The sequence below is a fragment of the Meriones unguiculatus genome, chromosome 3 (assembly GCF_030254825.1).
Source record: "Meriones unguiculatus strain TT.TT164.6M chromosome 3, Bangor_MerUng_6.1, whole genome shotgun sequence".
NCBI lineage: Eukaryota > Metazoa > Chordata > Mammalia > Rodentia > Muridae > Meriones > Meriones unguiculatus.
Window position 1 is genome coordinate 19,290,217 of NC_083351.1, and position 252,416 is coordinate 19,542,632.

Sequence of the window (252,416 nt, forward strand, 5' to 3'; positions counted from 1 at the left end):
CTCAACTGCTGAGATTACAGGTGTGAGCCACCGTGCCCGGCTCTGACCACAACTCTTATCATCTGTGTTGCCGCGTCTCTGTGTGCCAGGCCCCGGGCTCTGTTGGCTCTGATTCCGTCCTTACCACATCCCTGTGAAGGAGCTGCTGTTATCATACCTATTTTATGGATGTGGAAACTGAGGTATTACTCACGGGGGCTGGGGAACAAGTTCCAAACCCGCTCTGATGTCACAGGCCTCACTTTTAGGAACCCCTAATTACAATTGTGGTTTGTGGGCAGACTGTAGGGTGATGGGTTGAGGGGGGAGGGGAATTGCCAAGAAACTTTCACCAATTAATCTAGAGTTCCGCAGAGAACAGAGAACTCGGAAATCCTCCCCTGGTAGGCGGCCGGGGGTGGGTAGAATCCGTGAACCTGTTAGTGAGCAATGAGCCTGTAGGTGGCAGCAACATTAGCAGTCTTTAAATTAAGACCCCCAACTGTGATCCCAGCTCTCAGGAGGCTGAGGCTCAAGGTAATAAGGAGCTCAAGGTAATCCTTGACCAAGTAGTGGGTTCCGGGCCAGCCTGGTTACCTGTTTGTCTGTCTTAAAAAAAAAACAAAAACAAAAAAACCAAAAAAACAAACAAAAAAACTTATGAACACAAATAATGATCAACTTTTCTATTCATAAATTCTGTTTTCCAAAAACAATATGGATTTTTTTTTTTTTTGGACCGGGGAATGAACACTGGTTTTCTCTATGTAGCCCTGGCTGTCCTGGAACTCATTTTATAGATCAGGCTGGCCTCGAACTCACAGAGATCCTGCTTCTGCCTTTCAAGTGCTGGGATTAAAGGTGTGAGCCAGCACTGCCTGGCTGTCTGCTTTTCTTTTCTTTAAAAGTAAATAAATAAGGGGGCTGGAGAAATGGCTCAGGGGTTAAGAGCACTGGCTGTTCTTCCAAAGGTCCTGAGTTCAATTCCCAGCAATCACATGGTGGCTCGCAATCATCTAGAATGAGATCTGGTGTCCTCTTCTGGCCTGCAGGTGTACACGCAGGCAGAACACTGTATAATAAATAAATAAATCTTTAAAAAAGTAAATAAGTAAATCCACAGAATAAAGTTTTAACAAGCACTGAAATTTTCTGCTTCTAGGTCACTGCCTATCGAGAGAAAAAAAGGTTTGCTCTCAGAACTGAGTATCCACCACAGCAGGGATGACAAATGCCATTTCTGGGGCTGAGGCTGCTGCCCAGTTGGCAGGGTGTTTGCCTAGCTGGTACAAAGCCCTGGGTTCTGGAGAGATGGCTCAGCGGTTAAGAGCACTGTCTGCTCTCCGAAAGATCCTGGGTTAAATTCCCAGCAACCACACGGTGGCTCATAACCATTTGAAATGAGATCTGGTGCCCTCTTCTGGCGTGCAGGTGTACATGCAGGCAGAGTATTGTATAAATAATAAATGGATTTAAAAAAAAAAGTTTTAAAGCCCTGTGTTCAGTTCCACAGAAACAGGCCTACAACTGTAATCCCAGCAACCTCAGCATTAGGGAGGTGGAGGCAGAAGGATTGGAAGTTCAAGCTAATCTTATTGCCACTTCTGACAAATGTTATTCAACTGTCCTCCCTAAATCTACAAGTGCAGATCAAAACGTTTAAACCTGGTCAGAATAGCCCGACACAATAAAGCCTTATTATACAGGCCATTAGCTTCTCTAAGAAGCTAAAGAAGCTAATGGAACAGGAAAGCCTTAAATAAAAGATACTGACAGGGCAAGGGAGATGGTTCAGCAGATAAAGTGCCTGCCACTCACTGTGAGGATTGGAGCTTGGGTCACCAGCACCCACATGAAAGCAGGACAGTCATGGAAGCTGCCTGCAACCCTAGCACTCCAGAGGCAGAAAGGGGGGATCCCAGGGGCAAGCTGGCTAGTCAGGCTGGAACCTGTGAGCTCCATGTGCATTGAGAGACTTTGCCTCAGTACGTAAGGTAGGAGAGCAGTCAAGGAAGGAAGACCCCTGTCACCAGCTTCAGGCTCACATCCCCCCTCCACAAACACACATGCACAAACACACATTTACACAGGCATACACAGGAACACCACACAGCTTAGCACATATCCATAGTTAAAATAAATCTCATATAAAGATATTGTCATGCAAACTGTTAGCTTCTTCCTGTCTCCCTCTATAATTCTTCATCATGATCATTATTGTGATTATTATTTGGTTTTGGGAGACAGGGTTTCTCTGTGTAGCCCTGGCTGTTCTGGAACTCTCTCTACAAACCAGGCTGGACTAGAAATCACAGAGATCCGACTGCCTCTGCCTCCAGAGTGAATGCTGGGATTAAAGGCGCGTGCCACCACTCATGGCTCTTCTATGTGTAATTCTAATAAAGGGACTATTTTTTTTTTCTGAAATACAGTTTAAGTGTGACAAGCCATGACTTTTTTTACACTATATAAAATTTGCCTGAAGGACACCACCATGTACTGTCCACAACTTCTGCATTTACAGAGTTGTTACAATTTCTGGACACACCTCTATCTTCATGAGACACTGAGCTGCACGATCACATTCATGACCTGATGCCTGATGAAACACCAGTCTAAAAGGGAAGTACTTTTAATTTTTTAAAGATTTATTTATTTATTTATTATTTATACAGCATTCTGCCTGCATGTGTGCCAGCAGGCCAGAAGAGGGCACCAGATCTCGTTATAGATGGTTGTGAGCCACCTTGTGGCTGCTGGGAATTGAACTCAGGACCATCTTGGAAGAACAGCGGTGCTCTTAACCTCTGAGCCATCTCTCCAGCCCAAGGAAAGTACTTTTTAAAAAGCACATTTATTTATCTTTTTCATTGGAGTGCACACGTGGGTTACAGGGGGAACACAGAGGCTCACAGGACTCAGTTCTTGCCTTCTAGCGTGTGGGTTCCGGAGAGCCAACTCAGGTCATGAAGCTTGATGGTAAGATGCTCTTTCGAGGTGAGCCATCCCTCCAGCCCAAGAGGGAAGTACTTTTAAAAATAAGATTTACTTATTTTTTATTATATGAGTGCTCTGCCCATGTGTGTATGTGTTTGTGTGTGTGTGTGGGGGGGGTGTCAACAGCCTTGTGGGTGCTGGGAACCTCAGCAAGAGCAACAAGAATTCTTATCCAGCCAGATAGGCGGCACACAACTTTAATCTCAGGAGGCAGACACAGGTGGATATCTGAATTTGAGGCCAGCCTGGTCTACAGATTGAGTTCCAGGACAGCCAGGGCCACATGGAGGAACCCTATATCAAAAAACCAAAAGGAAATCTCTTAACAAATGAGACATCTCTCCAGCCCCAGCTCTTGCCTTACTAGTCTCTCTTGGTAGGTAACCTAATTATGGTTTTAATTTGCTTTTATTTTGCACCTTCCCTGTGTCACTTGCAAACTGTTTATCTCCCTTGGTACAAAGTGTATTCAAGCCTTTTGTAAAATTAAGAGTGTCACTGGGCAGTGGTGGCCCATGCCTTTGGTCCCAGTACTCAGGAGGCAGAGGCAGACCATTCTGGATCTCTGAGTTAAGTTCCAGGACACCAAAAAGAAAAAAAAGAAGAAGAAGAAGAAAAAAAAGGTGTTGTTTATTTAATAGTAGCAGTGATTGAACAGTAAGCATCTTGAGTGCAGGACAAACATTCTGCCACTGACTGAGCTATATCACACATCCATGGCTTATCTTTAAATTAAGATCAGTGAGGTTTATTCAAGACTAGTCTTGTTGGTTATATGTTTGCAACTATTTTATCCTGGTCTGCGGCTTGCCTTTTTATTATTTATCATCTTATTTTATCTATTTTAGAAGCGTAAGCAATCAAAGTTCATTGAGAAGTAATGAAAATCTTCTTGAAGCTGGAAAGAAACTTGAAAAGGACTTGAATTCACCTTTTTTTTTTTAAATATGGCCTTAAAACATAAATGCTTTATTTTTCATGACATGCTATTATTATTTTATTATTATTACTAGACAGCATCTGGCTAGCCTGTATTGTTTATTGTTGGGTTTTTTGGTTTGTTTGTTTTGGGACAGCGTCTCACTATGTGGTTCTAGCTGGCCTGGCCTGGAACTGTGTAGACCAAACTGATTTCAAACTCCCAGCAATATTCCAGCCTGTCTCCAGAGCACTTTGGAATAGCTGTGTGTGCCACCACAACTGGGTTGTAACTAATTGCTATTTTTTTTTTTTTAATATTACAGATTGCATATATGAAAGGCACAGATTTTTCTCTTGTGTTTCCCTCTGTATGTACCATTAATTTTAAAAATGTTTACATTTAGGTTTAATATGGGTGTGAGCCATGGGTTTGGCATTTAAAAATATCCTCCAACAGCAGCAAGGAAGGTAGCCTTGGGGCCTGGAATGAGCGTCACTAAGAGACAGATGGTGGCTTCCACTAGGTGATAGTTAGTGGGAAAAAAATGCAGTGTGTGCATGGGAAGTGCGGATGTAGAATGTCTGCGCTTAATGGGACGGGCTCCTTATTTTCCTACAACATTGCGGGTAACTTCAAGTTCTTTGCACTTCAAATTGCCTCTCAATAGTTTGAGACAGGCTGGACTCCTTTAGCAGAACACCGCACTCACAGCAGCTCCTTTCTTGGGCATCGCCGGGAAAGCTGCCTCTGCTACTGAACGTGTCCTCCCAAGCCCGGAGACCTTCGGCTTGCTCAGAACTGGGCAAACCGCCCAAATCCGTTTATGTACAGTGCACCGGCCGCGGGCGGCGCATGCCCAGAGTTGGGGGCCAAGTGTCTCGCAGCGGAGGGCCGGCAGTTCCCGCCATTTTGTCCAGCTCGCCACACGCCTGGCCACTGCTGTGGACCACAAGTCCCGTGAGCCTTCGCGACGGCACTTCCTACCCTCACTGTCCGGCCCGCTCCCTCCGCCCCCCTCCCATGGGGCCGAAGGCTCTGGCTGAAGCCAGGCGGCTAGAGACCGGGTAGGATTTCCGGGAGAAAGTGCTGTGGAGCCCGAGGAGGCTGCGGCGACCTGGGTGAGTTCCCCAAACTAGGGAAAGTGAGCGACTCGCGCGCGCTGCGCCGGCGGGCTCGGCTGGGGGTCGCGGGCCGGGCCGGGCCGGGGTAGGGGGGGTAACGGCACCGGCGGCGGTCCGCGTAGCCAGGGCGTGGCGGGCCGGAGCCTCCTCCCCCCTCGGCCCTCCCACAACGGTCCCGCGGCCGTGTCCCCGCCTGCGGCCGGCCCGCGCGGACTCGCGCTCTCCGCCCCCCAGCCTCCTCGGGGCCCTTTTGTCTGCGCCGCTTTCCCCCCTTTGTGGCGGTGAGTGGAGTCGCGGTCCCCGGGGGGAGCCCGCACGTCCTGCTGGGGACCGCTCCCCGGGGATCCGGTTGCCGTAACCGGATCGGGTCAAAGTCCATCTTTCAAACGTGACCTCCCTCAGACCTCTGCATCCCTGGCTGAGCCCGGCCGAGGCTCCGGAGCCTGGCGTAGTTTTAAGTGGATGCCCCGAGGGTATTGTCCAGCTACTTTCTAAATGTCAGCCTCCGGCGGCGAGGGATCAGGACTCCTGGCGCTTTTCCGCTCCCGAGGACCGAGTCTTGGGGAAAAAAGAAGTGAGACTTGGAGCCCCACTCCCGGAAACTGACAAGAGTGGAAATTTGCTGCGATACTTGTGGCAGCTGCGATGGGCGGGGGGGGGGGGGGGGGCGCGAAGAACTCAAGCGAATCGTTGCTTTAGAAACCTGGAAATCGGAGGAGAGTAATTCCCAGGGCATCATTCATTGCCCGCAGACAGCCTTTGGCACTTCATTCGCCCACGCAGCTCCTCAACTCCCCAGACTGCATCCTTTTTTAAATAAAAGGTCAGCTCATTGAAGCACTTGCCTTGTTGAAAAACCTAAAAACCCAGTAGATTTTTTTTTTTTTTAACCGAGTGAAAAAAATGAAGGCGATTTAGGGGAAGGGTGATAAAATGCATTCTTACTGTGGACACGGCTGAATTGCGTGGATTTGATCCAATTTGGTTAGATAGTGGTAACTGTCCCGTCAAAGAGATGGGAGACTTAGCGTAGGGGTAAAACTTTGTAAAGATCAGGGTAAGTTACCCTTTGAAAATCAGTATTTCAAATGCCTTGAGGGAAGATAATTGGAACTCCTTTCCATGAATCCGGAAGAGTGTTTTGGGCACAGTTCCCACCCTAGACATATAGGCAAATAAATTCTTCATTATTCTGTTTGACATTTCATAATGGAAATGACTTTGAGACTCTTAGATTGTATTAATGTATAAAGATGGAAGGTCTTTAATACGGCCTGTCGATGTGTCTTTTCTAGCAAGATGTGGTGGCATATCCCTGTGATTCCAATACTCTGGCAGCTAAGGAAGAGGAACATGGGTTCAAGACCATCCAGGACTACATAACTGAGACCCTGTCTAAGAAAAAAAAAATTTTTATTCTTAAATGTGTATGGAAGGGAGGGGAGTGGAGTCCATGCAAGTGTGACTTTAGAGAACAGCCTTGTGAAATTGGTTCTCTCCTGCTTTCATGTGGGTTCCTGGACCGTAACTCAGATGGCCAGGCTCGCATGACAAGAGCCTTTACCATCTGAGCCATTTTGCTAGCTCACAATTTTGTGTGTGTGTGTGTGTGTGTGTGCTGGGCGTGAAATCCAGGATTTGGGCCCTGTGCGGCACCTGCTCTACTGCTGGGCCCATGTCTGTAGCCCCAGCTGTTCTTCAATCATCGGGAATAGAAATTCACTTCTTTTTTTTTTTAAGATTTATTTACTATTTATACAACATTCTGCCTGCACACCAGATCACACTATAGATGGTTATGAGCCACCATGTGGTTGCTGGGAATTGAACTCAGGACCTTTGAAAGAACTGTGAGTGTTCTTAACCTCTGAGCCATTTCTCCAGCCTGAAATTCACTTCTTTACTTGAGGTTGGATCACTCTGTAGCCCACTCTGGCCCTGAACTCTTCTAGTCCTTTGCCTTACCAAGTGACACTACCACACCTAGCTCCTAAACCGAGTTCATAGCAGGCTTTATATTTCCTGGCTTATTTACTCAAACATGATAGTGCTGTCCATGTCATTTTTTTGAAGAGTTATGTACATTGTATAAGTCTTATTAATACATATTGTGTAACTGTTATATCTTCACCATAATTACCTGAGGTATTGCTTCTTCTTTGCAGTTGATAGAGCCTTGCCTCTAAAATGTTAGTGACTGGTCCAAAGCCATTCAGTTAGCCCAGGCAGGAAAGATGGACTAAAGAGCAAGTCTGGTGCTTTCTGTGCAAATTTAATGCAGCTAATCCTATTTCTACAAACTGCTTTAATTTGCTGAGATCTGGATATGAGAGAAAAATTACGGAACTATTTCCCAGCCTGAAGAAACTGATTTATAAGGAACTGAAATTCATAGAACCATGAAGTCTTTTCCATAAGTTGTGATGAAGATTGCTGCGTTTTCTCTGCTCATTATGCTGTTTCTGGGTGGAATAGCAACTTTATGGGGCCTTAGGGAAAAAAGGGTGATAGATTACTAAATTGTGGCTTTAATTTTTTATTAAAAGGTGATTACATTTGAGGCCAGCTTGGTCTTCTTAAATAAGTTTCAGGTCAGCCAGAGCTAAACAGTAAGTCCATGTTGTGAAAGGAAAAAAAGAGAGAGAGAAAAGAAGATGGTTAAAGGTTTATTAAGAAGTATGTATGTAAGAGAAGTAGGGAAGGCAGCTTTGACTCCTGAAACCTAACTGAAGATAGAACTTAAATGCATGCCCTTTTTTAGAGTATTAAAACTTAAAAAAAAAATAACGCTTTCTTAATTTCTTTTTGTAGCAGAAACTTGATAAGACTAAACTTGCAGTTAGTCTTGGTTTTCTGTCAGTACATGCCATGAATGTGACATCAAAAATAGCAGCCTACTTCAACTTTTGTACTTAAATTGTTAAGTAAAATGCATAACATTCCAGTGGAATTGAGTCAGTGTAATTAGTCTAGGTTCTTTCTCTTATTTTTTTTTCTTTTTGGGATAGGATTGAGATAGGATCTTGTTACATAGCCCAGGCTAGCCTCAAAGTCTCACTGCTGCCTTAACCTTCTCAGTGCTAGAGTATAAACTAGCCCTTTAAACTAATAAATGCGTGTTTTACATCTATTTTGTTTTGATATTGTAGGGAGGAAGAACTTTTTCTCCTTTCTCTCTTAAATCTTGGTCTACTTTATTTCCAAATCCAGCCTTTTACTCATTCATCCATGAATAAAAGTTAATACAGGCCTTGAAGACAAAGCAGTGAAAGTATTTTCACCTCTTGTAGTTTACAAACTTTGCAGTTTATTAACAAGTTATAGTAAATTCATACTAAAGGTCTCATGCCAGACAGTGGTGTTACACACCTTTAATCCCAGCTCTTGGTAGGCAGAGGCAGGTGGATCTCTGAGCTCGAGGCCAGTCTGGTCTATATAGTTCCAGGACAGCCAGGGCTACACAGGGAAACTGTGTCTTAAATAAATAAATAAATAAGTCTCAATCATTGTACATACATCTCTTTTATTTGTAAAATTAACTTGAAACAGGATCTTTCTTTGTATGATAGCTCATGCTAACCTGAAACTCACTATGTAGCTGAGGCTAGCCTGGAACCTGAAATGATCCTCCTGCCTCAGTCTGAAAAGTGCTGAGATATAGACCTGTCCCATGGGTCTCGGTTTATGTCACATTTTCGAGCCTTAGTTTTTCATCTTGAATATGGGGATAATGGCTTTTTGTTTTACCTAATAGAGTATTTCCAGGAGCAAGTGGCCTGAGCATCTTTTTGCTGCTGCTGCTGCTGCTGCTGCTGCATTTTGAAAAGGAAAAAGGAGTGGATGGATCCTGGACCAATAGTCTGTCCCCCTCTAAAAGTTGGAGGACTTTTCTGGTGGGGTATAGGTGAGGTTGCCAGGTTGCCGTGTGGCCAAGTTAGGGCCTGCGTATGATGGGAAAGTTCTATATTTCCAACCTTTCCCTGGTATCTTAGTAGGTGCTACCGCTAACCCTTTTGGAGACCTTTTTCACAGTATTCCCTATTAAAGTTTGTTTTTATACTTTTACAGTCAGTTGTCCTAATGACAGTTCTGACTACCGCTGAGCTGTATCTCCAGCATAGATAAGGGCTTAGTCTTCGTGCTCACTGCTTAGCACATAGCTCTTGGCATTCCTTTTTTCCTTTTTCAAGACTATAAAAAATATTTTCTATGTGTGTGCCTGAGCATATGTACCATGAGCATGTGAGTGCTGTTGAAAAGGGCATTGGGTCCCTGGACCTGCAGTTACGGTCAGTTCTGAGCCACCCGATGAGGTCCTGGGAATCATAGCTCAGTCCTTTGGAAAAGCAGCTCATGCTCTTAACCACTAAGTCCCCTTTCCAGCCTCAGCTCTGGGCTTTTCACTGGAACATTATTCACTCATTGGTCAGTGAATGAATGCATAATAAAAGTGGGCAGGTAGAGTTTAGGAGAGTATCAGGACTGAAATGCATCCTTTATGCAGCGGATAGTTTTGTTTTGCTGTTGTACTGTAGAGGCTGCATGTTTTATGAACATAATGATATATCGGTGCATATCCCAGTCTCCACAAATCTAAGGTATTAAAAAATATAACAGTGTAATGGTGTTAAGTAGAGATACTTTTTAAAATAGATAGGGACTGATGCTGAGATGGCTCAGGCAGTAAAGGCACCAAGCTAGATTAAACCTGAGTTTAATCCCTAGAACCTAGTTAGTAGACGGAGAAAACCAACTTTTTTGCATGCTGACCTCCACATGCATGCTGTGGTATGAGTGTGTACACCACACACACTCAGTAAATAGATAAGTAAATAAATAAATTGGAGTTGGAGAAATAGTCCAACAGTTAAAAGCACTTTCTGCTTTGCAGAGGATCTAGATTTGGTTCCCAGGACCTACATTGTGGCTTATAACCATCTATAAATTCAGAAGATCAGACCCTATTCAGTCTCTAAGGGCCCCAGGCTCACATGTGGTATAGGCAAACACATACACATAATTTTAAAATGAAAATAAAATTTAGAGCCGAGCAGTAGTGGTGCACTCAGAAAGCAGAGGCAGGTGGATCTCTGAGTTTGTGGCCAGCTTGGTCTACACAGCGAGTTCCAGGATAGCCAGGGCTACACAGGAAGCCCTGTCTTGAAAAAATCAAAATAATAATACCAAAATAATAACAACCACAACAATAGCAAAATAAATTTGAGAGGACTAAAAGATTTTGTATTGTTTGGGGTTGGGGTTTTGCTTTGTAGCCCTTGTTGGCCTGGAACTTACTGTGTAGTTCAGTCTGGCCTTGAAATTATAAAGATCGGGCTGGAGAGATTGCTCAGAGGTTAGGAACACTTGCTATTCTTCCAAAGGTCCTGAGTTCAATTCCCAGCAACCACATGGTGGCTCAAAACCATCTATAGTAAGATCTGGTGTGCAGGCAGAATGTTGTATAAATAATAAATAAATCTTTAAAAAAAAGAAATGATGAGATCTTCCTGAGTTGTGGGATTAAAGGCCTGCACCAATATGTCTGGTTTAAGATTCTGTTTTGGGCTGGGCAGTGGTAGCTCACAGCTTTAATTCTGGCTTCAGGAGGCAAAGGCTGGTGGATCTCTGAATCAAGGCCAGCATGGTCTATAGAGCTAGTTCAGCCAGGGCTACATAGAGGAACCCTGTGCCATAAAAGCAACAACAACAAAAAAGATTCTGTTTTGGTAAACAGTGAAGGAAGGCATTACAGAGGTGGTTTGTCCAGTAAAGTCATAGGGTAGGCAGGAATTCAGGCACACTTGTCACTTGCCAGGTTTTCCTCTTCCTCCTTCACCACCTTCTTTTTGTTTGTTTTCGGGACTGGGTCTCTGTGAAACCTTGGCTGTCCTAGACTTACTTTGTAGACCAGGCTGGCTTTGAACTCACAGAGTCTGCCTGCCTCTGGCTGCCTGAGACCAGCATCTTTTTTTAAGGTGTGTGTGTTCACACAGGTGCATGACCACATGTGGAGGCCAGAGGCCAACCTTGGTGTCCTTCCTCAGAGGTACACATTGTTTTGAGACAGTGTCTCCTGTTGGCCTGGAACTCTCCAAGTAGCTCTGGCTGCCTGGCCAGTAAGCCTCACGGATATTCCTGTTGTAGCCTGTACCAGACTTTGTTTTTTTTTTTAAGTAAACATGTTTTCTGGTGATCAGACTCAGATCATAATGGTTGCAAGACAGCACTTTCCAGAGGGAACTGTCTTCCCAGCCCTAAAGTTATTTTAGGTAGAGGAAGTAGTTTCCAGCGTAAGAGTGGAACAGCGTGTAAACATGTTTAGTTGTGTGTCTAGGGGAGAAAGTGAGAAAGCGAGAATGCTGAAAGTGTGGTATAGGTGGGTCTCAACCTTTTGATTCTGATAACTCTCCAGATAGCTTGAACAGAGCAATGGTGTTCTAGAAAACGACTGTACACAGCAAAGGTGCAGTGCTGAGAGGCGCTGGTCTCGTGGCTCCCACCTGTAATCCCAGCACCCAGGAGGCGAATTGCGGGAGGTCTGCAGTGAGTGTGAGGCAGGCACAGAGTTCTAGGCCAGTCTGGCCGACAGAGTAAGAACAGCTTTTGAAAAACAAACCAAAAAAATTAATTAGACATGAGTTCTTTTTTGGGGGGTCGGGGGGGCGGTGCTCTTGGAGAACAAATCCTGTGAATTGTGTGGGGTTTTTTTTTTTGTTTTTTTTTTTTTAATTGAGCTTCAGCCATAGCCCTTTGATTCTTTAGAAGTATTTTTTGGTAGCTTATTTTAAATCTTTTAAGTTTAACAGCTTTGATTCAACTTTTATGAGGCCTGGCCTGGAAATTGCTGTGTAGATCAGGCTAGCCTATAACTCAGAGCTCGGACTGCCTCTGCCAGGGGTGATTAAAGAATCACCCCTGGCTCAGTTCCTCAGCGTTTTTGACTGCTTTTTTTCTACCTAATTACAAACCATACTTTCCTATTTATTTCTTGTCTCTCTTGCTTTTTAACCCCACCCCCTTTTTTGGTTCTACACACACACACACACACACACACACACACACACATGGATATCTATCTATCTATCTATCTACATACATACATACATACATCATTTAAAATAATGTAACATGGCCGCTCTGGAAGTAAAGCTCCTTTCTGCGGGTTCTTTTTCTTCCCTTGGTGACTCTCCTGGACCAAGCCTGTAAAGCCTGTGTTCTTTGTTCTGTGTACCCACTGCAGCCTGCACTTGTTTGCTTTAGTGGTTAACTAATGATTAGACAGATTTCCTTAAGTACTGTGACCCAGTAAGTTTTCCAGCTTTCGCTGAGGGCCTCTGGTGAGGACCTTACCGTACACCACATTAACAGTGGCAGCATTCCCTCCCATGAACTCACAGTTCCTCAGGGTACCCAGTGCTCTCCATTAGACCGCAGCTCTTAAAGGCTCTTTCCCAGCACAATAGTGGATAAGGTTCCTAACACATCTCAGCCACAGTGGGCCTCAGCTCAGAGACCTTTTTTTTGAGACAGGGTTTTTCTGTGTAGCCTTGGCTGTCCTAGACTCACTTTGTAGACCAGGCTGGCCTCAAACTCAGAGATCCTCATGCCTCTACCTCCCTGAGTGCTAGAATTACTGGCTTGGGCCACCATGCCAGGTTTAGCTCGGATATCTTGGTTCCACACAGGAACATCTTACTCTTTCCCACTCAGGGCCCTTCTGTTAGTATGCTATAGCACCCATAGGGTGGTAACCATGGCTTCTGTGGTGACCTAGCCGCCTCTGGAGCTGGGCTACTCTGATGATTGGCTCTTAGGCTGGTCCTCAGTGCTTTCTGCCATTCTGCTGCAAAAGAGATGAACTCTGGAGGTCGCCAAGGATACCAGAGGCTTTCCTATCTGCCTGTCAGATGACTGTCCCTTTCTCTTACTTTTTAATTTCTCAATTCCACTGTCACCATAGTTTGCTGTTTTCTTATTTTCTAGTGTCTGATACATCTTGTCAAGTAGTACCTTCCTTCCCACAGCACTGCCGGCCACTGCTGAAAGTATAGCAGTTGGACAAGCGGCACCTTGTGCCAGGGGAAATCTGTGTTGTACTTCTGACCCGTCGCCATGTATCTGCCTTGTAGTCCACTCCAGACCCCTATCTTACTCCCAGTTCTCTGTAGTCATACTGGTATTCGGACTATTGTTCATCAAGGACCACGCTTAGGACAAAACCAGAGAGACTGGGTAGGAACTGGCCAGGCATAAACTAGACAGGGTACATTTCACCCTTTAGCGGATGTGCAGGAAGTTGAGCAAATACAATCAGTCAAAATTCTTAGCGTCATAAGGTGTTGTCCACCTTTAGTACCAAAACGCAAGAGGCAGGGACAGGAGGATCTCTGCAAATTGGCAAGCCAAGCCAGCTACAAAGTGTCTCAAAAAAGGAAAAAAAAAATTTTTTTTTTACATTTTTCTATTTTATTTTTACATGTGAGTAGTCTAAATTTAGATTCCTGTACCTAAAAAAGGTAATTTCCTCTATGTAATTATTTTTAGTCCTGAAAGTTAACCTTGTCTCTTCTCAAATATGCATATAAGTTGTTTGTTATTTATATATTTAGTTTTTGAGGCAGGGGCCCTTTATTATGTAGCTTTGTCTGTCTTAGAACTCACTCTGTAGACCAGGCTGGCCTCAGACTCACAGAGACTCTCCCTGTCTCTGCCTCCCGATGGTGGGATCTAAGGGGTGTGTGAACTTGCAAGATTGTTTTTGTTGTTTGTTTTTTTGTTTTCTGAGACAGGGTTTCTCTGTGTAGCCTTGGCTGTCCTGGGCTCACTCTGTAGACTAGGCTGATCTCAAACTCAAAGCAATCTACCTGCCTGTTCCTCCTGAGTGCTGGGATTAAAGACGTGACGCCACTACCTGGCCTTCCACCTTGTTGAAGAATGGCCTCTTTTGTTTCTGTTGGGCTACATATTCCAGGTGAATTGGCCCAGGAGCGCTCAGGTGATTCTCTTGTCTCTCCCCTATTTCACCTTAGGAGTGCAGAGGTCATAGGTGCAAGCAACCACACCTGGCAATTTCAGTGGGTTCCAGGGATGGAGCTCAGGTCATCAGGCTTGTGTGATAGATGCTTTTATTTGCTGACCCATTTTCTTAGATGCCAGTTAGCAGTGTTCCCATTTAATAAGTTACATTTTTCGGTAATGTTTAGACTGTAATAAGTGTTAGAGAGTTGGGTTTATTTAAAAGAAACATGCAAAATGGTAAATGTGGCATTTTCAGTATTGTGTTTACCTTTTCTCTTTTTAGAAACTGTTCCTCATCTCCCCACACTGGCTAATAGTGGCATGGAAGATCCATTTGGTGAGTATGGCTGGTATTGTTATTGATGCTTAATTGTTACAGCTTAGGGTAAATTATCTCATGCTTAGTATGCTGATGTAGAACAGTGGCTCTCAGTGGCTCTTGGCATGCATTTATACTCTAGTGTATAAGTTTTTGATTTTTGATTTTGATTTTTTGCTTTAGAGATGGGATCTATCTGCCTAGTCCTGGCTGTCCAGGAACTCATTATGTAGGCCAGGCTGCCTCAAATTCAAAGATCTCCTCCTGCCAATGCCACCCTACCCACTAACAACCCACCCCCAGCACTAAGGTTTTGTTTTTGTTTTTGAGTCAGGGTCTCACTGTCTTGCTCCAGCTGGCCTTGTACTCACTATGTAGACCAGGCTGATCTTGTACTTTCAGAGATCCCTCCACCTTTGCCTCCTGAGTATACTACATTGCTGGGTTCCATTCATACTTTTAATATAATTGAGGGTCCTAACAAATTTTTGTTTGTTGACGTTTGCTGTACTGTAAATTAGACTGAAGGGCTAGAAAAATGCTTCGGCAGCTAAGAGAGACAGAGACTTCATTTGTATGTGCAGGCATTGTAAAACCTTACCATCAGCTATGTCCTCAGACCTTATTTGAGATATTAATTTAGTTTATTTTCTTCTGTCTTTCCCAGTTGCCAAATGATGTGACTGAGGCCTCACTTTCAGGACTCCCTGACCTGGTAGCCATAATCAGGAAGTTCAGGTTATGGTTTTGGCCTCAAGTTGAGAAGAATTTTGTTTAAGACCTTGTAAGGTCAACAGTATTCTGATTTTAATGAGCCTAGATGACTGAGAGTGTTGGAGTTTTTACCGAGTTTAACTAGGTCGCCGGAAGATCTTTAGTTTGAACACTAGAGGGCAGTCAGCACCTTGTTAATAAACTTAGTTTCGTCATGAAGTTATTCTTGCTGTTATTTTGAGGATTTGGGAGGTTGAATTTATTTTCATAGCATTGTTCCTAAAGACTGTTCCTAATACGCTGAAGAAAGTGGGATGTGATGACACGAGCCTGTAGTCCTTGCACTGGGAGATGCACTCAGAGGGTCGTCTTTAGAAGTTAGAAGAACATACCAAAACTACGTGAGATCTCTTAAGAGAAAAGGAAAGAAAGAAAAAATAAAGGAGGGGACTGGAGAGCTGGCTCAGAGGTTACGAGCACTGGCTGCTCTTCCAGACGTCCTGAGTTCAATTCCTAGCAACCACAGGGTGACTGACTCACAACCATCTGTAATGAGATCTGGTGCCCTCTTCTGGCGTGCAGGTACACATGCAAAACACAACACTGTATAAGTAATAAATAAATCTTAAAAACAAAAGAAAAGACTAAGGAAAAAAAAGCATAAGGAGATAAATGAAACAACAGTGACAAACAACAAACTGGACTAGTGCCTGATGATGCTAAAGATTTCTGCTGGAAACTTCAGTTTTTCAGACTGACTTCCTTACTTTGCCCACTAAACTTAGGTCTGAATATCTCTAATCTAAAGTCTGTTATCAGGACTTAGAGATGGATGGCGGAGATGTTATGAGCACTGGCCGCTTTTCCAGAGGACCTGAGTTTTATTTCCAGTGACTCACAACGCTCTGTAATTCCAATTCGAGGGGATCTAGTGGCCTCTTGTGGCCTCTGAGGACATTGTACACACATTGTGCATAGACATGCAGAAAAGCGCCCGTACAGCCGGGCATGGTGATGGAACTCTGGCACTCAGGCTTGCACCAGGTATCTTTACCAATTGAACCATAGACCCAACTTCCTCTACCCCATTTTGGGACAGGGTCTCGCTATGTAGAGTAGGATGGCAAAGAATAACATTCTGCCTGGCTTGATGGCCCTCTTAAAATAGTTTTAAAGACAGGATCTTATGCAGCCCAGGCTGGCTGGCCTTAAACTTACTATAGTTTAGTAAGTGAGTGCAAATGAGTTTGGGGACTACAGGTGTGTGCCACAACTGTTTTTATGCAGTGCTGGGGATTGAGTCCAGTCCTAGTTCATGCTATACAAACATTCCCTGAACTGAGCTATATCTCCTTGAATCTTTTTTTTTTTCTTTCTTTCTTTCTGAGACATGGTTTCTCTGTATAGCCCAGACTGTCCTGGAACTTGCTTTGTAGACCAGGCTGGCTTTGAAGTCAGAGATCAGCCTGCCTCTGTCTCCAAAGTGCTGGGACTAAAGGTGTGCACAACTACCTCCTACATGGTGATAACTATTTTTAAAAATTATAATTTTAAGTGTATGGGTTTTTTCATACGTTATGAATATGTACCATTTGTGTGCCTGGTATCTGCCGATGTCAGAAGAGGGCCTTGCTTGGGTCCTTGGGACTGCAGTTGAGAACTGAATCCCAGTCCTCTGCAAGAACAATTTCTCTCTCTCTCTCTCTCTCTCTTTCTCTCTCTTTCTCTCTTTCTTTGTTTTTTCAAAACAGGTGTCTCTTTGTAGCCCTGGCTGCCCTGCAACTCATTCTGTAGACTCTTTACTCTTAACCAAACTTTCCAGCCTGTTATACCTAATTTTTTTTTTAATTAAAATTGTATCATTTAGGGGCTGGAGAGATGGCTCAGCAGTTAAGAGCACTGGTGGCTCTTCCAGAGGTCCTGAGTTCAATTCCCAGCAACCACATGGTGGCTCACAACCATCTGTAATGGAATCTGATTTCCTCTTCTGGTGTGCATGAAAACAGTGTCTATATACATAAATTAAATAAATAAATCTTAAAAAAAAAGAGTTGATAGATTTTTAAAAAAAAATTGTATCATTTACAAAATGTAAGAAACCATTTGTTGGCGTAGTGAGCAATTTATTTCCTTATATAAGATCGGGCTGGAGAGATGGTTTCGCGGTTAAGAGCTGGCTGCTGTTTGAGAGGACCTGGGTTCAATTCCCAGCACCCACATGGCAGCTCACAGTTGTCTCTAATCCAGCACCTTCACACAGACATAAATGCACTACACATGAAATAAAAATAAGTAAATTTAAAGAAAGAACAAAAACTAACAAACAAGGTCAATTGTATTTTAATGTTTAGTTTACTTTATTTAGTAGGGAAGACAGTAGACTAACGTTATTAAAAAATGAAGTGGAGTGCCCTTGAGGGATAAAGGTGGACCAAGAGACTGTTATATCTATTATGTCTATTTTTATCTATCTATCTATCTATCTATCTATCTATCTATCTATCTATCTATCTATCTATCGACAAGGTCTCTCAAGGCTACCCTGGAACTCAGTGTAGTCCAGGCCGGTCTTGAACTTGGAGATCTTCCTGTTTTTGCCTCCCGAATGATGCTGGGTTTAAGGAGTGTACCACCAGTTCTTCTGTCTAAATTTATAAGTGCTTATTTGGTTGTAGAAGGTTTGGGTTTGTTGTTGTTTCCTTTCCTCTCTCTCAGAGGTTCTCCCTGAGGGTTGCAGTCTCTTTGGGGTGGAATGTCAGCTCTCCTTTATTAGATATTTACATTACAGGTCCTAACAGTAGCAAAGTTGGAGTTGCAGTAACAACAAAGTAATTTTATAGTGGGGGTTGCCACAGCGTGAGGAACTATAATGAAGGCAGCAGCATTAGGAAGGCTGGAACCAGTCTGGTCAAGAGGATTTATTAAGCAGCCATGTGCCTAGCTAGTGTATCTTTTTTCAAAGTTTTTTTGTTTGTTTGTTTGCTTTTGGTTTTATGAGACAGGGTCTGTCTGTGTAGCCTTGACTGTCCTGGACTTGCTTTGTAGACCAGGCAGGTCTCAAACTCACAATGATCCACCTGCCCCTGCCTCCCTGAGTACTGGGATTAAAGGTGTGCGCCACTGTGCCCAGCTTTGTTTCAGTTTATGGGAAATTTTTCATGATGTTATGTTAACACTGGAAGCCAAAGTATGTCGCCAATACAGCCTTTCTTGTCTAAAAACAGGAGGAGGAAACATGAACTTAATTGCAGTTCTTCAGGCGTAGGAGAAAAATTCCTCTAAGATTAAATGAGACTAAAAGTAATGTTAGTTCATCTTTCTCCTGTAGTGTGTGTGGTTTTTCCCCTTTTTTTCTTTCTTTCTTTTTTCTTTCTTTCTTTTTTTCTTTCTTTTTTCTTTCTTTCTTTCGCCTTCCTTCCTTTCTTTCTCTCTTTCTCTTTCTTTCATTCTCTCTCTCCTTCCTTCCTTCCTTCCTTCCTTCCTTCCTTCCTTCCTTCCTTCCTTCCTTCCTTTTTGTTTTTGGTTTGAAACAAGGTATTTTAGGCTGACTTCAAACACATATCATCCTCTCTCCTCAGTCTGCAGAGTCCTGGGACTGGGACTAAAGCCTCCTTATGGTTTTGTCTAGAAATAGCATCTTTACTAATATATAGTAAATAGCTTGTTATCTCCTTACCTTATAAGAGCACGAACTTAGAGGACTGCAGCTTTCTACTGCTCTATTCCACTTCTCAAAAGTGAACATGAATTCTTTTTGTATATATTTCTTCTGGGAGATTTAATTTCTTTGTGTGGTGGTTGGTACACTAGCCAGATGTGGTGGCAAATACCTGAAATTCCAGCCTCTGGAGGCAGAGGCAGAAGGACAGGAGTTCAGGGATAGGTAAACATTGTACCATTGGGACCCCAGTCCTCTAACACAAGTTTTTTGTTTGTTTGTTTGTTGTTGTTGTTGTTGTTTTTCAAGACAGGGTTTCTCTGTAGTCTTGGATGTCCTAGACTTGCTTTGTAGGCCAGGCTGGCCTTGAACTCAGCGATCCCTCTACCTCAGAGCTGTGATTAAAGATGTACACCACCATGCTTGGCTCTTCTAATCTTTTCTAAAAATTTGTCTATTTTTACTTCCTGTGTATTGTCCTGTCTGCTTGTAAGTACGTGCACCGTGTGCGTGCAGTGCCTTGGGAGGCCAGAAGAGGGTGTTGGATGGCTCCCCTGGACCTGGAGTTACGGATGTTATGAGCCACCATGTGAATACTGGGTCCTCCAAGAGCAGCCAGTGCTCTCAGCAACTAAGCCATCTCTTCAGCCTCAATCTTTTTGTTTTTGAGACAGAGTTTAGTTATAGCTTGGGCTAATCTAAAACTTTGTCTCACAAGAGAAAAATTAAAAACTGAATACTGAAAGGGCATGAATAATACGCTTTAAGAATAATGTATGCCTGGCTTGGTGGCTCACACCTGTAATCCCAGCATTCTGGAGGCTGAGGCAGGAGGATTGCCACTAATTTGATGCCGCTTGAGATAAATAATGAATTCTAGTACAGTCTGGTCTACAGATTGATTCTCCATATGAAAAACCAAGATAGATAGTTGGTGGATAGAAACGATAGATAGATGGATGGATGGATGGATGGATAGAAAGAAATGGGTAGATAGAAAGATAGGTAGATATAAAAATAGACAAACAGATAGATGATAGATAGAGAGGGAGGGAGGGAGCGAAGAAGGGAGGGCAGGTTGGGGGATGGTCAGTTGGTAAAGTATTCCTGGAAGCCACTTGAAAATGCTGGGCATAGTGATGAGTGTTTGGACCCAGTGCTGGAGAGGTAGACAGGATGTTCCTTGGGGCTAGCCTAATTGATGAGTCTAAGTCAGTGAGACCTTGATTCTAAGGAGATGGACAGCATTCTGGATGGTGGCACATGAGATTGTCCTTGGGTTTTGACATGAATCTGCACAAACGTGTACCCATGCAGGCATGTGCATACATATACATACGAGCACATGGAAAATTACTACTAATAAGTAATGTATTAATTGTAAAATAAAATTTCTGTTTTTGTTTTTAGGGGGGTTGTTTTGGTTTTAGGTCTAAGGATATGTTTTATGTATATGGCTGTGGCTGTTTTGTCTGCAGGTATGTCGGTATACCACAGGCATGCCTGATGCTCTCAAAGGGCAGAAGAGGGTGTCAGATTCTCTGGGACCGGAGTTACAGGTGGTTGTGAGCTGCCATGTGGGTGTTGGGAGTTGAACTCCCCTCCTCTGGAAGAACAACCGGTGTTCTTAACTGCTGAGCCTTCTGTCCAGCCCTGAAGAGACATTCGTAGAGAGAGGAATAGTTTAACTTAGCAAAGAATATACAAAGGTGTGCCATCTGCTTCTGCTTCTAATCTCACTATATGCTCATGTATTTCAATATTGGTTTTTGAAGGCTAGTTAGTATACTAACCTCAATCAAAAGGTAGTGAATGGTGGGTTGTTGGACACTTAGTGGACTGTATTTATTAATTCTTCCAACAAATTTTAGTTGGCACACTGCCCCCTAGCCGCCATGAAGGAGAAAAAGGAGAGACTAGCCTAGTGTTTCAGGGCCTGCATAAAGTGCTTACTGTGCAGGCATAAGAGCTTGAGTTCAGATCTTTAACACCATCTGAAAGCCAAGTGCAGTGGCCTGGGCAGTCCCAGGGTTGACCAGGTGGAGAGAGGCTGATCTGGGCTTGCTAGCCAGCCAGTAAAGTTGTAAAGTTGTATCAGCAAGTTCCAGCTTCAGTGAGACCTAGTCTCAAAAGATAAATTGTAGCATGATTGGAAAGGATACCCAGTGTTGACCTGTGGCCTACATGCATATGTCCATATTCACTTGGATGCAGAATACACACGCAAAGAAAAGATACAGTTTAAGTTCTTAAGAGGTTTGGAATGTTTGTTTCTGGTTGGTTTTTTTGTTTTTGTTTTGATACAGGGTTTCTCTGTGTAGCAGCCCTGGCTATCCTGGAACTCACTGTGTAGACCAGGTTGTCCTTAAATTCACAGAGATCTGCTTGCCTCTGCCTCCCAAGAGCTGGGGTTGAAAAGGTTTGGAATTATTAATGTCAAACAAAATTAACTTTTTATGTAAATTAAAAATAATTGTGAGCCTAGGGACTTAGCTCAGAGGGTAAAGACTTGAGTTCAACCCCCTGAATCCATACTTGTGGCTTGTGGTTGTAATCCCTGCACTGAGAGGTAGCAACAGGCATATGCCTGGGGCTCTCTGGCCAACCATCTAGCCTAATTGGGGAGCTCCAGGTCCCAGGGAGAGAACTTGCCTGAAAGAATAAGGTGGAGAGAGATCGAAGAATACACCCAGCATCCACCTCTGGCCTCCCACATGCCTGCATTCATATGCACACGTGCAAATTAGTAGCTGAAAGCCTCTGTGCAAGCTGATTTATAACAATATATAACTCATGGAGACTAATTTATAATAACCTGTCTCATTTGGGAGCTAATTTATAATAACATGAAACCTACACATAGCAAGATAATCTCAGTTATGCTGTCTTTCTCATTCCTTTTTAAACAATTGATGGGTGATTATTATGTGCTCCTAACTTCTAGGCCTTGTGTGTATTTCATAATTTAAATTCATATAAGTCAAGAGAGCCTAGAGTTGATTCTCTCCTTTTCCCATGTGGTTTCTGGGAATGAGAGTCAGATCATCAGCCTTCTGAAGCAAGCCTTTCTATCCACTAAGCCATCTGCTGGTTCCCAAGTACTTTTTGAATGCTATAGTGTGATGTATATTATGCTTTTTTTTGAGATTATCAAGACAATTTTAACTTTTCCTTTTTGGTCTCCAAAAAATAAGGTGGGAAGTAATCAGAGAAGATACTCAGTATCTAGCCCTGGTCTTCATATACCTGCATGCACAGTGAAGCCCAGGCTTCTCTTGAACACACAGCAGTCTCCCTTCCTCAAGCTGGGATCTGACCAGAGCCACTACTACCATTTCTACTGGCAAGGAATGCAGTCTAACAAGAAAACGAGGAGTAAGTAGAGGATTACAGCAAAGTCTACATACGCAACTAGGTAGAGAACAGTCAAGATAGCTTTGATTACATAATACAAGTATTTAATGAAGACTTAGGGAAGAAAAGTTTCCAGGAATTCAATTTAAGAATATCATGTGTACTAGATGTTGAAGAATGGCAGTTGGCCAGCTTAGGAAGGAATAAATGGAAAGAACAGTTAATGGCTGGGGGAGTTAGATCAGGGAGAACGTGTGTCACAGCTTAGGAGCCAAGGGCCAGCAGGACTCAAGATGAGGGTAGATGCGGGAGAGTTGTGAGAATAGCAGCAAGGTCAGATCCTTTGGGTGGATCTTTTGATACTCAGCTTTCCAGGTACCTGGATTATATACAGGTGCTACCAGGACTGTATACTTATATTCTAAATGTCACTGTGACCTGTGTTGAAAATAGAAGCTGGCCAAGGTGGCGCATATCTATAATCTTAAGACTTCAAAGGCTGAAGGAAGAGAATTGAGAATGTCTTAGGAGAACTTATCAATCAAATTAGAAAGGGAAGGAATGTGAGCTTCAGTGACAGAGCACTCACCTCACAGACACAAGGACATGGATTTGATCTCCAGCACAGAGAACAAATTTGTTGTAACTACTGTAAACATGCATCTGTAATCTCAGCAGTGGGAGGCTGTGGCGTGAGGATTTATAGAAAGGAACAGAACTGAAGACAGGTATAAAATTCTTGTTCTAAATATACACAGAGAGATGTTGAATTCTAAAGTTATGTTGCACAGATTCTGTTGGACCCAGAATTTATAGAATGTTTTTCTTAAAAGAAAAAGAAAATTTGACCCAAGTCAGTAATTCCCAGTCCTTAGTCATCAGGGAAATGCAAATCAAAATGACTCAGATTCATACCTGTCAGAATGGCCAAGATCAAACACTCAAGTGACAGTACATGCTGGGGAGGATGTAGAGCAATAGAAACACTCTTCCATTGTTGGTGGAAGTGCAAACTTGTGCAACTGCTTTGGAAATAAATCTAGAGGTTTCTTAGAAAATTGGGAATAGTTCTACCTCAAGGCCAGCTATACCACTCCTGGGCATGTACTCAAAAGATGCTCCACCATAAAACAAGGACATTTGCTCAACTATGTTCATAGCAGCTTTATTTGTATTAGCCAGAAACTGGAAACAACCTAGATGTCCCTCAACTGAAGAACTGATAGAGAAACTATGGTCCATTTACACAATGGAATACTACTCAGCTTTTAAAAACAAAGACATCATGTAGTTTGCAGGCAAATGGATGGAACTAGAAAAGATCATCCTGAGTGAGGTAACCCAGACCCAGAAAGACATGCATGGTGTGTGCTCATTAAGTGGGCATGAGCTATAACATACAGGGCTGGGGTTGCAGCTCAGCTGGCAGAAGGTTTAGCTGGTATTCTCAAGCCTTTGGATCTGTTCTCCACTGTATATACTGAGCATGTGAAAGGTCAGTTTCAGTTTCTTAGGGAGTTTAAGGACAGCTTGGGGTACATGAGACCTTGTCTTGAAGAAGAAAAAAGGAATACTTTAGCCCACTCTTTACTCTTCCCACATCACTGCAAATCAACACAACAGATTGGTTTTTTTAACTGTTCTTCTTGTGTCCAAAGAAGCACTTCAAGGGAGAAGGATTGGGTTTTGTTGACAGTTGAAACGGGGATAAGGCCCGGTAGCAGGAATGTGAAGTGGTTGCCTGGCATGAGCCAAGAAGCAAGGGAGGATGAGTGCTGCTTCCCTCTGCTTGATATTGGAGATGGTGTGGCTCTAGTGCCTGCAACTCACCGTGTAGACCAGTCTGGCGTCAACCTCCTGGGTATGTGCCTTCCTCTGCTGCCTGAGTGCTGTGATTAAAGGTGTGTGTGTCGTCATGCTTGGAGCTTTCTACTGTAAAAATTTGTGCTTACATGTATTTACTTATTTGTTTGTTTATTTAGTTTTTTTTTCCCCCAAGACACAGAGCCCTGCCTGTTCTGGACTTTATAGACTGGGCTGGCCTCAAACTCAGAGATCCGCCTGCCTCTGCCTCCTGAGTGCTAGAATTAAAGGTGTGCACCACCACTGCCCAGCTTTATTTCATTTCTTATTATGTGAGTGTGTGTGTATTTCAGGTGTGTGTCTGTGGAGGTCAGAGGAGAACTGACTGGAGTCTCTTCTCTCCTTCCACCATGTGGGCCCTGGGCATTGAATGCAGGTCTTCAGGCAGAGCAGCAAGTGCCTTTACCTGCTGAGCCACCTCACCAGTCCACTTTCTGCCTTCCATTCAGTCCAAGACTCTAGCCCTTGGGAGGATGCTGCCATATACAGGGCGAGTCTTCTAAGTTAAACTTTCTTTATAAAGTTATTTATGTATTAATTTAGTGTGTTATGGGGATGTGCATGCCACAGCACCCATGTGGTGGTCAGGAGACAACTTTGTGGAGTGAGTTCTTTTCTATACCTTTATGTGGACTCTAGGGTGAAACTCTGGTCTCCTGGTTTGCATGGCAAGCCATTTTGCCAGCTTTACTTAAACCTTTGTAGAAATACACATGTAAGAAAAGCCTGAAGTGGATTTCTATGGTGATTCTCTTGGTGAATTTGAACATCATGTGGCTCTTCTTTTTAGACAGGCAGTGTTCTTAAGGTTCTTGGTGCTTAAGCCAGGGAACAGGGAATCTGAGCAGAGTGCTTAATGGCTAGTGGATCCTATTAATTTATTTAATTTTGTTTTTCGAAACGGTTTCTCTGTGTAGCCTGGCTATCCTGGAACTCACTGTGTAGGCCAGGCTGGCCTTGAACTCAAGAGATCTGCCTACCTCTGCCTCCTGGGTGCTGGGATTAATTGCATGTCCCACCACTACCTGGCTAGCCATTCATTTGTTCATTTGTTCATTCATTCATTCACTTATTTATGAGATAAAGTGTCACTCTGGCTTATACCAGCCTTCACCTTCCAACTGCTAGAACTTAAAGCTCTGAGTCACCCCTCCTGGTGCGATCATGTTTCATTTAAAGCTCCATCATTAAGGAAACAGTTTTTAGGTTGAAATGACATCACCAAGCTTGTTTCTTGGAAGGTTCTGTTATTTGGGATACATATATATTCATAGCACTCAAAGTTTTTCAGAAAAGTAGGATTACACTGGCCTTTTTAGCAGTGACAGATAAGCATGGGTGCATGTTGTCAGAGCTTTCCTCTGATCTCCTGAGATGGTGTTCCTAAGGCATGAATACATTTGTCTCTGCTTTTTAAAATGAAATTTAGAAGCAAAGATATATGTATTACAAAACAATTTTCTCTTTGATTTTAAAAGTTCTGAGAAAATTTTTAATCACATACAACTACCCATTCTTCCTGTGGTTCTAAAAATTTGAAGATTTTAAAGGGAGGGCTATTTTACACCTGAAAACAGCAGAGTGCACTTGCATTACTAGCTGGAGCAAGTTTGATAGAAACAGCATTTACATAGTCATCCTTAGTTATTTTGCAGGAGTTAGCATTGACTCACTGTGGCACCAGGTGTTCATTACTCAGACTTTTTATTTAGAGAGGATAAAGGATGGATTCTTCTGCATATGAGCCGGAAAGGAATGCCCCTTAACCTGAATCCTTGCTAGAAGTTCCTGAATAACTTTTTCAGGTGCCATGGCTATGCGCAGGCAGTATTCGCACAGATACGTGATTGAGGGCCGATGCTGTCTCATGTCCTTGGAGCCAGCTGAGGTGTAAGGAGTTATGAAAGCGAGACAAGGAAGACAGCAGCAGTCATTAGTCCTCATCTTTCTGAGTCACCAGCAGCAAGTGCTGCCTATTAGGAAGCATTCAGCACGTTTCACAACCCTGCACTGGGTCCTCCTCGAGTCTGTCTGCCCGGTTTCTACACATCATTGATAGCGCCTGGTTCCTTAATAGAGTTCAGCTGGCACTTGCATGTGATTTTCATAAAGCTTTTTTTTTTTTCCATTAAAAGTCTAAGGCTTCTTAATCTCTTTCATTGTAACTATAAAAAACAACTACATTCTGCTCATGAAAAATAATGGAGTAGAAAAAATTTGGTAGCTAGTAAGGTTTATTAATAACACAAATCACTTGGTTTTTTTTTTTTGTTGTTGTTGTTTTTTTTTTTTTTGCCTAGTTTGGCAAGCATTGACTTAGCATCATTATAGAAAGTACACTGTGGTCACTGCCCTGGCCAACATTTCCTGGCCCTTTTTTCCTCCCCTAACAGAATATTGCATTGGTTAGATCATTGGTTTAACAGGAAGGGACTTTGACAATAATTTTAGTTACTTGTGTAGTAGCTCATGGTAATTGTTTTGTCTGTGTATAGTGTATATGTGAATATATGTTTCTTGTGTGTGTGAGCACCTGTGTGCGGGTATACATGCGTGGGCACAGATGCAAACTCACATGAGTGTACATGCATCTGGAGGCCAGAGTTGGCGTTGTGTCTTTTTCTGCTGTCTCACTCCATCTTGTATGTGGTGTGTATAGTGTACTTGTGCAGGTGCCAGAATGGGACATCAGCTCTATTTATCTGCTGCCCTCTATCTTTTCTTGTTGTTGTTACTTGGAGACAGTATTTCTCTGTGCAAGCTATGGCTGTCCTGGAACTTACTTTATAGACCAGGTTAATCTTGAACTCAGGGACCTGCCTGCCTCTGCTTTCCCAGTGCTGGGATTAAAGGCCAATGCCACCATGTCCCAGATTGTTGCTCTCAGTCTTATTTTTTGAGACATAGTCTCCTACTGAACCCAAGGTTCCCCAGGTCAGCTAGGCCGGCCGGCCGGCCAGTGAGCTGTAGGTATTTCTCTTGATTTAATCCTCACAACTCCTTGAGTAAATATCTCCATTTTGATTCCCAGCACCCACATGGCAGTTCACAATAGTCTGTAACTCCTGTTTCAGGGGATTTGACACCCTCACACAGACATGCATGCAGTCAAAACACCAGTGTACATAAAACAATAACAAAAAATGCGGTATTAAAAAAAGAAAAACATTTACTTACCTCTGCCTCTCAAGTGCTGAGATTCAAGAAGTGCATCACTAGCTAGGAATGAATTTTCAAAGTTCATTATGAACATTTCATTCCCCCTGACCCCACCAAGAGGAGTTCTTAACTCTCTCAGTCACTTGGAATGATAGAATAGTTGATGGTCTGCCTGCGCATTTTTTCTTTCTTCCATTGCTCATACTCTTTGCCCTGATGGCCTTGTTTCATTTGAAACAGGGTCTTTTTGTATAACCTGGCTGCCTTTACCTTGTCACAACCTGAATGCTGTGTTACAGAAGGTCCATTGTCTTTTGCTTCTAGGTTCCATAAGCAAAGCTTGGAATGAATCCTGTTTCTGGGGCTGTGGCTAAGTGCTTGCCTAGCATGTGGAGTGCTCAAGGGGCAGTAGGCTTAGGTCGCTAGAGACCTGCTGCATGTGCACTGTGGTCCAGGCCCTTACATCAAGTATTGGTGGTCAGTGCAAGGAGGAATGCATCATGGTTCCTGCCCATGCAGAATTCCTAGACTACACCAAGACTATAACCTACTCCTGTGGTTCTCAGCCTGTGAGTCATGACCTCTTTAGGGATCAAATGACCCTTTCACTGGGGTCACCTAAGATTACAGTTATGAAGTAGCAAATCTGTAATTCTATGTTTGGGAGTCTCCATGAGGAACTTTATTAAGGGGTTACAGCATCAGGAAGATGAGAACCACTAACCTAGTCCCTTCTGCCTCTACCTCCCAAGTGCTGGTTGGGGCAGATAATCAGCAATCAGCTCTTTGTCTTTCTAATAATGTCTCTTGATGCTTGTTCCTTTTTCTCACTGTTTTACCTTCTCTGGCTTCATCTAGCCCTGTTACCTCCCACCCCATGTGTATTTACATGTTGCTTATGTGCTCATTATATCTGTGATAGCTCCTAGTACTATAAGCGATTAGGGTAAAACCTTGTTTTTGGTGCCAACACAGTGCTGGGCACATAATCAATGTTCGGTAAATCATAATTGGAATCCACATTTGCATGGCTAACAAAAGTGTTTGACCAAGGAAGCAAAATTTGAGCCAGTTCTTTTTTTTTTCTTTTTAAATAATTTGTTTTATTTTATTTTTTATACATTAATGTGTGAAGGTGTCAGATCTGTTGGAACTGGTGTTACAGAGAGTTGTGAGCCACCATGTGGATGCTGGGAATTGAACCCAGGTCCTTTGGAAGAGCAGACAGCGCTCTTAACCACTGAGCCATCTTTCCAGTCTGAGCCAGTTCTTAAAGAGTGGGTAGATTGCCCATTGGTGGTGGCACACACTTTAATCCCAGCACTCTGGAGGTAGAGGCAGGTGGATCTTTATGAGTTCAGCCTGGTCTACAGTACAGTTCCAGGACAGCCAGGGCTCTGTTACATGGAAAAACCTTGTATTGAAAAAACAAAACAAAACAAAACAAAACAAAACAAAACAAAAAGGTGGATAGATCCTCCCCGCCCGGGTTTGAGAAAGAGCTTCTAGGCTAAAGGAACAATTTATACAAATGAAGAACACAGTGAAGACTTGGCACGAATGATTAGGGAGGCCTTCTAACACAGTGTGAGATAGTCATTGATAGACAATAGTACCAGCAAGTATCCAAAGAGTGTTTCTATGGTTTTGCTTTTATTATGCTGTAGCATGTTAGTCATTTTGTTGTTATCATTGTGGCTTTCTGTTTGTTTCTCTATCAAAACTGGTAATAAGACTGGGTAGGTGGCTCAGTGCTTGCTGTGTAAGCATGAAGACCTGTATACAGCTAACCCAGCACAGGGCACAGAGATCAGTGGAGCTATTGAGAAAGACAGACCAATATCAACCAACCACTGGTTCCACATGAGCCTCTGCATACATGCACATACCTACACCATACACATAAGCACAGAAAGTTAGGGGCTGGGGACCACTGGGATGGCTCTGCAGGTAACGGCCCTGGCTGCCAAGCTTCACAATCTGAGTTCCAACCTCAGGATCCACGTGGAGAAAAGAAGGAAGTCTTCCCTGACCTTCACAGCTGTGTGCATGTGCGTGCTCTCTCTCACACATGCACACAGATAGATAGATAGATAGATAGATAGATAGATAGATAGATAGATAAATGTAATAAAAAGTGTTTTAAAATAGGTGCCAGAAGCTGGACATGGTCCCACACACCTTTAATCCCAGCACTTAGGGAGGCAGAGGTAGGCAGATTTCTGAGTACAAGGCCAACCTGGTCTACAAAGTGAGTCTAGAACAACCAAGGCTACACAGAGAAACCCTGCCTTTAAATAAATAAATAAATAAATAAATAGGGGAATAAATAAATAGGGGTTGGAAATGTAGCTCAGTTGCTGGTCTAGTGCCCTGGCTCCTCCACCCCAGCATTGCATAACCAGATCTGGTAGTACAAGCCTGTGATGCCAGCCTACATCCCAGCACTTGGGAGGTAGAGGCAGGAGGATCAGCAGTTCAAGGCTACATAGTCCATCTTGAGGCCAGCCTAGTCTAAATGAAACTGTCAAAACAGGGAGCAGAGAGTAAATAATAATACATTTTCATTTCAGAGATTCATATATATATATATATATGATTTATTTTAATATATTTATTTTAATTTTATTTTATATGTATTTTATTTGTGTCTGTTTTGCCTGTATGTGTGTGTTCTGTATGCCTGGTGCCCACAGAGGTCAGAAAAGAGTGTTGAATCCCCTGGAACTGGAGTTATATGCAGTGTGAACCGTCATGTGGGTGCTAGGAATGGAACCCATATTCTCTCTAATAAGAGCAACTTAACTGCTGAACCATCTCTCTAGCCCCAACACACACACACACACACACACACACACACACACACCAGAAAAGAAGGAGAAGGCCAGATTTTGTTGTACAGTGTGGGTAGATGGGGAGGCAACAGATATTAATCCATATATAACATAGAAGCTCTAGAAAAATTGGATACTTCGCAAGTAAGGCCGTGTCTAAAATGTGCCTTTGAAGTGGACTCCTGTCCGCACTCAGCTGTTACTGCAAACCTTGCTGATGGTGTGGGGTGTTTGCTGTGATTAAATGGATAGGGTCTTTCTTTGCTATCCTTTGGAACAGGCTTCCTGTCTTCTGTGGCTTTGAGCCTTGAGGCTTCCAGCCAAGCTCAAAGTCAGGAAAAGGAGGTGTGGGCTTTTGGGCTGTGCTGCTGGCAGCCGGAATGTGGTTGACTGGCTCCTCCCCTTCCGCACTGGAGCTCTACACACTGTGCACTCTGGAATGACAGGCATTCCTGTGCGAGGAGAGCCTGCGTGAAGACATTGGTGGGAGCCACAGTACCCAGTGCCTGGGACAGAGGAAAACAGAAACTCCAGATCTCATGCTGTTTCCTGTTGGCGGTGACACAGGACTGCTGGTCCCTTCTGTAGCTCGGTCTTTTAAGAGAAGTTTGCTGTTGTCTGGACAGTGTTGTTGTGGGATACTTCTAAGACAGTTGTAATCATGGGACAAGCTGATGTCTCCAGACCGGTACATCCAGATGCGCTTGGTGAGTAATGGAAGGCAGAAAAGTAGACGTCTTGGCAGGAGAGGCAGGTTTACAGCCAATTTACAGCCAAAGTCGGTGTCTCTTAGGAACCGGAATGTAAGACCTCGGCATAGTACAAAAGCTTGTGAGAAATGAATGAAAACTTTAACGTTGTTTCTACTCAGTTAAATTCATTTACCTCTCACAGTCTTGTTTTACTTGCATTCTGGAGTTCTGTTTTTAGATTATATTGCTAGAAAATTACCTATTTATTAATTTCTTACCTTTGTAGAAAATAAAGGTTATAGGAGCTGTTGCTTAGAGATCAGAGGTATCTTACTGGTGTTCTGAAAGTTCGGGCAATTGTTACGTGTGAGCTCTAGAAATAAAACTGCTGATCTCTAAATGTGGGACCGTTTTTAAGATGGAGTAAGAATTTTAGACTTGTAAGACCTTTTCCAAGTGAGTCCTGGGCTTTCTCCATGGTACAAGAGTTTGCTCCTCATAAGACTCTTTGCTGTCTGACCTTCTTGAAGTGGTGTTGTCCCGGGGGCCAGACTGAACGGGCTGAGAATTGTGAGTATGGCTTGGAGTTGGACATGAGAAGTGATGAGGTCGTCCGTCATCTCGGCAAGCACATACTCCTACCTATGCAGGGTGTTGTGTTTGATGACGATCATAAACTGGGATGGTTTTCAAAAGAAGATTGGGAAAAGTAGGGGAAAGCGTCGGAGTTATTTCTGCACAATGTGTTATTTAGGGAAAAAGTGTATAAGGCAAGTTTGATTTAGGAAGCATCAGGAGGCCTCTTTACTCTGTTGTTGTTTGTTTGTCGTTCTTCCCCCCACCCCCCCACCCCCCACCCCCAAGAAATCAAAAGTCTAAGCTGGGCATGGTGGTGGGCAGAGGCAGGTGGATCTCTGCTTTTAGGCTGCCCTGGCCTACACAGTAAGTTCCAAGCTAGCCAGGGCTATATACTGAGACCCTGTCTAAAAAACACCAGTAAGATAAAATAAAAAGTGATGGTGACTAAAGAAAAGACGTTTGGGCAGCAGGTAATGCCTCAAATGTGCCTCATCATTTGTTGCAGTTTAGTTTCTGATTTTCCAGGGAAAGTGTCTATAACTGGGCATGTGGTGATAAAATACTCACCCAGTCACAGACTTGACTCCAGTCAGAGCAGACTTGACTCTACTCACTTGCTTCCCTTCGTCACTGTGCTAAGTCTTTCTCAGCTCAGAAAGACTGAGCTTTTTTGCTTTTTAAAAAGTAAAAAAATTCTTTTATAGAAAAGGATATACAGAAAAATGCAAGAAACCTTGCAGGACCACTTTCCAGCTTGAGAGAAAGCAAGTTAAAATGCAGAGGTGGGGTGGGGAACACATCAGTAACCCCAGTACTTGGAGAGAGAAACAGGAGGCTCAGTAACTGGGTAGTCAGCCTGGGCCTGATAGCAAGTTTCAGAGCAGCCTCCACTCTAGGAGACCATGTTTCCCACACACAAAAATTTAACTAAACAATTTTTAGAAATCAAAAACCAAAGTAGAGACATTCCCAACTTCTGCCTTTCTCCCTTCCAAGGACATGTTGCGTTTTGGCTCCTAGAGTCAACCTTACCCTGTATTTGATAAATTACCCACTTAGGCAGCCTCAGCTTTTCCTGTGGTTGCTGCTCCATAGTTCTTAACTCAAGAAATGGCGGGCATTTATCCACACCATGAAAATGAGAGGATTTTGAAAAGCATCAAGTTGTTGAGCTGGTACAATATAGTGATGTGGCATTCTTTATGAAGAATATCCATTTGATTTCTATACTGATCACGTTTGTTTGTGCTTTTAAGAGAAAACCAACACTTGAGTTGTACCTTAGTTGGAGGGCGCTCCACCCAGCTGGCTTCTAGTCCCTAGCACCACATCAACTTGGGTGTGGTGGACACCTGTAAGTCCAGCATTCAGGTAGAGGCAGGGGGATCCGAAGGTCAAGGCTACGTACTGAGTGCCAGGTTTGCCTGGGTTGCCTGAAATGCTGTCTCAGTTTTGCCACTAATAACTAACAAAAGCTCTGGGAGCCTGGAGATGTAGCTTTAGTTTAAAGTACATGCACGAGACCTTGGATTGGATTAGTCCCAATCATGGCAAAAATATTTTACAGATACAAAGACAATCATACATAATTTTTTTTAATTTCTATTTTTTGTTTGTTTGTTTTTCAAGACAGGGTTTCCCTGTGTAGCCTTTGCTGACCTGGACTTGCTTTGTAGACCAGGCTAGCCTCAAACTCACAGAGATCCGCCTGCCTCTGCCTCCCAGAGTGCTGGGATTGCAGGTGTGCACCATCGCACCTGGCTTGTAAATAAAATATTTTAATTACAAATTTTTATTAACCTGGTGGTGGTGGCACGTGACTTTAATCCCAGCCCGGCGGAGGCAGAGGCAGGCGGATCGCTGTGAGTTTGAGGCCAGCCTGGTCTACACTGAGTACTCAGATATCAATATTTTAGGAAGTGTTTTAGTAGTCAGCTGTTTAGAAGGTTGCACTAGATCCTTTAGAAGGATAAATAAATAAAATATGCAGTGTACTGTTCTAGAACTATAATACACTGAGGTCTTTACTCAGTTTTCTTTTTCCTTGAAGAAAAGCTGTGTGTGTTTATATATTATGTGGGGTGTGTGTGTGGTATTGTGTGTGTGTGTGTGTGTGTGTGGTGTTGTGTGTATGCATGTATTCATGAATGTGTGCACCTGGAGCCTGAGGTGGATTTCAGTTACCTTCTCAACCCCTCTCTCTACATTATCTTTTTGTTGTTGTGTTTTACATTTTTTAAAATTAATTTATTTTTAAATTCACTTTACATTCTGGTTGTAGCCCCATCCCACCTCACTTCCCAGTCCCTCCCCCCATGGTTTACATTCGTATTATTTAATTAGTTATCACGTGTGTGCATATGTATTTATGGGGTCATGTGATGGAACACGCGGTGCTTTTGTGGAAGTCAGAAGACAAGCCATCAGAGTCTGATCTCTACTTCCTCACTGTGGGACCCAGAAATCAAACTCAGGTCTTTTGGTTTGGTGACTAGAGTCTTTACCTGTTGAGCCATTTTCAATGTGGGCCCACCCCACTTCATTTTATGAGGTTATTTTGGGGAGGGGGTTGCTTTTTATTTTCTTTTTAAAGAAGAGGTCTCATGGTAGGGTCTTGGTGGTATATCCTTTTAATCCCACTACTCAGGAGGCAGAGGCAGAGGCAGAGGCAGGCAGATCTCTGTGAGTTCAAGGCCCTATGCTCTGTGTAGTGTTGGAGGCCAGCCAGAGGTACACAGTGACACCTTGTCTAAGAACAGATAGACAAGAAACAAGGTCTCACTTTGTAGCCCTGGCTGGCCTGAGACTCACTGAGATTTGCCGGCCTCTACCTCCCAAATGCTGGGATTAAAGGCAAATGCTACCATGCTGGTCTCCCCTCCCTGCTTTTAATAAAACATGTTTAAAGGTGTGTGTGTGTGTGTGTGTGTGTGTGTGTGTGTGTGTATGTGTGTGACGCATGCCACAGCCACAGTGCATGTGTGGAGGTCAGAGAACACCTTTCAGGAGTCAGTTCTTACTCACTATGGGGTCTGGGGATTGAACTGAAGTTATCACGCTGTGTGACAAGTGCTTTTCTTTACACTGTGAGAATCTCACTGGCCCCTCTATCTTATTTATTGAGACAGGATCTTTTCTTGAACCTGGGTAGATTAGCTGACTAATGGCTCCAGGGTCATGTTGACTCGATCTCTTCCCCCTCGGTACACGATACCATGCCAGCTCTTACTTATATAGGTGCTGGGATCCACAATCAAGTCCTCTTGCTGAGCACATCACTAACCTGAAGCTGTCTGCCCAGCCCTGCAGTCCAGCACCCTTCCCTACAGAGCATGCCTGTCGTGTGGCCTAGGTAGGACGGATGACGTAGCATCACTGTGTGGTGCTGGCTTTATCCTAGGCTAAGCAAGCCCTCTGCCATTCCACTGAGCCCCAGGCTGCATCATTTCTTGCTGCAGCTGTGGAAGAAAATACATTTTTCCCTGCCAGTATTTAGAAGTGCAGAAACCTTATCTGTCTCCTTGTCCAGTTCTTTCTAAGCCGCGTGGTCAAGGCTTTGTGAGATCTCCAGAAGTTGTAGGCCTTCTCTGCACAAAGCCTGGTCTGTTTATTAGTGAAAGATTTGATTCTATAATTTTGTTGCAGTTTTCTAAAACTATTCCTTAAATCCAATAATAAACCTCTTTTAGAGAACAAAAAAATGTGTGAAGTGCTGTGGCAAAGTATCATAAATTATGCTGCCTATTTACAGTGTTCTGAAGTTTAAGGCCTGTCTTTCAGAGAAGGCTGGTACCCCTTTAATACCTGCACTCGGGAGACAAAGCTGGAGGATCTCTGTGAATTCCAGGCCAGCCTGGTCTACATCATGGGTCTAGGGCTCTGTTAAACAGAGAAATCCTATCTTGAAAAACAAAACAAAACAAAACAAAACAAAAACAGAAAACAAAACAAAAACCCAGCAATAACATCAAAAAATCAAAAGGGCCAAAAGTATTGCCCAGCTAGTAAAAGTGCTTGTTACTCAAGTCTGATGACCTGAATTTGATCTCTGGAATCCTCATAATTAGAGGAGGGAACAAACTCCTTCTGGTGTCCTCTGACCTTCACACTTGGGCCCTGGCATATGAACGCACGCACACACACATGCATGGGCACACGCACACGCACATGCACACACATACTCATTCACAATGAATGGGGGGATCCTTACAGATGAAAACAAAAATAAATAATCAACAGATAATAAGCTTTAAAACTGATAAGGTAGTACAAATGATAGATGTGGAATTCTAATAAACCAGGTAATTTAGTCATTTATTAAAAATCTAGTGAAGAAATGTTGAAGATTTGTGTTCTGTTGATTTCTGTTGCCTCACAATATGTAGCCATCCAGCAAAGGTAAGAACTAGCTATAGGCTAGGTATAAGACCAGCCACTCTGGAAGCTGAGAGAGAGAGAGCTCAAGGCCAGTCTGGGCGAATGAGGCCTCTTTTGAGAATAAGACATGGAAAGAAGGCTAGGGACACAGAGTAGTGGTAGAAGGCAGGAGGCCCTGATTTGAGTCTGCAGTGCCACCAGAATCAGAACATAGAAAATTGTGCAGTCTTTGCTCTAGGGTGTGTTACTTATTTAATCCTGTTTCTTTCCCCCCGACTAATTTGTGTTTTCCTTTATCTACTTATGTGGAGGTGTAACTTAGCGTAGTTAGTGAATACCTGAAGAGGCAAAGTGTTAAAAGGTGTGGCTTAGTTTTGTTGTTTTGAGACTCTACTGTGAAGTCCAGGCTGGCCTTGAACTTACTGTGAACCTCAGACTAAACCTTAAAGACACAGCTAGCTAGTCTTTGAAGTGTTTGAATCATAGGCACATACCACCAGCTTATAGTGTTTTTTATTAATTTATTTTCAGTATCTGTCTTAACAGCCCTGTCTTTGCTTTAAACACACACACACACACACACACACACACACACACACACACAGACATTAATGGCCCATTTCTTTAATCCCAGAACTCAGGAGGCAGAGGCAGGCAAATCTCCATGAGTTTGAGGCCAGTCTGGTCTGCAGAGTGAGTTCAGGACAGCCAGGGCTACATAGAGAAACCGTCTTAAAAAAAAAAAAATCAATCAATCAATTAGTAGGACCAACAATATCATCTCTGAACATTGGTAGCACATACTTTTAATCCCAGATCTTGGGAGGTAGAGGCAGATGAATCTCTGTGAGTTCCAGACCAACCTGGTCTACATTGGCAAGTTCCAGGCCAGCTAGGGCTGCATGTGAGACCCTGTCTGAAGGAAGAAGAAACAGAAAGAAGAGAACACCAAGAAGGAGCTTGAGAAATTGCTCAGTGGTTAAGGGCACTGGCTGCTCTTCCAGAGGGCCCAGGTTTGATTCCCAGCATCCAGATGGTGCCCTACAACTGTCTGTGACTCCAATTCCAGGAGAACCCAGTGCCCTCTTCTTGCTTCTTCAGGCACCAGGCATGCATATCATGCACAGATAAGCATGTAGATAAACACTCAAACACATCAAGTAAAATAAAAGTAAAACAGGTAAAGTGGATGGCCCCTGGGTAGTGACATCCAGGGCTGACCTTTGGCCCCATGCATACGTGTATCACACAGATAACAAAATGGACATTCTTTACGTATGTGAGTAAGGAATTGATAAATTATCATGGGACATTTTAATGACTTATATCTGAATAACAAGTTAGTTGGTGAAAATAGTTTAATTTGAACCTAACTTTTTAATATAGATCTTTTAAATAAAAAATTATACTTATTTATTTGTGTGTGTGTTCACACGTGCATGCCACAGTGTGCACATGGAGATCAGAACTTCCAGGACTTTGTGCCTTCTTTCCACCATGTGGGTCTCAGGGGCCAAACTCAGCTCACCAAAAGTGCCTTTACCTGGGAAGCCTCTTTTCAGCTCCTTTAAAAAATTTGATATTGAATAGTATTTGAGATTTATAGCATTTGTGCAGGTTGTTTCGAGAACAAGAATTATATATTATGCCGTTTTTGTAAATTGCATTTTATTTGTTTTGTTGTTCCTGCTTTCTTATTTTTTGTTTTGTTTTTTGAGATATGATAGCCATATCTCAAATGGCCTTGAACTTTCGATAATTAAATTTGATGTCTGCTTTTATATCGGTTGATTTGCCTCTCAAGTGCTGGGATTGCAGGTGTGTATTACGTTGCCGTTATCAACTGTATGTTATGAACCTTTGTTACAAAATGAATCAGTATGCAAGAAGCTATAGTAAGTCAGGTTAAAAATATAAAAAGTTAAAGTGGCGTCACACACCTGTAATCCCAGCACTCGGGAGACAGAGGCAGAGGGATCTCTGTTAGTTTGAGGATGGCCAAGGCTACACAGAGAAACCTCCCCGCCCCCCAAAGGGAGGGCCACAAACTTTGAAATCAGATCTCTATTTTGTTACACATTAAATTTTTTTTCAATTTTGTTTATTTTTATGTATGGATGTTTTGCCTGTTTGTATATATGTGTACCTTGAGTATGTCTAGTACCCAAAGAGGCCAGGAAAGGGTATCAGAGTCCCTGGAGATACAGACAGTTGTGAGCCACAACATGGATGCTGGGAATCAAACCTGGGACTTCTGGAAGAGAGGCAAGTGCTCCTAACCTCTGTGCCATCCCTCTAGCTCTGTCACGCATTTTTAAAGTGCTAAAATTAAACAAAGCAAGGACATAGATGTAGCTGTGAGATAAACAACTTACCTAGCAAGCACAGGGACCTAGTTTCAATCCTCAGGATCACAGAAGTAAAAAGAAAGAATGAAAAAGGTTGGCCTATGGCTATAACCCTTGTATGTGGATAGTTGAGGCAAAAGATTCAAGGCTGACCTCAGCCACAAGAGACCCTGTCTCAAAAAGCCATTTAAATGAACAAACAAGCCCAAAAATATACAACTGAAAGTATCTTCAGGAATAAAGAAGCAACATTCTTGATGAAAATAGAATTATAGCAATAAATGAAGAGTTTATATATGAGATATAGAAAACAACAAGATGTTTTCTGTGGTTTATTGTTACATGTATATAGAAGTGAAATATGCGGCAATCGCCCAGAAGGTTCAGGAAGCAGTGTGCAGTGTAGGTCTAAATCCACATAGATTAGTAAATCAAGAGTGTGGAAAACAAGACAAATACAAGTGAAGAACGAAAGCCAAACTGACAGTGAAAATATGAAGTGCAGATGGAATAAGTGCCTCAGTTGAGGACGGCTGACTGGGTGTGCCTCTGTGCACCGCTGATCTCAGTGCTTGAGAGGCTGAGAGGAGTTTAAGTTTGAAGCCAGCATAGACCTTGTTTCACGGGCTGAAAAGATGGGAGGCAGAGCCAGGACAGTCAGGGAAACCATCTTGAAAAACAAAACAAAAAAGAAAAATGTAACTAAATCTATAATTATCCAGCAGAGGAGAAAGACCTTTTCACACAAAACAGGAACAAATTACTTTCATAACCAGAGATGTTTCTGTCCCCTCCCAGCAGTATGGAACAAGCAGATAGCACACCAGGCACCGTGTTCATGATAAGCTAACCTGACCCGATTGGCCACTACACAATAATGCACCATTATAGGTTTGCCTGTCTGTTTTTAGACAAAGCTTGCTATATACATAGCCCATGCTACCCTCAAACTTGTGGTCCTCCCTGTAGTGACACTGCCAGGATCATAAGTGTGAGCCCTTGGGTCCTGCTCCTGAGACATTTGTTTATTATTTTAAGTTCTAAAATTCTTTATGTTTTATGTTTATCTATGTTTTCCCTGTATGTATGTATGTATGTGCACTGTGTGCATGCCTGATGCCTGTGGAGTCAAAGGAGGGCATCTGGGCCTCAGGAACTGGAGTTGTACATGGTTGTGAGCCAGTGTGCTGGGATTTGAACCTGGGCCGTCTGCAAGAGCAATCAGTGCTTTTAACTGCTGAGCCATCTCTCTAGCCCCTTAGTATTTTACTTATTATCAGTGTGGGTTTGTGATGTATTTTGGAGTCAGTTTTCTCCTTCCTTGTGTGAGAGAACTCCAGGTTTGCCCTGTAAGCACAGAGCTGTGCCCATAGAACCATCTCTCTGGCCCTCTCAGTGTGTAGTTCAGGGTCCTGGACCTCACTCTATGGCCCAGGCTGGTCTGGAACAGCAAGCAGGCGCTCCTGCCTAAGCCTCCCAAATGCAGAGATTATAGGTGCGCACCACCATATGTGGCATAGCGCACACTGTTTTCTGCTGTATAGGAGCGCAATATCAGCGTGGCTAGAAGAGTCTGTGTCTCTGGCTTGGGTGTGGTGGTTCATGCCTTTAATCCCAACACTTAGGAGATAGTGGTAGGAGGATCCCCGAGGTTGTGACAGTAGTGGTTCTCAAACTTCCTTATGCTGTGGCCTTTTAATACAGTTCCTCATGTTGTGGTGACCCCACGTAAAATTATTTTTGGTGTTATTTTCTAGCTGTAATATGGCTACTGTTTTGAATCTTAATGTAAATATTTGTATTTTCCGATGGTCTTCGGTGACCCCAAAGGGGTGTGACCCACAGGCTGAGAACCTAGAGTTCCTGGACAGCCAGGATTACACGGAGACCTTGTCTCAAAAACAAAAAAATTCCCAAACAACAAAGCAAGCCTATGCTTCCTTGTAATTTGAGTTGTATGTGACCGGGGCTGGGAAGCACGGGGCACCTGGGTAACCCTGTGGGGCGCCTTGCCCAGCAGCGCTGCCACACTTGATCTAGCTGCCTCAGCAAGGCAGAAGTTTGAGTCAGAAATGCCTGCCCCTGTCTTTTTAACATGTGTGAGGTTCCCAGATAATGATCTGGGGTTGAGTAACAAACTTAGCGATGTGAGACCCTGAATGTTTGGGGTTTTGTGGCACTCGGGACCTTGTGCCAGCGCCACACTCACTTGAGAGCGTCAGCCCTGCCCTCGTGTTCTTGAGATAGGGTCTCACTATGTAGCCACACTGTCCTGGAACTTCTTATCCTCCTGCTTTTGCCTCCTGGGTGCTAAGATTATAGGTGTGTGTCATCATACCTGACTGCAGAGTTTTTAAAAAGGATTCATGGCCCCACTTCCTGGAGAGCCTGCATATTACAAAGGCAGTTGGGCTGATTCTAAATATTTGGACAGATGTGTGAGTCACTGAAATAATATGCAGCTTGTCATTGCGAGTAGGAGGAGGAAGAATAAAAACATAAGTGAAACCGGATGTGGTGGCTTACACCTGAAATCTCAGCATTTGAGAAGAAGGCCATGAAGGATCAGGGGTTCAAGGTCATTCTCAGCTACAAATGAATTCAGGGTCAGCCTGGGCTGAAGACCTTGTCACATAAAACAAGCAAAAATAGAAATACAAAGATAGATGACTAATAAAGAAAATGTTAATGTGGATGAATGAATTGTGAAATATAACATGTAGGGCTAGGTGTGGCGTTACTCCACTCCATGAAGCAAAGTTCTGTTTTAAAACATTTGACAAAATTATATACATATGAAGAGAAAAGCAAAGAGAACACTGTTTCTTCTAGGTATGGCAGTACATGCCTTTGATCCCAGCACTCAGGAGGCAGAGGCAGGTGGATTTCTGTAAGTTTGAGACCAGCCTGGTCTACAGAGTGATTTCCAGGATAGCCAGGGCTACAGAGAAACCCTGTCTCAAAACAAACAAACCCAACAACAAGAAAAAAAAATCAAAAAAAAAAAAAAAAAAAAAACAGAACAAAAACCAAAGAGTGAATGATTAGGTGTGGTTGCAAGCAGCAGAATCAGGCTGAATGAGTCTTCCTTTAAAGACCTTTCAGGCAGGAGCTCTCTGTGTTGCTAAAATTTTGGGTGCTTTTCTTTATGGTCTTTTCTTTAACATTTTTAGTCCAATTAAAATTTTAGATGTAGACTGAAGAGATGGCTCAGAGGTTAAGAGCACTGCTTGCTCTTCCAGTGGTCCTGAGCAACCACATGGTGGCTCACAACCATCTATATTGAAATCTGGTGCCCTCTTCTGGTGTTCACGAAGGCAGAACATTGTATACATAATAAAATAAAAAATAAAATAAATAAATTTCTTTGAAGTAGCAGTTGCACCTTCATCCCAGGAGAGAGCCCACGGACCTTTTTCTTCCCTTAGACCAGAGAACTCTGGGACAGTTGGTGGGATGCTCGCTGCATTGTGCTGCCTTCCTGCTTTTGTTATTGTTGCCTTCCTGTCCCCGCCCAACGACTGCTGCCTTCTCAGCCATTAGAGCTGACTAACTAAGCCCTACATGTGTCATTATGTGGGGCTCAAGACCTTCGATCTCAGTCCTGATTGTAGTATGTCAACTATGTTGTGGGTCAAATCCTTAATATCAAGATTTCTCCTAAGTAATTCTGTGATAGGCAAAGTAGAATTTCTCCTTTTCTGTTTCCAGTTCCCTCCATTTCAAAGCATTTGATCTAATGCCCTTCCCCAACCTCAGTGTTTTTCCAATCTTCCACAATTATGCAGAGCTCTTTTTGTGTGGGGAGAAAAGCTGATAAACAGACACAAGGTGTCAACACTTGATGGATTGCCCTTCTCTGAACTGTTTGAATCCCGGAAACTGCTGGGAGTTTGTGGAGAGGGTAATGTTTAACAGTGATTTCCGTAGTGGTGGATCCGTGTTTCAGTGGGACAGAGCTCATGCATGTTGAGATGACATCTGCATTGTGTGTGCTGAAGATGTGGACTGGTTCTCGCCATTGCACTGAATTTTCCTGTTAAATGACATCAGGTCAGTTTAGCTCCGTCAGTGATTTGGGCCTTTGCTGTCCATATGATGTCTGCAGTGTGACTTGTCTCATGATTGTTGTCATTGCTCCGATCCTTTTCTAGAGCCACAGGAAGAGAGGGGGCAGGGTTAGAGGTTACACAGGAGTAATTAATTAGCTGTTCCTTTCCTCTCTCCTCCTCCCTGTGCAGAAGAAGCAGAGCAGCCCTCTGCAGACCCAGGCGTGTTCATGGACTCTGTGGAAGCAGGTGACACAACTCCTCCCACCAAAAGAAAAAGCAAGTTCTCAGGTTTTGGCAAGATCTTCAAGCCATGGAAATGGAGGAAAAAAAAAAGCAGTGATAAATTCAAAGAGACATCAGAAGGTAAGATAGGAGATTTAAATTAAGTGTGCACGTGGAGGATGGGGTTGCGGCTAGCTAGGCTCTTTCTGATACTGGCTATGCCTGTGCTCTTCTGCAGTCCATGGAGTTCCCACCAAGCTGGGCGCCGTGAGACCTTGCCAATCAATCAATCAGTAAATAAATAAGGCTTCTAATTTTAAGCATTCTCTGTGTGGGACAAGGAGGAGACTGAGTAGACACAGCACTTGATGCTAATGTGAGGACCTAAATTGGAACCCCTAGAGCCTACATAAAGCTAGAATCTGTACATAGACTGTTGCAGGCTAGTGCTTCTGTGGGGAGGGGAAAGGCTGCAACAGGGAATCCCGAGAACCCCAGGGGCCAGCTAACATGCACAGTGGGGAAAGAAAACAAACACCAAGAAACACTGTCTCAACCAGCGTAGTGAGAGTTGACACTGGAGGCTGACCTCTGACCTTCACATGCATGCCATATCATGCACATTCCCATGTGTGTTTACACGCATATACGTACAAATTGTACACACACATTGAAAAAAATTCCCTGATTTAGATGAGCTTGATGGTGCAGGCTGTAATCCCAGCACTTGGAAGGTGGAAGCAGGAGGATCAGGAATTTAAGGTTATCCTTAGCCACACAGAAAATTCAGTCAGTCTGGATTATATGGGGCAAACAATAACAACAATAGTGCTTGCAGGGGGCTCTGTTAATTAATTGATCATCTGATTAATCTAGAGGACAGTCTCCTATATCACAGGGTGTCCTTGACTCTTTATACCACAAGGACAGTCTTGAACTTGTGGTTCTCCTGTCTAGCCTTCCTGAGCACCAGGATTCCAGGATTGAGCCAGGACTTAGTGCTTGGAAGGCATACGTTCTACCAAATGAGTTTCCTATTTTAGAAGCATCCAACTTTTCACATCTCCCTAAATTTCTATAACCTCCTACTTGAAGAGTTTAGTCTTTTAGAATTTAGACAGATAAATGGTCTTTCATTGAACCTTTTCTTGCTTTTGTGTTTTGTATTGATGATTACGTGTATGAACCTAAGGTATGACACATACTAGGGATGTGTTCTACCACTGACCTACAACCCCAGCCATCTTCTTTTTTTTTTTTTTTTTTTTGAGGCAGGTCCTCAATTGACCTGCTGTTCCTTTTGTTGCCTGGGTTGGGCTCAATTGTAGCAGTTATCCTGCCTTAGCCTCCTGATGGTATGGAGCATGATGTCCAGTGGTTGTTTTTTTTTAAACTACAGTTTGTTTGTTGGGTCAGGTCACAGGGAAGTCTAGTAAAATTTGCAAAGTCTTTTCTCTCCTTCCACCAACCCGGTTCCAGGAATGAAATTTCATTTATCAGGCTTGGCCACAAACTTACCAGTTGAGTCAACACCCTGTCCTTCTCCCTGCCCCCCCAACACAGTCGTTTTTGTTTTGTTTTTCATTTTGTTTCAGGGTCTCACCAGATTGCTCACCCTGCTTGAAACCATGACAATCCTCCCTCCTCAGCCTTTGGAATAGCTGAAATTTACAGGCCTGTTTCAGCAAGCCTGGCCGACACTTAACATTCCCTAGCTGCCTGTCCATGTTTGTGTTTTGATGGGATTAAATCTGTTAGTAAAGACAAACATCACGCTGCCTGTCATCTCAGTACATGACAGGCGGCCAGGAGTGAGGGGCTAGCCTGGGTTACATAGTGAGCTCTAGGCCAAAATAAATATGAAAGCAAAAGGGCTGGACAGGAATCGGTAGTGAGACCCTGAGGCACCCGCACTGCAGCTCTTTTCTGCTTTGCCCGTTTGCCAGGAGTATGTACGAGTATGTAACACCTCACTGTTGAAGCCCAGAGAAGCTGCAGCCATTTCAGAGTGGCTTCTTTGAGAAATGATACTTTCCCAGCACAAGTAATAAAAAAACAAAACAAAAAAACATTAACATTAAGATTTTGTTGTTTTATTTTTTGTTTGTTTGGTTTGATTTGATTTGGTTTGGTTTGGTTTTTCTAGATAAGGTTTCTCTGTGTAACCCTGGCTGTTTTAGAACTAGCTCTATAGACCAGGCTAGCCTAGAATTTACAGAGATCTGCCTGTCTGCCTCCCCGAGTGCTGGGATGACAGACGTGTGCCACCGTGCCTGGCTTTGTTGTTTGTTTTTGATATTCAGTTCTAGGTGTAGAACCCAGGGCCTTGAACATGCTAGGCAATCACTACAGTTAATCTAACTTCCAGCCCCAGCAAATGATTTTGTTTTGTTTTGTTCAGAGCCTTGCCATGCCTTACCTAACACTGTATAGCATAGGCTGGCCTTGAACTTGGCTGCATTTTTCAGCATCCTACTCTCAAATTGTGACTTTTGTTTTGTTTGAGGCAGCCTTGTGTAGCCCATGCTAGTCTAGAATTTACTGGGTAGCTGAGGCTGTCCTGGAACTGACCCTCCTGCCTCCACTTCCCAAGTGCTGGGATTACAGGCATGTGGCACCAGACCCAACTGAGTTTTAGGTTTAAAGTTACTTTTCCTGTTCTCTCTTCCTTAAGAGTACAAGTAATGTGAACCGCTTTATACGCATTAACGCTAAGAGATATGTTCACCTTCCAACTGCCACACTTCTGAGTTCTGTTTTCCAATTTAATATTAGTTTTAGAGCGAAAAATATCTATGCGAAAACCAAGAGAAGAGCTGGTTAAACGAGGGGTTCTATTGGAAGACCCTGAGCAGGGTGAGTTCCAGACGATCGCGTACGCCTGTCTGTGCAGTAGTCTGTCGCTGGGTCACGCTCCATACTTGAATTCTCTTCTTTGCTTTACTATTGCTGTACTTACAGTGGAGGAGTACTGTAAAAATGGCTCCCTAGTTCTTTTCAGGTGTCTGGCTTCGCTCTTAAGCTGTGAGATAGAATGATTGGTGAAGGGTCCGGGAGCAAACCTTCTGTGTCTGTCATCCTCAGACTTGTGTCACCTGCAGTGGTGACAGTTATTTCAAATTGTTGGTTGGTAGTTTTGACCAACTTGCCTCCATGCTCATCTCACTGTCACAATGATCACTCATTGATGTTTCAATACTCAGTTGTTACTTTGTCTTGTAGGGCTGTTATGTTGTACCTTGATGTATTTCATTTTTCTTCAGTTTCACAGTTCGCTACTTTGGCAGAATTGCCATCTTGCTTCCTTCTTCTAAAAAATAAGTAGGCACTGTAGATATGGCTCAGTGGTTAAGGGCACCTGCTACTGTTACATCCTGGGCTCAAATCAAGTACACACAGAGTGTCTCACAGCCATCTGTAACTCTAGTTCCAGATGATCAGCACCTTTTCTGCCTTTCCCTGGCACCAGGCAAGCACGTGCTGTACATACATGCATACATGCAGACAAAACAATAATATACTTAAAAACCAACAACAAAAGATTCTGAAAATTAATAAAATAAAGAGTACAGTGCCAGAGCGATGATTCATCCAGTACAGGCCCCTGTAGAGAACTATACTCATATGTTGTCTGATCTCAACATAGGCACTATGACATGAGCCATGGCACATCCATAAATGAATGTAATAGTTTTAAAAAGAAATAAAAAGCCAGACATGGTGGCACACACGTTTTGTCTGAGAACTTGGAAGGCAGAGGCAGGCAGAACTCTGTGAGTTCCATGCCAGCCTCGTCTATAGAGTGAGTCCTGGACCATTCAGGGATACTCAAAACCAAAAGAAAATAAAAATTAAAAAGAAAAATCTACAGGTGGGCATGGTGGTGCAGGCCTTTAATCCCAGCACCTGTAATCACAGTGCTCAGGGAGGCAGAGGCAGGTGGATCTCTGTGAGTTCAAGACCAGCCTGGTCTACAAAGCAAGTCCAGGACAGCCAAAGCTACAAAGACAAACCCTGTCTTGAAAACCAAAAAAAAAAAAAAGAAAAAACAAAACAAAACAAACAAACAAACAAAAAACCAGCCTGGTATATAGAGTACTAGGCCAGACAGGGGTGCATATTAAGATCTGTCTAAAAAGCTAGTTTAATAACTAACCAATTAATTAATACGGTAAACCTTCTGTGACCTCCTGCTATTTTTTTTCATGTAAATTAAAACAGTAGTTTCTGTTGCTTCCCCTTCCTCCTAACAGCTTCCAGAACCAGCCTTCTACAAACAGATGAAATTATACCTCCTTACCACTTCTACTCCTTGGACTTTTGGTTCCATCCAGGGTTGATTTCTAGCTCCTTTACTTGTATTTTATACTCATCATAGCCTGGCACCTGCTTGCCTTTACAGTCCTGCCCATAACCACATGAACCTGGTCTCTATCCGACTGCACACATTGCCAGTTCCTGATCATCGTTTCATGCTTTTAGGTATACTGCTTCTTCCATGTATTTGTTTGTTTGTTTGGCTTCCGCTTTTGAGACAGGGTTTCTCTGTGTAGCCCTGGCTGTTCTGGACTCACTTTTTTGACCGGGCTGGTCTCAAACTCAGAGAAATCCTCCTGCGTCTGCTTCCCTGAGTGCTGGGATTAAGGTATGTGCCACCACATCTGGCTTATTTATTTATTTTTATATTTATTTATTTCGTTTTGTTTTTTAAGACAGAGCCATGGCTGACCTGTTCTCAGTTGTAGACCAGGCTGGCTTCAAACTCAGAGATCCGCCTGCCTCTGCTTCCCAAGTGCTGGAGCTAAAGATGTGTGCTGTCACACCATGCTGCTGCTGCTGCTGCTGCTGCTGCTGCTGCTGCTGCTGCTGCTGCTGCTGCTGCTGCTGCTTCTTCTTCTTCTTCTTCTTCTTCTTCTTCTTCTTCTTCTTCTTCTTCTTCTTCTTCTTCTTCTTCTTCTTCTTAAGATTTATTTATTATATATACAGTGTTCTGTCTGCATGTGTGCCTGCACACCAGAAGAGGGCACCAGATCTCAAGATAGATGGTTATGAGCCACCATGTGGTTGCTGGGAATTGAACTCAGGACCTTTGGAAAAACAGGCGATATTCTTAACCTCTGAGCCTTCTCTCTAGCCCCTGCTTCTTTTTAAAAAGACTTTTTTTTTTTTTTTTTTAAATTTTTGAGACAGCATTTTTCTGTGTAGCTCTAGCTGTCCAGGATTTAACTCTGTAGACCATCATGCTGCCTACCTCTGCCTCTTGGATGCTAGGATTAAAGATGTACACCACCACTGACTGGCAAGACTTACTTTCTAAACTCACTTGTATATGTGTCTGGTGTATCTGTGTCAGGGGTATGTACACGTAAGTGCAGAAGCCTACATAGGTTAGGCTTAGAGGTTAAGCCTACATAGGTTAGAGGTTGTAAGAGCCCCTGTAATTGTAGTTACTGACTGTTGTGAACTGCTTGGCATGGATGCTGGGAACTGAACCCAGGTCCTCTGTAAGAGCAATATTGTTTTGTTGAGTGTCTTTTCAGCCCTTCCCATTGTCTTAGTTTAAATAGACTATCTTTCATCAATGTGGTAGGCTGCTGTTCCTCTTTCAGCACCTATTGCTTCCTGTGGTGCTTCCTCAAACCCTTGTCTACTCCAGAAGAATGGATTTTTCTTTATTCTTACTATAGCCTTTATCTTAGGATAGTGTCAATTTTCTCTCAGTGCTGGGTGTTGGTCATAGGGCCTTACATATGTTAGGTCCATATTCTACCACTGGGTTATACCCTTAACCTTAGTTTTGTGATATGTATGTATAATAAATCATCTGTGTAGCAAGTTATTTTATATAGTTGGCAATAAATCACCTTTTGGAAGAGGAGCTACTGTTTCTGCTAACACTGAAGGGATCCCGATAGTACAGGTCTTGATGGTAACCTGCTTACTAGGAAGAAGGAGTAAGCGAGGGCCACCAGCTCTTCCCATCTGGCCATGCCAACTCCGTCACTTAGCACTTTTCTTTTTCTCTTGCAGATGGTGAGGATCCAGGAAAGCCGAGCCATGCCACGTTAAAGAATGGCCACACCACACCCATAGGTACTGCCAGGTCATCTAGTCCAGTCCTAGTGGAAGAAGAGCCAGTGAGAGTATCAAGTCTTAGGAATCTTAATCCAGAAGAGGATCCAAAGAAGAGACTAGGTAAAAGTGGGTTTTTGAGTTTAAAAGCCACAGAGTGTTTTCATTTACACAGTGTCTCTGTGTAGACCAGACTGGCCTCAAACTTAGAGAAATCTTCCTGCCTTTACCTCACACATGTTGGGTTTTAGATGTGAGTCACCACACCTAGCTATTTTGAAGGATCTTGTCAAGATCCTCATGTTATACCAGGGAATTCTGTGGGTCTGTTTTTATGGGTGTGTTTCCATATCCATGTGCTACCAGAGGTTGGAATTGGATGTCTCCTCTTGCTCTCTTTTAGGAGAGTTGTAAAAGTTTATTTGTTTATCTCTCCATCCATCCATCCATCCATCCATCCATCCATTTGTGGTTAGGCAACACCACTGCTTGGCTTCATTTTGGTTTTCTTTTTTCTTTTTCTTTATTTTTTGAGACAGGGTTTCTCTGTGTAGCCCTGGCTGTCCTGGAACTTGCTTAGTAGACCAGGCTGGCTTTGGAACTCACAGATCCGCCTGCTTCTGTCTCCCGAGTGCTGGGATTAAAGGCCTGAGCCACCACTGCCCAGCTTACTTATTTATTTTGGGACAGCATCTCTTACTTAACCCAGAACTCACTGATTGGCTAGACTGGATGGCCAGTAAGCTCCAGAGACCTTCCTGTCTCCTTCTCTCCCTCCCCACCCCCGTGCAGCACTAGGGTTAGAACCTAAGTCTTCTGTAAGTGTGGAGATCTGAGCTCAGTCCTCACCTGTGTGGCAGGTGTGTATCTGATGTGCCCATGGTAGCGGGACTCATGTGTGATGAGCCACTGTCCTTACTGACAGTCCCTACATGTGCTGACAGCAGCTGCATACTGACCTGTACAATGTAAATCCATTGGTGAGTTTTTTGGATGTGCTCATATTTTTCAGTCTTTTCATCTTTCAATCATCTTTTCCTGCACAGGCTCAACTGGAAGCCAGCCTAACTCCGACGCAGAGTCTGGTCCTGAGCATGTACCTAAGCAGCCTCTACTCCCCCCAAAAAGACCCTTGTCCTCTTCTTATGAAGCAAGTGAAGGACAAGCAGAGGAGGCCACATCTGGCAGCACAGCGAGGCCCGTCTCCTCCACTTCTGGCTCTGCCACCACACGGGCGGTCCCTGCTGCTGCCACAGATTTATCAAGGACTGCTAATTCCTTCGTCACCCCTGCCCCAGCCCCCAGGACTCTGCCCGCTGCGCCTGCCAGCACTAGCACTACTGCCACCCTGAGTTTTACTCACACGGCCCCTGCTAAGCAACCCCCCATCCCACCCCCTAAACCAACTCACAGAAATAGCAACCCTGTTATTGGTAAGTCTTCAGATTTTGTGTTTGGAGTTTGGTTTGGTTTTGTAGTTTTTTGCTGTTGTTTTTGTTTTTGAGACAAGGTTTCTCTGTGTAGCCTTCCTGGGTGGTGGTGGTGGTGGTTGCTATTATTTTTGAGATGGGGTTTCTCTGTCTAGTATTAGCTGTCCTGTACTTGCTTTGTAGACCAGGCTGGCCTTGGACTCACAGCAGTCCACCTGCCTCTGCCTCCCTGAGCGCTGGGATCAAAGGTGTGCGCCATGGGGTAGCACTAGATTACTGATTTGGTCTGTGAACGAGTTTTCTATCTCATCTCTTTGAATGTTCTCAATATAGAAATAAGTTTTAGAGCCAGGCGTGGTGGTGTACATCTAGCATGTGAGAGGCAGAAGCAGGTGATCTCTGTCAACCTGGTCTCCAAAATGAGTTCTAGGATAGACAGGGATTCCCTGTCCCCCACTCCCTTCCCCCTAAAAGAAAGAAAGAGAGGGAGAGGGAGGGAAGGAAGGAGGGAGGAAGGAAGAAAGGAAGGAAGAAAAGAGTTTTGTGTTTTGTTTTTTGAGACTGGGTTTTCCTGTGTAGCCCTGGCTGTCCTGGGCTCGCTTTGTAGACCAAGCTGGTCTCAAACTCACAGATCCACCTGCCTCCGCCTCCTGAGTGCTGGGATTACAGGTGTGCACCACCACACCCAGCAAGAAAAAAGTTTTAAGAATAAAACAAAAATGGCCATAAATTGGAAACATCAGTAAAATTAAGTTGAAATCTGGGGAGATTAATATCTGTTTTATTATATAAGTATTACAAAACTAACTCTAGTATTACTTATTTACTTTATTTGATAATTACTTTATTTGATTATTATCAAATAATTTACTTTATTTGATAATTAAATTTGAAAAATTTAAAAAAATATCCCCTAGAACTAGGCGTTAGTGACACTTGGGAAGCACTCAGATAGCAGAGGCAGGAGAATCAGGATTCAAGGTCAGCTTTAGATATATGAGTTTGAAGCCAGCCTGGGCTACATGAAACTCTGTTACAATTCCCCTCTCTCTGAACAAACAAAAACAACAATAACAAAAATCGATTACATATAGTTGATGGACTGGATATGTGAAGACCATGACAAGCTTGACCATCATGGAATTACCTTCAGCCTCAATGAGAAAATTATAACAACGGCACAGTTTACAAGGGGCAAGGCGAATGCCTCTTTTACTTTAAATTACCAATTCCTTCTTTAAACATAAGTCTAGTGGCTAAAATGATGGTTTTTGTCAATGTCTGTTAACTTGTGATTCAGAGTCCAGTATAGTATCTTCGTGGGAACTACAGAGGTATTTAAGACAGATAACATCACGGTTATCTTGGGGAGTGTTAAGAATGCTACTCTTGCAGGTGCAGTGGCCTGCTGGAAACTGAGTTCTCAGTAAATAGAGACAGGAGGGTTTGCCAGAGTTGATACTTCCCTAGTCTGCATGGCAGATTCCAGTTCAGTGTCTGTAGACCTTGTGTCAAAATAGGTCGGTACGTAGGTAGGTAGGTAGATAGGTGGATGGATGGATGGATGGATGGATGGATGGATGGATAGATAGATGGATAGATGGATAGATAGATGGATAGATAAAAATAAATGATGGTAAAGAAAACAGGGCCTGCTAGAACAAGTCTATGACCTCAGCTACTGAGGATTGTAAATTCAAGGCCTTCATGGCCAATAGTGAGATCTTGTCTAAAGATATTAAAGAACAACGAGGGCCAGGAATACAGCCCAACGTGAAGGCTGATCTGGTACATGTTAGGCCCTGGGTTCAGTCCTCAGGACCACTGCAAAAGGAAGGCAGGGAAGGATATGAATGTATGCTTATAGGCTTAGTAAATTACTTTGCATTTTTCCTAAAGTCTTACTTAGGCTTCTTATATGCCTGTCGAAGTTGCACATCGAAATTTTCCAGAAAGGAAGGAAAGGGAAAAGCTGTTACTGATAAAGTGTTTCAGAGCTAATGAAAGTGTTAATTTTTAGGAAAAACAATATTAGGCTTACCTCTGCTTAGAGTTCTTGTTTGCACAGATAATGAATAGAAAGTATACTCATTAAGAATCTAATGTCGCTATGCTGGGTGGAATGACTAGAGCCTTATCAGGCTTCAAAATCGATGTCACACAGACAGGTTAGAGTAGTATAGTGGGAACAGGATGGGGATCTTTGTGTTATCACCCTAACGGCTGGTGCTGCCCTGACTTAACAGGACCTAGGAGCTTTCACGTGCGCTTCAGAACTACCTTGGGCTGGAGGAAATGGTTTTATGCAATATATAGAGAGGCAGTTAGAAGTGCAAATGCTGTGACTCACCAGTGTAGAACAGAAACTCGCCTCTGAGCTCCACAGTGTGCTTCTCAAACTGTTTCTAGACTGCTGTGCACTGGGTTTACCTAGAAGGCCTGCATGGAGGGGGGCCTACTCCAGAGGTTCTGATGTCATTAAGCTCAACCTAGGGCCCGAGAGTCTGTATTTCTAATAGGTTTTCATAGGATGTCGCGCTGCTAGTCCAGGGACAGCATTCTGTGCTCCTGCTCAGGGCCAGTGCTTCTCTGTCTTTGTAGTTATGGTGACACATGAAATTACTAGCTGCCCCCAGTTAGGCACATCTAGCATCTCAGTGCTTAGGAGGCAGGAGCAGGGGTCTGAGGGCAGTTGAAGCTGGAAAATCAAACCAAACCAAACCAAACCAAAAAGTGTCTAAAGTAGCTTTAACTGGTAGACCAGAGCAGTAGGCCTCATGACTGAAGAAGCAACATCATTTCAGTACAGGTCCTCACAGAAGGAAAATGGCTAATTCACAGTTTCTGCTAAGATTAAATTTGATTTAAAGGTTAGACCTTATTCGAAAATAGCATTTCTTTCACAAGAAGATTATGATCATAAGTGGTTTCATTGATATGAGCTGTTATTTAGAAATCCTTAGAAATGATAGGCTGGGGGGGGGCTGTCTTAAAAAGATAACTCGGCAATTAAGCACACTTCCTGTTCTTTTATAAATGGTTTGGCTGATATCCTGTAATTTTAGCTCCAGGGGATCCAGTGCCTTTTCCTGGCCTTTATGGGCAACCACACACAAACATACATAAAAATGAAGTTTTAAAATATAAAACAGCAGTACTCTTAGGGCCCAGGAGAGAGAGCTCAGTCCATACAGTACATGCCTTGAAAGCATAGGTGTTTGACCCCTAAAACTCACCTCAAAAAAAAAAAAAAAAAAGTGTGATGGTGCACAATGAATGCTAGGGAGACAGACAGAGACAGGTGGATTCTTGGGGTCACTGTCCAGTTAGCTTTCCCTACCTGGTAAGCCTCAGTTCTTAGTGAGAGAATGTCATAAAACACAAGGTAGGGGCCAGGCGTGATGAATTCCAAGCTAACCTGGTCTACTTAGTGAGTTCAGGCCAACCTACAGGCTATATATACATACATACGTGTGTGTGTGTGTGTGTGTGTGTGTGTGTGTATGTGTGTGCATGTAGTGAGATCCTGTCTCAAAAAAAAATTAAGCATCTTGCATCTTACTTCATCAACTAAATTAAAATGCTTAAATATATATATATTTTTTTAATATTTGCTTTATATCCTGATTGTAGTGCCCTTGCTACTCTCCTCCTGGTCTCACTCTCTCACCCTCTTCCCCCTGTTCCACCTCCCCTTTTCTAAATATGATCTTGTTAGGGGCCAGTTTTGCTGTAGATGGAGCTATTTTTATCTTTGTGTATTATATGCAGTGTTTTCTGTATTCTTTTTATTTATTTGGTTGTTTTTTTTTTCTCTTTTGTTTTTGTTTTTCTGACAAGGTCTCATCTGTAACCCAGTCCTTGAACTCACTCTGTAGACAAGAATCATCTTGAACTCCTTATCCTCCTCTCACTGCTGGCATCATGAGCATGCATTACCATGTTAGCATAAAATACCCTTTGTGTAGCTTCCGATAAATGATAGTAAAGTCCAAGATTATCTCATTCTTTACTTAGAATGTATACATGGAATGAGATTAAGGGAAATAAAATTTTATTTGGGGAAATTTATAGATTCTTTGAGAACATTAAGTAGACTGAAATAAAAGATTCAGATAGATGATTAGAGGCTGCTCATCAAAAGAATGCCTCTTTAATTGGTTCACCATGTTAGCTTCTGTGTGATGTGATGGCCCACTTCTCACGTGGATGAAAGCCTGAGTCATTTGGGCTCTGGGAAGATCAGTAGGGCTATATATGTTGTCGTGATACAGAGCAAGAGCATCTCATAAACACTATTGAGGGCACACTACCTGGAACCCTGGGAATATGCTGCTGATAGAGGCAAGAGCTGTCCTGCCATCAAACCTAGAACGTAACGCAAAGTGAGCATACGTGCACAAAGGGGCCGTAAGCCGTGTTCACACTAATAAAGGGCAGTGAGGAACAGAGAACAGAGTAGTTGTCTGATGGCCTTGCTGGATACTAGCTAAATGCCGTGCTTGTTTCTAGTACTGTCTTGGGTAAGTTACCTACTGTCTGGCTTCTAGTTTTCCTTCTGGAAGAAAAAAAAGAAAAAGAAAAAAGATGACACCTTGTTTTCCCTTATTACCTCAGGTGGTACTGGAGAATAAGAGATAAAGATAGGGCTGGCGAGATGGCTCAGTGATGAAGGTACTTGCCACCAAGCTTGAACCTCAGTTTGATCCTCAAGTCTTCCATGGTAGAAAAAAAGAACCAATCACCCCAAGTTGTCCTCTGATCCCCACATGTATGCATATACACAAATGATTTAAAAGACCTAAAAGAGAAGCCCTGCCTACATGGGCTGAGTTTGCACCAAGACTGGGAAGAAGATTGTCAAGAAGTGCTACACACACTTGGGTAATGACTTCCAGACCATCAAGTGTGTGTGGTGTCAACATTAGGCCCAGCAAGAAACTCTGCAACAAGGTAGCTGGCTATGTCTTAGTCTATGAAGCAGATTCAGAGAGGTCCCTTGAGAGCTATCTCTATCAAGGTGTAGGAGTTGGAGAGAGAGCGGAGAGATAGTCATGCTCCTGAGGTCTCAGCCCTGGATCAGGAGATCACTGAGGTCTAGCCTGACCCCCCCTGGGAAATGCTGAAGCTTCTGGACTTTGGCAGTCTTTAACCTGCAGATCACTCAGCTTACAGTTGGGATGAACTTCAGGACACCACGTGGAGCCATTTGAATCTGTTCTGTCATATTTTCTTTTTTGTTGTTTTTCTCTTCCTTCCTTCCTTCCTTCCTTCCTTCCTTCCCTTCCCTTCCCTTCCCTTCCCTTCCCTTCCCTTCCCTTCCCTTCCCTTCCCTTCCCTTCCCTTCCCTTCCCTTCCCTTCCCTTCCCTTCCCTTCCCTTCCCTTCCCTTCCCTTCCCTTTCCTTTCCTTTCCTTTCTTTCCTTTCTTTCTTTCACATTTTTTCTGCCTGCATGTACACCTTCCTGTCAGAAGAGGGCACCAGATCTCACTATAAATGGTTGTCAGCCACCATGTGGTTGCTGGGAATTGAACTCTGGGTCTTTGGAAGAGCAGTAAGTGCTCTTAACCTCTGAGCTTTCTCTCCAGCCCCTTTTTGTTGTTTTTCAAGACAGAGTTTTTCTATAGCCTTGGCTGTCCTGGACTCACTTTGTAGATCACACTGGCCTTGAACTCACAACAATCCACCGGCCTCTGCCACTCTGAGTATTGGGATTACAGGCATGTGCCACCATGTGTGCCAGCTGTGTGCTATCATATTTTCAGTAAACCCGAAAACAAAACCAAGAGACATAAAAGAAAAGCACTTTAATTTATTTGAAGGACTTTTCATTTATCATAATAATTCGAGATTTACTAAATAGCCTTACTGAATTTTATTGAGCAACATATGATACAAAGGTCAGTATTCAGGTGTCAGTATTTATCAGGATATGGTAAGAATGGCCAAGAGTTTGGGGTGCTTTTCATTTTAATGAATTAATTAATTATTATGTGTTTATACAAAGTATGTGAGTGCTGATACACACATCTCACAGTGCAGCATGTCGGTCAGAGGACAGCTTTAAAAAATTGGCTTACACCTTCCGCTGTGTGAGGTAAGGATCAAACTCAGGTCATCAGGCTTGGAGGTGTGTGCCCTTACCCACTGAGCCAATGTGGCCACCCAGGTTGGTTGGATTTCTAAGACAAAATTTTTGTTTTGTGTTCTACACCACCCCCCATCCCCAACTACTCAGATAAGACAAGAGTCTTGCTGTGTAGCTCTGGCTGGCCTAGAACTAGGTACGTAGAAAAAGCTAGCCTTGAGCTTGTGGTCTTCCTGAGTCAGTCTGGGATTATCCAGCAGGAGAGATGGCTTAGCAGTTAAGAGCATTGGCTGCTCTTTCAGAAGACCCAGGTTCAATTCCAGCACCCCCAGTAACTGCTCACAGTCACCTGTGACTGCAATTCCAAGGGATCCAATGCCCTTCTTCTGCCCTCTGCAGGCAGTAGTCCAGGCACACACTTGATGTACAGAAATACATGTAAGCAAAACACTCATACACATAAAACGAAAATTAAGAAACAAACAACTTTTTAATAAGTTCATCCTCCTCCTCCCCCTATCTCCCCAGTCTATTCTGTTTTTAACATCGGGCCGTAGAGTTGTCACATCTATCATCATAGTGATTAAATTTTAATCGTCGTGGTTTTCTCTCACCTCTACTTATTAGGCTTTTATCTGAATAAAAACAAATTTGGTTTCAGGAATTGCAAAGCCATGAAATTGTATCGTTTGTTTGAAAGGTTAATTCTGACCTCGGCTCTGACCTAGGTCTTCAGTGCGTTGTAAAGTCATGTTAACAAAGTGTTTCTTTCCTTTCCAGCTGAACTATCTCAAGCAATAAACAATGGCACACTGTTGTCGAAACCATCCCCACCCTTACCACCCAAGAGAGGCATTCCATCAACCTCCGTACCCACCTCCGAGCCCGCTGCTGCACTCACAAGAACAGCCAGTGAAAAAACTGTCTCTGTGTGTTCAGAACCACCGCTGATGATCCCGCCTTCCTCCCCTTCACCCCCACTGCCTACTCACATACCTCCAGAGCCCCCACGGTCCCCACCATTCCCTGCTAAGACTTTTCAAATTGTGCCAGAAGTTGAGTTTTCCCCTTCTTTAGATCTATCCCAGGACAAGTCCCAGCAGGAAGATCAGAAAAAGGAAATCCCCAAGAAGATAGAGGACCAGAGCTTTTCGGAGCACCATGTACCCTCCAGACTGCCCCCACTCCCACTACATATCCGAATTCAGCAGGCCCTCGCCAGCCCCCTTCCCGTGACCCCACCCTTGGAAGGCACACACAGAGCTCATTCGCTGCTCTTTGAGAACAGTGACACCTTCTCTGAGGACAGTGCTACCCTGGGTCGGACTAGGTCACTTCCCATCACGATTGAGATGCTAAAAGTGTGAGTGTTTGCTGCCTGCCTCTTGTTTCTGTGTTTCGTGTAGGTAACCCCACATGGGAAAGCTCTTCAGACAACGTGGGTAAATTAAAGTTCAAGGAATGTTTCTGCCAAGAGTCAATTCTCGAAGCAGGGCTTTTATTCTGCTGATTTCTATAACCTTGTGGGCTTTTTGTTTGTTTGTCTTGGTTTTTGGTTTTTCAAGACAGGGCTTCTCTGTGTAGTCCTGGCTGGCCTGGACTCATTTTGTAGACCAGGCTGGCCTCTGCCTTCCCAAGTGGTGTTTGTTGTTGTTGTCCTTTTTTGTTTCATTTTAGTGGATTTTTATGGTGATTTCTGTGTTGACACCACAGTAGCTGTCGATATGAACATTAATACTAGTTTTGGATGATGGTACTTACATGGTACTTAAAAGCCTTTGCTGAGACTGAGGAAGCCCTGGTCATCACACCTCTCTAAAACCAGGCACATTACTCAACTTTTTTTTTTTCTTATTATTATTATTATTATCTTATCTCTAAATGGGAGTAGTATCTACTCTAATGGCTTTTGTGGATAAAATTGGGAAACATTTGAAATATGTTCATGTCTACTGAGAGCCTGGGATTTGAACCCAGTGCTTTTTAGATTCATAAATACTAAAAAGATTCTTAGGAAGAGTGTTAAAGTTATAAGTTACTCCACTAATGGATTTTGTGTGTCATTTCTTTTGAAAAACCTTATTGTTTCTTGGGGGAAAATACACACACACACACATATATATATACTTATGTTTATTTGTTAGTCCAGATGATGAAGAAGAAGAGCAGACCTGCCCATTGGCATTTGTTGAAGACATGACATCTACCTCAGTCACTCCTAAACTACCACAGTTTCTGCAAGAGGAAGAAAAGGAGAGTGACTCAGATTCAGAGGGTCCCATTCAGTATCGAGATGAAGATGATGAAGATGAAAGCCATCAAAGTAAGAAAGGGAGCGGAAAGCACAAAAGAAAGTTGTTTGTGTGTGGCGCTGAGGACTAGGCACTACACATGCCTGGCAGAGCCTCTGCCAATAAGCTGGCTGCCCAGCCAGAGTGGAAGCAGGGACACTGGCCGTGGAACCCTCTGGCTGTTGGAAGCCAGTGTGAAGGATCCCCCTCCCTGTTGTCAGGCTTCTGTTGAATAAGGCCATAAGAGGGAGCCACATTGAAAGAATCATTCAGATTTAATTTTTGTTTATTTGTTAAGACAAAGTCTCACTGTGTAGTCCAGGTTAGCCTGGTCCTCAGTATGTAGACCAGGGTAACCTTGAACTTACAAACATCCACCTCCCTCTGCCTTCTTAGTTCTAGGATTAAAGGTGTGTGCATCATCATTCAGATTCTTGGTTTGTATTTTAGATCTATTCACCCAGAGACTAGAACTATGGTTTAGGCATAGAGCCTGTGCTAGGCTAAGCACAGGACCTAGATTCAGTCCCCAACATCAGAAAGAAATAGAACACATTCACCTTGAAGATATATAAGAAATATAGAGATCCAAGAAATACAGAGAAAAATTGGTACAGAGGTGGCACATGCCTATAATCCTGGCACTCTGGAAGGCAGGTGGATCTCTGTGAGTTTGATGCCAGCCTGGTGTACAAAGTAAGTCCTGGACAGCCAAGGCTACACAGAGAGACCCTGTCTCAAAAAAACAAGAACAAAAAAAAAAGTTAGGTGAGATACTGGAGAGCTAGCTCAGCAGTTAAGAATGGATACTGCTGTTGAAGAAGACCTGGTTCGATTCCCAGCACCCATTTGGGTAGCTCACAAATCACCTGTAACTCCAGCTCCCGGGGATCCAATACCTCTGGCCTCTGAGGGAACCTACACTCATATGCATCCACCTGTACACAGACATAAACATATCATTAAAAATAAAATCTTAAAAGAAAGACTTAAATAAAAAGAGATAAATGTTGATTTTTTTTTCTTCAATATAATGAGCTTCTTGTTAAGCCAAAGAAAAAAGTGTCTTCTCCTGGGTGTGGTTACACCTGTAACCACAGCACTGGAGAGGGGAAGGCAGGATTGCATTAGTTGGAATATAGCCAGAGCTACCAAATGAGCCCAAAACCAAAATGGGATGAAAAGATAGGAGGAAGCAGGCAGGGAGGCAGGGGGTCATGAGGGGCCTGAGAGCTACATGAAACCCTGTCTCAGAACAAAGAAAGCAAGGTTGGGAGATTTACCAGATGATAATATAATTCAGGCCAGCTACTAAAAGTAAGAGGCAGAGGTGGGAAGATTAAGTGAGCTCAGGAGTTTGAGAGCAGCCCAGCAACAGCAAAATTCTGTTTCAAAGCCAGTATTGAACAGTTTATAAGATAGATTAATATAAAAGTTTTCATGTTTTAAACAGAGGACTGTCCCAGAACAGACTAGATTCCATCTTTAGAAACTCTCACCGAATGAGGAAGGGGTCGAGGGTTGATAGTAGAGAGAGGGTGTTCTTTACCTCTCTCAGTCCATTTTGCCAAATATATAAGTGTCTTATGTCTTCCTTTGCCCCTTCTGAGTCTGGCTGGATCATTTGAAGCCAGCTGGGCAGCTGGGAGTTGTATCTCACTCTTGCCTGGTTCCCATGAGCCTGTGCCTTTGTGCCTCAGCATTTCTTCCCTGTGTAAAGGCGCCCTGGCCAACAAAGTGAAGAGGAAAGACACACTGGCCATGAAGCTGAACAGCAGACCCAGTGAGCCAGAACTGAACCTGAATTCTTGGCCTCGTAAAAGCAAGGAGGAGTGGAATGAAATACGGCACCAGATTGGGAACACGCTGATTCGGTAGGCCTTGGCATTTGGATTTGTTTATGTCAGACACTTAGAAGTAAAGCATTTATATGTCTTTAAAGAAAAATTTCTAACGATGTATGTTAGGTACAGTTGGCTTTCCTCTAATCGTAAGGAGGTCAGGGAACTACACAGATGGCACTGGGAGTGTTCAGCCATCAGATAAAACAGGAGGTTTTGCAAAAGTTGCTAAAGAGGTCGGGCTGGTTCCCAGCACATTCAGATTCCTGTGTGACTTTATCCGGTTGCTGAACCATGAAATGCCAACCTAACTCATCATACCTGTTTTTTAATAAGGACCATGTAACTTGTTCTTTTCAAAAAGTTAGTATATCTTTTCAAGTAGGCTGGAATAAAAGGAGGGACATGGAATGCAGACCAGCCTCTTGTTTATGTGTTAAGTGTCTCTCTATGTAGACAGGTGTCTGGCACACACACTTCTCTCCCGGCCTAAAGGGATAAAAGGTAGAAAGAATTCTTGGCTTCTCCATTCAAGAGAAATTAACTGAGGGTGTCTATTAATTCAGGTCCAGTCTTTTTTCCTATCATAGAAATGTAGCCTTACCTTTTTTTGTTTTGTTTTGTTTTTTGAGACAGAGTTTCTCTGTGTAGCCCTGGCTGTACTACAAGGCCATGCTGACCGCTAACTCAGAAATCCACTTGTCTCTACTAGAGTCCTGGGATAAAAGTGTACACTACTGCTGTCCATCTAGACACTGTATATGCTGCAGCTAGAAACAAGGCTGGCCCTCTGTCTACTCTGGCAGTTGTCCTGAAACCATTATCTCATATGATGTATTACTGTTACTGATGATTGTGTGCACTGCCTGTGTGCACACTTTATTTTTTTCTGGACCCTTTCAGAATACAGTGTAAGCTGCTGTTGCTGTTGCTCCTACTTTTAACTCCAGCATATTGGAGAGTGAAGCTACCATGCTGCTTGTTCCAAGATAACCTGGCCAAATAATGAGACTATCTCAAGCATTCATGTTCTTGTTTTTTAATTTGTTTTGGTTTTGTTTTTTCAAGACAGGGTTTCTCTGTGTAGTCCCTGGCTGTCCTGGCACTTACATGCCTCTTTTTCCCAAGCACTGGGATTAAAGGCATGGGCCACCACTACTCAGCTGTTCTTGTCTTTTAAAAATAGGATCCTCATTGTAGCTCAAGATGGCTTCAAATTCTCTGTGTAACCCAGGCTGGCCATGAACTCAGAATCCTGCTACCTCAATCTATCAAGTGCAAGGAATACAGGTGTGTGTGTACTTAACACATTTTTTTGATTTTGTTATTAAGACAGGGTCTGGGGCTGGAGAAATGGCTCAGAGGTTAAGAGCACTGGCTGCTCTTCCAGAGGTCCTGAGTTCAATTCCCAGCAACCACATGGTGGCTCACAACCATCTATAATGAGATCTGGTGCCCTCTTCTGGTGTACAGGCAGATATGCAGGCAGAACACTGAATAAATAATAAATATATCTTTAAAAAAAAAGAAGGGGTCTCATGATAGAGTTCTGGCTAGTCCTGAACTCACAGAGATCCATTTCCCTCTGCTGAATACATGAATGAATGGCATGTGCCACCACACTAGGCTCAGCTGGTTCTTTACTGCCAAGTACTTCAACACACACTCTTCTGTGAAGAAGAACATTCTCTTATCCCCACAGCAGAATTAACAGTTTTCCAAAAAAACAAAAACAAAACTAATATCTATCAATTTATTTATTTCTTTTTGGTTTTTTGAGACAGGGTCTTTGTATGTAGCCTTGGCTGACCTGGACTCCCTTTGTAGACAAGGCTGGCCTCGAACTCACAGAGATACGCCTGCCTCTGCCTCCCCGAGTGCTGGGATTAGAGGTGTGCCACCACACTGGGCTAAAAAACTAATATCAATGTAGTATTTTTTTAATCTAGTATACTATCCATATTTAATTTTACTTATTTTTGAGACAGGGTTTCATGTAGTTCAAGCTAGTCTCAAACCCTCTGTGTTCCTGAAGATGGCTTTGAAGTCCTCTTTCTCCTGCCTCTACCTCCCAAGTGCTAGGATTGTTGGCATATACTATCCTCATCCCATCATTTTCAAAATGAATTTATATTTTGAGTTTTTTTTTTTTTGTTTGGTTGATTTTTGGTTTTGTTGTTATTTTTGTTTTTCAAGACAGGTTTTTTTTGGGTGTGTGTGTGTGTGTGTGTGTGTGTGTATGTGGTCTTGACTGTCCTAGAACTCACTCTGTAGACCAGGCCAGCCTTGAGCTGACAGAGATCCCCATGCCTCTGCCTCTGAAGTGCAGGGATTAAAGTTCTGCGCCACCATTGCCCAGTTTACTACATTTTTTTTTTAATGTGCATTGATGTTTGGCTTGTATGTTTGTGTGAGGGAATTGGATCCACTGAGCCTTGAGTTACATACAGTTGTGAGCTGCCATGTGGTTGCTGGGCATTGAACATGGGCAAGTCCTCTGAAAGAGCAACCAGTGCTTTTAACTACTGAGCCATCTCTCCAACCCTGCCCCATAATATTTTTAATAGCAGGGTTTATGCTTTCAAGTCTAATTTCTAGTCTGAGCTAATATGTGATATTTAGTTGTCCTGTCTCTTTGATCTGGTCTAATCTGAAGATTTTTCGTAGCCATTTTATTCTAAAGGTTTAATAATTGTGTGTGTGTGTGTGTGTGTGTGTGTGTGTGTGTGTGTGTGTACAGTCATGTGCATGCATAAGTGCAGGTGCCCTTGGAGGCTGGAGGGATGCAGGGCCTCCTGGGACTAGAGTCACAGACAGTTGTGAGCCACTTTCTATGGCTTCTGGGAATCAAACTCTGGTCCCCTAGAGGAGTAGTTTCCACGTGTAATTGCTGAGTCATCATCTCTTTAGCCCCCCCCCCCTCCTCAGCATCTTTTTAAGACAGGGTTTCTCTGTGTAACCCTGGCTGTCCCGGAACTTGCTCTGTAGATCAGGCTGCCTTGAACTCATGCAGTTGTCTGTCTGCCTCTATGTGCTACCAACACCGAGGGTTTATTGTTGTTGTTGTTTGTTTGTTTGTTTTGTTTTGTTTTGTTTTCAAAGACATATTCACTACTTGGGAGGCAGAAGCAGTCAGATCTCAGTGGTTTGAAGGCCGTTTTGGTTTACACATCAAGTTAAGGACAGACAGGACTACATAGAGAGTCATAGTCTCAACAAACAACAAAAGAACATTCTTCCAGATTTTATAGAAGCGCCTGCATTCGAGTCAGTCTGCTGTCTTCTCATGAGATTTCAGCTACTCCTTAGAAGCTGTTTGTTCCTACATGGGTGTTTGTGTGCATGTGAGTGTGCATGCAGAATGTGAGTGTATATGTGTGGGCACATAGTTTGTGTGTATTTTTTGTGTAGAGTGTGTGTGTGCGAAAGAGTAGGAGGGTAGGGGTGTGTTTCACCCATGTGTGTTGTGGAATTAAAAATATTTAATATTGCCAGGTGTGGTGGCTTATTCTTTTAGTCCAACCACTTGGGAGACAGGTATCTGTGAGTTTGTGAGTTTGAGGCCAGCCGGGTCTACAAAGAGAGTCCAGAACAGCCAGGGCTGTTACAGGGAGAAACCCTGTCTCGAAAAACAAAACAAACAAACAAACAAACAAAAAGTAATGTTGATTTATATAATTACTAAGGTGTGTGTAAAAGGAATTAATATTAATTAAAGCTGGATATTAATAAAGCGATAGTTATTTCTTTTTTTGTTTTTGAGACAGGGTTTCTCTTTATAGTCATGGCTGTCCTGTTGGCCATGGCTGACCAGGTTGGCCTTGAACTCACCAACAGTTATTTCTTAACCTACTATTTTATAAATAAAAACACAGAAACTTGTTAAATTTATAATAACCCTTAAAACACTAGGGCTGATGCTGGGCGTGGTGCCACACACCTGTAGTCCCAGCATTTCATGAGGTAGAGGCAGGCAGATCTCTGTGAGTTCAAGTCCAGGACAGCCAGGGCTTAATACTTAGAGAAACCCTGTCTTAAAAAAACCAAACCAAAACAAAACAAAAGCCCACACACCAGGGCTTGCCAGATCTCAACCCTCTAAGGTGTCTTGTTACCTCCCATCCCAAATCCCTATAGACACTTGCACATGTTCCTCTTGCGATGCTTCTGCTCCATCAGGCCAGTCCGAAGAGCAAGTGTTCTTGGCCATATGTTCCTGGCTGTGCTAACCAATGGCAACATGCTCCTTTCTTTCTCCTTCCTCTGTCCCCCTCATGGTTCTTCTGCAACCCCACAAGCCCCGAATTCGCTCTGCCTACCTCTCTTCTGCCCAGCCAAGACTGGAGGCAACTTTATTAGCTAATTAGGCATAATTTGGGAGGCAAGGTTCACACAACATAATTTTGTATACGTGAGAATTTGCTCATGGGACAGTAAGGATCTTGGGGGGGGCAAGCAATTAATATTTGAATACACAGTAGCTCCAGATCAACCCCAACACGTGTGTGCACATATAGAGGCCTGAATTAAGTCATTCAGCGTCTTTTTCCGTCCCTCTCTGCCTTATAATTTGAGGCAGGGTCTTTCATTGAACTTCCTGGTTTGGCTAGGCTTGCCAGCCAGAGAGCCTCAGGAGCCACCTGTCTGCTTCAAGCCAATGCAGGAATTTCAAACGCTTGCCATCATGCCAAGTTTTTATGTGGGGTCTGGACTTCAATCCTCACGCTTTCACAGCAAGGACCTTACCCACCAGGGCAATCTTCCCCCGCCTCTGCGGGCTAGCCGGAAACTACCGGGATCTACTGGCCTCTGCCTCCCGAGTGATGGGATTAAAGACGTGTACCACCACCAGTAACCGGAGCTCTAGTCTTTGTTCTCATTACTAATGATCTCCGTGTGTTACTGAATTGATACAGTTAATTGGGTCATAACCTTGTTAGATGGTGTTTATCTCTGACTTTTTGCTACTCTAATTAATTCTAGTCAGTGTTTCTCACACTTAAACATTCATTTGGTAGGCTGAACTCACCTAGCAGGATTGTTTAAAAAGCAAATTGTTGAGTTCCACCCAGAGTTTTTGCTCCAGGGTGGGGCCTGGTTTGTATTTCTTGTTCTTACTACTCATCCTGGGGCCAGTTTGAAAGCCAGGATTCCATTAGTTTCCACCAGTGTTCTCAGTGTAAAAGTTTTTGTGGTTGTTTTGTGAAAGTCTCATGCTGTGGGCTACGCTGGCCTGGAATGCGCTCTGTAGCTGAACCTGGCCTTGTGCCTTTGGCAGTCTTGGTGCGTAGGCCTCTCATGCTCTGGGACTTACAGGTGTCGGGGATTGTGCCCAGCAATGCAGGTCTTTCCCTGCGTCTACCCCCACTCTTGTCAGGAAATGCAGAATAATTAGTCTGCTCATGGTCACAGAGTAACCTTTCCTCTTCACTAGCTGCTGGTCCTGAGAGAATCATCTTCGTTATTGTTGCCTTATTCCCAGTATTGCAGCCAGATGGCATAAAGCATCAGGAGGCTGAGGCAAGAAGATTATCGCAAGTTTCAGATCAGTCTGCTCCACAGTTAATAAAATATCTGGTAGATCAGGTATATTTTAAAAACATTCACCATGGCCAGGTGTGGTGGTGTGGACATTTAATCCCAGCACTTGGGAGGCAGAGGCAAGTGGATCTCTGTGAGTTCAAGGCCAGCCTGGTCTACAGAGTGAGTTCTAAGACAGCCAGGGGTGCACCGTGAGACCCTGTCTCAAAACAAAAATATGTTCAGCATCACTAATAATCAGAGAAACAAAATCAGAACCACCAGAGACATCTGTCCACACTTAGGAGAATTGCAGACTAAGAAACAAAGCACAAGTGGTAGCAGGGCGCGAAGCAGCCGGAGCCTCACGCTGCTGGCGGGAATGCAAGACTGCACAGCCTTGGTGGAGAGCACAGCAGTTAAAAAACCAGCTATGAGCCCACATCTCCAGAATCCCAGCACTTGGACTAACGAAGGAGAATTGTAGTGAATTTGACAGTCTCCTAGGGCTACATAGTGAAATATATATGAATAAAAAACATTGAAAGTAGCTGGCTGGGGTTTAGGAAGGTGAGTTAATTATTCAAATATCTACTCTGAAAGTTTGAGGAGCAGAGTTCAAATCCCTTGAACCCACACAAAAGCCAGGTGTGCAGACATGTTTAACACTGTGTGAGTACAGAAACTGTGGGTCTCTGGAGCTACTGGCTGGGCACTGTGGCTAGGGATTGTATCTCAGTAAAGTGGAGAGCAACTAAGGCAGCCACGGAGGACCTCTGTCTCCCTCTCTCTCTCTCTCTCTCTCTCTCTCTTCATCTCTCTGGCAGTGTCTCTTCCTAAACCTAGAACTGCATATCCCCTACCACCACCATCATAAAGGCTGGGAGTCAGCAAGTCCCAGCAATCCTCCTGTCTCTGCTCTTTTCCACTATCCCTAGTTTGTGACATGAGTGTTAGGATCTGAACTCTGGTCCTTAACACTTGCCCATCAGTGATTCTTTTTCTTTGTTTAAAAGTTGTTTTTAGGCCAGCAGTGGTGGTGCATGCCTTTAATCCCAGTACCCAGGAGGCAGAGGCAGCTGGATCTCTGAGTCCTAGGCCAGCCTGGTCTATAGAGTGAGTTCCAGGACAGCTAGGACTACACAAAGAAACCTTGTTTTTTTTAAAAACAAAAAAAACAAAACAAAACATTTTGTTAAATGTGTCTGAGTGTTTTGGCTGTATGTACAACATGGGTGCAGTGCGCATGAAACTTAAAAGAGGAAATCAGAACCCCTGAAACTGAAGTTCCAATCAGGTTTGAGCTGCTGTATGGGTGTTTGGAACTGAACCCAGGTTCTGTGGAAGAAGGCCAGTGCTTTTAATTGCAAGAATACTTGCACAGTCGCCCACCTTCTGTTTTGAGGTAGGATCTTGTAATCCTGTATATCTTCCCTCCGGTGCTGGCCTTGCTAGTGTGAGCTACCATATTCAGCATAATACTGTGTGTCAGTACTTTCTGTGTCGGGTTGGGTTCATGATCAGTAAATAAGCTACTGACCTATATGTTAACATTTTTAAAGGTTTGTTACACATCAACATAAATCTTGGCCAAAAAAAATATTTTTTTTTTTGTTTTTGTTTTTGAAACAGTATTTGGTGGTTTACCATGAGCAGTAATTACTTTTTGTCTCTCTGTTGTAGGCGACTGAGTCAAAGACCAACAGCAGAAGAACTGGAGCAGCGCAATATACTACAGCGTGAGTCCAGCATAACGAAGCCCAGGTCTTTGTGCACCAGGATTGTAACAGGCACTAGGACAGAAGTGTGTGCCAAAAGGGCCAAGAAGAGGTAGTTCCTGCTCGGGAGCCCAAGCTTCCCAGGAAGGTGTCACCGTGGTGTTGTTCAGTGTACTTTGATATGCCGGAACATTTTGTTCAAATGTTCTTCTAGCATCCTAGGTCCTGGTTCACATTTGCAACAGTGTGACAGTATGTGCAGGCTTGGCCCATGCTTTCTTTGTTCAAGGAAAGGACGGGACATTCCTGTTCCTGGTGATTTCTAAGGCAGGGCCCAGAGCAATTTCTGAGCCATGGTTTTCCTTCTGCTTTTATTTCTGATCTTGTATCTGTAGCCACCAAGTAGGAGCCTGTGTCTGACACATGTACACATGTACACAGCTAACTTCCTGAAACAGGGTTCTGATCTAAGGCTGACTCATTTGAGTTAAGACCTGTGCTCTATGGCTGATTCCCCTTCCTCTTCTGGGATCTGGGGCGCCTGAGGACAGGTGGGAATCCCACCTCACTCTCCCATCTCATCTCTGTTACAGAGTGATGCTCTGCAGCTTTTCTGCTTTCTCTACCCCAGTTAAAATCACCAGAAATGTGCTAGCCGGGTCTTTCCCCTCTGGGTCCCCCTTCAGTCTTCCCACCCCAAGCTTTGTCAGGCACTTGCTGCAGCAAAGATTCTCACCCTTTGCTCTCAGCACACCCCTGCAACTCTGGAGACTGTGCTTCTCTTTCCCTTAAGGCCCTCAGTGTCCTTGTACCTTGGAAATGCCTACCTCAGTGACAAACCTGAGCTGAGCACCTCAGACAAGGACCAGCTGTGTCCTGGGATACCCTGTGTCCTTGTGTCTCAAATCCCATCTCACTGGCTATGCCTGCTCCTCAAGAGCACTATATTCAATATTAAAAATAATTTCAGCTCTGTAAATCTTTAAGCATATGAAAATGTTGAGGTAGCTGGAAAGTGTTTTAAAATGTGGAAAACATCCTTAGCTCCTGGGCAGCATCCATGATGCCATGCCATAGTTTCTCGTCTTCCTCTTAGATACTTGACTCTACAGTGGACAGGAAAAGGTTCATTTTATGTTTTGCTTTTCGTTTTTTGAGACAGGGATTCTCTGTGTAGCCATGGCCATCCTAACTCACGGAGTTTCAGTTTAGGGTTAGGGATATTTAGGATTAGGGTTAAGGTTAGGGCTGTAGTTCTTACTGGTGGGATTAAAAGTGTGCCCTCCATTGCTCGGCTAGAAAAAGGTCCTTGATTAGCCATTCTTAAACCAAGTATTTTGTGCTAGCTTTTACCTGTAAGAAATATCTGTATTATAATACTAAAATGTTTGCTGTGCATGTTGTAATTTTAAAGTAATATTCTTTGTTTCTGTCAACTGAAGCTAAAAATGAAGCTGATCGCCAAGCAGAGAAACGGGAGATTAAGCGTCGGCTCACTAGGAAGGTATGTGGGTGTCCTTGGATTCAGATGACCTGTGTGATTAGAATGAATGAGCTTGACTTGTGCTTTAGATCAATATGAAAATAAGCGCATATAAGAAAACCCCACCACATTGGCAGGAGTGGCATCTGTTGCCTTGTTTGTAAAACTTGAAAAGGTTAGAACATGATACATTTAAACTAAAAGCTCTGAACTTGATGGACGGTTTCTTGTCTAGAGGGGTTTTTTTGTTTGTTTGTTTTTGGTGCTGGGGATAAAAAAAAAAAAAAGGAACTTGTGTAAGTACCAGTGAGCCCTTTCAGACTAAAATTTTTGTTGATATGTAGAAGCAATAATAAAATTGTGTGGTATTCTGTTTTGCAAAGCAAACTGGTAGTTTTCTAATCAAGAAAATGATTAAAATGGTTTGAGACCTGAAAAATATGAAGACATGATTTTCTCTTTGGTTAGATCAGTTAGGATAGGACCCATGTTGCTGCTGGAGTCATCTCTTCTCTTTTCCATTCCACCTTGCAGATTCTGATATGCTCTTAGCTCTTTATGATACTTCTTAAAAATCATAAGAATCACCAGGTTTGGGGCTGGAGAGATGGCTCAGAGATTAAGAGCACTGGCTCTTCTTCCAAAGGTCCAGGGTTCAATTCCCAGCAACCACATGGTGGCTTGCAATCATTTATAATGAGAGCTGGTGCCCTCTTCTGGCCTTCAGGCAGAGCACTGTGTATAATAAATTAAAAAAAAAAAAAAAATCACCAGGCTTAATGCCACAACACCTTTAGTCCCAGCACTTGGGAGGTAAGGGCAAGTGGATCTCTGAGTTTGAGACCAGCCTGGTCTATGTAACGAGTTCCACATAGCCAGGGCTACACAGAGAAACCCTATCTTTAAATAAATAAATAAATAAATAGGGAAAAAAAAAAAACTTTTAAAAGGAGACAGAGTTCCCAGAATAGTGAAATTGTGGATATTTTATCTTTGGTGAATAGAGATTATTCCTGGCCTACTGCCTTTTATCATTTAAGGTTACCTAATTGTACAGCCTTAAATCATATATTCCAGGGCTGTAGAGATGGCTCAGCACTTAATGGCTGCTCTTACGGATATCCTGAGTTCAATTCCCAGCAACCACATGGAAGCTCACAACCATCTATAATGTGATTTGATGCCCTTTTCTGGTGTGCAGGTGCACATATAGATAGAGTACTTACTCACATAAAATAAAAAATCTTTACTTAAAAAAAAATTCTCACAGAATCTGCAATGACCAGGCTCTCCTGGACCTTCTCAGAGCTAGGTAATCTTAGGGTCTACTCTAGACCCGTTTAATCAGAATATCCTTCTTCTCGGGACAGAGAGGAGAAAGGGGAGGGGACTAAGTGTGTCGAGTATGCTAACCGTGTGCTTTGCACTGAGCTCCATCCTCAGGCAGAATCCACGTTGTGAACAGGTCCTCAGGCTCTCAGGGCACATATTAAAGTTGGAGGAACATGAAACATGGCAGTGATTCTCTGTACAGTGTGAATTAAAATAAAAAAAAAAAAACAAAACTAAGCTCTTATACTTTCCTAGACATTTTTCTGTGTGTGTGTGTGTGTGTGTGTGTGTGTGTTTGTGTGGAGTGTTGCATATTTTGGCACTCATGTTGAAGTCAGAGGACAACTTGTGTCAGTTTTCTCTTTCCTTGAGTCCCAGGGATTAAGCTCAGTTCACCAGATGTGGTGGCATGTGCTCTTATTCACTAACCTTGCCATCCCAAAATGAAAACCCTGATAACCCTGAGCCCCTTTGTTGCTTCGGGGACCCAGTGTGGTGTAGTTGCAGCTTCCCAGGTAATCTGCCTGTTCTGGCACTCAGGTGGTTGAATCAGCAGGAGGTCTCAGGCTAGCCTGAGCTCTAGTGTAAAACCCTATCTCAAAAGAAAATGCCCAGTGAGTGATGAAGGCAACTTTAATGTCTGAGTGGCTGTTTCTTTCAGCTCAGTCAAAGGCCAACTGTGGCTGAACTACTTGCCAGGAAGATCTTGAGGTTTAATGAGTATGTGGAGGTGACAGATGCGCAAGACTATGACCGTCGCGCAGATAAACCGTGGACCAAACTGACTCCTGCTGACAAGGTAACTCAAAAACGCTCACATATTCTCTTATACTCTCCCTCTTACTCTTCTCTTTTCTGTTTTTATTTTATTTTGAAACACACTTAGGGTTTAAGAGACATAGATGTAAGCTTGGGAGTAACTGAAAGGGAGGCACTTGGCAAAGCACAGCATAGGTCCCAGTGTGGGGTCTTCAGAATCCATGTTCTTACAAGTTACTGATGAGAAGGGGAAGCTTGCTACAATGCTTTGTGGTTTGATAGAATGCTAAATTTTAAAGCAAGATACAAAATGCCAAGATATAAACCCAGAGTTTATATTCAATATTAAAAGAAAACAGCTGTATCATAGAACAAAAATTTGAGATGAAAATAAAATACTTAAAAAAATGTTTTTTTAAATGTGTCTGGGTATTTTGTTGGCATGTATGTCTATGCAGAGATGCCAGAAGAGGGCATCAGATGCCCTGGAGCCAAGTTACAGGCAATCGTTAGCCACCTTGTGGGGGACCCTGGATCCTCTGGAGGAGCAGCCAATGCTCTTAACTGCTGAGCCATCTCCCCAGCCCCAATAAAACTTTTTTGTTTGTTGTTTTTTTTCATGACAGGGTTTCTCTGTGTAGCCCTAGCTGTCCTAGACTCACTTTGTAGACCATGCTGGCCTCAAACTCACAGTGATCCTCCTGCCTCTGCTTTCCCATGTCCTGGGATTACAGGTGTGCACTACTGCACCCAGCTCCAATAAAACATTTTTCTTTTCTTTTCTTTTCCCCAGAGCTGAGGACCGAACCTTGTGTGAGGGCCTCTACCACTGAGCTAAATCCCCAACCCCCCAATAAAACATTTTTAACAGCAGTAATTGGAGGAAATAAGTAATTATACTTATTTCACTTTTATAACTATGTTTAATGTGCTGTGAAAACTACAAAGATGGTACAGTCTATTTTTTTAATACTTTGGCTTAACTTGAGGTTTTTGGGTTTGGATGAAGCATAGTTCATCATGGACGGTGACTTGTGTCTGGCTCAGAGCTCAGCTGGCTCTTGACCTGGCATTTTCTTCCCTCTGGGGTATGCCCAAGACTTGTGGCTCCCCTTGATGGTAAGGTACATGGTGAGTCCCACAGCTGCCCCTCAGAAGAGAAAAGATGCTTAAATCTTACCTCTACCTTACAGGCCGCCATAAGAAAAGAACTGAATGAATTTAAAAGCTCGGAGATGGAGGTCCATGAAGACAGCAAACATTTTACACGGTGAGACCCGAAAGATCCAAATATTTTCAGCTAAATAAAATTTCCTCAACAGACAAACATAACAAAATTGTTCAGATTGCAGGAACTTTGCTGCTCTAGAATGCCAGGCATGGTGTCATACATCCATAATACCAGGTGGACTGTGGAGGCAGAAGGGTCAGGAATTCAAGACTAGCCCATTCCTGTAGTGAGTTAAGACCAACCTAGACTCCTTAAGACTGTATTAAGAAACAAAGACTGTGGGCCCAGGTGGTGGCTGTACATGAGCTCTGCTGGGGAAATGTAAAGATGAGTTTGGTCCCCAGACTTCACATTACACTGCAGCATTGAGTGTCTTGTCATCCCCTTGCACCAGTGAAGTGGAACGCAGAGATAGGCCAATCCTCAGAAGACCATGGGCTAACTAGCCTGGTGTACACAGCAGTAATAAGAGACCTTGACCCAGCTGGGCATGGTGTCTCACAGGGAGGCAGAGGCAGACAGATCTTTGTGAGTTTGAGCCCAGTCTGGTCTACAAAGTGAGTCCAGGACAGCTAAGGCTACACAGAGAAACCCTGTCTCAAAAACAAAACAAAAACAGAGAGAGAAAGAGACCTTGACTCAAACAGGTTGAAGGACAAAGACTAATACTCTAGACTGTCACTTGACACTTTCTCTGTGTAGCCTTGGCTGTTCTGAACTCACTGAACAGCTGGTCTTGAGCTCACAGTGATCCGCCTGCCTCTGCCTCCTGAGTGCTGGGATCACAGGCTTGTGCCACCATGCACAGCTGAAGTTTGTATATTTTTATAATCAATAAAAATCCTCTGATTTAAATTTAAAGACTAGGAAAGCAGTCTCCATTGTCTGATAACTTCTCCCTTTTTGTCCCTTTCCAGCTACCATCGCCCGTGAAGCTAAAGTGTGAGAAAGGAACTAAAGGGCCATCAGAAAAACAGAGCTGTGTTGTTGCTTGTCTCCTGAGCGACCATAGCACTTCCTGCACAGCCAGAGCTACTCTGGGATCTGGCTCAGGGGTGAACAGCACTTCTATGAATGTAGCCTGGCACTGGAGCGGATTCTTGTGCTGCCCTTAGCGAAGAATGAACCACCTGCTGCTTTTGAGCCTTTTTCCAGCACTGCAGCAGACTTGAGGACTCCTCTCTCACCAGCTGCAGAAGCTCAGGGCCCCTTGCGGCTTCTGAGCTTTACAGGCTGCAGCACACCCCACCCCAAGACAACTGCCCATTGTTCAACTGCTGAGGCATTGGGACCGTTAGCCTCACCTGCCTGCCCTAGCTGTGAGACCCTCTCATGGAGGCATTAGTTCCAGCTAAATCCTCTTGCCAACCCTTCTAGCAAAGGGCCTGGCCTCCAGCAGTGCTTGGACTGCACTGGCGTCAGTTAAAGATTGCACTGTACCTCCTCGCCCATGGCAGTGAGCCTGAGCGAAACTGGGGTCTGACTTGCTCATCTTCGTGGCACTTGTCATCCCAGCTCCTTTCCTTTTTGAAACAAGATCTTGTCCTATGGCTCAGGCTGGCCTCAAAGTCCTGTCTCAGCCTCCCAAGTGCTAGGACTACAAGCATGAGCCATCATGCTTGGCTTTCATACTGGCCCACATTTTAAAGTGATCATAAAGAAATGATGGAAATTTAGTCATTAAACAGTCTGAGCTGTAATCAGAACCCAAGTGTTGAAATGACAAAGCCATGTACATTTTCTATATACAAACCAAGAAAAAGGCCTTAATATTAATGCCAGTTTGGCAGAGAACTGACTCATGGGTTGGACTTTGCAGACTATTATACGTTTTTTGTACCAAATGATACTGTAAATCACTTCAGCCAGTGGGAGCACCCGTGGGAGCATTGTATGCTGCTGGTGCCATGCTTCTAGCCTCCTTGGTGCTGTTGGCCCTCTCTACTCCAGCAACGCTTTTCTCCAGCTGCACTCACCTCACTTGCCTTCTAGATTCCATGCTGCAGTCAGTGTGGTTGGTGCCTAAGTTTGTGGATCAGGCCTTCTCCATTTGTATTGTGGTGCAGAATTTTTCTCTTGAAACCTATAGAGCTTCACTGTTCCCTTCTAATTGCTATTTACATTGTAAGTGGCAGAGAACTACATCTTGGTTTTTCTCTTTTAGTTCTTGTTTTAGTCTGCACCTCATTGTGTAGCCTAAGCTAGCCCTTGACTTGAGGTCTTCCTTCCCCAGCTTTTCCAGGCTGGGGTCATAGGCGTCAACAGTTGCATACAGCTTTTACTTACCACCTTAATATTTTAGCAAATTGTATCTCTTAAATTTTTTTTTTTTTTGTTTTATTCTATTTCCTGTCAATAGTCTTTCAGCAATTTTCTCTTTGTCAGCATCACACTTACTAAAGAGTTATAATATAGGGTGAACGAAAAGGTGAAAGTGACCTTAAAAGTAGTACTTTGTTCTCTGTGGGGCAAGTAGTAGTTTTGTTTGCTTTTCTGTTACTGCCAGGCAGTTTCTGGCCATCTAAAAAAAGACTGCATCCCCACCTCCTCAAAGCTTATGAACACTTGGGTTAAGGAGGGAAAAAACCAATGATGGTTCTAAGTCTGTTAGACATCTAGATGCAAGGTTGCCGGAACTGCTGACCTTCATCATCATCTTTGATTGCATTTTGTTCTGTGCTCAGGAGGGAAGCACAGGTCTCACAAGGAAGGCAGTTGCTCTGCCCCTGCTCTCTCACAGCTAGATTCCAAACACCCTTTCCTAGTGGTTTGGAGTCTGCTTTGCATATGCCTCTGCTGTCTATGGCTCAAATGACATTTTCTGTTTTGTTTTATTAGACAGGGTCTCATGTAGTCTATGCTGGCCTTGAACTCACTTTGTAGCCAAGGATCCCCTGCCTCTACCTCCCAAGTACAGGGACCATAGCTGTGCCCACCATACCTGATGGCAAAGCGACTTTCCAGCCTTCTCGCTGCTGCTTTCCTCACTGTGCCAAGCCTGAGCGGTCTGCTTGTGTGCCAGCAAGGGCTCTGAGTCATTGCTCATCTCATTCGTCTTCTGGAACATGATACGTTAGCCTGGCCTCTAGTCAGTGGTTTTGTTTTTATGTATATAAAAGTTGATTTTGTTCTCTTCGTGTAGCTTGAGGCTCACGATCACAATGTAAAGGAGTAAAAGCCTAGCCTATTGACCATTAATGTGCTTCCCTAATGTACAGAGTCTTGTAAAATAAATAATTACATTGTATATCAGTTTTCCCACCAATCTTAATTATTAAAGTATTTTAGAATGTCAAAAAACTCTTTGATTTGTTTTTTTCTTTTTCATGCATTTCAGTCACTCTACCACTAAGCCACATCCCTGACTTATGGTTTTGTTTTGTTTTACTTTATTCTAGAAGATTAAAGCAACTTAATAGTGATATCCAAATTACTGCTAATGACTTCCAATGAAAAGATGTCAGATGTCACCAGTGAGAATCTGTCTATCATGGTTGTTTAGCTGGAGGTGTAGCAAGGTACAGTGCTTGCCGAGCCCTGACTTCAGTCACATAAAACAAGGCAAGGTGTCATCCAACACTTCTGAAGTCACTTCTGGACCTCAAGTTCAAGTCGTAGTGGGAAATTCAGAACAAGCCCAGGATAGCTTGTGGTACGTGATGAATCTCATATTTTTATTTATTTTTTTAAAGAATGTTGCAGAGAGAAGGATATTGGGAGCCCCTGTGAGCCAGGAACTTCAGTAGGTGCCTGTCCTGCCTACCACCTTCCACCCTGTCTGGAAATGATATTGTACTGGTCAGGTTTATACAGTTTCTCCATGTTTGAGGACAGGGATTTACAACCCACTCAGTCAGCCTTACAAGGATTTAGTCAGGATGGACCATGTTAGTCAGCTTGAACCTCGGCTGATGTCACAAAGAGCAGCTCGGGCTGCCTGCCCTTTCTGGCAAGCAGTCCGGTTTCAGCCCACAGCACTGTGGCAATGACTCACTTTCTACTTGTCACTTAGCACCTTTACTAAGATTGAAAAGAAACCATGAGTCAGAATTTGACTTTGGATGTTTCTGTGCTTCCAGATCACTGTGGCCCAAAATATTAGGTTTCCAGTAGTTTTGGCGGCTTTGGGGTTAAAATGTCTCTAGAAGGTTGTTCTTAAGGTGCACACTGACCAGTATTTACTGAACAGTGGATGAAATTTGGTTCTTTGTGGCTGGAGAGTGAGGTCTGGAATAACAAATCAGAAAGGATAGGGCCAGGAACAAAAAGATGGCTCAGTGGGTAAAAGTGCTTTCCACCAAGCATAAGGAATAGAGTGAGCTCCCAGAGGTCTGCATAAAGTAGGAGCGAACCCCCTCCACAAGGCTTTCCTCAGACCTTCACACGCACTGGTAGCATCCCCACATACGCATCATACACAGCCCATAATAGTAATAAAGGCAAGTCTAGTAGATACCAAATGGACTGCATGTCTTTTGTGTTTCGGTTTTTCAAGACAGGGTATCTCTGTGTAGCCTTTGCTGTCCTGGACAGGCTTCGTATACCAGGCTGGCCTCGAACTCACAGAGATTCAACTGCCTGTGCCTTCCTGAGTGCTGGGATTACAGGCATGTACCACTTTTCCCAACCACTTTTTTTTTCTTTTATAGTTATAAAATTTTATTCCCTTAGATTTATTACACAAATCCCAATAGATAATATATACATTGTTACAGACTACTATAGACAGATAAAACCACCATTCAAAATTATTAAATTAGTTGTATGAACTACTCTTGATGAAGACAAATTTTAGCATTGAGAAGGCAGCAGAGAGCGAGGGTGGGATTGGGAGGGAATAAGGGAGTGGGATACAGCGTTAATAAAAAAATAATAAATAAACAAAAAAAAGAAAAAAGGCAGCAGAGAGGGTTGGAGAGATGGCTCAGAAGTTAAGAGCACTGGCTGTTCTTCCAAAGGTCCTGAGTTCAATTCCCAGCACCCACATGGTTGCTTATAATCATCTATAAAGGAATCTTGTGCTCTCTTCTGGCCTGCAGGCATACATGCAGGCAGAATACTGTGTAAATAATAAATGAATCTTAAAAAAAAAAAAAAAAAAGGCAGCAGAGAGTTGGTTTAGGGACTTTGGCTATTCTATAATGTTAGCATGGTTATTAAATATAGCATTCTGTGTTTTTCCCTCAGAAGACTCTGCTGATATAATCTACAACTTGGCAGCAGTAGCTGGGACGCTGTCCCTGTCAAGTTGGTCTTTGCACTGCCATGCAGTGCAATCATCTCATAGTTGATTAGCTGCCCGCCCTGAAAGAGCTGAGCTACTTTATTTGTTCCATGGCATGCAAATGAAGTCAGTTTCGAAGCTGTACCGTGTAGCAAAATCTCATGAATGTCAAAGAATAGCAACGGAAGGCGAAAGTCATCCACCCACTGCTACTCTCTGGAGATTTTTTCACGTCATTTTAAGCAGCAATGGGGAGACTCCAGTTGGCAACAGGGCTCCAGAAATGCTTACATGAGATAGTCATGAGAACTCTTTGCTCCAGACATAGTCTCCCATTTGCACACCAGCGCTCCAGCCACTGTTCATAGCAGAGCCACTATTTCCCTTTTGTGTTCTTAATAGCTGCACAGACGGTATAAGAGTAAACAGTTAAAACATCTGGTTTTTTTAATATAAGACAAGAGTGAACGGACCATCAGCAGACTGTACTCGTGGTCAGGATTCAGTTCCATTCCATTCTTGGAAAGCACGAAGGGAATGCAAGCCTGGATCAAATGGAAACCTGGGTTTTTTGTGCCATTTCACTGCCCCCATCATCATATATTCATACACAATAATAATGTTAAACAAAAGAGGTTATTCCAGTTCTATCAACTGGTTTGAGTATGTGAAGGAATTTCAATCACCTGTAGATATATAGTTAGAAAATATCGAGGACAGGACCACCAGGGCTGTACAGAGAAACCCTGTCTTGAAAAAAATATTTTTTTTAATGTTTTTTCTCCTGTAATCTCAGCACTTTGGGAGGCAGAGGCAGATGGATCTCTGAGTCTGAGGCCAGCCTGATCTACAAAGAGAGTTAGTTCCAGGACAGCCAAGGCTACACAAAGAAACCCTGTCTCAGAAAAAACAAAACACAAACACGAACCAAGCAAAACAAAGTTATAGATATGTTTTTGCTGGGCAGTGGTAACCTTTACTTCCAGCACTCAAGGAGGCAGAGGCAGGGAGATCTCTGTGACTTTGAGGCCAGCCTGGTCTACAGTGTGAGATCCAGGACAGCCAGAGAAACTGTCTCTAAGCAACAAACAACAAAATAAAAACAAAAGGAAAAAAACATATTGGCCATTCTATCTGTCTGTCTGTCTGTCTATCTATCTATCTATCTCTATCTCTACCTACCTACCTACCTATCTATCTGCCTATTTAATAAGACAAGGTCCGCCTATGTAGGCCAGGCTATTCCGAATTTCACTATGTAGAAAAGACTGGCTTCCAGTTCTGCCTAACTGCCTCCCAACTGCTGGGGTTAAAGACATGCACCAATATTCCCAGTCATTCTTTCAAGTAGATATTAACAACATTTGCCAGGATTTTTTTTTTTTTTTTTTTTTTTTTTACATCCTAAAATCTGGGAAGTAGTATTAGTGTTTTAGAATGGTAAATGTAAATTATAACAGGTAAAGCACTCAAGCTGATATATAAGAGGAACATGATCATTGTCTCTACTCAGGCTATCCTTGATCTGATGGCTCTGTCAATTTACTGACAAATATCTTTAGAATCAACATATCTTTTTTGTTTGAGACGGGGTTTTTCTGTACAGCTCTGGCTGTCCTTGACTCACTTTGTAGACCAAGCTGGCCATGAATTCACAGAGATCCACCTACCTCAGCCTCCAAAGCTCTGGGATTACAGGCATTTTTATTTTACAGCTTTATGTGTTTGTGTGTAAAATGATGTAACATTAAACAGCTTTTTAAGCTGGTGTGGATAAGCACCTCAAATCCTAGGGCAAGTGTCTTCCCACTGAGAGTCTATGAGAGGTTTTGTGTGTCTGTGTTTATTTACTTTAATTTTATATTCATTGGTGTTTTGCCTGCATGTATGTCTATGTGAAAAGTGTCAGATCTTGGAGTTACAGACAGTTGTGGGTGCCGGGATTTGAACCCGGGTTGTCTGTAAAAGCAGTCAGTGCCCTTAACCCCTGAGCAATTTCTCCAGCCCCGTTTTGTGTATGTTTTAATGTGCTTATTTTTATTTGTATACCTGTGCGTGTTTTGTAAACCATGTGTATCTGCAGATCCACTAGAACTGGGAGTAACAGCTGCGAGTTTCCGTATAGATGCTGGGAATTGAACCTACGTACTCTGGGAGAGGAACAGGGTTTCTCTGTTTAACAGTTCTGCCTGCCGGTGCCTCCTGAGTGTTGGGATTAAAGGCGTGCACCGCCATGCCCGGCCCATGGGAAGTTTTTAATTGTAGCCAGTTCTTCTAGAAGTTCCTATTTCTTCCACAAACAAAACAGATTAAAATCCTGGAATCTGGAAAGCATTTCTCTAGCCGGTCTCTCCCATTTTGCATATGCCAGTATGTCCAGGCAGGGAAGACACAAGACACAAGCTCAAAAGCCCAGTGCCAGGACCTTACAGCTCTCCAATCCCGTTAGAGGTGAAGCTGAACTTTACAGATCCCGTCAGCCTTAGCGCATTTGCAATGGTCCTAGTGCGCATGTCCCCGCGCAGGCGCAGTGGGCAGTTCCTAGCTTCCGGGCGTTTCATGGGTATAAATATGGCCGCGCCGGTAGGGCTCGGTCTTTTAAGACTGCGTCTCTGCGGTGACTGTGGTTTGGTGAGTCGTCTTATATCTACCAACTCTGTTGTTCTGGGTCTGCCCTCGGCGTCCGGCACCCGGGCTCTCAGTGGAAGAGTCACGTCGGGGCCGGACCCCGCGTGGGAAGCCGGGGTTAAGTCGCCTATTTATGGCTTGGCCCGTTCGACATGTGCCTCCCAATCCAGCGAGGGCCATCTTTTCGGAATCCCAAAGGTAGCGGAGTTATGCCGGCAAACCTCACGAGAATAACTGCGCGCAGTCGTGATGCTTAAGAGAAAAGGCTCTTTTGTTCTCGGCAAATCCTGCCGTTCAGAGAGCCGCTTTTAACGTAAATAACGAATTCACAATTTTGGCGGGGAGGGACGTACAGTGTTTGCTTTGAAGGTACTTAGGGCCGCCGTGGGGGTGGCTCAGTTCCAGTAAGGCACTTCTTCGAGCTGGAAGTTTTGCAAATGTGCAGTGAGATTTGTCAAACGAAAGGATTTTACTGTGACTATCCAACGTGGATAACCCGGGAGGTCACTCTCCCCGGGCTCTGTCCTAGTGGCGTACGGGAGCATAGGCTTCGCCCGGTGATGTACAGTCCCTTTCCACAACGTTGGAGATGAAGCTGGGCTTTGGGTCCGCGCCTGCATATTCCTACAGCTTCTCAGAGTCCTGTGGACGGTGACTGAGGGGACAAACCATGCAGGAAACAGGCTTAAATCATACCGTCTGAGGATGAGGCTACGCTCTATTTTCTTTATAAGAGTTTCACTTATGATGGAATGCGTTGTTTTGCAGAACTGATCGGTGATTGCAAGTGACTCCTTGATTGAGGTGAGTTTACTCTGAAAGGCCATTATATGTCTATTATTAACGGTTAGAGACTAGTGGGACTTGTGGTCTTCAGTACTGCGTTTAGTTGAGAAATCGTGTCGTCCCTAACCAGAGACTCCAACGTGGATAACCCGGGAGGTCACTCTCCCCGGGCTCTGTCCTAGTGGCGTACGGGAGCATAGGGCTTCGCCCAGTGATGTACAGTCCCTTTCCACAACGTTGGAGATGAAGCTGGGCTTTCAGTCCGCGCCTGCATATTCCTACAGCTTCTCAGAGTCCTGTGGACGGTGACTGAGGAGACAAACCATGCAGGAAACATAAATGTCTGAGCTGCTAAGGCTTTTGGTGTGCCATCCTCGGGAATCTAATAATTGGTGCTTTTATTTATTTATTTTTTATTGTTCAGGAAAGAAGAGGATTTGCCACAACCACCTCCTGAAGGTTAACATGTGATTTTTGAGGCCTTTAACTATTCAGATTGGTAAAGCTCTGTATTACGGGGTTAGCTGAGAATCTTGGTGTCTATGTTCTATGGGATGTGTAAGGACCTGTTTGATCTCCCCAGGATCATCACTTGTGCTTGTTCATGTCCATATTCACTGTAAGATCACATCATAGGTTCAAGACCGCACTGGGTTACAGAATTCATTTGTATTTTAAATAAATGTTTGTAATATACCTGACATCTGATGTTAATTAAAGTAGACTTTTGAATGTGCTTGTCTTCTGGTTTGGTGTGTCTAGAGTGCTTGCATGTAGGAGACTGCAGATGGTTTCACAGCAACTGTGGGATTAATGCACCCAAAGGCTGAGACTGAGTTCCATCCTTTGCCTTGGTGGTGATGGTGTTGTGATAGGTCTCAGGTGTGGAAGTGCTGGTCAAGTGAGTAAGCACTGCAGACTGCACAGGCCTACTGATGGCTTTATGAGGTGGGGAATGGGTCCCTAGGTCACAATGGGAAGCCCTGATGACCAGTGCTGGTTGTGCTTTGGGGTAATCAATGCCCTGAATGATGGGGGGATAGGGAGTCACCTAGAAGGTAGGCCTTAAAGATTCTGGTACATTTCCCTGGGGTGGGAGAATTGGCGCTCTTAACTACAGTTGCTAGAATGTTGGCATTCACGAGGTGCTTGTGTGGCCAGAGTTGAAAGGCCCTTGCTAGAAGCCTGTACATGGTCCAATTCATCTGCCCTTAGTTTTCCTGTAGTGGGGCCTAGATGCAAAGTGTGTGCCTTGGCTTCCAAATTCAGTAAAAGATAACTGCTATATCATTTATACATGTAGCCAGTTTCCTTCCCACCCCCCAAGACAGGGTTTCTCTATAGCCTTGGCTATCTTGTACTTTGTAGACTAGTGATTTGCCTGCCTCTGCCTCCCAAGTACTGGGATTAATTACAGGTGTTTGCTCGGCTAGGCTTATAGCTCAATCCTTACCTAGCATGTGTGAGCCCCTAAATTCAACTCCTAACAGGTGGTACACTGAAGGCAGGTGTCTTCAAGGCCATTCAGTGCTACACAGTGAGGCCCTGTCTGAAACCAACTTCAGAACCAGCGCACTGCATATGTACCAGGCCAGCCTGGTCTTCATACACTATCTTGGTTTTCTTCTGAGACAGGGTTTCTTGTAGTCTTGGCTGTCCTGGAACTTACTGTTCATACCTGGCTGACTCCAACTTTTCATCAATGCTGTTCCAGTTACAGACTAGGTCTTAAAATTTGATAATGGGGCTGGAGATATGGTTCAGTGGTTAGAGCACCTTATCCATGGTCAGCCGTGACCAGACCCTAACACCCATGCAACATCCTGGACTTTGATGAACACAGGCATGTAACTAGATAAAATTCACACACTCAGATAAAAGTATTACACAAGATGGCCAGGGCCTAGGGATTAGCTCAAAGCAGAGTACTTGCCTGGCAAGTGAGAGGCTCAATATTGAAATAAGTGATAGTTCAATTTTAGACAGAAACCAGGTCCCAAACCCCATTAGGATGGCTAACTGTCCTAGTGCTGGGGTTAAAGGTGTACCACTAACACACCCTCCTTTTTGCAATGTTAATTTTATATTTTAATATGCATTGGTGTTTAGTTTGCATTTATGTCCCTGACAAGTTCAGTCAGGTTCCCTGGAACTATTAGAGTTGCAGCTGTGAACTGCCATGTGGGTGGTGCTGGGGATTGAACCAAGGTCCTATGGGAGAGCAGCCAGTAATTTCGGTTTTTTGAGACAGGGTTTCTCTAGCTCTGGCTGTCCTGGACTCCTGTAGACCAGGCTGGCTTCTGCCTCCCAAGTGCTGAGATTAAAGGTGTGGGGGCTGCCAACCACCCAGAGCAGCCAGTGCTCTTGAAGGCTGAGCCACGTCTCCAGCCCCTTAGCCATGTTTCGTATTAACGCTGCCTGCACATGCTCACCACATGCGCAGGGATCTGAAGAGGCCATGGGGCACCTTGGAGTTGGTGTTTCATAGCTACAGGTTATGAGCCACGATGTAGGCTCTAGGGATTCAAGGTTCTCGGCAAGAGTATTTTCTGAGACAAGTTTCTCTGACCTCGGCCTGAGGCATGTGCCACCACCCCCCTTTGAGAACAATTTAAATCTCATTTTTCTACCTCAGGTAGAAACAAATGACCTAATGCACACAGGCAAGTTTTATATCTAAATGGGATGAGAGTTTAGTGGTTAAGAGTCATACTGCTCTTCCAGAGGGCTGGAGTTTGGTTCTGGGGACTCACATCCAGCACCTACCCATAACTCGGCCCTGGGGCTTCCAGTGCCCTCTCTGCAGGCACTGTACTTCCATGAACAGACAAGACACATAGTTAAATGGCTCAGCTTTTAAGAGTATTAGCTACTTTTCCAGAGGTCCTGAGTTCAACTCCCAGCCACTACATGGTAGCACACAACCATCTATAATGAGATCTGATGTCCTCTTTCAGCATATAGGCACACATGTAAAGCACTCATACATAAAATACATTTAAAAATTTATTTTGAAGGGCAGAGTCTTTGTGGCACAGCCCTGTAATCCTAACGCTAGGAGGCAGAAGCAGTTGGATTAGGAGTTTAAAGACAGCCTGAGTGAGTAGGGGATTTAGCTCAGTGGTAGAATGATGCAAGCGAAAGGCCCTGGGTTCGGTCCTTAGCTCTGGGGGAGAGGCGGGGGGCACAGCCTGAGGCTTTCCCAAAACCAAACAAAAAAATGTTTTTTATGAGTTAAGATGAATGATGGTTTTTCTGTAATTACATTAAGCCATGTGAATGAGTAAGATCTTGGAGAAAGACAGCAGAGAGATCAGAGTTTCCAGGGTGAAGCTTGGAGAAACTTCAGTTTATCTTCAAGGAGAGGAGGTCACGATGGAGGCAGAGGTCAACCTGAAAAGGTAAGACAGAACTAGGGGATTGCTTTGCTTTGTGGCTGGCACTATATAACAGGGGAAATGAAATCGGACATGGCTCAGTTGGTAAAGGTGCCTGCTGCCAAGCTTGAAGACTTGAGTTTGCTCTCTGGACCCACATAGTGGAAAGACAGAACGTACTCCTGGAAGTTGCCCTCCACAAGCACGCTAGCATGAACATGTACACCTACAAATATGTGAAATGTCAGGTGAGTGTATAATGGTAGGCGAAGCTGTGTGTGGTGATAGTCCCCTCCCCCAGTTGTGAATCCACACACAGGCCAGTGTGCCAGCCCTTGCTCTTTAATAAATAACTGGGTATGATGGTGCAAACGTGTTTCCTGCTCTATGGAGGCATAGGCAGGCAGATCTCATAGTGAAACCCTGTTTCAAAAATAAAAATTAAAACATGGGTGTGGTGGTGCATGCCTGTAATCCCAGCACTCTGGGCAGACAGATCTCTGTGACCAGGCCAGCCTGGTCTGCAAAGTGAGTCCAGAGCAGCCAAGGCTCCATAGAGAAAGCCCTGTCTTAAAATGCATAAATAAATAAATAGAAGGCTAAACATTTCTCTTTAGGATGACTTTTGGAGTCAGAATTAATGTGTAGAGATCACTGCCCTCAGATATGAAGACCATACACAATCAAATGTTCTTCACACCACCTCAGGGACACTTTTAAGTCCTATAGCGCTGCTTTTGGGTCGATGTTAGTAGGAGAGGACATTTTTCAGTGCCCACTGTAAGCTCCCAACTAAAACAGTGCCCAGCCCAGCCCTGAGTCATCTTTTTCCTTCCCAACCTTCTCTCCTCCTCCCTTCCCTTTATGTTCTTGTAGTTGAACTTTGAACTTCACACTTAGGCAAAGCACTCAGCTGCATCCATAGTGAGCTACGTTCACAGTGCCTCTTTTTTTTTTTTCCCCCTTTCTGAGATAGAATCTCACTGTGTATCCCACCTAGCTTTGAACTTGTGTCCCTCCTCTCTTGGCCTGTACAGGCAATAGTTGGACTTTTCAGCCTTCTGCATGGACACTTCGAGAACAAGAACCTTCAGCCCTGTTTTGCTCCGCTCAGATCTCACGCGCCAGATTTTAAAAAACTAGTATTCTAGCCGTTTCTCAAGCCGGTTGTCTGCTCACTTGGCCCACACTGGGAATTCCCAAGTACAGAAGCGCTGTAGTGCCAACTAGGAGCAGCCGCTCGCGCTTCCCGCGCTGGCCGCCAGGGGCCGCCCGGCTCTGCGCTTTCTCCTGTGGTCAGGGTCGGGGCCAGAGGCCCGCAGAGCGCATGCTCGGGGCACTTCGCCGCCGGCCGCCGAGCACCGGAGTTGCTTGTAGCCGCCCAGCGCCGAGGTAGGTCGCGCTCCGGTTCGCGCGGAACTCGGGGGACGGGGCGCCGGGAGGTGCTCGGGGCCGCGTTGGGCCGAGCTCGCCGCCCGCGGGGCGGGCTGCACGTGAAGCGGCGGCCCCGTGGGCGCGAGCTCCGGCCGCGTGGGCCCCGCCTCGCCCGCGCATGGGCCGCGCAGCCCCTCGGCCGCCGCGCTCCGTGCGCGCGCCCCGCCGCGCGGCGGGAGATTCAAACGGCCGGCGGCCCGGGGCGCGGGCCGGGTGAGCGCGGCGCCCGCCGGCGGGGAGGGCACGGCAGCGGCCCCACAGTCGCCCGCTCCTAACTCCCGTCAGCCCCGTGTCATCCGGTCGGTCGGTTGCTCCTTGCTGCTTCTGAGCCGCCGGGGAACAATGGTGACAAAGGCGGGCCTCGGTGCCCTTTGCGGAGCGCCGGGGCTCTCTGAGGATGGGTCCTCCGAGACCAGCAAAGTATGCCCGAGGAGGTCAAGCATTGCGGCCGCCAAGGCTCTGGCTCATCAGAAACTAAGTCCTCCGACCACGTGTGCCCTGGCAGAAGTTGAGGGTATGAAACAGACCGGGAAACTCCAGCGGAAGCCGTAACCGGGCTTTGGTGGGTTGGGGATAGCTCTCCAGGTGAGGGGAGGCCTCGCGACTTTGGGTGATGAGGTTGTAATAGCAGGGTACTCCGGACATGGGGGACAGCGCATGCAACCGCTAGAGTGTTGGGGGTCACAGACATCAGTGGTGTGTGGAGCTTGTGGGAACGGTTTGAGTGGGTGCAGAGGACACAGAAGGCTGCTTCACCCAAGAACAGCATCCTAATGGAGCTCAGAAGAGATGAGTTAGAAGTGATTCACCGGTTCTGGGTTGCAGACAACTAAAAACAGGGGCCTAGATCGGGGCCCGCTAGAGCCTCTTAAACCTTAGTTTCTTCACTATAAAGTGAAGGTAATGCGTCCTGTAATCTGCACAAAGGCAGTGAGTGGCTCTGATCTGCTAGAAGCTATGGCTCCTCTCCCTAGTTAAAAATTGACAGAGAGCCCCAGGCAGTACCACACACTTGCTGGACCTGGCTGAGGGACTTGCTGCGAGGTGTGTTAGCTCACTTCCTGTCAGCTCACAGGAGCAGCCTCCACAGGCCTTCCCTTTTCTGGTAACCGTTCCCACACCTTTTCCTGATGGGGACAGGCCTTGACCCCGAAGACGGTCACACACTGTAGGTGCTTATTAATGGACTTCGACTCTTCTGGTTTTTACTTCTGAGTCTTGCCCCTTCTTCTCCCAGTTTTTTAAACAACTTGAAGACGGATCCTGGGGAGTGGAAGTGGGAATGCAAATATGGTGACAGATAACAAGTCTCTTTGGTTTTGGGGTGTGTGTGTGTGTGTGTGTGTTTTGCCTGCTATGTATGTGTGCCGCATGCATGCAGTGGCCCAAGGAGGCCAGAGAAGAGGGCATTGGATCCCCTGGAGCTAGAGTTACAGGTGATTGGGAGCAGCCTGTGGGTTCTGGGAAACCTGGATCCCTGAAAAGAGCAGCCACTGCTGATTCATTTCTTCAGCCCTGGCTTATATGTTTGGTGAAACAGGGTAGGTATCACTATGTAGGCCAGGCCTGGCCTAGAATTGTGGCAGTCACAAATCCTGCCTCTGCCCACCATGCCCAGCTAGGCCCACCGTTGGGAGCTGCCCTTCCCCTGCCTTGCTTCTGGGTTTGCATACTGCTAAGTGCAGCAACCAGAGTTGCACCGGTAAGGATGAAGAGTGTGTGGTTCAGAAAAAAACTGGGGTATCTCAGGATTATCCCCCTCCTCCGAGGACTCCAGACCTGTTGGGTATGGTGACAGCCCGCCCAGCAGGTCCCAGTGCCATCTTCTCCCTCCCTTGGCTTCTGCTTTCTGCTCCTTGGATTTGGCCATACTCCTCAGGAATCACGAGAGAGTTGCTCGGCTACTTTAAATTCCCACTGGCTTAGAGTGTGCCTTTAGCTGACACTTGTGTGGTGATGGTGGGGCAGGGTCTTGCTCTGTAGGCTGGGTTGATGTTGGTCAGCTTTCTAGGTTCTGGGATTACAGGTATGTACCACCACAAACAGTATACTTCTTTCCTCTCAAAAAAATTTTTTTAACATGCGGGTTCCTTTTCTGCCTCTCGTTTGGTGTGTGAAAATGAGCAGGTACGTTTACGTTCCTGGTTCTCCCAACCATGAAATAGGAGTGACAGTGTCTTGGGCTTTTCTGAGTTGGGTCGAGTTGTGTGAGGTGGGCATGTCTGACCTCGTGAGCGTGCATGAGGGCTTGCACATGCATGTGGAGGTCAGAGACATGGTGACGGGTGTCTATTGACTGTGCTCTGTGTTTTGAGACAGGGCCTCTCAGGGAACCTGGAGCTTACCCGTTAGTGTCCACTGGCCAGCCAGTGACCCTCAGGGATCTGTGTCTCTGCCCGCCTTCCCTGCACGAGGATTGTAGGCGTGTGCTTTGCACAGCAATCACTTTGCTGACTGAAGAGTCATCTTCAAAACCCTTTGGTTTGGTTTCTGAGACAGGGTCTCATATAGCCTAGGCTATCCTCAGCCTGGCTGTGTGGCTGAGGATGACCTTTAGCTCACAGATGCTTCTACCATACCTGACTTCAGCTTGTCTTGAACAGTAATTTTATTTATTAAGGTTTTTTTGTTTTGTTTGTTTGTTTTGTTTTTGTTTTCATGCAGCAAAGATTCAGGAGAGGCATTTCTTGGGAGGGAATGATGTCTTTGGGAGGAGGGGAACACAGGATGGCCTTTTCTCTTTTGTTTTTTGAGACAGGGTTTCCCTGTGTACCCTTGGCTGTCCTGTTTGTAGACCAGGCTGGCCTTGAACTCACAGAGATTGGCCTGCCTCTGCCTCCCAGAGCTCTGGGATCAAAGGTGTGCGTCACCCCCCGGCAAGGGATGGCTTGCTTTCTTCCTAAAATGTAGGCTCCCTGAGTACAGGCAGCACGTTAGCCACCCCCTCTGTCTTCACAGTGCGTCTTGGCCCTTCCCCAGCACTCCCGACTGTCTGAGAGGAGTGCACGTTCACAGCCCGCTCTGTGCTGGTGGCATGCAGTCCAGACTTATGTCCTCCCTGAGAGGTCATTATCCTCTCTTATTTGAGGGGGGAGGGTTGTTTGTTTACTTGTTTTCAAGACAGAGTTTCTCTGTGTAGCCCTAGCTGTCCTGGACTTGCTTTATAGACCAGGCTGGCCTGGAACTCACAGAGAGCCACCTGCTGGGATTAAAGGCTGTGCCACCACACCCAGCCCTATCATCTCCTATTTAGCAGATAAGGATTGTTACAGGTTGAGGAAACCAGAGCCCTGGAAGGTGAATCAAGTCCCCAGTGCTCCCAGAGAGCAAGCATTTTCAGTGTAGGCAGAGGGGTCTTAAGCAAATAGAGGAAGGGAGAGGATCCCATTACAGGGAGAATGGAAGTTGTGCAAAGTTCAGAGCAGCTGCCTCCTGACAGAACTGGGCCAGCTACAACTCACACAGGCTCTGCGGGATCCTGGGCCTGTTTAAAATGCTTTGGTCTCCTTCCTCTGAGTCTGATGTCCCTAGCCATGTGTCCGTAGCTTCAGAGTTGACAGCTGGGAAGCCTGAGGCTTTTGGATCTCATAGGGGGTAGTGCAGATCAGATCTCCAACAGACACTGAGAAGGGCCATTGCTCTTCTTTCCCTTGTTGCCTTGAGCAGAATTTCATCCCTGTCTGTCAGAAGAAGAACCAGTGAGCTTGCTTAGAATCCCAGTAGCTTTGTGTCTCAAGTACCTGGGGAAGACCCTAACCACCACCCTACCACCTTAACTTACTGAGCAAGCACTTACTATAGGACCATTTTTATTTATCTATTGAGTTTTTGTTTGCTTTTGAGACAGGGTCTCTATATGAAGACCTGCCTGTCCTGTATGTGGAATAGGTTGACTAGTCTGCTGGGGTTAAAGGCTTATGCCATAACTCCCAGCTCTATTTTATTTCCTTATTTTTCTTTTTCTTTGTTTTTTTTTTTTTTTTTTGTGTGTGTGTGTGTGTGTGTGTTTTTGTTTTTTCTTTTTTTTTTTTTGTTTTGTTTTTTAAGAGTTTTTCTATGTAGCACTGACTGTCCTGGACGCCTTGCAGGCATCAAACCTACAGAAATCTGCCTGCCTCTGCCTCCCCAAGTGCTGGGATTAAAGGCTTTTTATTTTGTTTTCTTTTCAAGACAGGGTTTCTCTGTATAGCCCTGGCTGTCCTAGAACTCTTGCTGTAGACCAGGTCTGCCTGCCTCTCCCTCCTATGTTGGCACTAAAGGTGAACACCCAGCCCAGCTTTAATTAAATCTTTTTTGCTGTTATGGGATGAAATCCAGAGCCTCAGACATGCTGGGCGAGCACTCTGCCAATGAGCCACACCAGAACATGGCGTGCCAGCACAGTAACAGCTCATTTAACCCTGTCAGCCACTCCTGGAAGCACATGCCTGTAGATTTAGCTCAGGGGGTACAGGCAGGAAGATGAGTTCAAGGCCATCCTAAGCTGCATTGGTCCCTGTTTCAGAATAATAATAGTTAATAGTAATAAGCTATTAGCTATTTTCCACTGCTTGGTTTGGGCTTGGGGTTTTGTATTGTGTGGTCTGCTGTGTTGCTGTGTTTTGAGACAGTCTCCCAGCCCTGCCTGTCCTGAAATTTACTAAGTAGGCCAGAGATCCGCCTGTCTCTGCTGCCTGAGTGAGCGCTGGGATTCAGGCTTGCGCCAGTTGTTTTTAAGTGTGTTTGAGACTGGCTGGCCTGGAACGCGGGGTGCTCCAGTGCTGGGGTCATGAGCAGACCCCACACCTGGCTTCTCTCTGCTTTTCTTTTACATAAGGAGCATCTTTTTGTTGGATAGATTTAATCTCTACAAACATCATGTTTGACGGCTTCATACTGTCCTGTCACGGATGTTCTCCATGTATGTGTGGCCAGCCCACTGGTATTAAACTCCTCCCGACTCCACTTCCTAGTGCTGAGATTACAGGCATGTGCCCCCAGCCCCAGCTTATTCAGTGCTGGGATTTGAACCAGGTTTGGAGTTGGAGCTTGGGCAGGCTCTCTCCAGGCTGAGCAGCCCTTAGTCCACTAGTAAATTTTTTTTTTAAATTTATTTAATTTCACATAATGTGTATTGGTGTGACGGTGTCAGATCTCCTTAAAACTGGAGTTACAGACAGTTGTGAGCCACCATGTGGGTGCTGGGAATCAAACCCGGGTCCTTTGGAAGAGCAGACAATGCTCTTAACTACTGAGCTATCTCTTCAGCCCCTAGTCCACTAGTATTAAGCACAGGGTTTGCTCATTTTTCCCCCAGTGTTATCATCAGCAGAGAATATTTGTGAATTTGGCCATTACTCACCTATCACACAGTTCTGGGATAGATGCTAAGAGGTGTGACTGCTGTGTGACTTCTTAAGTCTTTTGGTAAATATTCACAGGAAGATGTTAATCTGACATGTAGTGTTTGCTGGGTGTTTCAGGACAGGAAGATGCCACCCAAGCGCATAGCTAAGAGAAGGTCACCCCCAGAAGATGCTCTCCCCAAAAGCAAGAAGGTGAAAGGTAAGCAGCTGTGACCCCTTCGTGGCTGCGTGGTCTCTCAGAACAGTGAGGCGTCTGGGCCTGTGCTCCTTCCTCCCTGGCTTGAAGCTCTGGGGGGTTGGGGGGTAGTTAGCTGTCCGGGGACCCTGCTCAGCTGGAGTTTCCCTGCATCTCACCCATTTCCCTGCATTCAACCCTTTAGCAGTCAGGAAAGAGGCCTAAGCCAAGGCTTAAAAGAGAGCACTCAAAGCTGGCACCACCACCAAGATCCTAGAACTTAACCCCAGGCAAATGTACGGTTGAGTCTGTCTACAGTGCTTTGCTCTCCTCCCCTGACAATCAGAAACTTAAGTCTTCAGAGGTGGGTTCAGGTCCTAGCTCTACCTTTCCCCATGAGTGACCACAGCCAAATCACTTCATCTGCCTGAGGTTGAGCTTCCCTCGCCTGTCTGAGTGAGTCATTGAGGATTAGATGAGCTAATGTCCCAGCTTTATCTGAAGGACCTGTCCTGTAACTTTTCTCTCTCCCACCATCCCAGAGTATGGGGAGGACAAGAGACATAGACCCCCTAGCATGGGAGGGAGGAGCGCAGACGCATGCTCAGACAGTGTCTGTTTTTTGCAGGCCCTCGTAACCGCGGTCCTGCCACCCGCTCCTGCCAAGGTGCCTGTGGGCCAAGCCCAACTGACCAGAAAACCCAACCAGATGGCTCCCTGCCCAGTGCAGCCTCTGTGCAGCTGCAGTGGCCCTGGCAGCTGAGGCCACACCCTTGGGGAGGGCACTGGATGCCATTGACTGTGGAGGGCTGTGACAGGCTTTCACTGGCTACCAAAAGGCCTTGCACTACCCACTGGTTGGCCCATACCTCTCTACAAATGCATCTGTGGGTTCTTACTGTGCCTTCCGTCCCTCTGAAGCTGTCACTATGCTGCCCATACTGGCAGAAGGGGTGGTCTGTTTTTCTCCTGTGTTCAGAGTTTGGAAATCACAGCCTGGGGGTGGAGTGGCATTCAGATGGAAGCTGATAAATGTTCTAACCCCAGGTAGTTGCCGTGAGTTCCAGTGCAAACTCTGCTAACTAACTTTTTTACCTGGGAAGGTCACTGACATTCTGGAAGGCTCAGTTCTTTGTGCTGTAAAACAGTGTCTTCTATCCTGGAACACATAGAGAGTGGCCTGCCTCTGCTTCCAAGGGCTAGGATTAAAAGTGTGTGCCACCAGGCCTGGCAACATGGTTTTCTAAATACTAGCTGCAGAACCAGCTAGTGTTGGTAGAATAAGCAGTTAGTGAAGGTTGGCACTGTGGATTCACATCTGCAACCTGGAATCCTTGTATCCTCACTCCTCTCAGACCCTGCCCACCAAGATCCATTTCACTATGTGGAGTGTCTCCTTGTTTCTCTGTGCTTGGGTTTTAATCCTCACAAAAAAAAAAAAAAACAAAAACCTATGAACACACACCCTTGTCATCCTCTTTTCACAGATTAGGAAACTTTAGGCCCACAAAAGTCTCATTTATGGCCTGTTGTCAGAGCAAGGACTTCAGCTTCATCAGCATCCCAAAGCCCATGATGTGACCTCTGCTCTTTGCCCTCATCCTACACACTCAGGGACTATCTTCTCCACCCTTTAGTCTCACACAGGTCCCACAACACAGAACCAGGCTTGGTGTTGACACTGGGCCAGGGCGACGTGGGCCAGCTGGGGCTGGGTGAGAGTGTGCTGGAGAGGAAGAGGCCGACCTTGGTACCCCTTCTACAAGATGTTGTGCAGGCTGAGGCGGGGGGCATGCACACTGTGTGCCTGAGCCAAAGTGGCCAGGTAGGTCAGAGGGTTGGAGGTCGGGTTGGATAAGGCCTGGGTGCAAGGGTGTGGGAAAGGACCTGGCTATAGGAGCAAGAAGTGGCCTGATCAAGTGGGCCACAGGGTCAGACTTTGTGCTAATGGGACACTGTGGGCACAGGTCTACTCCTTCGGCTGCAATGATGAGGGTGCCCTGGGAAGGGACACATCAGTCGAGGGCTCAGAAATGGTCCCTGGGAAAGTGGATCTGCAAGAGAAGGTGATACAAGTGTCCGCAGGAGACAGTCACACAGCAGCCCTCACTGAAGATGGTCGTGTCTTCCTGTGGGGCTCTTTTCGGGTAAGACTGGGTCTGGAAAGTTATGTGCGGGCTGGCAGGCAGAATTAACTCGGGGTCCCCAAATGATCTGCCTTCCTGTCCCTCTGTGCTTGCTTATTGGTGGGAAGTAAAGATTGTAGGCATAGGGAGAGCCTAGATTCAAATCCCTGGCATCGTCGTCGGGCTGTTCACTCCACGCTGCCTGCTTGAATGTGATGAAGCGTATGTCTGTGGAAAGGGGTGGCTCAAGTTCGCCTGTGGGCTGCAGCTACCCCTAGAAGCTGCTGCATCTATTCATTCCCTGCCTCATTCTCTTTTGCCCCATCTCATTCATGACCCTGTTCTAGAGGCTTTGAGAGAAGGGTCTGTGGGGGTGGGGAGTGTCACTTGTTGGTCTTTCTAAGTCAGAGGAGTTTAGTTTCCCCACACACTAAGACAAGGTCTCGTGTATTTCAGGTTAGCCCCATACTGGCTATGTAGCTGAGGACAATTTTGTGCTTCTGATTCTCCCGCCTCTGTCTTCTGGGTGCTGGAATTGTTGGCTCCTATTCTTTTTTCTCTGTATAGCCTTGGTTGTCCTGGACTCAATGGACTCCCATTCTTGTGCAGTGGCAGAGATCAAAACCAGGGCTTTGTAATGCTAAGCAAGAACAGTGTCAAGGGAGCCTCAATCCCAGTGTAGAGAAATAAGTTTCAGTATTGTAGCTAGAGAGATGCGTCAGTGATTAAGACCGTGAGTTGTTCTTGCAGAGGACTCAGGTTCAGTTTCCGACACCCACGTAGCAGCTCACGGCTGTTTGTAACTCAGGTTCCAGGAGATCAATGCCTTCTGGCCTTTTTGGGCATCAGGCACATACATGGTGTATAGACATACATACATGCAAAACACCCATTCACATTAGAAGTAACTTTAAAAAAATGGACTCTATGAGTATTTCCTTATTAAGGCTATTGCAAAAGCAATTGTTAATTTATTTACTTACTTATTTTTGAGGTGAGGTCCCTCCATGTCGTTCTCTCTGTCCTAGAGCTAAGTGTATATCACTATGCTAGGCTCTCATTCTCTCATTCTTTTTTTTTTTTTTTTTTTTTGAGATGGGTGTCTTGCTATGTATCCCTCACTGGCTTGGAAATTACCATGTAGATGAGGTTGACCTCAAATTCAAAGAGATTTTAACTTGAACTGGTTACTGCTAGGATCAAAGGGGTTTGCCAGGACACCTGTAGAGGCTAGTGTAAAAAAATTATGGGGAAGTTTTTTGTTTGTTTGTTTTAATTTTATTTTTAATTTTTAAAGATTTATTTATTACTTATACAATGTTCTGCCTGCATGCCTGAAGAGGGCACCAGATCTCATTATAGATGGTTATGGTCCACCATGTGGTTGCTGGGAATTGAACTTAGGACCTCTGGAAGAACAGCCAGTGCTCTTAACCTCTGAGCCATCTCTCCAAACCCTATGGGGAAGTTTTTAACACAAATGCTCAGACCATTGTGTTGCACCTCTCCATCTTCTTGCCATGCTGCTTCAACTATTAATTGACTTTTAGCCAGATATGTTTACCTACACTCACATCTGTCCCCTGGCTTACTTTAACACAGTTCCCAGATGTGGATGTTTTCATTCTTCAGTATTTCCTGTGTGGCCAGGCCCCTGCTGCTGTCTCACTGTCCATATCTGCTATCACTCACTACCTTAGTCCCTGCAAGTCTGGGCTGGGCTGTTACAGAGCAGCAGGACTGGCTGCTGAAGTCTCTGTCCCTCCCTTTAGGACAATAATGGTGTGATTGGGTTGTTGGAGCCAATGAAGAAGAGCATGGTGCCTGTTCAAGTGCAGCTGGACATGCCTGTAGTCAAGGTGGCCTCAGGTGAGTGTAGGCACGCTGTGGGCAGGAGCTGAAGCAGCTCAGCCATGGCTTTTACAGGCAAACCCTGTATCTCCTGCTTTTTTCTTCGTCTTCAGGGAACGACCACTTGGTGATGCTGACGGTTGATGGAGACCTCTATACCTTGGGTTGTGGAGAGCAGGGTCAGCTGGGCCGTGTCCCGGAGTTATTTGCCAATCGAGGTGGCCGTCGGGGCCTTGGTAAGTGGCTTTGGTACCTCCAGTGGGAAGATTTGGCAAATCATCCCCTGGCAAAGGTAAAAAGCAGGAGGGATTCTGTGTATTAAGGCTTACATCCAGTGTGTTTGCAATGTTGGTTGGCTGTAAGTTACCTTACATGGCGGCACACACCTTCAATTTTAGCAGGAACGTGTCAGTCTCTTGAGTGTGAGGGTAGCCCAGTAAACAAAATGAGCACACCAGGGGGCTGACTCCTTATCTCTAAATCCCCCTTCTCTCGCCCCACCCCTACTGGTTAACTGAAAAGAGAAATGACTTAATCAGAAATATAGCACAGGATACATTCCACTTAAACTTCTCTTTTCGTGGCTCTTCAAATTTTGAGCGGGGCAATTGAACTCGATCAGCTTAAGTTCCCTCTCCTCGAACAGGCATGACCCTGCTTAGCCTCCTTCAGGGTTTGTAGGAGAGAAAACACCCTGTGTCTGTCACTGACCTTTTCTTCCTCTCTGCTTACAGAGCGACTCCTGGTCCCCAAATGTGTGCTGCTGAAATCCAGGGGAAGCCGGGGCCGCGTGCGTTTCCAGGATGCCTTCTGTGGCGCCTATTTCACTTTCGCCATCTCTCGTGAGGGCCATGTGTATGGCTTTGGCCTCTCCAACTATCACCAGCTCGGTGAGTCCTGATCTGATCAGGCATGACTCAACAACCTTGGTTCCTTTTGTTTTGTGGGCTAACCTGACCCCTCGGGGCCATGGTACAGTATAAGGTGGCACTTCTGGAGGTGGTTGGCCTTGTTGGGGACAACGGTGAGAAGGAGAGCTTCTGGAACACCTTTATCTCGACAACAGGAACTCCAGGCACTGCATCTTGCTTCGTTCCTCAGAACTTGACATCCTTCAAGAATTCCACCAAGTCCTGGGTGGGCTTCTCTGGGGGCCAGCACCATACAATCTGCATGGATTCAGAAGGTAGGACTGCAAAGGCCTGCATCTGAGACACGGTAGGCCCTGGTTGGGCCGGACATAGATTTGCATCCCTGAGGGTTGTCCTGGGGCTGCAGAGTACAAATGTGTGGGAGTTGTGTAGACTATCTTGTAGCTCCTGCTCCCAGAGGAAGAAAAGACCCTGTGGACCTTCTCACCACCCGAGAGTAGCAGCAAGCCTTTAAGAGCATGTGGGCTCACTTGTTGTGAGCTCACTTGGCCATTTGTTTTATTTGGAATATGCCCCCTGCTGATAGTCTTCTCTCTCCCTCATCCCACAGGAAAAGCATACAGCCTGGGCCGGGCTGAGTATGGGCGGCTGGGCCTTGGGGAGGGAGCTGAGGAGAAGAGCATACCCACCCTCATTTCCAGGCTACCCGTCATCTCCTCAGTGGCCTGTGGGGCCTCTGTGGGGTATGCCGTGTCCAAGGATGGTAAGTGGGGCTCCTCAGACCTGGTATGGGGGTCATGATAACCAGCAAGTTCTTAGCAAGTTGTGTCTGTCACGAAGAATTGAGATGCAGTGTTGTACATGCCACTGCTTTGCCACTGACTGCCAGAAGCTCTGAGGTGTTTTTACTGTTTTGTGTTTTATAAAGGGTCTCACTCTGTAGACCAGGCTGACCTGGAACTCGTAGAGATCTGCCTGCCTCTGCCTTCTAAGTGCTGGGATCAAAGGTATGTGCCATCATGTTGGGCTCAAGAATGTTTTTTTTTTTTTGTTTTTTTTTAATATATGTCTGTTTCGCCTGCGTATATGTACTGGTGCCCTCAGAGGCCAGAAGAGGGCATCAGGCCCTCCTGGGACTAGAGTCATTGAAGGTTGTGAGCTGTCCTGTGGGTCCTGGCTGGTCTAACAGAAGAGGGTGTGGACAAACAACGGCCAAAGCTGAGAGAGGGGTGCATAGTCAGGGAGCCTTGAGAATCCAGGCCAGCAGAGGTGTTTGAGGACTTCTTGCACTGCACCCTCGAGGTTCAGTCTTCTGTGAAAACCAGAGGATAGGCCAGGGGCTTACACTTTTGGTCCCAGTACTAAGGAGGCAGAGGTGGGCACATCTCTGTGAGTTTAAAGCCAGTTCCTTGTTTTTGTTTTTGTTTTTCAAGATAGGGTTTCTCTTTGTAGCGCTCACTGTCCTGGACTCTCTTTTGACCTTCGTGGCCTCTAACTCACAGAGATCTGCCTGCCTCTGTCTCCCTGAGTGCGGGGATTACAGGCGTGTCCCACCTCCCCCATCTTGAGGCCACTCAGGACTACATAATGAGACCTTATCAAAACAATAAAAGAACCACCAGAGGGTGGCATATGAAACCCAAAGGAGGGTCCTGACCAGTGTAGAAGGTGACTGGTTCCAAGAACAGGGATTCAGTGTGTAGCCCCTGACTGCCGAGCCTAGGAGTAGGGAGGATGCAGCGGAGGACTTAATCTCCCCAGCTCTTCCAGGCTCCCTTGAACTCTTGGGCTCCAACCTTGCCAGGCTGCTATTGACAAAGACAGCTGCCTCTATTTCTGTTCCTTGCAGGTCGTGTTTTTGCCTGGGGCATGGGCACCAACTACCAGCTGGGCACTGGGCAGGATGAAGATGCCTGGAGCCCTGTGGAAATGACTGGCAAACAGTTAGAGAACCGTGTAGTCTTGACTGTGTCCAGCGGGGGCCAGCACACTGTCTTACTGGTTAAGGACAAGGAACAGAGCTGATGAAGTCTTTGTGGGCCTGGCTTCTGGCCCCCAACCCAGCTTCACAGAACAGGAAAAGAGCCAGCTACAGATTGCAGAAGGCCCCTCCCCAGCCCTGAGCAGCTGTCATCTCCTGTTGTTGCCCATCACCACAGCAGAATCCTTTTCTTCTGTTTCGTCCTCTTTTCTAGAATCATCTTGGTACTTACAGGATGCAGGGGGATGGGAAGGGGGTCTCAGAAAGATCTTTGCTTACCCTAGACTTATGTCATTAGACCTTTCCTCCCTTCACTACCCTGCCTCCCGTGGTCCTAGCTGGCCCTGGCTCATTGCCTACAAAACTCAAAACTTCCTGCCCTGAGGTTTTGGCGTCTGTGCTCTGAAAAGTTGGGACTCCATCAAGCCCTACTTCCCATGTGCAATTCTTTCTGCTCCTAATAGTAATTTACAAGGAGACAGATGGTATAGTCATTAGATGCATTTTTCATGGACCCATGCCTGGGCAGATCTGGACAAAGGCTTTACAAGGCTCTGGGTGACTAAGCCAAATATTTGGCTCTAAACAGGTGTCCATGGGCAAAAACAGTGACCCACTTGAAAAGAGCCAACTAGCTGTTCTCTGAAAAGCACAAAGCACCCTGCTGTCCCTTGGGTGCCACCTGTGCATTCCCCATCCAGTCAGCCTTTCTGCCACAAAGGACTGGAAAGCCATGCTGGGCTTGGCTGGGCAGTCAGGGCAGGGTTATGGGAAAGGGAAGTCGTGGGTTTTAGAACAGTGCTGAGGGAGGAATGGAGGGGAAGGCTTGGAGAGGCAGAGGCTGGTCCTGAGGAAAGGAAGTGTAGTGGCTAAGAAAATAGTTTTGATTTTTTAATTGTATAATATTTTAGAAGGGAGAGTGAAATCTTTTAACACTTTGAATAAATTTAGAGTTTTATAAAATGTGTTTGGTTTGTGCATGTTTCCTGGAGTTGTTCTGCTGTCTGTAAAGGAACCCTTGCCATGTGTCAGGCATCATTAAGAGAGCAGGGTGAACATGCCTATGAGCCTGTTATGTTAAGGCTCTGTCCAGGACAGCCGATCGATAGTCTGGAGAAGACAAGGTATTTGGGTAGTTATACAATAGGATCCACTGCAGTTTCTTCATGACCATGACACATGTGGCCCAGGCTGGTCTCCAGCTCAGAGTAAAGGCGTGCACCACCATGCCATGCCAAACTGGGATGGAATTTCTTAATCCCAAACCAAGTGTTTTTGTTTTTTGACAGGATCTTACTGTGTGTTCCTGGCTGGTCCAGAACTCACAAAAACCTACCTCTGTTGCAAGGTTTGGATTAATGTTGTGCTACTACCACACCTGAGCCAAATTTCAGTTCTTAAGTATAGCACATTTCTAGAAGTTGTTAGTGATTTGTCAGCATTTTTGACAGCTGGTGTTTTAAAAACTTATCCTTGGGTGTTGTCTGACAAAACTTTTCCTGGGGAGATGCTATATACACATTTACTCACCCCAGGTAGGGAGCCCAGAGCAGACCAAGACCAGATCATGGATACTACCAAAATCCACTTGGTGAACCAATGAATTTTATTGGGGTCACTTGCAGGTGCAGAAATGAGTCACAACTTCATTGTCAAAGCCAACCCCAGCACTGATGACGGCTCACAAAAGCTGGGAACTTGGAGCTCACTGCTCATTCTGCAGACAGCTGAGGAGCTTGCAGAGAGCCTTTTCCAAGTGACCCTGGTCTCGGCTTTCATTGCTTACTCTGACGGGGAGGGTCCTAGTGATCTAGTCATTTTCAGGGAATTCCTGAAGCTAGTTGAGTTGTTTGCCATCCTTAAAGAGCCGTCCCTGCAGGATGAAGAGATGGTTCAGTGATTAAGAGTACTAGTTGCTCAATTTCCAGCACCACGTGGGACCACACTGCTGTCTTTAACCATGAGATCCAGTGCCCTTGGTGGCCTGTGAAAGACATTTTTTTTACATTTGTGTGTGTGCTCAAGCCAGGCGGCACACAGAAGGAAACATTAATGTGTGGACTCTGGTTTTCAGGTTTGAGTTCTTGGCTTGGGGGAACATCCTAGGCTTTGGGATTGAAGGACCTTAGGGCTCCTTTCATGCACTCTGGGTGGGCTTGGTTGTCAAAACCAATCTCTAGGTACAGGAGTTTCCCACTTCGAACTGGGTACCAGACCGATGGTGAAGTTTACTGAGGCTTTTCTATGGGTAGATCTGTGCCCTGTGGCAAAGCCTTGGAGTTTTCGAGAATACCCCAAGAGTGGAAGGGGCCTGGAGTGGTGCCCAATACTTGTAAACCTAGCATTTAAGAGACTGAAGCAGGACTGCCAAAGTTTACAGCCAGCCTAGATTATGTAGTGTGTACCGGGGTGCAACGTAATGACACCTTTCCTCAAGGCAAAAGGGTAAATGAACCGCGGAGCTGGAGAAATTGCTCCGCAATGAAGGATAAGGAATGCTTTCAGAAGTCGGAAGTTCATTAAAACAGGCAGAAGCAAGTAGATCTCTGTGACTAGTACAGAAACCATTCCGAGTCCCGCCCCACCTCCCCCCGACAAACACAAACTGGGGTCTTTGACTGGGTTGTCAAAAACTGTCCCTCGGCAGTAGGGATTTAGGAAAATGAAGAATCCCATTACATCTTCAAAAAAGCCCCAGCATTCTTCGAGGTGGGATACAGAGCAAGAGGACCGACTGCTCGGCCGGCCTCTGGCAGAGGGGTTCCGTCACTAACTGTCCTTCCGTGCTCGCAATTCCCTACAGAGAGCAAAGCCTACCTCTCTAGTTACAGAAGCATTTTCGTGGGTTTATTAAAGAACGGAGCAGCGCCGCCACCCACCCCAGTTTTTCCTGAGCGCGCACGCCAGAGGGCCTTCCTGCGCCGGAGCCGAAGCCACGCCCCCGCCCGCGGAGCCACGCCCCGGGCCTGCCTCGAGGCCACGCCCCCTGCGAGCCGGAAGCTTGCTGACAGGTCCGAGGAAAACCCGGATCGGCGCGCTGGCCGCTGAGGCCGCGTGTGCGCGGGAGGTGCCGCAGGCGCAGACTCCCGGCGGTCTCCGCTGCGCGGGCTGGCGCGGGCGCACGCCGGAGGCCCGCACGGTCCCCGCCCGGGGGCGGGATGGCGGCCAGCCTGTGGATGGGAGACGTGAGTGAGGGCCGCCCCGGCTCCGAGGAGGACGGGAGGGTCTCGAGTCGTGGGGGGGGGAGGGGAAGAGCCGAGGGGGTGGGGCCTCGGGTCCCAGCAGGGCGGACTTGAGCAGGAAAGGTTTTGGTGACCGAAGGCAAGCCAGGCTGGGTGTAGTGACGCACGCCTTAAGCCCCGCGCTTGCGAGGCGGAGGCAGGAGCACCGCCACAAGTTCGAGGCTCCGCAGAGAGCTCTAGGCCAGCTTGGGTTTCGTAGCGAGGCCCTGTCTTACCTCGGCCCTAGTGGGAAAAGTCAGGATGAAGATTCATCAGATACTGAATCTATGTGCTAGCGGCCCTCTGGGTCTTTTCTGGGAAAGAAAAGATTTTGGGGGGTAGGGTGGGAAGAACCCCAGGGATTGAGGGGCCTCCTTCGACGGCGTGGGGAGTTCTAGAGGGGAGATGTTTTTGTGTGTTTTGTTTTGAGAAGGAGTCTCTCACGTAGTAGATGGAATTCACTATGTAGACCTAACTGGCTTCGAACTCACAGAGGTCTGCCCCCACTACTGAGTAGTGGGGTTAAAGGCGTGTGCCAGGACTCCCAGCAAGGGGAGAGAGTTGAAGTAAAGGAGTTGTTTGGAACCGTGCGCTCTCTGTGGAGAAGGCCTGGCTCGCCCCGTTAACACCGCGGTGGGCAGTGCCCTGGACGGAGTGGGAGAGGCTTGATCCTTATGGGGCTCCTGACATGGGCCTGAGCCTCTCTGCTCTGGTTTTTATGCAGCTGGAACCCTACATGGATGAGAACTTCATCTCTAGAGCCTTTGCCACCATGGGGGAGACCGTGATGAGCGTCAAAATTATCCGAAACCGCCTCACTGGGTACATACATCTCCGTTTCCGGCTTTCCAGTGCTCCCTTAGTTAGGCTTGCTGCTGTTGTCATTCAAGAGAATGAACCCCGCACGGAGTCAGGGCTTCTCACCGTCCCTAGCAGAAGCGATCACACAGTATTAAAGAAGGAACAAGGAGGCCTGGGTGGCTTGCCGCGCAGAAGCCCTGAGTATTTCAGGTTCAGGGCAGGATGCTGGAACCTGTGTTTGAAAACTGTATTGTGTGATCTTTCATGTTACTTGTGTGTTTCGTTTATCTTTATTTTATTTTACTTTGAAACAAGGTCTTGCCTTAGTACCATAGGCTGGCTTCAAACTTATGACAATTCTGCCTCTGCCTCCCAAGTTCTGGCTTTTTTTTTTTTTTTTACGATCCAGGAGCGGTAGCGTATGCCTTTGATCTCAGCATTCAGGGAAGCAGAGGCAGGCAGATCTCTGTGAGTTGAGACCACTGGTCTACAAACGGAGTCCAGGACAGCCAAGGCTACACAGAGAAACCCTGTCACGAAGAGGAAAAAAAAAAAAAAAGATTTATTTTTACTTTAAGTTACGTGTGTATGTATGTAGGGGTAGGGTGTGCATGAGTGCACATGCCCCTGGAGGCCAAAGGGGTCAGATCCTGTAATGTGTCCCTACATGGTTGCTGGACATCAAACGGAGGTCCCTTGGAGAGTAGCACAGAACTCTTAGCTGCTGAACCATATCTCCAGTTCCCCTTTTATAGTTTTCACCCAACTCACCCACAGTCCTCCCTACCACAGAAGTACAAGGTTCGAGGTGGGGAGGGCACTGAGGTGGCTCCACAGTCAAGCAGAGGTACAAGCCCTTGCCTCATAAGCCTGTTGACCTGACTTGGCAACCCTGAACCCATGATAGATTGTGCAGAATTCTCAAATAATTGATAAATCTTGGTGGCGCATGCCTTGGGAGGCCAGAACAAGCCAGAGCTATATGGTGATACCTGTCTCAAAAAGCAAACAATTTTCAAATAATTAATAGAAATATTAAAGAATTTTAAAAGGAGCTGGCCATGGTAGCGCGTGTCTTTAATCCCAGAATTCTGGAGGCGGAAGTTGAGGTAGGTGGATCTCTGTGAGTTCAAGGCCTGCCTAGCCTATATATTGAGTGCAAGAGCAAGTCGGGGCTCCATAGTGAGACCCTATGTCAAACAAAAAATATAAAATGCTCATGTTATAGGGTAGACTGGCCTTTACTTCACTATGGATCCAAGACTGTCAGTGAACTTGAGGCAATCCTGTAGTGTCAGCTTCTAAACTTCACAGTCTAAAGTGTTCTAATTATAGGCATGTGCCACCATGATGAGCAACTTTCAGCATACAAAAGCCAGCCTTTTCCCTTTCCCCATGACACTCCCCTGCCCTCAAGCTGAACACAGAATATAGGCAGACTCTTATATGTGTTAGGCAGGTGCTTTAATGTGGACTTTTTTGTAGTTTTTTTTTTTTTTTTTTTTTTTTTTTTTTTGTGGTGTTGGTTTTTCAAGTCTGTGTAGCCTTGGCTTTCTGGAACTCGGTGTGTGACAAGCCTGGCCTCATTTTCAGAGATCCACTTGCCTCTGCCTCCTGAGGCCTGGGGATTAAAGGTGTGTGTCACCAGCTCAATGTCGGCTTTTTAAATAGGTAAAATTCCTTACCTTCTGGAGTAATTTCTTCTGGTCTTGTCTCTAGGGCTAGTCTTAATTTCTTCTAAACTAGATAATGGATCTGAAGGATTGAGTCACACGAAGGGTTTTTGCCAGTGTTTCACAGGTGATGTCACATATACATAAGTGTTATTAAATAAGTCAGGGACTTGCCACATCCACAGCCCTTGTCTTTACATTTGTAAGTTATTTATGATCTGGAATACAGAGTGGAATAAAAATAGTGTGGCTCAGGGGCTGGAGAGATGGCTCAGAGGTTAAGAGCACTGGCTGTTCTTCCAAAGGTCTGAGTTCAATTCCCAGCAACCACGTGGTGGCTCACAACCATCAGATCTGGTTCCCTCTTCTGGTGTACACGTAGGCAGAACACTGTACATAATAAATAATCTTAAAAAAATAGTGTGGCTTCTATAAGAAAAAAAAACAGTTTTTGAAAACCATTTTTTAAACTGGGTGGTGTGGTCCACGCCTTTCATCCCAGCATTTGGAAGGCAGAGGCAGGTAGATCTCTGTGAGTTCGAGGCCAGCCTGTCTGGTCTATAGAGTGAGTTCCAGGACAGCCAGAGCTATACAGTAAAACCTGTAAACCTGTCTTTTTTTGTTCTTTTTTTTTTTTTTTTTTTTTTTGACTCAGAGATCCACCTGCCTCTGCCTCTCCGAGTGCTATAAAACCTGTCTTAACAGAAAAGAGGGGGAAAAAAAAAAGAAAGGGAAGCCATTTTTTTTCTCTCTTCAGGCCAAGATGCAGCTAGGCATCTTTATCACTCTTTCTTTGCTTCTTTCCAGAATTCCAGCTGGCTACTGCTTTGTGGAATTTGCAGATTTGGCCACAGCCGAGAAGTGTTTGCACAAAATTAATGGGAAACCCCTTCCAGGAGCCACACCTGTAAGGACGTTTGGATGATGATGACCTTGCCATTTGTGTTGTCGTTAATTACCACCACATAGTTAATTGCTACTGGATACTTCCAGCATTTTATTTAATCCTGTAGCCACCTGCACAATAGGCTGTTGTCTTTGATCAACCAGGAAACTGAAGCACACTTGAATTGCTGAAGGCAGTGCAGGTAGTAAGTGGCAGAGCCAGGGTTCAGAAGATTAACTGCCTCCAAAACCCAAGCCCTTTCCACCCTGCAGTACTGCCTTTATGACAGAAGATCCAAAAATTGGGCTGGGGGTATACCTCGGTGGTAGAGTACTTACGTAGCATGCCCAAGACCCTGGGTTCAATCTCCAGCAAAAAAAGATTTGAAACGCTAGGTCTTTTCCTGGTTGACAGTCTAGAACAGGCTGGCAGCAGCAAAAACACATTTCAAGAGAGTTACATTCTGCTCTTCCTACAGTTACTTAGCTTACAGCTGTACCACCTGCCACCCCTGGGCTCATAGAACCATGGAGCTGGCAGTGCCCTTAACGGTCAACCCTGCAACCCCTTCCTCTTATACAGGAGAAAAGCTGAGGCTTAGAGAGGGGGAGATGTTTTGGCCAAGGTAATTTATTTCAGTTTTTTTCAAATATTGTTTGGCCTTTGAAAGATCCTTCTCTGTTTTAGTTTGTCCATGTGTTTTTAAATTTCCAGGCAAAACGTTTTAAACTGAATTATGCCACTTACGGGAAACAACCAGACAACAGGTAAGTAAGGCACCTTACCAACATAGGTCAAACCCCAGTATACGTCTGGACAGAGGCACGAGATGTTATGGTGCCAATGACTGCCAAAAGGAGGGTGGAGAGTTGACTCTGGCCATAATTTGCCCCCTTCTGAAGGACAACTCTCTCCTACCCCCTAGCCTCTATCATGTCAAGGCCATGTCTTTCCTTCTTTGGATGGCTCTTTTTAGTGGAGGAGACATGGTCCGATGTATCCCAGACTGGCCTCAAGATCCCTATGTAGTCGAGGATGACCTGAAAATTCTAATCCTCTGCTTCCATCTGCCTCCCAAGTGCTGGGATTAAACGTGTGTGCTTCCACCCCCGGTGTGTTAAATGTTGGAGATGCACATTGCTTATAATTGAACCCAGCACTTTGCACAAGGAAAGTGTCTTGGTCATTGTGAAGATTTCTGTGGAGAGACACAATGGCCAAGGCAACTCCTATAAAAGAAAGCGTTTAACTGGAGGCTTGCTCATAGTTTCCGAGGTTTAGCCCATTATCATCAGTCATGGCAGGGAACATGGCAGCAGGCATTAGGAGTAATTGAGAATGACATCTGATCTTTAGACAGGTAGAGACACTGGGCTTGGAGTGGGCATTGAAGCCTCAAAGCCCACTCCCAGTGACAAACTTTTCCTAACACGGCTTCACATCCTGATCTTTCTAATCCTATCAAAGAGTTCTACTCACTGGAGCCTAAATATCAAATATAGTGCCTCTGGGGACCATTCTTATTCAAACCACCACAGAAGGCAAAAACTCAATATCCTCAGCCCTGGCTGTTATTTCATTTTTGTTTTTCAATACAGGGTTTCTCTGTGTGGCCTTGGTTTTCCTGGAAGTCATCCTGTAGAACAGGCTGGCTTCAAACTCAGAGATCTACCTGCCTGTCCATCCTGATTGTAGAGATTAAAGGCATGTGCCGCCCCCTGGCATTAATTTTTGTTTTATTGAGACGGCCTCATTCTGTAGGCTACACTGAGCTAGAATTCACTAGGTTGCCCAGGCTGGTCTCAACTCATAGCAGTCGTCTTTATGCCTCACGGGCACTGAGACGTTGGATGTGTGCCTCCATGCTTGGCGGTGTCATATCTGTTCTCTGTTTGGTCCTTCCTCAGCTTTCCACCCTGTTAACTTGGCAGGTTTTGAGGTTTTATTCAGTACAGATCTGCTTATTGTAACAGTATGAATTGATTAGCATTTCCAATGGCTCTCTGGAAATATTTGTCTACAAATACTTGGGGATTCAGTAGTTCAGGCAAGAATAGGTATGCTATTCTACCTCTTTCACAGGGCTTCTTATTTAGCAATGATTCTTCAGCCCCATCTCAGCCTCTAAACACGACACTGTGGTCAGGCATGGTGGCACCCTGTCATCCCTGCTCTCAGCACTTAGGAGGTAGAGACAAGAGATGGCAGGATGGAGGTAATCCTGAAATACATAGTGAGTTCTGAGCTAGTCAGGGCTTCATAATGAGCCACTTACTCCAACGAAGCACTTGAGTTGTTCCCTAGTTGTTCAGTGGTTTTTGAAAATTCTAAGACAGTGTCTGAGAAGCTTTACCAAGCTTGTTATCCATTGACCCTGTGAGTCCATTTTTCCAAACTTATTCATGGTCTGTACAAGGAGTACCCTCACAAGTACTTATTAAAACGTGTGTGATAGGAAACGTTGAGAATCCCAGATAGCCTGATAATAGAGAAGTGGCTCGGTTATAATATGTTTATTTATCGGAATGCTCACAAGTCCTGTTGTCATGGCGTGAGCAATATGGCTGTGTTGCCTAGCCTGACTCAGGAATGTAGTTTGTAGCCTCCTGAATGGGTTAGACTTACAGGTGAGATTCACTGCACTTAGTTTGAGCAATATATGCGAACTAAAAATAGCAGAAATGAAGTGTAATGGACCACACTGAAGTTTCATAAACTCAAAAAAGAGTGACAGGGCTGCGGGTGTAGCTTTTCAGGTAGGGTGTCTATGAAGGGAGTTCAGTCCCCAGCACCACATCAAATGGCATAGAGACACATGCCTGTAACCCTACCACATAGGAGATGGAGGCAGGTCAATCAGAAGATCTAGGTCATTTTAAGCAAAATGTAGAGCTCAAGGCTAGCCTGAGCTATATGAGACCAAACAATGGCCTAGGGAGATGGGTTAGCAGTTGAAGAAGTGTATTGCTCCTACAGAGGACCCAAGTTAATTTTCACCACATATATAGGTATCATATAGCCAAGACGAGGTCTCATGTAGCCAAGGCCAGCTTTCAACTTGCTATATAGCTAAAACCCTAGCTATCTGGGAATTCACTCTGTAGACAAGGCTGGCCTCGAACTTAGATCCACCCATCTGTCTCCCCAGCTTCTTTGTGAGTTTATTGTTTTATGTGTGTTTGTGTGTGTGTGTGTCTAATTTATTTATTTTTATTTTACATGCATTGGTGTTTTGACTCCATGTGTGTCTCTGAATATCGATCTAAGAGTTATAGACAGTTGTGAGCTACCATGTGGGTGCTGAGAATTGAACCTGGGTCTTCTGGAAGAGGAGCCAGTGCTGTGCTCCTGACCCCTGAGCCATCTCTTCAGACCCTGCTTTTGTTTGTTTGTTTTTGTTTTCAAGATTTTTGTGTTTTAAGCCAGCCATGGTAGCTCACACCTGTAATTCCAGTACTTGGGGAGGCAGAAGCTGGCGATCTCTGTGATTTCAAGGCCAGCCTAATCCAAGACAGCCAAGGCTACACAGAGAAACCCTATCTCATCTTGAAAACAAACAAAGATTTGTTTATTTTATTTGTGTGGGCATTTTGCCTGCGTGCACATACCTGTGCACCACCTGCCGTGGATCCCCGGAACTGGAGTTACAGGCAGCTGGGAGCTGCCATGTGGCTGTTGGGAACTGAACCCAGGTTCTCTAGAGGAACATTCAGTGTTCCTAACCACTGGAGCCATTTCTCCAGCCCCTCTTTGTGAGTTTTTATATTCTAATGTTATGTATTTATTTATTTAGGACTTATTTATGATTTATACAATGTTCTGCCTGCACGCCAGAAGAGAGCACTAGATCTCACTATAGATAGTTGTGAACCACCATGTGGTTGCTGGGAATTGAACTCAGAACCTTTGGAAGGACAGCCAGTGTTCTTAACCTCTGAGCCATCTCTCCAGCCCTTTATATTCTAATTTTATACAAAGAAATATGTATCATGCTTCAAATGCTAAAGTAAGACCTAGCATGGTGGCACATAAGAAGAACTGACTCTCAAAACTAAATACATTTGTAAACATTTCTAGAAAAAGTTTGCTGACCCTGTTCTAACAGAGTTTAAGCATTTCATCTTAACTAGGTTTAAGCCTTTAGAAGATAAGCATCTTATTTTATCAATACATTGAACACATGTCTAGCTTTTGATCTATCCCTTCATCTGTGCTCTTTCTCTCTGTCTGTTTCTCTCTTAGCTCTCTCTCCCTTCTTTTTCTTCTCTCTTCTCACTTTTTTTTGTTGTTGTTGTTCTTGTTTTGTTTTTTATATTTTGACACATTGTTGTTGTTCTTATTGTTTTGTTTTTTTATATTTTGCTCTGTTATTAAGCCCTGGCTGTCCTAGAATTGTTTTGTAGACCCAGCTGGCCTAGAACTCACAGAGACCCGCCTGCCTCTGCCTCCCAAGTGCTGGGATCAAAGGTATGCACCACCACACCTGGCTTCTCTATTTTTTACAAGGTGTCACTGTAACCTTGGCTGCCCTAGAACCTCATATAGGTTGGCCTGCCTCTGGAACTTGCTTTGCAGACCAGGTAGACCTCGAACTCAGAGAACTCTTTTGTTGTTGTTGTTGTTTTTTAATTTTTTTTGAGACAGGGTTTCTTTGTGTAGCCTTGGCTATCCTGGACTCAAGTTGTAGACCAGGATGGCCTCGAACTCACAGAGCTCCACTTGCCTCTGCCTCCTTGAGTGCTGGGACTACAGGCGTGCATTACTGCTTTGGGCTTCAGAGACCTCTTAATGGTTAAAGTCAGACAGGTATTTTGTAGTGTTTGGAAAATTCAGGGCATGATGCTGCTTCCATAACTCCTTTGCCAGAGGCACCAGGAACTATAATGCTAGGCTAACTAAGCCTCACCCACGAGGTACTGGGTTTGAGTGGGTGTGTCTGATTAAGTAGGCAAATCAGATTTGATGTTCTTGAGAAGGCTCTAGAGACTTACCTGAACTATGCCAGTACTAATTTAGTTCCAGCACTCAGGAGGCTTAGGCAGAAGGAGTTCTGGGGGGTTGGGGCCAGCCTGGGCTCCATACCAAAACCCCTTGTCTTAAAAAGGAAAGGGGGAGAAAAGGAAGATTTCAGAGACTGAAAGCAGGATTTTGATTTTTTTTTTCTGCTCCCTCTTCTCTCCTCTCAGCCCTGAGTACTCCCTGTTTGTGGGGGACCTGACCCCCGACGTGGACGATGGCATGCTGTATGAGTTCTTTGTCAAAGTCTACCCCTCCTGCCGCGGAGGCAAGGTGGTTTTGGACCAGACAGGCGTGTCTAAGTAAGGCCTTACCTGCTTTTCATGTTCTCTCTTTGTTCTGCTTTCTTACCCCCTGGGTGAAGTGTCATAGAGACGCCAGGGTGGGGTGGCGGCTCAGAGAGCAAGCTTATGAGCCAGGCAGCCTGGTTAGAACCACAGCTTCATCACTGACAGTAACGGGGCACTAGACAAGTTATAGACAGACACTCCCTGACTATGTTCGAATCTACAAATTGAGGTAATCTAATAGTGACATTTAGGGTTGACATGAGAATTACAGGAAATAGTGTACCTAATATTGCTGTACTTATTTCTGTTACTAAGGATTTCTGCCTGGTTAAAAGTGTTAAAGTTTAGCCTAATGTGGCAGTGTGCACCTGTATTCCCAGCACTTGGGAAGTGGAAGCAGGAGAATCAGAAAGTCAAGGCCATCCATCTTTGAATATATAGTGAGTTCAAGGCCAGCCTGGGCTACATGAGGCTCTTTCTTAATACACCCAAAAAAAGAGAAAAAGAGATAATTTCATTTTAAAATGGGAGAGACATGTCAACAGTTGGAAGATGGAAGCTAAGGATTTTGAACTGAAGCCAGGCTAAGCTGTAAAGCAAGACCCTAACTCAAAACAAAACAAAACAAAACAAAGCAAAAAAAAAAAAAAACACCTCAGGCTGTCCTTATTAGCACAGGCCGATAATCCCATCTGCCGAGCTGAGGCAGAAATATTGCAAATTCAGGGTTTTTGTGTGCTGCACAGTAAGTTTAAGACTGGCCTAGGTAGCCTGGCATGGTGACACACCCCTGTAATCCCAGCACTCAGGGAGGCAGAGGTGGGCTGATCTCTGTGAGTTCAAGGCCAGCTGAGTCTACAAAGTGAGTCCAAGGCTACACAGAGAAGCCCTGTCTTGGGGGAAAAAGAAAGAAAGAAAAAAGACTGGCCTAGGCAACTTAGAAAAACTCTATCTCTAAATAAATAAATAAATAAGGATGACAGCCTGGTCTACAGAGCAAGGTTCCAGGACAGCCAGGCCTACGCAGAGAAACCGTGTCTGGAAAAAAAAATAAAAATAAAGACAATCAAAGGACTGGGATGTAGCTTAGCATTAGGGAGTTTGCTTAGCATGTCCAAGGTCCTGAGTTTGAGTTCCCAACTCCAAGAAGGAAAGAAGACTCTTTTTATTTTTTTTATTTTTCTTTACTGTTAATGGGATTGAACCCAGCCATATCCCCCATTCCAAGAAAGGCTCATTCTTTTTGTATGTTAGTACTCAGGGCTGCACCCCAGTACTTAGTCGTGTAAGCCAGTGCCCTGCCACAGAGCCCACTTCCTCAGTCCTGTCTCTGCTTTTCTTTCCGTGTGGCCATAGCTGGTCCGACACTCACAGTTCTCCATGTTCAGCTTCCTTACTACAGGTGTGCGCCACCCCCAGCTAACAGGCCGATTCTTGATTCACGGTAGTTGTTATACTCGGGCTTGGGGAGTGTGACGTAGAGTTAAGTCCGATTTCTCATGTGTGTGACTTTGGGCTTATCAAAGCTCTCTGAACTTTGGCTGCTCTTGAGTGTGGTGTGGTACTCCATGTGATGAGATAACAGAATGTCCTCAGCACCTGGTCAGTGCTTTCTCACTAATTGTAGGTATCAGGAACCAGGTCTACCTGTAACTGCTACAACAAAGCAGAAAGTCTGAAAAGTCAGGGGCCAGCTTCACCTGTCCCCGTAGCTACACAGCGGAGACAGCGGTGCCCACCACTGGTTTGGGAGGGAAGCTCCCTGTGGGAAGGAGCCCTGCATGAAGGTGTGGAGGAGAATGGGTACCTGAACTGAAAGAAGGGGTTCCCACAATGTCAGGGCCATACTGTGCTTTAACCTGACTGCTCTGCCCTGTGTGTGATAGACTCACTCTCCCTTCTCAGCCCTTTTTCCTTTGGGCTTCAGTCCACCTCTTTTCCCACCCTTCTTTTCCAAGTTTCCTCTTGTAGGCTTGATGTGGAAAGTTACTGTTTACTATTGATATATCTTTTAATTAAGCAGTGATTATTCCTAAATAGCTGTGTAACCAAATCACCACACAGAGACTAGGATTTATTTAATTAACCTAGAACACAGTGCTGGGCAAGAGTTACTCCATCCTAAACCTCCAAGCCCAGATAGTTTCCTGCCATTTAGATTTCACCCGTTATACTTGCTTTTAGTCATATCTTAGGTCTGGTTCATTTCTCCACATGGTTCCAAGACCTCTCCTTCAGATTATCCTCCTCTCCTTTCTGCTTTCTTCCTCTTCCTCCCCCTCCCAACCAGAATGTCCCACCCTATCTTCTCCACTGCTCAGCATTGTGACTGGTTGTTTTAATTGACAATATAGGGAACAAATGGTGGCATGTTTACACAAACTTGAGACAGGTGATGCTTAGAATAAGCATCACAATGCAATTTCTGGATTGAAACCAGATAGTGAGGTAGAGAAATCAGCATTTGAATGAACAAGGGTAAATTGTATACATTCCAAAAGAACATTATACCAACATTTAAGTCCAATAAGGGCTCCTTTTCATTTACTACAATAATAATTACAAAATTATGAAAACTATTAGGTAAAATTTACATGTGCAATGTCTAGTCCATGTGCATTTGGCAACTTAGGAGAAAGTATTTGATTATCTATCCTATCTTGACGAGCTTAGAGTTTTATACCTAAATTAACTTCTATTTTTATTGGTATTACCTATATGAAAACTATTTGGTCTTCAACCCCACCAGAGACTTGAGAGGGAATAATATTATTTACTAGGGTAAATAGGAAGTACATGTTAGCAGCTTCCAAAAAAAAAAAATTGACAGGGATAGTTTACTGCCTGAACAGTCATCTGTCATCTGTAACTCTCTATAATGTTGGAGCATCATCTTCAGCCTTCTGGCTCAGAATATTTGACAGACATAAATGTGAAGCAGGAACTATTTAGGACTTGCTTATCCTGCCTTGGCAGAGTTCAGCAGTGACTTGTCCTGCATTTAAGCTTACCCATTTTTGGCAGATTCTGTCTGTCATGAAGCAAGGGTATTTTCTTTACCCAAGTGGCTCGTTTGCCACATTTGAAGCCATCTTCATTTGGAGGTTCTTCCATGTTCATCATCATCTTTGAGGTAGGTGGGGTGCTGCCAGGAGATAACCTGTCTCATTGTCAAAAATTCTTATAAATAATAAATTTTTAAATGCCAGATTCTGTAGGTCTCTGAAGTTTTCAAAGACTATCTTTATGTAATTGATCTGTCTACAAAATCATATCTATCTGTTAAACCTGTGATAAATTAGACTAGTGTCTGACATGACTATGAGTTGATTAACTAGCAATTAACTTGCATTACCTAATATCCAACCATTTTTTAATTGCAGTTTAAAAGTATTAGAAGTAACCTTGAATTTGTATCAATATACTAAAGTTTTTACCAATGTATCAAAAATAGACTTATTTTTGCATCAATATACAAAATCCTACACTAGAGTTAAAATTCACCTTATTTGAGAATAACAAATAAAACCCTAAGTTGAGTAGATTCAATAATCTATCTTTAGTCTTATTCCTATAAGATATCTCTGTATTCCCCTTTCATTTCAACCCCTTTTCTCCTTATCTAAGAAGGAGAAAAGCAAAAGGAAAAGAGAAAAGTCCCTGAGTCTAACCTTGTTTCTCTCTGAATAAGACCATTAATAATTTATATACATCTCCCAGTGACAATAAACATTCATAGCCATGGAAAACAACCAAAAACTTACCCAACCCTGCCTTAAGAAAAGTTGGACATTGTTCTCGTGGATTTCTTCTAGCTGACATTTTGGACACGCAGAAATCCTGGTAGGGGGCCCAAAGAAAATTGGGAAAAAATGGTTAATTAAGCAAGCAATAACATTTGTGGTCCAGTCTTTAAAAGTTGAGAAATTTTAGGCTTAATAGAATCCTGTTTGGAACAGTCTAAAATGCTGGACCAATTGAGATTAGTAGCTTTCTTCAAAGCTCTCTTGGGAGCAGGCTTTAATGAGAAACAGCAATTGAAGCAGTTGAGGCAGGAACAAGCAGAATGCTGGACCATGCAAGATGCTACAATAGAGATGTCAATGTCTCGGCATACTGAAGGATGAATTCTATCAGGTTTGATCCAGCGTCTCCTGTGTCCAGTCCTTTTGTTCTGCAAACATGTAATTTCTCACAAGCATTATACAGTTCTAAAATTATAAATGTATGAGATATTCAGGATGAAACTAAGCTGTAAATCAATATTATCTATGCCAATTAAAAGAATGGCATAATAAATTTTGAGAATATTGTAGCCAAGGATTTATTGGCCATGTATTCTTGAAGTTCTGGCTGCAGACATATTTTATGTCTCAGTTAGTTTTAGAGTTGTTCCCAAGTAAAGGGATCAGCAGTATAAGTTACCATTATTATTGAACATACAATCAAAACAAGGTTGTATAGATCAAAATATCTTTTTTTGGCCCTGGAGTTTTAGGATGGAGTAACTATTGCCCAGCATTGTGCTCTGGGTTAATTAAATAAAACCTTGTCTCTGTGTGGTGATTTGGTTATACAGCTGTTTAGGAACAACCACTGCTTAACTAAAAGATATCTCAATAGTAAATATTAATATACCACAACATAGGCTTCATCACATTTGTGATCTAAATAGTGTATTGGGATTTGTTTGTTTTTTTGTTCTCCCTCCAGGGGCTATGGTTTTGTGAAATTCACAGATGAATTGGAACAGAAGCGAGCCCTGACGGAGTGCCAGGGAGCAGTGGGCCTGGGCTCTAAACCTGTGCGGCTGAGTGTGGCCATCCCCAAAGCGTGAGTCCTGCAGAGAGCAGGGGCTCTGGACTAGCCTGGGGCCCTCTTTGGCTGTTTGCTGAGTCGGGACGTCCATATTTGGGACACAAGGCTGCAGAGAGACAGAGGTCACAGATACTGTGTGCTTTGGTTAGGCTGGGTGCAGGGATGAATTAATGCAGCCACACACCCCTGGAAGCTTATAGCTAGTTAGGGTCAGACATTGAGGGCAGGAGCAGGAGAACAATTTGCTTCTCTGTCCTTAATTTTGCCCAGCAGTTTCTTTGCCCAGCTGCTGTTTAGAAATTATCTCTAGAATCAGAGTTAATTCTTTCAGTTTTAGCCTTATTTATATTGAGGCCCACAAAGTTTCTGTTAGTATTTGTTGCAGTGGAATGAAATGGCTAAGAATTCCAAACAGTTGGGGCTGGAGAGTTGGCTCAGCAGTTAAGAGCATAGGTTGCTCTTCCAGAGAATTCAATACCTTTCCACAGTTATACGTGCAGGCAAAACACCAGTGCATATAAAATAAAAGATAAATCAATCATTTTAAAAAGGAATTCTGGACAGCTTCTGAAATATTATATGCCTCCCTGTTAACTAGCTAGGTAGAAAAGCTCTTGTAAAGCCAACTGTGTATCTTACATAAAACAATTTTTCTATCAGTGACTTTTTTTTTTTTTTTTAGGAGACAGGGTCTCTCTGATTACACATAGCTTCTTTGTTTTGTTCTTCGAGACAAGGTCTTACTATCTATCCTTGACTGGCCAGGAACTCACAGAGACCCACCTGCCTCTGCCTTCAAGTGCTGGCATTAAAGATATATGCCATCATCTTTAATATAACAGTTCTTTATTTGTGTGGGGGGGGTGTTTCAAGACAGAGCTCTGTGTAGCCTTGACTGTCCTGGACTCACTTTTTAGACCAGGCTGGACTCAAACTCACAGAAATCTGCCTGCCTCTGCCTTTCTGAGTGCTGGGATCACAGGTGTGTGCCTTTGTGCCCAGCTGAGTGACTGTTCTTATCCTTCAGCCAATGCAGTACTTCACAGCAGGTGATTTCACTCTCTAGGAGGCATTGGTGGCACGTGGAAAGACCTTAGGTTCTCAGAACAGAGGTTTGCTAGTAGCTATGGGTGCTGCTCCAGTGCCAGGGCAGCCCTTTAGCTAGGAACCCCTTTACTGGCAGAAGTAACAGAGCTGAGAACTACAGGGGTGGCCAAACTTGATAGACCTTCCACCTGACCATGTTGACAAAGCGGAGACTTGAATGTTCTACAGGGTCTCTCTGTAGTAGCCCTAGCTGGCCCAGAACTTGCTGTGTAGAGCAGGCAAGACTCAAACTTAGGAGGCTGACATGGGAGGACCAGACTTCCAGGACAGCATTTCAAAATCATGTGGTGCAGAGAAGCAAACTGAAATGTAAAAAGTAATTATCATAGCTGGGTGGTAGTGGTGCATGCCTTTAATCCCAGCACTTGGGAGACAAAGCTGGTGGATCTCTGTGAGTTTGAGGCCAACCTGGTCTAAAGAGTGAGTTCCAGAACAGCCAGGGGTACCAGAGAAGCCCTGTCTCAAAAAAAAAAAAAAGTAATTATTTCTCAGTTCCCTTCCAAGTTCATATACTACATATAAGTCAATTTACATGTGGTAGGATTTACTTCTTGTATAATTCTGGGGTTCAATTCCAGAGTCTTTCACTCCGTTTTGAATTTAATGAGTAATATTTATTCTTTATTTTTTCTCAATTATTCCGTATACACACATACACACTTTCCCATGCGGTTGCACAATTGTGTGAATGTGGCTTTATTTGCTTTTTGGTGTGCTGGGTGTTAGACCTGACGACTGCTAAGCACTATGTTCCTGTCTGTGATTTTATCTTTAACTGCTGCAGCTTGTTCTTTTATGAGTAAGTTCTGTGCAACAATTCCTCTGTTGTCCATCATTTGGGATGTTTCTGGTGTACTCCTGTTTGCTCAGTAATTAGACTCTGGCAGTATACCTGCAAACAGAAACAAAGGCCCATCTGCAAACTTCTAATTTGTTCTATCTGTGCCACTCTGAAGACTGTTGTTAGGCATCAGTACCCATCCCTGGGGAGATGTCCTCAAACCCTCAGGAAAAGGATGGTCAGGCCCTGGAGAGTGCCGGAAGGAGACACAGGGAGCCCAGTTAAGGAAGCTGAACCTTAGTTACTGTCAACAGAGCGTTGGAGATCCTTAGATTCATAAAGAGGGGTCAAAGAGCTAACTAGTGGGTGTGCCCAGCCCAGCGCTTGGCAGGTAGGACTGTCTGCCTACAGGCTGCAAAGCATCCTGGTCTAGAGGTAAAGGCTTCAGTAGTCAGCAGTTGGATTTGCTTAGCCTTAGCTGAGTCCCCTTCACTAAGCAAGGAGCTTAAAAGTGCTCAGTCAAGTGGTGCTACCTTTGCAGGGCCTGGAATTCTCAGCTCCTGCTAACAGCTTCCTACCTGGCTTGATTAGCATAGCGATAGAATGTACCAGTCAGGACAGAAGTAATTCTCCTGAGTCAGCTAGCTTCATGATGGGTGGAGTGAGCCTCTGGATTTTCTGTGGTTTTGGTGTCCCGGGACACTCTTAGTTCAAATTCATGAGTGGAAACACATTGTCCTGGGCTTGAGCTTCGCTTGTGTCCCTGAGATTTTCTTAGTTAGGATTGCCATTTAGATCTGAGTCTGTTTCCAAAGTTTCTTCATAGTGTTTTTCGTGACTTTGAAAGCAGTGGCTCCTTTGTGGATTTGGCTCCCTGTTGAGAGTGGCGGTGGTCACAGTACCCTTTGCCCTGGTGGAGTTTTAGTAACGTGAGAGTTAAGTCTAGCCCTAGTCCTAGGACTGGCCTCAGGCAAATCACTGGACTTTATTCTTTTTTCATAGAGACAGTCCTACTATTTAGAGCCGCCTTTGCCTCTCGAGGGCTGGCATTAAAGGTGAGGGTCCTCACACCTGACTCTGGTTTTAAAATTTTGGAACGTTTTAAATCATTTTACTTATAGTGCATGTATGCCCACAAAGATGTGCACAGGCCCCCACTGAGCATGTGGAGTGGGTTCTGTCAGCTTTTTGTCAGTCATCAATCAGGCTTATGCATTTTATCCACTGAGCCATCTTGTCCTTTTCAGAATGTTTAGAGGGGTTGGCGATTTAGCTCAGTGATAGAGTGCTTGCCTGTCAAGCACAAGGCCCTGGGTTCAGTCCTCAGCTCTGGAGGAAAACAACAACAACAACAAAAAAAGACAAAATAACAGAATGTTTAGAGACTCAACTTTCTCATTGGTGTGATGGAAATTATAAATAATACCTTTATTATATATATCCCCAGCACTGCAGAAATAAAGTACAAATCCCAAGTAACTCATTAAATAAGGCAGCTCAGAGAGGCAGAAGCACATTGCTTATGTGCAAGACTGAATTCAGCTCCACAGCAAATTAATATTCCTGCAGAGACAGTAAGGCTGCTGTAATGTGGGCAAGATAATGATAGGCTGTAGTTTGAAATCCATCTTTTTTTTTCCTTGTGGTTTTTCGAGACGGGGTTTCTCTGTGTAGCCCTGGCTGTCCTGGACACGTTTTATATACCAGGCTGGCCTCTAGCTCACAGAGATCCGCCTGCCTCTGCCTCCGCCTCCCAAGTGCTGGGATTAAAGGTGTACACCCCCATTCCCAGCCCTTGAAACCCATCTTGAGTCATCTTTAACCCATTATTTATTTTGATTATTTTGGGGGAGGGGTTTCTCTGTGTAGCCCTGGCTGTCCTGGAACTCACTCTGTAGACCAGGCTGGTCTCAAACTTGGAGATCCACCTGCCTCTGCCTCCTGAGTGCTGAGATAAAAGGTGGCTCCATCACCCCACGGCTAGCCCAGATTTTTTTATGTCGTGTTTTCATGAGCTTTTGCAACTGTCAGAGAAAAGAGCCTCCCAGGATCTTGAGAAAGGGGTTGGAGAGATGGCTCAGTGGTGAAGAGCACTGCCTGCTATCCCAGAGGACCTGAGTTCAAGTTGCAAGCCCCCACATGACAGCTTACTACTCTCTATAATGAGATGCAATGCCCTCTTCTGGTGTGCACATGTGCATGCAGACAAAATACACATATACATAAAGTACAGAAACAGATCTTTTTATTAAAAGGATCTTGAAGAAAGAATTGGGCCTGACAAGCTGACAGCTGAGCCAGGAAAGCGTGTATCCTAGAGCAGGGGTCCTGCAGGCAGACCGCCTAGGTTTATGTTTGTTCCCTAGTCATGTAGCCCTGGCCCAGTCACCAAACCCTCTGCTCTGTGCCCTCATCTGTATGGCAGGGAGTGTGGAGGGCAACAGGAGTGAACCCTGCTAGAGCATCGGCACAGTCCTTGCTCAAGGAAAGTGTCCTCTTACACTGGTTTTGTTTCGTGTAAGGAGCCGAGTAAAGCCAGTTGAGTACAACCAGATGTACAGTTACAGCTACAACCAGTATTACCAGCAGTACCAGAACTACTATGCGCAGTGGGGCTATGACCAGAACACGGGCAGCTACAGCTACAGCTACCCCCAGTACGGCTACACACAGAGCACCATGCAGGTAACCACACTTGGCAACTCTTGGGTTTCATTTCATCTCCAGGGACAATCATTGCTCACAGTAAATTGGTCATGGACTTGGGCTTTGAAAAAGTGGGGAAGGCTAGAGAGACCCCAGTTCTGCTTGTCAGAAGCAGCCCAGGCTTTTCTCCTCACCCATCCTCTCCTCTCTTGACAGACATATGAAGAGGTCGGGGATGATGCACTGGAAGGTAAGAGTCCCCTCGTGCCTCTGTTAGCTGTCCCACGGACCAGCCAGATGCTGGGGAACACCAAAGATGTGTGTGCTTCCTTTGTTGTTTGGTTTGGTTTTTTGAGACAGTTTCTCCGTGTAGCCCTGGCTGTCCTGGAACTCCCTCTATAGACCAGGCTGGCCTCGAACTCACTGCCTGTCCCTCCCGAGTGCTGGTATTAAAGGTGTATGCCATCTATTTGTTTTATTTAATGTGCATTGGTGTTTTATCTGTATGTTTTTATAAGAGTCCCTGAACTTCTGGGACTGTAGTTACAAATAGTTGTGAGCTGACAGTAGTTGTGTAGGTGCTTAGAATTGAACCCTGGTCCTCTGGAAGAGCAACTAGTGATCTTAACCACTGAACCATCTCTCCAGCCCATACTTTGTATTTGTTTACCAGTATGTGAGATTAATTTAAGGTGTAAATTTTCTTTGGTTTATTTCTTCTTTTAATGCTGGGCATAGAACTCAGGGACCGGATTATGCTAGAGAAGCTCTGACCACTGAGCTATCTTCCCTAGTCTACACGTATTTGAAATAACATCTTTTTTTTTATTAAAATAATAAGATCCTAGCATTTGGGAGGCTGGCATAGGAGTCCAGGCCAGCCTGGTCAGTGAGTTCCAGGAGAAAAGGTAGTTCTCAAAGAAAAATTAATGGGATTCAAAATTTAAGGAAAAAACAAAAACTGAAATGCAGTAAAAATCACCCTAACCCCACAAGCAGCCTTTGTTTTTGGTTTGAGTATCAGGCTGGCCTTCACTGTAGCTATGGATGACCTTGATCTCCTGGTTCCTCCTGCCTTTGCCACCAAGGGCTGGGCCTGGGATTACAGGCCTGCGCCACCACGCTCATCCCTAGCAGTTCTTTTTTCTTTTTTTGTTTTCAAGACAGGCTTTCTCTGTGTAGTCTTGACTGTCCTGGAACTCATCCTGTAGACCAGGCTGGCCTTAATCTCACTGAGCTCCACCTGCCTCTGCCTCCCTGAGTGCTGGGCTTAAAGGTGTGGGCCAGCACCACCTGGCTGTTTTCTTAAAGTACAGCTGACTTTTAAAATGTCAGAAGGCTGAGACAAGCTGGTTACTTGCAGTTCAAGGCTGGGTTGGGTTACATCAGGAGACTATCAAAAGAAAGACCAGGTTGGTACACACCTTCAAACATAGCACCAGTGAGGCAAAGACGGGCATTTTTGAGTGTGAGGCCAGCCTTGTCCACATAGTGGTAGGAAGACTTGAGGGGGTGATGCGGTGGAAGCCAAGTCAGTTTGGTGTGATAGGACACGGCTTTAGTCCCAGCGCTGGTTCTAGACCAGACAGGCTGAGGCAGGCTTGAGTGTGAGATGCACCTGGACCCCGAAGGTCTGATACGGGTTTTATATTTCTGTGAATGTTCTCACGCTCCATCTGCCTCCACCTCCCAAGGAATGGAGTTTTATGGGTCCACCACACTTTGAAAATGTGATTTCTGAGACAGGACTAGGTCCCCCAGTTCATGAGAGGGGGTCTTCCACCATTAGACATTTGTTTGGTTAAGGTGGCATTTTGGCTTTCAAACCCACATTTCGCATTTGAGAACAGGAGACCTAAGACTAGTTATAGAGATGTGTGACTCTGTTACAGAGATGTGAGGAGAAACAGCAACCTTCACATGCTCCAGTCATACTCCTCTGCCTCCTGGGTGGTTCTTTTGGCCTGTTTGACCTTATCCTTGCCTTTTCCTCCAGATCCAGCGCCACAGCTAGATGTGACCGAGGCCAACAAGGAATTCATGGAACAGAGCGAGGAACTGTATGACGCACTGATGGACTGTCACTGGCAGCCCCTGGACACTGTGTCTTCAGAGATCCCTGCCATGTTGTAGCCAGGACATGGGGATAGACTGTTAGTGAGGCAATGGCTACTTTTCTACTGACACTTCTTTTTGAAATGGTTTGTAAGATTTTAATAAATTACTTTCCTGATATTGTGAGCAACTTCTGCCTTAAATTTGGTTGTGAAAACCAGGTCCCTTTCAGAATGCCTAGTAGTTCCACCTGTCAGTCCGTCTAGCAGCGCATTGTGGCTACACCAAGCAACACTGAGAATGGCCTTTTTAGGTCACAAGAGAACAGCATTGACGGATCAGGTGTAGCAACTAGAGGTTGTCACAACATGCAAGAATCAGTGTTGTACAGACCTTAATGGTGACTTCAAAAGCCCCACCTCTGGAAGTCAAGACAGTAGAAAACCTCTCTAGCTCCCATGAAACCTAACACTATTGCCCAGCCTTGGACAAAAGCTGAACCTTGGTAGGACATGCTAGGTAAAGCACTCAAAGCAGAGGTGGGCCAGGCAGGCCTCCTCAGGCTGCTGGTGAGATTTAAGCTTGACTCAGCGTGTTTTAACACAGAATATGATTCATAGGTCACAAAGCCACAAAAACAAGGGACCGAAGAGGTGGCCCAGTGCCAGTTATCACTGGCTGTTCTTCCCAAAGGACCCAGGTTCAATTCCCAGCACCTACATGGCAGCTCACAACTGTCTGTAACCCCAGTTCTAAGGTATCTGACATATTCACACCAATGCCCACAAAATTGAAAAAAATCCAATAACCAGGATTTCCAAAGTCTTTATTGACCTAAGTATATAGTAAGTCAATGTATTTTACTTTATTTTTCAGGGTTTCTCCTTGTGGACCAGGCTGGCCCTTCAAGTGCTGGTGTTAAAGGCAGCCTGGCTGAGTATTAGCCAGACTTCTGCTTGCTTCCAGGGCAGTCCAGTCCTCTTGTTGACTTGTCTGAAAAGGGAGTTGAGCAAGCCTGTGTTAGTTCTGCTTTCAGACCCAATCCACACCTTAGGCTTTCTCTATAACCGGTCTCAGTCCCATATCCGCATTTCTCATCCACAGATGTCCACTGAGATTAGGTTTCATCAAGGACCAGTGTCTGAACTGCCTGTTCCTTTCCTCAGGATCTCCCTCCCTGACTGAAGAGGTAGATGGCCCAAGTACATGCCTGCTCTTAAAGTAAGGCCTTCAACACATAAATGCACCCACACCACAAGGTGAGCACCTTTGTCCCTGGGTTTGAGCAGCTAATACAGCACACACAGGACTTTGAGATGCTAACCTTTACTAACTGCACTTAAGGACAGGGCTCATTTCAGCCTTCAACTTACCGAACCAACTGTAGACCACATCACGAATGATGGCCACTTCACTGGTCAATGGCCCTATAAGTAAAACATGAAAGAAATCCAAGTCAGCAATGCTACAACTGCCCAGAGGCATCTTTTGCTCTCAAATTATCCCATTTATAACCCCAAATATGTTTGAACCTGGCCAGTGCTCTATACCAGAGTACATTGCTGTGAGGCCAGTATCCGCATACTCTTCCTCCTTTACGACCACCAAGACCAGTGTCAAGATCCGATGGGAAAGGGAACCAGAGGGTCAGGCTGTCTCAGACGGCAACTTTACCTTAGTTTATTTGAGCAGTGGCAGGCCGGCTTCTCAGACATTTCCAAGAACATTCAGTGTAACCTGCAGAAGGAAGCTCTGTTGTGAATCCTGAGACAGAACAGTATTCTAGGTAGAGCGTAAGTCCAGGCAAAGCATATATAGGAAAGCTGAGTGGCAGCTGCAGGCACTGTGCTGACCTGCGCTGTCAAAGTCTCTCCAGTTACTCTGGCATGCAGTTGGAGATCCCATGGCTACAACCAGCCACAGCCCTTGGAAACATGCTGCATTTCTCCAGGTAAGCCAACCCAAACCTCAACTTACCAGGCCCTACTGTTGCCGGTCACCACGGTCACATCTTCTTGTCTTCCCCCTTACCACCATCTTCATGGAGTCCCCATCTGGAACAGGTAAGAGGCAACACAATTATCCACAGTAATCTTACAGTACCCTCCACCTGGTCCTCAGTGCCCAAGGCATGGTTCTATACCAACAGATGTTTGAAGAAAGCTCAGGGAACTACTTCCAAAGTCTCAGACGGCTAACTCCACATTCAAGATATTCTGGCTTGTGGCATTCTTTGTAGCCAGATCTGGCCTGAAACTCCCTCTGTAGAGCAGGCTGGCCTAGAACTCGGGAGGGCATGCCTTTACTTCCTGTGTGCTAGGTGTAAGGTCGTGTGCCACAACTTAGTATATATGCTGATATTGATAGACTCCCTAGATAACCTGAGAAATCTCACGGTGGAGATGTCTTTTCCCAAAATGTTGCAGATCAGTTAGCAGCAAACAGAACCGCGACCGTCAAGGAAAACTGTTTCTCTGGGCCTCCTTTTTGACCACAGCAGCTATGTAGAAGCAGCTGCAGCTTCGATAAGGGCCGCAGTGATGGTGATCTCACCCACAAGCCACCTGCCTCACACACCCAAAAATGGCAATCCTGTAAACTCCAAGCCCCTAGCTTAATGCTTTAAAGATGGGACAGGTTCCTAAATATAACACACGTCTCAAGACTCCTCCTGTCTGCACACACAAATTCTGACCACTAAAGTTGCTTTAGTTACCAGAATTAGCTTAAAAAAATGGCCGCCTGCGCGATCAGAAGGCGACAAAGTTGAGGGTCCTGTAAGGGCAAAGATAGGCCGAGCTCCCGAAAAAATACCCCTCACGCTTGAATGGTACCGTTGACACAGGGACCACCTAGCACGTGCCAGGATCCGAATTCAACCCAGCACAAAGGTCACTCAGAACTCAGCGGCCTCCTCAATTAAAGTCACTGCACCCAAGCACTTAATGCCTTCAGCCCGTCACCAGATTCCACCCGACCCCCACTAAGCCGATGGCCTCCGTGACTCACCGTCGAAGGACGCGGTGCGCAGGCCGGGCTGCGGCCGCGCAAGCGGTCATGGCGATTTCTGGGGCCTCCACTGCCGAGATGGAGAAGCCCGGTTCCTCCGCAGCAGGCTCCGCATCCGCCAACCTCGAGGAACGCATCCGGGGAGTGCGGGCCGAGGACTGGGCCCCGGGGGTGGGGGAGGGCGGTTAGCCGGGCCGAAGTCCATGGCGCCACAAACATAGCTGGGTACGGGGACGAAGAGAGAAAAGGGAGGAACGCGACCTGCAGCCGGCTTTTATACGCGCCCGCCCTCAGCAGCGCCTGCGCCCTCCGCCTGCCGCACAGCGCCACTGGGAAATGTAGTTCACGCGCGCCCGGTCGTGCTCCTGAGCCCGCCCTGATCATAGCGGCTTCCACCCGGGCTACAGCGAGCTAGACTCACACCCAAGAACAGTTGGCGGACCCTACGGATTAAGTTCCGCCGGCGACTTTGCTTTTTCTCCCCGGACGGTCCTGGGGTGCCAGAAGGTGTAGCGGGAGGCTGGAAGGGTTTCTTGAAGGAGGCTATTGAAAGTGCCGATTATTTGTTCAAAGTTTGTTTCCTCTGCTAATATGTATCTTTTTAAGCACCTGCTGTTTACGCTGGGCCTTATTATTCCGTCGCATTTTCATACACACCTTGTGTACAGTCTTCATGATTATGCCATTATCGCAGGAATCTGAAGAGTGGATCACAGCTCGCAAAGGTAGACTAGACGCTGAACACAGCTCAGGTACACAGTCACCACCCTGCATTGTCTTTTGCTTATGGGATGAATGAAGAACGAATGAATGAGTCTCAACTTAGAAATATAAGCGGGTGAGGCGCATGGTAACCATTTTCTCCCCACACCACCCCTGCACCTCCAGTGGGGATCCGGGTCTGTAATCCCAGCGTTGGAAGGAGTAATGAAAGGGGGTTTGTTGTTGTTGTTGTTTGGTTTTTTGTTTTGTTTTGTTTTGTTTTTGAGACAGGGTCTGTCTGTAGGTAGCTCTGCCAGTCCTGGAACTATGTAGACCAGGCTGGCCTGGAACTCAAACACTCCTGTCTCTGCCCCACAGTGCTGGAATTGGTTAAGGTAAGTTTCGAGGCCAGCCAGGGCTACTTGAGGACTTGTCTCAGAAAAAGCGTAAATAGTAGTTGCCAAGAGTTCAAGAGGGAATAGTGCCTATTCCCTGATATGAGTTAAATTGTAAATTTCGTTCTTCCAAACCGGGTATGGTGGCACACGCCTGTAATCCCAGCACTCTGGGAGGCAGAGGCAGACAGAGCTCTTGAGTTCCAGTCTAGGACAGCCAGGGCTACACAGAGAAACCCTGTCTCGAGAAACAAACAAAACAAAAATTGTTCTTCCATAGCCTTTTTAAAATTTTTATTTTCTTTGAGGGAAAAAGTCATTTATTTGGCTTATAATTCTAGGTTACATTCCATCACTGCAGACAGGTCAGAGCACAGAGGGGCGAGGTCAGATCACATCTACAGCATATAGTCAAGAGCTGACTTTTGCTTTTGATTTTGTTTTTGTTTTACACAGTTTGCCCAGGCATGCGTCAGCCTCCCAAGCAGCTGGGATTTCAAGCCTGCCACCAGGCCCAGCTTTTTCCCTCCTCGGTGTAAGGGAGGGAATCACTGGCCTTACCGTATACTGCTCGTAAGCTATATATCCTTCAGCTCCTATATACACCTAAAACAGTAGGTTTTAGCCTGGCGGGGTACCTCAGAGGTAAGAGCATTTGCTGTACAAGCATGAAGACCATAGTTTGGATCCTGGCGCCCTCATAGCAAGCTGGGAGTGGTCGTTTGTTCAGGAAGGGTTTGAAACAGGGTCTCACTATGTAGACCAGGCTGACCTTGAATTTACAGAGATCCACCTGCCTCTGCCTCCTGTGTGCTGGGATTACAGACCTTAACACTCTATGTTGTTTTCTTTGGTGGGGGTGGAATTTGGTGCACCACTAAGTCCGGTTCCTTGGTTTTTTTGTTGGTTTTTGTTTTGTTTTGTTTTAAGACAGGTTTCTCTGTGTAGCTTTGGCTATCTTGAACTCAGTCTGGAGACCAGGCTGGCCTCAAGCTCAAAGAGATCCACCTGCCTCTGCCTCCTGAGTGCTGGGATTCCAGGTGTGCGCAACCGCCCTCGCCCAGCTCCCTACCTTGTTTTTTAAGACAGGGTCTCTGACTGGCCTGAAGCTTGCCAAGTATAATAGGAGAGTGCCCAGGGGTCTTCCTGCCTCTTCCTGCCGGTGCTGGGATTACAAGCAGGTGCCAGGTTCTCAGGGTGGAATTCAGCTTCTCGAACTGGTGTGTGCAAGCACTTTCCCAGCTGACCTAGCACTCCAGCCCGTGTATGTTTTTCTGTCCCACTCACTCGGGGAGCTCCCCGAGAGCAAGAACCGCGCCTCTGCCTTCTCCACGCTGTGTGTGTGCTGCTATGTAAAAGAGAGATGGGCTCAGCACGCGACACGACTGCAGCACAACTCTGAAATTTGAGTTCAATGCCCAGAACCCACCTAAAGGTAGAGAGAACTGACTCCACAAAGTTGTCCACTGGCTGCTGCGTGATGACTGGAGGATGAATGAAACTTGGCTGCATAACCCAGTAAGTGGTCTTTAAACTACAACCTAGATCTCCCCAAAGGAAACGTGGAAACCCTTAGCTGCTGTGGCAGATGGTTCTGTCTAAGCCAGCCCGTGGGGGCTTGTCTGAGCAGACAAGGAAGCAGGGCACCAGGAAGGGAAAAAGCTGCCCCCTTGGGTTACACACTCCTTATCTATGGCATGGGTCAGCTGACATGCGATTCTGATGGCAGGTGCGGTCAGAGGCAGGCACATGACCCCAGCGCCAGCCGGAGCCTCTGAGAGAGGAAGTTCAAAGAATCCTATGCTGACACTGCACAGCCCACTAGGGCTGCGGAGTTCTCTGCAGCCCATCTTTGGGGAAGGCTCCTCTGCGGGGTTTCACGCCTCTCTGCATTTGCACGGCAGCCATGGCTGGGATTATTTACAGTTAGTACATAGATGGCTTTTTGGTTCTATGTTTGGAATCAGTGAGAAGAGGGCCATCAAGATGGCCTATTGGGTAAAGATACTTGCTGGAAAGCTTGAAGACCTGAGTTCAATCCCCAGGACCTGCAAGGCAGAAGGTGAGACCCAACTTCTTCAGGTTGTCCTCTGGCCTCCACACAGGTGCCCTGCACATGGCTGTCCATACACACATACAAATAAGTGAATATTAAAAGAGAAGTAAAAGAATCAATGAAAAGAACCCTGGGCTGTTCCAGATCCCAGACAGTGAGAAAATGAAATAATGAACAAAACTTTGTCTACAAAGCCAGTTCCAGGACAGCCAAGGTTGTTATACAGAGAAACCTTGTCTCAAATAACAAAACAAAACTTTGGGCTTGTATAGATTTGCTGACTGCTGAAGTCTTTCTTGCTGAGGTAGCATGGGTTTGTCGGGTAGCCTCTCCCAGCTTCAGTTTCTCCAACTGGGCAGAATAATCACCTACTCAGAAGGCCGTGTGAGAAAGGACTATGATGATCCAGAGAAGGCTTCAATGCTGAGGGCTTCCCTACTCCCCGCCATTTTCACATCAACGTGGTAAGACCCACTCTCAGAGGGATGGTGGCAACTTATAGGGGAACAAATGAAGAAATTAAAACTGCCTGAAAACTTTCTGGGCAGTGGCGGTGCACACCTTTAATGCCAGCACTCAGATCGAAAAGGCAGGCCAGCCTGGTCTACAAAGTAAGTTCCAGGACAACCAGGACTACACAGAGAAACCCAATCTCTAAAACCCAAACAAACCCAAACCCAAACCAAACAAAAAAACCAACACCACCAAAACAAAAACTGCTTGGGACCAGCCAGAACTCCAGCCTTGCTACCTTAGGCTTCTGGAAGTAGATTTGAAAGCAAACATGCTGCCTTGACATGGGCTTTTTTTTTTTTTTTTTTGACAGGGTTTTTCATGTAACTTGGCTGTTCTGGACTTATATTCCTGAGTGCTAGGATTACAGGGCTCATCACACCTGGCTTTTACAGGGGCTTTTAATTCAAAGGGGACCCAGGACCCATGAGGGCATCCTTGTTTTCTGACTGTTCCTCTTGAGGCATCAAGGGGCTCGTAAAGAGTCCCTGCCATAGAGTCACTGACTCCGAGAGGCACCATATGACAAGTCACACTTCTGAGCTTTGGGTTCCTAAAGCCCAGTCTAAGCGTTACCCCCCAGAAACCATCTAGCCTCATACTGTCTTGGCTGCAGGCCAGCAGCACGCTCTGGAGTTACACTTCGCGTTTCTGGTCTCCTCCGCTACAGCACAATCCAACTCCGTCTGGGGCCCTGCAGTCCCGGCTTAGAGGCTGTTGAACATTCACGTTGACCCTTGAGCTGGTGAAGGCCCCTGACAGCGCTAGTGAGACTCCGGGAAAGGGGAACCTGGACAAGGAGGGTGCGCCTGTGAACCAGCCACTTCCCAGAGTGAATCGATGTCCGCTCGGCGTGGAGGTGCCCTAAGCACAGGTACAGGGTTAGGACTGGAGACAGGAAACATGCTAACTTGGTGTCTTAGTCCAGGGTGGTGTGGCCTTTAAGCTTTTAAGCTCCTCTCAGCCCCCACTGTCCATCTTTTCTATTTTAAATCTTTTTGTTTGTTAGGGTTTGTTTTTTGTTGTTTGGTTGGTTGGTTTTGGGTTTTGGTTTGTTTGTTTTTCTGTTTTTCGAGACAGGGTTTCTTCTGTATAGTAGTGGATGATCTGGGTAACTTTGTAGACCAGGCGGGTCTGGAACTCAGAGACCCTCCTGCCTCTTGTCTCACAAATGCTGAGATTAAAGGCTTTCTAAATCCTTTATCCTGTGAAGCAGAGGCTGGCACGGTCTCATTTTACAGAGGTAGCGATTTCCACCCTGCCGGACCAACTACGCCAAGGATTGGCCTCCGGGACCAGGCTTCTCAGCCCGCTGGCCACGACCCTTCCTGGAGGCTGTGCTAAGGCCAGGAGGGACCCACAGAGAGAGGGGGAGGAGGGTCCCGCTGGAGGGGCGGAGCGTGGCAGAACCTGCCCGAGGTCGCTGGGGAGCCCAGATCCCATGGAGGCGGCCGGCTGCACCTACCAGTTTCGGATCGCACTGCTCGGGGACGCGGCGGTGGGCAAGACGTCCCTGCTGCGGCGCTACGTGGCCGGTGCGCGCAGGGCGGAGCCGGAGCCGGAGCCCACGGTGGGCGTGGACGTCTGCAGCCGCGTGCTGCAGCTGCGCGCCGGGCTGCGGGTCAAGCTGCAGCTCTGGGACACCGCGGGCCATGAGCGCTTCAGGTGCGGTGGGGAAGGGGAGGCCCAGGGCCACTCAGGTGCCAGCCGCAGGGGCCCAAAGCCGGGATCAGTGGTCCCTGCCTGTCAGCCCCTCCCTATTCGTCTTACAAAGCCCCAGCCCCAACGCGTGGGGTCTTTGAGCCACACCTCCACACCCAAAGCCCTAGAGGAAATGTCAGCCTAAGGGGAATTTGCACCGACCTTCCCGTGATGCTGAGAGCGCCCAAGGAGCTCAGAGCAGCCTTGTGCAGGGGATGGGAGCGGGCCTCTGTGGCCGTCCTCAAGGCTTTCGGCCTAATTCACACGCCCCCTCCAGGTGCGTGACCAGATCCTTCTACCGCAACACGGTGGGCGCTCTGCTGGTCTTCGACGTGGCCAACAGAGAGTCCTTCGAACACATCCATGCCTGGCAGCAGGAGGTCCTATCCGCCCAGGGCCCTGGCAAGGTGATCTTCTTACTGGTTGGCCACAAGTGCGACCTGAGCACCCGATGTGTCTCCACCCAGGAGGCAGAGGAGCTGGCCGCCTCGCTGGGCATGGCCTTCCTGGAGACCTCAGCCAAAAGTAACTGCAACGTGGACCTGGCCTTTGACACTGTCACCCATGCCATCGAACAGGCCCTGCAGCAGGGCGACATCAAGCTGGAGGAGGACTGGACAGGTGTCCGTCTCCTCCACAGAGCCCCAACCCCTAGATCCCCCAGACGGAAGCAGGACTCTGGGCCATGCCAGTGTTGACTCCGGGAGAGAAAGGGTTAACGTGGTGCCAGCCTTAGCCACCGCCCACCCCCCATCCCCCCACTCCCCCCATCCCCCCACTCTTCCCCCCCCCCCCCGTGACTTTACCGTCTCTGACGCATGCCTGCCCTCTAATTCTTGGGTCTTTTTTCTTTATTTGAGATTAAACACAGGGTTTGACTAGATATCCTTTATATGCAGAATGGAGCTTGCTAACTTGCCGAGGCTGGCCTTGAACTAGTGACCCTCTTGAGTAACTGAGATTACAAATGTGTTCCTCTCGGCCAGGACCTCTCCTGCGCTTTTAGTTCTCAGCACAACCCCTTTCTAGAGAACAATCTAAGATCAGGTATGCAACTTACTGTCATTTAGTGGTGCACAAATGCCTCGAATTTGGAAGGCAGAGGCAGGATCAGGAGTTCAGAGACATTCTGGGCTTCATAGAGAGTTCAAGGTCAGCCTGTGCTACATGGGATTATTGCAAAACCAATAGTAAAAAAATCCTTGTTTAATTCCACTGCACAGGCAGGTTAAGACATGGCATAAGGAACAGGCTGACTCACTCAGAGCCTCTGACAGCCGAGTGGCAACACCAGGCTTCCGGCTTTCTCTCTTGGCTTCCACATGATCATTTCTGGCAGCTTCCTGGGCTGCAAGACAGCTCCCTGGCAGTGTCTGTTCACTGCTTCGCTGGCAAGAGAGTGAGGGGGATTCCAGTGCAAGCTTGGCTTCAGCTTCCCTGCCTGCAGAGTAGCACGAGTCTGTCCCTGGCACATGGCACCTCTCAAGGTTCCCAACCAGAGATCAGTGACTAGAGTTCCATTGGGGTTGACGGAGGGAGCAGACTTTGTTGGGCTCGTGGCAGACAGCACGGAGAAGCCACCAAGGGTCTGTTTGCTGGGAGTCCCACTGGATGATCGGTCTAGGTTGGAGAGGTATTTAAATTCAGGACACAGCTGCTCTGGCAAGAGATCAAGTTCAGAGTCCTTCTAGAAAGATCTGGAATACAGACGTACGTGCCTTTAATCCCAGGAGACATAGGCAAGCAGATAGATAGGAGTTCAAGGCCAGCCTGGTACCTAGCAAGTTTCAGGTACAGAAAAATTTAGGTCCCGGTGTGGTGGCACACGCCTTTAATCCCAGCACTCGGGAGACAGAGACATGCAGATCTCTTGAGTTGCAGGCAGTTCTGTTCGGTAGAGTTCAGTGAGTTGAGAGGCAGTTCAGTTTATGGAATTCAGAGGCAGTTTTTACCCGGAGAGGTTTTTTTGTTTTTTAAGAGACAGGTTGAAGACAGAACAAGCTAGACACAGGTGAATACAGAACAGAACCAGAGAAGGAGGAGCCAGGAGATTAGAATGGGTTAGTATGAGGCCAAGCAGAGCAATTCAGTGAGAAACTGGGAGAAGCCAGATTGAATTGGTCAGCTTGGCGAGGCAGCTGAGCCAGACAGCTGACTTGAACCAGTCAGCAAGAGCTCAGATAGAACTAGAAAGGGTGAGGTTAGACAATAGTAAGTCTCAGAGGCTGAAAACATTCTAGGCCTAGATTAGATTACAATGACCTCAAAAGTTACTTTACCACTTGGCTTTCAGTACCGCCTGGAACCTGGCCATCCTTAGTGCGACCTCCAACATCTGTGTATGAGGGTGGTCTTAAAGAACTTGCCTGCTTCAAGGCATAGATGCCTCAGCCTTTGACCTCAGCGCTGAGGACACAGAGGCAGGTAGATCACCTGATCCACACTCTCAGTTCCAGGCTAGCCAGAGCTGAGTTACTCATTGAGATGCTATCAAAACAAACAACAAAATCCACAAACAAAGAAAAAAAAAGAAGGGGGGATGGCTCAGCAGTTCAGAACACTTGTTAATATTGTAAAGTAATAACTCAGTTCTTAGCACCTGGCCTCTGCCTCCCTGAGGGCTGGAGTTACAGGCACGCACGGGCCACTGCGTGTGCGCAGCTAAAATAAAAATATATTTTTAAGGAGAGTGAACAAACTCCCATACCTCACAATAATAAAAAACAAGCAAACATAAAATTAAATATGTCTAGCCGGGCACAGTGGCGGTGCACGCCTGTAATCCCAGCACTTGGGAGGCAGAGGCAGGCAGATCTCTGTGAGTTGGAAGCCAGCCTGGTCTACAGAGTGAGTCAGGATAGCCAGGGTTTGTTACACAAAGGAACCCTTTTTGAAAACAAAGGGCTAGAGAGATGGCTCAGAGGTTAAGAACACTGGCTGCTCTTCCAGAGGTCCTGAGTTCAATTCCCAGCAACCACATGGTGCCTCACAGCCATCTTATATTGAGATCTGGTGCCCCCTTCTGATGTGTAGGCACACATCATGTAGAACACTGTGTACATAATAAATACATCTTTAAAAAAAAAAATCTAAATTAAAAAACAACAAAGCCAGTCATGGTGACTAGAGATCGAAAGTCCAAGTACATCCTTGGCCACATAGTGACTTTGAAAGTGTGAGGCCAGACTGGAATACTAAACAACAAACAAATGAACAAAGAGCCATGACTCTCTTACTCCAGCTCAGGACAAGTGTGAAGGTCAAACCCAGCTTTGTCGCTCTCCGCTCTCCATGGGCTTCATGGGGGATACTACTGTGTCCAGGACAAGGTTCCCTCTCTGCCCAATCCTGCTCCCTTCTGCTTCTTCCCCAGTGATCAAGACAGGCCACAGACAAACATCTGCATATTCCCCTCCAGCGAGGCTGCTGCATGGAGAATCTGACTTGCAAAGGGGACCTGGTAGGCGGGACTGGCCAAGGGGCAACAGTGGAAGGCCTCTTGGCAGAGACGGTGGGCCAAATCGCAGCAGCAGCATCTTCAGGGGATGTAATTATGCCAGCAAACATGAGCAGGCTCCGGTCATTTAAGGCCGGCAGGCAACTCTTCCCCGTTTTTCTGTTTTGTTTTGTTTTTGTCTGTTTGGGGTTTATTTTGTTCTGTTTTCTGGTGATTTTAGTTCATTTTAGGCAAGATTTGTGGCTGGCCTGGAAAGTGCAATATAAGCCAGGCTAGTCCCTAACTCTCCATGGTTTTCTTGCCTCTGCCTCTGGAGAGAAGCTAACCTGAAACTCACTGTGTAGCCCAGGTTGCCCTTAGCTTGTGCCACCTTGATCAGGGGGCCTAACGTTCTCCATTACTTCTCAGAATGTATCACTAAGGTTATCAGCCATTTAGCTTCCAGCAGCCCCAAGGCTAACCGTCTATAAGATGTCTGGACCTAAGCTGGTGCCTCTGATCCCAGCAAGAGGGCTATGGCCAGTTTGAAACCAGAGTTTCTAATCCAGCATCATTAAGAAACAAAAACAAAAACAAAAAAATACATCAAGGCCAGGCAGTGGTGGCACACTCCTTTAATCCTGGCACTCAGGAGGCAGAGGTGGGCAGATCTCTGAGTTCCAGGCCAGCCTGGTCTACAGAGCAAGTTCCAGGATAGCCAGGGCTACACAGAGAAGCCCTGTCTTCAAAAACCAAAAACCAAACAAACACCACAAAACACAAAAGAAAACATAAAAATTATCTGAAACCTATAGAGATTTCTCCATTTCTAGCCAATGCCCTCATGTTTGTCACTGGTAAATGGATTTACTTTTTCTCTCTCTGTTTTTTCAAGACAGGGTTTCTCTGTGTAGTTCTGGCTGTCCTGGAACTCTCTGCAGACCAGACTGGCCTTGAACTCAGAGATCCACCTGCCTCTGCCTCCCAAATTTTGGGATTAAAGTACTTATTTCTTTTGTGATTATAAACATTCAAAATGTCTGTAATTAAGCAGGATGACTCTGAACTCCCGGTCCTCCTGCCTCACCATGCCTGTTACCTCTTCTACAGTGGGACAGGTCAGTCAGGGTATCTAAACTCAGTTGTTCCTCGTCAGAGTCACTCCAATGGGCTCAGAGTACGTAACACTCAGACGCTGAGACCGGAAGATCATGAGTTCAGACCAACCTGGACTATAATCTCAACAAAACAAAACAAAAAAATCATTCTGGTCAGGGTCGGGAGGACGAGTCTGGAAACCCTCTGCCCCAGGCCCCACCCATTCCGAGGAATGATGATGTCTTGGTGCCCAGCACCACCCTGCAGTGGCCAGTGGGCTGGAGTCACACACCTGTCTCTCAGCTGCAAAACAGGAATGCAGCTTTGCTCCCAGGGGCTGTTGTGAGACCGACTGCTGTGTGAATCCTTCCCACGGTGTGGGCTCACGCCCATTGGCCATCCCTGCCATAACACAGCAACCCTCAGTGTCCAGAAGGCCTGACTATCTTACGGACAAAGACCCTGTCGTGACCAGTCAGGGAAACTCACATGGCTGAATTACCACAGTAGCTAGACCCAAGCTGTGTTTGTGTGTGTGTGTGTGTGTGTGTGTGTGTGTGTGTGTGTGTGTGTGGAGGGGAGGGGGTGTTTGTTTTGTCAGGACAGGGTTTCTCTGTGTAGCCCTGGCTGTCTCTTCATGAGCTGCCAACCGCTGGCCCAAGGTGTTTTCTACCTCAAGCTTCAAGGCTCTGCACCACCCTGGCAAGGCTGCGTTGATGTGAGGAAATCTTAGAGAGTCCAGTGTGTGTCGGCATTACAAAGAAGATGCAGTCCTGGAAACTGCAGCCTCCCATCCCGCTACCACATGGGCTGTGTCCTCCTCTGGAGGGTTTCAGGCACTCAGCATCCATGTCCTGAAAGGAGTCTTTTTCTTCCTGGGTTCTTATCCATATGCTCAACCCCAGACCTAAGAGGTGGTCACTCCTTTCTACTTCTCTCCAGTTCTTCCTATTTCTCTCCCTTCTTGTCCTTATTTTCCTCCTCCTCCTGCTTCTTCTTGGACAGGATTTGATGCATTGGAGGCTGGTTTCAAACTCAAAAGAATTGGTGTAGGTGACCTTGATCTCCTAATGCTCCTATCCAAACTCCCAACCGCTGCGGCGGCAACCTGGTGTGTGTGGTACATGCATGGGGCATGCCAGGTAAGCACTGTACCAACTGAGCTACAGTCCCAGTTTTTGCTGGTTTGTTTGTTTTGAGACAAGGGTTTCTCTGTGTGGCTTTGGCTGTCCTAGGCTAGATTTATAGACGAGGCTGGCCTCAAACTCTCACGATCCTACTGCCTCTGCCTCCCTGAGCGCTAGGACTAAAGGCGTGCGCCACCGCTCTGGCTGGTCTTGTTTTTTTCTAACTGCACTAAGTCCTTATTTCAGTTTCCCCGTCCTTTTCCTAGCTCACCCCATACGGGCACGGGGAGCTACTTCCTAGTCCTAGGTGGGTCCTTGTGACTTCAGCACTCACCCTGCTGCTACAGCCAGCCTACCCACAACCCCCTTGCTTTTTAGTAAATCCTTCCTCACGAAGCTCCCTCAAGGGTTTCTTCATCTTTGGTCCAAACAACTACAGCCACATCCTGGCTGGCCTCTCCTGTCTGTTTCCAACTCTAGACTACACCAAGGAACCCCAGGCAATTCTTTACGTCTCTGCAGGCATAGCATCCTTCACCTAAAACTTCCTGGCCTCTGGGAGTCTGGGCAGTGCTTCACAGACTCCTGCTCAATATGTCAATCTTTTTTGTTTGGCTGGTTGGTTTTAGACAAAGGGTCTCTCTACATATCCCTACATAGCCATGGAGAGCCTGGAACTCACTATGCAGGCCAGATTGGCCTGCAGCTCAGAGATCTGCTAGCGACAGGTGCTGGGATTAAAGCATGTGCCACTACGCCTAGCCAACATGCCAATCTTAAAAATTTTTTTTTCCTTTGAGATAAGATTTGTCTAATAGCCCTAGCTGACCTAGTACTCACTTTGTGGACCAGACTGACCTCACACTCACAAGAGATCTGGCTGCCTCTACTTCCTCAGTGCTAAGATTAAAGACATGTACCACCACACCCAGCTTTTTACTCTGTCTGTCTGTCTGTCTATCTATCTATACCTACCGATTTTTGAGACAGGGTCTCATCCTGCAGCTTTGGCTGGCCTTGAGCTTGCTGTGTAGACTAGGCTGATCTCGAGCTCACAGAGATCCATCTGCCTTTGCATCTAACTCTTGAACACATGCCTTTACTTAGTTCTGTGTATGTATAAATGCCTGCAGGTACGTCTGTGTACCATGTGCATGCAGTGCTACGGAGGCCAGGAGAGGGCAGCAGACCCGCTGGTTGCAGCTACAGAGAGTTGGGAGCTGCCAAGAGGGAGCGGCCAATCAGGTCTTCTGACCATCTTTCCAGTCCCTATATGCCAATCCTCAATATATGAATTCTCTCTTGGGTTTAGGGGAGGGAGTTCAACTCCCTCTCTAAGACAGCGTTTCTTTGTGTAGGCCTGGCTGTCCTGGAATTTGCTCTGTAGACCAGATTGGCCTTGAACTCAGAGATCCATCTGCCTCTGCCTCCCAAGTGCTAAGATTGAAGGCATGCACCACCACTGCCCAGCTGAGACTTTCTCAAAAGCCCAATGTTTGGGAATGTAGCTTAGTGACACAGTACTTGCCTACCATGAGCAAAGACTCTGAGTTTGATCCCTAGCACTGCAAATAAACAAATAATAAAACAAAGCAACAAAACTCTAACAAGAAATTCCAAGCAAAATATTCTACATCATATTCCTCCTCTTGGTTCATGGGCAAATAATTTGCCATTAGCAGATATGAGCAAGCAGCCAGTCCCGCACTTGAGTCTTTAATAATATAGGTGATTCTTCATCAAATTGGCAAGGTATTTCAAATACCTTTTAAATTTTATTTATCTGGGCCAAGCATCTTGGCACATACCTTTAATCCCAACACTTGGGAAATAGAGGCCATTAAAATCTGTGAGTTCAAGGCCAGCCTGGTCTACAAAATGAGTTCCAGGACAGCCAGGGTTAGAGAGAAATCCTGTCTCCAAAACAACAACAAAACAAAACAAAATTATTTTGGGGGGACTAGAGAGATGTCTTGTTCTTCCAGAGGACCCAAATTCAATCCCCAGCACCCATAAAGCAGTTCCAGGATATCTGACGCCCTCTTCTGTCCTCCATGGACACTGCTCACACATGGTGCACAGGCAAAAGAGCCATCCATGTACAGTTTTAAAAATATTTATTTAAGCCAGGCTCGATGGCCCACACCTGTAATCCCAGCTTCAGGGAGGCAGAAGTAGGCAGATCTTAGTGACTTCCAGTCCAGACTGGTCTACAAAGTGAGTCCAGGACAGCCAAGGCTACACAGAGAAACTCTGTCTAGGGAAGAAAAAATAAATAAATAAATAAAATTTATTTAGAGCTTGGCATGGTGGCCCATGCCTTTAAACCCAGGACCCAGGGAAGCAGAGGCAGGTGAATTGCTGTGAGTTCAAGGCCAGCCTGGTCCACAAAGGGAGTCTAGGACAGCTAAGGCTACACAGAGAAACCCTGTCTTGAAAAAACAATAACAAAAATTTATATTATTGGCTGCTTGCTTCTCTCCCTCTGCCTTTACATGAGTCCTAGGGATTGAATTTAGAAGACAGGCTTACATGGCAAACACTTTTCCCCCTGTGCCATCTGGCCAGGCCTCAAACACCTTTCAGGAAACACCTTACTCCTTTGGAAGGCTACAATTACTCCACAGAGACCCCCCCAGCCTCCTGTTCACTTTAGTTCTTTTGGTGAAATGTTTGACACTGACATTTCACACTCTCATCTTCTACAGAGCAGAGGGTAAATTTGGAATCTGCTCCCCACCACCCACCCTTTATTATATTTTTCTGATTCTCTTCACTCTAGGCAGGGAACCGAGGACAGGACAGAAACAATTTACCCCAGTCTATCTTGGTGAACCAATGAGTTTATTGGGCTTACTTACAGGAGCGTGGGTGACCCTCCCCCCCGCCCCCGGCAAACAGCTGCATCACTGAAAAGTCCCATCCCAACAAGATGATACCCTCCCGAAGTAGCAGAGATGGAGTTTCCCCTTCAGTGGGCCTTCCGCACTCTGTATTCCCCAGACACATAGCTGGGGTACAATTACACGCAGCTTGTTAGGAAGCAGGGCAGAACCCTGGATGAGAGTCCACTGACCCTCCTCACTCCTCCCTTCTATGAGGGAGCACTATCAGATCTTGAGAGGGATACCTGCAGGCGGTCACAGCTGCTCTGACGGCGACAGCCTGCAAGGCGGATGGCGCACACCTGTAATCCCAGGGCTTGGCCGTGGAGGCAGCTGGATCCTTAGCCACACACCAAAGTCAGCCACAGCCTGGGCTACAGGAGATCCTGACTCACAAAACAAAACAAGGCTGGTGGTATTTAGTTACTGCCCAGCCTGCTGCTCCTTGCAGTGTAGTCAATAAACCTTTTTTCTTCAGTGTAGTCAATAAACAAACAACAGCTACTATACAAACAAGACAGTAACTGGGACTGGGGAGATAGTTAGGTGCTTCTCTTCAAAGCGTGAGGACCTGAGTTTGACGTCCAGAACCTAGATAAAAATGCTGGACGTGGTGGCACACGGGGGCAATCCCAGTGCAGGGAAGGTGGGGCCAGTCTAGTCTAAGTGGTAGGTTTGAGTCCATGGAGAGACCCAGTTTCAGATTAGGGAGATGACACTCCTGAGGAGGACACCTGAGGTATTTCTTTGGCCTCCACATACACAGATGAGCGTGCATGTGTGAGCACACACACATACACATGACCAGATGGTATCATGCATGCTACACCTAGAAGACTATGTGTGCTCCACAATGCTCTCCAGTGCAGCCCTTTTCACACTGCGGCAGCGGCAGCGGCAGCGCCATCTTGTCTACTGCGACCTTTTTCAGGTCTTAACAGTTGAGAAAGACATTGCTCAAGGGAATGGGGTGGGAAGCCAAGAACAGCCTGCTGCCAACACAGCTCACTGAACCAAGGACTCAATCAACCACTGAATCAAGTGCCTGAGATGGCAGGATGAGGCCACGCCACTGTCCGAGGGCTGTGTACCCGATGCTCCCTTCCTTCCATCTGTAGGCACTCTCTCCTTCTAGTCTTGCACCTTGTGTGAGTCCCATCATGATGCACTCTTTGAATGTTTTCATTGCTGGGACTAAAAGCAGGGCCTTGTTGACACTCCGCATGGGTTCTACCACTGACCTACATCCCTAGCTCCAGGATTGCTGCCTTCTGTTGACCACTGGGCCTTTGCACATCCCATTAATGTATAAAATGCTTCAGTGGCTCCTGTTACTTCCGGACAAGGACCACTCACTGCTGAGACCTACGGGAAACTGCACCATCCCATTCACTCTCTTCCTCCTCCATCCCTGTGACTCTCGCCTTTGCCACATTTGCCTCTTTCTCTGATGGCAGTACACCCTGGGTTGTTTTAATTCATTATTCTGGCTCTTGCCTAGTAGAGGTGTGGACACAGCTTACAGACACCTGAACAGCTCCTCAGTGTGTTAGCAGGGCATTAACACTGAGATAGCCACCTACCTGTCACACAGCTGACCAAGAACTGACATCTTTTGAGTATACTTCTGTTCATTGTACTTCCTCGATTTCCTTGTCCCTTTCTGTCCTCAACAGAGGACTCAAGAGTCATTGCACATTCCTTCTTGGTTGCTGCAGTCAGTCAGTGACTTGTCCTATCAGGACTCAGTGGGGCCTTCTGCCATCTGATGTCACCGACAGAAGATCCTTTGAGAGCATCTTCCAGTGGCAGCAGCTTCTGGAGAAAGTTGAGACCCTCCAACATCCTCATCTTGGTGCTAGGCCAGACCGAGAAGTGAGCTCAGTGTCAGGTGTGACCAGTGAAGAAGGTGGCTGTCCTTTTGCAGGCTCTCCAGTCTGAAACCTCAGCCAAGAAAACAGTGACATCCGCATGACCTTTGAACTCCTCAACCAAGAGGTCTACCAACTGTGTCCCATCTTGGAGCAAGACTCAGGATGACCAAAGCAGGGACCAAAGGTAGGTGTGCTTGTGCTGCGGTCCCTAGGTGGAGCAGCCACCCTCCCGAAGCCCACGGGTCCTCACAATCCACAAGGACTGTGCTGGGTGTGGGTCAGGAAGATGCCTTGGAAGGACATTCTGCAGTTAGACAGGGCCTGCTTTCCTCTGATGACAGGATCCTAGTAGCAGGACTTTCCCAAAAGCTATTCACATCCTTCCTCAGGGCCAAGGATGAATATAATCTTCTATGGCATTCCAGAAGAGGTCCAAAAGAGCTCTAAGAAGCCAGATGTGGTGCTGTACAGCTGTAGTCTCAGCACACAGAGTTGGAGGCAGGAGGGTCAGGGCAAGGATAGCCTCAGCAATACATCAAGTTTAAAGTCAGCCTGGGCTACCCGAGAGCCTGCCTTAAAAGGCCAAAAAAAAAAGGGGGGGGGCGGGGCGGGGAACGACACTAACATTATCAAAACTAGAATGGTTATTTATTTTGGGCCTTAGCAGAGTTCACCCTGTCTGATGGCAGAGAAACTGCTCAAACTCCTACTGCTGGTTTGTTCCTTGGGAGTATAACCGCGGAAAATCCCTGATGGGTTCTCTAATGTATGAATCGCTGCCTGTGCTGCCACCTGCTGACTGCAGCACTCCCAGCCTTGCTGGGCCTGACTTGGGCATTTCCAAGGCTCTCAGCTATGCACCCTGTGTCTTCGATTAATAACTTCTTTATTCTGGAAAAGCAAATCAAGTTCATATTCATATAAACACTGACATTACAAAGTACAGGGACAGGGGAAGGAGGAGACAAACTCTCTACAAACCTGCTAACACTGTCTCACCCAACACGACTGTAACACTCTGCCTATAGCCAATCACTTATATAATGAACCACAGGCAAGATCTTCTCCGGAAGACACACTGCTCTTCTTTGAGATGGCAGGGAAAAGGGACCAGAAGGTGGGGTAGGAGGCTTTATTCTTTTGGCAGATCTTCTCAGTCATTATAGATATTGCTGCACTGTTAATAAAAAATATATGCTTCTCTGTAAAGCATTTAAAAAAAAATCCAAGGATGAGATGGCTGAGGTCTCAGCTCAAGTATCTCCAAATACATGTCGTCCATTCATTCCCTGACTGCTCCCTGTGTTATTTCTTGGTTGTTTTCCGGATCAATGCCATTCTCTAAAAGGAGAGACAAATTAGCAGTTAATATGGGTGAGAGTTAGGAGCTTCTGGAACATCAGATCCGCTGGCAAGTAGCAAGGTCTACATTCCAGGAGCAGCCCACAGGCTGATAGATGGTCAGGCGGCCACTGGGCTCACTTTACAGACCAAGAGACCAGCACTGCTCAGCTGTTCTGCCATCTTCGCACGCAGCTCATCAGCTCATCCCCACAGGGCAGATGTTTAGATTACAACAGAAAGGATGCCAGGCTTGTCATAGGAGGCCAGTGCCACCACTGGACCAAGGACAGGGACAACTGGTTCTCAATCAGAAACGATGTCCTTATACTATCAAGAAGGGCAGAAGACAGCAGCTAACGTGGGACATAACCCAGAATACAGGCACCGCAGTCTCAGCACTAGCTCAGCATACTTCCTTTCTCTGACTGGGGTGGTGTATGGCATTCAAACTGGCTTTCATTAAGGCATGGGAGCAGGTGGGCACACCCACAGAAGGTCTGGAACCAAGAGCTTTACGTGACACCATTAGGTCTGAGAGGAAAACTGAAAGCTCACTTGCAGCAACACAGCAGCAGGGAAGCTGTGACTGAGCTGCCTCTGACCCCCGGTACAGAGAAACTGGCTGTAAACAGGGGACTGACACCCCAGGAGGCAGCTGTGTGTACTCCCCCTGAGAAGCAGTTCTAGGGACCAGTCCTGGCTGTCCCAGGCTCCTCACCTGTTTGTGAGCTTCTGTGGTACAGGCTTTTTTGTAGGGTCGGATTTCCTCAGAGCCGAATCCTGGTATCCACATGTTCCACTGGCGCTCTGCAAGGGAAGACAGCAGCAAAGTGAGGCTCCAGCCAGTCAGGCAGGAAAGCTGCAGACAAGCCGCACAGACAGACCTGGGCTCCCATTATGTAGCACGTGGCCTCTCTAGGTTTTTCTTATTGTTTCTGGCACTGGCTTAGTACATACTGGGCAAACACTCTACCACTGAGCTACGTTCCCAAAGTCCTTTAACCCTTTAATTTCTTCTTGTTTTTTGAGACAGGGTTTCTCAAAACCTGTCTGGCTTGGCTGTCCTGGACTCACTTTGTAGACCAGGCTGGCCTTGAACTCAGAGATTCTCATGCCTCTTCCTCCCTGAGTGCTGGGATTACAGGTGTGTGCCACAGTACCCAGCACAACAAGAGATAAGTTTTTTATGCCTGTAATAGTATACTCAATGCCTATTTTTCTATTTTAAGGTACTCTTGTATTGTTATTAAATATGGAGATAGGGTAAAATGCAGAAAGGAATAATGGTGTCCAAGTAAACCCTTCTGAATGTGAGAAATTACTCCCTCAGTGTATATGAATTAGGTCACCTTGGCCTGGAACTCACAGAGATCCACCCGCCTCTGCCTCCCTAGGGCTGGGACTAGAATAATTTGTCACCATGCCTGGGTAAAAATAAAAACATAATAAAGACTTTAAAAATGTAAGGAATTAGATAGCCTGTAGCCAGCGTAGTATCTCGTGCCCACAAGAACACTTAAGAAGCCAGCACAGGCAGATCACCGTGAGGTCAATCCTCCTCTAGAGTACATATGAACCTTTGCTCAAAAATTTTAAAATGAGGCTAGAGAGATACTGTTTTTTCAGAGGTCCTAGGTTCAGCTTCCAGATCCACATCAGGCGGCTCACTTAATCCAGCTTCAGGGAACTCAGTGAGTTCAAGGCCAGCCTGGCTTACAAAGCGAGTCCAGGACAGCCAGGGCTACATAGAGAAACCCTGTCTTGAAAAACCAACCAACCAACCAACCAACCAACCAACCAACCAACCAACCAGCCAACCAGCCAGCCAACCAGCCAACCAACCAGCCAACCAACCAACCAACCAACCAGCCAACCAACCAGCCAACCAACCTTCTCCCTCGTTGTATAGATGTGGGCCCCTTTATCACTCCATTAGTATTCCCAGAGCATAGAAAATAGGATTTGTTTTTTAAAATTTCTTTTACTATGGACAGAGCAACTACTTAAATCAAACTGAAGTTGTGTGTGTTATATATGTATGTGTGTGGTACATGCATGTATCATGTGTATAAATAGGCTGTGTACAAGTGCACATGCTCCTGTTTGCCAGGGGCCCAGAAGACATCTGGCGTCTTCCTCTGTGACTCTTCACCTTCTTCTGAGACAGGATCTGTCAGTGACCCCAAGACATACACTTCTCCATCCAGGCTGTGTGCCAGCAAGCCATCAGTCTTCCTGTATATCCTAGCTCCCGAGGGCTGAGATTACAGGCATGCAGAACCATGACTTTTTATGTGGGTGCTGGGGACCAATTCAGGTCATCAGTTGTCCACAGCAAGTCCTCTCACCCACTGAGCCATCCCTGTGACCCCTAAACAGAAATCTAGTGATTTTACATCTTAAGTCACATCTAATGCACATAACTATTATGGGAGTAATTCAGGGTTAGTTGTAGGATATGCTTTTTTTTTTCAGTTTATAAACAATCTGTAATTTTCTAGGTTACCTGCAAGGAAGACTTTACGATACTCACTTCATGAAAAGGGCGACAGACTCTCAGGAACTAAGGAAGAAGGTTAAGGAGGTCCAGACAGAAAGCGAAAGAATGTTTTAAGTCTAAAGTCCTGGGGCATCCTCCTACCACAAAGGGCTTTTTCTCTTCTATTAGGCACTGCTTCTGAATGGTCTGGTCCTGGAATGAAGGTATCTCTGACATTTTCCCTGATGGTCCTACGGAGTAGTCACAGAGATACTTCAGAGAAATCACATACCTAGATGCAGCTGGACGTCTTTCACCTCCAGGGTGCTGGACTTGCGATGCCGAGCAAGCTGGCAGGCTGCTGTCACCACACTCTCGATGAAATCATCAGCGATCTGCAGCAGCATCTGGAGAGGGAAAATGGGGATAGTAACCATGCCACTGGCAAGGTAGGCTCCTGTTGCTGGGACAACTGTGTGCTTCCTGAATCACATATTTAGCTGGGCTTTCTATTAGTAGGCCTGGGATCAGCATCTGGGCTAGTGTGCATGAGGAGTGAAGGGGACAAAAGATCACTCAAGTACAAGTATAGTTCATGCCTTTCTGAAGGTGGTTTCCCTTCTTTCTGTTCAGTGGAGTATGACTCAAGCAGCCTCTGCCCCTGTCCTATCTCCTGATTTAATCATGAAATAAAGGTGATTCCTAATTACTCACTACTCTCACCACATGAAGGGCTTTCTATTCTTTCATTTCTATTCTTTTACTTACCTTTTTTTTTTTTTTTGAGAGAGAGACAGAGTTATTCTGTTTGCCCTGGCTCTCCTAGAACTCATTCTATAGACCAGCTAGCCTTGAAGGCACAGAGATCCACCTGCCTCTGCCTCCTGAGTACTGGGATCACCGGTGAGAACCACCACCACCTGGTTCTTTTTTTTTTTTGAGGGGGGTCACATTTCTTTATTTCTTTATTTTACATATGAGTACTCTATTTGCATGTACATCTGCATGACAGAAGAGGGCAGCAGGTCTTATTATAGATTGTTGTGAACCACCATGTAGTTGCTGGGAATTGAACTCAGGGACTCCGGAAGAGCAGACAATGCTCTTAACTGCTGAGCCATCTCTCCAGCCCCACCTGGTTCTTTTACTTCACATATATATAATTTTTCCTAACCCCATATAGTGTGTGTGTGTGTGTGTGTGTGTGTGTGTGTGTGTGTGTGAGCGTGCGTGCACTGCCTGACATGGTTGCTGGGAATCAAACTTGGGTCCTTTGCAAGCACAGCAAGTGCTCTATACCTCTAATCCATTTCTTTAGGAACTCAATTCTCTCTCTCTCTCTCTCTTTTTTTTAATATTTGTGTGTGTGCCTGATGAGAACACCAAGTATTCTCTATCAGTGTCAGACTATTCCTGTGAGGCAATGTCTCTCTCTGAGCTGAACCTTTCTCAGCAAACTCTAGGAATCCACCTGTCTCTGCTCCTTGTAGAGCTGGGGTTACAGGCCCAAGTGGCTGCTCTGCCTCTTACACTGGTGCTGGGAGGTGATCTCTACTCCTCATGCTTGTGCAGCAAGTACTCTTAACTGCCTAGGCCCCCTAGGCCTTTATCCCCAAGGAATCTTCTTGAAGGAAGATGCCGAGACAAAGACCAGCCTGCTCACGGCTGTGTAACTAAACAGCAGTAGAGGCAGGATTCAGCCTTAAGGGCCAAGTTCAAATCCTGAGGTCTTTTTTATTTTTATCTATTCATTTAAAAAAATATATTTATGTAGATGAGTGCTCTATCTGCTGTATACCTGCTCACTAGAATTGGGCACCAATAATAAAATAATAAAAAAATAATAAAAAACACTTTTTTTTTTTTAGATTTTTAAATATTTTGCCTGCATGTACATATGTAAACCAGGTGTGTGCCTAAACCTGTGTAAGTCAGAAGAAGGCATAAGGTCTCCTGGAGCTGGAGTTATGGATGGTTGTGAGCTACCATGTGGGTGCTGGAAATGGAAAGAGCAAGTGCTCTTAAACACAAAGCCACCTCCGGCCTCATATTTTTATGTTTTATGTATCCGTATAAACGCATACATATGCCCTGCGTATAAGAATGGCCCAGGAGGCCAGAAGAGGGCACCAGAAGATTTGGAGCAGGAGTTGTAAGCTGCCTGATACAAGTGTTGGAAGCCAAACTGGGGGTCCTCTGGAAGATCAGTAAATATTCTTTTTTTTTTTAAATTGTTTTTCTGTTTTTTGGTTTTTTTGAGACAGTGATTATCTGTGTAGCCTTGGTTATCCTTGACTCCTTTTGTAGACCAGGCTGGCCTCGAACTCATAGAGATCCACCTGCCTCTGCCTCCCTAAATGCTGGGATTACAGGCGTGTGTGCCACCTGGCCTGGCCAGTAAATGTTCTTACCAGCTGAGCCATTTTCCCAGCCCCAAAGTCTACTCTTAACCACCAAGCTGTATCAGCCCTAGGGACACACTGTCTTTGGGACCCATGACCACCTTACCTCCTCCACATCTTCATCCAGCTGCTCATTAGGATCCACTTCTCTTACCAGGTCTTGTAATTTCTTCTTAGTCAATACCTACAGTGAATTTAGGAAAGATTTTTCGTAAGAATTAAGGAAGCAAATCTCATCACACTACGGAAGACAGGCTGGGTTTAGTTTCATTTGGACAGCCCTACCTGGTGGTATGGCTACAAAGGCACACTCCAGAAGCTGCCACGGGAGAGAGCAGTCTGGAAGGAGGGGAAGGGTGGTTTGGAGAAGAGGTGAGCATCTGATTGTCAGGCAATGCATTCAGCTTCATCTTTCACACCCTTCTTCCTTGCTCTGCAGAGAGCAGTTCAAAATTCTCTGAACACCACACTGTGCCCTCTGTATCTGTTGCCATTAGACATGTTCTTCCCTCTTCTATACGCTCATCTCAGGTCATGGGTCTCCTTTATGATGCCTTCCCTAGCCTGCCCATGTAGGAGGAACCATGCCTGCTTTGGCCTCTTCCGTACTCTGCGTATCCTTCGGACACTGCAGATTTATAAACTTGCCAGTATCTGATTTAAAGGGCTAACAGTTTGAGAGCTGGGTGTGGTGGCACACATCTTTAATCCCAGCATCTAATATGCAGAAGCAAGCAGATCTCTGAGTTTGAGGCCAGCCTGGTCCACAAAGTGAGTTCCAGGACAGCCAGGACTACACAGAGAAACCCTGTCTCAAAACAGTTCCCTACCCCCGAAAAAAAGGGCTAACAGTTCTATGAGGGCAACCAATATGTGGTCATCGCTATATACCTAAATAATGGTAAACAGCTGTTGTTGTCACCCCTCTATTGTAGGGAATGCCATGTTACATCTAGATAATATCAAAACATAAGAGGGAGCTGAAGATTCAGTTTGGTTGTAGTGCTTGCCTGGCCTAAAGACCTACAATGGGTCCTCAGCACCACAGAAGCAGCAAACAAAACCCAACAAATAAAGTGTGTGTCCTCCACCCCTTATTGTGAGACAGAGCCTCACTGCGTAGTCCTGGCTGTCCTGGAACTCCCTGTGTAGACCAGGCTGGCTTTGAACTCAGAGGTCCACCTGACTCTACCTCCTGAGCACTGGGTTTAAAGACTTCTACAGTGATTAAGGGTTGTGTGTGTGTTTATGTGCTACAATGCACACGTGGAAGTAAGAGGGTAACTTGAGGAATCATCTTTCCTTCCACCATGTAGATGTGGGGACTGAACTTAGATTATCAAGCTTGGTAGCAAGCACCTTTACTGGCTGAGCCATTTTGCTGACCCTCTGTTTAAGACATGGTCCTAAATTTGTTTTGTAGTAGAGGATAAAGAACTCCTGACCTTCTTCCTACTACCTCCTAAGTGCTGGGATTCCAGATGTGAGCCACCACACCCACTGTCTTTTGCTCTTCTTCATAGTTAACACAGGCTGGTCTCTGCTCAGGCAACCCTTCCAAGCAGCTCAGCTAGTCCTTCTACCCACGCTTCTCATCCTTCATATCCAGCCTACAAGATCCGAGGCAAAAGTTATACTTCTTTCCTTGTTGCTACAGAAGGTGGAATCAGGGTCAAAGGTACAAAGAGGGGAGATTTCAGAATCACTGCTGAAATGGCAGCAGTAAGATAAACTACAAAAAGGACCAGTTGAAGAGAACACTCTTATTTTAGGAATAAGGAGCCCATTTACTATGTAGATAATTCATAAAATAGCTGCTATTGCTGAGTGTGGTGGTTCACTCCTATAATCCCAATGCTTGAGAGGATGGGGCAGGAGGATTGCCCAAGACTTTGAGGTTGGCTGAGACTATATAGGTGAGTTCCAGTCATTCTTGGCTACAGACTAAAACACTAACTCAACAAAATAAGACCAAAACCCAGGCAGCTGCCATAAGAAAGTTTGTTATTACATGTATTTATATGGATACACACACACACACACAGCATATAGCCACATAGAATAAAAACTGATACTGTAGACAGTAATTCAATAAAATATTATTCCAGAGGGGAAAGACCTTCTTCAACAGAGAGAATGAATGTCTAAGACGTCCATCTCTGTATGTATTACAGATACAAATTTTAGTCAGGGCCTACAAGGAAGAAAAGCTAAGAGGTACCTGATTGTTTTCAGGACTAAGACGGCCGCCAGTCCCAGGAGTGCCTGGAATCTTTACCACAGTGGTGCTATTGGCCATGGAGCCTTGTGGAGGGGTGCTGGCTGGCTCTGGTTTTATAGATGAGAAATTGGAGAGGTTGATTAGGGCTGAGGGGCCAAACTGGTTCATAATCTGCCGAGCTTTGGACTTCAGCTCATAGAGCTTATCAAGATCCTGTTTCTTTTTGGAGCTGTGAGGACCAAGGCCAATCAACTGGAAAAGGAAACAGAGACACTCGAATGACTCTAGAGACACCTGCAGCAGTGGGTGAGTTTTGAAAGAAACATGAAATCTGTCAGACTTTGAGTCTTAACTGAAAGGGTGACCTGTTGATACTGATATTAAAATTGTGGAATAAAGATGTTCATTGCTCTCACCTGGTTTTTAGAAACCATCTTGTCTCCAAAACAGAAATGAAATAGGTCACAAAAATTGAAATAAGGAAAAAAGCAAATGAAATGAACACTCTTATTCACAAAAATAAGCAAGATGTTTTTGAGAAATGCATACAAGCAGAATACTGGGTTATGCACTTACATGCAGTATTTTTTAAGTATCAAATAATGTTAAATTCAAATAAATAGAAGCACAATCACATACTTGAAACTCAGTCACAAAGCTTAAGATAATAATTAGTTCACTTTTAAAACACGTTGAAGCATTTCAAAACATGCTTAAGTTCAAGGCAGGGCTCTGCCCAATAAACACAACTTTTAGCAACTGTTAAAAGCTCTGCTTTACCAATAAAGAACTTTCCCCTTGTTTTTTTAGGCTCTCTTCAAAACATGCTGAGACCCTTGCCTAAAGCAGCCATAACTCCTAAATCTTAGTGCCACTGACTCTATGGATATTAGCTGTGGTGTCAAGATCAGAAGCACATTCACCAAGTTCTGCCCATGGTGTCCTCAAAGAGTTTACTTACTGCTATCTGAGTGTCTAGATCTTTAATTACGTCAGCAACAGCTGTAAGCCCACTGTAATGAGAGGCAGCCATTTTCAAAAGCTACCTGTAAACAAATAACTAGGATCAAGTACCACCCTGGCTACAGAAGTATTCCAGTTACTTAGCATGGTGCAATTTCACCAACCTGGATCCGGATGAAGATGCAGCTCAGTGACAGAGTGCTTGCCTCGTATGTGTGAGGCCCTGGGCTCGTACCATCAAGACAGTACTGTAAAGTCAGGGATGGTAACTGAGGCAGGAGAATCTTGGGTTTGAGGGCATAGTCAGCTATCCAGTAAGCTGTTTTCACTCCCAAACAACAGAATTATATACTGTATGATTGGGAATTCAATTAAATAACCAAGCTCATCCTCCTTCAGCCAATCTGCCACAGTTAATCTGGGGATGATAGGAGAATGGCATGTCCTAAAGGCTTTTCTTTTAAAAATCCTGTGCCTCAAATAGAATCCAGCCTTTAACCCCATCACTTGGGAGGCAGAGGCAGGCGGATCTCTGTGAGTTTGAGACCAGCCTGGTGTACAAAGCGAGTTCCAGGATAACCAGGGCTACACAGAGAGAAAACCTGTCCCAAAAATAAAAACAACAAAAACAAAACAAACAACAACAAAACAGAATTCAGTTGCTACCCTATCACCATACAAAAAGGATCCGATTTTTCAGAGTATAGTGGGTATCGTGCAATAGGTGAAGAACCATCACTTCCTTTGGGAATCTGTTAGCTGCTGTCTTTTGTTGTGATTACTTTTTTAAGTGATGGTAGATGTTTTTAATCCCATCACTCAGGAGGAAGAGGTAGGCAGATCTCTATGAGCTCCAGGAGAACCAAAGCTACACAGTGAGATGCTGCCTCAAAAACTGAAAGAAAAAAGGAAAGGAATGAATAGAGGAAGGGTGGGTGACAGGAATAGAGAGATTCTACGTAAATGTTACTTCTGAAATGTTCAGGAATCTAAATATTGAGACAAGCCACTGGAGTCCAGGGGGAAGAAAAGCCTGTGACCATGGTGCTGGACCTGACTTAATGGCTGGGTCTGTACCTGGCTTGCGTCTCTCCTCTCCGGCTTCTAGCTGTGTCTGCACAAGTGTGTGTGTTTCTTAGTCTATATGAACTAAAAACAATTATTTGTGATCCAAGACTAGAGAGCAAAAGAAAAGTTTTTTGGTTTTTTGATGTTGTTTTGGTGTGAAGAAAAAGCTCATTTTTGGATAGTTGAACTTGCGTAGTTTTTTTTGAGGGGTAGGGGAGTGTTTAATTTCAAGACAGGGCTTCCCTGTGTAGCCTTGGCTGTCCTGCATTCACTTTGTAGATCAGGCTGGCCTCAGACTTAACAGAGAGCCGCCTGCCTCTGCCTTCCTGAGTGCTGTCATGAAACCTAACTGGTGATTCATTGAGTTTCTGAAATGAAAGCACATGGAAGAGTGTGTACAAATACTAATATCTTTAAATATTATAAATATTCATATATTCCATTCTCTTCCAAATCATAGTTACCAAAGTCAGTTTTGTGAGGTTTTGTTTTGTTTAGGCAGGAACTTGGCTATGTAGCCCTGACTAGCCTTGAACTCAGATCTGCCTACCTCCGACTCCAGTGCTGGAATTAAAGATTAAAGGCATCAGCCATCATGCATGGCAGGGTTCCTTTGCTGTTTTTGAGATGGGGTCTCATGCTCTGACTGTCCTGGAACACACCACACAGATATTAACCTCAAACTCAAGGAGATTCAGTCTGCCTCTGCTTCCCAAGTGCTGGGATTAAAGGTATGTGCCACCACCCAATGGCAAAAGTCAGTATATTAAAAAGTTTTACTCATCTTGGTAACTCAATATATTACACATACATTTTAACCATTTTTGTTTCTTTTTTATTTATTTTCTTTATTTTATGTGCATTGGTGTTTTGTCTGCAAATATATCTGTGTTAAGGAAGTCAGATTTCAGAGTTACAGACAGTTACACACAGTTGTGAGCAGCCATGTGGGTGCTGGGAATTGAACCTGGGTTCTCTGGATGATCAGTCAGTGCTCTAAACCGCTGAGCCATTTCTCCAGCCCCTTGTTTTTTGTTGTTGTGTTTTTGTTTTTTTTTTTAAATGAACTAATTCAACTTACATCTCCGTTGGTTTTATTTTTTATTGTTTGTTTTCTTTTTTTTTTTTTATTGTTTGTTTTCAGATAGGGTCTCACTATGTATCCCAGGTTGACCTGGAATTCACTATGGGACAACTGCACTCACAATCTTCTTGCCTTAGCCTCCCAAGTGCTGGCATTCCACCAGACTCAGCTCTTTTCTGAGACAGTTTTTTTCTAGACCCCTGGGTAGTCTGGTACTTGCTAGTACTCTAAATTGACTGTGAATCTGCTGTGATTCCCCTGCCTCACCTCTCCTACAGCAAGTGCTGAGATTACAGTATGGACCGCCATGCCTGACTTCTATAATCACAATAGAGAATTTTTTCTATTTTATTTATTTTTTGTTTCCTGGGGGAAAGGGACAGACAGAGGTCATAGTATGAAGGTCAGAAGTAAACTGTAGAGCATTGATTCTCTCATTTCACCACGTGGATAAAACTTAGGTAAGGTTAGGATTGGCAGCAAGCACGAATTCTCTGAGGGATCTCACTGGCTCTAATGACTAGAGTTATTTTTGAGCATTTTGGCTTGTTTGTTTTTTTAAGGAAGAGACTGGATAGTTAAGATGGGATATTTTGCCTAGTATGTATGAGGCTGTGGGTTTGATCTCCTGCCCAAGGATGGAGGGAGGGAGGAAGAAGCCTGCAATCCCAGCTACTTGGGAAACCAGGCAGGAGGATCACTTAAGCCCAGGCGTTCAAGAGCAGCCTGGGCCACACTGTAAGAAATATATATATATATATACAGGTATGGTGGTGAGAACCTATAATCCCAATCCTTTTGAGGCAGAGGCAGGAAGAAGTTCAAAGTAGTGTTGAGCCACCATAGTCAGTTCAAGGCTAGGCTGGGCTACATGAGACACTGTTAAAAAAAAAAGGGGGGGGGAGCAAAATATAAAACATAAAGTAATAAAGGAAACAGTGAATTGAAAAATGCTAATAGTGCTGTGTGGTGACGTACGCTTGTAACCCAGCACTTAGGAGGCAGAGGCAGGTGGATCTCTCTGAGTTTGAGGCCAGCCTGGTTTACAGAGGGAGTTCCAGTACAGCCAGGGCTACACAACAAAACCATGTCCAAAAAAAAAAAAAGGAAATTAAGAACGTAAAAAGAAAGAAATGTAACAGCAAATATGCAGGAGGGATGTTAAGAGGTACAGTGGAAAACCCAAGTCAAGTGAGCTCGCTGCCATCTTTGACCCTAGTTCTACACCTGTTTTAGCAGCTAACCCAGTGCCTTCAAGCTCCAACAAGCAATATAACAAGCAACATAAGTTTTAAATTAAGTCCATATGTGAGTATTTCAAGATGTTGCTAGCACGCCTGTTCCAGAGTGCAGACCACAAACTTGATGTTGGGTTGGGATGTACCTTAGCTGCTGGTGTGCTTGCCTAGCATACGAGAGCCTCTGGGTTGGACGCCCAACACCACATAAACTTGGTTTAGTGGCACTTGCCTGTAATCCCAGCACTCAAGTCATCCTTGGCTAGTGACCCTGTCTCAGAAAGACAACTGTAGGGAGCTGAGGAGGTGGCTAGGTGATTAAGAACAGATCAGCTCTTCCAGAGCATTAAATTCCCAGCACTCACATCAACTGGCGTGTAACCACCCAAAGCTCCCAGCTACAGGGGACCTGATTCCTCTGAGTTCTAGAGACAGCTGCATTCACATAATTAAAATAATTTAAAAAAGGGAAAGAAAATTGAAGTATTTTGTAAATACAGGTAAGAATGCTAACTCGGCAATAAGTTATCAATAATTAAACTGTCAAGCTGTGTATTGTGCACACCTGTAATCCCAGCTTTCAGGAAACTAAGGCAACAGATTGACTACAAATCTGAGGCTAGTCTGAGGTACACAGGGAGACCCTAACTAAAAAGGCAACCTCCTCCCAAATTAAAATCAACAAGGTGGTGATATGAGCATGCTTTCTCTCATAATTTGGTGTAAGTAAATTCTGTTGACTATTATACAGGCTTCTGAAAATGGTACCAGGAGCAGGAGAGATGGGTCAGTGGTTATGAGCACTTGTTGCTCTTGCAGAAGACCCAGCTTCAGTCCCCAGCAGCCACACAATGGCTCACAACCCAGTTTTAAGGGATCCAATGCCTTTTTCAGAACTCTGAGAGAATCAGGCACAGATGTACCTAAGTATACTGAGGCAAAATACTCATAATACACATAAAAATGAGGAGGCAGAAGCAGGAGGGTCTCTGTGAATCTGAGGCCAGCCTGGTTTACATTGTTCCAAAATAGTCAGGACTACATGAAGAGACTCTGCCTCAGTGTCCCCTCCCAATAAGAAATCAATCAATCACCCAAATCATCTCCCCCCCTCCCCACTTTGTGGATGGTCTTTCTGTGTGCTGGCTGTGTCTCCTCACCCTTAGTAAAAGACTTAAAAGACAATGGTACCAGCCAAGCAACTGGGAAAATAATAGCTTCAAGTATGTTAAACTAATTTTTTTCATTTTCTTTAAAAACAATCTTTTTCCCTCCTTTATTTCATGTGCTCATGCGGTCAGAGCACAATTTTGGAAGTTGGTTCTCTTCTTCCACCAATACTACTCAGGTAATGAACTCAGATCATCACTCTTGATGGTAATTACCTTTACCAGAAGAATCATCTCTGATCTGTTTTGTTTGTTTGCTTTGTTTTTGTTCTTTGAGACAAAGGGTTTCTCTGTATAACCGCCTTGGCTGTCCTGGACTCCCTTTGTAGACCAGGCTGGCCTTGAATTCACAGAGATCTGCCTGCCTCCGCCTCCCTGGTGCAGGGATTAAAGGTGTGCGCCACCTTGCCGGGCTTTCTTTTTGCTTTTCTTAAGTTCATATTGACAATGAACTCCTGATCTTCCAGCCTCCCCTCCAATGTAATGGGATTATAGGCAAGCACTTAGCTATGTTTGGCCCAAGTGTCCAGAACATCTAGCACACTAGCTGGCCATGGTGGCACACACCTTTAATCCCAGCACAAGCTGAGGCTGATGGATCTCTATGGGTTCGAGGCCAACCTGGTCTACAAAGCATGTCCAGGACAGCTACGGCTGCACTCAGAAATCCTGTCTCGAAAAACAAAACAAAAAAACCCCCAAAACCCAAAACAAAACTAGTACATGCTAGCAATTAACTGAAAAGTAAATCTGATGGAGCCCTAATTTTCAAGAAATTAAATATAACTTACTCTATTTTTTTTTTTGGCCTTTTGACAAATAACTTACTCTATTTTAAGGATTCTATAAATGTTCCATTTCTTTTTCTATCTAGAATATCTATGGTTCCTGCAAAAACACAGGAATTTAGATGTTAACTACTCCATTATAGAAGTATCCTAAAAGTTACAGTTCTTGACTATAAAAGGAGTTGGAAGAGGAGGAAGCTGTGTGTGGGGATGCACAACTTTAATCCCAGCACTCTGGAGGAAGAGGTAGGTAGATCTAAGTTTGAGGCCAGCCTGGTCTACAGTGCTATCTCAAGGCTGGGGGGGAGGGCAAATAGTTGGGAGAGGGGAAGCAAGGAGGAGAGGGGTGTTTTCATTCAATGATAAGAGTTTGTATAAATAGTTTGTATTTTGCTGACATGTAGACTAGACAAATGGGGAGGGGGCTACTAAGAAAAGTTCAAGAAAGTTTTAGAGGTACATTTGGGGCTAAGTCACTCAATACTATGTCATCTAAAGCAAATTTCCTAACCTGTCTGGACACACTTACAAGTACAATAGGACTAACAGTACTTAGCTGTGGAGCTGTGATAATGAAGTGATGGAACACTGGAAAGTGCTTAAGTTGCCAGGCGTGGTGGTACACACCTGCGATCCCAGCACTTGGGAGGCAGAGGCAGGCAGATATCTGAGTTTGGGGCCAGCCTGGTCTACAGAGTGAGTTCCGGGACAGCCAGGGCTACACAGAGAACCCTTGTCTTGAAAAACCAAAAAAACAAGCAAACAAACAAAAAGTGCTTAAGTTGTGCCTGATTCATCTGAGTAAGGTTTTAGTCATGGATATTATGGAGGGAAATGACAGGGTCCAAGTCACTCTTCTAAAAGCAAAACCGAGAAAGTGTTCTAGGCCACACTTACTTGTGAGTTTCTCAACAGCTTATTGAAAAATAAACAGAATGTTTCCTCAGCCTGTCAGTAGTGTTGCATGCCTTTAACATAATACCAGCAACTTGGAAGACAGAGGCAGATGGATCTCTGTGAGTTCCAGGCCAGCCTGGTCTACTGAGCTAGTTTTAGGACAGCCAGGGCTACAAATCAAACTCTGTCTCAAAAAAGAAAAAGAAAGAAAGAGTTTGTTTCTTCACTTGTGACATTTATGGTACCTATGTCAATGCCATAATGGGAACCAAAGTATTAGAACCTGTACAAATGTCCCTTCCGAGTTTGAGGGTAGAGATTCTAAAAGCATTTATTCAAGTAACTTCAACAAAGCATCTCTTATTTGCTGTACATGGCAGACTACTGCATAATCTAATAACTGGCTCAAGATGATCTTAATTGTTCTTTGGACCCTCTTTTCCTTAAATGTAAAAGAATTCAAAAACGATCTTTTGCTACCCTTCCTTCCATCTATGACAGTTTGCATGTGGTGCAGAAATCTGTGCTCAACGGGGGCTGAAAGGAATAGGGTTTAAGGCACTTATCAACTGAGTTCAAACTGCTTCCAACTTGACATCCGAGTCACAATAATGAAGAAAAACGAAGACGTTTCATGTGGGTTTTCTAGAGTAAGTATGTGACACAAGAAAAAACCTAAATGCAAGAAGCCAAATAGGCAGCGCAAGAAGTCTTCCCGAATTTATCTTTTTAATCCCTCTGGGTACAGAGAACAGATCGCTAAATCTTTTCAAACCTCTTTCCCGTGAAGGCTGATCTCCCAGCCACGACCCCTTTAGAAGCTCCGCTCCTCACATCCCTGTCCCTTCAGAAACTCTTAAGTCTGAAAGCCCGGATCTTGTCACCAAAGACCCAGTCTCCATCGCCCGTTTCTATTCCCTTTCAAATTCAAGTCTTCTCTGCTTGTTTCTGTCTCTCCGGTCCTTAAGTCTTTGCTGCCCTGTGTCTGATCCTTAGGAGCTGGGACTTTGCTGTCCCGCTTCGGTCTCTTAGGAGCCCGAGAGGACTCCTAAGAGCTGTTTCACTTTTACCTCTCTGGAGCCCGTGCCTTCACGCCCCGTTTCGTTCCTACCCTCGCCTCCTAAAAAGTACGGGGTCCTCACCATCCTGTCCCTCTCAGAAAGCTCTCTCTCCCTCAGACGCTGCAGAACTCACGTCTGTCCCCGTCTCCTAAGTCTCGTTCGGAGTCCGAGTCCCCAACAGCCGCTGCTTCTGCGAACCCGAACCCCTCAAGTCCCGTCCCATGAGCCTGGCTCCTCACAGCCCCGTCTCTTCCACAACCTAGTTCTTCCAACACTGACCCGCCGTGGGTCTGGGTCCTGACGCCCTCCTCCCGCTCTTCGTCCTCCACTGCCAGGGCCCAAGACTCACAGGCAGCAGCGTCTATCTCCCCATGATAAGCGGAGACTGCCCCAGTGAAGCTTTCGTCTCAGCAGCCGGTCCGACTGCGCGGCCCTCCCCAAGCACTTCCGGCACCGCTCCCCGCCTCCAACCCGGAAACGCGCGGCTCTTCCGGCCGCCGGGCGCGCGCCTCCCTTGCGCAGGCGCGGACTTCCCCGCCACACGTGGTCGATCCGTGAGGCTGGCGGCCGGCTGAGCGGGTCGTGTTGGCGGCGGCTTGAGGCTGACTGGTGGCGTGGGCGAGACCTCTGCGTCTCCTACCTCGGCGTGAATCCCTGCCCTAGGCGTTTCTTTCCGACTCGTATCCCTCCCTAGCGTGACCGGTAACCGACGGCCTCGGGCGGCTTCCAGGTCGCCATTTTTGGTTGCCTTTGTCGTGCTGTGAGGATGGGACCGCAGTTCCGCATAGATGCCAGCTCTGTGACTCTCAGACGGGAGTTGGCGGCACGAGAGCTGGGGGGCTGGAGAGGCTGCTTGTGCCTGTTGTACCATAGTTAACAGTTGAGCGAGAGCCCTCTGTGAGGTACTGGTTGAGTCCCTCACTTGCAGTGAGTCACGTACGTGGAGGAAACCTGTGTGAAATTCAAGATTCAGCCTTAGCGATGCAGGGTCTCAACCTGAACTGAGAATTCTCCCTCGAAAGCCCGGGCCTGGTCCTGGTCCTGTCCGTAACCATTAAACCGTAAGCCCTGAACCTTGAGTGCTTTTCTTGGGTTTGGATTTCCCAATTCCAAATAGAAGTAAGTAAGCAACACGCGGTGTCAGCGTCTGACGGGGCTCCCCGTAAAAGTGGAGAACCCACAAATAAATGTGTGTGAATCGGATATTTCAGAGCTGTCAATACCTGATACCTGCCCTCAGGTATCAGATAGGTTCCTGGTCTATGTACCTTCCCATCCTCATTCTGTCCTCATCCACCTTGGTCCAGAGCCCTGGGTGCAAAGGCTGAGTTACCATTAAGTGGCAAACTGTCTGTAGCTCTATTTTTCTTTTCCAGATTGTGTATAGGAGTGTTTTGTCTACATATATGTGTGAGTGTGCCATGTGCATCTCTGGTCAGAGGTATCTGAAGCCTTGGAAACGTGGTTGGGAGCTGCCAAGTGGCTGCTGGCATTGAACCCAGCATCCTCTGCAAGAGCAACAAGTTCTCTTAAACCGTTGAGCCATCTCTCCAGCCCTAGCATTTTTTTTCTTTTTAATTATCATGGTTCTGTTTAGAGTTTGGCCTATCAGTTTTTGAATTCTTGTATTTACTCAACCTTTTTTTGCTATGTGCTTGGTGCATACTGTTGGGGAAGTCAGACATCCTTGTCCGTAAGAGTTTACAGGCACATGCACAAAAGGTAAGACTATCAATAATTTAAGTAGTGGCCACACCTTTTAATTCCAGCACTTGGGAGGCAGAGGCAGGTACATCTCTGAATTCTAGGCCAACCAAGGCTACTAGAAAACATGTCTTATTGGGGGAGTGGGGGGAGGGTGGAGCTGGAGAGAGGGCTCAGCAGTTAAGAGCACTGTCTGCTCTTTCAGAGGTCCTGAGTTCAATTCCCAGCACCCACATGGTGGCTCACAACCATCTGTAATGGAATCTGAGTCTCTCTTATGCTGTGTATTAAAACAGAGCACTCATATACATTAAATAAATAATGAATATTTAAAAAATATCTGAGTGATGGCGGTGGCGGCTCCTGAGCCAATGCTCTGAGTAAAGAGAGCTTACTCATGGACTGAGATAGCCAGCGTGGCTGAAGCTTGGCAGGTGACAGGGAGAGGCAGTGAAGTAGAAGGACTTTATTCAGTGTTTGTGGAAGCTGAGGTGTGAGATGCAAATACTGGTGATACGGCATGTTGGCTTATGTCTTTGATCCCCACACTCGGGAGGTAGAGGCAGGTAAATCTGAGTTTGAGGCCAGCCTTGTCTGCAGGCTAGCCAGAGCATGTTGTCAAATAAAAGGTGTGGGAACAAAACAAACACTTGCATTATAGAAAAATCCCTTGATGGACAGTTGATAGCTCCCACCAGTTTCCACCACACCTCTTTGTTTTGCAGTGTAAGAGCTGTTTATGTATCACCTTTTGCACATTTCACTTTTTAAAGGGGAGGGACGCCATACATTATTATTGAAGTATAATGTCCAACAGTTTATATTTCTTGTTTGAAAAAGTATGCATATGCCATTGTGTCTGGCTTTCCTTCTGCACACAGCTTTTAATGTAAAAACAGCAAAGGGTGGGGGAATGGCTCACCAAGTGGGTAAAGAACTTGATGTACAAACATAAAGATCTGCATTTCATCCCCAGCCTCCTCTGAAAAAGCTGGGCCAGACTGGTGCCTATAGGCTCTGGGAGCTGAAAACAGCAGGCTCCCTGGCGCTTGTTGGCCATTCTTCATGAGTTGAAGACCTTGTCTCAGGAATGACAGTGATTGAGGAAAAACATGAGACATTGACCTCTGGCCCAGACAAACAGTAAACCAAGGCTTACTTGGACATTCCAGGAATCCTGTCACTCTGGAAGCTGGATCAGGTGGTATAGACAAGCAGCAGTATAAGCTCCCCCCCCCCCAATTCATTCTTTAAGAGCACCCTGGAGGCTGAAGCAGCAGGTATTAAAGTTCAATCCTGGACTACATGATGAAACACTTGCTAAGAGTCCTTCCTTGGAGGAGACATAAAGCCTACCTTTTTTTCCAAGGTCCGAGTGTTAATCTGAGGCATGATTCCACTGAAGTTTACTCTGGGCAGTCAGTTAAGGGGGTTACCAACAGGGGTGTGAGTAATTTGTCCCCCAGACCTTTACTCAGCATGGATAATGGCTGTCCTATCCATATGCATAGATACATCCCCTCCCCTAGTGTTCCTTGATTTATATGCCAAAACTTTCCTGAACACCACATACAATTAAGGAAGGCTGGGGCTGGAGAGATGGCTCAAAGGTTAAAAGCATTGGCTAGCTGCTCTTCCAAAGTTCCTGAGTTCAATTCCCAGCAACCACATAGTGGCTCACAACCATCTATAATGAAATCTGGTGCCCTCTTCGGTCCTCGGCTCTGGAAAAAAAAAAAAGGAAGGCTGGGATTGGTGGTTCATTCTGGAGCAGCTGGATACTCAGGTAAGTTTCCCACCCCCTCGAGGGGTTATAAACAGTCAACAAACTGGGTTGTTTTTGTTTTATTTTTTTATTTTTTTTAAAGATTTATTTACGATGTATGCAATGTTTTGTCTTTATGTAGACCTGCATGCCAGAAGAGGGCACCAGATCTCATTATAGATGGTTGCTGGGAATTGAACTCAGGACCTCTGGAAGAGCTGACAGTGCTTTTAACCTCCCAGCCATTTCTCCAGCCCTGGGGTGGTCTTTTGCCTCAGCTGAACACTCCAAGATGGTGATCTCTTGGCTTGGGGGCTGAAACATCCTAAGTTAAAGTCTATCTGTCGTCTTTGGGGTGATTTTTGTCTTCTGATACAGGATTCCCGTGTAACTCAGGCCGACCTGGGAGTCGTGGCAGTCCAGTGTTTTTGTTGTTGTTGTTGTTGTTGTTGTGATAGGGTGTCATTGTAGCCCAGGCTGGCCTGGAACTCAACATGTATCCCAGCCAAACTAGAATTTGCTGTAATGCTCCTGTGTCAGCCTCCTGAACGCAGAAATTACAGGCATGAGCCACCATACCGAACTTACTTTAAAAAAATACATCTTATTTCATCAGAATAAAGTGTTCTTCCATGTTGGCACGGGGTCCTGGTCGTTTTTTGTTTTTTTCATTAAAGTCCCTCCCCGAAACCTGAAATCTAGGTCCTAGACCATCCAGTTGCTCCGGTTTTGCTTTTACAGCCACAGGCTCCTATGCGTCTGTCAGAAGACCCGCGTTCAATTCCCAGCACCCATATGACAACCTAACGTCCAGGCTGGACGGCCACGAGCGTCACTACACTGCACATTTTCAGTTTCGATAGGTTGGGGCACCGTACATCTCCATTAAGCATCCCCTGGTTCAAGAGCCGGATTTCCCCGGGAGGATCTTCCCACCGCGAGCTGGGAGCAGCTGCTATTGGCAGCCGCGCCGCCTGCCTTTCCCTCCGCGTCCGCCAGCGCTTTCCCGGCAAGCACTGTTCTCATTTGCATATCGACTCCCGGCCCTTCCTTTTCTTCTATACAAAACTCAGAAGGACCACGGTTTACTTTGTGAAGGCATTTCTGGGCCTCGGAAGAGTCGAGAGCTCTCTCCTTGGTTTCGGTAACGTAAGCTTGGGAGTTGGCCCGACCCCGCGCTCACCTTCACCCTGAGATGGGTCCGCTGACAACGCCCCTCTGCCGCCGGCCGCGCCCCGGCAAAAAGGGCTTCTGTCGTGAGTGGCACACGTAGGGCAACTCGATTGCTCTGCGTGCGGAATCGACATCAAGAGATTTCGGAAGCATAATTTTTTGGTACTTGGGCAGCTGGTGATCGTTGGTCCCGGCGCCTGTTCTTTCATGTAGAAAGAAAGAAGGACGGTGTTATGCCCATCCCAAGGTGTAAACTGTGTTGTATTCTGTTTTTCCCTTATAAGAAAAAGGGAAAGCGGTTTGGAGTCTGTCGTTGAAGTATTTTGTAAAGAACCGCTTACCAATACATAGCATAGGTATGTAGTTTATCATGGGATAATCATGGGGTTTATCATACTTATGTGGTTTATCCTGGTGTTCTGTCATGTAGGTACTGGAAATAAACTGGAGACTTCTGCGAGTAGCCAAGTGCTCTCCACCTCTGAGCTAGCCCGTCTCTCCAGCTGTTTTTTTCCTGCGTGTGTGTTTGGTAAAGAGGGCATTGGGTTCCCTGGGATTGGAGTTGAGGATAGATCTGAGCCACAGGTACGTACGTGCTGGGAACTGAGCTTGGGACCTCTGGAAGAGCACCTCGTGCTCTTATCCAACAAGCCATTTCTCCAGCCTCTCAGCTGATTCTTAGAAGTAGGTATGGCTCTGCTTCACAGATTAGAAAACTGAAGGTTTCACTAGATTTTACAGGCAAAAGGAATATCCCACTTTGAAATGACTTTGTGAAATTTCCTCCTTCCATCCACATTTCATACACCGTATGTATATTTAAAACACCTACAGATTCTGGTGTATATATTACATTTGTCCATATCCCTTTTAAATTTTTTGTTTTATTTATTTCTGAGACAGGTTCTTACTGTGTAGTCATAATGGCTGGCCGTGTTCTCTCTTTGTAGACCAAGCCTGGCCTTAAGCTCACAGAGATCAGCTTCATGGGTGCTTAGATTAATTTTTGTTTATGTGTATGTGCATGTATGCCACGTATGGGGGTCATAAGGATTTTTTTTATTTTTTTTCCAGAGCTGAGGACGAAACAGGGCCTTAAGCGGTCTACCACTGAGCTAAATCCCCAACCCCGATCAAGCGGTCTACCACTGAGCTAAATCCCCAACCCCGATCATGAGGATTTTAAGAGCTCACATGGTAGAGTTTTCTTCTGACCTTCATATGCCAGACCCGGTGTGTCCCTTTCCCCCATAAATCAGTAAATAAACTAAACATCTTTGAAGTAGCTGGTAATGGTGGCACATGCCTTTGATCCCAGCACTTGAGAGGCAGAGCAGGCAGATCTCTGTGAGTTTGAGGCCAGCCTGGTCTACAAGAGAGTTCCAGGACAGCCAAGGCTACACAGAGAAACCAAAACAAACAAAAAATCTTTGAAGTTTTACACACACACACACACACACACACACACACACACACACAGACAGGGTCTCACTCTGTAGTCTGGCTGTTCTGTAACTCACTATATACACCAGGTTGGCCTCATCAAACTCACAGATACCGGCCTGCTTCTGCCTCTGCCTCTGTTGGGATTACAGGTGTAAGCCATCGCACCTAGCTTGAAGCTTGACGGCTCAGAGGTTAAGAGCACTGGCCGTTCTTCCAAAGGTCCTGAGTTCAGTTCTCAGTAACCACATGGTGGCTCACAACCAGCTACAACCACCTGGTACCCTCCCCTGAGGTGCAGGCAGAACACTATGTAAATAATAAGTAAATCTTTAAAAAAAAAAAAAAAGCACTTGTTCAGTTCCAATACTCAGCCCTCCCACCTCTCCTGGCCTCCTTTCCACTAGGTGCAAATGAGGTATGCAAACATACATGTAGAAAGACGCACACACGCATAAAATTTAAACAAATCACTGTCTTAAAAATATATATGCTGTAGAGGCAGAGGTAGACAAGATCTCTGTTAGTGAGACCCTGTCTCAGGGAAGGAAGGAATGAAGAATATGGAGCTCCTGTGGGCTTTGATGTTCCTGCCTTGGGCTAGGAGGTAGTCACAGGCTCAGGGAGCTTACACTCCAGTGGACAAAGCTTCATGTGTGGCATGGGCTCAATAGCTGGTGTGGACTAAGGTCCCATGGGCCGCTGAAGCACTGTGGGTAGGTAGGTGGTAAGGGCCAGTAGAATATTAATAATTCTACCAGCTGGAACGTCATCTTTTTGTTGGTGGTGTTTTTGGACTTTGAGACAAAGGCTCAATGTGTTAAGAAGACTTGCCTAGGGGCTGGCGAGATGGCTCAGAGGTTAAGAGCACTGGCTGTTCTTCCAAAGGTCCTGAGTTCAATTCCCAGCAACCACATGGTGGCTCACAACCATCTACAATGTGATCTGATGCCTTCTTCTGGCCTACAGACACACATGCAGGCAGAATACTATAAAAATAATAAATAAATCTTAAAAAAAAAAAAAAAGAAGACTTGCCTAGAACCCATAGAGATATAGTGGGATTAAAGATTTGTGCCAAACACCCAGCTCCAACTGGCATCTCTCTCTCTCTCTCTCTCTCTGTTTTTCATTTGTTTGTTTGGTTTGGCTTTTCGAGACAGGGATTCTCTGGGTAGCTCTGGCTGGCCTGGTACTCCCTCTGTATACCAGGCTGGCCTGGAACTCACAGCTATCTGCCTAACCCTGGCTCCTGAGTGCTGGGATTAAAGGTGTGGGCCAATAGTCCTGACCTCCATCTCCCTGTTACATATTATGATCCTGAGGTTGAAGCGGAGTTTCACGAGCACTGTGCCAGCAGGACTTGGCTTCTTGACTTTGACCCTGACTCTTAGGCCGGAAGTCAGCTTTCCCTTTGGTCCTGCACTGGAGTGCAGATGGCCCCGGGGTGGATGGGGCAGTGACTCACCTGTCTCCATCTGCATTAGTCTCTGGATTTTTTTTTTTTTCTTCACCAACTGGCAGAGCTTCCTCCCTTTCTGATTCTGCCTTCTTTTCTGATTCACTCCCCATCTGTTACTAGTTTCTGCTTTCTGAGGGTGTGGATGATACAGAAGGGAGGTGCAAGCTGTGGGGGTTGGGAAGGTAGGAACAGAAGTGCAGTAGTCCTTAGGGACACATTACTCTGAGCATTCTGTGCACCAGGTTGTCCTCTGTGACTGACAACCTGTCCTTGCCCTCACAGAGAGGGTGTGTGTTGGGGAGGGGGAGCAGGTACAGGCAGGTGGGAGCTCTGTCAGGTATGGGTAAGGACATTAAAAGAGATGTGGAAAAGAGTGTCCTTGAGGACAGTGAGGACAGGAAAGGCCTCAATCCTGGGAAAGAGGCAGCTGAAGACTGGGAGGAGCATCTCAAGTGGGGAAACTGCATTCCTTCAAATGCCATGGACTCCCTGTGTTCAAATAAGTGAGAGGGCCACTGTGGGGCTGGGGTGCAGTTCAGTGGCAGGTTGGGGGCAGGGAGAGGCCAGTGTGAGGCAGCAGAGGGACAGAAAGAAACCAAGTCAAGAGGTCAGGTAGATAGAAGAGAAGTTCAAGTTTTATCCTAAGGACCTGTGCGGCATTAGAAGACTTAATACTAGGGCATCAGGTCAGGAAGTGGGAAGGCCACCAGGAGGCTCTGGCTGTAACAGAGCCCTATGAGGATGTCAAGACCAAGCAGGAGTATAGAGAAGAGGATGGGTTCAGTTTTGTTTTGTTTGTTTTTTGAGACGGGGTTTCTCTGTGTAACCTTGGCTGTCCTAGACTCACTTTGTAGACCATGCTGGCTTTGAACTCACAGCAATCCATCTGCTTCTGCCTCCCTGAGTTGCTTTGATTACAGGTATGTGCCAACTGTGCCTTTTTTTTTTTTTAATTACTTCCTGAGACAGTATCTAATGAGATGGATTAGAACTTGCTGTGCAGCCCAGGCCAGTCTCAAACGCAGAACACTTCTTAGCCTAGCCTGTCCAGGTATTAGCATTATATGGGCATTAAAAATGTATTTATGGGACTGGAGGGACGGCAGTTAGGAGCGTTGGCTGATCTTCCAGAAGACTCTGGTTCAATTCCCAGCATCCACATGGCAGCTCACAACTGTCTGGTCTGTAACTCAAATTCCAGTGGATTCTACTTCCTCACACAGACATAGATGTATGCCAAATACCAAATATACATAAAAATAAATTAAAAATAAAATGTATTTATAGGAGCTGGGGAAGATCCTATGTCAAACAAAATCAGATAGATACACTTAAAACATTCAAGTCTCCATCCTCCTCCTTCCAAAGATGCTGCCTGAGGTCATCTGCAGTGCCCTGCTACGTGAATACTGTCTCCCGATAGACGCCCCTTCAGAGAATTTGGCTTTTCCATTGTTCAGCTTCCCTTTTCATTCAAATAAACAAAATACTCTCCTAACAAAATCAGTTATCAGAACGCAAGCATGTTGGAAGGTAGGACAAAACTAGATTGGGCACCAAGTATCTTTTTACCCCTTTGTGGCTGTGTTTGATGGGGTTCCTAGGGGATGAAGCTAGCACTTCATACACACGCTAATCACGTGCTCTACCATCGGGGTCCTCTGCTACTTTTTATTTTCAAACAGACTTTCCTCAGGTTACCCAGACTGGCCTTGAACTCACTGTGTAACTCAGACTGACTTGAATTTGTGATTTTTGTGCCTCAATCTCCCTAGCAGCAGAGATTGTGGGCGAGCACCACTGAGCTGGACTGTGAAGCACTTTCTTAGCTTGCACCAGACACTGGGTTTGGATTCCAGCCCCACAAAACAAAACCAAGTTGAAACTAACACCTCTTCAATGCTTAAGAAACACTGTTTAGTGAACTTTATATATATATATATATATATACATATATATTATATATATATATGTATATATATAATAATTCAGAATTGTGTATTTATAATAAATCATGAAGTTAAACAAGGAAAATTAATAGAAAAATATTGGAAGGAAGTATGTCAGTTATAAATAGAAGTACAGTCTGTGTTTTTCCATCCTTTATGCATTCTGCAGCTTTCCACAGTGAACATTTAGTTACAGGAAGAATGATTAAGTGGTGATGGTGGGGCAATCTTTCACATCACTTTCCTCTTAAAGCCAAAACAGTCATCGTTACCTTTTTGTTCCCTTCATTGCTGCTAAATAAATAAATGAGAGTTGTCTCTACTCAGTGTTTTCTGCACATGCTCCATTTGCTGCCATCTACCCTCCTGCCCAGCCTCAGAAAGGACTCCACCCCAGCGGGATCAGCTCTCAGATGCTAAACCCAATGGCCGCTCCTTTCCCCTATTCCAGTTATCTGCATCTCTGATATTGTCGACATCATCTCCTCCTAGGAACTTCCAGTCTGCCCTGTGGAATTCCTCTCTCCCTCTGCCCAAGAACCCACGCTACCCAACAGGCTGGCCACTGAGGGTTCCTTAAGCCTTGGTGCTAAGTCTGGGCACCTGCCTCCCACCCTCTTTCTGTTATGCTCATTCTTCTCAGGTAATGCTGTTTGCTTTTACTTTGGTGGTCCCATAGATAGATCCCATATCCCACAGACTAAATAAATCTTAAAAACAAACAAGCAAAAGACTAGAGGCTGGTGATATCGCCCAATTGGTAGAATACTTGGCTAGCATTTGCAAAGCCCTGGGTCCACCTTCAAGCACCTCAGAACCTGGGCATGATATGTTGGTGTGTAATCCAGCACTTGAAAGGCAGAGGCAGGAGGGGCAGGAATTCCAGGTCATCATCTACGATAGTGTTGGTTCCACAAACACACAGACTTAACACAGTACTGAGTCCTCTTTTACTGAGCAGAGTGGGGCAACCAACCGTGAAGACATCAGGGTTAAGGGAGGTGTGACCCGGCCATGTTCTCAGGCTGCTAACACCAAGTCTGGAATTCCAGTTGTCTCACGAGGCAATCTAGTTCTGTAGTTTGATTCCTGGCCATGGGTGGGGTGAGCTAAAGATCTTATTTCTTATTTTTAAGTGTGTGTGTGTGTGTGTGTGTGTGTGTGTGCGTTCATGTGAATACAGTGTCACTCTGGAGGCCAGAATAGGAGTTGGATCCTAGAGAAAAGAGTTACAGGTGATAAGGAGCCACTCACATGAGTGCTGGGAACCCACTCAGGTCCTCAGCAAAAACAGAATTTTTTCCTGCTTGCTTTCAAAAAAAAAAAAAATCCTGTTAAAACCTTTATATATCTTTAAAAACGACATTTATTTAGTGTGAGTGACCCACTTCCCTCCTCACACCCATCATCTCTTCTTTTTGCTTGGTTTTTTTGAGACAAGGTCTCACTCTGCAGCCTTGTCTGGCCTAAAACCCATTATGTAGACCAGGCTGTCCAGGAACTCTGCAGGGATAATGGGGTGTACCACCATGCCTGGATGTTCATGCTTAATGATGAGAGTGAAAGGTAGAATAACATTGCTCTCTAAACCAAAAGCATCTTCGCCAAGGCCTGACCACACTGTTTTAAAGGCTTTTTTTTTTTTTTTTAGATTTACTTATTATGTACACAGTGTCCTGCCTGCATGTGTGACTGCATGCCAGAAGAGGGCACCAGGTCTCATTGTAGATGGTTATGAGCCACCATGTGGTTGCTGGGAATTGAAACTCAGCATCTTTGAAAGAACAGCCAGTGCTCTTAACCTCAGCCATTTCTCCAGCGCCACGACACTGTTTTAATGCTTGTTAATATTACTGCCCCCCCAAACTTCTCTGCGTACTTTTCAAGTATTATTTCACTGTATATTGTCGATATATTCCTTACAGAAACTAAGAGGCTTAGAGTTCGCAAGTCACTCTACAGTTGTACACTTTCCAAGGAAGACCAAACTTGAACCCAGAACCCGCACAAGCGGGAAAGCCTGGGTCTTCAAAGAGCCATGGTTTGGACGCAGGAAGGGGTTACTGATCTATGCTCAGCCACAGCTCTTTATTCTGCTTTGGTAACCTGATAAAGTGCAAGCGCCGGCACAAACTATGGGGAGAGAAAAGCCCCCAGAAGGGCCAAGACGAGCTGATTTCTGCATCTAAGCCTTATTCAGTGCCTGGGCTCTCCCACGAGTTCTCTGACACCCCCTCTCAACAGCCGAAAACCTACGCTCACGGGCCGCCCGAATCGCTCGGCTGAGCGGCCCACAATAGGGACGCGTCCCCTTTAAGGCGGCGGCTCGCCCTCGGCGGCGGCCGGAAGTGTTGGAGCCCGGCTTGGCGGCGGCGGTGGCGGCGGTAGCCGTGGCGGCTTGTGCGCATGCTCCGTCGCCCGCCCGCCCTGGCCGCTCGCCGCCCGCCCGCCCGACGGAGACGGTGAGGAGGGGGAGGGGTGGGCGCGCGGCGCGGGCGCGGCGAGGGCTGGGGGCGGGGGGGGGCGGGCGCGGGGGCCGCGCGGCGGCCGGCGAGGGCGGGCGGGCGCGCAGGGGGCGGGGGGCTGCTGCCTCCGCGGGCGCCTCCCCACGCCCTGTGCGTGCCGCCGCCGCCGCCGGGGAGCGAGCGGACGTCGCGGCGCCGCGGGGGGGGGTTGGGGGGACGCTGCCGCTGGGTCCGCCCGAGCAGCCGGGCCGCCCCCAGCGAGGCCGGCCGGGCCTGGGCTCCGGGGCCCGCGAGCCGCGTGCCGGGCGGGGCCGGCGGGGGGAGGCTCGGCGCCCCCGGACCGAGGGGCCCGGAAGTCCTCGCGGAGGGCCCGGGGGGAGCCGGGGTGCCCCCCCAAATGCGGGGTCTGGCGGCTCGGGCCCGACGCCGAGGGGCTGGGTCGCGCCCGGGGGAGGGGTCGACGCGCCCGAGGCGGCGGCGGTGCTGAGTGTAGGGAGTACGGTCCAGCCTTGGCCAGGGGGAAAAGGCCTCGGCCACCGGACCCAGGGACGAGGAGGCAGGTCCTTCCGAGTGCTAGGGGAGGAAGGAGCGCCCTTCCCAAGATGAGGGCCTGTAGGAAGGAGAAGGGTCCACCCGAGGCTTCAAATCTGGGGCACCTCCGGTCTCCAGGTGGAGAGCAGGGTGGTCCTCTGCCTCGGGGAATGAGGGGAGCCTGTGGTTATGAGGGGTGCTGAGAATTATTGCTGGAAAGAGGGTACCCCTTGCTTTCAGAAATGACGGGGAAATTGGCCAGGTGTCCTCTAGTTGAAAGGAAAGAGAAATGAGGGCAGGATCTTACCCAAGGGTCTTGATCTAGGGATCAGAGGAAGGAAGGCCTGGCTGTCCAAGGAGCAGGGAAACCTTGAACTTTCTTAATGAGACCTGTCATGGTGTCTAGGAAGCCAGGAAGAATCTGGAGATTCTTCCCATCTGCCCAGCCTTTGCCTTGGCTAGTATGATGGAACCTTTTCATAAGGGTTTGGGCCTGTCGCTCCTAATTTTTAAGTCATATAATAACTTGTTTTTCATTTATGCTTAGTTATGCTTAATCCAGTTCAGTGATTAGCTACATTCTCCTGAGCTTCAATAAGGTTAGTTTGGGCCCTGTTTTGTTTCCTTAGATTCTAGAGGGATGGATAACTTTAAAAAAACATATCCATTTATTCCTCCAAACACTTACGTAGAATTTTCCAATTTGTGATCCATATAGAACTTCATTTCCTTTGGATACTTCCTGCAAAAGTTCTGGGTAATGACCTTGGGTTTATTATATGTGAGTTCACTTTGGCTCAGCTACTGAGTACATAACAAAGGGGTGGATTTAATGAGTTTTGTGCTTAAGTAATAAAGTTGCAACTTAGAGATGTTTTTTGTTTTGTTTTTGGTCTTTTGATTGTTTTTTTGTTTGTTTGTTTGGTTTGTTTTTTTTGACACTGGGTTTCTCTGTGTAGCTCTGGCTATCCTCGAACTCACTCTGTAGACTAGGCTGGCCTTGAATTGTTTTGTCTTTGAGACAGGGTATCTCTGTGTAGTCCTGGCTGTCCTGAAATCTGTGTAGACCAAGGTGGCCTCAAACTCAAAGAGATCCACCTGCCTCTACTGGTATTAATGGCGTGTGCTGCTGCCACAATCACCTGGCTTGCTTGCTTTATAGATTGGGTCTTACATAGTCGTGGCTGGCCTCAAATTCACAGAGACCCATCTGCCTCTGCCTCTCAACACTGGGGCTCACTATGTAGCCCATGTTAGCTTTGAACTCACTATGTGGCTCAGGCTGGCCTTGAACTTTTAGTAGTAGTCCCGTCTTGATGCCCTTGTACTTGGATCGTTACACCAAACTGATGGCTTTTTTTTTTTTTTTTTTTTCTTTAAAATAATTTTTCCTCCTTGGGATCTAGCTTTGTAGCTCTGGTTTTACTGGAGTTTGCTGTGTAGACTAGACTGACTTTACACTTGTGTGTTATATTTCTGCTTCTGCCTCTCCTGGGCTGAGATTTTAAAGTTCAGATTTAGTACTTGTCATGATGGCACATGCCATCAGCACTCACTTGGAAGGCAGAGGCAGGCAGATATCTGAGTTTGAGTTCTGCTACATCACAAGTTCCAGGACAGCCAGGGCTACATGTAAACCCATGTCTCAAAAAAAATAAAAAAATACATTTATGCGTCTGCACACACCAGTCGTGAGCATACCATGGTGTACTCCTGGAGCTCAGAGGACAACACGGGGTTTGGTTCTCGGCTTCTGAGGACCAATCTCAGGTTTTCGTGTTTGGCAACAATAGTCTGACTTTACCTGCAGAGCTATCTTGTCAAGCACCCCTTCCCCCGCCTTTTTTTTTTTTTTTTTTTTTTTTTTTTGACAAAGGTCTTGTGTAGGTTTAGCCTTCTTAGGTAACAGGATGACTTTGATTCCCTGACCCTTCTGCTTCCACCCCCAGGGTACTGACTTACATACTTGTGCCTCTATGCCTGGCTTCACGCTCACTTCAAGTTTTTAAAAATTTATTATTCTGTATGCAGGATGTCGGAAGGGGGGTGCTTGTGCTGTGGTATGGGTGTGGTTGGAGGCTGGAGGATTTTATGGAATTCTTTCTTTTTCACCTTTACGTGGATGGGGTCTATATATAGATTGGACTCAGGTAACCAGGCTTGCAGGGCAAGCACCTTTTGATGGTCACTTTTTGTCTCAAGAATAACTACAGAGCAACAGTGCATTAGCACTGTAATCCCAGCGCTCTGGAGGCTCAGCCAAGGGGCTTGAAAATTCAAGCCCAGCCTGGACTACCTAGTGAGACTCTTGTCTCAAAACAAACACCCCAAGAGACTTGAATGTGATGGTTCTTGTCTGCAGTTTCTGACCTTGGGAGGTAGAAGGGAGAGGATCAGTAGCTTATGGTCATCCTCTGCTATGTAGTGAGTTTGAGACCAGCCTGGGTTGCGTGAAACTTTGTTTCAAAAAACCCAAACCAAAGCAAGGATAACAAAACTACAGAGCAACTCTTGCTGCAGGTTGAACCTATGGTTCATGCGAGCTGTACTCAGCTTGCAATACTTGTTTCCACATAAACTGTCCAAGTTTTAATAGAATTATGTTGTGTTTTTGTATGTCCTCATAGAATTACAGAGCACACAAGGTGTGTGAGTTCAGGAGGGATATTGAAAGGCCTCTGGTGGAATCCCCACGGGATCCTCTCCTCTTGTCTCGGAGCGTTCATTGTTATAAACGAGGGGCAGTTTCCGTTCACACAGGTTAAAGAGATGACTTTGCAGTTAGCCATGCTGGTTTGGGGTTACTCACTAGAAATGTGTTGGAATGGACTCTCCTCTGTCACTAAAAACATGTTCTAGATGACTCTAGTCTCAATGTTTAGAAACCAGAACATTCTTCTTAGGTTCCAAGGTATGGAAGGAATCAGGTGAAATACAAGCTCTGTAGAGGAGGGTGTTAATGGACAGTTTAGCCACCCCCTTACTCAAGTCCAAGGGAACTCAACCTTATTGGATAGAAGGTTGAAATTAGAAGCACCATTCTGATTCTCCTATGACCCATTAATTTACCTGAACTATTAATTTTTTAAAACCCTATAGCTGGGTGGTGGTGGTGGTACATGCCTTTAATCCCAGCACTTGAGAGGCAGAGGCAGGCAGTTGGAGGCCAGCCCGGTCTACAGCATGAGTTCCAGGAGAGCCAGGGTAACACAGAGAAACCCTGTCTTGGGGTGGGGTTGGGGCACCTAAAGTACCTGAAGACAGTCTTTGACACTGAAAGGGAGTAGGGCAGTCCCAATACTACAGGGAAGGAGGATTGCTACAAGTTTGAGGCTAGCTTGGGCAACGTATTAAGTACCAAGTCGGGTAGCTATTATAGGACAAGACCTTGCCCCATCCTCTGCCTCTCCCACTACCCCCCAAAATTAAATCTCTGATCTTTTTTTGGTGGAATAAATCTCCCGATTGGGAGTCAAAATTATGCCTCAAGAGTTATTCTACTTGTTTCTTTGAGATTACTTTTTTAGCTGGATGTCGTGGCACACACCTTTAATCCCAGTACTCAGGAGGCAGAGGCAGGCAGATCTCTGTGAGTTCAACGCCAGCCTGGTCTACAGAGAGAGACTCTGTCTTGAAGAGAAAAAACAACAACAAAAAAAAACTGTCTTGTTTGGGGCCAACCTCAATCTAGTGAGTATCAGGCTAGCCAGAGCTGCATAGTAAGACCCTGTCTCAAAAAACCAATACAAAGCAAAAAGATTTATTTTCTTTGTTATGCATATGAACATTTTTGCCTGTGTTTATGTATGCCATGTGTGTGCCTAGGGAAGTCAGAAGAGGGCATCAGACCCCCCTGGAACTGGAGTTAAGGTCACTGTAAGCCCCTTTGTGGGTGCTGGGAATCCAATCTGGATCCTCTATAAGATCAACAAGGGCTCTTAGCAGATGATGCATCTCCATCTCGCCAGTCCCTACTTCAGACCTTGAAGAGGGTGCTGTTTTAGCATGCAACGAACTCAGAAGAGTCCTTTTAAAATTGTACTGTGAAGCTGGGCACAGTGGCACACACTTGCAATAGCAGCATCTGGGAAGTGGAAGCAGGAGGATCGTCCTTAGTGAAATAGTGATTTTTAAGGCCACCCCAAGTCACCCCCAAATTAGTAAACCTGTAGCATTCCAGCAGCTCTGGAGGCTGCCGCAGGAGCATCCCTTGAGCTAGGAGTTAGAGACCAACCTGGTCGGCAGAGCAGAACCAACCTGTGGGAAAGAGTAGCCCGCACTTGTCCCTAAGCATGCATCTCAGTGCCCAACAACCCACCCACCCGCTCACCCACAGAGGAAAACGAAGCATGCTGGGGAGCACAGACAAACCTAACGAAGGAAGTCACTGGAAGGCCCCAAGGGAGCGGTGCTTCAGATACCTCCAAAGGGTTAACAGAGACTAGCCGGAAGGAAGGGACAGATAGCAGTTCAGAGGCACAGTCCAGGAAATGCTGCATGTTTGAGAACTGGAAACAGTGACCGGACCCCACCAGGTGCCAGCTGTGAGAAGCAGGGCTGCTTTGGAAGACTTTGTAGGCCGCTGTAAAGCGCTTGTACTTTATTTTCATAGCAACTGGAGAACATTTAAGTCGTTTTTAAGTGGGAAAAGTGGTCCATGGCCTTTACAAGGATCACTTCAGTTGTTAATGTGGAGAATGAATTGGAGGAGTCCAAGACCAAAGATTTGGATAGGAAAGAAAGGGCTGGAAGAACTCAGGTAACACTGTGGCAGTCCAGATATGGTGTTGACAGCACAGATGGAGAATGGGAGGATCACACACACACACACACACACACACACACACACACACGATTGGATTTTGTGGTTGATTGGATTTAGAAAGAAGGCAAAAATAACTCCCAGGTTCCCTTTTGAAAACGGGTGGAGGGTAGCACCACTTAGGAAAACGAAATCTAGAAGCAGGTTTGAGAGATTATGGTTCAGTGCTCTAATAGAGGCCAGTAAATACAGGGTTATAGAATTAATTTAAAAAATTGAATGGAATTAGAAGCCAGATATGAAGAAATTTGGTTAGGTTACAGATACATGAAAAAGTGATTGAATCAGCAGATGTAGCAGCATAAAAGCTGAGGAGAGTGGTGGAGGCTGCTTAGATAGACCGGTGCCAAAGCAGAGAAATCCTGTTTCTAAAAACCAAGAAAGGATGGGGTGGGGGTTGGGAGGATATGGGTGTCATACACCTCTAATCTCAGCACTCTGGAGGCAGAGGCCAGCCTGGTCTACAAAGCGAGTCCAGGACAGCCAGGGCTACACAGATAAACTTTCTTAAAAAAAAACAAAAAAGAAAGGAAAGGAACCACGAGCTCTGGATTATAGTTCAGTTGCTAATGTGCGTGGATGGCCCTGTGTGCAGTCTCCAGAAGCAGCAGAACGAACAAGAAGGTACAGGACAGCTATGGCTGCAAAGTCTGCATAGGTGACCGCAGCGTGGGGCAGCATGTCAACACAGGAGGGACGGGCCACATTTGGGGGAGATTCTGAAAGAAAGTGCAGGGATGATGGCTGCATAGAGGAGGGAGCTTTGCATCGGGCCTTGAAGAAAGAACTTTAGGGAAAAAGTCCTGGGGCTTAGTGAATAAGGAGTCTTAGCGCTCTAGAAGCTAGAAGCACGTTAGTGTGTGTTCAGAGTGCCCAGTGGCTGATACTGCTGGAGAGGAATGCTGTAGGTAAAATGAGCATACTGAGGCCAGTGAGGTCCACTCTGAGCTGCACGATAAATATGTGTGTTTTTGGCAAACAAGGCTGGCAGAGCTACACAATCCAGTTAGCATCCATGATCGACATGGCTGGTCTCCCCATACTTCCATATACTCACTTAGTAAATTCAGTGTGTTTTCTTGTACTCTCCACTGACTGCTGCAGTTTCTCTTTTCTCCTCCTTCTTCTTCTTTTCTTTTCTTTTTTTTTTTTTTTAAAGACAGGCTGTTTTCAAATGCTCCATAGTCTTCCTGCTTCAGCCTCCCAAGTATTGGGATTATGGTGTGAGTCATGGAACCTGGCCCCTCCCTCTTTTCAGGTGTAGTGGAGAGGGTTGCAGACATGCTCTGTGTTATAGCACTTGCCCACCACACACAAGGTCCTGAGCTGGGTCCCTAGCACTGAAAAAAACCAATTTCCCGAGTTCTGAGGGCAAACAGCTGTAGGAGAGCCTTAGACCCTCTGAGTTTCCATAAAGATCGGGACAGTGGACCCAGCAAGATTGTGCCATAGGTAAAAGTGCTTGCCATGCAAGCCTAAATCCATGGTGGAAAAAGAGAACTGACCCCTGAAAGTTGCCCACTGACCTCTGCACGTGTGCCTTGGCATGTGGATTTACATACAAACAACAATTTAAAAAGAAAAGATTGGGTCAGTACTTTAGGCTGAGGGAACACACAGTACTCGGTGGTTTCCCCAGTGGCTCTGCAGGGAGCTGTGAAAAGGGTCATCTCCATTCACTCTGCGGAGCTGCATGTTGCTGTGACCCATGTAGGGTGCACACCTTAGTCCCAGCTCTCCCAGGGAAGCGGGAAGACTGGCAGGACTTCAGGGTCCTTCTCAGCGACATAGCAAGTTCCAAGTCGGCGTAGGCCATTTGAGACCCCATCTCTAAAAATAAAGCAAGAACATAAAGTTCTCAGAGCCAAGCCTGGTGACTCACCCTGAAGTTCCAGCGCGCCGAACCCGAGGTACATGGGTTGCTTAGAGTTTGAGAACAGACTGCAGAATGAGACCCTGTCTCAAGAAGAAAAGTTCTGGGTGGGAGAGCTGGCTCAGTGGTTAAGAACACTGACTGCTCTTCTGGAGGACCCAGGTTCAATTCCCAGCACCCATATGGCAGCTCACAACAGTTCCAGGGAACCCAACACCCTAACAGATATTCAAAAGCAAAACACCAATGCACATAAATAAGAATAAATTATTTCAAAGAGAAGCCTTGTGGTGGTGCGTGCTGTAGGATCTCTGAGTTTGAGAACTGCAGAGGGAGTTCATTACCCAGCTGAATTCAGACACTTACTGTTTGTGAAGGAGAGAGCACCATTTGTAATGTCATATAGCTGATAAGTGCTACTTGCACTTAAAACAGGCATGACTCCTGCTTTGGGATGGAACTAGTCTGTTTTGTGACGTGAAAAACAAGCCAGGTGTGGTACATGCTTGTAATGTCAGCACTTGCGACAGAGGTGGGAGGATGCACAGGTTGAAGCCAGCCCGGACTACTTACTGAGAATGGCTTCTCAAAAACAAAATGAAGGTGTTTCGTCCCAGAACTCGGGAGGCAAGGCAGGCTCATCTTTGAGTTTGAGGCCAGCCTGGTCCACATATTGACTTTCATGTCAAACAGCATTATATAGTGAGACCCTATCTCAAAAACAAAACAAAGAAAACCTCCCAACAACATGGACAAAACCTTCAATTCTAGTGCTGTTAATTTCTGTGTTGTGTGTAATCCCTCCTAGTGCTGATAACTCCCCAAGCTGCCAATGTGATGTCTCTAATCCTGAGATGCATAATTAGGTCTGAGGAGCTGGTAGAGTTGGCACTGGCAAGCCACTGGTGAATCATATCACGAAAACATACTAAGAGCTGTGTCTGCCTCTGTCAGCTCCCTCTCAGTCCTCATTCTTCGCAGAGCACAGTGGTTCCATGGTGTTTGGCACTGTTCGCTTTCTTGGCACTCCTTTCCTGTAGTTGTGTCTTTCAAGATGAAGTTACTCGTGATTCTTTTTTCTAGCAGCAGCCCCAGCTAGCTGACTTCATGTGAAAGATGGCTAATGCAGAAGTGAGTGTCCCAGTGGGAGACGTGGTTGTGGTCCCCACTGAAGGAAATGAAGGGGAGAACCCTGAAGACACTAAGACTCAAGTGATCTTGCAGCTGCAGCCTGTGCAACAAGGGTAGGTGGCTGAAGGTTCCGCTATTCTGAAAACGCGCTTTGGGAGGCCTAAAGGGTGGGGAAATAACTGTACAGCTCGGACAGTCAGCATCAGTCAGAGCTACCTGAGTTTCCATTTCCTTCCGTCATCGTAGAGCTGTTTCCTCATGTACCTCTTGTCTTTATAGTGTGAACCCTCTGAGGGTGAGTTACATGGCTCCCCCATTTTCTCTGTCCACACTGTTTGGCACAGGGCCCAGGCATATTTCTCAAATGTGTTGTTGACCCAGAGACTGAGCACGGCACCTCCAAAAATATTTCTACCATGAGCCCTCAAACTCTCATGGATTGGCAAATTACTAAGCTTGGTCTATCAAAAGTATCCACCACTACCACCACGTGATGCCTTATGAAGGTGCTGGAAGAAATAGAGAACAAGGTCCTCGCCAACATGAAGCTTGCACTCTAGTTGTAAAAGCCAAAAGTGCATGTATGTAAGAATGGAATCCCTTCAAAACACTAAGCCAAACAACGGCAACTATACACACATACACGTGCGCATTCACACACACACACACACACACACACGGGGCTGGAGCAAAGGCTCCACAATTAAGAACACTGACTGCTCTTAGGGGGACCTGATTTTGTTACCAGCACCCGCACAGCAGTGGGCACTGTATATATATTTGGCGTACATATATGCATGCGGGTATTCACCTCTAAAAGTAAATTTCCTTGAAAAAAATCACAAAAAGAATTCAAACAAAAGTTTGAATTGTTGTAACTGGACCAAAAAGGGTGGTTGGGAGAGGAAGAAAGAAAAAGACTTATGGCATGGCATGATGATAACCAAATAGGGTAGCTGGTTCAAAAGCTGAGGGTGGCGGCAAAGTGAGGAGATAAAGGAGAGTTTGATGCTGCATACTCTGTTGTTTATTTATCTTTTGAGACAAGGTCTTACTGCGTAGCACAGATTTTTCTTTTCTTTGTATTACAGACCCTTCCGCCTGTATTAGGATATATATAACACTGCTTCCAGATTTATGTTTGTTTAATATTTTTTAATTTCTTAAAAAAATTTTAAAATAATTAATTTTATTTTATGTGTATTAGTGTGAAGGTGTCAGATCCCTTGGAATTGGCTGTACAGACAGTTGTGGGTGCTGGGAATTGAACCTGGGTCCTTTGGAAGAGGAGAGCGCGCTCTTAAACACTGAGCCATCTCTCCAGCCCTTACTTCGAAATTTTTGAGTGTGTCTTTGCATGGGAAAGATACATGAATGTGTGCATGAATGTAGATGCACATGAGAACCAGAAGAAGGCGACAGATCCTGGAGCTGGATTACAGGCGGTCATGAGCCACCAGATAAGGTGGGTCCTCGGAGAACAGGCAGTATTCTTAACGACAGAGCCATCTCTTCAGCTCAGTTCTCTTTTTGTTTTTGAAAGTATGATCGCTGGTCTCAGTGACATATGCATGTAATCTCAGCACTCTGGGAGGCAGAGGCAGGCGGATCTCTGTGAGTTCGAGGCCAGCCTGGTCTAGAAGTGAGTCCAGGACAGCCAGGGATACACAGAGAAACTATGTCTCAACAAACTAAAAAACAAAAAAAAAGAAAGTAGGACCTCAGGCTATCCTTGAACTCACTACGGAGTCCAGGCCGACCCCAAAGTAGAAGCCCGCCTGTCTCAACTTCCCAAGTGTTGGGACTGCGGGCGTGCAGTACTGAGCCTGACTTATGTTCGTGCTTTTCCAGGTGTTCATTACATAGACATATACATATACAGGAAGGCATTAGGCAGCAAAGGTAGGCTGGAGCGTCTTCCCGTGTGTACACAGCGAAGCCGACACAGCTCATGAGAGGATACTTAAGCTAGACCCACAACATAACCTTTGTCTCTCCCATCTACAGTAAAACTACAAGACTTTTAAAAAAGCTACAAGACTTTTACTAATTCTAGGGAAGGTCTGGGGTATTCTCAGTGGTGAAGCATTTGCCTGACATGGGCAAGGCCCTGAGTTCACACTTCTATCACTGCAAATGATAATTCCCAGAGCTTTGCATAGGAAATAGGATAGTCACAATGTGCTTTCTTGAGAGACACAGAGACAGAGAGACAGGGAGAGAATGTATTGGGGAGAAGTAGGGCACGGTAGCAGATGCCTGTAAGTCCAGTACTCAAGGCTATGCTAAGGTGCATAGCAAATTTGGGGCCAGCCTGAACTACATTAAGTCCAGCCTTAAAACAAACAAAAATCCAGTGAAAAAGACCCAGTAACTACTGACGGTTCTGGAGATGTCACTGAGTGTCACAGCACTTCCCTAGTGTGCGGAAGGCCCGAGTTACATCTCTAGCATCTCAAGTAGAATGGAACCATTCCAGAATGGTTGTACACTCTCAAATCTCTTTATAACATAAAGAGCTCAGAGGAAATACTCACATGTCACCATTCCTCACTTAACAGGCCATTTTAGATCTTTTTTTTTTTAAGGGGGAGGTTTCAAGACAAAGTTTCTCTGTGTAGCCCTGGCTATCCTGTATTTGCTTTGTAGACCAGGCTCTGTCAAACTCACAGAGATCCACCTGCCTCTGCCTCCTAAGTGCTGGGAATAAAGATATGCACCACCACGGCCGGCTCCATTTTGGAATAATAATAGTTTTTGTTTTGCTATTATTCATTTTTGTTTGTTTTGAATGTATGTGGGTGTTTTGGCTGCATGTATGTTTGATCACCGTGTGCATGCAGTGTCCACAGAGGTCAGAAGAAGAACTAGAGTTGGTGCAGGTGTTTTGGTTTTTTTTTTTTCCCACCAATATTTAGGTTCTGGGAATTAAACCTAGCACTCAGGAGACAAAGGCAGGCAGATCTTTCTGAGTGAGGCCAGCCTGGTCAACATAGTGAGTTCCAGGACAGCCAGAGCTGTATAATTAAATCTAATCTCAAAAATAAATAAATAAATAATATTTAAAAATAAGCCCAACCCAGGCTTTTTGAAGAATAGCCAATGCTTTTAACCACTGAGCCAGCTTTCCAGCCCCTTGTTTTATTCTTTTGAGATTGGGTCTTACTGTGTAGCTCAGGCTGGCCTCAAACTTGATGCAATATTGCTTTAGCTTTCTTTATTGCGGATTACAGACATGAGTCATCAGGCTCAGTGGTTTTTATACTTTAGGCATTATCTTCAGTTCATTCCTTATTCATTAAAGAACTATTTACTGAAGATATTGTATTGCCCTGTTGGTATATTAAATGTCAGGCTTACGTAGCGAACAGATGAACAATATGTCTACTCTAGATTATCTCTTCGGGGAGACATAGATAAATAAGAATTTGGTTTTTTTTAATTTATTTCTTTTAATTGTATTAGTATTTTGCTAGCACGTGTCTGGTGCCCTTGGAGGTGAGAAGGCAGGTACCCTAGAACTGGATTTAGCCATGAGTGGGAGCCAATGTGTGGGTGCTAGGAACTGAACTGGGGTCCTTTGCAAGAGCAACAGAACTCTTAACCACTGAAGCATCTCTCCAGCCCCAAGAATGTTTTGTTAAATACTAAATGTGTCGTGACAAAAAGCTCAAAAAAAGTTGCACCAAAGAGGAGGAATGGATGGCTATACTGGAGGTAGAAGGAAAATCATCTTTATTTACTTTAATGATTTATTTATTTTTATTTTATAGTCATTAGTGTTTTGCCTGCACGTGTGTCTGTGTGAGAGTGTGGGATCCCCTGGAACTGGAGTTACAGACAGTTGTGAGCCACCATGTGGGTGCTGGCTGTCTTCTGGAAAAACAGCCAGTGCTCTTCACTGCTGAGCCATTTCTCTAGCTCTTGTTGTTATTGTTTTTTTTTTTATTATTTATTTTTATTTTAGGTGCATTGTTGTTTTGCCTGCACATATGTCACTGTGATCAGATCCCCTGGCAGCGGAGGTACAGACAGTTATGAGTCGCTATATAGTTGCTGGGAATTGAAGCCAGACCCTCTAGAAGAGCAGCCAGTGTTCTTGCCTCTGAGCCATCTCTCCAGCCCTGTTATTGTTTTTAATTAGTACTCTTTTATTTGGCTTCTTCATACAGTTTTATAACTACCATTAAAATTATATTCAGAACCCAAACCCTTTGGCCACACATCAAACACATCACAAACCTAAACATAGCTGTTCTCGAATTAACCTTAACACCCCGTTCTCTTCTTCCCCGAGCCCCAAGATAGGGTTTCTCTGTGTAGCCTTGGCTGTCCTAGAACTCACACTGTAGACCAGGTTGGCTCCAAACTCACTGAGATCCACCTGCCTCTGCCTCCTGAGGGCTGGGATTAAAGGCATGTGCCACCACTGCCTTGAAGTCCTGAGTTTTATTCCCAGGAATGCAAAAAAAAAAAAAAAAAAAAAAAAGAAAAAAGAAAAAGAAAAAGAAAAGAAAGAAAGAAAAAAGAAAAATCCCAAATAGGAGCCTGCCATGATGGCACTGCTAGTCCTTTCAATACGGTGGGGTCTGAGGAAGAAGGATCACTGGACTCCGAGGCCAACCTAGGCAGCCTGCTAAGATCTTGTCCCAAAATAAAAAGTGAAAAAATTAGAAATAAAAATGTATGTCAGGGCCTTGCAGTGGTGGCACATGGCTTTAATCCTAGCACTTGGGAGGCAGAGAAAGGCAGATCTCTGTGAGTTTGAAGCCACCCTACTCTATGGAGTGATTTCCAAGACAGCGATGGCTACACAGAGAAACCCTGTCTCAAAACAAAAAACAAAACAAAAAAGCAGCTCAGGAATAGCACCGTGGGCCAGCACGTGAGATATTCTGGGTTTAGTCCCCTGAATTGCAAAAACCAAGAAACGCAAAATTTAAAAGTTTAAAGAGGAGAATCACTCGATTACTCTGGTAGGCATGTACAGGCTTCATGAGATAGGGGGGTAAGTTGTTCTGGGCTGGCCATCATGAGGCCGGAGTCAAAGTGGTAGTGATGGTACTAGAGACAGGAAGGACAGCTGGGGCTAAAGAGTTCTGTGTGGGAAGATTTGACTGTGTAGGAACTGAGGGACAAAAGGAGAAATCCTGGAGAAGGGCTAGGTACATAGCTCAGTGACAGAGTTCCTGTCTAGCATGCGTAAGGGTCTAGTTTAATCTGGAGTACAAAAAGAACCGAGAAAAGGAAAGAAATGGAAGCAATCACCACCCCATTCCAAGAGCAGAAGAGAGAGGAAGAGGTCTTGGCAGTGGCAGGGCCCATCCAGTGTGCAGGGTGACAGCGCTGGCAAGGGTGGAGAGCATGGGGACAAGAGGACCGCTTTTGTGTTGTTTACTTAGGCTATTGAGACAGCCTCCTGCCTCTGCCCCTCAAGTGCTGGGACAGCAGGACTGTGACACTACACCCAGTTCAGGAATATGGCGACCGTTGCAAACGGAAGGTTCTTTGAGATGGAAGTGTCAGATGCACCTTTTCACTCAGCAGTCAGCTGCACTGTGGTGTGAGGTTCAGAGGGGAGGTCTGCGCTGTAGGTGTCGCCACGGAGGCGGGTCAGCGTCTGTGCAAAGAGGAGTGAACAGGCTGGAAATAAGATAAACAAAGCCTTAGACAGGTTGCAGACCCTCAGGGACAGGTTCATCTTTGTTTCTATAAATGTGGTTTATGTCTATAATTTGGTTCTGCTGCCCTGAAAGACTAGAACACTAAAAACAACAACAGAAACCCCACCGATGCTATAAATGTCTAGATTTCAACAAGGGTCGCCTGTTTCTGGGTCATCCTGCCGCTGCCCATCTTGCGCGCTGCTGGCTCTGCTTTCAGATGGACTTTATGAAAACCCGTCTGCATTTGTAGCAGCATTCACTGTATCGGGAGCATTTAAAGCAGTGGTTCTCACCTGTGGGTCAGGAACCCCTTGGGGGATGAATGACTCTTTCATAGGGGTCGCCCAAGTCCACTGGCAAACAGACATTTACAGTATGATTTGTTTTGTGTGTTTGTTTGTTTTAGAGATGGGGTTCCTCTGTATAGCCCTAGCTATCCTGGAACTAGCTCTGTAGACATGGATGACCTCAACAAAAGAGAATCACCTTTCTGCCTCCCCAGTGCTGAGATTAAAGGCCCCCGCCACCCAGCTATACATTATGGCTCATAACAGTAGCGAAATTACAGTTATAAAGTAGCACTGAAAATAATTTTATGATTGGGTGTCAGCACAGCATGAAGAATTGTATTAAAGGGTTCCTGCGTCAGGAAGGTTGAGAACCACTGGTCTAAAGTTATTGAGGAAGCACTGGAGAAATGGCTCAGTAGTTCAAGAGAACGTGTTGCTCTTCCAAAGGACTTGTAGAATAAATTATTCTGTAAATATTAATTAACACTGGAAATTAATACGGGAACATTTTTCTTGTGTGTGTATGTGTGTGTGATTAAAGCATGTGCCATCACTGTCCTGTTCAAATATTTTTTTTAATTTTAATTTTTTAAAAGATTTATTTATTATGTATGCAATATTTTGTCTGCATGTACACTGGCACACTAGAAGAGGGCACCAGATTTCATTATAGATGGTTATGAGCCACCATGTGGTTGCTAGAAATTGAACTCAGTACCTCTGGAAGAGCAGCCAGTGCTCTTAACTTCTGAGCCATTTCTGCAGCCATGTTTTATTGGTTTTTACAGTTTATTTTTCTCTCTGTATCCCTATAGCAGCAGTTTTCTTTAACCAGCTAGTTCTCTAATGATTGACACAGAGAGCCTACAATTTATTATTAAGCTGTAGGCGCTATGTTGGGCACATTTTGAGCTATTCTAATTCTACGACTAAAACCCACAAAAAAGCCAAACACTTAGCAACCTGATGACTCCCAGACAGCTAGTCTGTCCTCATAGTGCACTTCCTATGACCTCCTGCGCCTAGTCTATCCCATCCAGCCACCAAGCTCCTTCCTCCCTCTCTCTGGCTTCATCTCCTCCCTCATAGTCCTTAGAGACCCAAAGCCTGGGGAACCTAAACCCTGCCTTCCTCTCTTCTGTCCAGTCACAGGCTTCAGCATCTTTATTAACCAACCAGGGATAACTGAGGAACATTCCTTACATCACATGGACGCAGTAGATGGTTCAACATTCATAACAATGCTTATGGTAACTGTTTCTGACATGAACTCAATGGCAGGCTCTTTGACCTCCAGGGGCAGCCTTGCTAGGCCACAAAGGAGGACATTGCAGCCAGTCCTGAAGAGACCTGATAGGCTAGGGTCAGATGGAAGGGGAGGAGGACCTTCCCTATCAGTGGACTTAGAGAGGGGCAGGGAGGAGATGAGGGAGGGAGGGTGAGATTGGGAGGGAATGAGGAAGGGGGCTACAGCTGGGATACAAAGTGAATAAACTGTAACTAATATAAAAAAATAAAAATTTAATAAAAAAACAACAACAATGCTTATGGCAGGGTGGTGACAGCTCTCAGGGCCCTGAAATCAGCATCTGAAAACACAGTGCACAAGACCCTCCCCCAGCAAGGACCTCCATGAAGCAGCTCACACACACCTGTAACACACACACACACACACACACACACACACGGATTCACACAGGTGTGTGTGCGTGTATATAAGCAGTCAGATGGTTTTACACACATAAGTAACAAATCTTTAAAGTTATTAGGGAAAGGGTAAGTGTAGTACAGTAGCAGTTGTAGCAAGACTCAGTTTACTTGGGGTGAGTTGTTTCATCTTCCTGGCAGGAAAGGCTAAGTAGTCTGGGCCTCTTGGAGTTTAAGTACAATGGGAAACTTGTCAAAGCACTAAAGTTGCACAATAAAATACACTTATTTACTCCTTTTCATACAGATTCAAACAAATATCTTAATCCCATGCTGTGAATATTAAACTGTCATGACTTCTGTAGTTTGTTTATTAATGTACACTTTTATAATAGGATTTATGAAGCCGGGTCAGGGGACAACGCAGCAGTTGTAGCTGTTGAAACCCACACAATACACAAAATTGAAGAAGGAATCGGTAAGTCTTTTTGCCACTCTGTTCAGCACCTTTGGTTGAGAGTTTCTCTGTTTTTGCTTTGAAATCCCTGGGGATGGAACCCAGGATCTTATCCAAGCCAAGCAGGTTCTCCACTACTGAGCTGTGCCCCAGCCTATGATTTCAGGCCTTTTGTGCCTTATTTTCTGCCCCCACCAACTCAGTGTACCCATTGACACTGCCAATTAAGATGGCAGACATGCCAGGCATGGTGGTGCGTTGGTGAGGGTGTGGGCCCAAGCTGGAGCTTGTAATAAAAAGAATCTACTGCATTTGCTTTGGGATCAGCTCCTTGGTGGTCTTTGGCGTCCGAGAGACTTGGGCATAACAGCAAAAGCTAGGCATGGTGCTGCATTCCTGTGATCCCAGCACTCAGGAGGCAGAGGCAGGCGGATCTCTATGAGTTCCAGGCCAGCCTAGTCTACAAAGTAAGTCCAGGACAGCCAGGGCTACACAGAGAAACCCTGTCTCAAAAAACCCACAAAATAAATAAACAAATAAATAAATGGAAGGAAGGAAGGAAGGAAGGAAGGAAGGAAGGAAGGAAGGAAGGAAGGAAGGAAATTCTCACAAAGTAACTGAAGCCTGTAGATTGGTCCCTGTTATTAGGTGAGGCTCCAGCTGAAGGAGTATTGCATTGTTATGCCCGGATCTTAAAGTCCCCCAAGACCGGGAGCCAGATCATGTATGTAAGAGCAAAGAGCTTTATTCGGGCTTAAACTGGTCTCTCCTCTGTCACCAACACAGTGGATCATAGAGGAGAGCCCCAAGCAGCTGCATGGCAAGATTTTTATTTGGGGTTTGAGCGAAAACCTGGATGATATTCAGCAAGGGTGTTACAGAGTGATTGGCTAACTAACATAACATTGAGTGAGCTGTCTGTAGACCTCAGGAATGTTAGGTCGGTGGGCTGCCCAGCACAGATGCCCCACCCTGACATAAGATGCCTTCCCATTCTTGTGGTTCTCCTCAGGCTGTTCCTTGGGTAGGGAATTTTATGGCCTTGTTTCTGGGACTGATGACCTTTGGGGGACAGGGGTCCTCAGCCTGGTCCTTTCAGTACTGATTGGGAATTTGTCAATGGAAAGAAACTAAGCAAATTTGACTTTCTTACATTTCTCTCCGTGTTCTTGGGAAATTCACTTCTGTTTCTGAAGTTCATCTATTTATATGTGAAACATAGGAAATAATTCCCATCTCAGAAGATTATAGTAAGAAAATGCTGGGTGTGTTGTCTCATGCCTGTAATCCTGGAACTTTGGAAATAGTGGCAGCAAGATCAGGAGTTCAAGGCTGTCCTTAGTTACATAAAAAGTTCATAGCAGCTTGAGGTATACAAGATCCTATCTCAATGAACAAATAAGCAAAAGAATTACAATATTAACACAAAGAAAGGTTTATGGTAGGATCGATCAGACAGTCTGAGGGGTACTTGCCATGGAAGCAAACCTGCAGTGTGAGTTCAGTCCCCGGAACCCACACAAGGTTGGAAGAAGAGAACACACTCTTCAGAGTTGCTTTCTGATCTCTACAGCCATGACACCATGGCTCCCCAATAAGAGTAAATTATATACTGCACTGGTGTTTTACCTGAAAGTGTGTCTGTGTGAGGGTGTCAGATTTGGAGTTACAGGTGGTTGTGAGCTGCCGTGTGGGTGCTGGGATTTAAACTTGGGTCTTCTGGAAGAACAGTTAGTGCTCTTAACTGCTAAGCCATCTCTCCAGCCTTTTAAATAATGTTTTTAAATTAAAGAGAGAGAGAGGAAGAGACTGTATCTTTAGTGTCTTAACACATTGTTAGCTCGGTAAGGCATAGCTGTTATGTCAAACTTCAAAGGTATCCTAGGGCTGAAGAGATCACTAAGTTGTTAATAATCTTAACTCAGCTATGAGGACCTGGCAAGCAAGCAAGTGGTATACAAACTTGCATGCAGGCAAAACACGCATGCACACAAAGTAAAATGAAAATTTATTAAAGTTCTTTTGTTTGTTTGTTTGGAAAGGGTACCCTGTGAGTGCTGGGGATATAGCTGTTTGGAAGAGTGCAGGATCAGTAATCTGAGATCTGAGGTCATCATTGCTGTATGACTGAGCTACATGAAACCCTATTCTTCCCAAAGGAACCAAAATATACATGTGGAATTAAAGTTTAGGGAAGAATTGTTCAGTAAATATCAGATTACTTTTTCCATTTTCAGATGCAAGCAGTATAGAAGCGAACGAGGATATGGAAATTGCTTACCCTATAACCTGTGGAGAGAGTAAAGCTATCCTCCTCTGGAAGAAGTTTGTGTGTCCAGGCATAAATGTGAAGTGCGTGAAGGTAATTGTCTCCTGTCCCCAGGCTTTGTTTCAGTGCCTTACTGTCTTTCACCAGATGAGCTTCTGCAGGGAAATGCAGGCTCTGATCTAGGGTCTCAAACATGTGAGGCAGTGCTCCGCCACTGAGCTATGTAAACTTCCAGGTTCAAACAGTAGCTTCTTATTTTGCAGCTGTTTTTTGTTTGTTTGTTTGTTTGTTTTGTTTTTTTGGGACGGGGTTTCTCTGTATATCCTTGGCTGTCCTGGACTCACTTTGTAGACCAGGTTGGCCTCGAACTCACAGAGGTCCACCTGTCTCTGCCTCCCTGAGTGCTGTGATTACAGGTGTGCACCCAAGCCCGGATCATACACACACATTTATACAACACATACATTGTGCTGTAGTAAATGAAATGAAATGAAATCGTATGTGACATGCCTTGAACTGGTATGCAGCATAATAGGCTTTGTAATGGAAGCTTTGGTTTCTTTGAGAACTCAGGTATGTGACGTAAATAGGTTTTTTGTTTTAATCCCAAATGTGGGATTTTAGTTTGGGCTTTAGTTTGCCCACACTTGATAGTTGCCTCCTGTGGGGAGTGGTCTCTGCCAGGTGGTAATGGCTGAGAAGGGTGTGGTGTAGGACCCTGAGGGATATGAATATGAGAACCCAAAAAGAGAAAGGGTGGCGCATGGCTTGTGGCAGTTTGGAGAGACCAGAGATGGACAGAAAGGAACATTTCAGTGCAGGGGCTGGGAGGAACCTGCTTGCTCTGTTTGCTGTTGATGGAGATTGGTATAGCCCCCAAAGAACCCATAGACCCTAATCAGCCAGGAAGAGTATAGGAGTCTGCACCCCCCCCCCCCATTAACTCTCTTTCCTGCCTATGGTTGGGGGGTTGAAAGGAAGAGGCGTTAAGGAACCCTAAATAAACTAGAGTTTAAAAGCAAGCCCTTAAGCCCTTAAGGCTTTATTCAGAATAGTTATGGATAAGAATAAGCAGGTGGGGGAGGGGCATGCAGGCAGAGGGTGGAGGAAGGGAGGGAACCACGGGGGGGGGGGAATGGGGGGATACAAAGTGAGTAAAGTGTAACTAATAAAGAAAAAAATAAAAAAAAAGAATAAGCAGGTGTCATAGACCATGCCTGTAGGATTGATTTAAGTTGGAGGCCAAGAGGTGATAATAGGGAACCCTGCCTCAAAACACCAAAAAAGGGTTCAGTTCCCAGCAACCACATGGCAGCTCAGGACCAGTCTATAAGGCCAGTACAGGGGATCTGTCACCTTCTTCAGCCTCTGCCAGCATTGCATGTGTGTAGTGCGCACACACACACACACACTCACACACTCACTCAGGCAGGCAGGCAAAATACCAAACACATCAGAAAAAAATAAATCTTTGAAAGGGTCTTTAGTGTGTCTGTATTGTGTGTGTAGTGCTGTATGTATGCAGTATGGTATGCAGTCTGTGTGCGTGTGCGTGTGCGCGTGCGCGTGTGCGTGTGCATGTGTGTGTGACATCTGCTGCTGTACTGAGTGTTCCAGGCTAACCAGGCTTCTAGCTTCTAGGGGATTGTTCTGTCTGTGAGTCCCATCTCACAATAAGAGTGCTGGGACTAGCCGGGTAGTGATGGCACACGCCTTTAATCCCAGCACACGGAGGCAGAGGCAAGTTTGTCTCTGTGACTTTGAGGCCAGCCTGGTCTACAGAGTGAGTTCCAGGACAACCAGGGCTACACTGAGAAACCCTGTCTTGAAAAACAGAACAAAAAGGGTATGATAACTACCGATACAGTTCACTGTATCTACTGTTTACGTGATTTTTGGGAGAAAACTCTGTTGTCTTGCACAATTAACACTTTTACCGGTGAGTTCTCTCCCTTGCCCATCCATCCTCAGTGCTAACTTAGATCTCTTCAGGTTACCTGATCAACCTCTAGAGCGCTGGACCCAACCCCTGCTTCACAGAGTGAGTGGATTTGTAGATACTGTTTTGTGTATTTATTTCTCACCCTCATCTTTTGTAACTGTCCGAGGAAAGGACAGACACTTAGAGAAGGTTACTGTTTGGTCCCTAGGACAGAAGGATGAGTGACACTGATGTGGCTTGTCATTTTTTTCCGGGCCCATTATTTAATTCTCTCCTTGTTGACCTAATTGTTCTTTTTCCTTTAGTTCAACGATCAGTTGATCAGCCCCAAGCATTTTGTTCATCTGGCTGGCAAGTCCACTCTGAAGGACTGGAAGAGAGCCATCCGTCTAGGTGGCATCATGCTCAGGTGAGTGCTGGTGACAAGTGCTTAGTTATAGTAGAATCTTCTCTTTGACGTGACACTGTGTCCTATCTGTGGGGTTAGCGTGGGCAGTCCACACTATTTGACCTTCATCAACTTGTCCTTAATTTTTTTCCTTTGTGATACAGGACGGAACCCAGGGCCTCACACATGCTAAGTAAAGCCTGTATCACTGACTTATACCCCCTGCAGGCCCACACTATTAAATCAGACTGACTAAGTCTTCCCAGCATCTAGATTAAAGGTTTCATTCTTTTTTAGTTTTTCAAGTCTCATTTAGTTCAGGCAAGCCCTGAACTTGCCATTTAGCCAAGGCTGATTCTGGCATGCCTGGCTTAGGGTGTCGATGTCATGAGGTTGGTTGGACAGGATCCTTTCTTGGCAGAGAAGCTCCAAGCTGATAGTCCTCCCTGACATCCTCACGTGGAGGCAGCAGTCTAGGTGCTGAGTGAGTGTAGTGGCCGTGACTGACAGAACCTCGGCTGACCTGCTAACGTAGAAGACCACCGTTGAGAAATGCCAGGCTGTTTGCCATCACTGTCTAACAGCAACAAAGGTCAGCGTGTGAAATAGCGCCCACTCATCCTGGTTCTCCCCAGGAAGTTTACTGTTGTAGTTTTCCCTCCTGGATGCATTAGTTAGTCTTCCTTAACTGTTTACTGCTGATAGGAAAAATGTCATATGTGGAGACTGTGGCTGGAGAGGTGGCTCGGCTGTCTGCTCTCCCAGACGGTGTAGGTCCAGTTCCCAGCCCCCAACTGGCAGCTCACAGCCATGTAACTCTAGTTCCAGGAGATCCAGTGCCCTTCTAGCCTTTATAGAGACTAATATGAGCGTGGTGCACAGACATACATGTTGGCAAAGCATCCGTACACATAAAAATTTAAAGAACAAAATTTTAAGGTCAAGAATTAGAAGTGCCTAGCTAGGTGTTGGCACCTTTAATCCAGCATTTGGGAAGCAGAGGCAGGAGAATCTCAACTTTGAGGTCAAACTGTACTACATAAAAAGTTCTAGATCAGTCTAGCCTTACTTAAAGAGACCCTGTGGCTGGGCTGTGTTGGCTCACACCTTTAGTCCCAGCCCTTGGGAGGCAGAGGCAGGGGCATCTCTGGGTTGGAGGCTAGCATGGTCTACAGAGTGAGTTACAGGCCAGCCAGGGTTACACAGAGAAACCCTATCTGGAAAAACAAAACAAAAAGAGAGGCCAACCCTGTATAGAAACAAAATACAAACAAGGGGCTGGTTCCAGTGGGTACAGCTTCTCAGGGTGGAGACACATTCTCAGCAGGTCCCAGGCCCTGGGTTCCTTAGAGTTGAGTAGTTTGACAGGAATAGTTTTCTTTACCTTTCTGTTTTGTTCTTCTTGACTTATTTCATGTGCCCAGGGAAACAAGCCTGTGCCAATTTTCTACAAATGTTAGAAAGACTCAGAATGCTGAAAGACCTGTTAGTGAAGCCAGGCGACACAATGACGGAGTGTACTATAATTAAGGTGCTTCCTGGTTTTTCATGGTCTGTAATAGCAGGCTTTCATGGGTCTTTTCGCAAGGACATTTTCTAGCAGGGGGGTTAATAGCAATGTTGTATGTATACTTTTTTTTTTGGTCTTTTGAGACAGGGTTTCTCTGTGTAGCCTTGGCTGTTCTGGACTGTGTAGACTGGGCTGCAACTCGCAAAGATTCAACAGCCTCTGCCTCCCCAAGTGCTAGAATCATAGGCCTGTGCCACAGCACCCAGCCTCTAAGAGACTTCTTAGTTTCGTAAATTTTACTTACTTTTTGATGTATGTATTTATTTGTTTATTTATTTGCTGTTAGATTGAGCTGACTGCCTCACACTAGAAATTCCAGAACAGTGCACCATGGCACCATTGCTTCTAGCAGCTAGAGTCTAGCCCCTTATTTTTTTTCCTTTCCTCCTCTCTTTTTATTACTCTCTCTGCCTCTCTGTCTTCTGAAAGGTTATATCTCTAAAAGTGCCAGTAAACTAAGTATTCTGAGACAGATACTAGCCAGGAATGGTGGGTGGTGCAAGTCTCTTCTCACTTCTCGAGAGATGGAGACAGGGATCCAGGGTTCAAGACCATCCTCTGTAAGATAGTAAATTGAGGGCAGCCTGGGCTACCACCTGTGTCTTCCTACTCTAGGAATACTAATTCGTTAGAATCTCTTACAAAATCCTAATTCTGAGTGTCATTTCTTAGTTGTGCTAGGGTATAAGCTAGCATTCTCATCTCATAATTGTTTTATTTTTGTTTGGTTTTGAGACAGGGTCTCAATGTGTAGCCCTCAGTATGTAACCTAGCCTTGCTGTATAGATCAGATTGGCCTTGAACTTACGTTTGGTTTTTAATGACATTCCTGAGGTTCTTAGTGCATGCAAGCTTGGTGAAGAACACTGATACTGAGGAAACTCAGAAGAGAGATAGTGGTGAATGTGGGCAGGATCAAGAACATTTTTATGATTCCACTTCGAATTTTCGCAGTTCAATGACTTCAGATATTATTAGGCTTCTCTAGTCTTCATCATGGACTCAGCAAGACTGTTCCGTCTGCCCTCTGGCCTCGTTCTGATAGGTGAAATGCAGGCTAAAACCGCTTCTTGTCTCCCTCCGAACAGGAAAATGATGGATTCTGGACAAATCGATTTTTACCAGCATGACAAGGTTTGCTCCAATACCTGCAGGAGCACCAAGTTTGACCTTCTCATCAGCAGCGCCAGGGCTCCCGTGCCAGGACAGCAGACAAGTGTGGTGCAGACCCCCACCTCGGCCGATGGTAGGGGGTAGGAAACCACCTGGAACCCACTGTTCTCACCAGCTCTTAGCTCTGCACTCACAGCTTCGCCCTGTGGGTTTGTTGTTTGGCTTTGCTTCTGAGACCCTGTCTTACTGTTTAGCCCAGGCTGGACTTGAACTTGCTGTGATTCTCCTGCTTCTACCTCCCCAGTGCTGGGATCACACACATAAACCACTGTGCCTAGAGTCCCTGCTGTTTCTCCGTCTCCAGTTCTTAAGAGCGATGCTGGGATAAAAGGGGTGTGCCTCTACTCCCAGCATGCCTGGCTATCTAAATTGATTTGTTTGTTTGTTTGTTTGTTTGTTTTCTCTGTGTAGCCTTGGCTGTCCTGGACTCACTTTGTAGACCAGGCTGGATTTGAACTCACAGAGATCCACCTGCCTCTGCCTCCCTGAGTACTGAGATCAGGGGTGTGCCCCCACTGCCTGGCCTTAATTGATTCTTTTTTTTTTTTTTTTTTTTTTTTTAAGATTTATTTATTTCATGTATATGAACACTATTTTCATGCACAGCAGAAGAGGGAATCAGATTACATTACAGATGGTTGGAAGCAACCATGTAGTTCCTGGGAATTGGACTCAGGTCCTCTGGAAGAACAGCCAGCGTTCTTAACCGCTGAGCCATCTCTCCAGGCCCCCTTAATTGATTCTTGTTGGCTAACTTTCCATTTTTTTTATTACATTTCTGTTTTTCTGTTGTTTTATCATCATCATCATCATATTATCATCATCGGTATTGCCTGTGTATACTAGGCAAGTGTTCTACCTTTAACTTATATTTCCAGCATTCTTACTTCTTTCTTACTGCATAGCAAGCATTAGAAAGCTGGTTCTGTTCTTGCAGTGCATATTCAGTGCTCTCACTTTGATGCCAGGTTGAGTAGAGACTTGACTTAGAAAGGATGATTAGAATGACAGTAGAAATGGCATGACTGAGAAGGCTGTGTGCATCAGTGTTCTGCATGAGTGAGACCCGGCTTCTAACCCAGACTTCCTCACAGATGAGTAACCTGGGCGCACTGACCCTCAGGATTTGTTTAGACAGGGTCCTATAGACCCCTGAGTGGCCTGGAATTTGCTGTGTGGACCAGGTTGGTGTCAAATCTAGGGCTAACCGTCTGGGTTGTTGGTGGTGGTGGTTGTTTTGAGACAATCTGATTATGTAGTCTAGGCTGGCCTACAACTTGTACCTCTCGCATCTGCCTCCTGGGTGCTGGGGTTTCAGGCCTGTGACACTATGATCAACTGACTCTTCGTGCTTTTGAATTTGGGTCTGGGAGTCTTCTTATCACCTATGGGAGAGGGAGGAGGAGAGAGAAAGAGAGGAGAGGGGGATGAGAACATACATGGATATGAATTCGACAGATTCAGTCATGGCCTCCAGAGACACCATAATTTCGTAAAATGTATCTTGACTGCTTGGCACCCAGGCTAACTGCAAACTCACGGTGACCTTTCTGCCTCAGCCTCCTAAATGCTGGAATTACAGTCCTGACCCACCTCACATGGCTTTGTGGGGCTGGTTTTGGTTTAGGTTTTAGTGAACCTCATATTCTGAGAGTAACCAATAGGTGAGTAAAAGCCAAATTTCTCAGGCCTTAAACGCCCTTTCAGGAAAGTATCTAGTAAAGAATCTTCATGTATCTGACTTTTTTACTTAAAAAGTAAATATTACAAAATTATTTCTTTCCTTTTTATTTGCCAAAACGCCTTTGTTTGCTTGCCCGTCCTTTTATTCCTTTCTTTTTGCTCTCCTCCAGGATATAGGGTTCACATGTCTATATCACTGTCTGTGCCACTTTGACCTGTCTCAGTTCCTGTTGAGGTTTTTATAGACAATTGAAAGGGTAAATGTGTATATGTGTGTCTGTGTCTTTTTTTAAAAGATTTATTTTAAATTGTGTGTGTGTGTGTGTGTGTGTGTGTATCTGCATGCACATGTGGGTGTCCATGGAAGCCAATAGAGTTAGATCTCCTTGGAGCCGGAGTTACAGGTAGTTGTGAGCTGCCTGACATGGGTGCTGGATCCTGAACGAGGGTCCTCTGTAAGAGCATCATGTGCTTTAACCACTGAGCCATGTCTCCAGTCTCATGTCTGTGTCTATTATTCATGGTCCTTTCACCTACTTTTTTTTTTTTTTTTTTGCCTCTGTTTCTCTTGCTTTCTCCTCCCAGACTGATTCATTAGCTATGGCAGCTTCAGATATTCTAGATGCTTGCTATCAAACCTATTTGTAGTAGGACTCAGGACAAGTACACTGTTTTAAATGATCCTAGGGCTTCCTCATCCTCAGTAATTCTGGAGTGGGCAGCCTGGCAGGCCCACCTACCTTCAGTCACTTTGTAAAACATCTGCCTAGGAAGCAGATTGCCCTTGTATGGTGTTCTGGTTTTTTGTTTTGTTGTAGTTTTTTTGAGACAGGGTTTCTCTGTGTAGCTTTGGCTGTCCTGAAACTCACTCTGTAGACCAGGCTGGGCTCACAGAGATCCACCTGCCTCTGCCTCCCTGAGTGTTGGGATTAAAGCTGTATTCCACCGATGCCCGGCTTATTCTTCTCTTTTTCTATTCAGAGTAAGAAGAAAGCTTTTTCCTTTGCAAGGCAAGCCTTTTGTTTTTTGTTTTTTTAAGAAAACTCAGTGTACATCCTGGCTTACCTAGAGATGTGGATTTTAAACTATGGGCATGTAGGCAAGAGGCAGCATGTTAAAGCCATTAGGTCTTCTGGTCTGTGAGTATGAGAGAGAGGACAGCTCTGACTGTTTTTCTGACACTGACTGGTGTTGTTTCTAATGGGCTCTGCTTAGGGAACATCACACAGATCGCCATCTCAGAGGAGAGCATGGAAGAGGCCGGGCTGGAGTGGAACTCAGCTCTCACTGCTGCTGTCACCATGGCCACAGAGGAGGGCACAAAGAAAGACTCAGAAGAAATTTCAGGTACTCTCCTGTGTAGCTCAGGTCCCCCTGCAGGTCTGTGATCTTGTTTATGTACAGTACAGACCTTTTTCCTGTCTACTGGTTTTCCTCATAAACATGCGTGCTAGTGAGAACTGGCCTCATCTCCCTTCAACCCTAGCAAATGTCCTGCAAGGTCACATTTTACACAAGGGAAGTGAGATTTAAGGTGGTCTGTGAGTCATATTTTACACATAGGTAACTGAGATTTAAGGTGGGCTGAGGCCATTCAGACACTATGTGTCAGAGCTGAACCATTTGACCATGTGACTCTATTGTCTATGCTTTTCTTCCAACTCTCCCCATCTCTGGCACATTTCTTAGGTAAATCAAACTTGGATTTGGTATAAAGGAAAAGTAAGTGGCGGGTGGCATAATACAGTGATTATTAATTTACTTAGAGGGGACCAGGAAAGGCTTCATTTTCTTCTGCTGATTATTCATTTAATAAATATTTGTTGCTATTTGCTGGGTACATACATGAAGAGACTTAGGCACCACCATAGGGAAATTTACCGGCCCTCCCACCCAGCTGTTTGGTTTAGTGTAAACTAGAGGTAATACCTTTAATACAGATTTAGCTTAATAGTAAGTCTTATCTAATTGAAAATAAAATTAAAATTGAAATTAATCAAGTAATGCTTAGCCTTAATATTGAATGCCTATTTAATATTTAACTGAGTGTCTTTATTGGAGTGAGATCTGTTTTTATAGCTAGAATCATAACAAATCAAGGTCATGACAAAGTGAGATAATTATCCCAAGCCCCTAGTGACTGAAGGGGCTAATAATTTGGTACCAAGTCATGGAGGCAGCTAGGCTTTTATGTTTTAATGCAGAATCCTTCTGAATTGAAATCAACTTTGTAGAGACATGCTGAGGTCTCTGGGTAATGTCTTTGTTTACCTTCTGTCTTATCCGTCTTGCGCCAGAGGATACTTTGCTGTTCTGGAAGGGAATAGCTGATGTAGGGCTGATGGAGGAGGTCATCTGCAACATACAAAAGGAGATAGAGGAGCTCCTCAGGGGTGTTCAACAGCGGCTCATCCAGGCCCCCTTCCAGGCCACAGGTAAGTGCACTGAACCTGGAAATCGCCATCACTTCTCACAATTCCGAGGGAAAGAGTTCATTATCGTGATTTTACAGATAAGGAAAGTAAGGCTTGTAGAAGTTAAGTCATTGTTTGTCATGGTTCATGACGGTGCCGTGTTTTTTATATGGTCCTAGGGATTTAACCTGACCTCACCATGCTAGGCAAGCACCCTTCCACTGAGATGTATCCCCAGGCTCATTCCCTTTTATTCAGCAACTGGGTTTCAGACTTCAGTTTGGTCAGACCATGTTGTTTTAAAGATTTTTTATTTTTTAATTGTGTTGTCATAAATGTTTCTGCTACTACAGTAAAGCAACATAACAAAAGCAACTTGGGTGTGTGTTGGGGGAAGTGTTCACTTTAGCACCTGCTTCCAGGTAACACTCTCGCTGAGGGAAGTCAGGGCAGGAACTGAAGCAGGGGCCATGGAGGAGTACTGCTGACTGGCTTGCTCCTGAGGGTTTGCTGAGCCTGCCTCTTTTTTTTTTTTTTTTTTTTTTTAAGATTTATTTATTATGTATACAGTGTTCTGCCTGCATGACAGAAGAGGGCACCAGATCTCATTATAGATAGTTGTGAGCCACCATGTGGTTGCTGGGAATTGAACTAAGGACCTCTGGAACAGCAGCCAGTGCTCTTAACCACCGAGCCATCTCTCCAGCCCCTGTGCCTGCCTTTTTATAGCGCCCAAGACCACCAGCCCAGGGGGAACTCTACCCATACTGAGCTAGACTCTCCCACATCAATCGCCAGTCAAGAAAAATACTTCCTGCCAGGCATGTTGGTAGCTCATGGCTTTAACCATAGCATTCTGGAGGTAGAGACAAGAAGATCTCTGAGTTTGAGGCTGGCCTGGTCTACAGAGCTCCAGGACAGCCAGGGCTACATAGAGAACCCCTGTCTGGAGGTATGGGGAGAACGCATCACAGACTCTTCCGTAGACCTCTCTGGTGGGGCTCTTTTTCAAATTGTGGCGTTTCCTTTCAAAATGATTCTAGTTTGTGTAAAACTAGTTTGTGTGTGGGGGGGGGGTTCCTTATGCTACTTTAATGGGTTCCTGTACATACCACCTCCTCTGCCCCAATCTCTTCCAAACCCCCAACACTAGGTAGGTGAGAAAGAAAGTTTGGGGAGAAAGGGGGCTTAGACCTCTTTAGACTGCTTGCTGATCAGGAACGTCAGGTTCCTTGGGGCAAGTTTGGATTTTTCCATCAGGAGTTTCAGTGACTTCTCCTCTCTTTGCACACTTGACAAACCACAACAAACTGCAACTAGCCAACTGCAGTGGAAGTTTTGGGTTCTTTGTAAACTCAGCTATGTTATGTAAATATGCTTTTGTTTTAATCCCAAGTGTGGGGTTTTAGTTGGGTTACAGTTTGTCCACACCTGTTAATTGTCTCGGGTGGGGCATGGCTCTTGCCAGCTATTAACGGCCTTCCACGGAGAGGGGTGTGGTCTAGGACTCTGAGAGAATGAATATGAGAGCCTAGACAGAGAAGTGGTGGCCTTCTGTGTTGGCCTGTGGCGTGGAGCAGTTTAAGAGACCAGGGGCCGTGACGAGAGAAGCTTTGGGCCCAGCGGCGTGAAGGGCACTGCTGGCTGCATCCGCTGTGCTCAGAGATGGCCATAGAGCCTTAAAAGAGCCCTTCCACCCCAGAGAGCTGGGAGAAAGCTTTTCAAAAACAAGCGCAGCCACTGAAACAACAGTAGGAGGCCCAAGCAGCCTGTCTTTGGAACACCCCTGGGCACTCTCGGGGCTCTGGCATTTGTCCCCATTGAAAGGTTCCCAGAATTTCCCAAGTCACACACTTGGAGAAACTATGTGTACTGACAGAACCACACTCCTGCCTGAGAACAAGGCAAATCATAGCTCCTGCCTCTGCCTCCCTGAGTGCTGGGATTATAGGTGTGCATCATAGCTACAAAGCTGTGTTGTTTTTTAAAGAAACCAAAATTCTCACTACACGTGTGTGTGTGTGTGTGTGTGTGTGTGTGTGTGTGTGTGTGTGTGTCTGCGTGTCTGCATGTCAGTATGTGCACACGGATGTGTGTGCTCATGGAGGGCAGAGGCATAAGCTCCCCCTGGAGCTGACAGCTGTGCACTACCTGACATGGGTGTGGGAATTTAACTCAGGTCTTCTGGAAGAGCAGCGTGTGCTCCTAACTACTGAGGTGTCTTCTCCAGGCTTTCGAGATGCTAAGTACACACTGTACCCTATAGCTACTAAATTGAGATGCTGGTAAGGTCTTCAAATCAAAGCATCAGCTGCTTAGGTGGGGGTACAGATGTAGAGCACAGGAAACACAGAGCTGGGGAACTACGTGGAGTTCTCAGCCCTTGTGTATGAAACCATTGAGTGGGGCTCAGGTCCTTGGGGGACTAAAAGGCAGACACTCTGGTATATGTCTGTAATCCCACCACACAGGAAGTGGAAGCTCAGGACTTTGAGTCCAGCCTGGGCTACATATGGACCTTGTCTCAAAACACCAAAAGCAACACATTGAACTTGGTGGAATAACTATTGAAGAGTATATGTGAAGTGGTCCTAGGTAAAGAAGCAAGTTTTGTATAGGGGGTAATGGTAATATTACTAGCAATATTACATACAATAGTGTGTGTGTGTTGTTGCTGTTTGAGACAGGGTCTCTCTGTATAGCCTTGGCTGCCCTATGTAAACCAAGCTAGCCTTGCTGTTGTTTCTGCCTCCTGAGTTCTAGGAAAGGCATATGCCACCACCCATGGCCATTTACTGATTTTGTTTTCATTTATTGATTTTTTTGAGACAAGGTTTTACTCTGTAACACAGGTTGGCCTTCAGCTCAAAGCAGTGATCTCACCTCAGCCTCCCAAATGCTAGGGTGTCAGCTTATTGGGTATTTGGAGATGTGGTCTCACCATGTTGCCCAGACTGATCTTGAACTCCAAGGCACAAATGGTTCTCTTGCTTCAGCAGGAGCTACATCTGTCCACACCGTGCTTTTGCCATCCTGTTTTTTTAAACCATGGGTCAAAACTTGTAACTAGATGCAAGGTTTAAAGTTTTTTGTTGTTGTCCTTTTGTGGGTTGTTGTTTTTTGTTTTTGTTTTTTAAAGATTTATTTATTTATTATGTATATAGTTTCTGCCTGCATGTACACCTGCGTGCTGGCAGAGGGCACCAGATCTTACTATAGATGGTTGTGAGCCACCATGTGGTTGCTGGGAATCGAACTCAGCACTTTTGGAACAGCAGCCAGTGCTCTTAACCTCTGAGCCATTGCTCCAGCCCAGTTTGTTTGTTTTGAGACAGGTTTTTACTATGTAGCTCTGGCTGTCTTGGAACTTGCTATGTACACCTGGCTAGCCTAAAACTCACAGAGAGCTGCTTGCCTCTTGCTTTTCAAGTACTGAGATTGACTGCATGCAACACTATGCCTGGATGGGTTTTGAGACAGGGTTTCTCTAGGTAGTCCTGGCTGTTCTGGAACTCACTCTGTAGACCAGGCTGGCCTCAAACTCACAGAGATCCACCTGTCTCTGCCCCGAGTGCTGGGATTAAAGGTATGCGCTACTACTGCCCAACGGGAATTTTTTTTTTTTTTTTTTTAAGATTATTTATTTCAGGGTTGGAGGGATGGTTCAGAGCACTGGCTGGCTGCTTTTCCAAAGGTCTTGAGTTCAATTCCCAGCAGCCACATGGTGGCTCACAACCATCTCTAATGAGATCTGGTGCCCTCTTCTGGCGTGCAGTTGTACATGCAGGCAGGATACTGTATACATAATTAAATAAATCTTTAAAAATAATCAGAACTGCTTTTTAAAAAAATATACGTATCATTTATTTCACTCATTTATTTTTTAATTTTGTTTGTGTCATACTCCTAGCACTGTTTGCTTATGTAGAAAGATCTTCAAATATTTTACAAAGTCAAAATTGAATACATGTGATAAACCTGGGTTTAAAAAAATTACCAGGTCGGGATGGAGAGGTGGCTCAGCCATTAAAGGCTAGACTCACAACCAGAAAAGTGCCAGGCATGGTGATAAGCACCATTTAGTCATCAGAACTAAAGAAGTGGAGGTAGGAGTTCATGGCTCTCCTGAGCAAGTTTGAAACCAGCCTGTCAAAAATACCACAACACTAGTTATTGAAATGTATTCAAGAGAGTCTCCCAATTTCTTGGTTCTTTTTCTTGTTGCAGGTGGAGGAGGTATGATTGAATCAGAGTCTTATGTAGCTCAGGATGGCCTAGAACTCACTCTGTAGCTTAGTCTAGCCTTGAACTCCTGACAGATTGCCTCTGTCCCCCAAGCGCTGGGGTTGCAAGCATCCGCCACTATTCTTCTTCTGGGTTCTCTCAGATCTGTACCTAGCACAGCAGGGAGCTGTAGGGTGTTTCTGCTTTGACTCTACAGACCTGTGCTTTGTTTCAAATAGACGCTGCTGTTCTGAACAACGTAGCGCATACGTTTGGCCTCATGGACACAGTCAGGAGAGTTTTGGACAACAGACGGAAACAAGTAGAGCACGGAGAGGAACAGTTTCTCTATACACTGGCAGGTACGTGGAACCCACTCTTATTTTTGAGTGCCTTTTTAGAGGGTTGGCAGGTCACCATTCTAATAATCTAGTAATGTTGGTGGCAGAGGGCACATATCAGCATTCCTTTCACACATTATTGGATGGCTGTTTTTGCTAGTTGTGGGCTTTGTACATTTTTTTCATGGCTTTGCCATTTTTTTCATAATCATAAATGTGAGCCACCATGTGATTGCTGGGAATTGAACTCAGGACCTCTGGAAGAGCAGCCAGTGCTCTTAATCTCGGAGCCATCTCTCCAGCTCCCATAATCATAAATGTTGCCTGGGGAGATGGCTGGCTGAGTTGTGAAGTGTTGGCCATATACTCAGGAAGACTTCATGTTCAGATCCCAAATATGGACATGAAGAATCCAGGCTCTAGGGCTGGAGGCGTGCATTTCCAGCCCCAGCAGTGGGAAAGCGGAGACAGACAGGTGCCTGGAGCTCATTGGCCAGCTGTACAGATGGGCACATCCCTACACCAACAGATACCCATACCACAAACGCACACTGTGCAGACAAAGCAGTTGGAAACTGTGGGCGCTTTGGTATTTAACTTTTTCAGCTACTTTGTTCATTTCCAAACAAGACTCAGAAATAAAATATGAGCACTCTGGGAGGCAGAGGCAGGCAGATCTCTGTTGAGTTTGAGGCCAGCAGGGTCTACAGAGTGAGTTCCAGGACAGCCAGGGCTACACAGAGAAACCCTGTCTTTGGAAAAAAAAAAAAAAAAAGAAAAAAAGACACAAATAGATAAAGAGAAGAGAATTCTCAGGTTTGTAGGTGTGCTGGAAGAACAAAAGAATTTCTCACTTAGACGTGGGGAGAACTGAGAAAATTTTGGGGGTGGAATTTACCTCCATTGTAAAATGTATATTTTGCTTGTGCAATGCCCTGGGTTTGAGCCCAACAGCTTCACAAGCGAAAGGAAGAGTATGAGAGAGAGAATATGAGAATAATTTTTGGAGGAGATGAGACAGGTTCACAATGCAAAATGAGTACAGTTATAAGTTCCTAGCCTTTAAATATCTGAGAATACGTTCTAGGCAGTTATAAATCAAAAGGAAAGAATATTTCTCTAGCATTGGTTTGGCGGTGCATGCCTGTGTTACCTCAGCTACTCAAAGACTAAATAGGAAGAGCCTCAGTTGAAACCTTCATGGTCTAGGCCTTCCTGGGCAATTTAGTGAACTCTTTATTTAATCAACTATATAGAGCCCTTGGGTTCAACTGCCAGTAACGTCAAACATAAAGTGGGCATGGTGGCACAGGCCTTTAGTCCCAGCGCCCCAGAGGCAGAGGCAGGTGGATCTTCTTGAGTTCAAGGTCAGCCTGCTCTACATAGTGAGTTATAGGACAGGACAACTAGGGCTACATAAAGGGACCTTGTCTCAAAAAGACCACAAAGTAGAATAAAATAATAATAAAAATATTTTTAAAATAAAGGAAAATAAGTAAGCTAGGTATTATACCTGTAATGCCAGCAGTTGAGGATGAAACAGGAGGATTTGAGATTATCAGCCTGAGCTATATAGCAGTTTTTTTGGGGTTTGTTTTGATTTGTTTTTGTTTTTGAGACAGGATTTTCATGTGTAGCTCTGGCTGTCCTAGAACTTGCTCTATAGACCAGGCTGGCCTCATACTTGCAGAGTTCCTGCTACCTCTGCTTCCTGAGTGCTGGGATTAAAGTTGTGCCCACCACTGGCCAGCTGGTTTGAATGTTCTCAAATGATAGCTTTAATTGATACACTATTTAAGTCAGCCAGTGAGCCGGCCAGTCTAACCTAATTTGGTGAGTTGCAGGCCAGTGAGAGGCCTTGCTCTTCCTGTGGATGACATCTCAGTTTGTCCTCTTGCCCGTACAGGCATCCACATACACATGGATATGCACATGCTCAAACATACACACATAAAAACCACAAAGGGTAAAAGAAAAATGTCATACTATGCCTTATAAATATGTACAACTCAAAATATATATGCGTGCTGGAGAGATAGCTCTGCAGTTAAAGCATACTTCCTCCCAGAGAACCCTGTGTCTGTTCCTAGCACCTATATCAGGGGGCTCACAACCACCTGGAACTCCAGCTCCAGGGTATCTCATGCCCTCTCTGGCCATCACAGGCATCTGTACTCATGTGCACATACGCACACACAGAAGCACACATAAAGAATTTAAAAAATAATTCTTGCAAAATATGTATCTGTGTATGTACATGCCGGGAGATGTAGCTCAATGCTAAAGCATGTCCTTAGGGTGCTTGTAGTCCTGAGTGTAAATCGCACACCTGCGGAAAGGGAAAAGGCCATGGGAGGCTTCTTAATTTGTGTTGGACAGGAGGCGAAATTTGCAGAGGGGTGTGTGTGGCTGAGTAAAGTAAGAGCACAGTTTTTAAAAGACTTGGAACTGTTATGCCGCCCATAATCACGCCGTTAAATGCAACTACTGAAGGGTTAATCAGTATTAACCCATCTCCACAGGTCATGGGAAACACTGGTGTGACTTAGCTGAGGTGACATAGTGCCAAACCAGGACAGGGCCCTGTGTCTCCCAGCCCCTGGTTAATGTTCCCAAGATGACATTTCTTTCCACAAAGTCTGGCTGTTTGGATGTTTTTTTTCCCCCTCCCACAGATTTGGAACGGCAGTTGGAAGAGCAAAAAAAGCAATCCCAAGATCCCAGACTGAAATCTCAGACAGTTCAAAATGTGGTACTAATGCCTGTGAGTACCCCAAAGCCTCCAAAAAGACCCCGGCTCCAGCGGCCAGCCTCCACCACCGTCCTGAGCCCTTCTCCTGCCCAGCAGCCTCAGTTTACTGTCATCTCACCTATCACCATCACCCCCGTGGGCCAGTCATTCTCCATGGGCAATATTCCAGTGGCCACCCTCAGCCAGGGCTCCAGTCCTGTGACTGTGCACACACTGCCTTCTGGCCCTCAACTCTTCCGCTATGCCACAGTGGTTTCCTCTGCCAAGAGCAACTCATCAGACGCAGTGACCATCCACCCTTCCTCAAGCTTGGCACTGCTGAGTTCCACCTCTATGCAGGATGGGAGTACCCTGGGCAATATGGCCACCATGGTAAGCCCTGTGGAGCTGGTGGCCATGGAGTCTGGCCTGACTTCAGCAATCCAGGCTGTTGAAAGCACCTCGGAGGATGGGCAGACCATCATTGAAATTGACCCAGCCCCAGACCCTGAGGCTGAAGACCCTGAGGGCAAAGCAGTCATCTTGGAGACAGACCTGAGGACTGAGGAGAAAGTGGTGGCCGAAATGGAAGAACACCAGCATCAGGTCCACAATGTGGAGATTGTGGTCTTGGAGGACTAACTGGGGATGGGGCCAAGAGCTATGTTTTGGTTTGGAATTTTAATTATGTTTATTTTTATCATTGTCCCATTCATTTCCACATAGAACCTTTTTTAAAAAAAAAAAAAACAAAAACAAACAAACTACAAAATCTTGTTGTAACTGAAAATGTTGGGTTCCTCCTATCCTCTCATTGACAAATGGACAGAACAAGCTACCTTTCCAGAAGTTAGGAACAGGTCACCCGGTGTCCAGATCATCTTTCCCAAGGAAGGTCTTGCTTTAAGGGTAGGTGTCAAAATAACCAGGAACCCTTTCCAGAATAGTCTGTGTACACATGATGGTTTCATCCTTGTAAAGGTGCATTGACCAAACTCTGGAACACAGATCTGACACCAGAAGATGACCCACTCTCCTCTGTACCCTGGATACAGCCTCAGAGGCTGGTGCAAAACTCTGAAACAAGAGGAAGTTGACTGCTCAGAGCGGAAAGGAGCATGCCATCAGCAGCTTAGAGAGGGAAGTGCTTTGACAAGGAGGGGCCAAGGAATGGCCTTATGGAGGGTTCTCTGATCCCCTCGAGCTCTCTGAGGGACGGGTACCATTTTGAGAAGAGGCCAGTGGCATGCAGAAGGGCGTGCAGCAATCAAGGGATTGTCACAGCTGTGCTTTTGGGCTAGCTCTCCTCGCCCCCAGCCTTGTCAAAGCCCTTGCCCTCCTCACTGTGGATCATTAGTCCATTCCTTTACAGATTGGGATGTGGTATAAATTGTTCTCGTTCTTGGACTGTGGCTGTCATGAGAGTGGGGCTCCAAGGTCATCACTTCTGTTTCTTGACTCCAGGAATGGCAGAGTTCCTCATGCAGACCAGCTGCTATTTTTGGTGGAACCCTGCATGCAAGTGTGTGTGTGTGTGTGTGTGTGTGTGTGTGTGTGTGTGTATGTGTGTCCATGTTTTGGCTTTGGAACCAAAAGCATTCACTCTCTTGGTGCTTCCCCTTGTCTTCATCCTTCAGTCTTCTGGCTCCCACGCTCTGCAGCTTTTTGGCAGATTGGGAGAGCAATGCCAGGTGCCTGCCTGCCTTCACTCCCTTTGAGATCCGCTTCTACAGTTTATACCACAGATGTTCCTGTGAGATACTGAACTCATAAAACGACTTAGGCTTGGCAGGGAAGACTGGTAACACCCCCAGCCTTTCCTGAGGCACGGACTACATGTCTCCTGAGTGAGTGAGCTCCCTGGGAAAGAAACATTATCTATGACATTATAAGAAATATAACAGGAGTGTCAGTAATGTCTGGGGCGGGCTTCTTCCTAAATGTTGCCTGGACATTTAGAACTTTTTCACTTTCTGTGCTGTGATCCCATTTCCTTGACCCTCTTCAGTGTTTGGGGAAGAGTGGACAGTTTCTGATTTCTTAAACTGTGTTGTTTACTGTAGTGGGGAAAATACAGACCTGCTCTGGCTGACTTGAAGAATGGGTCAGAAGAGCATGCAGCTTAGGAGTTGGAGGATTTATTATTATCATTAAAAGTAAAAATTTGACTTTAGTTTCTTAAAAAAAAATAGAGAAGGATGCTTACTTAACCCCATCTTCCCACCTGCAGGTTCTGGAGACTTTGTAAAGCAACTGACAACTATCCCTCCCATCTTAGATGGCCATAGGCAGCCAGGGAAGCCCTCACTGCTCTTTCTGAAGACCCTTAACAGTGGGATTTCTGTTGACGGGCTCAGTGGGGAATGCCTATAATCCCAGCACTCTGGGAGACGGAGGCAGGAGGATCTCTGTGAGTTTGAGACTAGCCTGGTCTATAAAGTGAGTTCAGGATAGCCAAGGCTACACAGAGAAACCCTGTCTTGAAAAACAAACAACAAAACAAAACAAAAAGAAGGATTTATGAACTCTCTTCAGATTTGTTTCAGTTTTAAAACTGGACTTTTCAAGATAAATTTAACTGGCTGGGGACAAAGCTCAGTTGGTAAAGGGCTCACCTTAGCATGAAAGCTTGGGTCCAGTCTCCAGCATGAAATTAGCTGGTACTGGCCACATACCTTTGAGCCTAACACTTGGGAAGTGGAAATAGGAGGCTTAGAAATTCAAGGTCATTCTCAGCTATATAGTAAGTTCAAGACTGACATGGGCTACATGAAATCATGTCTCAAAAAAAATTCTGTTTAGAACAAATTCTTGGTCCCTTATACATTTTTAGTGAAGGAAGTGGAATTTATTTCTGACTTCCTTAGATTTTTGTTAATATATAGGAATCTTTATCACACTTATTTATCTGTGTGTGTGTGTGTGTGTGGTGGAAAGCTTGCTCTGGTGTATATGTGGAGGTCAGAGAACAACCTGCAGGAATCAATTCTCGCCTTCCATCAGTGGGTCCTGGGAATTGAACTCAGGTTGCCAGGCTTGGTTGCAAGCACCCTTAGCCATTGAGCCATCTTGCCAGTCCTAAGTTACTTGAACCTCGAAAGCCACATCTCATTCCTGTTGTGCTCTCTATGACGTCATTTCTCTTTCCCACATATGGGGAGGACCAATTCAGGACACGGGAGCCCTAGAGAATAGATACAGGCTCGCTCGGGCCCTTTCTTTTGCATTCATCTCAGCTGTTGTAGCATTAAAGGCCCTGTGAGCATCATGCTTCCAAAGTCAGATTTCCTTCACGAGACAGAGCCTGTTTTACTTTAAACACTTTGGCAGGTGGATTACATGAGCTTTGCTGTTTTCCTAGTCTTCCAGTTGCTGTCATTGTGAGCTGCTGTGGTGTTTGTGGGGATGAGATCTCCCACAGACCTGGTCTAGATGACTTCAGATGGGGTGATAACACTTGCAAGTTACTGATATGTGATAGGCAGTTGCAATGAAATTTCTCCTCAGGCTGACTTGATGGTAGCTATCTTTTCTCCAGCCATTCATTAAATAAACATTTCTAAGTACCATCTATGTATAGTACTGCTCACCGATTGCGCCACCGAGGCCCCAGCATGCACCAAGAAGATGCGGACTCCGTGCTCGATGCTGACCTTGCAGATAGTCCCTGTTCTCTTCTTGTTGTTGTTTTGTTTTATATATATATATATATGTGTGTGTGTGTGTGAGTGTGTGTGTGAGTGCTCTGTATATCTTCACAACAAAAGAGGGCATCAGATCCCATTACAGATAGTTCTTAGCTATCACATGGTTGCTGCGAATTGAACTCAGGACCTCTGGAAGAGCAGCTAGTGCTCTCACCTACTGAGCCATCTGTCCAGCCCCTTTTTTATTTATTTATTTATTTATTTATTTGGTTTGCTTGTTTTATTTGTGTAAATGGGTGCTCTGGACAATCTCTGTTCTCAAGGAGGCTATCCGCAGGCCTCTTCTGCAGTTAACCATACTTGAATGTCCTTGGTTGCTTTTGTAATCCTGTTTCATCTTGAGCATTGAGAAGCATTCTGAGATCTTAGTTCCTAGGTTCCAGCAGGCTACAGAGTCAAAGTGGTGAAGCCACCCCTAGCGAGATACTGCATCAATCACATCATTGTGTTGGGGTGAATGTAGCTTTGGGGTTTGGGTCTGCAGTTAAGAACAACGGATCAAGCACCTGACTCAGCTTGGAGTATGAATGGGGTTCAGCAAATCTGAGAAGTCTCTTGGAGACGCTGTGTGCTCAAGCTTATTTTCAAATATTTGGGCTTATGTCTACAAGAGGAAAGTTCTCCAGCCCCGCCCACTGCTGTGAGTGTGTGGGAGCGTGTCTCCTGCGAGCACCCACTGAGGCAAGTGGAGTCATGCCTGAGTTTCTGGTGATCGTCAGATGGGACCTGGGGCTTAATCACTGGCACGGCTTAGGGTTTCCCTGGTAGAAGGTGAAGTTCTGTGTAGCCCTGGCTATCCTAGAGCAGACTGCTCTGCACTCAGATTCACCTGCCTCTGTCCCCCACATGCTGGGATTAAAAGGAGTATTCCACCACACCTAGCTCTTGTTAGTCAATTTCTAGGCTTCCAAAGAGTGGTGTTGCATGCCTTCCTGTAATCCCAGCACTAACAGGCAGTTGCAAGAGGAAATCTTCAAGACTCTCACACTCCAAAACACAAAGTTCTTCTTTTTTTTTTTTGTAGCCTGCTTAATGGACAACAGACATTTAAGAGTCAAAGCCACTTTGGTGTGGATTTCCCTTACCTCCTGCCATTGTTTTTGTGAGAGTACCAATATAAATGAAAATATCTTGGAAATTAATATTCAGATGATGCTTTTCATGTTGGTGTTTTATCCCATTTCATGAAAGACACTGAAGGTCAGTGTGTATGGAGAGTACGGAGTTTATTTACAGAAGGTTTACGCTGTGTGCGTGTGTAGCGTGCCTGGGTGCAAGGTATCTTGGTGACAGAACGACTTTTTTTTTTTTAATATTTATTTATTATGTATACGGTGTTCTACCTGCATGTACACCTGCATGCCAGAAGAGGGCACCAGATGGTTGTGAGCCACCATGCGGTTGCTGGGAATTTAGGAAGCGCTCTTAACCTCTGAGCCATTTCTCCTGCCCTCCCAGATCTCTTATCTCTCTTTAATCATCGTGTGTGTGTGTGTGTGTGTGTGTGTGTGTGTGTATGTGTGTGTGTGTAGCACACATGTTCATCAGAGAACAACTTACAGACGTTTTGTTATCTCCATCCACAATATGGTTTCTAGGAATTGAACTCTGGTCATTATGCTTGACAAAAGCCTTCTTTTTGGTTTTGATTTTTTGAGACAGGGTGTCTCTGTGTAGCCTTGGCTGTCCTGGACTCACTCTGTAGACCAGGCTGGCCTTGAACTCAGAGATATCCCTGCCCCTGCCTCCTTGAGTGCTAAGATCACAGGCATGCGCCCCCACATCTGGCTGACAACAGCCATCTGACTGGCTCCAGACTCCTTTTCGAGAGAGAGGGAGAGAGAGACAGAATACCTCTGTCTCACTTAGGTTGTCCAGGCTGGCCTTGAACAAATTCAGCCTCCTAGGAAGCAGTGATCACCAGCCTACACCACCAGACCTGGCTTTGGGACACCTTTTGTGTTGTCGTGTGCTGTGTACACAAGGTTAGTTTTCCAGAACACAGAGTCTAAGAGCATATCTGTGTCTGGGGAGGTAGCTCACTGGCATAGAGTACTTTCTGTGCTAGCTTGAGGACTTCAGTGTGAATTCCAGCATCCATGCCAAAAGCTTGATGTCGCCCGGTGCACACATATAATCCGCTGCTGTGTGGGCAGAAATAGGAGTGTTGCTAGGCCTTGGCAGCTGTGAGTCTAGTTCCAGGATCCGTGAAAGACCTTGTCTCCACACCTGCTTCATTCCCTGTTGAGGATCATGGGCTGTGTTAAGACACAGCTCAATTTCTCAATAACTTCTGCTGTGTGGGATTCCCACTTCTTCACAATTACCTGGAATTTCTATGATGTCCGGTAGGCCACTCAGAGGTCACAGAGCTGCCTTGTAAAATTGCTCCTGGACCCTCACACGTCTCTAGTCTTCTGATAGCCACAGCCTGGAACGTGCTCCACAGGGATCTGTCCCTAGTGTGAGAACAAGGATGAACAGTATGTTTGGATGGATATGAACTAGTGGAGGTAGATGGCTGTGGTGGTCCACACCTGTAATCCAAACAACAAGACTGACTCATTCCCAGAAATCCAAACTAAAAGCCAGTGTATTGTGGTTGTATGCCTGTAAATCCGGCACTCTGGAGGTCAAAGACAGTGCTGGCTACATACTGAGTTGGAGGCTAGCCTGAGACCCTGCTTCAAAAACAAAAGACATGACCTAACAGTATTTCATATAACACAGAGCCCTCAAGACCTGTCTTACTTGGAGCCTGGCCCCTCCACAGGTTTCTTCAGCTCCTCAAAGAACTGGTATCTCCTTATTTTGGCAATGTATTGTTTTGCTTCTGCAATCTCTTAGGTCAGTCACCCCACAGATAACTGCCATGCTCATTTCCTTACTTCTTTAAAGTGTCTGCTCACTTGTTATCAGAAAAGCTACCCTACCACCCACCCTATGAAAAATGGCAACTCTTCCACCCCTGTGCTCTGTGCTTCCTATTTTCTTTCACTGCTTTGCTTAGTTGTTGTTGTTATTTTGTTTTGAGATAGTGTCTCCACGTAGCTCTGCCCAGCCTGGAACTTGCTGTGTAGATCAGGCTAACCTTGATTCACAGAGATCTGCCTGCCCCTGCCTCCCATGTGCCTCTGTTCCTTCCTTCCTTCCTTCCTTCCTTCCTTCCTTCCTTCTTCTTCTTCTTCTTCTTCTTCTTCTTCTTCTTCTTCTTCTTCTTCTTTTCTTTTTTCTTTCTTTCTTTTTTTTTTGGGACAGGGTTTTTCTGTGTAGCCTTGGCTGTCCTGGAGCTCACTGTAGACCAGGCTGGGCTTGAACTCACAGAGATCCATCTGCCTCTGTCTCCTAGCTGTTTTTGTTGTTGTTTTTGATACAGGGTTTCTCTGTGTAGCTCTGGCTGTACTAGAACTTGCTCTGTAGACCAGGCTGTCCTCAAACTCAGAGCTCTTTGTCTCCCAAATCCTGGGAATAAAGGTGTCTGCCACCACTGCTCAGGGGCCTTTGTTTTTGTTTTTTGACTCCAAGACTTTCAAAGAAAAACAAATACTATTGTAAACCTTTTTAAAAATATATTTATTTTTATTTATGTGTTATGTATATGTCATGTGTGTTCAGGTTTCCTGGGAGGCATGAAGAAGGTGATATGTCCCTTGGAGTTGGAGTTACAGGTGTTCCCCAAGTACCTTGACACAAATTAATGGAACTTGTGTTCTCTGGCAAGCAGGAAACAGTTCTTAAATCCTAAAACAATGCAGGGAGGAGGTAGCACACACCTTCAATTCCAGCACTTGGAAGACAGAGGCAGGCAGATCTCTGAGTTGGGGGCCAGCCTGATCTACAGAGTGAGCCCAGGACAGCCAGGACAATTTAGTGACACCCTGTTTCAAAAACAAACCAAAGTAATGAATAAATTAGTTTAAACATTTTTATTTTAGCATAGGATGGTGGCACATGCTTTTAATCCCAGAACTTGGGAGGCAGCAGAAGCAGGTGGATCTCTCTCTCTCTCTTTCTCCCTCTCTCTCTCTTTGGTTTTTCAAGACAGGGATTCTCTGTGTGGCCCTGGATGTCCTGGACTCATCATGTAGACCAGGCTGGTCCCAAAATCACAGGGATCTGCCTGCCTTTGCCTCCCCAAGCGCTGGGATTACAGGTGTGCACCTCTGTGCCCGGCACAGTGGATCTCTTGTGAATTTGAGGCCAGCCTGGTCTACATAAGAAGTTTGTGTTTTGCTTGCATGTATGTAGATCCAGCACATACCACACACATACACCAGATCCCCTGGATTTAAAGTTCCAGATGGTTGTGAGCCACTGTGTGGTGCTGGGAATCTCTATTTTTGTTTTGTTTTTTCCAAGACGGGGATTTTTAGATATCCCTGGCTGCCCTAGAACTAAACTCTCAGGCTGGCCTCAAACTCACAGATTTAAGGATATGGTGGTGTGCTAACACACCTGGAAAATTTTATTTTATTTGTAATTGTGTGTGGATACATGTGGAGACTAGGTTCTCTCCAGTCCTTGTAGGTTTTAGAGAGAATCTCATGTAGACAAGACTGGCTTTGTAGTCCTGCCTCTACTTCCTAAGTCCTGACTTGACAGGCCTGGCTGTCATACCACAGCTTGTTAGATTTCTGTTCTGTGTAGAAGTTAGCCTATAGGACCACTGAATTTGTTGCCATTATTATTATTATTATTATTTTGCCTAGATTTACTGTAATGACCTTCCAATTCCTGACCTCTCCTTTCCCACAGTGCACGGGGACTTACTATACTATTAACCTTTTAATAGTATTTGTGGCAAAGCAATGAGGTCCTTACGTCTTTGCTTACTTAATTCTCCAGGCTCATGTGGTACCACACTCCTCATTAAGAGCCTGGCACAGCAACCATCAGTCCTCACCAGCGCCAGCCTCTTCCTCATTTTGGGTCTTGGCACACATTGTCTTCTTGCTAGCTTCCTTCCTCCTCTGGCCAATAACTCATGGTGCTTCAAGTCTGGGCTACAGCTCATCCCTCAGTGAGAGCTTCAATGTTCTGAAGAGGTCATTTGCCTGGACTTCCTCATAGAACTTTGCACAGCTATAATGGACTCACTTTGAATAGTCATTTGCATGGTTTCAATTTCCTTAACTAGTCTATAAACTCTGAGGGAAAGTGTGCTGTAAGCCTTTCTCTCGAGCACATTGTAGAGCCCTGAACAGATGCTGTTAAAAACAAAACGCTCCAGTGGCAGAGCTGAGAGAGAACCTAAACTCGGTTCCCGTATAGTATTCTTCTCCCCACGCCCTAAAATACAGTCATCCCCTCCAGACTGCCCTTCCTCCTTCCCAGTGATTAAACATATCAGATTGGTGTTTTCTGGTTATTTAGGAGCCTGTGAAAGCCAGTCTGGTAGACTAACCCAGGGTAAGCATTACTCTTTCCCCCCAAGAAAATTTTAGCATTTATCTGGGAACTCCTGCAGAAGGTAATCTCACAGGAGCTAATCAGAACACCAACATACATAAAGTAAAAAGGAATGAATTAACTAGGAGGGCCATGGGAAGAGATGAGGGATGGATGGTGGGGTTGGGAGGGAACGAGGGAGGTGGCTACAGGTGGGATACAAATGAAGAAACTGTTAGAAGAACCCCCATCATCTCTTAATGAGATCACACAAAAGGAACCTACAGTATATCAGACATTTTCTATGGCTTTCATTGGTTTTTACTTACTTATTTTTACTTTCAATTTTTTTATCTTTATTTTTGTGGTAAACTTGTTAGGCAGGTTGTGTTATCCTCTTTCTTAAAGGAAGGAATCTGAGAGGTGCATTCATTTTTCTAGTGTTGTGCATGGGTTGGAGAGACCAGTATTTAGACAGTATTTAGACTCGTGCTCTTAGGAGATAACTCCTGGTCTAATTCTCTTTTTACAAAACCTTGCTGCCTCCAGGTGTAAGCAACTACTGATACAGTTTATGTAGAAGCCTGGGCCATGGCGTTGGCTGGCTGGTTATCTTTCATAAAAAGCATTACTAGAGGGGCTGGGGAGGTGGCTCAGTGGTCAAGAACACTGGCTGTTTTCCCAAAGGACCAAGTTCAATTCCCAGCCCCCATGTGGCAGCTCACAGCTGTCTGTAATTCCGGTGCCAGGGGAATCTGACACTCTCACACAGACATACATGCAGGCAGAACACCCATATACATATAATAAAAAATAAGTGAATTAGCTAGGAGGGGAATGGGAGGAAAGGAAGGATGGAGGGAGGGTGGGATTGGGAGGGAATGAGGGAGGTGGCTACAGCTGGCATTCAAAGTGAATAAACTATAATTAATAAAAAAATGTAGAGCAAGAGAAACTGAAAAAAAAAGCATTACTAGGTTTCTCTCGTTCACTTAGTGGGAGCTCCACTCAAACTGGACATTTTAACATGCACTTTGGTGCCTGATCTTATTCACTTAAACCACAGACCTGAGTATAAGCAGCAAAGAAATGCCTTGCACTTTGAGCGATTTATGAAGTAAAGGCCAAGATTCTTGGCCTTTTACTCCTGAGCCCATCAAAGCCTTGTCTATCTAGCAAGCGGATGGTATTGGGCTAACAATGTTGCATTGCTCATGTGTCCACTGTAGGCGGCAACAAAGCCTATCATTAAATAGCTCTGTACAGAATGAATTTTTGTAATTAAAAATGTCTTTGGATAGTACATGCCTTTGCACTCAAGAGGTAGAGGCAGGCAGATTTATGGGTTCAAGGCCAGCCTGGTCTACCTAGTGAGTTCCAGGACCCAGGGGCTTTTTTTTTTTTTTTTTTTTTTTTTTTTTTTTGTACCTTGTCTCAAACAAACAACCCGACAGAATAAAGAACAAAAACAACAAAATGTCTTTGTTCATCCTTCATTCTTTGGATCACCTCTGTATCTTAGCTCCTGAACACATGATTTCTTTTCAAACCCTCGAAAGGATGATATTATGTTCTTCTTTGTGTCAAAAGCACCGGTCTATTTATTTATTTGTTTGTTTTCGAGACAGGGTTTCTCTGTGTAGCCTTGGCTGGTCTGTACTCGATTTGTAGCTCAGGCTGGCCTCGAACTCAGAGATCCGCTTGCCTCTGCTTTCCTGATTACAAGCATGAGCCAGGGCGCCGGGCGGCAAGGGTCTGTTTGATAGCTTGGTAACATGGGCAGAATGCTTAATCTCGGCTTTCCCAGCAGTAACAGGGGAGACTGAGAGCCACTTTGAACTTGGTGAAAGCTTCTAAGGTTAATGTGTCGAAAAGCACTTGATAACAAAAGCCCTGCACACAGCAGGTACCGGAATAACATTCATTTTCCTGTTCTCAGATCAGGGATATTTCCGCCTAGGGTCCCACGGGACTTCATAGGTGCGCCAGACTCCGTGGAAGTCTGTGCGAAATTGTGTGCATATGTGTGAGGTTTTTTTTTTCCTTTTCTTGGAAATAAAGCCCAGCGTTCAATAGATTTTGGGGTCAGTGACTTCTCTGCAAAGGGACTGTGTGTTTTCTTCCTCCAAAGTCAAAGGGAGGGCAGCGGGGGCCGGCTTTTTACTATTTAGTGGAAGTACTGCTCCTGGGTGCTCTTCGCAGGTCCCTGAGGAAGGAGCGTGACAACAGTCCTAAGGAAGAGCGGTCTCCTGGGCCGATCTCCACGAAGTTTTCCCCGCGAGCTCTCAGCACCTCGCCGGTGGTTCCCTTTCAAATTGGGAGAAGAGTTGTCAAGTGCAATTTTGAAGCAGGGTTCAAGTCCTACATGCTGCAGAGGCCTCTGACACATCACGAGACGGGCTTTTGCACGTCTTCTTAAGACAAAGCGATTCTTTCCCAGGTGTTTGGCAAAGGAGCTCCAGCCGCGACCCGGGCCACCCAGGGCTCCTAGGCCCCAAGCCGCGGCGGTGGGGGCGGGGAGAGTGCGCGCGCCGCTTCCGCTCCTCCAGCCCGCCAGAGGGCGCCACGGGCACGCTCCTGCCTTCCCGAGGTGCTCCGCGCCGGGCCCCTTCCGCGTGGGTGAGTCAATGTGAGAGTCAGCGCTCGCGCCGCGCGCGCCGCCCGTCTCTGCCGCTCGGCTCCCACATTCCGGCTGCGAGGGGCGGGCGCGCGCGCGCGCAAAGGCATAGAGACGGGCGTTGAGCTTTCCGGCTAGAGCGTCGCCGAGTCGGAGCCGGAGTCCGAGCCGCGCGCTGTGTCTCCGCTGCGTCCGCCGAGGCTCCGAGTGTCAGGGACAAAAGCCGCCGCCGCGCCCTCTGCTCCCGCCGCCGGGGCCCATCCGCCGCCGCCGCCGTCCTGAGGAGGAGTCCGCCGCCGTCGTCACCAGTGAGGATCCGAGAGCCATGTCGGCCAGCAGCCTCTTGGAGCAGGTACAGGCCCAGCCCGCATGTCTCGGCCATTGTGTGAGGCGAGACGGAGCCCGACTAGGCCCGGGCCCGCCGCTCCCGGCCGGGCCGCGGCGGTGCCTCTCGCGGGTCGGGACTCGGGCTTCGGGCCGGCCGCGCCCTGCGCCTCCCCGCCTGGCCCGCTCCTCCCGCTCCTCCTCGGGCCTCGCCGCGCTCCCTCCCGTCAGCGGCCCGAGCTTCCCTTCCTCGTTTCCTCCTACTCCTCCCCTCGTGTCGCCGCCGGCGCTGGCCGGGTGACCGGCCGGCCTAGCGCTTTCCCCGCCTCCCCCTCACCACGCGTCCCCCCCCGGGCCTGCTCCTTTCTTATCCCTGCTCGGGCCCCGCTTTCATTTGTCTTTCCCTTTCCGTTTTCTTCCCGGACGACTCGGCTGCTGCTCGGCGACGTCCCCTCCTCCCGCAGAGACCAAAAGGTCAAGGAAACAAAGGTAAAGCCCCGCTCCGCCGGTGGCCGCGGGCCGGGAGTGGCGGGGCCGGGGGGTCCCTCCGCCGGGCGGTGGGGGCGGGGTCTCGGGGACGCGCCCCGGGGAAAGGACCTTTCCGAAGCCGCTCGGTTCGCAGGTGCCTCGCGCGGGGTGTTCGAGCCTTTTCGGTGTGTTCCCGCAGCTGGCGAGCAGCTTTTTTTCGTTAACAACGAGTAATTCATGAGCGGGTGGGGGTGGAATGCATTTTGAGAGGCACCAGGTCCTTAGTTTCCCGTAGGTCTTAGGAGGCCTTTGTTTTTCCTCCTCGTGGATCACTTTTCTGGAAGTAACTCGCATGTGAGGGGAGAGAGAGAGAGAAAGCCGGAGGGAATTGAAATTCGAAGGAGCCAATAAACTGACCTTTTAAAAAGATGAGCTTGCTGTGGGGTGGAGAGACTTTGGCTGGCGGATCTTGCTTCAGCCTGGGCGCTGCTCATCATCATCCCACGGAGGTTCAGACCCGGTGGCTCTCTGAACTAGTGTGGTTTCTTCCTGGCGAGGCTGTAATTGACAGACTTGGAAGGGAGCTCGTCGGACCTGGACGTTACTAATTTGGCTTTTCCCCTCTAGTACAAAATGGATCTGTGCATCAAAAGGATGGACTAAATGATGATGATTTTGAACCTTACTTGAGCCCACAGGCAAGGCCCGTGAGTAGTTCATCATTTTCTATTATCTGAGGATCTGAGGGTGCAGGGTAGAGTTAGGTTTCCTCTGTCTTATCAGTGAGTCTCACTTTTGTGTTGGGGGTAGTGGTTTATTCTCTTAATACTTGTTAGCTTGTTATAAAACGTTTATTACAAATAATATAGGCTGTGTGGTCAACAAAGCATGTGCTGAGACCATTGGACTGATACATTTCATTGTATAAGAACAGTAATACTGGCCTGAGTAATTGTCTCATTTGCCAGGAATGTGTCAGTGCAGAACTTAAGAATGTTGGCCAGTGTTTAATGTTCTGACTGCATTGGAGAAAACAAAACTTTCTTTTTAGGAAAATTGTGTTAATAATGTACTGAAGAAATTCTAGTGTATGATCGCCTGAACTTCACCGATGTAAAACTACTATTTCTTTGGTCTCTAATGAGCTCTTTGTGTATTAAAACTATTTCAGAGTGAGAGAGTGGGACATTTGTGTGTTTATGAAATGAAGTTAAAAGAGGTTAAACACTGTGGAGCTCAGTTGACACTCAGACCAAGAGTAGATGCAGGCAGGGGCGAGCTTAGCTCAGTGGTAGAGGGCTTCGGCACTGGTACGGTCCTCATCGACACCAAGACAACTTTGAGATACGTGAAATGTTTTTGATGGGAAGGTTAATTGCATATGTATTCAGATAGTCTTACTATGAACTGTACCTAAGGAAATTTGTTTGACTCACCAATCCTGTTTCCCCATAAGACAGATACAGATTGTTAGTTAACCTAAGTCCACAGATTAATGTATCAAAAGAATTGAAAATACTGCCTTTAAGATAATGTAGCATAGATTCAGAAGTTCATGGAACATTTATATAAAATTTTGAACGTACTCTGTAGGAAGGAAATACATATTTTCAGTAACTTGACGTACATGTGTATACTCAGGTTTGGACCTGATTTTTATGTAAGATTTTTGAGATAGCCTATCTAAAAACTTTCACATTAAGAGTACAAAAACCATCTAGGAAATGATAGGCAAAAAGTTTCCACATTGGACAGCCACCTGATCAAGAAAAGCAGGGAAGGAAGTAGAGGAATAGAGGAATGAAACTATTAGCAGTTGCTGTTAATGAAATAGTTTGCTTTCCTTTTTTTTTTTTTTTTTTTTTTGAGACAGGGTTTGTCTGTGCAGCCCTGTCTGTCCTAGACTCACTCTGTAGACTAGGCTGGCTTTGAACTCACAGAGATTCGCCTGACTCTGCCTCCCTGAGCGCTGTGATTACAGGTGTGCGTCACCATACCCGGCTTAGTTTGCTTTCCTAATCAGTATAACAGAGAGAGAGGGAGCATTTAGAAACATAATTCTGGTTAGTTATTATAAAGTATTGTGTAATTTAGGTTTTTAAGCTCTTGGCGTGTAGGAACTTGCCATTTCAGATCCATTCACCTATGTCTTGGCATATGTGCTAGTAAGAGCATTTTTTTTTTCTTTAGGAAATAAGCTGAGGCTTAAGTGACTTGTTTTTGTTTTTGTTTTTCCAGAGCTGAGGACCAAACACAGGGCCTTGTACTTGCTAGGCAAGTGCTCTACCACTGAGCTAAATGCCCAACCCCTGACTTTTTTTTTTTTTTTAATTGAGGTGTAGTTTTAGATCTTGAAGAGTGTTGCTGTTTTTTTGTTTGGTTGGTTTTTGTGCTGTATCATCAGGAGTAATTCACAGAGCTGTGTATGGTGCTTTCAATTCAAGAACTAGGGAGAAAAGAGGCAAGTAGATCTTTTGAGTTTGAGGCCAGTTTGGTGTCAGAATTCTGGGCTAGCATGAGTTTGATGATACGAGTCTTTAGCATTCAAGAGGCAGAAATAGGTGGATCTGAGTTCGAGGTTAGCCTGGTCTGCAAAGCGAGTCCAGGACAGCCAGGGTTACACAGAGAAACCCTGTCTCGAAAAACCAAAAAGAAAGGAAAAGATTGATTAAGGCTTTCACAGTAATAATCTGTATCCTTGTTGTGAAGAGTGATTTCTATAATTTTATATTTCTAAATAAGGTTATAGAGTTATGTCATACTTTTCTACTTCTAGTGTAGAAAGTAGTGTGCATTGCAAATGATAGCCATTCATTTTATAAGTGAAGTGAAAACACCTCCCCTCATATTTTAAGGTTTTTTGGAAACCTCTATTTCCCTTTCAGATTATTATGTTTATTTAGTTAATTTAGTAAATTTATTTAGTTAATTTAGTAAACTAACATTGTTAGTTTATGAGGGATGAATGCTTGTCAAGACATTTGGACTAGAACTTGAAATTTCTAGTTCTTTCTTCCCTCACCCCCCCCCTCCAATTTTTCTTACCCACATATAAAATAAATAACTGGGCATGTATGTGCCACCATACAGATGTGGAGGGCAGAGAACAGTTTGCAGAAGTTGGCTGTCTCTGTCTACTATGTGTGTTTCAGGGATATAACTCAGGTTCCTAAGCCTGACTACTCCTTGAACCATCTCACTGGCTTTTTGATTTTTGACACAGGGTTTCTCTGTGTATCCCTGGCTGTCCCGGGACTCACTGTGTAGACCAGGCTGGCCTTGACTCACAGAGATCTGTCTGCCTCTGCCTCCCTGAGTGTTGGGATTATAGGCATGGCATGCACCACCATGTCAGGCTCAGGCTTTTTTTTTTTTAAACATTTATTTATGTGTGTTTGGGCCTGCCATGGCATGTGTGTACAAGTCAGAGGACAACTTAACAGTGTCAGTTCTTTTCGCTGTATGGGTGCTGGTGATTGAACTCAGTTTATCAAGCAAGGTTGCAAATGCCTTTACCCTTTGAGCCATCTTTTGACCCTTTTTTAAGGATTTATTAATTTTATGTATTGAGTTTTTCTCTTGTGTGTACGTGCAGCAGTTGTGTGCCTGCTGCTTGCGGAGGTCAGAAGAGGGCATTAGGTTTCCTGGAACTGAAGTTAAAGGTTGTAAGCCACCACACGGGTGCTAAGAACTGAACCTGAGTGCCTTTATCCACTGTCGTGGACTCACTTTGTAGAGCAGGCTGGCCTCTAACTCACAGAGATCCACCTGCCTCTGCCTCCTAGAATGCTAGGATCACAGGCGTGGACCACCATGCCCAGATTAGGCCCCCCCCTTTTCTTTTTTCTTTTTTTTTTTTTTTTTATCTTGTTGGACATATCTGGTTAGGCCCCAAACTCACTGTATAGCTAAGAAGAACCTTTATGTTTGTACCCTTCAATTGCTGGGATTACAAGAATGTGCCATGTAGTCTGGCTCTTTTGCTGTGAATACTGATCTTCCAGAATTCCCACTTTTTAAATCCAGTTATCTCCACTGGACCTGGATTAGCAGAAATTAGAAGTTGCCCACCTCTTTGGGATGTAGAGTAAGTCCCCCTGTTATGAAAAATAAAGCTGGGATATAGTGATGCAGGCCTTTAATCCTAGCACTTGGGAGACAAAAGCTGGAGGATCTCTGGGAGTTCAAGGCCACTTTGATTTGCCAGAGCTGCATAGTGAGAACCTGTCTATAAGCAACAACTGGCAGGCATGGTAGCACATGCCTTTTTTCTTTTATTTTCTTTGTGTGTGTGGTTTGCTTGCATGTATGTCATGTACCACACTTGTGCACTGCTCACAGTAGATGGCATTGGATCCTTTGGACTGTAACAGATGGTTGTTAGCTTCCATGTGTGTGCTGGGAATCAAACCCGGATCTTCTGGAAGTGCTGAAATATTCTTAACTGTTGAGCCATCTGTCCAGCCCCAGTGGCATACAGCCCGGTCTACATAGCAAATTCTAGAATATCCAAAGCCACATAGTAAGACTCTGTCTCAAAAAAACAAACAACAAAGCTCTATATTTACTGTATCTGCTTGACTTTGCACAGCACTGCAGGTGTGGTGTGACACCCCTCTAGTCCCAACATTTCAAACTGAGGCAAGAAGATTGCCTTAAGTGTGAGGCCAGCTGGGCCTTGTAAAAACCACGAGGTTTAACAGGTTAGTTATCACATCAAAATTTCATATAGCTCAAAAATGCCAAGAAGTTTACAGAAAGATCATGTGACTGAGCTATTCCCTTTTGTAGTGATGGCTCAAATCCTTGAGTTCTGTTTGATGTGGAAGGAAGTGTCCTATTTATATATGTATATGTGGTTTTGATGTATCCGCCTTTTTTTCTTTCACAGAATAATGCATATACTGCCATGTCAGACTCCTACTTACCCAGTTACTACAGCCCCTCCATTGGCTTTTCCTATTCTTTGGGTGAAGCTGCTTGGTCTACTGGAGGTGACACAGCCATGCCCTATCTAACTTCTTATGGACAACTGAGCAACGGAGAGCCCCACTTCCTACCAGATGCAATGTTTGGGCAACCAGGAGCCCTAGGTAGCACTCCATTTCTTGGTCAGCATGGTTTTAATTTTTTTCCCAGTGGGATCGACTTCTCAGCATGGGGAAATAACAGTTCTCAGGGACAGTCTACTCAAAGCTCTGGATATAGTAGCAATTATGCTTATGCACCCAGCTCCTTAGGTGGAGCCATGATTGATGGACAGTCAGCTTTTGCCAATGAGACCCTCAATAAAGCTCCTGGCATGAATACTATAGACCAAGGGATGGCAGCACTGAAACTGGGTAGCACAGAAGTTGCGAGCAGTGTTCCGAAAGTTGTAGGCTCTGCTGTTGGTAGTGGGTCCATCACTAGTAACATTGTGGCTTCCAGCAGTTTGCCTCCAGCTACTATTGCTCCTCCAAAACCAGCATCGTGGGCTGATATTGCTAGCAAGCCTGCAAAACAACAGCCTAAACTGAAGACCAAGAATGGCATTGCAGGATCAAGTCTTCCACCACCCCCAATAAAGCATAACATGGATATTGGGACTTGGGATAACAAGGGTCCTGTGGCAAAAGCCCCCTCACAGGCTTTGGTTCAAAATATAGGTCAGCCAGCCCAGGGGTCTCCTCAGCCTGTAGGACAACAGGCCAATAATAGCCCGCCAGTGGCTCAGACATCAGTAGGGCAACAGACACAGCCATTGCCTCCACCTCCACCACAGCCTGCCCAGCTCTCAGTCCAGCAACAGGCAGCTCAGCCAACTCGCTGGGTAGCACCTCGGAACCGTGGCAGTGGGTTCGGTCATAATGGGGTGGATGGTAATGGAGTAGGACAATCTCAGGCAGGTTCTGGATCTACTCCTTCAGAGCCTCACCCCGTGTTGGAGAAACTTCGGTCCATTAATAACTATAACCCTAAAGATTTCGACTGGAATCTGAAACATGGCCGGGTTTTCATCATTAAGAGCTACTCAGAGGACGATATCCACCGTTCCATTAAGTATAATATCTGGTGCAGCACAGAGCATGGTAACAAGAGACTGGATGCTGCCTATCGGTCCATGAACGGGAAAGGTCCCGTGTACTTACTTTTCAGTGTCAACGGCAGTGGACACTTCTGTGGAGTTGCAGAGATGAAATCTGCTGTGGACTACAACACATGTGCAGGTGTGTGGTCCCAGGACAAATGGAAGGGTCGTTTTGATGTCAGATGGATTTTTGTGAAGGACGTTCCCAATAGCCAACTGCGACATATTCGTCTAGAGAACAACGAGAATAAACCAGTGACCAACTCTAGGGACACTCAGGAAGTGCCTCTGGAAAAAGCTAAGCAGGTGTTGAAAATCATAGCCAGCTACAAGCACACCACTTCCATTTTTGATGACTTCTCACACTATGAGAAACGCCAAGAGGAAGAAGAAAGTGTTAAAAAGGTAACCAGCTATCATTCGGACTATGGGGAAAGAGGAGGCATTAGAGAGGATAAGAAAGGTATTGCAGTGAGTGAATGGTTAATAAAAGCTCTGTAAATAATGGTGTCATTTAGCGGCTTAAGGCTTTATGGGAGGATAATTGGTCTTTTGAGCCCTAGTGTGAAGGAATGTGAGCATTAGTGGAGAGCAGAAACAATACAGTTTGAACTTAACTGGTATAGACAGAGGTAATTGTAAAGATACAAAAGGGATAATTGCAGTTGTGGTATGATGGCAAAGGGAGGGATGGAGGATGCAGTCTACAGAAAGTATGATGTCTGTGTTGGAGTTAGGATTTGCCTTTGGTGTTTTTTTGTTATTTTCAAGAATTGGTGTGTTACCACCCCTGCTTCTGACAGTTGGCATTACTATCTGTCAGAACTTTTTTTTACTCTTTGTAGAGCTCACTTTTTTTTTCCTTTTCAGTGATAAGAATGAACCAAGGATATACTAGACAAGCCCTCTGTCACTGAACCACACCCCCTGCTGTAGAAAAGTTACTTTTTATTATATAAAACTTAAAACAGGTTTAGAAGCCTTGGAGAAATGCTCAGCAGTTATTAGCACTCGCTGTTCTTGAAGAGGCCCAGTTTAGTTCCTATCACTCACGTGGTGGCTCACAACCATCCATAAACCCAGGTTCGGGGGAACCAGCAGACATGCATGTCCAGCACATGCATTCTTGTAAAACATTCATACACATAAAGCAAATCTTAACAAAACAAAACCCCACTTTTAAAACATCCCGGGGGCTGGAGAGATGGCTCAGTGGTTAAGAGCTCTTCCAGAGGACCCAGGTTCAATTCCCAGCAACCACGTGGCAGCTGTTTGTAACTCCAGTTTGAGGGAATCTGACAACCTCACACCTATAAAATATAAAATTAAATAAATTAAAATCCCTGTTATCTCGATTTTACCATGTATTTATTTTTTTTAAAGATTTATTATGTATACAATGTTGTGTTTTGCATGTACACCTGCATGGCAGAAAAAGGCACCAGATCTCTTTATAAATGGTTGTGAACCACCATGTGGTTGCTGGGAATTGAACTCGGGACCTTTGGAAGAGCAGACAGTGCTCTTAACCTCTGAGCCATCTCTCCAGTCTGGTTTTACCACTTATTACTCAATCACTTTCTTTTGATTTTTTTTTTTTTTTTTTTACCAAGTGGAGTGATAGAAAATGAATTCCAACTAGAGTGATTTATTTTAAACCATGTTTGCAAGAAAAAAAGAAAAAGGAAAAAAAGCTGGTGGTTGGTGATGCACTCCTTTAATCCCAGTGCTCAGGGAGGCAGAGGCAGGCAGATCATTGAGTTCGAGGCCAGCCTGGGCTACAGAGTGAGTCCAGGACTGCAGGGCTGCACAGAGAAACTCTTTTCTCAAAAAACAAACAAACAAACAAAAAAAAAAGTGCTCAATCTTGGAGTATTATGTATATGTAAATTTTAGGGCCACAGTGGTGGTTGTTTTTGAAGATTTATTATTGTTATGTGTGTTTATGGACATGAATATCTGCATGTCCACCACATACATACCTGAAGAGACCAGATGAGGGTGTTAGGTACCCTGAAATTGGAATTACAGGCACTTGTAAGCTTTGCCATGTGGGTGCTGAAGTCAGATCCAGGTTCTGGAGAAGAACAGCTAGTGATCTTTACAACTAAGCCATCTTTCCAGCTCATTTGTTATTTACTCATCTTGGCTCCTGTTTTATGTGTACAGGTGTTTTTCTGTGTGTGTATGTATGTGTACTACATGCAGGCCTGGCACACACAGAAGAGGGTTTCAGATCCCATGAAACTGGAGTTTACTATTGATTTATGCTGACTTAATATTTGCTCTTCTGATTGAATCCAGTGTTGATTTTTTTTTTTTTTTTTTTTTTTTTTGTCAGTTCTCTGGATGGAATGAGGCCCTTGAGCATGCTAGGGAAACATTCTAGATGTAAGCCCCTGGATCTATTTTGACTTTTAGTCTAGGATTCAGTTCACTGGAGTGGTTCAGGGAGTAAACTGAACTTTGAGAGAGGGTCTCATAGGTTAGGCCTCAAAATTCCTTAACTGAGGATGACCTTGAATCTTTTAAACTATTTTATCAGATTTTTGAGACAGACTCTCACTGTGTAGTCCTCCATGGTCTGGAATTTACTTTGTACACCAGGCTGCCCTAGAACTCACAGATATCTATTTGCTTTAATCAGCTGGGATTAAAGACTTGCACCACCACACCTAGTGCTAAAAAGTAACATATTTTAGTTTTTTAATTTTAAGTATTTTGTTTCTGTGTATGTCTGAGTGCCACAGTGTTGTGGACACTTGTGAGCTGCCATGTGCTGGGACTTGAACCCTGATCCTCTGCAAGAACAAGTGCTCTTAACTGCTGATGCTGAGTCATCTCTCCAGCCTCAATAAATATGTAGCCTAGGCTGCCCTTGAACTCATGACCTTCCTGCCCCTGTATCCTTAAGCAGTTCCACACTCTTTTTGTTGTTGTTGTTGTTTGTATTTTGAGACAGGGTCTCTCTGCCTATCCTTGGCTGGCCTGGACCTGGCTGGCCTTGAATTCACAGAGATCCTCCTGCCTCTGCTTCCCTGAGTGCTGGGGTCACATGCACACACCACTGTGCCTGACTTCTAATTTTTAAGTTTATTTTAATTGTGTGTCTGTGTTTATGGTGTGTCCCTGCCCGCATAGAGAGGTAGAGGTGCACAGATACACAGTTGGTTCTCCTACCTTTATTTTATGTGGGTTCTAGGACTCAAAGTCTCTTGGTTTATTTGGCCAGCACTTTTACCCATTTAGCTAGAATTTCTGATCCTCCTGTCTCCACCTTCTGGGTGCTGGTATCAGAGCTACCACCACTGCCACCATGTCCCATTTATATTGCTTGGGATTGAACTCAGGGCTTTGTGCATGCTAAGAGCACTACTGAGTCAGCATCAGTTCTGATAATATGTTAGGTGTAAGATTCTTATCCTAGAATCAACTAGCCTTATATTGTTTTCCTAGAATGAATGTAATAAAAGTTGTTAAATAATGTTTAGGGCTGGGGTGCTAACTCTGCTGGAATGTTTGGGGAGCATGCACCGGACCTTGGGTTCTATCCCATCCCCCATTGAAATAAACAGGGGAATGGTTCATTTCCGAAACCATGCATAAAGGCTGAGATGAGTGAGTAGCCTAACTGTTCTCAGGCTGGTGAAGAAAACACCAGTTAAAACTAAAGCTTTGATTATATTTGTATCCCATTGACTTTTAGTTAATGTTCTGTGGGACGAGAAGGCTCGCTGTTAGCTCTGTTTCTATTTCAGTCAGAATTGACTGTCCTTGCATCATTGACTATAATCTCTTATTATTTTATTAGACTTCCAAGAAAGTTTCATGAGAATGGAATTCATAATTCAGGAAGGCACTACTTTAGGCATGTATGCCTTTTATTATTTACAAGATGGCAGAAGACTTGATGTCAAGTAAGGTGGTAATGCAGTGACTTAGGAAGTAACTAGGGAAGCACTTCAACTTATACTGAGGATGATATCACAGTTGTTCTAAAGGTCCATGGATGGGAAATGTATCTTGGCAGACCACACTGAAGTAGAGATGGCCGTTATTGCCAACCATTTTTACTGAATCATTCTGTCACCTGATGTAATTCAGCGTCCTGAAACCTTCAAACATTGCATTTGTCTGGCTTTATATTTCCAGTAAGTTTTAGTGATAAATCTTTTGGGTGTCTCACTCCCCCTAACTCCTGTCTCTAGCCTTGCTGGCCTTCTCCTGATTCTCTTGTGCATACCTCCTGAATGCTGGGATTATAGGCTAGCCATATCTAGTTTGCAACCCTTTTTTTTTTTTTTTTTTTTAATCTAAAACATTTTTGTTTTGTTTTTGGTTTTTCGAGACTGTCCTGGACTTGCCATGTAGACCAGTCTGTTCTCAAACTCACAGAGATCCACCTGTTTCTGCATCCTGAGTGCGGGGATCACAGGCAGCCACCATTCCCAGCCCATGCCCAGTTAAAACATTTTTTAATTGTTGAGAGAGAGCTAGAGTGAATGAGAGCAAGCACACACCAACGTGTGAAACTGGAGGTCAGAGGCAACTTTTAGAAAAGGGTTGATTCTCTCCACCATATAGGTCTTTGGGCTTGAGCCATCATACTGGCCTGGTTCATAACATCTAAGCACTGAGTGCTCGTCACTTATTTGTATACCACACCATGTACTATGACATCAGTTTTAGTGGCTTTGGAATCTGTTAAAACTTGTGATTGGCTTTACTCTTTTTGTGTGTGGGTTTTGTTGGTTTTTTTGTTTTGTTTTGTTTTTTGTTTTCCTGGACTCGATTTGTAGACCAAGTTGGCCTTGAACTCACAGTGATTCACCTGACTTGCTTCCCTGAGTACAGGGATCAAAGGCATATGCCATCAGGCCTGTCGATTTTACTCTTTTGAGACAGCCTGACAGCCCAGGATGTCCTCAAACTCAAAGCAGTTTTTCCTTAGCCTCTCAAGTGTTAGGATTACAGGTGTGCACCATTGCACACAGGTTTTATATTTTCTTACTAAATGATTAGGGTGGGAATTACCATACATGTGACAAATGCCTTTACTTACAGCATTTAGGAGGCAGGTGAGTTTAAGGCCAGCCTGGTCTCCTTAGTGACTTTGAGGACAGCCAGGACTACACAGTGAAGTCCTGTCTTAAAAAAGAAAGAAAGAAAGAAAGAAAGAAAGAAAGAAAGAAAGAAAGAAAGAAAGAAAGAAAGAAAGAAAAGGGAAAAAAATACTGTTGGTTTTCATTTATTCCTTCAAGACTTTGAAGTTACTTCCTTAGACCCACCAAATGGACATTCAGTTCCATTTGTGGGTGTATTTGTATATTCAATGCATGCATGGAAATCAGAAAGACAACTTGGGAGTCGATTCTCTTTTTCCACAGTCTAGGAATGTAGCTCTCTTTGTAGAATGCTTGCTCAGATCGCACAAAATCCTGGGTTCAGCTTCTAGCACTGCATAACTGAGTGGCTCATGCCTCTAAACCCAGAATTGAAAGGGAAGCAGGAGGATTAGAAAGAAGCTCAAAGTTACCTGTAAGGCCATTCTGGGCTACATGGCACTCTTGATCTAAAGGAAAAAAGAAATAGAGGAATGTGAGTGAAAAATCTGCAGGTTCAGCATCTTTGCTCTGTATGTTGGGTTGTTTAGGGGGAGGGGGGGCAATGGCCAAAGAAGCTTAGATCCCATCCCTTGGAATGATATAGAGGTGGCTACAGCTTTTGAAGCATTGTATTGAGTTCTCATTAGTTCGGGGGACAGTGATGAAGGACTCCTAGCTCTTTTATTTTCTCATTTATTTTGTGTTTGTGTATACATGTTGGGTGCATGAGCCGCAGTGTGCATATGTGCAAGTCTGCTGTGGTTCTGATACATTTGTGGTTCCTGGGTCATGCTCAGGTCAGTAGGCTTGATGGTAAGTACTCTTACCTGCTGAGCCGTTGTTGACCAGATTGTAGCTTCTGAAAGAAGAAAAAACTAGTAAATTAAGGCAAGCAGAAGTGATGTCTCTCTGTTTTTCTGTATTCACTATTGACTCTAAAGTCTGCAAATGAGCCAAGAAAAAAGCACTGAGTGTGGCAGTTTAGATGGCTCCTTCACCAAAGAGGTGGACAGTAAAGTTGTTGCTGCCCCCCTTTGGACACAAGTGTAGCTCCAACAAAGGTAATGCAGGTCTCTCTAATTCTCACCACCCTCCTGAGTAAACAAGCCCTAGCCTGACCTAGTGTTAAAGGACAATTAGAACATGGGGTCGCCTGAAATGCTATAGAACAGTGTATGTTAACATGCTGTTATGGGGCCAGCAAGGTGGTTCAGTGGGTAAAGTGCTTGTTGTGTTAGCCTGACAACTTGAGTTCAATCCCTAGAACCTGTGTTTGGTTTTTTGTTTTTTTTCCATAAAGGTGGAACAAAAAACAAAACAAACTTCGAGGATGGCTCAGCAGAGGACCTGAGTTCAGTTCCCAATACCCATGCTGGGTTTCTGACAAATGCCTATAACTTCAGCTCCAGTGAGACAGATCAGTGCCTCTAGTCTCTGAGGGTGCCTGCACTTACTTGCATAGATACACATAATTAAAAATAAAATAAATCTTTCTTTAAAAAGATTTATTTAATTTATGTATATTAGTGCTTTGTTTTCATTCACACCAAAAGAGGGAATCAGATTTCATTACAGATGGTTGTGAACTTCCATGTGTTTGCTGGGAATTGAACTCAGACCTCTGGAAGGGGAGCCAGTGCTCTTAACTGCTGAGCCATCTCTCCAGCCCCTAAAATAATCTTTTAATAAAAAGTGGAGTGTGGTAGAAGACGCTAGATGTCAACCTCCAGCACAGACAAGCGCACCTACCACACACTCAGCTGTACGTGTGTACGTGTACATACACACAAAACACTAAATACATGGAGGGAAGAATCAGCTTTACAAAATGGCTCCCGACCACTGCATGCATGCATTCCCACACAGACATATGTATGCACAAGCAACTTTTTTAGTGTTGATGTTACATTATGTAATCAAGTACAGAAGAGACTAGCAAGACCAGCTGAGGCTAGTATCACTAAAAGTTTTATGGAACGCTTAATTGCATGTAGATCTGGAAGGATAAATATCGAAAGGTGAAGGGAAAAAAGGGAGGCAGGCAGATCACTGAGGCTGGCCTGGTCTCCATAGTGATTTTTTAGGACAGGGCTATGTGGTGAGACTTTTTTTTTTTTTTTTTTAATCCAGCACAAAACTTTGAGTTGCTGGAAATAGAGGAAACTGTTTTCAACTTATTTGCACTATAGCTGTGGTTTTGATATCTGTCAATTCAGCTGACTGGATTGGAAATACTTCAGGGTTAGGTAATGGTGGTACACATTTTTTATTTTTTATCCCAGCACTCAAGAGGCAGAGGTAGGCAGATCTGGCAGTTTGAGGACAGTCTGATCTGCACAGGTTTAGGATAGCCAGGGCTACCCAGAGAAACCCTGTCTCAAAAAAATTTTTAAAATATTTAAGGGGTTGTATTCACTAGTAGGGAACTTACTACATACAAGGCCTTGGATTAAGTTTCTATCACTTACAGCCTTTTCTTGTCATTGTTCCCTAAACAGTACAGGACAGTAATTATTTACAAAACATTTACATTTGATATGTGATTAAGGGGGGTGATTTAAAGTGTAGGGGGCTATGTTGCTCAGTGGTGAAATGTCAGCAGAGCATTTTCAAAGTCTTCCATTCTAAGCAGCACCAGCCAAGAAAAAGTGTGTAGGAGGATTGTGTTGGTTGTATGCAAACACTACAATTTTCTTTATTATTAATTTTATACTATGCCATTTTCTGTAAGGTACTTGAGCATCTCTGGATTTTGTTAGACAGTGGGGGGAATTCCTAGAACCCACATGGATTATTCAGGTTGTAAGTTTTTGAGTTTTTGAGATAGGGTCTGGTATAATCCAGAATTTGTTACTTGGCCAAGGATGACCTTAAACTTGGTGATTATCCTGCTTCTACTTTTTGGATGCTGGGTTTACATGCATGTGCTGTCATATCTGATTTTATGTGGTGTTGGAGCTTGAACTGAACACTTTGTGCATACAAAACAAATACAGCCAGCATAATTGTAGTGTCAGTCCTCTGGTAGGTCTTAACAAACATCAGAAACTGCCTGCTACATATACAAATTTTGGTCCTCTCACTTTTGTAATGCATGAAGTCATTTAGAGAAGATAGCCTTGTATAAGATTCAACTCCATGTGAATTAATTAATTTGTTATTTGTCTATTTATATTGGAGACATGGTCTCACTGTGTAGCCCTGGTGTTGCCTTGAAACTCAGAGAGATCACCTACTTCTGCCTCATGAGTGCTGAGGTTAAAGTTGTGGGCCGCTCTGTGCCCTACATGAACTTTAAAGAAAATATGTAGCTGGAAAAATGGCTCGAGAGCTTTAAGAGCACTTGTTGCAGATGACCCAGGTTCGGTTCCTATCCGCCTAGATGATGCCTCACAGTCATCTTAACTCCATGACACAAAAAATAAAATAATTAATTTAAAAAATTACGTGTATGTGAGCCTCAATGTGTCTATACCACACACATGCAGGAATCCGAAAAGGTCTGAAGAGGTATCAAATCTCTTAGAATTAGGGTCCATTTGATGAAGGTTTCAAGGGTGTGATTTAATGATAGGCAGCAGGAATAAGGAAGAATGCAGATGGTTCTGCTGAGGTGTCATAAGGCTGTAGTCTACTCCCTTCTAGTTTACACACAAACTATAAAGTTTTGTCTCAGCAGAGCTAGAGTTAGATCATAGACAAGTTCTTGGGTAATTGAGTCATTTATATCAAAAGTTACTTAAGGTCCATGATCCAGCAGAGGGATAAGGAGGTGGGCACGGGTAGACGCGGAGAGAGCATTGCAGTAGAGTCCTCTCCATCCCCAGCAGATTTTTTTTTTTTGAAAAAGCACTCGTGTGTGTTTGGAGGTGTGCACTACAGCACACATGCAGGTCAGAGAATAAGTCTGTGAACCTGGCTCTTCCTCCCCTTTTATGTAGGTTCTGGAGATTGAACTGGGTTGTCAGACTTTGTTTTTCTCTTTGTAGACCAGGTTGGACTTGAACTCATAAGGATCTACCTGCCTCTGCCTCCCAAGTGCTGGGATTAAAAGTGTGTAGGTGTGTGCCACCACACCCAGCAGTCAGTCCTCAGGCTTCTGAAGCAGCCTTCACTTGCTGAGCGTGTCTTGTGGGTCCCTTGGAGTGTGTGTGTTTAACCATTATTTTTATTTTATGTGTATGAATGTTTTGCCTGCAGGTATGTCGGGGCATCAAGTGTGTATAGTGTGCCTTTGGGGGATAGAAGAAGGTGTCGGTTCCCTGGGACTGGAGACTGGAGCTGCAGGTGGTTATGAGCTGCCATGTGTTGAACCCAGGTCCTCTGGAAGAGTAGCTAGTGTTCCTATCAGCTCAGCCATCTTGCTCTTTATCTATCTATCTATCTATCTATCTTTTGTGAGATGGTTCATATTATGTAGTCTTGGAAATTACTTTGTAGACCAGACTGGCCAGATCTACCTGCCTCTCCTGAGCCTTGGGAAAAGGTGTGCCTTTCACCATACCTGGGCCCTGTTATTTTTGAGACTTTTTGTTGTTGTTGTTTTGTTTTGTTGGTTTTTTTTTTTTTTTTTTTTTTTTTTTTTTTTTTTTTTTGGAGCCTATGCTGGGATTACAGGCCCAAGATAACTTTTGAGTTGATTGAGAAGGGTTTAAAGCTGTATCTATCCCTAAGTTCTATCTCCAGAATTACTTAAGTTTTACTAGAGAAGCATTCTGAGTATTTCTTACAGAATTATAAATGAAGAGCCATGTGTAGTGGAACATATCTGTAGTTCCTGTACTTCAAAGGCTGAGGTCCGGGTCCAGTGCTTGAGCTTAGGTGTTAAGGGTTATTTTTCTACACCTGCTATAGCTCCCAAATAATGAGGCAGAGCTGTTACATTTATAAAAATCTTTCAAGCCCTATAGCTAGGCAGATTCTCATCTGTTCTAACCTGTCAATGCTGGTCTGGACTTACTTGTCCTCTAGTCTCGTTCTGGCCTCTCCTGCTCCATCTTTGTCCTCATGGCCTTTATTGACCAGTTCAATTTATTGACCAGTAAGAGATGATGGAGAACAATTTTCATACAACATTGAAACAGGAGATTCAGCTCTTTATTGACCAGTAAGAGGTGATGGAGAACAATTTTCATACAACATTGAAACAGGAGATTCTTCAGTGGTAATGACAATACCAGAATCTGTTAGCATTTAGCTCACTGCCAGTTCAACAATTAGCAATCAGATATACAGGGACACACTTTAATACAATGTGAATGAAAGTCACCTTTGTACTCTGGAGTTAGAGGCAAGCATGGAGAGTTAATTGTCTTCTCCTTGTCTTTTTCCGTTATGTTGCCTAGGCTGGTCTCAAACGATCAGCCTGCTTCAGTCTCCTGAATAAGTCAAACTATGAGTGGGTTATTGCAGTTGCCTCTGGTCCTGAAATGGCTTTTAAAGTGTGTGTGTGAAAGAAGAGAGAGGAAAGAGATTATATGCTGCTATATGGGTGGGTGCCTAAGGAAGCCAAATAGACTCATTAGATCTGGAGCTGGTTTAAAGACAGTTGTGAGCCACCGTGTAGATATTAGGAGCCAGGCTTGGATCCTCTGGAAAAACAGCAAGTGTTTTTACCTGCTGAGCCATCTTTCCAGTGTCCAGTTCTTCTCTCCCATTTGTAAGTTTTAAACTTGAAAATTACCCCTTAGATATCCTGAGTTAGTTGCCTATCTGTGACTTTGAAAGTTGTGGCCATGTTCATTTGTTTGTTTGAGAAAGGGTTTACTCTAGCTCAGCCTGGACTTTAGTTCACTGTGTAGTTGGAGGATGACCTTGAACATGATCCTGCCTCCACTTCCCAAATACCAGAATCACAGGCTTGTGCTACTGTGCCTTCCCTGATAAAATCAGTTGTGAAATTGTTGCAATTCACATGTAGCTCTTTGTTAGTGGAGAGCCAAGTAATGATTCTGAGACCAGTCAGGCTTGGCAAACAATTTAATTTGCTTTAGAAAGAGCATTTACAATTTTTACTTTTAGTTACATTTTAAAATACTCTTCTTTATCTTGTCACCTGAGAAATTGTCAAATTTATTCAGGGACTAGACAGATTTTGGGGTTTCAAGCTTTCGGTTAAGTATATGTAAGAATTAAGGCTATTGAATACTTGAAAAATAATTAGATGATAGGAAAGTGAGGAGTTTGTGTGTGTGTTCTGGCTATGTTTTTTAGCCCAGGCTGGTCTTGAACTCATAACATTTTTCCTGCCCTCGCTCAGAATGCTGGGAATATAGGTTGAGTCACCATGCTATAATTAAGTTATTAATGAATGTGTTTATTTTATCCTGGTTATTCTAGAACTTCAGCCAGTTGAGTGACTGTTCTGCACCTAGAAAAACTGAAGAGGGGATGAGAAGATACTTTTCATAAGCGTGCTTTAACGCTGAAAAACTGATAGGGCTGTGCTCCTCGGCCTGTGGAAGGGAAGCGTAGAAGTAGTCTGGCCATCCAGTCACAGCACTGAAGAGTTCAAATTGGTTCCTTCAGAACAGTCAGGGTGTATTTGGGGAGGTACAATCACAACGTTAATAAAATTATATCAGTGAATGTATGATTCAGTTGTGTTTTATGAACACTTAACAAGTAGGGAGAGCCTGGGAGTGTAAGTTAATGGTAGAGGTGGCCTAGCATGCACAAAGCTTTGGGCTCAATCTTCAGTACCACAGAAAGAAAAAGGAAAAAGGAGAGAAAGAGAAGTAAAATGGTATAGAATTGGGAAAAGTGGCAACACTCTCTGGGAGGTTGAAAATCTCACAGTCTGTGAGTGAAAACTAAAAGGTGAGAAGAAGGTCTGAAAAGGTGGCTCTGTGGTTAAGAGCACTGCTTCCCTTCCAGAGGACCCAGGTTCAATTCCCAGCACTCACATGGCAGCTCATAACCATCTGTCGCTCCAGTTACAGGGGATCCCATATTCTCTGAAGGCTCCAGACATGTACATAATACACAGTTATGCAAACAGACAAAACCACACAGAATGATAAAAGAATGAAAACCATGAATATTTTGTATGGGTGTGCATGGGATGGCTTGCTTGCTTGTGCACATTGTTGGGTATCTTCCTCTCTTATTTTTGAGACTGCATTTCTCACTGGCCCTCCAGCCTACCTGATTGGTCAGTGAGAGCTCTCTGGGATATGCTTCTCTGCCTTGCCTTTCCTCCCTGCTCTGGGGTTATGGATGTGTACAACATTGTTCGGCTTTTACGTGAGTTTTGGGATCTGAACTCAAGTCCCCAAGCTTGTACAAGAAGCACCTTACTTGGCTTTGGAAAGGTGTGTGTGTGTGTGTGTGTGTTTGTCTTCCAGTCCGGGTCTCTGTGTTGCCTCGGCCTTGGCTGTCCTGGTCTGTAGACCAGGTGGTTGGTCTACAAGACATCCTCCTGCCTCTGCCTCTCAGTGCCTGGAAAGGATAATTTTAAAGAAGAAAGGCTATTCAATTAGAGGCAAGTGGAGGCCAGTCTTTAACTACAGCCTTTAGGAGGCTACGGCAAAAGGATTTCAGCTAGTTTGAGGTTAACCTGGACTACAAATTACAATCACATTACAAATTAGATTTGTGCAGGCAAAACACCAATACACATGAAGAAATGTCAGAGTGTGTGTGTATGGGTGCGTTTGTGGTACACACATATAATGTGTTCATGCGCGCGTGCGCATACACGCGCACACACACACACAGTTGGACCTGCACTGCTATTTGAGGCATCGGTTGAGGGTAAAGGGCAGGAGAGTTGGGTCTGTGTGTTTTTCATAGAGTAGAATCGAACACCATGTGGCTTTCAGGATATTTATTCTTGTGAGCAAATTTTTAATTTTATACTTTTGTTTTGTGGGTATTGGATATTGAACTCAGGGCCTTGTGTGAGTACTAGACAAGCTCCCTGCACAGAGCCAAATTTCCAATTCTGTAATCAAATTGAAAGTGAAAAGGAGGGCTGTAGAGATAGTTCAGTGGTCAAGAGCACTGACTGCTCTTCCAGAGGAACCGGGTTCAATTCCCAGCACCCACGTGGCGGCTCACAACTGTCTGTAACTCTAGTTCCAGGGGTTCCGGCACCCTCACATGCAGACACTAATGTACATGAAATAAAAATAAATAACATTTTAAAAAAGTGAAAAGGGAGCCATGAATGTCTGTAATACCAGTTCTTGGGGAGGCAGAGGTGCTGCTTCTCAGAGCTCCAGGCCAGCCCGGTCTACAAAGAGAGTCTAGGACAGCCAAGGCTACACAGACAAACCCTGTCTCAAGAAAGAAAGATGTCTCAAAGGTTAAGAACTCTGGCTGCTCTTCCTGAGGTCCTGAGTTCAGTTCCCAGCAACATGGTGGGTCACAACCACCTATAATGAGATTTCATGCCTTCTTCTGGCATGCAGGTGTACATGCAGACAGAACACTGTATACATAACAAATCTTAAAAAAAAAGATGTTAGCTTGGTGCTTGAGATCCTACCACTACGCTGTATCTCTTGATTTTTTTTCTTATTAAATATTTTAAATACTGTTTTTGTTTGATTTTTGAGACAGGGTCTCTCTGTCTGTAGCCCTGACTGTCCTGTAACTCACTGTAAGCAAAGCTGCCCTCAAACTCACAGATCCACCCCTTCTCTCTCCCCCCTTCTCTCTCGTGAGTTCGGATTAACATGCTGAGCTTTAAGTGCTCTCAGTAAACATTTTGATAAAATTAGATGTATATGTTAGGGTTTGGTCTCATAGTGTAAGGAGAACAGGTTAAAACTTTCTTGGTGTATGCCAAGATATAACAAGCACCATTTTATTTAATAGTCAACCAGCCTAATTTACATTGCAAATTTAACATGAGTTAGGTAAATAAAGACCCGTTTTTTTCTTGTTTGTTTTCTGTTGTGAACTTTTAGAGTTTAATGGTATGGGAGTGGACTAGCAGGCTAGTTGTAACAGTCTAGGTTGGCGGTCAGCTGCAGTGGTGCACCACACCTTTAACCCCTGGTTAGGGAGGCAGAAGTAGATCACTGAGTTTGAGGCCAGCCTTGGTCTACAAATGGAGTCCAGGACAGCATAACCCTGGCTGTCCTGGACTCACTCTGTAGACCAGGCTGTCCTTTCTCTGCCTCCCCAAGTGCTGGGATTAAAGGCGTGGGCCACCTGGCCTGGCTAGTTTAAAGTTTATGGTGACCCTCCTGCCTCAGCCTTCCCGAATAGCTATATCCAACCACACTCACTAAGTTTTGTAAATACTGTACACAGAATTACTCATTTTTTTAAATTTGGGGCAAGAGTTGTAGGTTCTGTTGTATAAAGTTTTAATTTAGATAAGTTTTAGCTAACTACTTGAACTCTTCTTACTTCCTTAGGAACGTCAAGGTCGTGGAAAATAAAAAGTGGTTCTGCACAGACTGCAGCAACGGTTGCATCTGCTCATCCCAAGAGGACACAGTGACCTTCAAGAAAATTAGGACTTTTTCTTAAATTCATTGACTTCAGAGACGATTGCAGACTTGCAGTTTAAGTATTGGAATTTCACAAAAGACATAGGACTTAACTGGAAAATGGGGAAAAAAAAGGAAAAAAGAAAGAGAAAAACCTAAACAAAAATTCCCTCTAGGTAGTTTAGGTAAAAAATGTCCCTTTTATTTTGGCTTTGGTTGTGATTCAGAGCATAATGCTTTGTGTTTTTTTTTTTTGTTTGTTTTTGTTTTTTTTTTTTTTTTTTTTTTTTTTTGTCTTTTTACTATATTTTTCGGATTTTTAAGTCCGTAAGTGCATACAATTTTCTCTAATTTTTAAACCCTTTCCTCCTCCCATTTTGACATTTGCACTTGGAGAACACTTGAGTTGCGCAGATTTTGGGTGTCCACCCCAGAAAGTGGGAATTTGATTTTTTTTCCCTTCCGAACTGGAAGAAAATTTTTATGAAGAATTTTGTCTAGGAGAGTTTAATAACAGTGTTACCCAGGGTTGTGTCTGTAAGGGTGATTCATTTTCTCTGACCCTTCGTTACTCAAAAGTAAAGTACTAGGAGCCCTAAGAGATGTTCTGTTCTTGTACATTATACTGATTAAGTCAGGATTAATTTGATTTCCGAGCTAAGAACAGTGGTAAAAACTTGTTTTCAGAAATGCATTTTGGAAGAGAAAATACTGTAAAACATGTAGTGAATGTTTCTTCAGTTTCTTGTTCAGCCAATGAGGAAAGGGCATTGCCTTTCTTTTTACCATTAATCACTTCTCAATAAACGTGAGATCCTGTTGAGCATCACTTCCAGCACCATCTAGTATTATTTGAGTCTGCTCTATTTTGGGGAGAGATGTTGAAATGTACGGAGTTCTGAGAGGTGAAATAGTGACTCATTTTAGAAAATGTGTGTTAAAGACCCTGCACGTTATTGCATGCCCATTATCCCAGCACTTACGAGGTGGGAGCAGGAGGGATAAGGTCAGAGGCTATCCTTACTACATAGCAAGTTTGAGGCCAGGTGGGCTACATGAGACCCTGTCAGCAAAAAGTTTGTATTGGAAGGACATAGTTTGAGCTTCCTTTGTACCTAAGGACTGGACACCCTGACTCCTGTAAACCAAGGTGTGACAGTATTCTGGTTCCTCATAGAGAAAACACAGCACTGCTAATCCATTCAACAGTATTTGCATTTTATTAGGTGTCAGGTGTTAATGCTAATTACATAGGAACCTCACCCCTCAAAAAGAGGTAGCACCCAGTATCCAAAGATACGAGTGTCTGGTCCAATTTATGGCTACTTGAGACAGTATTCCTCAGGGATGCAGGTCCTAAAAGTGAAATTCTAGTCGTTTGCTATTTGTAGGCTTTGATCACAGTGGAGTTTGTTTTCTCTGTAAGGTTTAAAGGGCTTCTCTCCTTCAGAGAGTGTTTGATTTTAAGATGTCCCAATTATTGAGAGTTAAATGTGTGAAAACTATAGGAAGAGATTGTGAAAATGAAATCTAGTACTATGGATAGTATTACCCTGGAGTGCCTGGTCCACACTTGCAGGCTGCTAATGAAAGGAACTCAGTAGTGCGGGGGTATAGCTTAGTTGGTCCTTCCTAGGCGCTATGGAGAAAAATCAGTGTTGATTGCAAGCCTTATAGTCAGCACTGTATTATCAGAGGCACAGTAAAATCTTGTAGATATTTTTTCCTGCTAAACTTTTTATTATAAAATGTATCTTCCCCCAAATTGGAGTTCTCAGTGTTTTCACTAATTTAAATATACAAAAGATCCAGAGAAAAGCAAGTTTACCTGTGTTTTTTCCTACTTTATTTAGGTTGGGCATGAGATGATGATTTTTTTTTTTTTAAGCTGTTGCTTCCCAGTCTTTTTGCATTACAAAGAAAGTGTCAATTTCCTGAGTATTGAGGGCCTTAAGATTGCTGCATGCTGGGGGAGTTCAGGACCTTGGATTTGGTTTATTAAAATTGTTTTTCCAAAAATCCCACCTTTTTTTTTCTTATCTAAAATTTTAGGCTCAGGAAGGGGATGTAGTGCAGCTGGTACAGAACTTGCCTAATAAAAGCCTGTGGTTGTTTGCTAATATTACATCCACAGCAGGGTGGCAGCACCCAGAATCCTGGTACTGGGCTCAGGGTTAGTGGGTAGGGTTGAGAGCAGGAAGATCAGAATCATTGGTCTTGGTTACATTACAAGTTCAGGACCAAGCTAGGCTCTAGGAGACTGGGGCGGGGGGGGGGGGGGGTGCTTCCTGACTGCTGAAGAGCCTGGTCTAAAAGCTAGTTCACTGCCCACTCTGAATGCGGCTAAACTGTTTCTCCCACTAAACACAGTTTTCACTGGTCTCACAGCATGTTTCTGTTTTGTCACTTGCAAGTGTCATGACATTGGATAGTTATGCTTATTTTACTTCGTTGAAAGGGAATCACTCTTACATCGTGTCAGAGTTCGGAGAATTTCAAAATTTGAATATAAACGAAATGCATGAATCAGATCTGCTCACTTCATTTTAGTTATATTTGATAGCACATCCTGTTTTTAAAGCTTATTTTTTCAAAAACAATACATTTCTTCTATTCACTCAGCTTCCCTCTAAATGTTAACATAGCCGTAATAAACTTTCCCAAACCAGTAAATACCCATAAAGTACTATCAGCTAAGCTACAGGCTTAAGTTGTGCCTCTTGTCTTTTTTCTGTATCCATACACTATTTAAAATCCCACAGTGCATTCTGTTGCCTTTATATTTTATCCTTGGCTGCTCTTTAGTCCTTGCTTTCTCCACAGTACTGGAGGTGGAGCTGGGACTTTACATGTGTAGTATCCTGCCACAGAGTTCCATCTGTCTGGGGGTTTGGCTGAAATTGTGCAGCCTGACACTGAATTTGTAATCCTGTCTTGCCTTCCCCAGTAACTAGGATTACACAGATAGGTGCCACCTATGGTTTCAGTCATTTTTCAGATTGGACGTTCTGAGAGTGCCAGCCAGCTAAAAAAATGTCTTTAAGTAGTATTTATTTACCTGATTAATTTAATTACTAGATCGAGGTTTTTCTTTGTCAGGTGACTCACATAATTGTGTTTCAGTGTATTGTGTCCATTACATGATGCTGATAAGATTTATGCCAGACTTGTGCTCTGAATAGTTTCCCTTTGTAGTAACTTGCAGGGAGGAATATTCTTGAGGCTGTTTTCTGATCCTAATTTTGGCATCTGGATTTCTACTGACTGTAACAAATGCTACTGTGGATTTGATCAAATGTTAATTCACTACTACTGTTCCTTTAATTATAATCAGCAAGAAGGATGTATGTCCTATTTTTTTATTTAGTTATCATTATGGATTAATCATTTCTGCAATTTATATTTTTGCTTAAATTGTCCCAGCTATAATCAGTAGAAACATAAGTTGACTCCAGAATTTACTATTTTTTAGTTCATTGTTGGGAGTTAAACCCAGGGCCTTATACTGCTATACCCCTCTCCCGCTGAGCCATATCCCCAGCTACCAATGTGTGTTTTGTGAGTGTTGGTTTAATCCCTGTAACAGTTGTAGATCTTTGTGTGCCCCTGGCTGTCCTGGACCCGCTTTGTAGACCAGGCTGGCCCCAAACTCACAGAGATCCACCTGCCTCTGCCTCCTGAGTGCTGGGATTACAGGGGTGTGCCACCATGCCTGGCATTTGTGGGTCTCTTTAGTACTTTAGGCTACTCCTTTTTCCTTAACCCAGCTCCATTTTTCCCAGGGAATTCTGGTTCTTACTGGAAAGTGTTTAGATTACCCGTGGTGGTTGTTTTTGTTCTTCTTTAAGCAATTCTTCAGATTGCAATGGTTTACACTTTTTTATTTTGTTGTTTTGTTTTGTTTTTTGAGACAGGGTTTCTTTGTGCAGCCCTTGTATTACAATTCACTCTGCAGACCAGGCTGGCCTCAAAACCACAGAGATCACCTTCCTCTGCTTCCTGCGGCCCAGGCTTAAAAAAAAAAAAAAAATACCTGTATTCCCAGCACTCGGAGGCAGAGGCAGGTGAATCACTGGGTTTGAGGTCAGCCTGGTCTACAAAGTGAGTCCAGGACAAGACCTTGTCTCAAAACAAAAACAAAACAGTTAATAGAGCAGTGTGTGGTGGCGTAAGCCTGTAATCCCAGCACTCAGGGAGGCAGAGACAGGCCAATAGCTGTGACTTCCAGGCCAGACTTGTCTACAGAGTGAACTCCAGGACAGCTAAGGCTACATGAAAAAAACAACAAAATCCTAGCTGTGTCAATGGGTCTTTGCATTGGAGGGTACTTGTATTTGGCCTCATTCTAGGATGGGGGTTAGGGGTTTAGGATGGGTTGGTTTTCATCCTATAATCTTTATTTTAGCATGTTGCAAGTGGGTTTCCATTCTTCCTATGGGAGACGGCAGTGTAGAGTCTCCCGTTCCTTCTTGGTACTCGGAGAACACAGGAGTACCATCACGTACTGAAGAAGACGTGGTCCTTAGGCTTCGGACCCGATGAATCCATTCGTAGTGGTTTTCCTGCACTGGGAGCTGAATTGCTACAGGCTGTGAAACCCCTTAACCCTGAGGCTTTCGGAACAGCTGTAACACACAGGGCAGCGGCTGCTGGGTTTGCAAACGGAAGGCCGGCGACTGCTGGAGCTCCCTTGGCTGGGCTCACGGGGGTTGGTGGTTCCGCCCGGCTGGGTCTGGAGGCTGTTTCCGGAACCACTCTGGAACTCCACCTCTTTTCTGGCGCCCCTCGTGCTCCACAGACAGTGCTCTGTCGCTGTTCCCGTCCACTCCCCCTCCTAGCCAGATGGCTCTGGGGCCCTCAAAGTGGTCTCGCTGCTTCCGCGCCAGGGCAGTCTTTTCCCAGCCAAACGACTATATCCTTGTTTATTGCGTGTGCAGATCAGTTTGTGGGAACTGGTTCTTTCCTCCGCCGGGAGGGTGCGTGCATCTACCTGTGTTCATCAGTTTTGGCACAGCTCTTTACCCTCTGAGCTGTCTCTTGCACCCCCGAGGATGACATTCTCAAGTGCTTCTTCAGAGTTCTCAACAATGCTGAAAGTGGGAAAGCCCTGCTTGCTGGCTGAGTTGTCCTGTAAACGAGCGGCAGCGGCCGGGGACTTCCAATGGTGCTGCTCTGTCTAGTTTTGCTGTCAACTGTTTCTTTTCCTGTGTTGCGTCATTCAGCCTGTCTTTTGTGCGCCCCTGTTACTCCGACTGCAAACGCCCTGAGTTCAGAGCCCTGGGGGAGAAGGCAGAAAGCGTACTGGAGCCCGCCTGCTTGGAAGGCAGAGGCGGGCAGATCACAAGTTCAGAGGTCAGCCTTGGCAACTTACTGACGGACCCACCTCCCAAGTCTCAGAGTTAAAAAGGTGGGGGGGAGGGGGGCGGGTTGCTGGAGAGATGGCTCAGAGGTTAGGAGCGCTGTCTGCTCTTTCCAAGGTCTTGAGTTCAATGCCCAGCAACGATCTGTAGTGAGATCTGGTACAATGCAGACATTGTATACAGAATAATGAGAGGGAGGCGGTCCTACCTGCCAATTGCTTCACAGTAGGCTTTGCGGTGGAGCTTCGCTTTTGCTGTGCGTTTTTCACGGCTTCCCTTTCCTGGTGTGATGACCTGGGCTAGAGTCCTCAGCACTGTAAAAAACCGGGTCGCAGCTTTGGGAAGGTGAGGATAAGAGGATTCCTTGGGACTAACCCTTAATTTTTTTTTTTAAACTTGCTTTTGTGGAAGGCTGGAGAAGTGGCTTAGTAAATAAGAGAACTGACTACAATTCCAGAGGACCTGGATCCATTCCTAGCACCTACGCTTTTAACTCCAGGTCTAGGGGATCTGGCGCCCTCTTCTGGCATCTGCACGCGAATACTGCACGCACAAGGCACAAACACATTCAAACAGCCCAAACCGCCTTTTTGAAATTAAGTTTGTCAGCGGGGCAGCGGTGGCATAGGCACCAGCACTGCCAGCCCTCGGGAGGCAGAGACAGGCAGATCTCGAGTTCAAGGCCAGCCTGGTCTACAGAATGGGTTTCAGAATAACCAGGACTACACAGAGAAACCCTGTCTTTAAAAACAATAATAATAATTAAAAATAAATAATTATTGCATTTACTGAGTCAGTGTGTGTGTGTGTGTGTGTGTGTGTGTGTGTGTGTGTGCGCGCGCGCGCGCGCGCGCAGAGGACAACCAGCACAAGTTGCTTCTCTTTCTTCATCGTATGGTTGCCGGATATCCAACACAGCCAGGCTTGGTGGCCGACTTGCCAGCCTGGGAGACCTTGCCTTAGAAATGAACTGTAGGTAGCATGCCACAGAGTCCTGTTTACTCTTAACTTAACCACATTGTTCTTTACTCTTCCTTTTTGTTTTGTTTTTTGCCAGACAGGACTTCTCTGTGTAGACCTGGCTGCCCTGGATTCACTTTTTAGACCAGGCTGGCCTCGAACTCACAGAGATCAGCCTGCCTCTGCCTCCCGAGTGCTGGGATCACAGGCGCGCATCACCAGCGTCTGGCTTCTTGGCTCTTTTTCAGTGTCTCCTGCTGTCTCTAACCACTCGGCCTTCCCTCCATCTCATCCCAGTCTTCTGGTGTGGACAGCAGAGTATGCTGCTGCTGGTCTTTAGGTCCTTAATGTAGCTGACCTCTGGCAGAGCATCTCCCCCACCACAGCCCTACCACATGGGAGACCGAGGCAGGGGAATCACAGGTTTGACTGAAGCCAGCCTGGGCTGCATCATAAAGCCCTGCCTCAAGACTCCAGGGCCAGTGGCAAGATGGTTCAGCGGATAACGGTGCTGGCTACCAAGTGTGATCCTTGGGACCCACATGGTAGAAGGAGACGACTAACTGACTCCTCAAGGTTATCCTCTGACCTCCACGTGCACACCGTGATACAACATGTGTGTAACAAAATAGAGATAAACCACTGCCCATAGCATCCCATCCAGTCTTGCGTCCATACATTTAGATGGGCCAGATCCACCTCCCAAATGCTCCTGTGTTTCACTGTTAGCATGGCCATGTCACTAGCTGTTTTATCCATGTCTGTGGCCCAAAGCCAAAGCCTTCCCTGATCTGCTCCACCGAGTTAATAACCAGTTCATCCTTCCACTTCTGTGCTGCCTAGTTCTATGTCCGTTTGACATAGGCTAGAGTCATCTAGAACCCCGACGGATAAAATGCCTCTTTAAGATCAGGCTGTAGGCGGACCTTTGGGCTTTTTTTTTTTTTTTTTTGACCTAGTGATTGATGGGGGAAGGCCCAGGCCATTGTGGGTGGAGCCATCCCCGGGCCTGTGGTCCTGGGTTCTAGAAGAAAACAGGCTGAGCAGTAAGCAGCACCCCTCCACGGTCTCTGCCTCAGCTCCTGCCTCCAGGTCCCTGCCCTGACTTCCAGAAGCGTCAGCCCCCCTGTCTTAGGGTTCCGTTGCTGTGAAGAGACACCATGACCAAGGCAACTCTTGGAAGGGAAAACACGAACTTGGGCTGGCTTACAGTTTCAGAGGTTTAGTACATGGCGGGAAGCATGGCAGCAATGCGGGCGGACGCGGTGCTGGAGAAAGAGCTGAGAGGTCTACATCCGGGTCTGGACCTGAAGGCAGCAGGAAGGTAGAGTGACCCTGGCCTCGGCTTGAGCCTCTAAACCTCAAAGCCCGCAGCGAGAGAGACTTTGTGTCAAAAAGCCAAGAAGGAGGACTGGGGAGATGAGGCAACTAGCAAATGTCTTTCCCCACTGCTGTGCTAAAACCTGTCAAATGCAGCTGGGGGGGGGTAGTGGCTGGAGGTACAGTCTATTCCGGTGGGAAGCCTGGGTAGCAGGGACCTGAGGCTGCGTCTGCTTATCCCCTTTCTCTCTTTTATATAGACCTCAGCTCAGGGCACGGTGCCCCCCACGGTGGGCGGGTTCTCACCTCCGTCACCCTCATCAAGGTGGTTCCCCCTTAGGCGTGCCCAGGGGTCTCGCATCAAAATGATGTTAGACAACGGACATTAGCCAGGATGCTGTGCAAATGCGAGGCTCCGAGTTCGAATTCAGCGCCTATGAAAAAGAACAGGCACGGTCGAAAGTGCTTTAGGTCCAGTGTTGGAAAGGCAGACAGGCTGCCTCTCCACCTTGCGGACCAGCCTAGTCAAACCGGTGAGCCACAGGCCCCAGTGAGAGGCTGTCTCAAAATCAAAGTGGGGCCAGCAGCTTGGCCAAAGGTCCTTGAGGCCTGACATTGCTAGCCTGATGACCAGAACCCACAGAAAGGTGGAAGGAGAGAACTTACCCTACAAAAGTTGTCCTCTGACTTCCATGTGTGTTCTGTGGCACATGAGCCATCTGTTTTTCTGTTCCTGTGTGTCTGTCTGTGTGGTGTGTCTGTCTGTGTGTGTGTCTCTCTCTCACACACACATACACAAGATAAAAAAGATTGTGAGTTTCCTGGATTCAAAGACAACGAGAGCTGTCATACTCGGGACTACCCATAGGTGGCACTGAAGTAGCGTTTCTGAGCCTCTCAGCATACGTTTTGCAGTCTGAGAGTGTAGCTTGACCAGTGAAGATGGCGGCCGTTAAGCAACTTTTCATTTTTATTTATTAATGTCGCGCGTGCGCACGTGTGTGTGTGTGTGTGTGTGTGTGGTCTGTGTGGCAGGTTCTCTCTCCCAGCATGGGATCGAGGGATGTAATTCAGGTAGTCCAAGCTCCTATGGCAAGCATTTTTAACCACTGAGTCATTCATATCCCTATTCAGGGATTTTTTTTTTTCAAGACAGGGTTTCTCTGTGTAGCACTGGCTGTCCTGTCACTCACTAAGTAGACCAGGTGGGCCTCAAATTCAGAGATCTGCCTGCCTCTGCCTCCTGAGTGCAGGGATCAAAGGTATGCACCACCACCACCAAGGACTTTTAAGAAAAAACACAGATGGGCCAGGAAGACTGTAACCCCAAAGGGAGATCAACTCTCTGTCAGAGGACACGTCCTGTTCTGCCATTAGGAGCTGGAAAAAGGCAGAGTCCATTTATTTGAGGCATTGGGGAAGGGTCACAGAGGTGACCTTTGAACTGGGCCTAGAAATGGGCTAGGGATACAGCATGGTGGTTAAGGGGCCTGGAATTTGGGAGGCTTTATCTGGTGGGGGATATTCTAGGTAGAGGGAACAGACTCATGAGAAACTGGGGGAATTGGCTAGAAAGTGGGTTAGCCTGAATTTGGTGTCAGAAAAAGTAGAATGGGGAAAAAAGCCTTGCTGTTGAGAATTTATCTTGTATGTGTGCTGTGTGTACTCATGTGTTTGTGTGTGTGTGTGTGTGTGTATGTGTGTGTCTGAGTACTGAGCACACCCATGTGTGCTCAGAGACCAGAGTAGGGCAGTAGGTGACCTGCTCCACCATGCTCAGTCTGATTTCACCTATTTCTTTGAGACAAGCCTATCTTACTTGGAGCTAGTCATCCCCAACAATCCAAGCAATCCTCCTGCCTCAGTCTTGAGCACTGGGATACCATACCACGCAGTTCATTTTTTATGGTGCTCTAGAACCAACAAAAACAATTCATGACGACAGAGGGAAGAAGGGTGGTTCCAGCCAGACACTGGGTTGGGGGTGGGGCAGAGGAACCTCTGTGGGGTCTTGATCTGAGAGAGGACACCTGAGCAAAGTGTGAGAAAATGTGTCCAGCACAGGCCTCAGGCCATCGGTTCAACCCCTAACATTTGGGAAAAAAAAAAAAAAAGTCCAAGATGTAATCTAGATGTAATTCATTGTGTGGAAATTATGTCAGGGGAAAAAAGAAATGCAAGAGACGTTTGTAGAAAGGGAAGATTTCTTCTAGCTTAGAAACAACAAGAATGACAGGACAGAACAGACCCATACTGGGAGAAGGAACTGCAGGGGAAATGGAGACAGAAGACTCAGGAATCATCAGGAAATGGCTTTGGAGAGCATTTGCTATCTGTTTACAAAGCAGGGGGAAAAGAAAGAAAAAGCCAACAACGTTGGGATTATATAATTGCCCGAGCCATGGTGAGCGAGGTGATTCTCAAGTGTAACATGAGTGCTCTATTTTGGGGCCCATGGCTGCCTCTCTGGTCCTCCGTCCCCTTCAGCTAATGTGATTGCGAGTTGTTTTGCTGGTTCTTTTCTGTGGGAGGCGGCTGGGTAATGGGAGGTGACACCAACGGGGGAGAGGCAAAGTGGGATGTAGGATTACTCTTCTGCTGGGCTCTGTGGGTCACAGAGCATCCTCGAACACGGCTCCTCACAGGGTAGCTTTGTAGGAGGGAGGCTAGGCATCCCTCAGGGCCACCGACATGATGTCTGCAACACAAATGACTCCGTGAACTAACTGAGGCTGAGAAGGGTAGGTTGTCAGATAGATGACAAAAGCAAAGAGAAAACTGGAGAACTTTGTCCAGAAAAACAGGCTCCTCCAAGTCCCTGTACTGTAGGGGGTCTGTTTCTGCAGCTTACATATATATATATATATATATATATATATATATATATATATATATATTCTGAGATAGGGTTTCTCTGTGTAGCCTTGGCTGTCCTGGACTCACTTTGTACACCAGGCTGGCCTCGAACTCACAGAGATCCACCTGCCTCTGTCTCAGCAGTGTGACACCACTGATCAAATGGATGTTGACGGCTTAAAACAGAAAGTGTGGTGGGTTCTGGCAGGATCAGGCTGTAAAGTGATTAAGGAAAGAAAGAAAGAAAAACACAGAAAGGGGGAAATGTAGTGAGATTTTTTTTTTTTTTTTAAACACAGCCATGTTATAGGAATGTTTTTGTTTAATCCCAGGTGTGGGATATGGGGCCGCTTCAGACTGTTCGCAGCAGTTGACTATGAAGTCCCAGATTTTGCCAGCTGCAAACAGTTTACGTTTGGAATTCTGGGGATTCTTCAAAGAATATATAATGTGGGAGCCTCAAGAGGGGGGCTGCAGCAGCTACTGCACCCCTGCTTCCCCTACTTCTCACCCCCCTCTCCCATCCCACCCTCCATCTCCACACTGTTGGTGATTGCTATTTGTTGCTGTTTGCTGGTTGGAGACCAAGCTCTCTCCAAGGAACTCAACACCCCTAATCATCAGGAAGTAGTTTAACATATCTGAGGACCCTTTCCCATCTAACCTTCATTCTCTCCTTCCTAGTGTTGGGGGGGGGAGGAATAGAGAGGTAGAAAAAAAAAAAAAGAACCTAATAAAGGAGACAAAAATCCAGCTACAAGTGCCCCCTCCCCACCGAGTGCTGGGATTAAAAGGTTGCGCCACCACGCCCAGCTAAGTTTTTTTTTTTGTTTTTTTTTTTTCCTTAATGTATGTGTACTGTGCATGCAGGAGCCTAGAGGGGCCAGAAGAGGGTCTCACATCCCTTGGAACTGGAGCTACAGATGGTTGTGAGCCACTCTGTAGGTGTCAGGAACTGAGCCCGGGTTCTCTGGAAGAGTGGCCAGTGTGCATTTACCACTGAGCCAACTCTCCAGCCTTAATTTTATTTTCTCTGATACTAGGGAGGAAACCTAAGGCCTCGAATATGCTCAGCAAGTGCTCTATCACTGCGCCCTACTCCCACACCCCAATTCCCTATTTTACAGTTAGGTCTGACCATGATCAAGACTTTTTAATTTTTTAAAAAGATGTGTTTATGTATATGGGCGTTTTGTCTGCGTGTGCATCTGTGTGGTTTTAATCCCTGAACCTGAACCATCGAGAGATAGAACACCTCTCTCTCTCTCTTTCTCTCTCTCTACAGGATCTCATTCTGTAGCTTAGGCTGGCCAAGAACTCTGTAGCACAGGCTAGCCTCAAGCTTGACATCCTCTTGCCTCTGCCTCCTGAGCGATGGATTACAGCTGTGTGCCGTTGCCACCCTGTCCTTCTTGGGAACTGATGATTTTTCGACAGTGTTAGCTGCTCCTGTGGGACTGAGGGTAAGAACAGGGCTTTGGTGGCTGCGTCATCCCCTGAGGAAGCTGTTCTGGGGCATCCTGTGGTCATCCCTAGAGGAATATCCTCTGGGTATGACAGTCTGTGGGCAGTGAAAAAAACAGAGTTCCAGGGAGATGAGACAAGGCTTCAGAGATCACCCTTTCACCTGTGTGTGGTCGGTTACTGCCTTTACTCCTTGGCTTCTGCCTCTGTCATGGACACCCTTCCTTGGAGCTGTATTCTGCACTGTCACCCATCTCCTCAAGTCTGTCCTTCAGCCTGACACCGAAGCTTAGCTCTGAGGGGACATTAGATGTGAAAGAGGAGGGCTGATGAGATGGCTCAGCTGTTAAAAGCACTGGCTGCTCTTCCAAAGGACCTGGGTTCAATTCCCAGCACCCGTGTGGTAGTTCACAAGTGTCTGCAACTCCAGTTCCAGGGATTCCAGTGTTGTCTTCTAGCCTCCAGGGGCACCAGGCATACATACAAAGCAGCCACACACGTAAAAATTTAAGTTTATTTGTTTCGTTTTTATTTGTAGAGTCAGGGTTTCTCTGTGTAACCCTGACTGTCTTGGAACACTCTTTGTGGACCAGGCTGTCCTCGAACTCAGAGAGATCCACTTACCTCTGCCTCTCGAATGTGAAGGACGAGGCTCCAGGCAGGAGCGGTAATCTCTGTCCCCTCTCTATGATCCTTCCTGCAGGCTATCTGAGACACAGCCCCCTTGTTGGTTCGATTTACAGGGCAGTAGTGTGTAGCCAGTTGTGTTGTGTTTTCATTGGCTGATTTCATTTTATCTTTTTTTTTGGGGGGGGGCACTTACAATGAAAGTCCTCCTGCTACTGAGGGACACCCCACTGCCTCCCCCCAACCTTGTGGCAGATTTAAGTCCCTCAGTTGGCAAGTCGGAGGAGACCATCAGAGTTCAGCCTCAGCCTCGGCATCTCCTCCTGAGCCTTTTGTAGGGCTCCGATGGAGGATGCAGGAAGCGGGGCAGGAATCTGGGGTGCTCCCTGTGGCTCTGCTGTCACTGAGAGAGGTCTTGTGAGCCTGTGCCTGACACCCCCTGCCCCCTGCAAGGCACCACAGTGCTCAGCAGGAGACCACTGCTCTGGAAAAGCACAGAGCAAAGGTGCTGAGTCAGTTTGTGCCCTTGGGCCCTTGCACCTCTCCAGAGCTCCTGCTCAGCCTGCAGCTAGCTCCAGAGCTCTTGTGAATGCAGCGCCCCCTCTCCCCTCTCCATCTTCCAGGGACACATTCCCAGACTGCCAGTGGACGCCTGAAGCCAGCCATACCTGCCTGCCGTATGCTGGTTTTTGCTTTTTGCTTTCCCTTATGTGGAAGTACCTACGGAGGCTGAATTTATAAATTAGTAACTCGGAAGGTACCACGGAGAAGTGCCCACCGCCTCTGGGGCACTGAGAACCGCCTACCTGGCAAAGCAGTCCCTCTGGCCCCGGCCCTGGCATTCATGTTCTGCTTAGACCTCATAGTTCCTATTTGTTTACACAGTAGCGGGGGAAATGGCACTGTGATCTGGGTATGGTGTGAATGTGTCCCTCAGGGATTCATGAGTTGAAAATTAATCCCCATTGTGTGTGGGAGTAGAGATCAAATATGAATGTGGGCTTTAGAGCTGTGGCCTTGGCAGATGAGAGGAATTATAGATGGCTGTGGGGGAGGGGCCCATGATTGAGCCTGGTAGAGGGACTAGCACGAAGAATGCGCACACACACACGTACACACGTACACACACACACACACACACACACACACACACACACCTGTCTCCCTTTACGTAATGCATTCCGCTGCTTCTAAATCTGCAGGTAGGCTGGGGAGATGGAGTTTGGTTCCCTGAAACCCATGCAAAGCTGGAAGCAGCAGCTGGAGCCACCACATCGGTAATCCCAGCCTGCCTGTGGGAGGATGGAAAGCAGAGACTCCTCGGAAGCCTGGGGGCAGCTAGCCCGCAGTGGGGGAAATGGAGTGACCGTGTGAGTGAAGGCTGACACCGGGGTTGGCTTCTGCCTTCCACGTGAGCACCGAGGCACATGTGTGCCCCAGTTCGGGAGCAAGCACGGATATAAAGATCAAAACGTTAACAACGGAGCCTGTGAGCGAGAAGGCCACCACCAGGTGCAGCCTCTCGGCGTCACACATTCGGAACTGTGAGGCAAAATAAAGCCTTTCGCCAAAGCTCACCCGTCTGCCACTGCTCTGCCGGCAACAGACCGCGGGCTAAGGCAGACAGGAAGAGCACTGTTCTAAAAAGCGGCCTGTGGCGGGGAATCGCATGTACAGCTCACTTATGAAAGAGCGCCTTGGGATGCTCTGGCAACTGGCTGCCCTTGCAGAGGACCTGGGCTCACTTCCCAGCACCCGCTCGGCAGCTCACAACCGCCTGTAATGCCAGTTCCCGGGGATCCGACACCCTCCCCCAGACACGCATGCTGGCAAAACACCAAATGCACAAGAAATTTAAAAAATAATAATAAGTTTTAAAAAGAAGAAGAACAGGAGTGGTGACACACGCCTTTTGATACAGCTCAGGAGAGGCAGAGGCAGGCAGATCTCTGTAAGTTCGAGGCCAGCCTGGTCTACAGACTGAGTTCCAGGACAGCCAGGGCTACGCAGAGAAACCCTGTCTTGAAAACAAACAAACAAAATGAAAGACGAAGGAAAAGAAAGAGAAAAAGGAGAGCTCCCAGCATCCTCTACCGTGAACAGGGACCCTTGCTCTGCCCTTCTCAGACCACACACCTACCTGGGCTCTGGTTGTGCAAAGCTGAGGAGCGGAGGCCAGGAACTCAAGATCTCGGGGCCAAAGAGGTGGCTGTGCACACACACACAGTGTGTGTGTTGGGGGGTGGCGCTCTAGAACTTGGCTGTGGCTGGTGTCTGCAGAGGGAGGTGCTCTGTCCTCCCTGAACTTAGGACCTGGGCGGGAGGTGCCCAGCCCAGGGTGAGGATCCTGTTAACTGGTCAGGGCTTGAGAGCAGGCTCGGGTGAGGCTGCGGGAAGACCCAGCAGTCTGTGTTCCTCTCTCAGTGTGGAAACAGACCGGAAGAGACCGGCAAGCTGTGGGTCCCGCTCCAAGTGATTCATGCTTCCAAATGCAGGAGGGACGGCAGCCCAGCCTCTGTTCAGCCCCTCCGCCATCTGCTCAGGTGAGGAGGGACCTGCTCGCAGACCCTCTGCGAGATGCCGCCGCGTGGAGATTCCTGCACTTCTTCCCTTAAAAGAAGAAGGGAACTTTGTTGGATTTGTTTTCTGCTTGTTGTAGACTTAGACGGTTTCACAAAGGCTGGGCGGTGGTGGCCCACGCCTTTAATCCCAGACCTCCGGGAGGCAGAGGCAGGTGAATCTCCGTGAGTTCGAGGCTGGCGTGGTGTACTGAGTGAGTTCTAGGACAGCCTAGGCTACACAGAGGTACCTTGTCTCGAAAAACCAAAAATAAATAAATAAATAAGAAGCAAGTCCTGAATGGTCGCTTTTTCCAGGGGCCTGCTTGCAGCTTAGTGGCGACTCTCTATGATCCGTTCCCTTAGAGTTGGTGTCTGGGCTCCCAGAGTCGCTGGGCCTTAAGAACTTGACAAACTTTGCCTTCATTCCTTTGCTGCTGCTTAGTCTAAATCTCCT

General features: G+C 45.4%; 7 protein-coding genes, 2 long non-coding RNA genes, 7 other non-coding genes and 1 pseudogene across 40 annotated transcripts; 11 read left to right on the forward strand and 6 right to left on the reverse strand.

Annotated features, from left to right (window-relative positions):
- The first annotated feature begins 4,830 nt into the window (after positions 1-4,830).
- Phactr4 (phosphatase and actin regulator 4) lies at positions 4,831-75,273 on the forward strand. Of its 6 annotated transcripts, none has more exons than XM_060379390.1 (14): positions 4,831-4,962; positions 14,321-14,374; positions 42,176-42,349; positions 44,984-45,064; positions 48,239-48,403; positions 49,327-49,713; positions 56,579-57,161; positions 57,943-58,121; positions 59,810-59,963; positions 67,134-67,189; positions 68,611-68,672; positions 70,645-70,782; positions 71,936-72,012; positions 72,891-75,273. In XM_060379390.1, the coding sequence occupies exons 2-14, from the start codon at positions 14,359-14,361 to the stop codon at positions 72,904-72,906; spliced, it is 2,088 nt and encodes a 695-aa protein (XP_060235373.1). In that variant the 5' UTR covers positions 4,831-4,962; positions 14,321-14,358; the 3' UTR covers positions 72,907-75,273. The 6 variants fall into 6 exon arrangements, with proteins under 6 accessions (XP_060235373.1, XP_021507069.1, XP_021507070.1 ...); XM_021651394.2 differs by having other exon boundaries at positions 4,832-5,016; XM_021651395.2 differs by lacking the exon at positions 4,831-4,962 and adding an exon at positions 5,231-5,842.
- On the forward strand, positions 54,534-55,019 carry LOC110557190 (small ribosomal subunit protein eS17-like; annotated as a pseudogene).
- A 4,439-nt stretch (positions 75,274-79,712) lies between the features above and the next one.
- Positions 79,713-81,347, forward strand: LOC110557187 (uncharacterized). The gene is made up of 2 exons (XR_002476945.2): positions 79,713-80,629; positions 81,036-81,347. It is a non-coding gene; the product is annotated as an uncharacterized LOC110557187 (long non-coding RNA).
- Positions 80,308-80,510, forward strand: LOC132653298 (small nucleolar RNA SNORA73 family). The gene has a single exon (XR_009591070.1). It is a non-coding gene; the product is annotated as a small nucleolar RNA SNORA73 family (small nucleolar RNA).
- LOC132653297 (small nucleolar RNA SNORA73 family) lies at positions 80,747-80,950 on the forward strand. Its single transcript, XR_009591069.1, has one exon. It is a non-coding gene; the product is annotated as a small nucleolar RNA SNORA73 family (small nucleolar RNA).
- Positions 81,348-85,251: 3,904 nt separating the features above from the next.
- On the forward strand, positions 85,252-98,735 carry Rcc1 (regulator of chromosome condensation 1). 7 transcript variants are annotated; one of them, XM_021651405.2, is made up of 11 exons: positions 85,252-85,380; positions 90,885-90,966; positions 91,571-91,609; positions 92,580-92,767; positions 92,910-93,089; positions 94,841-94,937; positions 95,033-95,155; positions 95,654-95,809; positions 95,986-96,105; positions 96,402-96,554; positions 97,641-98,735. In XM_021651405.2, exons 2-11 carry the CDS (start codon positions 90,894-90,896, stop codon positions 97,814-97,816), a joined length of 1,305 nt encoding a protein of 434 aa, XP_021507080.1. In that variant the 5' UTR covers positions 85,252-85,380; positions 90,885-90,893; the 3' UTR covers positions 97,817-98,735. The 7 variants fall into 7 exon arrangements, with proteins under 7 accessions (XP_021507080.1, XP_021507083.1, XP_021507082.1 ...); XM_021651407.2 differs by lacking the exon at positions 85,252-85,380 and adding an exon at positions 85,719-85,936; XM_021651406.2 differs by lacking the exon at positions 85,252-85,380 and adding an exon at positions 85,720-85,984.
- A 2,031-nt stretch (positions 98,736-100,766) lies between these two features.
- On the forward strand, positions 100,767-121,252 carry Trnau1ap (tRNA selenocysteine 1 associated protein 1). 5 transcript variants are annotated; one of them, XM_021651413.2, is made up of 9 exons: positions 100,767-100,957; positions 101,718-101,815; positions 104,275-104,374; positions 105,068-105,120; positions 109,540-109,671; positions 114,373-114,492; positions 118,888-119,050; positions 119,228-119,261; positions 121,008-121,252. In XM_021651413.2, exons 1-9 carry the CDS (start codon positions 100,931-100,933, stop codon positions 121,142-121,144), a joined length of 864 nt encoding a protein of 287 aa, XP_021507088.1. In that variant the 5' UTR covers positions 100,767-100,930; the 3' UTR covers positions 121,145-121,252. The 5 variants fall into 5 exon arrangements, with proteins under 5 accessions (XP_021507088.1, XP_021507089.1, XP_021507090.1 ...); XM_021651414.2 differs by having other exon boundaries at positions 100,780-100,957; positions 118,891-119,050; XM_021651415.2 differs by lacking the exon at positions 114,373-114,492 and having other exon boundaries at positions 100,780-100,957.
- A 623-nt stretch (positions 121,253-121,875) lies between these two features.
- Positions 121,876-129,335, reverse strand: LOC110557184 (uncharacterized). The gene is made up of 6 exons (XR_002476944.2): positions 129,207-129,335; positions 124,076-124,858; positions 123,044-123,120; positions 122,741-122,803; positions 122,440-122,493; positions 121,876-122,059 (listed from the first exon to the last, which is right to left on the reverse strand). It is a non-coding gene; the product is annotated as an uncharacterized LOC110557184 (long non-coding RNA).
- LOC132653404 (small nucleolar RNA SNORD99) lies at positions 122,132-122,205 on the reverse strand. Its single transcript, XR_009591148.1, has one exon. It is a non-coding gene; the product is annotated as a small nucleolar RNA SNORD99 (small nucleolar RNA).
- Positions 122,587-122,714, reverse strand: LOC132653320 (small nucleolar RNA SNORA61). The gene has a single exon (XR_009591089.1). It is a non-coding gene; the product is annotated as a small nucleolar RNA SNORA61 (small nucleolar RNA).
- On the reverse strand, positions 122,877-123,006 carry LOC132653319 (small nucleolar RNA SNORA44). The gene has a single exon (XR_009591088.1). It is a non-coding gene; the product is annotated as a small nucleolar RNA SNORA44 (small nucleolar RNA).
- Positions 123,467-123,603, reverse strand: LOC132653311 (small nucleolar RNA SNORA16B/SNORA16A family). The gene has a single exon (XR_009591080.1). It is a non-coding gene; the product is annotated as a small nucleolar RNA SNORA16B/SNORA16A family (small nucleolar RNA).
- Rab42 (RAB42, member RAS oncogene family) lies at positions 126,281-130,203 on the forward strand. 2 transcript variants are annotated; one of them, XM_060379394.1, is made up of 4 exons: positions 126,281-127,234; positions 128,412-128,615; positions 128,983-129,406; positions 129,720-130,203. In XM_060379394.1, exons 2-4 carry the CDS (start codon positions 128,582-128,584, stop codon positions 130,138-130,140), a joined length of 879 nt encoding a protein of 292 aa, XP_060235377.1. In that variant the 5' UTR covers positions 126,281-127,234; positions 128,412-128,581; the 3' UTR covers positions 130,141-130,203. The 2 variants fall into 2 exon arrangements, with proteins under 2 accessions (XP_060235377.1, XP_021507096.1); XM_021651421.2 differs by lacking the exon at positions 126,281-127,234 and having other exon boundaries at positions 128,052-128,615; positions 128,955-129,406.
- A 10,528-nt stretch (positions 130,204-140,731) lies between these two features.
- Taf12 (TATA-box binding protein associated factor 12) lies at positions 140,732-157,062 on the reverse strand. 4 transcript variants are annotated; one of them, XM_060379397.1, is made up of 7 exons: positions 156,926-157,036; positions 149,436-149,519; positions 148,309-148,560; positions 146,194-146,271; positions 143,978-144,092; positions 141,925-142,013; positions 140,732-141,203 (listed from the first exon to the last, which is right to left on the reverse strand). In XM_060379397.1, exons 3-7 carry the CDS (start codon positions 148,474-148,476, stop codon positions 141,168-141,170), a joined length of 486 nt encoding a protein of 161 aa, XP_060235380.1. In that variant the 5' UTR covers positions 148,477-148,560; positions 149,436-149,519; positions 156,926-157,036; the 3' UTR covers positions 140,732-141,167. The 4 variants fall into 4 exon arrangements, with proteins under 4 accessions (XP_060235380.1, XP_021507084.1, XP_021507085.1 ...); XM_021651409.2 differs by lacking the exon at positions 149,436-149,519 and having other exon boundaries at positions 156,926-157,062; XM_021651410.2 differs by lacking the exon at positions 149,436-149,519 and having other exon boundaries at positions 156,856-157,021.
- A 4,223-nt stretch (positions 157,063-161,285) lies between these two features.
- LOC132653327 (U11 spliceosomal RNA) lies at positions 161,286-161,419 on the forward strand. The gene has a single exon (XR_009591095.1). It is a non-coding gene; the product is annotated as a U11 spliceosomal RNA (small nuclear RNA).
- A 7,005-nt stretch (positions 161,420-168,424) lies between these two features.
- On the forward strand, positions 168,425-207,260 carry Gmeb1 (glucocorticoid modulatory element binding protein 1). Of its 6 annotated transcripts, none has more exons than XM_021651398.2 (10): positions 168,425-168,534; positions 176,850-177,007; positions 184,893-184,975; positions 187,192-187,316; positions 189,471-189,574; positions 192,212-192,369; positions 195,195-195,326; positions 196,277-196,414; positions 200,857-200,979; positions 203,634-207,260. In XM_021651398.2, the coding sequence occupies exons 2-10, from the start codon at positions 176,880-176,882 to the stop codon at positions 204,329-204,331; spliced, it is 1,689 nt and encodes a 562-aa protein (XP_021507073.1). In that variant the 5' UTR covers positions 168,425-168,534; positions 176,850-176,879; the 3' UTR covers positions 204,332-207,260. The 6 variants fall into 6 exon arrangements, with proteins under 6 accessions (XP_021507073.1, XP_021507074.1, XP_021507075.1 ...); XM_021651399.2 differs by having other exon boundaries at positions 168,433-168,534; positions 176,847-177,007; XM_021651400.2 differs by lacking the exon at positions 168,425-168,534 and adding an exon at positions 168,772-169,667 and having other exon boundaries at positions 176,847-177,007.
- An 8,282-nt stretch (positions 207,261-215,542) lies between these two features.
- Ythdf2 (YTH N6-methyladenosine RNA binding protein F2) lies at positions 215,543-237,643 on the forward strand. Its single transcript, XM_021651417.2, has 5 exons — positions 215,543-215,753; positions 216,190-216,214; positions 216,821-216,900; positions 221,085-222,668; positions 236,740-237,643. Exons 1-5 carry the CDS (start codon positions 215,727-215,729, stop codon positions 236,761-236,763), a joined length of 1,740 nt encoding a protein of 579 aa, XP_021507092.1. The 5' UTR covers positions 215,543-215,726; the 3' UTR covers positions 236,764-237,643.
- The last annotated feature ends 14,773 nt before the right edge of the window (positions 237,644-252,416 follow it).

Bases quoted from the DNA above. Each gene is read 5' to 3' on its own strand.
- Trnau1ap (XM_021651413.2), top strand. From the start codon at position 100,931: ATGGCGGCCAGCCTGTGGATGGGAGAC. The intron at 104,375-105,067 runs GTAAGGACGTTT...TTAAATTTCCAG, and splicing joins CCCTTCCAGGAGCCACACCT to GCAAAACGTTTTAAACTGAA. The intron at 114,493-118,887 runs GTGAGTCCTGCA...GTTTCGTGTAAG, and splicing joins AGTGTGGCCATCCCCAAAGC to GAGCCGAGTAAAGCCAGTTG.
- Phactr4 (XM_021651393.2), top strand. From the start codon at position 30,600: ATGGGACAAGCTGATGTCTCCAGACCGGTACATCCAGATGCGCTTG. The intron at 48,404-49,326 runs GTAAAAGTGGGT...TTTCCTGCACAG, and splicing joins GGATCCAAAGAAGAGACTAG to GCTCAACTGGAAGCCAGCCT. The intron at 57,162-57,942 runs GTGAGTGTTTGC...TTTATTTGTTAG, and splicing joins ACGATTGAGATGCTAAAAGT to TCCAGATGATGAAGAAGAAG.
- Rcc1 (XM_021651405.2), top strand. From the start codon at position 90,894: ATGCCACCCAAGCGCATAGCTAAGAGAAGGTCACCCCCAGAAGATGCT. The intron at 94,938-95,032 runs GTGAGTGTAGGC...CTTCGTCTTCAG, and splicing joins TGTAGTCAAGGTGGCCTCAG to GGAACGACCACTTGGTGATG. The intron at 96,555-97,640 runs GTAAGTGGGGCT...TGTTCCTTGCAG, and splicing joins GTATGCCGTGTCCAAGGATG to GTCGTGTTTTTGCCTGGGGC.
- Ythdf2 (XM_021651417.2), top strand. From the start codon at position 215,727: ATGTCGGCCAGCAGCCTCTTGGAGCAG. The intron at 215,754-216,189 runs GTACAGGCCCAG...CTCCTCCCGCAG, and splicing joins CCAGCAGCCTCTTGGAGCAG to AGACCAAAAGGTCAAGGAAA. The intron at 216,215-216,820 runs GTAAAGCCCCGC...TTTCCCCTCTAG, and splicing joins AAAAGGTCAAGGAAACAAAG to TACAAAATGGATCTGTGCAT.
- Gmeb1 (XM_021651398.2), top strand. From the start codon at position 176,880: ATGGCTAATGCAGAAGTGAGTGTCCCAGTGGGAGACGTGGTTGTGGTC. The intron at 184,976-187,191 runs GTAAGTCTTTTT...TTCCATTTTCAG, and splicing joins CAAAATTGAAGAAGGAATCG to ATGCAAGCAGTATAGAAGCG. The intron at 196,415-200,856 runs GTAAGTGCACTG...TGTTTCAAATAG, and splicing joins GGCCCCCTTCCAGGCCACAG to ACGCTGCTGTTCTGAACAAC.
- Rab42 (XM_060379394.1), top strand. From the start codon at position 128,582: ATGTCCGCTCGGCGTGGAGGTGCCCTAAGCACAG. The intron at 128,616-128,982 runs GTACAGGGTTAG...CTCATTTTACAG, and splicing joins TGGAGGTGCCCTAAGCACAG to AGGTAGCGATTTCCACCCTG. The intron at 129,407-129,719 runs GTGCGGTGGGGA...CGCCCCCTCCAG, and splicing joins GCGGGCCATGAGCGCTTCAG to GTGCGTGACCAGATCCTTCT.
- Taf12 (XM_060379398.1), bottom strand. From the start codon at position 149,341: ATGGCTGCCTCTCATTACAGTGGGCTTACAGCTGTTGCTGACGTAATT. The intron at 146,272-148,308 runs GTACCTCTTAGC...AATTCACTGTAG, and splicing joins TTAGTCCTGAAAACAATCAG to GTATTGACTAAGAAGAAATT. The intron at 142,014-143,977 runs GTATGTGATTTC...CTTCCCTTGCAG, and splicing joins AGACGTCCAGCTGCATCTAG to AGCGCCAGTGGAACATGTGG.